The following is a 249155-nucleotide window of genomic DNA, read 5'->3' as shown; positions in this document are numbered from 1 at the left end:
TTTTTCGTCACGGCGAGATCTATTTACGAAATTTCAATCACTAACTTTCTCTTCCCAATGCGAAAATATTTTGTTGAGCCCAACCTACATAGGTAGGAATGATCATCAAAATAAAATAATAGAAATCAGTGCTCAAACAGAAAGGTTTAGGTGTTCGTTTTTCCTACGCGCTGTTCGGGAGTGGAATGGTAGAGAGATAGTATGATTGTGGTTCGATGAACCCTCTGCCAAGCACTTAAATGTGAATTGCAGAGTAATCATGTAGATGTAGATGTAGACAATCAGTGATCTTAATTTAAAGTTGTTTACTGCCTTGTAAAACATTGCACCAGCCGAAATGCAGCCCAACTGTGAATGCTGTTCTTGAACATGCGATGAATTGGCTGATGTTTGAAAGCAGCTGGAAATCGCCCTAACTACTGTCAAACGACTGGCAGCTGCTGCAACTCAGTGTGTTGGAAGAGCTCCTGAGAGTTGTGTACCTGTTAAACCAACACCAGAGGTACCTCAAATTCTATACTCTCCTATGAATCCCATCTCCTCTATAGAAAGTACAGGACATGACTTGAGCTGTAGGGTTGAGAACTGTAGGGCCCCCCTAAATGGGTCAGGTGTGCACTACACGTCAGAGGCTGCTACTCAGGTAGCAGACCGTGTGTGGGGCGCACACAAGGGTTTTTAGGTTAGGTGATTCTCCATTCAATACAGATAATGATTGCTGTAGGAAACGTAGATGTATCTGTGTAAGATCAAAAGAAATTCTTCTCAAGGTGAGAGTACTAAAATCCTAATGGAAAATTGCCAAGGCAGTCGCAACATAGTGCCAGACTCTCAAGGGCTCATGAAAAGCCGTGAAGCTCACATAATACTAGGTACAGCAAGCTGATTGAAACCTGATATTGACAGCAGTGAGATTTATGCAGGGTGTTTCAAAAACGTACGGCCAAACTTTCAGGAAACATTCCTCACACACAAAGAAAGAAAATATGTTATGTGGACATGTGTCCGGAAACGCTTACTTTCCATGTTAGAGCTCATTTTATTACTTCTCTGGAGCTCATTTTATTACTTCTCTTCAAATCACATTAATCATGGAATGGAAGCACACATCAACAGAACGTACCCGCGTGACTTCAAACACTTTGTTATAGGAAATGTTCAAAATGTTCTCCGTTAGCGAGGATACATGCATCCACCCTCTGTTGCATGGAATCCCTGATGTGCTGATGCAGCCCTGGAGAATGGCTTATTGTATCACAGCAGTCCGCAATACGAGCACAAAGAGTCTCTACATTTGGTACTGGGGTTGCGTAGACAAGAGCTTTCAAATGCCCCCATAAGTGAAAGTCAAGAGGGTTGAGGTCAGGAGAGCGTGGAGGCCATGGAATTGGTCCACCTCTACCAATCCATCGGTCACCGAATCTGTTGCTGAGAAGCGTACAAACACTTCGACTGAAACGTGCAGGAGCTCCATCGTGCATCAACGTTACCTTGTACAGCAGCAACTTCTCTGACGCTGACATTAGGGTTATCGTCAACTGCACGAAGAACTGCCTCGTCCATTGCAGGTGTCCTCGTCTTTCTAGGTCTTCCCCAGTCGCGAGTCATAGGCTGGAATGTTCCGTGCTCCCTAAGACGCCGAACAATTGCTTCGAACGTCTTCCTGTCGGGACACCTTCGTTCTGGAAATCTGTCTCGATACAAACGTACCGCGCCACGGCTATTGCCCCGTGCTAATCCATACATCAAATGGGCATCTGCCAACTCTGCATTTGTAAACATTGCACTGACTGCAAAACCACGTTCCTAATGAACACTAACCTGTCGATGCTACGTGCTGATGTGCTTGATGCTAGTACTGTAGAGCAATGAGTCGCATGTCAACACAAGCACCGAAGTCAACATTACTGTCCTTCAATTGGGCCAACTGGCGGTGAATCGAGGAAGTACAGTACATACTGACGACACTAAAATGAGCTCTAACATGGAAATTAAGCGTTTCTGGACACATGTCCACATAACATCTTTTCTTTATTTGTGTGTGAGGAATGTTTCCTGAAAGTTTGGCCGTACCTTTTTGTAACACCCTGTATAAGTTCGAACACACTACCCCAACTTACACTATTAGAATATGTCAGCCGTTTCACAACGAATACCGCATAACGCACCCATCATTATTGATGAAAGATGACATAGGACATAAAACAGCGAAACTGTGGTATGTAAATGCTGTAATGCAATAATCTCAGTTAACCTGTACACATGCCAGGTGTCCATAAAATTCTCCTACGTGTGTTTTCGAGTCAAGCACGTTTTATCATGTCATATCTATTTAACAATAGCCTTTAATATAAGTGGCGATAATTCTCTTCTGTAACGCATAGTGAAATTGACCTCTGTCGGTCAATATAGTATAAGGGCGATGAAAGGGCGTTGCACGTCCGTTCACGCAATTACCACATTTCTTAAACATAAAACATAATTTGGCCTATGCTGGTCATTTGCTATTACATGGTGATGAAGTGGCGTTGTTCATTCACTCACGCGTTATTTTTAGTAATAAGATAAAAAATCAATCTCGATAATATTCTTCAGTCAGTGCATGTCAGCAATAAGATGTACATCTACATCAACTGATAAAAACACCTACTCAACTATCTGTGTACAGGTTAACCGAGATTATTAAATTATGGCGTTTACTAAAGTTTCGCTGTTTTATGTCCTATGTCACCTTTCATCAATTACAATGGATGCCTTATGCAGCATTCGTTGTGAAAGGGCCGATATATTCTAATACTTGCGTCAGGGTAATGTGTTCAAACATATATAAATCAACGTATAGTTTGTTACATTTTAGTCATAAACTGGTGTAAAGGCTTTATGTTTAAGATTTTCAACCTTTCTATAAGTTATTTGTTTTAAGATATAACTGCATCGGTCTTTTATCTTTGACAGTCATGGTCTCAGTTAGACATGCACAATGTTCCCCGCCATGTTGATTTGCAGCATGTATCTAGCCCTACTAAGTTTGACGTGAGCTCCCAAGGCCCGCCGCACGGCGTCTATGGAGACGAGGTGTACACCAGAGCTTAAGTCTTGGTGTTGACTTAAAACTTATGTACCGAATTTTTAAAATATGACTACGCCTATTCAGGCTGTTTTAGTTTTATTTCTAGACCATGCCCTCTTAGACAAATTATAAATTCAGTTTTATCTTATGAAGGAGGCTTAATTATTTGGGCGACACCTAGGTAAAGGTTGGTTTCATTACCGCAATCGAGGCTGACAGTTTCTTATATATTCCATCATGAATTCTTCTCCTGCGCCAACCTCTTCATCTCAGAGTAACACTTGCAACCTACAGTCTCAATTATTTGCTTGATATATTCCAATCTCTGTTGTCCTCTTCAGTTTTTATCCTCTACAGCTACCTCTAGTACCATGGAAGTTATTCCTTGACATCTTAACAGGCGTCCTACCATCCTGTCTCTTCTTGTTGTCAATGTTTTCCATATATTCATTCCTCGCCGATTCTGCGGAGAGGCTGAGTCAATTGGCATGGCCTTAATAGATAGTTAAAAGCTGTTTGGCCAGGATGGTGGAAACTGGGAAGGAACGAATGAATCGATGTTCCACAAGATATTGTAATTTAAATGATGGATAATTGGACAGGTATAAGATGACTTATGGAATAATGAAACAAATATTGTCTCGTGTAGAAGTAGGTAATTTGTTCACATGAACTAAAGGCTAACTGTCAACAGTCTCAGAGAACTGAATAGATGAGTAAGGTTGTTACGACATTGCAGTGCCTGTGTCGTTAGAAGTACATTGCAATGTTCCTCTGGACATGCATGTATGTTCGAGGTAGCAGGCACTGTGGCGACTGCAGCTAGTATGAAAAATATGAAAAGTATTTGCAGTTGCAAATATGGACATTCATCAGCTGTATAACGAAATGATGACAATGAAAATTTGTGCTGGGCCGAGATCCGAACCTGGACTTCCCGCCTATCACGAGCAGTCACCTTACCATTGGGCTATCTGAGCACACTCCATGCCCAGACAAAATTCCCATGTCGTCAGCTTTGTGTCTACAACCCATACTTGTACATCCATCATTTAGACTCCTGTACAGGGGAGACATTTTAATTGAGAATCACTTGCGGATAAACACAATACTTCAGTGCCTGTGTTGTTCAGAAGTTCGATGCCATGTTCCTTCAGAAATGCTTGCATTTGAAAGTTGTTGAATTACTCCTTAGTAAATGAACGAGTGGCCTTGCTGTATGTAGCTGACGAAGCCACTATGTATGCTGAACTATGTTCCTGTCTCAATAATGCAAAAACAACAAAATATTACTCATTAGTTAATCATACATACTCACCACACAAGAAAATAAGATTGTAAATGTGTGAATAATTGCAATTTGATGTGAAGGTACTCTATAAATTTCTAGTCGACTGTTAATTAAATTACTCGTGTTGAGACCTGGCCATGTATAAAGTACTTTATAAATAAGGCAAGCAGAAGAATAAAGTTAATTGACACAATCTAAGTAACTAACTGTGGTATATATGTTTGGAATTTTTACTGAAAGTGAATAAAAGGTAAAACAGTGGCACATAGTGATGCGAAATAACTGTGTTGAATACTGTAAAAACTAGTTGACAATGAAAGTACGTTTTACTTCCAGTGCTGGAATATTACAGGGATGGAGAGAGACTGTAATCACAAAACATATTTTCTTCTTCCTGTGGAGAGTAACAAATGCTGCAAAATCGATGATAACATGCACACTCGTCCGAAATAGTGAGAAGACCATTACTAAGAATGAACATACTGGCCATTGCAGCAGCACTGCATAACCTAGACTGAAAGTAACCCAGTGAGGTGGTTTAAATTCAATTGGTGTTGGCGTTCTGGTGCAACATCTGCATTCTTAACTTTCTGTGAATAAATAAAGGTAGTTTAAAATTTGACAAAATGGCACACAAAGACACTGAACGTCATGCCTGTGATTAGTTACCGCTGGAGTGGTCATTTACTGATAAAGACGATTTAAAATTGCCTAAAGGTTTCCCATAAATAGGTTGTGCTAAAGATATAATGTCATGGTCATGAAATGATGTTCTGGCCTCGCACTTAACTTACAAGAAGTCCTAATGAATTCCGATTTTAAATGATCTTGATTAGTATTAGTTAGAGAAAACAAATTACTTGTACCCTAAAGTGAACTTTTCTTTCAGCATACGCATGTATTTCGTACATGTACCTATTCTAGTTCTCGTTTATATATCTTTTCATGTAATTTGTCAAATGTGGGCATCATCATTACTTCTTGAAATCCTGTCCTGAGTGACCTCGGGTTATCCTGTCCACTGATCCCGAAAACATTTCCTGGATGGTCATGGGTCTCGATGATGGGTTCTGTGTCATCATGCAACCATGTTAGCAGTCCTCCATTGTTGGCAAAGCAATAATCACCTGCCCATTCCAGTTGAAACTTCCATTACAATTGGGCATAAATGAGAGAGCTAATCGTTTTTATCTAATCTTTTAAGGAAATAAAATATCGTAGAGATCAAATAATTTTTACACTTGTGTCATATAATGAGGTATCATAGAAAATGAATGGCTAACAACACTTTATACTTGTGGTATTTACATGACTGACGCAAGTCTTGAAAATTTAATAACTTTTGGTGTAAGTTGGAAGCTAATTATGGTAAAAACTTTACTTCTGTCTAAGTATATTATACATATGCACAGTGTGTGGGTTTAACAAAGTGAACGATATAATTTTAGACCAAAATTAAACATTTTTACGAATCCAATAAGGCCTGAAAGTCCCCCCACAGCTTTTATTCTTGCAATTTTTCTGCTTGCTTGCCTAAATGCGGGGAGAGTGACTAATTAAGCCCCTGAATGTAAACATGTTGTTGTTGGCTTTAATTTTTTTAGGTGGTGATTTTTATTCTTTTATATTTTTTATTAAGCTTGCTATTTATGTTGTTCCACACCTTTAACCAGAAGAATTTAACATTGATAATGAAAAAAATTTTGTTATCCATGTATCCTACTAAATATTTGTGATCCATGGACATTTTAATTTAGTGAAAAGTATCTGCAGTTACTTTCATACTGTAAATGTAACCATTTTTGTGCCTCAGTCAATGGGGCAGAAACAAGCCATACTATTCTTTTGTTAATTATTTTACATGGACAATTGTAATGGTTTTCTCAAATTTTACATTTTCTTTTGTGATAAGAGAAGGTTCCCATAATGTATAAACTTGAAATAATGGTGACACTGAGCTGAAGCTGAGCAAAGGAAATATTTCTGTCAAAAGATTTTTCCTTATTTTCCCTTAGTTCTCCTTATAGCCTTTGTTTGTACACACAATGTAAATGTGTTAAGCTATTTATTATAACAATAATTATCATTAAATAGACAAATCACATTGCAGTTCTCATTTTTCATGTCCCCAGTGCCCAGTGCCTCTCCCTTGGAACCATTGGTGGACTTTATTTCATGGTTAAATTAGGTGTCTTGGACGTGATATGTTAAGTTTGTGAAGCTAATCCATTGTATTTTGTGATTTTTGTATCATATGCTTGCATACTACGAAAAATTACAGTTTAATTGATCCACCACAATAAATATCTCTCCCAAATAAATCGTTTTTGAACCAGTTTGTTGGGAAAAAATGTTGTGAAATGTGATGCCGCAGAAAAAAACTGTTAATTCTATTCCAAGTTAAAATTATTCATCATTCTGTGAAAATAAATTTTTGTAATGTAAACAGCAAGCGTTTGAAAAAGAAAAAGAGAAAATACAGCAGTGAAAGAAACAGTGAAATGCAATGGGTTACACCTATATTCGTACAATCACAGTTCTATGAAAGTTTACTACTTATTCACTTCATGCAGAGTTATGACACAGTGGCTAATGAGAGGAGCAGTTACTATAGATAGTGTATGACTGCCTGCCAGTATTTACTTATTTATGGTCTGTGTTCACCTTAGCTCTCAATAGTTAGTGTGAAGAGTACCTTCTTTGAACATATCAACAAAATTAAAACATTTTAATCTCAATTATGTATACAGGGTGAATAAAAAAGAATCATCTGTTTGGTACACCTATATTCCTGAAACTAATAAATATATACAATGAATTTTGTTTTTTGATGAACAGGAAACTCAGAAAGTTTTTTTCATGCCTTTTCATAGAAGTTTAATGTGCCCGCCTTGAGATACATGGCATATATCAATGCAGTATTAAAATTGTTCCCACATTGCATTGAGAATGCCTTGAGTTACAGACTCCACAGCTGCTGTTATTGTTGATAATGGAGGAACATAAACAGAGACTTTTATGAACCCCCAAAAGAAATAATCACATACAGTCAGCTCTGGTGACCTTGGAATCCAGTAATGTAAGGCTGAATCATTTGGTCCAGTGTAGTCGTTTCATCGTCCAGTAATTCTTTGATTTGAAAATTCCCGCATTTCCAGATACCAGTGTCGCAGTGCCCCATCCTGCTGGTAAATGAAGTCGTTCGAATTGGTTTCCAACTGCGAGAAAAGAAAGTTCTCAAGCATATCGAGATATGTTCTTCCTGTAACAGTGTTTTCAGCAAAGAAAAATGGACCATTCACCTTTTCCCATGAAACTCGAAAAACACATCAAATTTTGAAGCGTCCGTCTCATGTTGTGCAACTTCATGTGGTTGTTCCATACCCCATATTCTCACATTACGATGGTTCACCTTTCCATTGAAATGAAATGTTACCTCGTCGCTAAACTGTCATCGTCCATCTTGTCAAGAACAAAATCACAGAATTCCACACTTTGTTGTTTGTCACCTTCTTGGAGAGCTTGCAGTAGCTGAGTTTTGTATGGTTTCATGTGTAAACGCCGACGCAACACACACCAGACGGACATCGGGCCATGTTGAGCTGTCGAGCTGCATGGCGAACGGATTTCTGCGGACCCCTTGTGAAACTATGGCGGATACGTTCGACATCTGCAGCAGACACTTGGGGATGGCCTGGCGATTTGCCTTTACACAAACAGCTTGTTTCTCTGAATTGTTCATGCCATCATCTAATGCTCGGTGCTGTAGAACGATCCACACCATACCTCGTACGAAAGTCACGCTGGACAGTTATTACTGACCCACACTGCGCAAAACGTAGAACAAAAAACGCTTTCTGTTGTCCCGGCACCATTTTTATTAGAAGTGAAATGGGGGCACACTGCTGCTACCTCACGGAAACCATGTACAGCTCGAGAGTTTGCTCTTTCCAACAGTACATTGTTCATGCACATATCTAAAATAACATAATAAATACGACTTTTATCTATGAGTATGTAGACATGCTGGACACATTGTTGTCTGCCAACTATGGTTGACTAGTTTGGTTGCGCCAAAAAAGCTGTCAGAACTGACCAAGACGATTCGACATAGCTACTCCCATCAGTCACCACACACTACCTCTACGAATAATGACCGAGCGAGGTGGCGCAGTGGTTAGCACACTGGACTCGCATTCGGGAGGACGACGGTTCAATCCCGTCTCAAGCCATCCTCATTTAGGTTTTCCGTGATTTCCCTAAATCGCTTCAGGCAAATGCCGGGATGGTTACTTTGAAAGGGCACGGCCGATTTCCTTCCCCATCCTTCCCTCACCGAGCTTGCGCTCCGTCTCTAATGACCTCGTTGTCGACGGGACGTTAAACACTAATCTCTTCCTCCTCTACGAATAATGAACAAGGAGTAACATTTCCAACTGTAGGTTGATAATCGTGAACTCTGTTAATGATGACATTATAGGGTGTATAGTTCTTATGCATATTATGTGTGTGTTATTTATGGTTATGTATAATAATTGTGTGTTATTTATGGTTGTTCAAAGAAGAGATCCGCCAGAAAAATAAATAAAGACTTATTATAGGTTAAGTGAACATTTTAGAGACTTTGATACGTTAAGCAACAATATTTGGAAGCGGCAGCTTATGAACAAGGAGGTCGACGACCAGTGGAGTTTGCACAGCAGCGGTCAACACTTCGACAGATCAGTGACCGAGCAGACGGGCAATGCTTCCAAGGAGAACAACGACCAGCGCAGTTTGCACATCAGCAGTCAATGTTCCAGGAACTGCCATCATACTGAACTCACGTGTGTGACGTATCTGGCGAAGCGGAGAAGGACGACAGAGCAATGCCGAACTACGCCAGCATAGAGGTGAAACAATGAAAGCTGGCACGTGCGTCGACATTGGTCACGTTTTTGCCCAACGTGAGAAAGATAGATCTGCGACCGAAGAGTCAGTCAACACCCTAGAAACTTCGCGACATTGGCGAAAACACCTATTAAATACCTCTGACAAACGAGCATAAGGGAATCCTCTGAGGAGAGAAAGAAGACACGAAGAAACGTCGTCTGGATCGACATATGGAAGCATTTTTTGCTGATCTGTTAGTATCCACTAAACTTGGTTCCTGGTCAGATGAACAGATGTTGCAAATGACAAAGTATCAGTTGATCGAGGAAGTTAAGGCACATGTGCTACATCACAAAGCGTTACAAAATGCATTAACTTTTGAACAACTGAGACAAGATTAGCTCAAAAGGTTTAAAAAGCCTAACAGTAGCCGTTTTTATAAGGAGGAGTTCAAAGCCATGTCCCAAAGACACAACGAAACAATAGAAAGCTTTGTGGATAGTGTGTTGGCGTAAGCTGTGGCCAGCACAGTGGTGGGCAAAGATGAAGTATGAACATCAACAAGTAGGTGCGGAATCAAGCACATCTATCACCTGAGAGTCCAGAGACACACCAACAAGCAACAAGCCGCCAAAGCCCTCTCGACAACATGTATTTCGGCCACCGCCGCTGACCGGAGGGTCTCACTGGCTCACTCATCCAGTTGGAGTTCGTCAGTCCACTCACAGCATAGGTATAGTTCATAGCAGGTTATGACAGTACGTAGCGACCAGATTAGTGCCTGCAGCAATGAGACTAAAGTTTGTAACAGCAAGATTACCAATATTGTCTGCAAGAGGACTATTACTAATGATCTTGTACCCCAAAACATGGACTCTATTCAAGTTAAGTAAATGTTCATGTAAATAAAGAACCGTATTAATCCACATGTGCATTTGAGTTGTAGAAAGAGGATACCAGCCACCCACAACATCTTCTTCGTTTCCTTGTGGTACAAGACTCTACAATGGTGCCAAGCATACTACAGTGGCGAACAATGATAATTCAGTGGCGATCGAAGATAATCACCTTGGCCCAAGATTTTGTTTGCTTCTCTTGTATTATCGCTTGCAGGGGTGATTGCATTCAAGTGTTTCTATTTGCTTATTTGTTGTTGTGTTCTTGCATGTATTGCAGAAGGGGAGCATACATGCATACATACATACATTAATCCTTGTTTCATTGGTCATGAACACTACATTTCGTAATGATGTGTAATGTGTCACTTTAACATAAGTTTTCTATACACAAGATAATTAATTAATTAATTAATTAATTTTTAGAGTTACTACTTCATATCTAAGAATTCATCTACTGAGTAGAAAGAGTTGTCATTCAGAAATTCTTTTAATTTTCTTTTAAATGTTGGTTGACTATCTGTCAGACTTTTAATACTATTTGGCAATTGACCAAAGATTTTTTTGTGGCAGCATAATTCACCCCTTTCTGTGCTAAAGTGAGATTTAAGCCAGAATAGTGAATATCATCCTTTCTTCTAGTGTTGCAACTATGCACTTTGCTGTTATATTTGAATTGGGATGGGTTATTAATGACAAGTTTCATAAGTCAATATAAGTATTGGGAAGGCACTGTGAATATCGTGAGCTCCTTAAATAAATGACTGCAAGGTGATCTTGGGTGTTCTCCAGCTATTATACTGATTACATGCTTTTGTGCAATGAGTACTTTCTTTCTTAATGACGGATTTCCCCAAAATATGATGCCATATCAAAGTAGTGAATGCAAATAGGCACAATAGGGTAGTTTACTGTTATGATTATCACCAAAATTTGAAATAACCCTAGTAGCATAAGTAGATGAACCTAACCATCTCAGCAGATCATCGATGTGTTTCTTCCAATTAAATTTTTCGTCAATTCACACACCGAGAATTTTTGAGTATTCTGCCTTAGAAACAGACTTCTTTTCATAGTCTATATTTATCAATGGTGTTATGCCATTTACTGTACAGGACTGTATAAACTGTGTTTGATCAAATGTTTGTGAGAGTCCATTTGCAGACTATCTGTACTGTCCACATAATAATTTTCTGAAAGACATTATTTGCAATTTCCTCAGCTGATTCTTGCTTCTTGGGTGTGATTACTATACATCATCAGAAAAAAGAACTAGCTTCGCATCTTCATTAATATAGAGTGGCAAGTCGTTAATATATATTAAGAACAATAAGGGATCCAAGACAGAACCCAGTAGGACACCATTCTTGACACCTCGCCAGTCAGATGACTCTGCTGGCTTTTGCAGTCTCTCTGTACTGTTAATTTCAACCTTCTGCATTCTTCCAGTTAAGTACGAATTAAACCATTCGTGCACTGTCTCACTCATACCACAATACTTAAGCTTATCTAGAAAAATTTCATGATTCACACTATCAAAAGCCTTTGAGAGGTCACAAAATATCCCAATGGATAATGTTTGATATTCAATGTATTTAATATTTGATCATTGAAAGCATATATAACATTTTCTGTTGACAAGCCTTTCTGAAAACCAAGTTGACATTTTGCTAGTACTTTATTTTTACAGATATGTGATGCTATTCTTGAATACATTCCTTTTTCAAGAGTTTTGGATAAAGCTGTCAGAAGTGAGTTTTGGTGGTAGTTGTTAGCATCAGATCTATCCCTTTTTTATGCAATGGTTTAACCATAGCGTATTTCAGTCTATCTGGAAAAATTCCCTGTTTCAGTGAGCTACTACATATGTGGCTGAGAATCCTACTTATTTGTTGAGAACAAGCTTTTAGTACTCTGTTGGAAATGCCATCAATTCGATGTGAGCTTTTGCTTTTGAGTGAATTTATTATTTTACTAATTTCAGTAGGAGACGTGAGTTGAATTTCAATTTTATCAAATTGCGTAGGTACTGCCTCTTCCGTATACTGCCTTGCATTTTCTAATGAATAGCTGGATCCTATTTTCTCTACAAAACTTAAAAAGTGATTATTAAAAATGTTTTCTACTTCTGACTTCTTGTTAACAAACTTTTCATTGTGTTTGATAGAAATACAGTCTTCCTGTGCCCTCGGTTGCCCTGTTTCCCTTTTCAGAATATTCTTAATTGTTTTAATTTTATTATCAGATGTGCTAATCTCAGACATAATGCACATACTTCTTGACTTTTTAATAACTTTTCTTAATACACTGCAGTTGTTCTTATAATGTTTCACTGTTTCAGGATCATTACTCCTGCTATATATAAGATACATTTCCCTTTTCCGTTTGCAAGATATTTTTATAGTAAGCCATGGTTTTTTACATGGTTTCTTAAAATTACATTTCACTGTTTTCTTAGGGAAACTGTTTCCAAATATACCCACAAAGGTATCATGAAATAGGTTAAATTTTAAATTAGCATCATGTTCCCTGTACATCTCATCCCAGTCTAACTGTTGCAAGCTTTCCCTAAAATTTTGAATTGTTAAATCATTAATGGAACACACTATTTTGGAGGACTGTTTTGCATTATTGTATGGAGCAATATCATATACTGCAACTATCTGTGCATCATGATATGACAGACCATTCTTCACAGGAAAAGTTTTTATTTGATTAAATTTATCTTGGTCTATGAAAACATTATCTATCATTGTGCTGCTTTCCTGTACCTCCCCCCTCCCCCAAGCAGGGAAATAAATAACTGATGTCAAATTGAAAGAACCAATTAATACTTCAAGGTCAGGCTTCTATCAGACTCTTTCAGAAAATCTACATTGAAATCCCCACAAGCAATAATTTGCTTTCCTTTGTCTGACAGGTAGTACAACATAGGATCCAAGTTTTTCAAAAATAGTTGAAAATTTCCCAGTGGGGACCTATATATGGCTACAATTATAAAAGTGCCATTATTTAGTTTAAGCTCACGTGCACATGCTTCTATATGTTGCTCTACACAAAATTTTTTATTTCCAAATTTATTACACTTCGACTGATTTTAACATAAATGGCAACTCCTCCTATCTCTCTATAGTGTCTCTACTTGTGCTGGAAGCTTATACCCACCTACATTTACCATTTCCATACCTGTGACTATACGATGTTCAGTCTGGCATAGTACATCTATTTCACCCTCAGTTTCTAAATCTTCCAAACAAACAAGAAGCTCATCTACTTTGTTTTTTAATCCTCTGATATTCTGATGCAACGTATTAACATTATTTTTCACTGTACTGTTATGAGAATCTTGTGATATTTTCACACCTCTAGTACCTGCCTGTCTGAACTTCTCATTAAGATTAAATTCAATCAATGTAGGATGATTGGACACTGATCTTAGCCTAAAAAAGTACTCCCATGAGTTTCAGTGCCCCCCCTTAAAGACTCTGCAGAACTAATCAAATTTCTCTTTTCAGGGGCTTTGCTTGCTGTTTGATATGATGTATTCACATAAACCATGAAATCCCTGCACCCTCTGCCCCTTGCCCCATGCCTCAGCAGTAGACGGTCAGCGTGACGGATCTAACACAAGCTTTTCAGTTTCAGAACCAACAAAATGCTGCCCTAGCGATGACAGTACAAAAACTACTGGCTGCACAAGCTGCATCAGCCCCACAAACGACCAACCAGCCAGCACAAAAAGTGCCTCCGACTAGAATACCAATGTCCCGGCAATATGCGAAACAGAAGAGAAATGGATTGAATACCTGGCTCTGTTGCAAACTCATTGTCAAGTTCTTCATGTTCAAGGTATTGTAAAGGTACATACTTCCTTCGATTGTGGGGTCCCCAGCGTTCAAGTTAGTACAAAAACTATTCCCAACCGCATCTCCCGCCGATCTCAGCTATGACCAAGTAATTGCTGCATTAACTCAATACTATGACCAGCAAGTCCAAGTAGCTGCAGCTAGTTATCAGTTCTTTTCTTGCAGAAAAAGCCGGAAGAGACATTTTGCGAGTGGTGCACAAAATTACCAGGCATAACTAGGAAGTGTAAATTTAAGTGTAGTTGTGGCAACTTTTTCAGTGATTTGATGCTACGCGATGCTATAACATTCCAGATAGTAGAATATGGGAGACAGATTTTACAGTACTCTGATCCATCACTTCCCCAATTACTCCAAATCTTAAAGCAATATGGTTTGGGTGCCAAGCGGCCGATGAGTTTGTCCAGGTCCCAATTTGTAGGGTCGAGTCGCTTCTTGTTCGCGACCACCCCAAACAGTCACAACAACAAGCGTGTACACAGCCGCATGGACAGCCACATAGACATGTAAACAGGCCTGTGAATTTAGTGAAGTCTTGCCCTAGATGTTTTGCTCGCTATAAAAGACACGATTGCCTCTCACGTAACGCAACACGTTTCATGTGTGGGAAAAAAAAGCCATGTCCAAGTGGTTTCTTTTCAACAGACAAAAACGTCAATTTTGCGTGCTCCCAGAAAAAAAACCATGCTCGTGCACATGCAGTGAATGTCGTGTTTTCAAAAACTACAACAGCTTCTGACAAAAGTAAGATTGAGGTTGAGCCTCCTTCTCGCCCTTGTCCGCAACTCGTGGTCTAGTTGCTAGCGTTGCCGGCTCTGGATCGTGAAATCCAGGTTCGATTCCCGGCCGGGTTGGAGATTTTCTCTGTCAGGGGACTGGATGTTTGTGTTGTCCTCATTATTTCATCATCATCATCATTCGTGTCAGTGGCTAACTTGGGCTGTGAATAAAATTGGACTGTGTAAAAGTTGGGACTTTGTATGGGCGCTGATGAGCATGCAGTTGAGCGCCCCACAAACCAAACATCATCATCTACTTCTCACCCTAATGTTGTGCAACGAGGTTCTAACTATTCGTCTGATTACGAATTGCTGGTCGTCGTGTGAACTTTCAGTTAGACTCAGGTACCTCAGTAACTTTGCTTAATAGTGCCACGTATGAACAGTTAGGCTCACCACGCCTTTCTAAATCTAGCAAGCACCCCACTGCCACGCAAAGTGGCCGCACTGTTTGAGGAGCCATGTCACGGAGTGCGCGGCCGCTCCCACCAGAGGTTCGAGTCCTCCCTCGGGCATGGGTGTGTGTGCTATTCTTAGCATAAGTTAGCTAAAGTAGTGTGTAAGTCTAGGGACTGATGACCTCAGCAGTTTGTTCCCTTAGGAATTCACACGCAGAAGCACCTCACTGCTTACAAGGGACAGGAAATTTCAGTGCTTGGACAGTACAGTTTGCCTGCCACTTACAAATCTCACACCAGGACAGTGAAATTTACTGTGTTGAAATCAAGAGACGGTGAGAACATATTTGCTTTAGATGCCTTTGATTTGTTTGGACTTAGCATCCAAGACAATGCACTTTCCGTGTCTGCGTTTGAACCGAAAGACAGTGTAACTAGCTTGCTTAAAACATTTCCTGAACTATTTCTAGAAGGAATGGGAAAAGCTAATAACTTTGTAGCGCATGCGACATTGAAAGACAATGCAAGTTTTTCCGCGTCCATCGCATTCCAATTGTTTTAAGAGACAAAGTAGCCAGAGAATTGAAAGAACTGCAAGATAATAATGGAATTGCTCCCATTCTAGCTAGTCAATGTTTAAGTCCTCTCGTCTTGTTGCTTAAGCCTTCTGGTCGAATTCACATTTCTGTCGACTTCAAGTCTACAGTAATCCCACAGACAGTAGTTGACATTTAGCTGTTACCTCGCCCTGATGAGCTCATGGTCAGGATTGGTGCAGGACGTTACTTATCTAAGATAGATTCGCGTGATGCCTACTTTTAAATTCCTTCGAATGAAGATTCACAGAAAGTGAAGTGTTAGGACTACAAAATTGTTGGGGTTTTTGTGGCCACTTGTTGACAAACTGCTTGTTGGTTTCTGTCTCGGGTTCGGCTGACGTTCGCCTGATGATTTTACTGACATTAGTCAGTCTGTGGCCGCGAGCTCGGCTCCAGTTCACCACCAGCAATGGAGGATGAAGCTTTGACAATGCCAGCCACTCATGCTGGAGGAACGTCAGTAAAATAATCCGACGAACATCGGCTGAACAACCCTTAACAGAAGCCAATAGGCAGTTTCTCACACTTAGGACTGTTTAAGTACTTGCTTTTGACCTTTGGCAGTGCTTCTGAACCTGCCATTTTTCAACATTCCTTATAACAGCTGACTGCAAAAGTGCCATTTTGTTCAAACTACCTTGACAATATTGTCATCTCAGGTCGTACACCAGGGGAACACATTGGCAATTTGCATACTCTTTTTTGAGTGTTGTCAGAAACAGGACTCGAGTGCCAGTATTGTAACAGAGCCAGTTCTACCCCACTCTCCACTGTTGCCAGATGTGTCCAAGATGGAGCCTATGACGTCATCCAAAGATGGCGGAATGTAGACTTCGCAACAGTGCATGATGTCATCCAAGATGGCGACTATGACTTCATTCAAGATGGCGGAGTTGGGCTGCCTCCACTAACCTAACCCCCTCCCTCAGAAAATGGCTGGAAGTTCAAATTCCATCAGGATAATGCAGCCTCTACTAACATAAGAAAAATGGTAGGAAAGAAAGTGCAGTTGGGGTACCTCCACTAATCCAAGTCATCCAGCTGCCACCTCTTCCTAGGATTGGCACGAAGTTTGAATTTTGGGGGGAAAAAAAGGTCACTCGGGCTATCTCTACTAACCTAAGGAAATGGTAAGAAATTAAGAGCATTTGGACTACCACCACTAACCAAAGTCATCCGACCACCACCTCTTCCTAGGGATTGGTGCGAAGTTCAGATTCCATCAGGACAATGCAACACACCTAAGAAAATGGTGGGAAAGAAAGGACATTTGGGCCACCCCCACTAACCTAAGTCAACCGACCGCCACCTCATCCTAGGAAATGGCTGGGAGAGGACCAACCTGTGCTGGACATAAGTCTTTATTTTGCATGCACCAGTCTACTTAAACAATTTGAGGCACTACAGCCATCCAGTGTGATCGCCATGGGGTCCAGAGTCCAGCTGACCTAGTACACAGTACTGCGACCAGAGGGTGCTGTCATTTGTTCCGTGATGTAATCCAAGATGGCGGTCTGGGGTGGGGGGAAATGGCGGGAAACTGTGTGATCGCCATGGGGTCCAGAGTCCAACTGACTTAGTACACAGATCTGCCACCAGAGGGCACTGTCTTCCATTCCGTGAAGTAATCAAAGATGGTGGGGGGAAAATGGCGGGAAATCTTTTCAACACAAGGTCTGGAGTCCAACTGGTCTAGTACACAGTACCGTCAGCAGAGGGCGGTGTCGTCCCTTTCGTGACGTAATCCAAGATGGCGGTCTGGTGCTGTAGAGGAAGGGCCTCATAAAAGGAAATTCAAGGGTATATTGTTTACTTATAAAAAAATCCGTTTGTGGGGGTTATTTTCTCTTGATCATCATTCTCTGCTGTTTGGAAACATGTAGGTCTTGTAAGAACTAATTACATGGAGCAAACATGTTACATAACATAATGTTCGGCACTATATTCAAGGTGTCTTAACCTAATGTTTGGCCCTTTGTCAGCACTTAACCTATTGTTCTGTTAAGTGGTTTTCCATGTCACCCCCATTTCCTTAAACTATTCTACCCCTTTTGATACCAAATTAAGGAATTAGTTATGTCATCCCACCATTTTTTGGTACTCTTTTCGAATTTCACATGCTTTTGAACGCCATTTCTGACGTTTTCTTCTTGTCACCCACCCCCTGAAACTTCTGTACTGTGTTTTACACAAAAATTATGCACATTAACCTTGTCTTCTGCATTTAACCTGCTGTTCTGCTCCATGTCACCCACTCACGTTCACCCTCCCATTAACTCTTGTACCACTAACACCATGTTGATATAGAAATTTATGCAAATTAATTAAATCAATAATTTTCACATGTATGGGGTAGTTTCTTTTAATTTGCAGCATCCTATTGGTCAGTGAAATCGATGGAATACAGTTTAAACAAAAGATCGCTGCCACTCGACATCCGACGCTGCCGCCGCCCCCGCCAGAGCTACCGCCGCCTCCGCTCCCCCTGCCCTGACCCCACCAGGGCCGCGGCCGCCGCAGCATCGCTCTGGCGTCATGGGCCGCCCTCCCTCAGACTAGCGGATTAGAGCTCCAGCAACCAGGCTCCTCACAGCAGCCCGATTCCACAGTGTCTCCTCCTCCGCCGTCACGTCCTCTCTGATCACATGAGGTACAGCACACACCCCTGCCCATCTCGCCGTAGACCTCCAAGGTGCGCTCACACCGATCCCACCCACGAAACGCCTCCAGGCAGCACGTGTGTTTACCCTTGTTGACGCTGTACCAATGGATACTGACGTCACAGATCGTGCTATAGAAAGCTGTTCCAGAATGGGACAGACTGCTTTCTCCCTTGAGATCCTAACGGAACATACAAGCTGCATCCAGCTGTGCTTACCTGCCCCAGCATGACTTGCACCTCTTTGCGAAACCAACCAAAAGGTTCTCAATGTTACCCTGACATCACATGACTATGTAAAATAAGAGTTAAGTCGACCTCTCGGAAATTGTATAGCGTCCCAGAAATAGTTAACGCTCGCTTTCTCGATGTCTCAGCTTGTATGCAAGGAAATTCTTGCCCTTACAGGACCTGTTTACGAAAATGGCGTGGAATAACACCAAACGCATTCTTCCTCATGGTCCTAACATAGCACCACGTCCATCACGTGTTACCCTTCCTGCTTTCAACATATGCAAACGTTCTCACTGTTATGTAGAGACTCCTATATCCCAGCACAAACGGTGTCGCGTGAATGAATCGAGCATTGTGAGTGGCTCTTATCGAATTTACCCTCTGAATTACTGATGCAGACAGTGGCAAAAAAAGCTATTTTACAGAGATTGCCATATTGCACCGACGATTAAACCCTGCAAAGTGCCCCTATATATCCCCAAATATGGAAAGACTCTTACTCAATTACACTGCTCTCCCACTGAGGACACGAGTTTTGAAACACCCCCAATTAAGTTCTTAATTGGGTCTGCTATCGACATGGGTGTCAAATTCTAATATCTATGTTCGTGGGATCACGGATCCCTTACAGTTTGTATATTAGAGCATGAAACCGATCTCCAACCCAGCAATATGTTACCACATACCGTGTCGAAGTAGTAAACATACAATTCGTATCCTGTACCAAACAAATTCCCGCTTTAACATCATATGTGCATCTACCGCGAAGACAACCGGCACCATATACACTCCTCACAGCACTAGATATTTTCCTGCAGCCGACGGTCACAAGTCATCCACTCCCAACACTCTACCAGAGCGCTCTCAGCGGACAGAAGTCACTCTCAGAACTTCTACAAATTCGGGCTCGTTTCCCTATCAGCACAAACGCTTTAATGTTTCTGGTCCAAAACTGCTTCCTTGCTTGCTCGCTTTTCTACACCCATCTCCAGACTCTGGGATTACAAGAACTGTGTATTTTTGCATGGTTTCCTAGAATATCACACCATTTTCGTGCTACTTCTCGATATCAAGCACATAGCAGTATCCTATCGATCGCCCGCGCAACATAATTCTGAAGATATAGACTGGAAATTATTTCTCTAGATACGCGAAACTTTAGCTGGGCGGTGCGTGCTCTAAACCATAGAGTAACTAGAAACTTATCCCATATGTGAATACCTTTACATGAAAAAACTCGACAAAAGAAAAATAGAGTAAACTGATCTCCACTCGCTAATACCAATGTCGGTGATGTAACAGATTCCAAATCGTCCCTGTAATTTTCAAAGACAAATAACCTGTTTCTCCTGTCTAGAGAACTAGAAAAAGTGTCTTCCACCTGTTAGATGCATACTCCACAAGCGATGTTCTCTCAACTATATAAAGACGCGAAATGTGAAAAAGCAGTCATCTGAACAATTTACATGGGCGGGAATAATGGCACAGCGCAAACACACGTCCATATTGAATTTTCTCAAATTTCCACTCGATCATGAAAGCTATCCAACATATACTAAGTATTAGTTCGCTATTCCGTCGTCTAGAGGACAACCCAGTTAAGACGTCTACATTCCTACACTCCAATAGGCCTCTCCATTCAGACAGCTTCTACTGTTAAGAGGAAACGTGAATCACCCCCACACAGGTCACTGGCACTGCATGCCAAGCACACACAGGTAGAATCATCATCCTAAGAAATCAGTCACATATATATTTTATCCCTGTACTTACAACTAAATGTTATGAGCGCGATCTCAGTTGAACAACATTCGACAATGAGCGAAATATCTGAAATACACCCTGTTGACGGCTGTGGCTCTGGGAATAGAAAAATCAGTACCATTCTTATGACATGACATACTCTTCCCTTTGTTATTGCAGTGATCACTGTCAAATCCATACCTTCCTTACGAATGGATATAGTCGTTTCCTTTGCTCATATCGGAACACAAACACATACTTTATAAGCCTGATGCTCAAGGTGAACCTATTATGAACCCCCTACTACTAAGCATAATACTTAGTCAATAACTGTTCGCTGGCGATACGAATTAATACTGACCGAAAATCAACGATGGGTGGGCATGTCTTTATAAGTTTGTCTTGTGAGTGCTACCACCCTGTCTTAGAAAAAGAGGTTTAATCGTCTTACAAACCGCCACTTGTACCGAGCGAGGTGGCGCAGTGGTTAGCACACTGGACTCGCATTCGGGAGGACGACGGTTCAATCCCGTCTCCGGCCATCCTGATTTAGGTTTTCCGTGATTTCCCTAAATCGTTTCAGGCAAATGCCGGGATGGTTCCTTTGAAAGGGCACGGCCGATTTCCTTCCCAGTCCTTCCCTAACGCGAGCTTGCGCTCCGTCTCTAATGACCTAGTTGTCGACGGGACGTTAAACACTACCCACCACCACCAAACCGCCACATGTTAAAAAAAACCGATCCCAACAACTACTGCGTGTTACTGCCACAAGCGGTCTTGGTTCTACATGTGGACACAATTATCCATGTTAAAAGCTATACCGGCTTTATAAAGCCACGTATGTCATTACTTACGACTCATGTGGTTTTTCCAGGCAAATACCGAGACGGTGACCTTAGGAGCATGGTGCAACCTCATCATAAAATCGTTCAATTTTGAAAGTGATTCGGCTAAGGAACGTGGTATGGAACCGCTATTTGCAACCCCCTCATGCTGCAGCCACTAGATATTTCTCCAGTATTTGTAACCTATTCTGTTTCGATACCATGTCAGAGGTTCTGTGCTATATCCACTGAGTTATAGGTGACGACTAATTGAGAAGGATCACAAACAGTAGTAGATGGTGTGCTGATGGAGGTCGTAAGCACTAGCATTTCAGATGTCTAGTGCTACGCTATCTGCTAGAAATGATAGTAGTGGGGCAACAAGGACGTAACCCCACATTCCACTGTTGGCAGATGTATCCAAGATGGCGGCGATGACGTCATACAAGATGGCGGCGTGTAGACTTGGTAGCAGCACATGCCATCATCCAAGATGGCGGCCATGGAGTCATTCAAGATGGCGGATTTTGGCAGGAAGTTTGAATTTTGGCGGGCAGATAGGCCAACTGGGCTACCTCCACTAACCTAACCCCCCCTTCCCTCCCCCAGAGAAATGGCGGGAAGTTCAAATTCCAACAGGATAATGCATCACACCTAAGAAAATCGCGGGAAGATAGGTCACTTGGGCTACCGCCACTAACCTGTCACCCAACCGCCACTTCTTCCTAGGGATTTGTGAGAAAAGGGCTCAGCCTGCACTCAGCTGCTGGAGAGAGTAAGGAACGAGTGTACTTTATTTATTTTGGAACAATTTATTTAGGTATGGAGTATATTTATCACAGTGATACAGAACACACGCTCTGACATACTTGGGGTCACCCCACCCACCCTGCAGACATGCAAACCACTAAAAGACTCTGCAAACATGCTTGCTAATCGTCAGCTGTCGAAATCATGCACCAGTCTTTATCAAAGCAATTTGAGCCACTACCGCCATCAAGTGTGTGTTCGCCACGAGGTCCAGAGCCTAATTGACTTAGTACATGGTACCACCACCAGAGAGCTGCGAAGAGCTTCTGTGAAGTTTGGAAGGTAGGAGACGAGGTGCTGGCAGAATTGGATCTGTGAGGACGGGTCGTGAGTCGTGCTTGGGTAGCTCAGATGGTAGAGCACTTGCCCGCGAAAGGCAAAGGTCCCGAGTTCGAGTCTCGGTCCGGCACACAGTTTGAGTCTGTCAGGAAGTTTCACAGGTGAAAGTTGTCTCTGTTTCGAGTATACAGTCGCTGTTATACTGACGTTACAGAACTCCAAAGCGCGTTCATGCCAGGCTCATACGCGACACACCTCTGGGCAGTACTTGTCTTTACTGTTGGTGATGGAATAGCATAGGCTGCTTTCCCCCTAACAGAACATACGAGCTGTGTTCAGGCGTGCGTACCCGCCCCCTGCGCGACTGACGCCTCGCCGCGAAACGGTGGCAACTCCCCATCTAAATGGTTCTCAATGTTATACTTACGTGACATGTCTTTGTAAAAATAACAACCAAGTCGACCTCTTGGGAATTGCATAGTGTCCCGGAAATAGTTAACGCTAACTTTCTTGATATCTCAGCTTATATGCACGGAAATTCTTGCCCTAACAGAACCTGTTTACGAAAATAACGCCGAATGCAGTCTTCCTTGCGGAGCTAAGGTGGTACCTAGTCCATCACGTGTTACCCTCCGGCTTTCAACACACACAAACGTTCCCACCGCTATGTAGAGGCTCCTATATCCCAGCATTAAGGATGTGAATGAATCGAGCATTATGATTGGCTCTTATCGAATTTCCTCCCCCCATGAACCATGGACCTTGCAGTTGGTGGGGAGGCTTGCGTGCCTCAACGATACAGATAGCCGTACCATAAGTGCAACCACAATGGAGGAGTATCTGATGAAAGGCCAGACAAACGTGTGGTTCCTGAAGAGGGGCAGCAGCCTTTTCAGTAGTTGCAGGGGCAACAGTCTGGATGATTGACTGATCTGGCCTTGTAACACTAACCAAAACGGCCTTGCTGTTGTGGTACTGCGAACGGCTGAAAGCAAGGGGAAACAACAGCCGTCATTTTTCCCGAGGGCATGCAGCTTTACTGTATGGTTAAATGATGATGGCGTCCTCTTGGGTAAAATATTCTGGAGGTAAAATAGTCCCCATTCGGATCTCCGGGCGGGGACTACTCAAGAGGACTTCGTTATCAGGAGAAAGAATACTGGCATTCTACGGATTGTAGCGTGGAATGTCAGATCCCTTAATCGAGCAGGTAGGTTAGAAAATTTAAAAAGGGAAATGGATAGGCTAAAGTTAGATATAGTGGGAATTACTGAAGTTCGGTGGCAGCGGGAACAAGACTTTTGGTCAGGTGAATACAGAGTTACAAATACAAAATCAAATAGGGGTAATACAGGAGTGCAGGTTAGCTACTACAAACAGCATAGTGAACGTATTATAGTGGCCAAGATAGACACGAAGCCCATGCCTACTACAGTAGTACAAGTTTATATGCCAAGTAGCACTGCAGATGACGAAGAAATTGAAGAAATGTATGATGAGATAAAAGAAATTATTCAGGTACTGAAGGGAGACGAAAATTTAATAGTCATGGGTGACTGGAATTCTACAGTAGGAAAAGGGAGAGAAGGAAACATAGTAGGTGAATATGGATTGGGGCTAAGAAATGAAAGAGGAAGCCGTCTGGTAGAATTTTGCACAGAGCATAACTTAATCGTAGCTAACACTTGGTTCAATAATCATAAAAGAAGGTTGTACATATGGAAGACTCCTGGAGATACTAAAAGGTATCAGATAGATTATATAATGGTAAGACAGAGATTTAGAAACCAGGTTTTAAATTGTAGGACATTTCCAGGGGCAGATGTGGACTCTGACCACAATCTATTGGTTATGAACTGTAGATTAAAACTGAAGAAATTGCAAAACGGTAGCCGGCCGGAGTGGGCGAGCGGTTAAAGGCGCTACAGTCTGGAACCGCACGACCGCTACGTCGCAGGTTCGAATCCTGCCTCGGGCATGGATGTGTGTGACGTCCTTAGGTTAGTTAGGTTTAAGTAGTTCTAAGTTCTAGGGGACCTATGACCACAGCAGTTGAGTCCCATAGTGCTCAGAGCCATTTGAACCATTTTTTTGCAAAAAGGTGGGAATTTAAGGAGATGGGACCTGGATAAACTGAATAAACCAGAGGTTGTACAGAGTTTCAGGGACAGCATAAGGGAACAATTGACAGGAATGGGGGAAAGAAATACAGTAGAAGATGAATGGGTAGCTCTGAGGGATGAAGTAGTGAAGGCAGCAGAGGATCAAGTAGGTAAAAAGACGAGGGCTAGTAGAAATCCTTGGGTAACAGAAGAAATATTGAATTTAATTAATGAAAGGAGAAAATATAAAAATGCAGTAAATGAAGGAGGCAAAAAGGAATACAAGCGTCTCAAAAATGAGATTGACAGGAAGTGCAAAATGGCTAAGCAGGCATGGACAAATGTAAGGATGTAGAGGCTTATCTCACTAGGGATAAGATAGATACAGCCTACAGGAAAATTAAAGAGACCTTTGGAGAAAAGAGAGCCACTTGTATGAATATCAAGAGCTCAGATGGAAACCCAGTTCTAAGCAAAGAGGGGAAAGCAGAAAGGTGGAAGAAGTATATAGAGGGTCTATACAAGGGCGATGTACTTGAGAAGAATAATATGGAAATGGAAGAGGATGTATATGAAGATGAAATGGGAGATATCATACTGCGTGAAGAGTTTGACAGATCACTGAAAGATCTAAGTCGAACATTCCATTAGAACTACTGATGGGCTTGGGAGAGCCAGTCCTGACAAAACTCTACCATCTGGTGAGCAAGATGTACGAGACAGACGAAATAGCCTCAGACTTCAAGTAGAATATAATAATTCCAATCCCAAAGAAAGCAGGTGTTGACAGATGTGAAAATTACCGAACTATCAGTTTAATAAGTCACAGCTGCAAAATACTAACACGAATTATTTACAGACGAATGGAAAAACTGGTAGAAGCTGACCTCGGGGAAGATCAGTTTGGATTCCGTAGAAATGCTGGAACACGTGAGGCAATACTGACCCTACGACTTATCTTAGAAGAAAGACTAAGGGAAGGCAAATCTACGTTTCTAGCATTTGTAGACTTAGAGAAAGCTTTTGACAATGTTGACTGGAATACTCTCTTTCAAATTCTAAAGGTGGCGGGGGTAAAATACAGGGAGCGAAAAGCTATTTACAATTTGTACAGAAAACGGATGGCAGTTATAAGAGTCGAGGGGCATGAAAGGGAACCAGTGGTTGGGAAGGGAGTGAGACAGGGTTGTAGCCTCTCCCCAATGTTATTCAATCTGCATATTGAGCAAGCAATAAAGGAAACAAAAGAAAAATTTGGCGTAGGTATTAAAATCCAGGGAGAAGAAATAAAAACTTTGAGGTTCGCTGATGACATTGTAATTCTGTCAGAGACAGCAAAGGACTTGGAAGAGCAGTTGAACGGAATGGACAGTGTCTTGAAAGGAGGATATAAGATGAACATCAACAAAAGCAAAACGATGATGGTGGAATGTAGTCGAATTAAGTCGGGTGATGCTGAGGGAATCAGATTAGGAAATGAGACACTTAAAGTATTGCTATTTGGGGAGCAAAATAATTGATGATGGTCGAAGTAGAGAGGATGTAAAATGTAGACTGGCAATGGCAAGGAAATCGTTTCTGAAGAAGAGAAATTTGTTAACATCGAGTAGAGATTTAAGTGTCAGGAAGTCGTTTCTGAAAGTATTTGTATGGAGTGTGGCCATGTATGGAAGTGAAACATGGACAGTAAATAGTTTGGACAAGAAGAGAATAGAAGCTTTCGAAATGTGGTGCTACAGAAGAATGTTGAAGATTAGATGGGTAGATCACGTAACTAATGAGGAGGTATTGAATAGGATTGGGGAGAAGAGAAGTTTGTGGCACACCTTGACTAGAAGAAGAGATCGGTTGGTAGGACATGTCCTGAGGCATCAAGGGATCACAAATTTAGCATTGGAGGGCAGCGTGGAGGGTAAAAATCGTAGAGGGAGACCAAGAGATGAATACACTAAGCAGATTCAGAAGGATGTAGGTTGCAGTAGGTACTGGGAGATGAAGGAGCTTGCACAGGATAGATTAGCATGGAGAGCTGCAACAAACCAGTCTCAGGACTGAAGACCACAACAACTTATCGAATTTACCAGTCGAATTACTGATGCCGTCGGTATCGAAGCACTGTCAGCCTTTTTTTTCCTTCTGCAGACGATACTTTCAGCGGCAATCAACTATTTTACACCTATCAACATATTGCAACGACAACTAAACCTCGCAAAGTGCCATATATACCGTCAAATATGGAAAGACTCTTACTCATTTACACTGCTCTCCCACCGAGGACTGGAGCTTTAATATAAGTCTGCGAAACCGATCTCCAACCCAGCAGTTTATCACTGCGTACCTTGTCGATGTAGGAAACACACAATTCATATCCTCCACCATACAAAATCATCCGTTTTACATCATTCGTACATATATCGTGAAGACAGAAAGTACTGTATATACACTCCTCTCTGCACTAGGGCATCTACACCTGACCAGTGCCCACAGCACCTTAGCAGGCTGAACTCGCTCTCAGAACAGTTCTACAAATTCGGGATCGTTTCCCCATGGCACAAACGCGTTACTGTTTCTGCTTCGAACCTGCTTCCAAGCTTGCTCGCTTTTCTATGCACATCTCCAGACTCGGGGATTCCAAGAACACATGTATTTTTTCGCATGAGCCGCCATAATATTATACCATTTTCGCGGTACTTCTCGATATCAAACACTAGGCAGCATCCCACCGATCGCTAGCATAACACAATTCCCAAGATATAGACTGGAAATTATTTCTGTACAAACCCCAAATTTTAGGGACGTGCAACGTGCTGTAAACCACTGAGTAACTACAAACAAATAGAGAAAACTGATATTTCCACTCTCGAATACCGATGTCGGTGGTGAACCAGATTCCAAATCATTCCTATAATTTACAAGCCAAATAAGGTCTTTCCGATATCTAGAGAACACGCAAATGTGCCTTCCACATGCTAGATGCACACACCACAATCAATCTTCTCTCAACTAAATAAAGGCGAGAAATATGCAGAAGCAGTCAACCGAACAATTTACATGGAAGGGAATAACGATCCAGTGCAAACGCACCTCCATACACAATCTTCTCAAAAAATGATTCAAATGGCTCTAAGCGCTATGAGACTTAACATCTGAGGTCATCAGTCCCCTAGACCTAGAACTACTTAAACCTAACCTAACCTAAGGACATGACACACATCCATGCCCGAGGCAGGATTCGAACCTGCGACCGTAGCAGCTGCGTGGTTCCGGACTGAAGCACCTAGAACCGCTCGACACAGCGGCCGGCCAATCTTCTCAAATTTCCACTCGATCACGAAAGCCACCCACCACATACTAAGTATTAGTTCGCTATTCGGTCATCTAGAGGACGGCAGAGTTAGCTCAGATACATTCCTACACTCCAACAGGCCTCTGTATTCGGACGGCTGCTGCCGTTAACATGAAACGTAAATCATTCCCACCACAGGCCATGCCTACACGAAATCATTCTAGAAAACCGGTTACATATATGTTTTATCATTACACTTACAATTAAATGCTATGATCGCGGTCTCAATTGAACGGCATTCGACAGTGAGTGAAGTATCGGAAATACACCCTGCTGTCGGCAGTGGCTCTGGAAGTAGAAATATCACACTACCTTCTTTCTTACGACTTGTCATACTCTTCCATTTGCTATCACAGTACTTCAAGTCAAATCCATACCCTCCTTACGACTGGACAAAGTCATTTCCGTTCCACAAACACATACTTTATAAAACTGATGCTCAGATGCGAACATATGACGCATCCCCTACTACTAAGTATAATACGTTGTCAATAGCCGATTGCCTACGATACGAAATAATACTGACCAAAAATCAACGATGGGTGGACATGTCTCTTAGGTTATTCTTGCGAGTGCTACCACTGTGTCTTAGAAAGAGAGGCGTAATCGACCAGATGTTAAAAGAAATACCCGATTCCAACAACTTTTGCATGTTACTGTCACAAGCGATCTTGGTTCTACAGGTGCACACAAGTATCCATGTTAAAAGCTATGCCACTTAACGAATCGAGGTACGACATTACCTCTGAATGAGGTGGTTATTTTCCTGACAATTACAGTGACAGTGATGGTAGGAATGTGTCTTATCAGATCAACACATAGCCCATGATGCAAACTAGTGATAGAATTACCGCATTTTGAAAGTGATTCGGCTAAGGAACGTGGTATATAAGCGGTATTTGCGACTGCCTCACCCTGCCCCAGCTAGATAATTCTATAGTATTTGTAGCGCATTCTGTCTCGAGACCATGTCAGAGGTTCCGCAATATATCCACTGAGTCATAGGCGATGACTGATTGAGAAGGAACACAAACAGTAATAGTAGATGATATGCCGATTGAGGTCGTAAGTACATGTACACTAGCTTCTCAGATCTCTCGTGTTACGCTATCCACTACTTTCTGCAACCCATGCAGAAGCAGAACGATCTGAGTTACTACAACAAGACCGTGTTTTGACCATTCAGTGGAAATGCGCACAATGTGGTACGTCTCCAAACTAGATACAGATACTACAGTCTGAAGCAGATCCGCTTCCATTCACATCTATGAGCCCAACATGCTATCATCGTTGTTCTGTAACAACCAACAGAGAAAAATTACGAACTATAAAAGCTCCAGTAACTTCATCTGATATAGAACTCACCTAGGCACCGATGCTGGCACTATGACGCATAGCTACGGCAGGGGTCCAGCGCGGGGAGAGAGAAGTCACAATGCTTCCCAGAATGGCACAGCGTGCATTCCCCCTAGCAATCCTAATGGGCAGCTTGTCCGTCACTGAATTCACCTGTCAAACTGCTGCTGCTGGTGTGGGGCGATCCTGTTAAATATACAGGTGTTGATCCACTGCAGAGGCCAGTTTAAAGTTTCATCACCTGTACTGTAGGAGGATGAGCGTATCCCACAGACTATATTGTAAATCATAAGAGATTCTCCCTGTGGCCCTGTCTCGTTGTTTGAAACATTACTTTTTTCTGCGGTAGCACGCTTTGTACACTGCCATACATTTTGTTTTTCTTCGAGGTCTGTGTCAGGTTCTAAACTGACGTTAAGACATTCTGATCCACGACCTCTCACAGAAAACTATGTGTCACACAGTTGTAAGTAGGTTGTTTAGGTTCTTATATTGGTAACGCCACGTAGCGCTCTGTGTGAAAATCACTGGCTGTGCTGTGTGCAGTCTGTGGCTAGTTTCCATTGTTGTCTGCCATTGTAGTGTTGGGCAGCTGGATGTTAGCAGCGCGTAGCGTTGCGCAGTTGGAGGTGAGCCGCCAGCAGTGGTAGATGTGGGGAGAGAAATGGCGGAGTTTTGAAATTTGTAAGACTGGATGTCATGAACTGCTATATATATATTATGACTATTAAGGTAAATATATTGTTTGTTCTCTATTAAAATTCTTTCATTTGCTAACTATTCCTATCAGTAGTTAGTGCCTTCCGTAGTTTGAACCTTTTATTTAGCTGGCAGTAGTGGCGCTCGCTGTATTGCAGTAGTTCGAGTAACGAAGATTTTTGTGAGGTAAGTGATTTGTGAAAGGTATAGGTTAATGTTAGTCAGGGCCATTCTTTTGTAGGGATTATTGAAAGTCAGACTGCGTTGCGCTAAAAATATTGGGTGTCAGTTTAAGCTCAGTCATGTGTAATTGTTCAAAGGGAACGTTTCACAGTGTAAATCATATTGTTACTGTGGCTACCATAGCATGCCACACACACTGGATGATTTTAAATAAAAGACAGTTACAACATAAAGAAACTGGAAGATTTTGGTCACGTTGTGAAGAGTTTCCAAACTACAATCCAAAGGTGATCCACGAGCTCTACATTTAAACTCATCTGTCATAGTGACAGAATAGCTAATGACTCTACGTTCCGTTTTGACTGATTCATCATATTGCAGTCATGTATGCAATCACTGTTTTGGTGCTCTCCACCCCAGAAGGTGCTGTCCCTCCACCAAAACTCTTTCTCCAACTCGAACAAGCGATGTCAGTCAATCATTATTTGGTAACCAACAGTGTGGCAGTGGATGGCTGGGATGGAAAAGACACCATCCATGTACTCTAATAATAAGCATCACAGTCGATAGTGCAAACAATTTTAGGAATTTTACAGTAATTCCAGCACCGACCAATGATGTGACAACATGTTTCCCAATTTCAATACCACAGCTAAACCACCTCTTCTCCACTTTGCTAATATTATTGCGAATGTGGATAGAAGACTGCGCGGTACGTCCATTCATTGTTAATTCTCGAACAAAAAAATGGCTCTGAGCACTATGGGACTCAACATCTGAGGTCATCAGTCCCCTAGAACTTAGAACTACTTAAACCTAACTAACCTAAGGACATCACACACATCCACGCCCGAGGCAGGTTTCGAACCTGCGACCGTAGCTATTGGGCGGTTCCAGACAGAAGCGCGTAGAACCGCTCGGCCACACAGGACGGCAATTCTCGAACACATTCACCATCAAAGTATATCAGACAATTCTCTACTTATTTCAAACACCTCGAGCATAGCGTTTAATTTACGATCTGTCTCTCTGCGTATGAGAGTCACAGAGCATTCTTGCTGTCTTAGGGTAAAATTAGAGAGTGAAAGACCCCCCTCACACGGTCATTGACCAATCCGTCATGCAGCACTGTTACCGATTTAATCTACAACCGAACAGAAGTGGACCGCTACATTCCACGTCTCGTGAATGAATGGAGTTTGCCGAGTCCTCACCCATCCAAGTGCACAAGATTTCTCGAGGTGCGCCCAGAACAAGAAACAGATTTTAATGCGCGATGCAGCTCCAAACGAATAGAGTTCAAAGAATTTTAACGTAAATCAACCAAGCTATCAATTTTAAAGTATTATTCCAGAATATAGGATCAGTACCTGGAAGGTACTGGTAAGAGAGAACATAAACACACGCACTCCTAGAGCTACAACGTTCTGCACTTAAAATGGGCTGTAATGTTAGATCACTTGCATTTCCGACCTATCAGTCGTATGGAATGTAGCGCTGTTAATATTCCAATGTAAGAAATATGTTTCAAGGGCTTGACATACATCCTTCTTCCAGGTTTCTCTACGATAAACTATGTTATCGAATCGTAAAACGAAAAAACTGCTTCCTTAAAACATTTGCTCTGCATGATACGAGCACAATATAGCTTTCCGGAGATGTATAGCGTCCACTGTTCACATCTGATCACGGTTCAGAAATTATACTATGCCTGCATCAGCCTTATATAAAATGATAGTAACGGGGGATACCTCTTACAAGGAAATAATAGCCAGCGTCCGACGTGTGAAAATTACAAGTCATTGCGCCACTAACTCTGTAAACACCACATCTGTCAGGCAAATGTCTACACAGGGATTGCAGTACCTCACAAGCACTTATCGCTAACTTAATTACGAAGCTGAAGTCTCGATTTTATACCCAAGATGCGACAGGGGGATGGAGTACACCGCAAAAATCAAAGTTCGTTTAGAGGAGTGTGTCACGTTTCATCACACATGAGATGGAAGTCCTCTGATGACCGACAGGTTTATCGTTAACGACCTCAAGTAGACAGTCCTTTAAACCACATACAGAAAACGTGGCTATATACAAGTCGAACGCAGGCTATGTCACGTGGCTGATGCATCCTGACAGAACAGTGGAAAATTTGACCTGCAGTAACTTCTCCGTCTCTAGAACGCATCATCAGTCTACCATTAAATCGTACCTCGTTACAGCTCCATCTCAATCGATCATACCGTCCACTCTCTGTTATCCTTTAGCAGATGCAAGGAAGTTTAGAGGTGGATGGTTCTATGTCTTCCTGAAAAGCATCAAATACAGTAGTAAACTCGCGTGTATCACTGGTACCTCAATAGACATACAGCATAATGCTACCTCCACGGAAAAAAATTGACTGCTTCCCTTCGCTTGCATGTCGATGTTTTCTCGGATACCTCTTGCTGCCGCATACTTGTTCCCATGTAGAAATTGCTCTGCGCGAACCAGAAGTATGCAAGTACCTCCTCAATTTCCTCGCATTTCGGTGTATATTCGGTCAATTTATACCTATTCCCCATCATTTTTCGCAATTCTATCGATTTTTTTAAATGTCAGTTCTATCCATGCAATCATGACATAACCTCTCATTCTGTGTTCTAAAACTGCTTGTAAATGTAGCACAGCTGCCAACACCTACCCCAAATGCACTGATCGGGAGGCAGAGTATAGCACTGTACTCGATTGTCTCCAGTCACCTCCAAATTTGGAGAGCGTTTGCTCAGCTTTCTTTATGTGTTGAGTCACCATTTAAAAGTTTATGGTAAAATACACTTTTGCACAAATATATGGTTTTATGGGCTATTCACCTTCTTGAATTAGAAAAATCACCGTTACAATTTTGATTAATGCCACGTTGTAAGAGGAAGTCGATTGTTGATTCTTTGACACACCATTCTGCAGGATCATCAGTAACGAAGTTATTTCTTTTTGTAGTGTTTGACTCGACACCTATTTCTTCGTGAAACTTTAAATCGGGAACAGTTTGCTTTTCTTCATTTTTAACTTTTGTTTCGTCTGTATTTGCTTCTTTTACAACAGTTGCAGTGCCAGAAAAATCATCCGCACAACTTGAACTCGAAGTCGAACCAGCAACATTTTTTGCGAAAATTTATCTATTCTGCCAAGCGTTTTTAAAAAATTGGCTTCTCGTTCTCGCCTTTCCTTCGATAATTTCCGAAATGCCACTCCACTTAATTTTGCACGTTTGCTTTTTTCACTGTTATTCATTTAAAGTACTTACAAAATTGTCAACCAACAGTCAAAAGAAAAGAAAAAGAAATTGTAAAAGGAATTAAAGAAAGACTGCATCCATTTCCAGTCGTACTACAGCGCAGATGAGCACAAAACTTGTCACTTTAAACATGACACACTTTGAGCACACAGATTTTTTTCCTTTAAACACGCAGCGATGAACTGACCAACTCGGATTACTCGACGTAACTGTGCTATGGAAGAATGACAATGCAGAATAATTTAATTTTATTGTCGCCTGTCACTCTGTTGTCAGTGAACAGTAGAAGCACACCTGCCAGCTGGAATTCGTCTCGTAAAGAAAACGGGACAGCCCCCTTTTTGGCTTCTGTTTCCCGCGTCGGCTGAATTTTAGCTGGGATGCAAATATGTTCTCAATATTCTTGACATTGTATTTCTAATTTAAAATGCAAATAATTTGTGCAGTTTCTTGCAGTGAGGTGTGCTGGATCGACTCTTATCCCACTTATTATTATGACATTTTAGCAGTTTCTGTAGGCAGAGAAGACAGACTACAAAGTTTAAGTAGTCTTGTTGTCATCTGTGTGAACACTGCTCTTATTTATGTCTACACGCAAATGCACCTTTTGTTCCAACATAAAATAAAAATAACCTTTCCTCGAAGATAAAAAGCTTGGGTAAGAAGTTTAATGTAAAATTTGCAATGCTACTTACTATTCGATTGCACAGAGTGGGAACTTTGATATCATGCAGGCTGCAGTACAATAAATGAGACAAAGGAAAGTTGCTTTCTTCTTCTTTTTTCGCCAAAAAAAAACTAAGTGAATAAATAAAAATTTTAAACTGTTGTGAAGTGTATTTCAGACATTATTCTGCTTATGTTCTTTCTGTACAAACATGTGTTTAAAAATGTGAAACATCCCCAGTATCAGTATGTTTTGTTAAACAGGTGTCATTAAGTCAAAGCTAAGATATCGAAGACCACAGAGCTTTCACATTAATTACAGTTATGGAGGGTTGGGTTGATACTTGCCCATAATTTCTACAAGAAATTTAAGTAGAGTCAGGTTTTACATACTGAGGCCCACACATGTTACAGTATTTAAGAAACTGCTGATTAGTTTATCACAGCTTTTCAGGGGTCCCAGTATTTTCACGGGGAAAACATGGAGGGTTAAGTAGAAGCCGACAGCATTCTCGGAATAATAACGTTTCAAACACTGTATTGTAGATTGCCGTCCTGACAGCTTACTTCAAAATATTGTGAACAATCATGAAGATGGTACCAGACAGAAACCAATGTTAAATTTTCATTCAGTCACCAAGTGAACTATGTATATTTACAAGCATGTAGTGACGAATTTCGTTCTGAAGGCTTATTTAAACTAGCAAGTTGTTCAACAATATTAAAAAAATTTCTCGTTTGTAAGCGCAGTTATATTAAAAAGTAAAAGGTTAAAATGAGTACAGAGCAAAAAATGCCGCCCCCCTGAAGGTACCACCCCTAGGCCCGTGCATATAGGTGCAAATCGGCCACTGTACATAGAGAGAACATTCGCTTGTCCATGGATGCGAAAATTCAGGCTATCGTGAATAAAGTTGAAGGTATGCACAGGGAGCTAGCGACCTATTACCAGACTCTTCTGAGAATGATAAACGCATTGCATGAGTCAGTGAATGAAATCGGTAAGAAAGTAACCGACTTAACTGAAAAGGTCCAGGCTATTGAGGGGAAAACAGATGTAGAGGCCGTTGTTGTTGAGAAGGGGGAGCAGGCGCATAAGAAGAGGAAGCAGAGCGGACATATAAAGCCTAACGCTGCAGACACGTCTGGTTAATATACACCGAATTACAGTTGCTAAGATTAGGGCATATGGAACGACAGAAACCACTAAGAGAGACCTTTAAGCCCGTTACTGTATCTCTCAGGCAGCTCCCAGCAAAAACAAAACCACACGATGGTGTTGTCATTGACGAATTCATTATCCGTCGCCCCTGACCAGATAGATAGGACATTCAGCGTTAGCAGGGGAAGACCGTACATGTTCGGTATGCAGCCTACAAACGTAACTCATGACGCAATACAGATTGGTGATAGGCGGTCTGAGAAAACACCTGGCTTAAAGAACCATCTTTTCCTAAGACCCCCCCAAAAAACCCATATATTATTCAGTTAAAGATAGGGAAATGTACCGTGAAATACTGCCTTTGACTGATGTACATAACATCGCAAAAGGTCTGAGCAACAAGAAATATAAAACCATTATAAAACCAATATTTGTTGGTGAAAACAACATCAACAACAGCAGCAGTGGCGATAGTATTGACATTGAGCGTAAAGCAGTGAACAATCGAATCCCGCAGTGTATAAATTATGACGACCTCAACGAGCTAATCGATGGACTACGGCTGCTCGTGTCATCAGCTGCTGCAGGTAATACAGCTCATTCGAATGAGGCTGTTTCAATAATCTCTGAGCTTAGAGAGAGAGAGAGAGAGAGAGAGGTATCATCGAATAAGTATAGAGACAATCGTTTGAAAACTGCACAAACCAGCAAGCAAAATATACCCGTCATAAGACAGTTATAAATAATGTTTGGATGACTTATGGCAGGCTGCTCTTCTCCTAGATTCGAGGAAATACTCACATGAGAATAATGAATTCAAATATATTTTAATGGTTATTGAGACATACTCCATATTTTCCTGGGCATTGCCTGTTAGAACAAAAATGGGTAGAAATGTTGCAGACGTGTTTGAGCGTTTGGTATAGAGAGGGACTATCGATGCCCAGACAACCTCCAAACTGATCACGGTGGAGACTTTTACAGTAGGTATTTCAAGACCGTGATGCAGCGGTATGGAATGCGCGTACATCACTACTCAACATTCACACACCTGAAGGCAAGTATCGTGGACCGTCTGAACAGAACAATAAAAGGTCAGATGTGGATGCGTTTTAATCTTCCTGGTCATACATATGGACTGATATCCTACCAGAAATAATTGCTCAATATAATCGAACCAAACACAGCACAACAAAAATAAGACCATGGGATGTTTATGATAATGGACTCATGGATACGATGTACATTCGCAGTAAAATGCTGGATCCACGCAAACAGAAATTTAATGTAGGTAATTTGGTACATATCTTAAAACACAAGACTGTGTTGAGTCGATTGTTCGTATCGACCACGAAAATTAATAACTGTGAACTTTAAGTACTCTGTCGAGCCTCCATCTTAACTTCACTTTATTCAGTTCTTTGTTATACTTCATTCTGTGCGGACGCTGTGTCAAGTGTAAATATATATACGAGCTACGACATATGTTGGAATTAAGTTTTCTATATCTCGATTACCGATCCTGTTCCCATAGTGGTGACCCCTCAGTTCATTCGTGTTTCGCGTCTTCCGAGCCAGTGTTTATGCAACAGGTTATATGCACTACGCAGTGACCACGCCAAACAATGCCTTGTTCGAAGGTGTGGAAGCACAACTCCGCTCACCGAGTTTCGTCGTTTCTTCGTCAATGGCGTATTCATCATTTACGAACAGTGATTCGCTTTCTCAACCAACGCCATGTGCTAACCTCATTAGTTTTCAACGGTCGACATCTACGCTGTCAGAGCGAACAATGGACTCAGGCTTCGCGTCACCGGATTACGCCCATCCGACAGTGAAATGTGAACTGAACGGTATTTCGAATTGCGCCTCTTCAAATCGAGTGTTTCAAAAACAAAGTGCTCTCCATTCGAACACGTGTTTAGCCACCCACCAGCATGTTACATCAGTTACTGTCGGGCCGTGTGCAACGCCACCATACTACAGGGTTATTACAAATGATTGAAGCGATTTCACAGCTCTACAATAACTTTATTATTTGAGATATTTTCACAATGCTTTGCACACACATACAAAAACTCAAAAAGTTTTTTTAGGCATTCAAAAATGTTCCATATGTGCCCCTTTAGTGATTCGGCAGACATCAAGCCGATAATCAAGTTCCTCCCACACTCGGCGCAGCATGTCCCCCATCAATGAGTTCGAAAGCATTGTTGATGCGAGCTCGCAGTTCTGGCACGTTTCTTGGTAGAGGAGGTTTAAACACTGAATATTTCACATAACCCCACAGAAGGAAATCGCAAGGGGTTAAGTCGGGAGAGCGTGGAGGCCATGACATGAATTGTTGATCATGATCTCCACCACGACCGATCCATCGGTTTTTCAATCTCCTGTTTAAGAAATGCTTCTGCTTTAGCCTTTTCCGTAAGATTTTCCAAACCGTCGTCTGTGATACGTTTAGCTCCCTGCTTGCTTCATTCGTCGACTTCCGCAGGCTACGCATGAAACTTGCCCGCACGCGTTCAACCGTTTCTTCGCTCACTGCAGGCCGACCCGTTGATTTCCCCTTACAGAGGCATCCAGAAGCTTTAAACTGCGCATACCATCGCCGAATGGAGTTAGCTGTTGGTGGATCTTTGTTGAACTTCGTCCTGAAGTGTCGTTGCACTGTTATGACTGACTGATGTGAGTGCATTTCAAGCACAACGTACGCTTTATCGGCTTCTGTCGCCATTTTGTCTCACTGCGCTCTCGAGCGCTCCGGCGGCAGAGACCTGAAGTGCGGCTTCAGCCGAACAAAACTTTATGAGTTTTTCTACGTATCTGTAGTGTGTCGTGACCGTATGTCAATGAATGGAGCTACAGTGAATTTATGAAATCGCTTCAATCATTTGTAATAGCCTTGTACAAACCGCTGCCGGATTCGTTTCACGCATGTGGTGCTCCAGTTGTGTCCAATTTACATGCACAATTCAGTGTTTCGCATAACATGGACCCCTTACCTCGCCTCAGAGGGGCGCCACATGCTCCCCCCCTCACTTGCAGGGGTGCCCGTTTCCTGCCGCTCAACCCTCAACTGCCTGCTGCTTACACAGCAACACCTGTGTCTGCCGCCCCGGTCTCTTGCCCTGTTCCGGAAGCAGGTCGTTTCCATCCACCACTCGTCACTCACGGTCCAGTTTCCAGGGCCCCCTCGTGTGCCGTCCAACTGCCCACTTCCACGGAACCGTCCATGCCTGCTCCGCCATGTTTTCGCGACACACAGTCAAATATGCCAGCTGTCGCTGCTATGGATTCATTGTTATGGCTTAAATCCGGGCCTACCGCGCCGGCCTCTGACATAACCTCAGTTCTGCCGCTACCCCAGGAGACCCTGAAGCCACCGTCATCACCCCTTCTTGGCCACCTGCCGAAGCTACCGCCCTTATATGAGGACAACCCGGCATCGTGGTTCGCGCTCGTCGACCATTTGTTCGAGTTACATCATGCGTCTGACGACAACTCAAAGTTTCTCTCCCTCGTCAAACACCTCCACGACCACTTGGATTTGATTTGTGACCTGCTGCTTTCGCCGCCGCCTGCACCAAAATGCGATTTTGCAAAGAAAACTATAATGAAACGACTTGCCTGCTCGCCACAAGAGTTAAGGATCAAGATTCTCTACGAGGAGCACCTGGGGGAACGCACCGCTTCACAACTCTGACGCCGCCTTCGATTGCTCGTGAACGAGCATACCGTGCCTGACGCCACACTATGGGCTGTGTGATCTGCCAGACTACCTACCGATCTACAGATACATCTGTTTGCACACTCGTTCAAGTCCGTCGGCTTCCACCTATGCATCGCTGACCAGCAACGTCAGCTGCTTCATTCCACAGCCACCCCAGCATACTGACCTTCGGCCGGCAGAAGCAGGGCTCGCTCTGCTGTCACCTCGTCTACTTCTCCTGGCAGCATCGGCTCACTCTCTCCACTGTCCGAGGACTCCAGAATCGCCCACGCACCTTACATGCCAGTCTATTTACCGAAACAAATCAATGAGGACAAGCCGCCCTCGCTGCTGCAGTCTCCACCTCCTCATCACCTTGATCACCCTTTCTGCTGGTACTGCCAAGTGTTTGGTGACGATGCCAAGAAGTGCAGATTGTCATGCCAACACCCAAACACCAACCACAGGAACTGAGAGACTCCAAGTCCTGCTGGGAACCTAACAGGCGTCCTCTTACATCACACTCCGTTCACTCGTCCGCCCAGCAGAGTGGTTCTCTCTATGTGACTGACACTGCATCAGGTCTAGCTTTTCTGGTCGACACTGGTGCTGACGTGTCGATCATACCTACTTCTTCACAGACGAAGTCACTTCTATGAGCTGTCAATGCATTGACGTTACATACCTCAGGTTCAGTAAAGGTTACGGTGACCCCATCTACCTCTCTATGTTTTCCGTGGACGTTTTACATTAGTGACATCCATGAATCGATCCTCGGTATGGACTTTTTGTCTCATTATGAATTACCTCCGAACGTCGTACAGGGTTCAGTGCTCCACCATCCTACAAACACTCACATACCTTGCACCAGCACCTATGTCCAACACTCTGTTTCCACTGCAACATACGATATCATACGCAAGTGCTCCACCCTCGCAGGCAACATTGTGACCTGCATTACTGACCTACTCTCAGAATACGACTCAGCGGCACAACTCCGCCAGGACAACGAGAAGCTGAAACAATGCATCACACCCACTTACAGCGAGCTCGTCATGGCTCGTACCTCACTTTTGCAACTGCAGTCCACGGCGCCGCCACCTAAACAAGAATGCTCGGCCGAGTCTAGCTCGCACTCTTACCAGGTTAGTCCACAAACTTAACTTGCGTGTGATGTTCCAACCCCCCTGTTGCGCTCGCCTCATCCAGTGCCATGTGTTTCGAACAGTGCTGCTGATGGCAGTCATGCAGGCATTGCGACTACGCCCACCTCTCGGACAGCTACCACGCATGTTGATAAACATTCCCTCTCTCTCACTCACTGGCCACATGACCCAGAGGCCATTGTGGCACCACGTGCGACGCCAGCGCTGCTCTCGCCCGCGCCGATTGTCCAGTGCAAGGTTAACAGCGGACAGTCGCCGCCCGTTCCCCTTCGCTCGGCGCTGCCTGCGCACCCACCCCCTCCACACAAGCGCACGCTGCGCTCCCGTAAGAGACATGTGGCCTTTCCCCACTCGCGCTAACGGCTACGCCTCGTCGCGCCCTACTCGTCGAAGACTTGGCGCCAGGACATTAACCAATCTCATGTGCAGTTCTCAGTTTCTTCCGTCACTGATGGAACAACACGCAAGATAGTTACCACTGCTGGCCCTCCTATTATGCATAAGGCCCGATGCCTCAACCCTATCAAGTTGCGCATGGCCCAGCAGCAGATTAATGAACTTTTGGCGGCAGGTGTTCTGCAACATTGAGACAGCAAATGTTCTTCACCAATCCACCTCGTACCCAAACACGACGGATCTTTCCGAATGTGTGGCCATTACAGATGCTTAAACGCTCATACCATCATGGAAAATTACCCAGTGCTGAACATCAATGACTTCACTTATATGTTATCTGGCGCCACAATTTTCAGTGTTATTGAGTGTAAACGCGCCTACCTCCTGATTCCTGTGGCGCTGGAAGACATTCCTAAGATGGCTATTATCACACCGCTCGGTTTAGTCCAATACCACTTCAGGCCGTTCGGCCTAAAGAACGCGGCGCAAACGTGGAAACGTTTCATTGACCCTATCTTGCGACAGTTCGAGTTTTGCTCTGCTTATCTGGACGACATTCTCGTTTTCAGCAGCTCAGCGGAGGAAAATGAAAATCATCTGTCTACAGTCCTCCAGACCTTGAACTGCAACGGTGTCGAAGTCAACAAAGACAAGTTCCAGTTTCGCCAGGCGTCAGTCTCCTTCCTAGGTTGCACTGACGGAATACAGCCTCCCAAATCTCGTGCGCAGGCTTCCGCCGCCGCTGTTCAGGCAGCCCTGCGGCAAACAAACTTCCGGTATCAAACCCGTCTCTTGGACTGCTCCGATACTAGGACCTTCAAGGTTCTGAAGACTTCTTTAGCTCACGCTGTGACACTCGCCCACCCCGACGCCTCGGCCGAGTTATTCATCACTACGGACGCCAGCGACATCACGGTGGGGGCAGTGTTGCAACAACGTAAGGGCGACTCGGTTTCTCCCCTTCATTTCTTCTCCAAGGAACTATCTACAGCTCAGAGAAAATATTCTGCATTCGATAGAGAGCTCCTTGCTGTTTATGAGGCAATCAAACATTTCCGCCCTGACGTCGAGGGATGTTCGTATTTCGTCCTCACCAATCACAAACTACTGGCAGAAGCGTCCTGCAACCCACCTGGGGACTCACCCCCTCGACGTTATCGCCATTTTGACCTGGTTTCTCAATTCACAACGGACGTCCTTTACATCAAGGGTGCAGATAACGTTGCTGCGGATTTCTTCTCGCGGATCAGTGCTGTTTCCCGCATTGTTAATCTTTCCGATCTAGCCTCCCTCCAAGCTTCTGACGAAGATTCTCAGGTTCTCCTACGAGACCCACAAACATCACTTGTTTTCACAAAGGCTAAATTTCCTGACGTTTTCGACGAGGTGTTGTGTGATTCTTCGACCAGCACCCTACGCCCTTTGCTCCCACCCAGGCTGCGCTGACAGGTTTTTGACGCCCTACATAACCTAGCCCACCCAGGCGTTCAAGCCACCACACGTCTCGTGTCAGAACGTTTTGTTTGGGAGAATATCAAACGGGACTGTCAAACCTGGGCACGCAGCTGCGTCGATTGCCACCGCAACAAGATCAGCCACCATACCTCCCTGCCTCTGGAGAAGTTCGACACTCCCGCAGGACGATTCCGTCACGTACATATTGATCTGATCGGGCCACTTCCTCCTTCGGAGGGCCATAGACATATCTTATCAACTATCGACCGTTTGTCTCGCTGGGTCGAGGTTGTCCCTCTCCCTAACATTACTGCCGAGATGGTAGCCAAGGCTATCATTGGCTTGTGACCACTCGTTTCGGGTGCCCGACCACTATCACCACTGATCAGGGTCGACACTTCGAATCCTCCCTTTTCACCATCCTCTGCAATTTCTGCAGGATTAAAAAAATACACACTATCGCCCTTCACCCACAAAGCAATGGGTCGGTGGAGAGATGGCACCGCACCCTCAAGATGGCCATTCGATGCCATGATTGTCTCTGGTCGGAAGCTCTCCCGTGGCTGCAGATCGGCCACTCGAAAATATTGATTTTCCTAAGCTTGTTAGAAAAAAAAATTCAACATCCCAAGATTTCGTGGTTTGTTTATGCAGGATACATTAGCAAAGACTATGTGGAAAACTGGTGAACGTAGTGTTGGAATTTAGATGTTTTGGAGGTCCCAGTATCCACTGGGTGTCATATGTTACGAAAAATGCAGACACCGTCTACTATTTCGATTCATTTGGTGACCTGCAACCGCCAGAAGAATTAGACGATACTTTACTCACAGAGGATCTGTTTTATACGATTTTCGGGACTTTAATACACGCTTCTGCGGACGCCTATGCATCAGGTTTTTCTTGATGTTTACAAAGAAGAAGCAGGATATATAAGAAAGAACTTTAACCACTCCTTCATCAGTTGAGGTTCAGATGCAGTGTCATACATGTTGACTTTAAAGGACCGATCATCTGTATTACACGTAAATTACTTCCAGCCAATTGATTTGAGCACTGGTGAATGGAGTATTAGATTGACTGGACTAGAGACATACAGCAGCATCCCAGATATCACCAAGACTAACAACAAACTGTATGTGGATATTAATGGTGAAAAAGATATTGCATAAACTGGTGCGTACGATATTGACGATTTAAACGAAATCTTAAAACAGTCTGTACAAGGTACTGAGCTATGTGCAAACATCAATATACTTAAACCTGAAATAAGGACTGTGAAAGCAACGATTGACTTTAACCAGAAAGGTTCAATAGGGCGCCTACTGGGTTTCACAAAAGGACAAGTTTTGAAGAAGGATCCTAGTAAATTTTACAAGTCACATAAGACTGTGGACATACTGCCTGTCAGCACAATCCGAGTCAAGTGTAACATTACAACGTACTCCTGCCTCAACGACAATCTGATTCATAGTATGGATTCTGCCCCTCAGTTGCAACAAGGTATAAGATTGTTGAGACTTGTACCAACACAATAAACCTTCCAGTGACAGTGCAGACATTGGACTGTTTGGAGTTGCGTATTGCCGACCAGAATGCTCAACTTGTCGACTTTCGTGGAGAGGCAGTCATTGTACAATTACATATAACGCAGGATGGGTGTACGGTATAAAACCAGGGCACGCAATCCACAGCACATCACTTTGCTGCCGAACCGCAAAGTGATAACACATGTGAACTACGAGTTTCTTAAATCAGTTGGCTTTAAACCGCGCAATGACGTCCTCCCTCAATATAACCAATCCAATAGAGTATGATGAGCGAATTACATGTCATGGACACTTCTCGCATAAACCTTATGCTTCAGCCACATTTAACAAGAATGATGAAATTAGGATTTTCATCCAGCACCAAGACGCACTAACGCTTCCGTGAAAGAGTTTCATGTATTTGGAGGAATCATTCAAGAAAACCGACGGCAGCGCTACAGTGGGATCCAAGCTTACAAGTGACACTTTAGCATTCCATAGATGATCTGGCGGGTGGAGCAATTTCAGAGTACAGGCGATTTACTATATGCATACTTTAAAAATGATTATGGGCTATTGTGAGGACATGAGTCAGATTCTTATGAATGCTAAACAGGAACTCATTCTGGCACAGAGTGCGACGCATAATAACTCATACATTCGAGGAGCTCAAGTGGAAAATATGATTACAATCACTAAGCTAACATGGAAAATGCCTAACATTAGTGTATCATACTAGGAGGGTTTGAAGCTTTTAAAAGTCCTGAATTCCGGTACATCTCTATCACTAACATTTCGTTCTTGGAAGGTTTTCGAGTACCCAGTGCTACCGACTGCAAGCAGACAAACATGGGCTATTAAATACTCTTCGCAGTTAGAGACACCTAGAGTCATCATACTTGCATTTCAGATTGATAGAAGAGGGAATATAGTAAATGATTCCATGGTATTCGACTACTGCAAGTTAACTAATGCCGGAATCTACCCGAATTCAAAATTCCACCCATATGCCAATTTACACCTGCAGTGGGATGGAAGTGTATAAAGTCTAGCATACGTAGGGTGAGCAGACGTCTGGATTAATCTGGACATGTCTTCCTTTTTAGCTCTTTGTCTGGGCCTATAGATGTACAAATTGAATTTGAATCTTCTGCGAAATTCCTGGAACACACCGCTGTATATGCTCTAGTTCTACATGGCCGTGTCATCAACGACTGCCCACTCACCTGTGTTGTGCAACGAGCTGTATAAATGAATGAGCTGTATAAATGGATAGGTGCTGCGCCATACCTAGAGCATTCCACAATGACATTTCAAGGTGTGAACATCACTGCAGACGCTCAGGGTTTCTATAATGGTGAGATTAGACAGTTCATATTTAAAGATTTACACAGAAAATGCAGGAATAATAGAGACATTCTCAGCAAACATGCATCACCGAGATCTTTCAAGTGTGCTAAAAACCGGAAGAGTGCAAATTCGTTAATACAAATCTGCCATGGAGTTCACTGGGATAATACTCGCTTACCCTATAAAGGTATGGTGACGTCGCTTCGAATATAGGACCACACAGATACTGTCATCTACGTGAAGGGGAAGGAGAAGATATCATGGATTCGTCGAATCTTCAAGTTCGCTGCTATCGAAGCCCTGGAATTCTATTGGTATCCTTCTCTCCATCGACTCAAGAATAAGATGTGTGAAAATAGTGTTTCTGTGTCTGCTTCTGAAAATGTAAAATTACTTTTAAGTTGCCTCATAATATGTGTATGATTTCTCTTCACCCTGTTCCCATTTTGACAGTGTACAGTGTACAGTTTTACGCAGATACTATGTTTGTGGCTTTCTTCAAGAACAGGAGATACAATTTCAGACATGTTTGCTGTATGTCTTTAGAGGCAGACATGGTTACGTGCCTGCTGCCCCCATAGACCAATTCATACTGCTCGATAGGCGTAATTACATACAGCCGTTCTACATAATTTGTTACTCTCGGTCTTAAACTTTACCTCCTTAATTGCACTCATCTACAGAAAAACCAATGTCATTTGTGAACTGCACAGCCTATATATATATATATATATATATATATATGTATGTATGTATGTATGTATGTATATGTATATATAATGCAATAGGGGAAATAACAACAAAGACATATGGCAACAAACTTTTTTTCGTTTATTCACTTCACACAGACACAATTCAGTTCATGAGATTACAGTTAAGTTCTTGAGATACAGCTAAGTTCTTGAGATACAATTCAGTTCTTGAGGTACAATATAGTTCTTGAGATAGAAAGTAGTTTTTGAGGTACAGTTTGACTCTGCTATTCCAATGCAGAGATACTTTTAACTTACATGCCACAACAATAACACAAGTCGATAATATTTTTTACAATATTTTTTCCAGTAGCACTGGATGACAATGTTTACATTTTTTTTATAAATATATGCTGAAAACTAATGCAGAAATACTTTTACTGCAAGTAAATTCCACAGTCCCAGTAGCATAGTTTTTACATTAATTCTGATGGACTGTGCACACTTAGAATTTAATTTCAACAGCCTCAATAGCAAAGGTTTTTGCAATACAGAAATAATAATTGTGATGGACTGTGATATAGACACACTTAAAAACTAATCTGACTTGTATGGCTACTGACAGAAGAAAAACTTAAAAACAATTCTATTTACAAGAAGCATATGGTGTATATATATTTACAGGCTGCACAAATGTTGTGTATGGATAAATAAGTAAACAATATTTTTTGTTTATACTTTTTTAACTTGTTTCTTTCACTCACATGATGTGCATCCACACTCATGCTCAAAAATTAAGAATAATCTGATACATGGTGAAACAACGCTCTGGTGGGAGGTTTGCGGGTTTAAATGACCTCAGGGTATGACCATGTGGTGCATTTGACCTGTGGTCATCGCACAGTGGCGCTGGCCGCAGTCGACATATGCAGAGGTGTGTTGGTGCATGTCAGAGTACGGTGCAGCGAGTACGTTTGCAGACGTTTTCAGACATGCTAATGGTGACTGTGTGTTGAAAATGGCTCAAAGAAGACATGTTGATGACGTTATGAGGGGTAGAATACTAGGGCGACTGGAGGCTGGTCAAACACAGCAGATTGTAGCACAGGCCCTCCGTGTGCCACAAAGTGTGATCTCAAGATTATGGCAACGATTCCAGCAGACTGGAAACGCGTCCAGGCGCTACAGTACGGGACGTCCACAGCGTACAACACCACAAGAAGACCAATATCTCACCATCAGTGCCCACAGACGGCCACGGAGTCCTGCAGGTAGTCTTGCTCGGGGCCTTACCGCAGCCACTGGAACAGTTGTCTCCAGACAAACAGTCTACAGACGACTGAACAGACATGGTTTATTCACCAGGAGCCCTGCAAGGTGCATTCCACTGACCCCTGGTCACAGAAGAGCCCGTAAAGCCTGGTGTCAAGAACACCTTGGTCCCAGGTTATGTTCAAGGACGAGTCCAGGTATAGTCTGAACAGTGATTCTCACCAGTTTTCATCTGGCATGAACCAGGAACGGGATAACAACCCCTTAAGGTCCTTGAAAGGAACCTGTATGGAGGTGGTAGTTTGATGGTGTGGGGTGGGATTATGATTGGTGCACGTACACCCCTGCATGTCTTTGAAAGAAGAACTGTAACAGGTCAGGTGTATCAGGACGTCATTTTTTACCTGTATTCCGCCTTTTCAGTGGTGCAGTGGGTCCCAACTTCCTCCTGATGGATGATAATGCACGGCCCCACCGAGCTGCCATCGTGGAGGAGTACCTTTAAAACAGAAGATATCAGGCGAATGGAGTGGCCTGCCTGTTCTCCAGACCTAAACCCCATTGAGCACATCTGGAATGCTCTTGGTCGACCTATCGCTGCACGTCTTCAAACCCCTAGGACATTTCAGGAGTTCTGACAGGCACTGCACTGGTGCAAGAATGGGAGGCTATACCCCAGCAGCTGCTCGACCATGTGATACAGGGTATGCCAACCTGTTGTGCGACCTGTGTATGTGTGCATCGTGATCATATCCCATATTGATAATGGGGTACATGTGCAGGAAACAGTGGCGTTTTGTAGCATATGTGTTTTGGTACGGTTTTCTCAACTTATCACCAATATCGTGGACTTACAGATCTGTGTCATCTGTGTTCCTTATGTGCCTATGCTATTAGCGCCAGTTTTGTGTAGTGCCACGTTGTGTGGCACCACATTCTGCAATTATCCTTAATTTATGGGTATGATTGTGTATATATATATATATATATATATATATATATATATATATATATATATATATATATAGTGTTACAAAAGGGTACAGGCAAACTTTCAGGAAACATTCCTCACACACAAATAAAGAAAAGATGTTATGTGGACATGTGTCTGAAAACGCTTAATTTCCATGTTAGAGGTCATTTTAGTTTCGTCAGTGTGTACTGTACTTCCTCGATTCACCGCCAGTTGGCCCAATTGAAGGACGCTAATGTTGACTTCGGTGCTTGTGTTGACATGCGACTCATTGCTCTACAGTACTAACATCAAGCACATCAGTACGTACCATCAACAGGTTAGTGTTCATCACGAACGTGGTTTTGCAGTCAGTGCAATGTTTACAAATGCGGAGTTGGCGGATGCACATTTGATGTATGGATTACCACGGGGAATAGCCGTGGCGCGGTACGTTTGTATCGAGACAGATTTCCAGAACGAAGGTGTCCCAACAGGAAGACGTTCGAAGCGATTGATCGGTGTCTTAGTGAGCACGGAACATTCCAGCCTATGACTCGCGACTGGGGAAGACCTAGAACGACGAGGACACCTGCAATGGACGAGGAAATTCTTCGTGCAGTTGACGATAACCCTAATGTCAGCATCAGAGAAGTTGCTGCTGTACAAGGTAACGTTGACCACGTCACTGTATGGAGAGTGCTACGGTAGAACCAGTTATTTCCGTACCATGTACAGCGTGTGCAGGCACTATCAGCAGCTGATTGGCCTCCACGGGTACACTTCTGCGAATGGTTCATCCAACAATGTGTCAATCCTCATTTCAATGCAAATATTGTCTTTACGGATGAGGCTTCATTCCAATGTGATCAAATTGTAAATTTTCACAATCAACATGTGTGGGCTGACGAGAATCCGCACGCAATTGTGCAATCACGTCATCAACACAGACTTTCTGTGAACGTTTGGGCAGGCATTGTTGGTGATGTCTTGATTGGGCCCCATGTTCTTCCACCTACGCTCTATGGAGCACCTTATAACGATTTCATATGGGATACTCTACCTGTGCTGCTAGAACATGTGCCTTTACAAGTACGACACAGCATGTGGTTCATGCATGATGGAACTCCTGCACATTTCAGTCGAAATGTTCATACACTCCTCAACAACAGATTCGCTGACCGATGGGTTGGTAGAGGCGGAGCAATTCCATGGCCTCCACGCTTTCCTGACCTCAACCCTCTTGACTTCCATTTATGGGGGCATTTGAAAGCTCTTGTCTACGCAACCCCAGTACCAAATGTAGAGACTCTTTGTGCTCGTATTGTGGACGGCCGTGATACAATGCGCCATTCTCCAGGGCTGCATCAGCGCATCAGGGATTCCATGCGACGGAGGGTGGATGCATGTATCCTCGCTAACGGAGGACATTTTGAACATTTCCTGCAACAAAGTGTTTGAAGTCGCGCTGGCACATTCTGTTGCTGTGTGTTTGTTTCCATTCCATGATTAATGTGATTTGAAGAGAAGTAATAAAATGAGCTCTAACATGGAAAGTAAGCGTTTCCGGGCACATGTCCACATAACATATTTTCTTTCTTTGTGTGTGAGGAATGTTTCCTGAAAGTTTGGCCGTACCTTTTTGCAACACCCTGTATATATATACACACACACATACACACACACACACACACACACACACACACACACACAGACACACACAGACACACACACACACACACACACACATATATATATATATATATATATATATATATATATATATATATATATGATAAAAGGGTCATACTACTACTCTGCACTCTGCAGACACGCTCTCTCTCTCTCTCTCTCACTCTCTCTCTTACTTTCACTCAATCAGAGTCTCCAACCCTTTCTCTCGCTAAAAGTGAGTAGTGTGACTACAGGAGAGTTTCAATCCTGCCATCACAAATTACCCTTTTACCGCCATGAAGTGGCAGGCCGATTTTAGACTGCAGCACAGAGTACACCTCACGTCCTCTCGATCGAATACTAGTCTGCCATACCATATGTGGCACCTGTGGTGCCACACCGCAAACACTGCTATACAGGCATCACAAATAGTCTTCGGTAGAGAGGGCTTTCGATTCCATACAACTCCCACCCTTACCCTGCCTCTGGGTGACACCTTCCAATGTGCAATATGTGTACATTTTTTATCGCAGACGTACAAACTCCACAATCGGCAATGCATTCGCCTCGTCCTTCAAAAGGCCGGTAACCTTCTTGTCGTGTAGAACAATACCATGGGGATTATCGTCTGTGTATGAGGATGTGCGTAATTCATTACTGTGGTAACTCATTATTTCATATGGATTGCAGTTCTTCACCCAATAGTTGAAGCTATCTCTATCCATATAAAGTAATTGCGTGATCTGTGAAATGAGTTTTCACAAACTCATAATGAAAGCAGTACAGATGGAGTTTGGATAGGTCGCGTATGCATATCCCCACATAAATAGGTTTCTTAAAGTCTGCTACAGCCTTCACCATTTCCACAGCAACAAAGTTCTTATTGAATATGATGACCAACTTAAAATTTGGTCTGGCAATGCATTTTCTTACGCTGTAACGCCCATACCATTCGGTTCTAACGAAAATTTCACGTCGTCCCCTCAGGTTCTCCATCGCTTTATCGAAAATTGAGTTATTCATTAATTTATAAAAATCTTTCTCGAAGTCACACATCGCCGAAGTTCTCTGTCTCATATTTAAATCAATATACTCCTTCAAGCAGGGGGCAGCTTGAAGGAGATAGTCTGAGTGATTCTAATCAACTCCATCTCCAAGCTGAGACATTGCTGGATATTAAGATAATGAATAGCATAGCTCCACTCATTCCCCAGCATTGTCTTCAGCTTTGGGATGGAGTCACCTCACAGAACTAGTTGCTCTGGACACAGCAGCAAATCGGTGTGGGCATCATGCAAACTATTAGGGTATGTGAGTTCTGTCTCCACCACATACCCTACATCAGAATCAGCTGCCATACCTCCCATGAATTTTCCACCTAATCTCTCGTGTTCGTCTTTGGGCACCCATCGAAACTCACCTACTGGCAGTGATAGCTGCATGGCATGCCTGTATAAGATATTTACATCCAGGTACATTACATAACTCGAATCAAGGGATGTACTGAACCTGTAACCTATCCGTGGGTTATTTTCTTTTGCGTGCCTGTGGACACATTGGCAAAGTCCTTCACAGATCCCTCACTCAAAGAAAAGAAGCGTGTCAGCATCGGTCAATAATCTGATACTGCACTTCGTTTTCTTGAGCATTGCGTCCCAATACAACATACATGCCATGCAGTAAAAGGCAGAATGCAGAGAATATGTGGCCATGCATAGACTCCGGAATTTCTCGAAAACGTCTACAAGCAAGTGCACATCTTTGGCCATGAAAAGCTGTGCATACTCTCCTAAAGTAGAGATGTTGAATTCCTGCCAGACATTCATGGGATGCTCATACCCTGCATCCATTATGGCATCGCCTGTGGAGAATGTAGTTATGTCATGTAGCCTGGTTTCGTTCAGTTTCACCATACTATCCACATATGGGAAAACGCTCTTCCTTCCCACACCTTAAACTTTTTCTTGTCAGGAAATGCAGCTCAAGTGTTATGCATAACCCCCCCTGGGTAGAGTTTCAACGAGTTTCTGGGGTGGCACCCACATAAAACGTAGAATACCAAGGAAGAGGAGCATAATTCTTGGCATCATTCATTTGGAGGAAGAAATGTATTTCTTGACACTCTCAGCTACGATGCTGACCTGATCCTTATTAATGCCGAAATCACTCAAGCACTCAGCTAGAAAGTGAGCATCACACCCACTTAAATTATGGGAGAAACAGGTATATGCTTTGGTAGCTGGTACTTCAAATTGAATGTATTGTGAGCTGCACCATGGAACCTCCCCGTAAGGTGAAAGTGATCTCCACAAGGAGTTTACGCATTTCTGTCTAAAGGCAGCCCACAAATATGACAGTCAATCGCATTATTGTACAAATCTTCATACTCCTTCAATTTCGTCATGGGAACATTGTCGCTGTAAGGCTTATCAACCTGCCATGAAAGTTATTCGAGTTCAGTGAGCAGCCAAATCGCAGAATTATCCCTGACACAAGATTTGTAGCTGTTAAGACTCGAATCATAGGACGATACAATTTGGTAGGCAGCTGCAAGTAGTGGGACAAAGAGAGTATGGACCCACTCTGCATTGTTGTCATATTTATTCAAGATGGTGGATCCAAGATGGCTGCAATAGATGTTGCAACATCGCAATGACGTCATGGCAGGAAGTCAAATTTTGGCAGTAAAATAGGTCAATTTGGCTACCTCCAATAACCTAACACCCTCCCCTCCCCCGGATCCTCCCCTAGAAAATGGCGGGAAAAAATTGTGGGAGAAAAGGTCACTTGTGCTAGTTCCAATAGCCTAAGTCATCCAACCACTACCTCCTCCTTGGAATTGGCAGGAAAAATACTTGGTCTGTGGTGGCCTGCTGGATAGGATGGACGTAAGTCTTTATTTTGCATGCATTGTTTATTCAAACAATTTGAGTTCTCGCAGGCAGTAGCTCCATCCAGTGTGCTCACCATGAAGTCTGGAGTCCAACTGACCTAGTACACAGTACCATCACCAGAGGGCACTTTCGTCCCTCCCATGATGTAGTCGAAGATGGCGGTCCAGAAAAAAGAGGTGGGAATAGGACTCAGTCTGTTTCCAGCTGCTGGAGAGGAAGGAGTGTACTTTATTTATTTCCAGTGGGATGTTGGAACAATTTATTTAGGGATGGTTCAAATGGTTCAAATGGCTCTGAGCACTATGGGACTTAACATCTATGGTCATCAGTCCCCTAGAACTTAGAACTACTTAAACCTAACTAACCTAAGGACATCACACAACACGCAGTCATCACGAGGCAGAGAAAATCCCTGACCCCGCCGGGAATCGAACATTTAGGGATGGAATTCACAATGTTTATTTATTATGCTGATACAAACCACTTGTCCTGACGTGCTTTGGGTCACAATTCAAAGTCTACAGACCTGCAAACTGCACATAAATTAACGAAATAATGCAATACATTGATCTACAGACATGTAAACAACTCGTAAATTGTCAAAATAACGTATGTAAAACGCTCTGCAAACACTCTAACTAATTTAAACTGCTGAAATAATGCACTGCATAGCCTACAGACGTGTTCACAAAATAATGCAGTACACTGACGGTAAGACACGTTCACTATGCATAAAACTGTCAAAATAATACGAGGGTAATCCGAAAACTAAGGTCTCCTATTTCTTTATAAGTACATAGACCTGTTTATTTCTACAATGGTTTACATCAGTTTATAACTTGAACATTTAGCTATTTTTCGACATAATCAGCATTTCTGTCGATGCATTTTTGTTGATGCTGTGGCAGTTTTTGTATGCCCATGTCATACCAGCTCGCCGCCATGCTATTCAGAAAGTTATGAACCTCTTCTTCCACCTCGTCATCGGAGCTGAATAGCTTTCCGGTCAAATGTTCCTTTAACATAGGGAACAGGTGATAGTCACTGGACGCCAAGTCAGGACTATAGGGTGGGTGGGTGATTATGTTCCACTGAAACTGTTGCAGGAGAGCAACAGTTTGCCAAGCGATGTGTGGGCGAGAGTTGTCATGGAGAATGTGTACGCCCTTGCTGAACATTCCTCTTCTCCGGTTCTGAATTGCCTGTTAGAGTTTTTTCAGAGCTCACAGTACCTGTCAGCGTTAATTGTGGTCCCAGCGATTCAGCTCCGACGACGAAGTGAAAGAAGAGGTTCGTAACTTTCTGAACAGCATGGTGGCGAGCTGGTATGACATGGGCATACAAAAACTGCCTCAGCGTCTACAAAAATGCATCGACAGAAATGGTGTTTATGTCGAAAAATAGCTAAATGTTCAACCAGTAAGCTGCTGTAAACCATTGTAGAAGTAAACAGGTCTATATACTTATAAAAAAAATAGGAGACCCTACTTTTGGGATTACCCTCGTACATATATAATGCTCTGCAAACACGCTCACAACTCTTAATCAGTGAAATATGAAGTCCTGATGAATAGGACCTAGCTTAAGTCCAAACAGCAAAAAAATAAAAATAGAAACAATGTTATTTCTTAATTGTCACCTCCCCACCCTCTCTCTCTCTCACACATACACTTACACACACACACACACACACACACACACACACAACACACACACACACACACACACACACACACACACACACACACACATTAAGAATGAATGTAAATCGTAAAATTTATTTGCATAATCATCTAATTACTAGTTGCCTGTTTAATGAAGAACACCAGCTTACTGATGGAAAAGAAGTGTATAAATGAGTTGCTATGGTCCATGGTGGCTTAACCACTGCTAGTTTCATTTCACCTAAGAAAACCAGCATTCCCACTGCCATAGGGGCCACGCCCGATAGCTTAGCAACAACACCCACGGGTGGGGTTCTTACCACAGGATCTCAAGCCTGACAAGGGTTCCTTTACACAGGTTCCCAAGCCTGATAGTAAAATTATTTAAGTGCCCTGTGTAAAATAAGAAGGCACTCTTGGGTTCCTTAGATTGTTTCCTCTAACCTATTTCAATTTTTGACATGCTACATTAATTTTCTGATGAATATCTAGAGGAATGGTGTATTGCCGGTCACACGAATTTACTGATGGAGCTGGAATAACTCCAATAATGTGGTGTTCCGGAACCCAGCACTTGTCAATTCTTGGTGGCCAATAAAATGAATTTGCTGGACCACGTGGGTGCATAAAGTTTATTAATGCATGGTCTCACAGATATTCCCAATCCACCACACGTTTTCATAGATGCATGCTAAATATTGTCCTGGTTGGAGAGCAGACATTAATATGCCTCCTTCATTACTGTGACCCATTTTAGCTAGAAAAGATGAACAATCATTTGAAACGCTGCTGACCTGAATTGTTGTTTCATCAATTGGTAAAAAGTGAGGATTTTCTCTAGTGCCTGCTACAGTTTGTCCAAGTTTAAACCTCTCTTCTTGTGACACAATATTTTTTTCAATTTCATCTTTACCGACGAAAACAAATTTAGTTCCATTAATGTTTTCAGAGCAGAAGTGAAACAGATCTAGGGGAGTAAGAATTTGTCCATTAAGTGGCTGTTGCAAGCTTGCTCTTGCTGCTAACCGCTTTGTTGTACCTCCAATCCCATCGCAAGGTGATTTCCCGTGACAAGTAGCAAAAAAATTCAATTTGGCTATCATTCCAAAATCACTCTTATGATAGCACAAATTTAGGAAATTCTTGAAATTTTTATATTGAGCACTGGAGCCATCACTGAAATAATGAATGTGGGATATCTGTGCAAACCTTGCTTTTATATATTTGATGAGCTCCTTGATAAAAGCGTGAACTGTAATAGAGTCATGCCGCAAACAATCACTGATAATGCAAAAACTTAAAGTTTCTACTTTCTCATTTTGCTTGGCAATGTAATGATGGCATGACAGACTCCATATTTTATTTTTTACATCTTCAATAAATTCATCCACTACTATTTGCTTCGTGTCCGGTGTGGCCTGATCGGTATTTATGCATTGCTTAAACACAATAACTTCCTGTGGCTCATGATCTAGGAAATAACTGGCAATTTCAGATGCTATAGCTTTGGGTCCAGGACACCTTTCACAGTGATGTAGCGTGCACTGTTTAGAGTTCAAACTGCAAGCTGCCTTGCTGTGAATCTCCTTATAATTTTCATGTATACCAGCTCCGCTAAGCATAAGCTTAACATTTTGGTGAATTGCACAGATGCAAACTGCATGCATTCCAGCTGATCCTACTGTTACACATCATTTGGGTCTAAGTTCACAAAACTTTGAGAATCCTATTTCTGGACTATTTATATTCTTATAGATAACATACATTTCCCGTAAATTGCAAAGTAACATTCTTTTCTGCATGTATGTCTATCTAAAAGACTAACTGAAATACTATCTTTTTTTCCAGGACACACCCTACTGTACTCATCATCTTCAAAAAAATTTCGCACTCTACTAGCAACTTCTGCTGCTAATTTCCTGCTTTGCCTATTTTCAGGCAGTGCCAGAATGCCCTTCTCTGCCTGAAGCTTCCGAGCATTCTTCACCATTCTTTTGGACATGCCGAACTGAGCTGCTGTTTGTCTGACTGTCCAACTTACAGGTGCCAAGGTTGAAATTTGCATCTGTTCTTTATGAATTGCATTCTGCATCTTGGCTTTCAGTTCTGTCAGCAAATGTGCATAGTCGGCACAGTTTCCACATTCCTTAATTTCACTAGCATCTTCAATTTGTCGGTTTACTCCCATTGCATTTACAATTCTGTTTTTAATCACATTTTGAGCCTTTTGAATTTTCTTCTTCACATATTGGGGCTTATCTCTGTAGCTTACTGTTCTCTTCAGGGGTGAAATACTGATAGACAATAAGCTACTATTTAATTCTTCTTTTGGTGTAAAGTCCTCATCACAATGTGATGATGAAGCTGATAAAGCTTCGTCCAAGTGTTTATTTAAGGTAGTCCTGCAAGCCGGACAAATTTTCTGACCTGGCTTTATGTTATTAACAAGCTGCTTCTTCAACATATCAGAAGCCTTATTAGCTGTTTCAGTGTCAAGAGTGCGAATTCCTGCCTTAACATTATGATTCACCTTCCCAAGGGGATTGAAGCATTTTTTTAACCTCTCATATTGTGTCAATTACAGGGCTTCATGGTGTAGGCAAACTTGAGAGGTATTGTCCAGCTTTGCTTCAGAACGTCGGACCCACAACTCTTTTTCCTCATCACTAAAATCCGCAAACCATTTTAAACCTTTTTTTGGCAAAGAAAGTGACATGACACTTTGTTCCACTATCTCCTTGCCCAGTTGAGCAGGAAGGTATGCTGTTCCCTTCTGCATCCATCTCTAATCAGTAACTAAATAATGCATTTGGCCTCTAAGTGCAAATTATAATCTGCTTAAATTTCAGACAAATTGCTACTGAATGAAATTATACACAAAGTATAATACCAATGAAAAAATCTAATAAGAGATATATGCTATAAAAGACACAATCAAAACAATTTTTTGTAAATTAGATTACAAACTTTGATGGTCTAACGAATCACTTAACAAGCCACACTCAGTCAAGAGAACCCACTCACTATGCTGCAAACACACCACTGAAATACTGATTGCTCAAACAAGGCTCACAATAATGAAACAATCTGATTGTTAAAGTATTTGTTGCCATTATACTTTCTATAAACAGTGAATCTTGTGAATTTTCTCTGTGAAACTAGTGGTTACGTATTAACCAAGGTAGTAGGCTACATTTAAGTGTGATTAAATACAAAATTAAAACTCTTAGATGTTTAACCAACCAATTTCACATGTTTCCCTAATAACTTTAAGACAAAAATTCACAGGTTACAACACCTAGATATTAAAATCTCTGTAATATTGATTGGAAAATTTGCATCACTTGATGCATGATTCCATGCCAAGTGGTCTAGAGGCTCCCACATGACCCTCATGGATTTTGATGAAATTTTGTATGAACATTCACACATGTTCTCAGTGAACACTGGTAAAGTTTCAGTTTCAGAAATTCAATACTTTCGGAGATACAGTCACTTGTTTAAGACCATAGCACAGCTTTCTATGGTGCGTCCTTGAATTTTCAGCAACTGTGAGATGAGATATCTCTGTAAGTATTTGCATGAAGGAAACAAAACGTGGTCATCTTATACAACTTTTAGAGCTCTTTAAAGTTAAGTATTAAGAAAAGGATTTCTGAGCAATTTTCATATAGATAATTTGAACCAAAGTTGGGCGAAAAAATAGCTGTTTAAAAAAATGCGAACTTTAGTTTTTTATATCTCCAAAATTAATTGTGGGATGTGCATGAAACTTTGCACACCATAACTTACCAACACAAGGTCTTAGAATATAAAATTTCATTCTCCTATTGCTTTCCATTATTTCACAAATCTAGGGTGAAGTTGACGATTTTTCAAAAAGTGCTAAAAATAGGTATTTTTAGTCAAATTTTTCAGAAAAGTGTTTTCTCCAAACTCTTCTAAACTATGGTCATTAGAAAGAGGACATTCTAAACTATCTAGAAAAGTGGATTTGGTTTTGCAATGCAAGCATATAAGGCCCTAAAAAGTAGCATCACCAAAGAGGCGCACTGGAAGTTTGAACACATTTTTCTGGCACTCAAATTATACCTGAAATATTTTATTTTGCCTTATACATGTTTATTAATGTCTGGGATAAGTGAAATAAGAAGTCCTGATGGATAGTACCTAGCTTAAATCCGAATAGCAAAAGAATAAAAATAGAAACAATGTTATTTCTTAATTGTCACCTCCCCCCTCTCTCTCTCTCTGTCACACACACACACACACACAAACAAACACACACACACACACACACACACACACACACACACACACACACACACATTAAGAATGAATGTAAATCGTAAAATTTGTTTGCATAATCATCTAATTACTAGTTGCCTGTTTAATGAAGAACACCAGCTTACTGATGGAAAAGAAGTGTATAAATGAGTTGCTATGGTCCATGGTGGCTTAACCACTGCTAGTTTCATTTCACCTGAGAAAACCAGCATTCCCATTGCCATAGGGGCCACGCCCAATAGCTTAGCAACAACAGCCACAGGTGGGTTTCTTACCACAGGATCTCAAGCCTGACAAGGGTTCATTTACACAGGTTCCCAAGCCTGATGGTAAAATTATTTAAGTGCCCTGTGTAAAATAAGAAGGCACTCTTGGGTTCCTTAGATTGTTTCCTCTAACCTATTTTTGATATGCTACATTAATTTTCTAATGAATATCAAGAGGAATGGTGTCCATGATGGTCGTGTGGGAACATTTCTCGATATTAGACCACTTGGCATGGAATGGCCCTATAATGAAACGTTCAGTCCTGTTGCTAGATACGATACAATTAGAGCAATTTTGAGTGTCTCTGCTAGTGAGAAACTTCGGTTGGCATAATTCGATGTAAAATCTGTTTTTTTGAATTGCTTCCTAAAAGAATATGTATATATCGAACAGCCTGAGGAATTTAGTGATGGTACTGATCGGGTATGCAAACTTCATAAAAGTTTATATGGACTAAAACAATCTGCAAGGTGCTAGAACCAATGGTTCAAGGACTTCCTAATAAATCTTGGGCTTGTGGAAAGTAAGGCAGATCCGTGTTTGTTCTATCGAGAAAACTACAATGAAAAGTTGATGATAGTTCTGTATGTTGATGATGGATTAATATCTGCAAGCAAGAAGAAGGATATTGAAGTTTTCCTAAAGGAAAACCAAGATGAGTTTAAAATTACTGTTGAGCCAGTAGGATATTTCTTAAATATTAATATTGTATGTCATGATAATGGATCAATAGAGATTAATCAAGAAAGTTATGCTAAAGATATTCTATCGACGGTTTAACATGACAGAGGCAAATCGTGTGTCAACTCCAATTGAACATTATCTGCAGCCAAATAAGTTAACCAGTGATAAACCACCTAATGCTCCATATCAAGAAGCAGTTGGCTGTCTTATGCATTTAGCTGTTGGTACAAGGCCTGATATAGCATTTGCTGTGAGCTATGTGTCAAAATTTTTAGAGAATCCTTGAGAAAATCACTGGTCTGTGGTAAAAAGAATCCTAAAGTATATAAAAGGTTCAGTGTCATTGGGTATAAAATATGATCCTAGCCATGCATACAAAAGACTGGAGATATATACTGATGCTGATTATGTCAGTGATCCAGCAACCCAACACTCAGTGGAGTGGGTTGCAAGATTTTGTGGAGGAGCAGCTACCTGTGCTAGTAGGCGGCAACATTACATATCACTATCAATAACAGAGTCGGAGTATGTGGCTACCAGTGAAGGAGCAATAGAAGGAATATGGCTATCTAAGTTCTGTGAAGAAATTTCACCACTGGGGAGTGTTCCTGTTCTTCTTGTTGATAATGCAAGTGCTATTAAACTGGCCAAAAATTCTGAATTTCACAAGAGGTCAAAGCATATTGATGTTTGCATGCACTACATCCACGAGAAGATTCAAGAAGGCCAGCTAGGGATTGAGCATGTACCAAGCAATCAGCAAGCTGCAGATATTCTCACCAAACCATTGCCACATGTCCGGCTTAAATATTTAAGATCATTAATTGGAATGTGTTAGGTACTGCATTTAGCAAGATAAACATTTAGGGCAAGTGTTCAAGTGTAATGTTTATATTAATCTCTCTGCTATGTACTATATCTATGTCTTTGGTTGGTGTTATATAATAAACTACATGTGTCTTGTTATAGCAACTACGTCGTCATATGCTTTATGTTGTACCTCTTATTTCTTTCTTGAAGTCTCTGCAATAATAGGCCAATAACTTTGGTATGTGCCGACTCAAAAATAATGGTGCGCATAATAGTTGCAATACCAAAAGAGACTCTTCCAGAGATAATCGAGCCTGGCCAGTCGTGTAGTGTTCCCCATAGAAACAACATTGATGGACTTTGCTCCCTAAGAGAAATAACCTTCTTCTCATGGATATACCCGAGCGGAACGGTGGGATTATTGAACATCGACCTAGGAAGTGTCTTTAACAAAGTGAACAAATAACTAAGGACCTTCCCACAGGCCACAAGAAATCTACTACTAGCTTACAGGAATCCAATTGTCTCCAAAATACAAATAAACGGCCGCTTCACGCGAGAGTTCTCGATTCAGAGCCTAGTCTGGCAGTGACGTCCGTTATCCATGATATAATATTACTACGTGAACACGAAAACTGAGGTATCGATTTTTGATATTAATTACACAAGGTACGTCGGCATAGATATGCACAAAGAAAAAAATAGTGTGTGTATGTAGCCATTAAGATTGGTAAAAGGAACTAGAAGCGTTCATATTCATTACCTTGATGATACCTTCTCTACGATGTATTAAAATCTCCAATAAGTAAACATCTAAAATTAAAGTGCTAAGAACTTCTGCCCTGCGTGCCGATCAGATGCTATGATAGAAATGACATCCGAAAGCAAAAACTTTTCGTGAAATCTCATTCTAGGGACGTTCACTTCCACATATTCATCGTCAGTAACACACGCATACTGGGCAGCTACAGTGTCACAACTGCTGTGGTGATGACGTTGTCAGCGGTGGAAATCAAAATGTAGTGATGAAGTCTGTAAATAGCGCTGTATATTGGCGTTGTTATTTCGCTTACTTTTCTGTAAGAGCAACTTGGTTGTCATTTTCCGCTGGTACCAGGAAATCTTAAGTAAGTTCCTAATTCTTAATTTCTTTATTTTGAATAGCTACAACTTCCGACTTCCCTTATTATACGGAAACTATACTTGTCTTAGGCTATGCCTAGAAGGAGATCGCGAAAGGGCCAGACTGAAAGACAAAGAGCTAGTGCGAGACAATTTTTGCGTAGATGAGGTAATAGGAATAATAGCGGCATCGATAATGATAATTCTATTGTTGTTTCGAAGGATGCATTTCAAAACGTAATTGCAAAAAATATTGACAGTTATGAATATGGTTTGATTAACTTACAGTGCAAGTCTTAGTAATGCAAAAAAACACATATCTCAGGTTACTTAACGTTCTGCGACGGCATTCACATTTGTTGTCATAAGGGAAATGTTAATTTGAGCCCATTGACAGAAAATATATTTTTCAATGCGTTATATCAAAGACTCACTTGAAATGACCGAACGATTAAAGAGAAATCCAAGATTATTTCAATAATATTCGTAGTTATAATGCAGCATTTGCTATGGTCAGTTCTGATGCTAAAACTTCAGACACAGTTTTACGTTTAATGTACCACTTTAAGATAGATAACATTTTTTTATCACATATCAGCTGCAGTAACTTCTGCATATGGTCGTTCACCCTGTTTATGATACTGACACTGCCTGCCCTTCGCAATTTCTTAATCTCTTTCTCACAGCGTTCAGATAAGAACTAAAAATCTGCATGTGTTCAGGTAAGAACTAAGAATATATATATATAAATAAATTCCAGTTAATTAAATACAGACGTTATGCTTTCGTTACTCTACGAAGACAATTGGTCGAATTTCGACCACAGGTTACACTAGTTGTTCTTAATTGCTGTGGAAATAGTAACCCGCACAGTCATCAACCAAGCCTCTGGATAAATGTTGGTGCGCAAAAGTTCATCACTAAAATCTATGCCGACAATTAAACAATTGTAATCCCGCAGCATCAAGATATCTGGGAAGATATTAGACATAATGGATTCTTATAAGGAGCAACAGTAAACAACAACCAAACACGAATCCTATGGTTGAATAATACTTCATCACTTCAAGAGATTGCGACGAAATGGAAGAGCTGTTCAGGACAATTCCAAATCACTTGCAAAGAAAGGAAGAGGCACCTTAATAGCGAACATCACTCGGAGCTTAAGTCTTATTCAAAGAATGCAATATGTCAACATGCTGGCTCTTTCAGAAATGTGGTATTATAGTTCAAATAAAACACACAGAGCGAAAGTACATTGCTAAAATTGAGAAGTAATATGAAAGTTCATCCTGAAACGACTGCCACTCCACGTAGCCGAAGACCAGTCAACAAAACCGTCAAGTGAAGGTAGATTAGGCTTAACGGATTGTGGGAAAAAATACACAGCCCTCATAGTTAAAAAACTTATAAAATCCTTGTAACATCCAGTAAATCAGTCGAATTTATTGAAGGCAGCATGAGGAGTTACCACAAGAAGTGGAACTCACATTTTTAAAATCACATCGGGAGTCCGGGAAAAACTTCCAAATGAAAAGAACATCACTTCGAAAAAGATTATGGACGAACTACGGAAGAAAACAATCCTCACGCTAGTCAGCCAAATAAAACAAAGATATAAACTGGAAGGAAGCAGTCTTAGCATTTCAGATGCGACTAGCAAGTTCAACATTGCGCTCGTCCATTTACATGATCATAAAGCGATGTGTTTCCTACAGCACCACGACGACACCGCCTAAGGCTCATAGGAAACCCTTATGGTGAACATTGAGCCTTGACTGACTGATACAGTGCTGCACTGAACAGTAAGCTGTCCATGAATCCTGGGGCCCGCATCTCGTGGTCGTGCGGTAGCGTTCTCGCTTCCCACGCCCGGGTTCCCGGGTTCGATTCCCGGCGGGGTCAGGGATTTTCTCTGCCTCGTGATGGCTGGGTGTTGTGTGCTGTCCTTAGGTTAGTTAGGTTTAAGTAGTTCTAAGTTCTAGGGGACTTATGACCACAGCAGTTGAGTCCCATAGTGCTCAGAGCCATTTGAACCAAGCCATGAATCCTGGGCTTGTGGAAGTGGATTAAATTTAAATGTGCAGTGCTATTAACGTCAACAACGGTTGAAGTTAACACCAAGAAGTTACTCGCATTTGTAAAAGATCCTGTCTTCAAAGATGGCAACAACCATTTGGCTTACATATTCCTATATAAACTATGTCATCAACAATGGAGGTGAGTGTATAACTGGATTCAAACTGTACTTGCACCAAGAAAGGGGAAAATGGTCAGAAGCAGCTGGAAAAAGGAAAAATTTGGCAGTTTCATACACTTTCTATAGAAACAAGGATATTTGAAGAAGGAAACACCAAACAAGCACTTTTCAGAGGAAATTTCGAGTTTATGTAGTTATTTAAAACGTAGTTAAAACAAAATTTTAATTCTTCTAAAATGCCATGACAATTTAAATAATAACATACCCTTAAGAAGAAGAACGTTTTGGCTTCAAGAAGTAGCTGAAGTTTTCAGTTAAGTTTAAATACGAATATTTTAGTTACTTAAGTAAACTTGAATACAACTGATGGAAGCTGGCTGTTGAAGGCATAAATTGGCGAGCAGGGGAATGGGCTGTAGGGGAAGTATGGAGGCCCTAAAAAATAGGAAAAAGAAACGAAAAAAAGAAAAAAACAAATAACGACTAGGAATCGTGATGGAGTGGTTATGAATGTGGAATTGGTAGTGTTAGACTGCAGGTTGCTAGTTCGCATCTTCCTACCTCTCAAATTTTACTCATCTTTCTTATAAATTTAATAGAAGTACATTCCATAATATTCGATGTTATACACATATAGAGGTGCTCTTTCAGGAACGAGTTATCATTGTCAATAATTTATAAGTTAAGATTAGGACATTCAAAATACGTCGGCCATCTGGTGAAACAAAACTACCACACAGAATGAAACGCATCGAAAAGACTGACACATTTGCAAAAGAATTAATACGCACCAGTAACTTAGCCTCAGCCTTCTATAAAGCTTAAAAGAAAATATATGAGCTAGTTTTTTTAGCTCCCTTCTTTGCAAAACAAGAATGTCTTCAATGAAAGTACCTCTTTAACCAACAACACGACGTTTTTCTTTACTTTGTTACAACAAATTGTACGAGTACGACACATTTTCAATAGATCCTCAATGCGCTTGTGTGCTGAAACAGGATTTATTCATAGAACTTAAGTTAAATGAGTTGCCACTTTAATTCGTCCGCTAGAATGCCTGTCCATCCAGTCAATTACAGACAAACAACCTAAACTAGTTTTCAGAATTTCTAAAGATAAACTTATGAGACACCTGAACGAACAATGTTGAGTGTAAATGGTGAATCACCTAAAATATGCACCACAAACATTTCGGATATGGAAAGCGCTGTGCATCTTTTATACTGTCCGCAGGCTTGATCCTCTCCACTCCGTGGTTTCCTCCTTCCTCTCCACCCTCCACCCACTGATGCGCCTCAATCGCTGTATCCCTCCCTCTCTCCACCTCCTCACCTTCCATCTCCTTCATCAAGGTAATTTCCAGTACCTCCCCCTCCTGGATGATGAACTTCACCATTGGATCTACCCTTCCTACCAACTGTAGCCTGGCCTTGCTCCCCCCCCCTCCTCAGGGCTCCCCCTTTCCCTCTCCCCTCCTTCCCCCCAGAGCGGATTTTCCTCCTTCCCACCCCTCCCAAGTCTCTGCACCCCCTCCTCGGCTGTTTCCCAGCCCCCTTTGGTGCACCCCCCACCCCATCTCCCCTTCTCTGGCCCCCCTCTAGCACCGCCCATTGCCCCCTTTCTTCCCTTCTCCCTCATACACGTACCCCAGGTAGATTCTCTCAGTTTGCTCTTCATCGTCGGTGTGCTATGTCAGTGTTGTGTTCAGTGCTGTTCTACAGTGACGTCAAGTGCTGTGATTTTAATCATGTGCTGGGCTTGTTCATAGTGTTGCTCTAAGTGCTCGTTCTGTGCTACGCTGCCCATCGCAACTTTTATGCTCCAGCCACTTCGCCATATGTTCTATTAATCATCACAGCGTGTGACCAGAATGAGATTTTTACTCTGCAACGGTGTGTGTGCTGGCAGATTAAAACTGGGTGCCTGACCGAGTCTCCAACTCAGGACCTTTGCCTTTCGCGGGCAAGTGCTCTACCAACTGAGCTACCCAAGCACGACTCACGCCCCGTCCTCACAGCTTTACTTCTGTCAGTACCTCGTCTCCTACCTTCCAAACTTTACAGAAGCTCTCCTGCGAACCATGCAGAACTAACACTCCTGAAAGAAAGGATATTGCAGAGACATGGCTTAGCCACAGCTTGGGGGATGTTTCCAGAATGAGATTTTCACTCTGCAGTGGAGTGTGCGCTGATATGAAACTTTCTGGCAGATTAAAAATGTGTGCCCGACCGAGACTCGAACGCGGGACCTTTGCTTTCGGCGGGCAAGTGCTCTACCAACTGAGCTACCCAACACGACTCACGCCCCGTCCTCACAGCTTTACTTCTGCCAGTATCTCGTCTCCTACTTTCCAAACTTTTACAGAAGCTCTCCTTCGAACCATGCAGAACTAGCACTCCTGAAAGAAACATCCCTAAGGCTCTGGCTAAGCCATGTCTCCGTAATATCCTTTCTTTCAGGAATGCATTTCTGCATGGTTCGCAGGAGAGCTTCTGTAAAAGTTTGGAAGGTAGGAGAAGAGATACTGGCAGAAGTAAAGCTGTGAGGACGGGGCGTGAGTCGTGTTGGGTAGCTCAGTTGGTAGAGCACTTGCCCGCGAAAGGCAAAGGTCCCGAGTTCGAGTCTCGGTCGGGCACACAGTTTTAATCTGCCAGGAAGTTTCATATCAGCGCACACTCCGCTGCAGAGTGAAAATCTCATTCTGGAAACATCCCCCAGGCTGTGGCTAAGCCATGTCTCCGCAATATCCTTTCTTTCAGGAGTGCCAGTTCTGCAAGGTTCGCAGGAGAGCTTCTGTAAAGTTTGGAAGGTAGGAGACGAGGTACTGGCAGAAGTACAGCTGTGAGTACCGTGCGTGAGTCGTGCTTCGGTAGCTCAGTTGGTAGAGCACTTGCCCGCGAAAGGCAAAGGTCCCGAGTTCGAGTCTCGGTCGGGCACACAGTTTTAATCTGCCAGGAAGTTTCAAGTTAAGGAAAGTTTGAAACAACTTAATAAAATTAATGAAAAACTAGACAACAATGATGAAAATTTCAAACAACTTGATGAACAGGTCAAACAAGATAACGAAAAACTCAAACAACACTTAAATGAAAGATTAGACAACAATTACAGACAGCTTAGTGAACAAATTAGAGACGTTGCCGCGCAGTGTCATGATACCAAGGAACAGTTACGCGAGGAAATAGAGGCTTGTTCAAGAAAAAGTAGCGAAGAAATTAAGTATGTTGCTCAGGAATTAAGAGAATTGCAAACAGCTGCAACAGAAACACTCAGAGACGAAATTAGCGGAGTCGCCAAACAATGTTCTGAAAAAGCTACACAATTACGCGACGAGTTTAAAGCAATGACAGCAGAACTTTCGCGCACAGTGGATGAAAAGATTGACGCGAAATTCGAACAACAGAACACTCAAATTAACGAACGTCTTAGTCTTCACATACAAAACAGTGATACGCGTTTCCGCAAATTTATTCAGGATCAAAATAAAGTCAAACGTCAAGTCATGGAAACAATCACTGCTCAGAGACAAGAAGACAAACGTAAAATGTTTGCGAAGGCAAAAACGTATGTAGACAATAATATTGCCACAGTGTCCGACGAAATTAATACCATCAAACAATCGAACACAGAATTACGTCACGAAATTTCGGATCTTAAATCGAAAACAGACACATATACAACCGATTTTCAAACAGTGACCGACAGACTCGAACAATTAGAACTAACACAGGATTCCGATGTCGTCAAAGCTGACGTTAAAAAACTGAACGAAACTACACGTAAATTGCAAAAACAGATTAATGCCACTGACACTAAAACCGACGATCAGGTAAAAATACTGACTGAAAAATATGATGAACTGGCCAGTCGTATTGACGTCATTGGAGGTAATAATGACAGCAGATCAGACGATACTTCACCGGTTTCATTTAATCAAACACCTGAATTTCAAAATTTACAGCAGACAATTAATGAGATCGATTCGTCTAATAACACGTTGCGTAGAAAGTTGTCAAGTTTGCAACAAGAAGTAACAGAGATGAAAAGTATTTCAGTTGATAACACATCACAGCAGACGCCACTTTGCGAACATTTGTCAGACTCGCGCAACGCGTATAATTTGGGTAATCTACAGAGAGTACGGGACTTAGATTCCGAACAACTACAGTTCAACAGATTCTCTTACAATCCTGAACCTGTTCCATCACACAGAGACGATAATTTCGATTACAAACATTTTCTGTCAGTAAGAAAATTTAAAGTGTTTCAGAATGACAGAACACAGATTCACCCACTGGATTGGATACAACAGTTTAGCTTTGCTTTTCCACCGACTTGGCCCGTTACGCATAAACTTGAATTTATTTGCAGTTTTTTGGAAGGCGAACCGGCAACTCGAATGAGACCGATCGCGAGACAATGTTACTCGGTAGAAGAGTTTCAGAATGTTTTTCTGTCAGCGTATTGGTCGAAGACGACACAGCGCGGAATTAAAGATCAGTTAATTAGTTTACCGAATTATGAGAACTCAAATTTTCCGAGTGTGACGCAATTTTTCGAGCACATGGTGCAACAAAACCAGTATTTAAGTGAACCCTACAGTGAATCTGCACTCATTCAATTATGTATCTCTAAATTACCACGATCATTAAGAGTGTCACTTTTAACAGGTCAGCAAAAAGAAAATATTTCGGCATTCAGGGATCTGCTGCAGCTTTTAGAAGTGCAGCAATCAGATTATTCTTTCGTAAACAAAAATTTTTCATATAACAACCAAGGCTAACAGACGTACAGCAATTATGATCAGACACGTAATTTTAATAGGAAAGGTAACAGACGCTTTAGGAACGACAACCACCAGAACTTTAATAGCAGACAAAATTTTGATTATCAATATCGTCAAAATTTTGAGCAACAGGAGCCACATTTTAGTAACAATAGAGGTTTTTCACAACAACAGCATCAAAACCAGCCGGTTAGCATGTCTAACCAACAATGTAATGCACAAGGTCAACCAAGCTTTAATGTTTCGCCGCGTGGACGTATATTCCCTGATACAACAAATAGTAACGCACGCCGGCAAGGAAATAATTACGTGCAGAAAACACAGTATTTCAATTCCTATGGCAATGCACCGTATACAAATGACTATCACGACAGACGTAAAAACGATGAGCACAATTATCAGCGTACGTATAATAACAGTCGATCTTACCAACAGCAAAATCATCCGCAAGAACATATTCTCATGAATGAACCCGACAGTACGTATCATCCAGAGCGTAATACGTCTGGAAGAAGTAATAGAACAGTTCAAATTGTAGAAATGCCACAACATCCTCCTGATAATAATAACACGTCAGATAGAATCTGACTAGATATTGTACAGGTCGCATCTTCCAGTAACACAAGCACTACTTTTGACACGCAGAATGTTGTTCACGAAAATGTTATTACTTTTGACGATATCAGAGACACTCTTGCAGGAACGACCAGTTGTTCAGAAATCCATTTCACATCCTGTCATCGAAATTAAAATTGGTTCATCGAAATTTTCAGCAGTAATCGATTCTGGATCACCTATGTCAGTTATAAATGAGGAGAATTTCAACGAGTGCAACAAAGAGAATACGTATCCTACATTACCATTAGGCAAAATGAAAGTAAAAGGAGCAGTATCGAGTAAAGGTGTAGACGTTAAATTACAGACGCATTTATCATTTTGTATTGCAGGTCACACATTTCACTCAAATTTTTGGATTGTTCCTTTATTGACAACAGACGTCATTTTAGGTACGAATTTTCTCGTCCAACACGACGCAGTGGTTGATTTTCAAAATTCCTATTTAATGTTGAAGGATGAAAATGTGCAATTGGCTTTAGAGTTTCAGCATTCATTATCTGCGGAAGAACAAACAATTAATCGCACAGAGGTCATTTCCGTATCACGTGACATAGACTGTAATCCCACATTGTTCACTGATACGTACATACATAACTATAACACTCCAGACGAAGCTGACTACGACGTAATGCAGATGATTTCCGATAAAGTTAAACAAAGCAGTGCAAATACAGACGACGAACGAACGCAATTACACAAAATTCTTTTACAGCAAGCTCCAGTTTTTGACAACATTCCTGGTACTATGTCCGGTTTTATGTATGAATTTCAAGTCAAACAGCACGACACATTTAAAGCAAAGCATTATCCCATTCCATATATCCACAGAGAACAAGTTAAAAAAGAATTGCAGGATATGCTCGATCAAGGAATCATAGAACCAGCAGTTAGTCCGTACATAAACCCGCTACATATTGTTAAGAAAAAAGATGGCTCACTTCGCCTCGTACTTGATTCACGTCACATTAATGACATAATTATTAATGAAACAGATCGACCACAGACATTAGAGGAACTTCTACAGAAATTTCACGGTACAGCTATTTATTCCACACTAGATTTGAAATCGGGATTTTGGCAAATTCAACTTCATCCGAATTGCAGAAAGTATACAGTTTTACTTTGTTTTGGCGACTGTTATCAATTTTGTAAATTACCGTTCGGATTAACTATTTCTTCAGCAGCTTTTATTCGCGGTTTGAACACAATACTTCCGACAGAACTTAAAGACAGAATCACGACGTACGTAGACGACATTCTTATTGCAGAAGCTAACTGGTCTGAACACAATCTGATTTTAGAACGTCTGTTGCAAACTTTTGGTGCACAAGGACTCACAGTTAATCTTAGTAAATCACACTTTGGCAAAACTTCTATAAAATTTCTTGAACACATAATTTCAGCAGAAGGCATTGCGCCTGACCCGGAAAAACTTCAAGCTCTACGTGACATTACTATTCCTACAACGAAGAAGCAATTACGCAGTTTTTTTGGGCTTAATTAACTTTTTTCGTAAATTTATTCATCACTCTGCTTTAGACACACCTAGATTATGCCAATTAACAGGTAAAAATGCTATTTGGACCTGGGACAAGCAAGCACATTCTGAATTTGTGAACTTGAAAGAAGCCTTGTTGAATGCTCCACTTTTATCGCACCCAGATCTTACCAGAAATTTTTCCATTGCCACCGACAGTTCTAACACCGCTTTAGGCGTACATATTTTTCAGGAAATTGAAGAAGATGGCTCAACAGTAATTAAAAACATCGCATTTGCAAGTCGCATTCTGTCACCTGCTGAACGAAATTATTCCGTTACAGAATTAGAAACATTATGTGTTGTTTGGGCTTTTACGAGATTTCGGCACTTTCTTTATGGCAGACATACCACCGTTTACACAGATCACAGAGCGATACAATTTTTACTTTCGGCTAAATTTACTCATGACAGATTAAGTAGATGGAAACTTTATTTACAGGAATTTAATTTTACGATTGTTCACATTCCCGCCACACAAAATGTTATAGCAGACGCACTTTCTCGTTCTCTCAGCAACAATCAGCAAGACATCGCAACCAACTTCTGCAAAGCAAATTTCAGTGTTATGTACATTCAGCAAGTTGCATTTGAAAATTTTATTTCGTCGGCATTACAGGACATAGCAAAAGAGCAAAGTAAAGACAGTGTGTGGAAAGAAATTAAACACCTTTGGCAAGATAAGAATAATGTTACGATTAGAAACCATTACACTGTACGCAATGACATTCTGTTTCGCCACTCTCACCCTGACAGCAACAATTGGTTATTATGCATTCCTGACGAACTGGTTAACAAATTAATCTGGTACACTCATTTAAGTTACGCACATTACGGAGCTAGAAAATGTTTTCTTATACTGAGACAGAACTGTTATTTTGCCAACATGGAGAAACGTATTCGACGAGTTTTAGCGTCATGTAAAATTTGCCAGAAAGCTAAGTCAGACACCACTTCACATATTTCTCCATTATATCCCATTGTACCTGTTAAATTAAGACACATGGCCGCAGTAGACATTTTTGGTCCGATTCCGAGAACTAACAGAGGTTTTTGCTACATCTTTGTCGCTGTTGAACTCACTTCAAAATTTGTTACCTTCACTCCGTTATGAAAAGCTACTGCTAAAACTGTTTCGAAAGCATTTGTAAAACATTTTCTATTTCATGTAGGGCATGTGTTGAAAGTAATTTCTGATAATGGATCGCAATTTCGTTCTGCTACACGTATGTTACAAGCTAGAAACATTTCTCCGATCTATATATCCAAATATCATGCTTCTTCGAACGCCTGTGAGCGATTAATGAAAGAAATTGGTAAACTGCGTAGAATATACTGCCACAAAAGACATATTGATTGGGACACACACGTATTCTCATTCCAAGATGTAATTAATTCCATTCCAAATGAATCCACTATGCTATCTCCGTCTGTTATACTGAAAAATGTTGACCCACCAAACAAAATTACAGAATTAGTAAATTTTCCTACATCTCGTCGATTACGACACCACGAAATAATTGAGGTTGCGCTGAACAACGTCAAACGTGCCGCAGAGCGCCGGAGAAGACAACAAAAACAGGTTTGTACACACCGAGACTTTCACGTGGGACAGAAGATATTAGTACGTACACACTATTTATCCAGCAAAATAAAAGGTAAGTGCAGTAAATTTGAACTTCTATACGCAGGTCCATATCGGATTCGCAGCATTCCTCACCCCAATGTTGTACACGTCGAAACTTTGAGAACCAGAAAAAGCAAGGGGAACCACCACGTATACAATGTTAAACCCTTTATTGAATGAAATCACTTTATGATGTAACATGCTATGATGCCATTTCCTAATCTTTATGAACACTTATGCAATTATATTCACATGACTAATTACTGATGATTATCGTATTTTTCTTGGCAAGTGCCCGGCAAGGTAAGGTTAGCAGGTCGCTTTTCTTGTCGTTACATATCAGACTGTGCACATTTTTTCCAGAGACACTTACGTATTTTATGAATAATTATGCAATGTTATCTAATGGCATGTTAATTTTGTTACATTTTTCTCCATTAAAGTCTTTAATTCTAGCCTCTATTAACTACACTACATACAAGCTGAATAAAACGAACGTCACATTTTTTTTGTCTTTCTTATGCATATACGATTGTTTCATGTTGTATGCACTATGAAATAGTTAAGATATAACACACACCAGTTGACTTTGACATTTTTTGCCCTATGACATCTCAAGATCGTGACTGTTTTACATTTTTTGCTGCTGCATTGTATTATTCTGTGTACATTTTTGCATCTGAACACTGTCAATGGCTTTGACATATTACGTTTTCTGTCATGTTATGCTGTATGCTTAATTATGTTACCATAAACCAGTCATTATTTAGTGAGTATATGATGTAAATGCAAGACATTAATCTCTGTTCATCATTTTCAGAAAGAAATAACGTGTAAAGGAAGTAAATTAAACAGAAATGGGAATTTCACCTACGGAATAAACGAAAGAAGGTGCAATAACCTTATGAGGAAGAGTAAATGGATTAGGATTAACAAGCATTAACAAGAATATACTATACACATCGTAGAATAGCAGTCTTAACTAATTTTTTCTTTCAGAATACAAGGCGATTGATGCAGGCTGTCAGACAGAACTACACATCTTAGTTTTAGTGATGAAATATGCTAGAGATAAGGAATAGTTGTGTAATGAGTAATGAAGTGATTTTTTGCAGATGATAATGAATGCTGCTGAAGAGTAATGATGAAGAATATGCTACTACGAATAAGTTTTTCTTTACAGGTGATGATAATAATGAAGTTATGATAATATAGATAATGAAGTTTTTTCTTTACAGATGAGGATGATGTTGAAGTTTATGTATTTATGCTATGTAGTTATTTAAGTATTTGTTGCAGTTTGTTTTGACAGTATGTTTTATATCGTATGGTATGATGACTGAAGGTTTTGGAAAGGACAGCTACGGAACACATTTTTTATACACATTTCACTACCTGTTAATTCGAAGTTCGCTACTTTTCAGCATAGTATGCATTTCTTCTCTCAGCTCAGTAATCCATTTTGTATTTTTTCCAGGAGAAGCCTTTCATGATACTTACTAAACTTGTTACTTATTAAACCTATACTAGTACTTGCATTTTTTTTTACCCAGTTGTGTCACAACCTTGCTACAGCTGACTCATGACGAATAACGTTACACATTTTTCATTTACAAGAACAACCCAGAAGCAAATTTTTTTTTCTTTTTCTCTTCTTGCCTTCCCTTATAATTACCCAAAGCAATGCATTGCTAACAAATAATAATAATAATAATGATACCAGTTTCAGAGAGTTCTGAGTAATGCTGATCAGCTATGAATAATATGTCACCTGAAACATGACTACTGATTATTACTATATTGAAATGACAAATGATTAATTAATTATGCTTTGTAACTGGAAAATGAATACTATTAACTCATAATGCTTTGTAACTAGGAAAAGAATGCTATTACTTATGCTTTGTAACTAGAAACTGAATGCTATTTATTATGCTTTGTAACTGGGAAAAGCATGCGATTATTTAATAATGATTTGTAATTAGGAAAACATGACTACTGATTATTACTATATTGAAATGACAAATGATTAATTAATTATGCTTTGTAACTGGATAATGAATACTATTAACTCATAATGCTTTGTAACTAGAAAAAGAATGCTACTACTTATGCTTTGTAATTAGAAACTGAATGTTATTCATTATGCTTTGTAACTGGGAAAAGAATACGATTATTTAATAATGCTTTGTAATTAGAGAATGAGTGCAAATATTCTATGTCAAACAATTAATGAACATTTTTCTGTAATGCTACATACATGGTAGAGAAATGTTCAATACCTGGGCTATGAATGCCACAAACTACTAATGTAATTCCTAATGAAGACTAGTATGTGACTTAATGTCCTTCAACTACTGACCTAACTACCCTGAATTACTGCAATGTCCATTTGTCCTGTCTATCCTCATGATCTGTATACATTTTGTGGTTTCCTGATATGTTCAATACTTCAATGCTTATGCACTTATGGCAATTGTTACTCATTGTAGATACATTTCCTCATTTGCTGATATGTTCTGAACTGCAGTGCATGTGCACTCATGTCACTTGTCAATATGATTCTTTTTGCCATTCTGTTCTGAAAATGCTAAAGAGTTTTTCAGTGTGTGTGCACTTACGTTATTTCTTTTGTACTCACATTTTGTCATTGTCTAATATGTTTTGTACTTGATACATGTGCACCATATTTTTTTCATGTTCTATTTCTGTATATATGCTGTAATTGTAAAGTTAATTAGTTAAGAAAAAATTTGTTGCTCATGGCAAGTCCAAATGACTTACCATCGCTGCCAAATTTTTGCCCTCCCAGTGGAGGGTTATGAAACACGTATGCAGCGATGGCGAGCCATGACAATCTCTGACCAGAGAGTAGTAGCGCGTGCGAGATGATTCAGTTGCGAGAGAGCAGTTGCAAGCAGTCTGTCGGCAGTAGTAGTCTAGTACAGTTGTGGGTAGAGTCGCGAGTGGGACGCAGTCCACGGGCATCAACATGGGTCTCTGGTCAAATGCTAAATGAGGTATATTGTTAAATAAGGTAACGAAGCTGCATTGCGCACATCAGATAATGTAATGTATATTTATTGTAATTAATTTTCAAGAAGTCCTCCAATAATAATTTTGTTTTTAAACCATTTTTAACAAAGAGCTATTTAATTGAAAAAATATTTCCCTTGTTTTTCCTTAAACAAAAGTTTCAGTTAAATTCAAAGAATATGTGCGATGCATTTCCTCCATGCTATGGCGAAGAATAAGAGCAGAATTTAGACATGCAGTTTTACTGAGGTAAGAATTTGGATTATTGCACAGGGCCAAAAGATCGACTTTTCGGTCTAATTGAGTTTTCATTGTCACTGAAATTTCATTATCATTGAATTATCTCTCATTTTTTTGTGGGGATCTGAATTTTGGAACGTTTTATGTCTTGCATTTTTGTAGAGAGCTTACACTTGGGTCAGATTGCGATTCTTACCTATAATTGTCATTATCAATAGATTTCATTGTGGGAAGGTTACACTTGGCTCCCATTTATTATTTTTTTTATTTAAATATTTCTGTGGGGACGATATTGCTTTGTGGCTCAATTATTTATTTAACTTTGCTATTCATAATTTTCGGTGGGGAGGTTACACCCTTTTGTATGCTGTCTTCTATCTTATGTCCCCTTTTTATATCCCTGTTTCGCCATATTTTCTCCTTTATGTTGTTTTAAATGTTTCCCTATTATTTACTGTCACCTGGCTGAAGAGCAGCGCCTATGCTGCTGCCAGCCCGCCCTGGATGGGGAATTTAAATTCAATAAAGAAAAAAATTGTTGTGGTGTTTGGTTATTGATAAGAGAGCCCCCCCCTGCTCACTCCATAGGTCACTGCTGGTAGAAGAGGGTGAAGGAGGGTGCAAAGACCTGGCCACCAGTCCAGACTACAGGGACGATGCAGCTGTTGTCTTAAAAGCGGTACGGTGCAGAGAGCAGCACTGAAGGCTGAGGTGGGTGAGGCTTTCTGCTAACTGCAGCAACTATGCAAGAAGCAGGTCTGTGGACTTTGAGCTACCAAAAGAGAAATGCCACCCCACCATCTTCCCCCCACAGGACAGAAGGTGAGAGTGGACGCCGCCAGGCAGAGATAAATGGAGCCACGGAGGTGATCCCAGAAAAAGAGAAACCTGCCCCAGCCACCCCCTCCCCAGAGGAGCCAGCAGTGATGAAGCAGGCCAATCCCAGCACTGTCTGCGCCCAGGCACCAGTGGTGTCACAGATGGCTGGTCATAGGCCACATGTTTGTCGTAGCTCCCTAGGCTGCATGTCTCAGCACCATCATCTGCTGGCCTGCCTCCCTCTCCCATGCAGGGAATGTGGCGTCGGAGCCAAATATGATCGCGATATCTCTCCAGTATGGTCTCTACGCCCATTCCCCCTACCATTAGTCATTCACTTGTGGGACGGCAGGTGCAATTTATTGTTGGCTGGTTCAAATGGCTCTGAGCACAATGGGACTTAACTTCTGAGGTCTTCAGTCCCCTAGAACTTTGAACTACTTAAACCTAACTAACCTAATGACATCACACACATACATGCCCGAGGCAGGATTCGAACCTGCGACCGTAGATATCGCGTGGTTCCAGGCTGTAGTGCCTAGAACCGCTCGTCCACCCTGGCGGGCCTAATTTATTGTTATGATGTTAGTTGTATTACGCCATCTTTCTCACGCGAGCCTGGCAACTAAATTTGTGGTCAGCCAGAAATTGAAGGGAAACATACTGATCTTAGTTTCCAGTCTACACGGCCACATTCTGGTCCAGCCCACTGAAAGAACTGTTTTTTATTCTCCTTCTACTTAGCGGGATCAGGACTATGATTTTAAATGAAAGTATAATGTTCTAGTTACTACATATAACGAGTAAAGTTTCTCACGTACTACACTTGGAAATTCACTATGTTCAATTGAAAGTAAATCTTTCTATCATAAATAACACAACTAGCAGTTCAGAGGCGACCTCTACGGTACATTCTTACCAAACTGTCTTTCGCCCTGACTAATAATACTCAAATAAATGTTCAACATAAATGTTCATAATTAATGCTCGCCATAAACGTGGAAATGACAGTCGCCACTTGCCACGCGGATTTGTAATACTCACAGATAGCACGCTAACAGATACTTTGGCGAATTCTAAGCCATCCAAGACGTTGTACAGTCCTCGCAAGTTCACTATCCGTTTTTACCGCAAATACGCGATTTCTCACATTCCGTCTCTGACGTCATCCGAGGCAGCGCGCGATCCGACGTTTAACAGACGTGGTTCTTACCATGGCTGAGTCCGAATATAACCTTGTTACTGCCTCTCGGGCTATATTTATTTAGGTGTCGCAGCGGACGGCCGAGGGAACATCTGTTGTCTACTGCTTTAACACAGAGCAGCAGCCTCAGAACGACTGCTTTCGCGGACACATAATCTTTAACAGCATAGTTATAAATTAATTCAGAACCTTCTTAATTTTTACTTGTAATCAGGTAAGTTGCTTGAAAGCACAGAAAAAGTTTCAGTACGCTTGAATAAAAATTTTGCCTTCTAGAATTTTTGTAATGGAACGAACGGCAGATCGTTACATCAGAACCATATTTTTACTAGAATTTGTACTGAATGGTATTAACACTACAACTCTAAAATTTGGTACAGCTTTATTATTTATTATGTTCTATTATTTTCATTAACCAAAATTCTCTATTCTTAAAATTACAGATACTTAACTACTACAGTTGGGTATATTTTAGTTAGAAAATTGGTTTTTATTTAATTACTTAAAAAGTATAAGAGGTAGCTTAACGTGATCTCTCAGTTATTATTTTTTGGGTGAACTGAAGCATAAACCAAATTTATACGTTTCTAAGTCCAATATTTAGCGCCTTCCATCTTTCCTAAAAATGTGGATTCCGGTGGTAATTATTGCTCTTGAGCTTCGATACTTGCATCACTTATTTATGAGCTCTATAGACACCTTCTGACCAAATTATCGTTTGCTAGCTTTATTATATAGCGCCACTTATTTTTTCTTAAAACTGAATTTCTGTGGAAACTGTTAACCCTAGGTATGTAAAGACTTGATTTTTGAAACATTATAACAGTAAATTATATGTTAACAAAGTTTTAAACGTAAATTTTGACTTTTAATTTTATACTTAATTGTGGTGCAAAACTTGTGCACTATGTGCAGACGCGTTAAGGTGGCGTGGTGCTACTAGCAGGAACTGGGGTAAGTCCCAGCACATTCGCTCGCCTCTGTATCTCACACACGATGCAGTGCTTGCTTTGCTTCACACTCCTCGTAACCAACCAAGACCTCTCTCCCCTCATAAGCCCTATCCTTTCATCCCTGGGCAGCTAGAGCTGCTGCCCAACATCCTTCCCCTGGGGACAGTGGCTATTTTCACTTCCACTGAGTGGGAACTCATCATCAGCAATGCACATGAGAACATCCGTGACATAGAAGTAGCCAACCAAGATGAGGAAGAAGCCACCACCATGGACAAATCTTCTAAGCAACTGTTTGGAAGATCATCAAGAAGAGGAAGAACAAAAAGAAGAAGCAGAGGACTTAGGTGGAGTGCTAAACCACCCTGCCATAACCCCTGTCACGTCACCCAATCATCATCACCAACCCCATTCACCAACCAAAGGACTGCCAGCAAAGTTTTTGCTTTCTTAATTTCAGATCGGCAGAAGGCTATTGATCAAGAGAGGCTTCGGACAAATCAAAGTATATAGGAATATAGTTAAGTGATTAACATTGCAAGATCGTAGACTAATGTAAGCGCTAGATAAGCCATTGCAAATGTGAAGTGCTGGTACATTAATAACTGGTGTAACCACCAGAACGTTGAATGTAAGCATGCAAACGTGCAGGCATTCTGTTGTACAGGTGCTGGATTTCAGTTTATGGGATGGAGTTCCATGTCTGTTGCACTTGGTCAGTCAATAAAGGTATAGCAAATGCTGATTGTGATTCAAATGGCTCTGAGCACTATGGGACTTAACATCTGAGGTCATCAGTCTGCTGATTGTGGATGTTGCTGTGTTGTCATTCGATGATGTACAATATGTGCTCTACTGGAGATAGATCTGGAGATCAAACAGTCAAGGTAGCATTTCTATGCTCTGTAGAGCATGATGGGTTTTAATAGCGGTATTTTTAGCGAGAGTTATCCAGTTGGAAAACACCCTCTGGAAAGCTGTTCATAAAACAGGTCGAATCGCCAGACTCACATACAGATTTCCAGTCAGGGTGCATGGGATAAGCACGAGAGCACTCCTGTTGTACGATATCACACCCGTGACCATAACTCCAGGTGTAGGTCCAATTTGTGTAGCATGGAGACATGATGGGTGCAAGTCCTCAACTGGCGTCTTTCTAATCACCACAAGGCCATCACTGGCACCAAAGGAGAACCAGTTTTCATCATAAAACACAACAGACAACCACCCTGTCCTGCAATGAGCTCTCACTTGACACCACTGAATCCGCAAATGGTGGTGGTTTGGGATCAGTAGAATACACGCTACAGGATGTCTGGATAGGAGCTGTCCATGAAAGTTACCTGTTTATAACAGTTTGTGTCACTTGGGTGCCAAATGCTGCTCAAATTGCTGCTTCAAAAGCAGTACAAAGCGCCAGAACCCCATGCTGAACACGATGGTCTTCCCACTCGATAATGCCATTTGACTGTCCGAAGCCTGGTCTTCGTGACCACTGCTTCCAATAATAAAGTACAGTTGTTACATTCCTGCCCAATATTTCTGCAATGTCGCAGAAGGGACGTGCAGCTTCTCATAGCCCTATTAAAAGACCTCGTTCAAACTCAGTAAGGTGTTCATAATGGCGTCTTTGTCACCTCAAAGACATTCTCGACTGACAGCAACTCATTGTGTCCAAACTCAAAGGTAACAAACGTCACGTCTGCTACAGCGTATATTTAAAGCGAACCTAATTTGCTTTCTCTGCATGTCGCTACTAGCGCCATTCTTATGCGACTGGCTCGAAATTTTAATACGCGTCATCTTTCAGACATAGAAACATGATCACCAATTTTTGTATATGCCGTATGGCTCCTTCTTGGTATGACAATTTTTTGTTCGTCAATGTGGTACTCACTAGAGAAATAATCCAATGCAAAACGAACTGGCACAATTCAATAGTTAGTGTGGTTGAGGTGACGGGAGACAGCCGCCCCATGATGTCAAATTCAGTAAACTAAAAGCAACCTCATCATGCCCTCAAATATCGGTCACAGGATAGGGTGAGTGCAATGTGCCAGTTCCATTAACATGCTCTGGTACGATGATGGGATAGATATTAGAGATGTGTTGTGTACTGATCTTAACGTGTGTAATGAGCAACATGAATACCTAGTTCAGTCTGCTGTTAACGCCATAGTGGGAAAACATATCAACTACAATTTTACAAGATGCTGGCTGGAGCTGTTGCCAATGAGATATCTACTAATTTTTAAAATAGAATTAATGAGATTATTAAAGTGCCTGCCTTGCAAGTACAGAACCGTAAAATTCTTGGTGGGGTAGTGCAATGTCAAGCTGCATACACAATTCCTGTAAACCTGTGAAATAGTGCCATTAGTTGCATATTCCTAATTGGAAAAGGCTGATCTTGGGTTGCATCCTTGGCAGTCTTGGCAATTTTTACGAGAGAGTGTAGCTAAAGTAGACCTCTCTGATGATAAATGATACTTGTGTATTGGGAAAAGAATATTGATTTATTGAAAACAGAAGCCAGATATGTTAACTAATGTCAAGGTGTACTGGTCAAATTTATTAAAACATAAGTGCCACATTTTAGCCATCACCTTTTTCACTGCACGGATATGAAATCTAATGAAGGTCATATTATTAATACATTGTTGGAATCTAAATATCTTAGTTCACAGCAACAAGATGAACTACTCAACTTATTATTAAAATATATAAATATTTGTAAAGAAACCAGGTATCATCTGAGGGTATCAATACTGTTAGAGAGGATATTCTTCACAAAAGCCATTACCATACATCATACTCTATCCTGTAGTCCTAGTGAAAGGCTGTTGTTAACGAAATATGTGACAAGATTAATGAGTTACAACCTCACCAGGACGTAAAGGAATACAGGAGACAATTACTGAAATATATGAAAAACGTAAATTAGTTACAAACTGTAGGGTGCACACACTTTATTCAACATGTAAACGTCACTACAGATATTCGGATTTAGGTTATGACATGTTAGATATGCGTGCCATCATTGGCGATGATGTGTATGCATGCCATCATTGGCGATGATGAGGCGCAGACGAATATAAAAATTCTGCATGACCTGCTCAACTGTCAGAACATCAATGCAGTCAATGACCCCCTGAATGGCTGTTTTCAGCTCAGCTATGGTTTTGGAGTTATTGCTGTACACCTTATCCTTAATAGAGCCCCACAAGAAGGAGTCACATGTGTTTGGATCCGGAGAATACAGCAGTCAATCGAGGCCCATGCCAGTGGCCTCTGGGTACCCCAGAGCCATAATGCTGTCCATTCGGTAGTCACCGCGCCATCAAGGAATATCACACTGATTATTTCGTGACTGGACATTGCACACCACACAGTCACCTGTTGAGGGTGAAGAGAGTTCTCGATCGCGAAATGCGGATTCTCACTCTCCCCAAATGCGCCAATTTTGCTTATTGACGAGCCCATCCAAATGAAAGTAGGTTCCGTCTCGCTAAACCAAACCACACAGTGCACGCCAACTCTCACCATGCCCCACGGCCAACCATGCAGTTTGAACATCCTAATGCAAACTGTTCAGAAATTACAATGATTTTATTTCATGTAGTTCAATAATTGTCACCCTGTATGTACAGTGATTTTAAGTTTTCTACACATACATGTTGTGCAAATACAAAGAAGTTCTGAGTTATAGATAAGGTAGTTGCTTCATGGACATTTACAAAAAAAATTTTAATTAGATGATTTACGCAAAGAAATACTAGGGTGCAAGTAAACTGTAATAATTAGTGTGATCTATACCCCTGTACATAATTATGTATAATATATGTTTATTCTGTAGCTATTTACTATGTACTTCAATGGATATTCAGGAGCAGAAATTATCTTCTCTCAATTAAGTGGCTGCTACACAAAGCATAGTTAAGCTGTAAAACAGTGCCTGTGGATGACTAATCCTCTCCACACCTGCTGTATTTGCATACATATATAATGTAGTGTGCCTGCACATGAGATATAATACACTTCAAATACTTTCAAAAATACTTCAAGCTGCGATGGAACTGTGGGTTAAGGACTACCTGCAGTACTACTGACAACTATATCTACCTCGATAAGTTTTGCTAGTTCATTGAACTAAGGGCACTGCTAATAGTTCTAATACAGAGTCTGTGAAATGCACGGATTAACAATATATTCATGTGTTCTTATAGGAAAAGCAAAAATGCGTACTAAGGGAAAGGACAGTACATTCTGCTACATAAACTGTCATACAGTTTTAAGAAACAGACTTATTTACCAGTAAGATAGTGGTTGATACCAGCTTAGATGTCAATGCAGCGAAGATGAGAGACTAACAATATCTAGTGTGCGAGGGTATAACAGCTATGCTCCATCAGTAACCATTGGCACCCAGTAAAAGGAATACCTCTAGTGTCAAGATGGACATGACTGGCAGTGATATTTTCAAGCTACATATTCTCCACAAACGATTTTATTTCTTTAAAATATGCACCAGTTTTACAGCAGTAGCTGGAAAAACTGAGATTTTGAACTAACTACTAAATTTTTTTAGTATGTCTATGTATTTAGCAAGGCATATCATTTTGGGGAGGTGTAGTACTTGGTTTTATGACTGACATATCTGCAGCACTAATAACTACACGAAGTACAAGCCGTGCAACGAAATTGTGATGTCACACTAGTTGCCTTGCCCACAATACATCGCAAATGCTCAGCTGTGTCCAGGACCAGATGGGAAATCAGTGTATCAATGGAAAAGTACCCAATAAAGTCATTAATTTTGTCATATAGTATTGAGAGCAGCTACAGAGTAATGAAGTGGTCTCAAAGCTACAATTTCCTTCCCACTGGAGATGTTTGCTGCAACTAGTACAACCTGTAGTGTCATGTTATGTGGGTATGATTCAGGGTCCGTTTCTGCCTGACTGGGATGGCACATATGACTGATGATAGCCAAGAGCAAATTCCACTGTTATGCCTCTGGGACTGGTGCAAAAACGTTAGATTAGATTAGATTAGAGATTAGATTAGACTAGTACTTGTTCCATAGATCATGAATACAACACTTCGTAATGATGTGGAACGTGTCAGGTTATTAAACTGTGTCTATACAAGATATTACATTAGACAAAATATTACATGACACTCAATTTTTTTTTTTTTTTGAGGTTGGGAAATTACCCACTTACTATATCCAAAAATTCATCTAATGAGTATGAGGAGTTGCCATTAAGCAATTCTTTTAATTTCCTTTTAAATGCTATATGGCTATCTGTCAGACTTTTGATGCTATTAGGTAAGTGACCAAAGACTTTTGTGGCAGCATAATTTACCCCCTTGTGAGCCAAGATTAAATTGAGGAACATACGCTAGTAAAAGTGTTTGGAATTATCGTATGCTTGCTGAACAAATAATACCACGCCCTGCCGCTATCTAAACTGTTGTTGTTTGTTGTTGTGGTCTTCAGTCCTGAGACTGGTTTCATGCAGCTCTCCATGCTACTCTATCCTGTGCAATCTTCATCTCCCAGTACCTACTGCAACCTACATCCTTCTGAATCTGCTTAGTGTATTCATCTCTTGGTCTCCCTCTACGATTTTTACCATCAACGCTGCCCTCCAATACAAAATTGGTGATCCCTTGATGCCTCAGAACATGTCCTACCAACCCTGCCCTTCTTCTAGTCAAGTTGTGCCACAAATGTCTCTCCCCAATCCTATTCAATACCTCCTCATTAGTTATATGATCTACCCATCTAATCTTCAGCATTCTTCTGTAGCACCACATTTCGAAAGCTTCTATTCTCTTCTTGTCCAAACTAGTTATCGTCCATGTTTCACTTCCATACAGGGCTACGCTCCATACAAATACTTTCAGAAATGACTTCCTGACACTTAAATCTATACTCGATGTTAACAAATTTCTCTTCTTGAGAAATGCTTTCCTTGCCATTGCCAGTCTACATTTGATATCCTCTCTACTTCGACCATCATCAGTTATTTTGCTCCACAAATAGCAAAACTCCTTTACTACTTTAAGTGTCTCATTTCCTAATCCAATTCCCTCAGCATCACCCGACTTAATTCGACTACATTCCATTATCCTCGTTTTGCTTTTGTTGATGTTCATCTTATACCCTCCTTTCGTGACATTGTCCATTCCGTTCAACTGCTCTTCCAAGTTCTTTGCTGTCTCTGACAGAATTACAATGTCATCGGCAAACCTCAAAGTTTTAATTTTTTCTCCATGGATTTTAATACCTACTCCGAATTTTTCCGTTGTTTCCTTCACTAACAGTACAATATATAGAATTCAATACAATGAATGATAAAAATATTTATGCAGCTACATCTACTCTGAAGCTTGTTCAGGAGACAAATCATTGAGCTAATGTGAACATAGACAGCTAATTTAAGTTTTTTAAGATTTGTTTTCCATGTAAGGTGCAAGAATTCATGCAACACACACTAGGCCAGATAAGATAAAATCCCCCCAATAAATATTAATATTTTAATTTAGATAGTGAATCTACATGTGTACTATGTTATGAGACAACAAAGTTTAAGTACAGTCAAGGCTATTTTGTCAGCAATTTATCTTCAGGTGGTCACTTATTTACAATAAACAGTGCTATAAAAACCAACTGAAAATTCCGGAAAAAATTATATAGTTTCACTATTTGTCTGTGCCAAAACTCAGTGGTAATACAAAACCCAAAACAAAGCCTGGTGTTCTGGATCATGATAAAACTGAAATTGAACTATACATTAACAGCAACGACTGGGAGAAACAGCCTCCATAAAGTTTGATGGTGAAATGCACGAAATTTGTAGCTATTGTACGTAGTTCATCAAAAGAATCAGTACATTTCAATATTTGGTGGAACAAACAGTATTTACAGAAACAAACTAATGTAGTCACATAAAACTTTGAGAGACAGTATGTGTAACAAGCAAACAAATTTCTTGACAGGCATCTCCCACAGTAGTCGACTAGTAGGTTCTAGTTTACAAACATTTAAAAGTCAAAACTGTGTTTACAGAAAGATCTGATGGTCAACTGCAAATGCATTTTTTCCAGGGTATTCCGTATCTACCATACTTACTTCTAATGCCCACTAAGTTCTTCTTTCTTCTTACCATGGAGAAACAAACATATGAAACACACCAATATTTTTGATAGATTAATCTGGTTTTAATCTCTGAGGAAGTTTCATTTCAGCATCCACTCCACTGCATAGTGAAAATTCATTCTGGAGTATTACTTATGCAGTATATATAAGTCATTTCATATATCTATATGAAATATTCATTTGTTTCATGTGACCCATAATTTTAAAAAAATAATGTTTTTCTATTACAAAATTATGATTCAAAATTTGTTTATCGTAATTTCCACTTGACAAAAGTATGTGATTTAAACAAAAGTAAAAAGAATATTTGCTGCGAAGCATGTTCAGAACTGAGACTTCTCTACTACATGACCATGACGATGCTTATTCAGCTACAGACATCTGTTTCATTTTAGCGAATTTTCTTTTACTTAACAGAACTCGAAAATCATTTAATTTTTAGAGACAACATTCTTGGGTTTTCTTTTTTAAAGCGGTGTCAGTCTGTTTTAGGAAACTCATGTCTGGACACAGCTTTCCTTTCTATAAATATATAAGAGACATTTATGCAGCTGCATATTTCTGCTTTGAAACTTACCTATTCAGTTTGTCAAGTCTTCTGTTAAATACATATGGGATGAGAAAATTTCACTAGCATCTCATGAAGTTTTTGTGTTGTGGCTAAGGAACTCGGATTTTCTTCTCCCTGAATCCTAACAACCATGATAAACCAGCGGAAAAAATACACATGTTCAAAGTATGGATAAAGCCACAATTACAAGCCAATTCACACTTGATAAAAAGAAACCCAGAACGTCAAAACATTCCACATTGCATTTCATGTGGCATTCACACAAGCTGTCAATGGAACAGAGTTTCTCAGCAAGAAAATTTTGATGTTAGTGGTGGCGATGGCGTCGTCGTCTGCTAACATCGGAATTTAACTATTTTGCCACACTCACTTACCTTATAGTAGTAGATTTTCTGCTTCTGCATCCTCATAATATGTATTTTATTATTTCACTTTGATTTTGTGTTCCATTACAAATGTTCCATGAAAAATTGTATATTTTTTCCACGAGTTTTCTTCCCCAAAGAGGCCAGATATGTGAAAGTGAGTATCTGTGCCTGGTAAAGGACAACACCAGCTGCCGGGCAGTAGTTTTACCTAAAGAGCGCTTAGGCAGGAAGCATGAGACGAGTAACCAGCTAAACTGTTCTGAGTACCACATCCAAAGCTTCAGTACACGAAGCTGAAGGCTTCAGGCTGTCAACCAGTGGCCACGCAACACGAAAGAAGATTGATATGTTGTTGTATCTACATCACACTAGCCACTAACACCAATTTCGTCAAGTGGTGAGACAAAGTGGTATAATTCCCCCAATCTTAGAGGTCTGCTGAAATTCAAAGTGTATTATTATTGTCTTTCTGGAACAGCAATAGGTATCACCCAGTTCGTGCAACTATAAAGGGTTTCTGTGTGTATTGGTGGAGGAGTACAAAATACATTGCTTCCAAAAGAAAAAACAGTCGTTGTTGCAGGGGAAACAATGCTTTTATTTATACGTTATTTTCTTCTTGACATCATCAGAAAATCTATAAGAATAAAAAAGGAAAATAGTTTTTGTCAAGGTATGGCCCAATCCTGTACAGCTATACCGGAAAATAAAAGATTTACTAGAGAACTTACTTTAATGTATTACAAAATTTGCATTCATCATATGTGTCAAGACTCGGTGTGTAACTACTAGGCAAAGAATGGTACAAATCAGCTATTCAGGAAAATCACCAAAAATGTACACATACTGCAAATCTTACCTTAAACAGACTGTGGTCAGTCAGAAAAGCAGTGCTGTCATAGGATTACACTTACAAGTTTTGAAATCACGTAGCACAGTCTGTAAACTAAGCAATAGCTTGTTCCAATCAGACTTACAACTTAGCATGAAAAATATACAATGTTCACAATGTCGGCTGACTAGGACACTTTGCCCTAGGTGGCGTGTGTATTTGCATCCATAGCATAATTTCGAACATGACAGTTGTCTTCAGTCTGTCTGTCTGTCATGAGAGAGTGAGGTGAAGAATTACAATAGGAAAACATTGAAGAAATCAATCATTCAAGGAAGAGATACGATGAGGTGAAATGTCTTGCTTTTTCTGATGACACTGCAATAATTTCTAAGGACAAATCAGATCCAAAGATAATGACAGAAACACTTTACAAAGCTGCATTAAAACTGGATTACAAATATCCTATGACAAAATGGAATACACTGACCATAAACACAAGCGAGAAAAATATATGGAAACACAACACAAACTGTTAATGAAGTCTATTAGTTTAAGTATTTGGGAGTATGGGTACAATCAAATGGATTAGAGAACACCACAAGTAAATAAAGAGCAAAGAAAATGGAATTAACATAAAAAATCAGCCAAAACCGATGTAATAAAAGATCAATATCATTCCAAGTAAAAATTAAACATTAGACAACAGTAATTAAACCAGAAGCTCTACACAGCTCTTAATGCGTAATGCTGAATAATAGAGGTGGACAAAAAGACCTAGAAAATAAAAATAGGGAAATACTCAGTAAAATTTTAGGATGACAAAAGAACAAAGATAACAACAGGACAAAGATGAGAAATGAAGATTTATATGGACATATAGAAACAATCATAGACACAATAAGGAAGAGGGGATTACATTTTTATGGTCATATTTACAGAATAAATGACAAGAGACTAACAAAGAAAATTTTTAATTTTATTTTGAAATTAAAAACATCACAGGGTCGCTGGAAGAGGCAAAAACGGGCTTGAAAAAAACTTAATATCTCAGAATAAAACAGGACAGGGAACATTTAAGATTAAAGAACAATACTATAAAGATTCCTACCCAACACCAAAAACGACAACCTAGGAGGGTGATGTCAAATTAATAGAGGTAGGCCATCAGCCAATGCCTGAAGACTGGGCACACTGGGCACATTTTTTGTTTTAGAATATTTTGAGATGAAATTTTATAATATCTGTGGATTATTTCATGTCCTGTAGGAAGCATATACACTCCTGGAAATTGAAATAAGAACACCGTGAATTCATTGTCCCAGGAAGGGGAAACTTTATTGACACATTCCTGGGGTCAGATACATCACATGATCACACCGACAGAACCACAGGCACATAGACACAGGCAACAGAGCATGCACAATGTCGGCACTAGTACAGTGTATATCCACCTTTCGCAGCAATGCAGGCTGCTATTCTCCCATGGAGACGATCGTAGAGATGCTGGATGTAGTCCTGTAGAACGGCTTGCCATGCCATTTCCACCTGGCGCCTCAGTTGGACCAGCGTTCGTGCTGGACGTGCAGACCGCGTGAGACGACGCTTCATCCAGTCCCAAACATGCTCAATGGGGGACAGATCCGGAGATCTTGCTGGCCAGGGTAGTTGACTTACACCTTCTAGAGCACGTTGGGTGGCACGGGATACATGCGGACGTGCATTGTCCTGTTGGAACAACAAGTTCCCTTGCCGATCTAGGAATGGTAGAACGATGGGTTCGATGACGGTTTGGATGTACCGTGCACTATTCAGTGCCCCTCGACGATCACCAGTGGTGTACGGCCAGTGTAGGAGATCGCTCCCCACACCATGATGCCGGGTGTTGGCCCTGTGTGCCTCGGTCGTATGCAGTCCTGATTGTGGCGCTCACCTGCACGGCGCCAAACGCGCATACGACCACCATTGGCACCAAGGCAGAAGCGACTCTCATCGCTGAAGACGACACGTCTCCATTCGTCCCTCCATTCACGCCTGTCGCGACACCACTGGAGGCGGGCTGCACGATGTTGGGGCGTGAGCGGAAGACGGCCTAACGGTGTGCGGGACCGTAGCCCAGCTTCATGGAGACGGTTGCGAATGGTCCTCGCCGATACCCCAGGAGCAACAGTGTCCCTAATTTGCTGGGAAGTGGCGGTGCGGTCCCCTACGGCACTGCGTAGGATCCTACGGTCTTGGCGTGCATCCGTGCGTCGCTGCGGTCCGGTCCCAGGTCGACGGGCACGTGCACCTTCAGCTGACCACTGGCGACAACATCGATGTACTGTGGAGACCTCACGCCCCACGTGTTGAGCAATTCGGCGGTACGTCCACCCGGCCTCCCGCATGCCCACTATACGCCCTCGCTCAAAGTCCGTCAACTGCACATACGGTTCACGTCCACGCTGTCGCGGCATGCTACCAGTATTAAAGACTGCAATGGAGCTCCATATGCCATGGCAAACTGGCTGACACTGACGGCGGCGGTGCACAAATGCTGCGCAGCTAGCGCCATTCGACGGCCAACACCGCGGTTCCTGGTGTGTCCGCTGTGCCGTGCGTGTGATCATTGCTTGTACAGCCCTCTCGCAGTGTCCGGAGCAAGTATGGTGGGTCTGACACACCGGGGTCAATGTGTTCTTTTTTCCATTTCCAGGAGTGTATCATCTAATATCTACAGTGATTTACATGTTTTATTCTAGTTAAAACTTTACAAACACAATACTTGACAACAAAGTGATGTGTAAATATCCACTCTGCCTCTGTCATGGGGCCGCTGAGCATTGGTATGTGGCAGTGTGAGCAACAGGAGAAAAATCCACAATCAGATTGGAAACATTTGTCTTTCTCAGTAAACATTACGTCATACATAGAATTTGTTAATAATAAAATGACTGACAGTCCATGTCAACAGCAAATACAAACATTTCTAGAATTCATTTTTTGATACTGACTTTGGAAGGCTTTGGTAGTCTATAAATGATATATGAGAAGCTAATTTCATGTGATCTGTAGGAAGCAAGAAATGTCTGTCAAGCTCAATAACTTCTGCAGGTAAGTCGCAATTACTCTACTTTCATGTTTATTAATCGCATTGATATGCACAAAAAAGGGGTGAAAGGTTATTTCTTTTATTTTGGTTCCTCTTTGACATGAACATAGCCATTCGCTTGAGGATCACCTCTCATGTTAAATTTTTCATTGTCATGTAGACTCGCATTATCACCAGTATCACTCATCTGAGGAATAGCAGAGCCTTCACGAGCTGCTTGTTGACTGAAGCTGCCTTCTGACATTTTTATAAATGGGCTTATTGGTTGTTTGATTTTGAGAGTTTTTACCAATTTTTGTCCCCATTTTCACATTCTAGACTCCTGCTACTCTACAGTATTACCAAGAATTCTTATCCTCCTTCTTTTTCTTCCACGGTGAGATTTTGTCTTATGGGTAATTACCTTTCAAAGAGATCAAATTTCCTTTGGTGATACAAGGAGTCTTGAACTATTTAAACAACTACTCATTGTTGGCAGACTTACAATTGGAGTAATGCTTGTGTTGTTGGTGTCTGTTATATCTGCTCTACTGGTACCATTATCCATATTTTCTGGTACGTTTCCAACTATTCCACCTTTTTTACAATCGTATTGAAGAGTCTGTCTAGGGATGTTGTATTACTTTCCTGCTGCCAGAAATTTCACCCAGCTTGAAGCATGCAATCCACAGTTTCCTTCATTTCTTCAGTGGGTGTAGTGAACCCTTTTATTTTCTGGACACAGAGTGAGGAGGTGCAGTGGTTACTGCACTAGACTCGCATTTTGGAGGACAATGGTTCAAACTCACATCCAGCTATCCATATTTAGATTTTCCTAGATTTCCCTTAATTGCTCCAGGCAAATCCCAGAATGGTTCGTTTATAAGGGCACAGTCAATTTCCTTCCCCTTCTTTGAAACAATCTAAGCCTGTGCCCCATCTCTACTGACCTTGATATCGATGGGACAAAACCATAAGCCTCCTTCCTTGTTTTCTGAAACCTACAGAATACTATGCACGAAAAAACAACATGTGGGGCACAACGAAAATATATGCTCACTGTATCCCTGAAAAACTGGTCACTCTGCATCATATCCCCTAAACATAATTAAACACATTTATTCAGTCAGAAACAGATGTTATAATTCTGTATTTTATATAGTATGTAGAAGCAATACAAGCGACTAAAAATCAGAAGTATACTTATCACTCAGCTGAACAGAAATCGGCCATGTGATGTCCTTTGTTCCCTACTTTTTAGCTCACATATTGGATTCATAATATTTCGGTTGTTTCCATATAACAACTTGCATGTTATGAAAGTAAGCCATTTTAAGGCAAAGGCACAAAGAAGACATATCACTCTACGTGCAATTTATTGTAATTAAATATCAGATAATAACACATCATCTGTAAAAGTTCTAGGAAAATTTGCTATGAATAGTCTTAAAGCTGTAACTGCTGTATGTTTTTTGTTGTTGTGTAGTAAAATACGTGCTGTTGTGGAAGAGAAGGAGGTAGGTTCGATACTAGGTACATGTAAATCGTTTGTGTCCTCATCTTTGTGTTTGTAACACATTCTGGGAGTTACTTATTCATGTAACAGAAGTATGTTCTGCAATATTCAATGTTATTTATATACAAGAGCATGCTCTCTCAATAATGAGTTTCTTCAATTTTGTGACTTCACTCTGATTAAAAAAACGAAGCTGAAATTGCTGCCAGCGAAACAACCAGGAGTGACATTAGTATTCCTTACTGTTACAAATAGTTGACCATTTTTCCCGGATATGTTGCAATTTCCGAGGTTATGCTTACTCGGGAATCTAAGACGACAGCTTCAGTTTTTGAAGGTAAAATGAGCAGCAATGATATGTATATTCTTCCTTGCCACAAATATTAGGTATTTGTTTTCGGATATGTAGCGGTTTCCGATGGTGACCTTAGGCAAGAACCTAAGATTACAGCTTAAATTGCTGTGGGTAAAACGAGATGCAATCACGTTTATTATCTTTGTCACCAACACTTTGCTGTTTATACAGCACTCAATCTTCAGGCCACAGGGACCATCGGGACCAACCGAGAGCAGTGTCATCCTCAGCTGAGGATGCGGATAGGAGGGGCGTGGGGTCAGCACACCGCTCTCCCGGCCGTGATGATGGTTTTCTTTGACCGGAGCCGCTACTATTTGGTCGAACAGCATCACGAGGCTGTTTATAAAGAATACGTCGCAATTTTCGAGGGCGCGGTTAGATAGCAACCAAAGAGCACAAAATAAATCATTGCGACTCAAACAAGCAGCAATCATATATATATATATATATATATATATATATATATATATATATATATATATATATATATATATTCAGTATCGACTGAAAGTTAACATTGTCTTACTAGCCATGACAAAAAAAAAAAACAGCAGAAATCGGAATGCTGTCATGTGACGCATCTCGCCCGTGTCGTGCGATCTTCATCTTGACCTACAAAGTCGCGAAAGCATTGTTAAGGATTTATTCACAACTAAATATTTGTGACAAGCAAGACTATATATATATATATATATATATATATATATATGTGTGTGTGTGTGTGTGTGTGTGTGACAAGCAAGACTATGTGACAAGCAAGACTATATATATATATATATATATATATATATATATATATATATATATATATATATATATAGTCTTGCTTGTCACAAATATTTAGTTGTGAATAAATCCTTAACAATGCTTTCGCGACTTTGTAGGTCTAGATGAAGATTGCACGACACGGGTGAGATGCGTCACATGACAGCTTTCCGATTTCTGCTGTTGTTTTTTTTTTGTCATGGCTAGTAAGACTATGTTAACTTTCAGTCGATACTATTAGTATCAAAGGCAAAAGAAATTGTATCCCATACTTCAGTTGACCTATATAGGTCAACAGCGCTATATAGGTCAACTGAAGTATGGGATACAAATTCCAAGTGAGCCGTCTTCTTCCTCCTTTGTGTAGTTGAAGTGAAGTGCAGGTTGCCAATGTTAGGAAAGCCGATTTCCTCGTTTTAGTTAGCAGTAGTATTCTGTTCTTCAGTTCACCTATATAGGTCAACTGAAGTATGGAATACAAATATAATGTATGTAGATGTTTTTGCCTTCACTAGGAATACCATCTATGCAAGAACAGAACGCTACTAGTAGCAGAGGCGAAAGAAACAACACCTCTAAATTTCGTATACTCTACTTCAGTTGACCAACATAGTTACTAATGCTAAAGAAAATGAAGAAATCGACGTATGTTAAATTTGTATCCCGTACTGCAGTTCAGCTATACAGATTGGCTGAAATTCGAGATGCAACTCATATATATGCCAACTGAAGTATTCTATGCTATCACTACTTATACCCCTTTTTTCTTTATTTTTTATGCAAGTACCAGGACTCAAGCAAGCAATATCCTTATCATTATGGTCGAAATATTACTGGACGTGGCATATGTCTACCATCTGTTTCCTCTCCTGCATTCCTTTATTTATGAACACTCGTTTCTGTTGTTAAATATGTGTAATAAATCATTTCTGGCAAATTCTGACATCATTGGTCAAAGCCGATGGGTTGTATCCCATTCTTCCGTAGTCCCAGGTTTTTAATCAGCAATTACTGATACTTTTAACGACTGGATACCTGGATATCTGGGCCCATAACCCGTTGACGTTCCATGGATATTGAGAACTTGATAAACACATACACATTCGGTGATTTATCGTATTATTTCATGTCAGTACACTGTACTACATGGTAGTACACACGCAGTTTATTTATTTAGCTTACGGCATGACACACTACATTGGAAACAGCATAAAAGAGAATATACATTGCTAAAATATAGGATACAAAATTAATAAAATAAAGTAAATTGAACATTGGCACATAACAACAAATGTATAACTGCATTACAAAACAATAAGATTGCATCAAGTTCAGATTCCAGTATTGTCAGCAATCACAATTGCACACTTAGATTCTGCAGCCAATCCACAGCTTGTTGTGTTGCCACTATCAATATGGACGAAACGGAACTGAACAGAACAACATGTAGGAACACATAGCACACCATATATCGATATCATTTAAATGGGTTTGACCAGAATAACAAAGGGGACTATGTGAACTGACCTTGTACGATTTCCATTATGTGCATTTATAGGATTTGAAAGTCTGTACCCAGACGTTAGTTTACTAAAACTGTGCGACACAATTTTAAAAAACAGAAATTGCTTCTAAAAATGATAAAATTTTCGAGGTCTTTTAAGTGCAAAACAGTACTTATATACTAAGTCGATTATCTTAGCTGAATGCATAGCTTACATGCTTCATATTATGACGGTCTCTGCTTCAAATGTCCCTTCACACCAAAGTTTTTTCCCCCAATTCTATTTAAATTCTATATTTTTTGTCAGGTGGAAATTGTAATAAGGTAATACTAAACCATAATTTTCTAATGAAAATATCATTTTATTTTCAGTTGTGGCTCACATGAAACAAATTAAAATTTTATACAGATATGTGAAATGACTTTTATACATCAATAATAACCCAGAATGAATTTTTACTCTGCATTGAAATGATATTTCCTCGCAGATTAAAACCAGATTAATCTGCCATGATGTTTAGTCAATAATACTGATGCATTTCGTATGCTCGTTTCCTCATTCAACAAAGAAATTAATGGGCATCAGCAGTAAATTGAGCAGACATAGAATACTCAGGAAAAATGCTTTTACAGTCGAACCAGAATATCTTTCTGTATATACTGTACAACCTTTCAGTTTTTATGTACGGTACTAGATTTTGCTAGATAACTTATGTGAGGGATGTCTGTCATGATATTTGTTTGCTTTTTCACTTTGCTCACAGTGTCCCTCTATGTGTTAGATGACTATTTCTTTGTGTAAACATAGTTTATTCCACCAAATATGGAAATGTACCGATTTTTTGATGAACTATAGTTCCTTAAAATTTCGTGCTACTACTAAAAGACTTCATAAAGACTGTATCAACCAGTAACAGCTGGTGACGAAAAGATTCAATCTCGGTTTTGTCACGATCCAGACTATCAAGCATTGTTCCCATTTTGCTGTTGCTGCTGACTGTTGGCACTGATGGATTGTCAGCATGTATTCTTTTTTTCTCGCATTTGTAGCTGGTTGCTGTAGCACTGTTTACTCTAAATAAGCGTCTGCTTGAAAAAAATTTTTTTGAACTATCACCTTGACATTACTTGAGTTTGTAGTCATCACATAGTGTAAACGCCGATTTTCTACCTAAATTAAAATATTAATATTTATTGTGCGATTTTATCTAATCTGGCGTAAAGTGTGTTTGTTTAACTTCCTGCACTTGATGTCGAAAACAAATCTTAAAATATCTAAATTTGTAGGCTATGTTGTTGTTAGTTCAGGTATTTGTCCCCTCAATAAGCTTCACACCAGAGACATTTAGGCCTTTCTGTGTAAGTATGCTATACATTCTATGTTTTGAACTCCATATACTGTTAGGGTAAATAAAGCTAGGGAGATGCATTATTGGTTCACTAAGCATACAATAGCTCCAAACACTTTTAATAGCGTATTTTCCGCAATTTGGTCTTATGGACTTCAGGAAGGCATTTGATACGGTTCCGCACTTACGTTTAGTGAAAAAAATACGAGCTTACGGAATATCGGACCAGGTTTGTGATTGGATTCAGGATTTCCTAGAAGAAAGAACACAACATGTCATTCTTAACGGTTCAAAATCTGCAGATGTAGAGGTAATTTCGGGAGTACCGCAGGGAAGCGTGATAGGACCTTTATTGTTTACAATATACATAAATGACTTAGTTGACAACATCGGTAGCTCCGTGAGGCTATTTGCAGATGACACGGTTGTCTACAAGAAAGTAGCAACATCAGAAGACTCGTACGTACTCCAGGAGGACCTGCAGAGGATTAATGCATGGTGCGACAGCTGGCAGCTTTCCCTAAACGTAGATAAATGTAATATAATGCGCATACATAGGGGCAGAAATCCATTCCAGTACGATTATGCCATAGGTGGTAAATCATTGGAAGCGGTAACGACCGTAAAATACTTAGGAGTTACTATCCGGAGCGATCTGAAGTGGAATGATCACATAAAACAAATAGTGGGAAAAGCAGGCGCCAGGTTGAGATTCATAGGAAGAATTCTAAGAAAATGTGACTCATCGACGAAAGAAGTAGCTTACAAAACGCTTGTTCGTCCGATTCTTGAGTATTGCTCATCAGTATGGGACCCTTACCAGGTTGGATTAATAGAAGAGATAGACATGATCCAGCGAAAAGCAGCGCGATTCGTCATGGGGACATTTAGTCAGCGCGAGAGCGTTACGGAGATGCTGAACAAGCTCCAGTGGCGGACACTTCAAGAAAGGCGTTACGCAATACGGAGAGGTTTATTATCGAAATTACGAGAGAGCACATTCCGGGAAGAGATGGGCAACATATTACTACCGCCCACATATATCTCGCGTAATGATCACAACGAAAAGATCCGAGAAATTAGAGCAAATACGGAGACTTACAAGCAGTCGTTCTTCCCACGCACAATTCGTGAATGGAACAGGGAAGGGGGGATCAGATAGTGGTACAATAACTACCCTCCGCCACACACCGTAAGGTGGCTCGCGGAGTATAGATGTAGATGTAGATGTAGATGGTTTTTGCCTCACTGTCATAAGTATAACAGGGGAATTTGCACTCAGCTTCCATCCATACATACTTGCCTTCACAGGTTGAAGACGACTCGTTCAGTGTGGCATCTAGTGGAAGAGCAAGATACCTGGTGGCATGATGTCACAAGACGTGGCCCCAGAATTAAGAGAGTATTTGGCCTGAGAAGATGTGCTGAGCTTCAGCACCACACACACACCCGGCGCTCTACCCCAGTGCAACTCTACCCTTCGTGCATCTTGCACTTATACTCTGGAAAATACGAAAAGGTATGTTTACACCAATGAGCAAATGTGAGCACACAACACAAAGATCCAGGTTGAGGAGGCTTCTGGAAGATTGAGGCACCCAGGGTTCCCCTCCAGTTCACTGTGGCTAAGGTGGTCCGCACTTCCTCGATATACCAGTGCAGATCATGGACAGCGTGATGAACACCTTCGTGATCGTGGAGATCATGTCTTGGTGGCACCAGTCGAGACGCAGGTGGTCGTCAACAACTTGTGCATCGACTATGTGGGCAACGCCACCTTTCACCACCACGATGTTCATCTTCTGGAGTCCACATGGTGTCTGGAGGTGGGGTTCAACGAAGGTGCTGAACCCCTTCTGCACCAGCCCCCAAACGATGTACTTAGCAACAGTGTCATGTCTCTATGTGGGAGCCATGGGTCCTCCTGCAGGTCTGGACAACGTGGTTGGTGGTCTTGATGACATTACATCCTGCTCTGCATCTTTTCTCGAGTTCCTGGACAGGATTACATGGATGGTAGGGCGTTAATACATGCACGTATGCAGCTGATGGAGTCATGGCCAGAAAAGGAAAAATGGGTATTCACAACCCACTGATGCTGGTGAACTGTTGCAGCCAAAGACATCAGCGCTGCACCGCCACAAGACAACTGTAGTCATGCTGCCCGCAAGTCTGCTATCTTCCTCGTCGTTGCCAGCAAGTGCTCCTCCCACAGAAGATAATTCTCAAGGGCGCCAATCTCCTATTCTACTTCTTGTCGGCATCTGTCATCTGCTGGTGGTAACATCTGCTGCAGTGTCGGGAGGCGGCTTTGTCGGAGGATGGGATCTACCCACCTGGCAGATGGAATGCCAAGGCCTCCATGTGAGATGGGGTGTGGAAATAGCTGACAGGGGTGTCTATTGAGAGTCGAAGCCAGCTCTGCACTGCAGTTGCACATGGGTGTCGGTGGCCTTTAGTGCAGCCAGGAGTGTGCGACTAAGGGCGAGGTCGTGGTAGAGGCCCAGGAGAATGACACTGGAGAACACATAGAGCCACTGCTGGGACTTCAATTGTGCTCTGGAGATGACATCGAGCTGCCCCTGGAGGTGGCGCCTCAGATCGAAGAGGCACCACCCTGTGAATGAGAATTGCAAACCCAGGTATCAGAATGTCTCACCCCATACGTATGGCCGGCATGGTGGTATTGCCAGCTTTGAAGATTCTCCCATCATCCACTTTAACTTACTTCTCATAGCTGGACGCCACGAGTGCGAGGGAGACACACTTACCTGCAACCCCAGATGGCCCAGGGTTGTGACTGGCAAGCCGATGAGGGTCTTCAGCCCTCCTGGTGTAGAGGCAAACAGCAAGACGTCATCTGCCAAGGCCGCCACGTTGATCGGTAGGCCAAGGACAAGGGCGCCGATATGGGAGGGAAGCTGGTGCAGGGCAGGTCGAGGGCATAATGGAAGAGGAGGGGAAAAAAGAGATGGCCCGACGGACTTCTCTGGAAGGCTGCACGATCTTACTCTCGCCAGCAGAGCCCGCTATCACCCTCCGCTCGTCATTGTAGCAGTGCAGGACGTAGCGAAAGAATTCAACTGGTAGACCGTCCAGCGACGGCACGTAGACAGATCGACCAAAATTTAACTCCGAATCTCCCATTAGCCACCACTCTGACATCAACTTTGTGCAGAAAGCAGTGACTTGTGCGAGCACACGAAAGAGTAGTACACAGTTCTATGAACAGATGACGCGCAGTCTCACAGTTATTTCCATGGCCTATAAACACCTTCCCAATAGTCTATCCCTCTCGTTTGTGGCCAGATCTCGTATGAGCGAAAGCGTAGTACAATCTTCGGTAAACAGATGGAGCGAGCCACTGTTGGCAGTTATTGAAATAACTGTTAGTTTCAGAGGAACAGTGATTACGGTAACTGCTACTTCTCAGTAACTGGTTATTTCTATCAGTTATATTAATTTTTGGCCACCTGTAGTAGCCATGGCCAGTGTGACGTATGTCGTCTAAGAAGCAATGGGAGTAAACTGCTTAACTTTTACAGGATTATTTATATTTTACGGCACCCTTTATGGAAGGAAAGCACAATTCCAAGAATAATAACTGAAAAGGCACTTTATGCAACTGCAGTATGTAACCTGATCATTGTTTACCAGCTTTGAAAATACGGAGTATGAATTGTTTATAAACACGGAAGCATGGGATTACGGGTGTTGGAGCTGTTTAGTGGAATCGGAGGCATGCATTATGCTCTTCGAGGCAAGTGCTTCATTAAATACCACATAATAGTGCGTTTTCGTTACGAGTTTAGTTGCAATCGTTATTAGCCATCACCGTAGGCATTTGAAGATAACTGTGTATCATACAGTCGTTCTATTATACGTAAAACAACGTGGTCGAGGCTATTTTATTTCTATTCCCTTTTTCAGAAAGTTGTTCTGGTGAGGTGGTTGCAGCAGTTGACATCAACACTGTTGCTAATTTGGTTTACACAGCTAATTTTCCACAAACGAAGCTCCTTCAGAAAAATATTGAATCACTAACAGCCGAAGAAATTAATAACATGGGAATAAATATGATACTAATGAGCCCACCATGCCAACCCTTCACTAGGTAATTTGCATTTTATGAAATCTGAATATTAGTGCACAATAATTATTATTTTGTAGAACGTGAACAGCTGCTGCAGCGTCTTCAATTCGGACAATTTTTTTGGGGTGAGGATCATTACCACATTTTGGCCTACTATTGCTCCAAACGTTGATCACATCGTAAAGGAATATTTTGAGAATGCTTTAATCCCACAAATAGTGGAGACATATGAAAAAGTAGTTTTCTCAGTTTGCTCCATTATTTGTGGCATTAACACACATTCAGTTTTGTTGTACAAAATATACCTTTACTATGTAATCAATGTTTGAGGCGAAAGTAAGCTAGGTTGTGGTAATGATCCTCACCCCAAAAAAATTTGCAACACCTACGCTCTGCAAACCATTGTGAAGTGCATGGCAGGCAGTTCTTTACATTGTATCACATATAGGGCTTTTTCCCATTCCATTCATGTGTGAAATGTGGGAAGAATGTTGCGTAATTGCCTCTGCGCCTGCTGTAATTAGCTAGTGTAATCTTCATGGATCAGTCTAATCTTGTCTTCATGATCCATAAGCGAGCAAGATATAGGGGGTGTAATATATTCATAGATCCATCAGTTCATGTTGATTCTGAAAACTTTTTTCATAGGCTTTCAAGGGATAGTTTGCTTCTATTTTCAAGTCTCTGTCACCTCAGTTATTTCAGCATATCTGTGCACTGTAATCATTTGTGCTGGCTTTCCTTACATTCATTCAGTATTCCAAGTTGGTCCTATTCGGTAAGAGAAACACACACTTGAGTGATATTTTAAGGTGGTTTGCATGAGATTTGTGTATGCAGTTTTCTTTGTAGACTGATTGCATTTCTCTAGTATTATACAAATGAATGGCAGTCTGCCATCTACTTTACCTGTGACTGAGTGTATATGATTGTTCCATTTATCTCTGCAAACACACGAGACAAGAAGCCAACACCAACCACAGTAGAATAAGATTATATGCCCATAAGCTGTACAGGTGGCGAGAGATCGCAAGAATTTCGAACAGTATAAAAGAAATTTATATTATTGAGGGAGATGAAATTAAATGGGGGGAGAGGGTGGCTGGAATATAATAGTAAGAAAGGAAAGTGAAGGAAAAATAATGGAACATGAACTTGGGCAAAGGACTGAAAGGGGAAGCCATGTGGTGTAATTTTGTGCAGAGCACAATTTAATTATTACTAAAACTTGGTTTAAGAATTGTAAAAGGAGGATGTGTCTGTGGACGAGACCTGGAGACATCAGAAAGTTTTAGATAGATTTATGTAATGGTAAAAAGAGTTTTGAAAATGCAGAATATTTTAAGTGGGCGGGGGGGAGGGGGGGGTGTGAGGACTCTGACCATAATTTATCAGTTATGATTTGCAGATTAAAACTGAAAGATAATTAAGATGATAGGACCAGGATGAGTTGAAAGGGCCAGAGGCAGTTTAGAATTTCAAAGTGAGCATTAGGCAACATTGACTGAAATGGGGATGAATACAATAGAAGGCAAATGGGTATCTTATGAGAAATGAAGTAGTAAAAGAAGCAGAGAATTGATAGATAAATGGACAACACCCAGTAGAAATGTTGGATAACACACAAGATACTGAATTAATTGACAACAGAAGAAAATAGAGCAGTGACAGTGGCAAAAGGGAATACAGACACAAATGAAATTGACAGATAGTTCAAAACAAAAATGCGGGAATGGTTTAAGGAGAAATGCAAAACTAGTGGAATTACATATTCCATCTGTAGGAAATTAAATAACACTGTGGGAGGAAGCACCTGTGCGAATATGAAAACTTCAGATGGAAAGTCATTGAAAAGTAAAGAAGGAAAAGCTGAAAGGTAGAAGGAATGTGTCTAGGTCTGTTAAAAGAAAACAAACTTGAAGATAGAATAACTGAAAGGGAAGTAAAGTAGATAATTTTAATGGTGTGAAATGAGTCATTTTTCATTCACATTGCCCGTTTGCGTACAAATATGGCTACATGGTCTGTCTTGTTTACTGACTTAAATTACGAGGGCAGTTCAATAAGTAATGCAACACATTTTTTTTCTCGGCCAATTTTGGTTGAAAAAACCGGAAATTTCTTGTGGAATATTTTCAAACATTCCCGCTTCGTCTCGTATAGTTTCATTGACTTCCGACAGGTGGCAGCGCTGTACGGAGCTGTTAAAATGGCGTCTGTAACGGATGTGCGTTGCAAACAACGGGCAGTGATTGAGTTTCTTTTGGCGGAAAACCAGGGCATCTCAGATATTCATAGGCGCTTGCAGAATGTCTACGGTGATCTGGCAGTGGACAAAAGCACGGTGAGTCGTTGGGCAAAGCATGTGTCATCATCGCCGCAAGGTCAAGCAAGACTGTCTGATCTCCCGCGTGCGGGCCGGCCGTGCACAGCTGTGACTCCTGCAATGGCGGAGCGTGCGAACACACTCGTTCGAGATGATCGACGGATCACCATCAAACAACTCAGTGCTCAACTTGACATCTCTGTTGGTAGTGCTGTCACAATTGTTCACCAGTTGGGATATTCAAAGGTTTGTTCCCGCTGGGTCCCTCGTTGTCTAACCGAACACCATAAAGAGCAAAGGAGAACCATCTGTGCGGAATTGCTTGCTCGTCATGTGGCTGAGGGTGACAATTTCTTGTCAAAGATTGTTACAGGCGATGAAACATGGGTTCATCACTTCGAACCTGAAACAAAACGGCAATCAATGGAGTGGCGCCACACCCACTCCCCTACCAAGAAAAAGTTTAAAGCCATACCCTCAGCCGGTAAAGTCATGGTTCAGTCTTCTGGGACACTGAAGGGGCTATTCTGTTCGATGTCCTTCCCCATGGTCAAACGATCAACTCTGAAGTTTACTGTGCTACTCTTCAGAAATTGAAGAAACAACTTCAGTGTGTTCGTAGGCACAAAAATCTGAACGAACTTCTCCTTCTTCATGACGATGCAAGACCTCACACAAGTCTTCGCACCCGAGAGGAGCTCACAAAACTTCAGTGGACTGTTCTTCCTCATGCACCCTACAGCCCCAATCTCGCACCGTCGGATTTCCATATGTTTGGCCCAATGAAGGACGCAATCCGTGGGAGGCACTACACGGATGATGAAGAAGTTATTGATGCAGTACGACGTTGGCTCCGACATCGACCAGTGGAATGGTACCGTGCAGGCGTACAGGCCCTCATTTCAAGGTGGCGTAAGGCCGTAGCATTGAATGGAGATTACGTTGAAAAATAGTGTTGTGTAGCTAAAAGATTGGGGAATAACCTGGTGTATTTCAATGCTGAATAAAACAACCCCTGTTTCATAAAAAAAATGTGTTGCATTACTTATTGAACTGCCCTCGTATATACAGAAGATAGACTGGTAGAAAACAGTATCAGGGAAAATTAGTTTTGGTTCCATGGAAATGTGGGAACACACAAGATAATGACTTATCTTCATAGATAGGCCGAAGAAAGGTAAACCTTAGTTTATGGCTTTGTAATTCTGTCAGAGATGGCAAAGGACTTGGAAGACAAATTTAATAGAATGAATGATGTCTTGAAAAGAGTTTAGAAGATAAGTAAAACAAGGGTAATGAAGTGTAGTTGAATCAAATCGGGCAATGCTAAGGGAACTAGATTAGAAACTGACACACTAAAAGTAGTTGATGGACTTTGTTATTTGGGCAGCAGATTAATGGATGATGCCGAATGGAGAGAGGATGTTGAATGCAGATTGGCAATAGCATAAGAAACAGAGAGAAAATTGTGAATACTGATTACAAATTTATAAATGTAAGCCTTTCTAAAGGTACTTGTCTGGAGTGTAGCCTTGTAGTGAAACATGGCTATAACAAGAAGTGAATAGAGGCATTTGACATGCAGTGCTAGAGAGGGATTCTGGGGTCAAGTGGAATATTTGACCAGTGACGTAATGTTAATGGCCACTGTGACATCACTTTTTGGTGCATATATTCAGTTTTGTTAGGTGGTGAAGCTAACAAATATGCTAACAGAAAAAACTTAGTTATGGTGACAGACTGACCTGTAGCAAAGCCCAAAAAAAAAAAAAAAAAAAAAAAAAAAAAAAAAAAACTGCCACTGATACCACGTTACAGTTGCTATGTTGTTTACGGCTTTCATTACACATTTTCTATGTCGCTGGTCAAAGTCAACGACTGGTATCTAATATTACTCTTTATCCCAATGCCGAATTGATTTGGGGGGGGGGGGGGGGACAGATCACATAACTAATGAAGATATGCTGAATCAAATCCAGATATGAAGAGGCTTTGCACAGGACATACTACTGCTGCATGAAATCAGTGTTCAGACTGTAGACAATAACAGATTGGTCTGCAGTGTTGTCTGATGTCTGTGTGTGCTACTATCTGTGTTATAAAAAGTAAAAGGTAAACCCAGAAAAGCTGTATTACCTAAAAGTCATATTTCCATCAAGTATTTTGTTCGGGATTATGGACATGGTACAATATATGTCAGTATGAAAAATGCAAGAGGGGTGAATGGGTAGAACACTATGTAATTCGTACCACAAAAGTACTTTTTTTTTCATATGAAGTAGGCAGTTAAATTTTACAGGATAGACTGTAGACTGAAATGAAAATCCTCAAAGGAAATCTTTACATGGAAAAAAAAAGAAACTTTTTATAATAGCCACTTCTCTCTAATAATCCATGGCTCTTGCACTCCGTACTTAATGGATGTTCTCATACCAGCAGAACATGAAGTCTGGTGGAGGTCCCAGCAATGCTTGCATTGTTTGATTTGCAGGGACATTTCTGGTCAGAGGGAAACTAGTAAACAAAATATATCCTTACAAATTTCCTTTATACCCGAACTTAGTGGATTATTATCATATGATACCTTATTCATTTATTAGAATCAAAAGTAGTTTTAGCTATATTGAAGGAAATGTGGTGTAACAATTGAAGAATACTAATGAAGTGTAATTCACCTGACAAATTCCAAGAACGAATTTTCATTATGTCAATGGAGTTGTGCTGAGATGCATCTTCCTGAAAGATTAAAACTGTGTGCCAGACTGGGCCTTGAACCTGTGACCTCTGCCTTTCACAGGCAAGTGCTCTACCGACTGAGGTGTCCAAGCACCCCTCATGATCCAAATAACGACTCTGCTTTTGCCAGTAACTCACCTGTTTTCATACCTTCCTGTTTCTGTGAAGTGTGGCTGTGATCAAATGAGCTGATATCATATGTCTTTTCTGCCACGTGTAAAATTGCAATGCTAACAGTTACTGTGAGGTTCTGATAACATTCTAATCATGCGACACACCAAATTGTTCCATTCACAATCATAATAGGTATGCTTTCCCTCCAACACAGTAGATATTACAAATTCAGCTCTGTTTCTCTGTGATGTAGTTACAACCAGTGTCCCCATATATCATAAGAAATTGTACACTGTAAATTAAGCAAATTTTATTAGTCATTCGCGGTGTAATACTTTTCAAACAGATATGTAACATACGTCTGCCTGTGTCTGTGTGTGCGCGCGAGTGTATACCTGTGCTTTTTTCCCCCTAAGGTAAGTCTTTCTGCTCCCGGGATTGGGATGACTCCTTACCCCCTCACTTAAAACCCACATCCTTTCGTCTTTCCCTCTCCTTCCCTCTTTCCTGATGAAGCAACCATTGGTTGCGAAAGCTTGAATATGTGTGTGTGTGTGTGTGTGTGTGTGTGTGTGTGTGTTCTTTATTTTTATTGTGTCTATCAACATACCAGCGCTTTCATAGAAGAGTAGAACTGGTAAAAACAAAAAGTGGGGGCGAGAGAGAGGGAGAGTAGGAGAGTAGTAGACGCAGTAAAAATAAAAAGGATATTGTCAATGATAAGCAGCTGTCAGTAACACACGCCCTTCCTTGGTACATCAGATTGCAATGCTCTTCTTTCCTTTCAGTCTAAGAAATAAAGGCAATGAATGACATTTGTTTGTTTAAATGTAAACATTTACTAGCTTCTAACATCGGGCTTATCAACCCATCCCGTTTTAATTGGGAAAATTATACATCCTAGTAGTAAAAACTTTATAAAGTATTTTTTTTTTCACAAATCCTCAGATTTTGTCTGTTTAAAACTGCTATGGGCAAATGCCCATTTATAAATGTCCTGGCCACTGGGCATTTGCCCAGCCCACATTACTGAACCCATATCATCAAAGTGTTGTAGACTGTCTCATTTCTGTTTATTACTTTTCACAGAAATGGGCTGCAAAAGGATATGGCTGACAATAGAACCTCACCTTTTCTGCATTTCTTACGGCTGTTACCTGAACTGACTGGAAATCTGAAATATATTCTTTTAGAAAATGTCAAAGGTTTTGAGAAGTCCGAAGCCAGAGATATGTTTGTTAACATCCTGCAAGAAGCCAATTTTATTTTTCAAGAATTTCTCTTAAGTCCATTACAATTCCATATCCCTAATTCTCGGACGCGTTATTACCTTATTGCAAAACAAAGGCCACTGAATTTCTCATTTTCTATAAAGCCACTGGTAAGTGTAATGACAACATTATGTATCATCTTATAATATATTTATAACAAATTTAGAATTGTGAATGATAAAATTTCAGGATGTATATTAGGAAAGAATACTTTGCATTTCTATAAATGCAGTATACTTAAGCATATAGTTTGTGTCCTGTTGACAGAACTGTTTTGCCAGAGAGGTTCATTTTTAATTTGCACAAGAAGGTCAACATTGAATAAATATTTACATAAATGTTACAAAAAATTGGTTCTCTACACATTATTAGCTGCACTGAGAAATCAGAATCATTGATTCAGTGTTCCTGTTTCAAGCTCTGGTTGTAATCTTCTTAGCTAATTTTATTGAGGTGGCTCAGGAGTTAAGGAACTAGGCTCGTATTTGAAAGGAGTGGGGTTCAGATCTCCATTTGGTCATCCAGATTTAGGTTTTCCGTGGTTTCCTGGAGGCAGATTAAGACAGAGGCTAAGATACAGCCTTTAGGTATGCCAGTGCTGATTTCTTGCCCAATCTGGATGTGTGTTCTCTCTGATGACCTCATTGTGAATGAGTTTTTTGGTAAGCTTCTTTCCCTAGTCAGTCAGTAGCAGTCACATTTGTGATTTTCAGAAGTATAAAAATAGTAAAGCAGTCTATAATCTCAAGACTGTTTTGAGCAGCTCAGTGCTTCACAAGACATGGTCATATTCCGGAAGTAGTAGTTTCAAGGATGAATGCTAAGTACCATAAAGGAAAATGCCAAGTATCAAAAAATAATCAGTCATATTTTGTAAGTAATGCAGCTCCTCAAAAATACGGAGTCTGTTTGCCTCTTCATTCTTAGTTGGCATTGTACCATTATAACAAATGATAATGTTAAGACATACACAGCTGTAATTTTGTACTTAAGTTTGTAATAGCTCTAGCAGCAAGAGAAAAAGTTAATTTATGCATATCTTCAGATGATGGTAGCCTATGACTTTCACATCTCTTCCTGCCCCTACACCACCTCAGCATGTTGCTCCTCAGAGCAGTTATAAACAATCAGGTGGATGTGAATCATTTAGCTCATTGGGTAATACATTTGGTGACTGCACTGACGGGGAAGATGACACACTTGTAAAAGAGCATGTGGGCTAACATAACCAGTTTTTTTTTGGGGGGGGGGGGGGATGCGATACATTTTCAAATGCATGCTTCAGTGTCACTGGACTGTGTGTGAATACTCAAAACAAGTAGTAATTGTAAGATACACCTCAATAAACCATGATACAAGGCAATGCTACTTTGTGTAATTGGATTACACACCATAGTTGGATCTGTTATCTGATGTACTTCACATTCCCATGCAGCCACCTGTAGTTATCAGCTGAAACTTTGAGCCATTTTTGCACCCAACATCATATTTCAAGCAGCTGCTGGAGGTTAGTGGAACACCAGAGACAGTTGGGTAAGAATAACTCATGGACATAATGCTGATCTCGTGCAACATCACATGTGCAGTGATGTCCTCGGTATATGCTGTAATTACCAGGTGACACACACTGATGGTTCTGTGAATTATCACAGGCAGTAACAAACAAGACCAATAAGTACATGTAATTCCCTCAGCCCTAAGACACCAACATTTGTGTGTTGTAGATACCTTGCAAATCAGATGATCCCTGCAACTGTTGATGTCTGCTACATTGCACTGTCAGTTCTTCACCACTTGGTGCAACTAGCTATCCTCACACACTTCACAGCCTGACTCAAAATTTCTTTTTGTACCTTCCAAGCTCTATAGATGCTCTCGTGCGTGCTTATTGCTCTAGTACCCATGGTAGAAGGATGTAGCAGAGAATGGCGTAACAACAGTGTGTGAGTTGTTTGCAGAATTAATTTTCTGGCAGATAGAAGAGAGGCATTTGCAGATTGAAGCTTGAGTTGAAACTTGTCTGGATAGCTCAGTTGGTAGTGCATTGCCCACAACCTACAAGGGTCCCAGTTATAATTTGTCAGTGCATTATATAGAATGATGTTGTTTTGTTTTGTTGAGTTGCTTGTATCTTCTTTCTTATGGCATGTCATAAATATGAAATTGTTGGTGGTGAAATTAACTTATAAAAGTGAATAAAATAATTCAGTCTGATATAGAATTTCACATTTCAGGTGGATGATATAACACAAATTTTGGATGGAAATGACAGTACTTTGTACAAGACGTATCGTATAAATACACAGTATCGTGAACTTGCTGCACAAGAAGAAAGCCATGAAAATAGCAGAGACAAGAGAACTTGCTTCTCTCTTTCTCACATTCTTGAAAAAGAAAATGCTGACAATTTGTCAAGTTTTAAATTGCCCAATAACATACTACTAAAATATGCTTGTGCCTTAGACATTGTTTTCCCATTGTCTAAACATTCTTGCTGCTTCACAAAAGCATATGGTCATTATGTAGTGGGTACTGGGTCAGTCCTGTCAAGTGAATCTACAGAGTATGTTCTAAGTGTTGCTGAAAAAATAAAGTCACATGAATGTGAATCAGAACAGTGTCTGGACCTACTGCATAGCTTGCAACTACGCTATTTCACACCATTGGAAATAGCGAGATTAATGTGTTTTCCACCAGATTTTAGCTTTCCCATAATTGTGAACCGGAAACAGAGGTACCGTCTCCTAGGGAACAGCGTAAATGTTCATGTTGTATCAGTTTTAATAACACTACTTGTTACTGACAAATGATAGTATTTGATAAGAGCTTTGACTCAATGAGAAACTTGTATCGAAAAGATTTTATACAGTTATTTATTAAAGTAGCCAAATACTCTTTGTGTAAAATAAAGTCTCAGCTGAGCATTATATTGACTGTATTTCTTTTGTCTCTACCATTCCTACAGATATTTTTACACCATTAAATTTTGGAGGAAATACTACATTTATTGTACATTTTTATGACTTAATTTTGAAAGCTGTGCAAGATGATCACAAATTTAACAGTGGCAATCATAACAAAGGAAGACTTAAGACTGCAAGTCTGCAGATAGGAAGTGGTTAATCAGTAGTTTTCTGAGTGAATATTTTACTCCGTGTAGGAGTGTGCACTGTTATGAAATTTCTTGACAATTGAAAAATGCAATACACTTGAATGCTTGCTTTAAGTTGGCAGTGTACTTAACCGTGTTCACAGTTTCAATTTTGGCCTCTGTTAGTTTCTTGGCCCACATACACTTTTAAGTAGTTGGAAAGTTTCAGCAACTATGATGTTTACATGACACCATACAAAATTTTTGTTCAGTGTTTGGTTCTCCAAAGTTCATACCCATTTCGTGTTTCTCCCAGCTTGCTCAGTCATGCTACCTAATTGCGAGGAAACTTCAAAAATTAAGTTACACATTGCACTGGCAAAGTTAACTTTTATGGATAGCTGTACTATTATTCAAAGTGAGATACATGACTATTTTTCAATGTAGTCATCAAGTCTCTGTGAATGAGGGTCAGAATGTTCTAACAATCTTTCATTTCCTCAATGATAGTAATCTGCTCTTGGTCGTGGAGCCATTCGAGAATCACTGTGTGAATGTCCTCATTGTTGAAAAATAGCTTCCCCTTGTGAGTGATGTGAATCAGTTCATATTGCGTGGACATCCTCTTTCTAGTCGATGTCTAAGCCCGTCCTCTGTACTTCAGCTTTGGAGCACATTTCCAGTTGCTACAGCATTTCACTTTCACACTGTGATGCACCTGTTCTCCTTTTTGAAACAGAACTGTCTGCAGGAAACCTAGAACATATGCTGTCTTTTCGACAGTGTGCTACTCTTGTTGGGCATTGGTAATGGTGGAGAACATGTAACTTCATTTCTGAAGTCCAAACATAGTTGAAGCTCTTCACTTTTTGCAGTGTCTCCCTACCAAATGGAACTTAAGTATCAAATTTGTTTTTGTCTCATTTTATTACATCACTGTTCTCTGACAAGAATGCCGTTCCACCATAAGTAGCTATCTCCTGTCAGACATCCAGCTGTTCGTGGGCTCACTCAGTTCCCCATACTATCAAGTCATCTGCAAACACTACTGTCTTTATTTATACTAACCTGTCCATCAGAAACTGAGCTATGCTAAACACCGCATATAGGAGTGCTGAGACATATCTTGTTTTAGTCTGTTTTCAAATTGCTACCACTCAGTTTAATCCAGGCCTTCTTCCACAGGTAATGTAGCTATTGTTCAGACTTTTAACTCTCCCTGTTGTTTCATACTCACTTCCAAATTTTGCTCCTGCATATAAATCTTAAAAAACTGCACAAACTGTTGGTTGTACAGTATAACCTCATTAATGCAAACTCGCATAAGACAAACTCGCAGTTAACGGGAAAAAAATATTGGTCCTACCAGGAATGCATTAGTTCTTATGGTATGTTTTATCTGTTAACACGAATTTTGGTTAAGGCGAATTACGAACTCTGTTTCGGTTCCTAGTGTTATTAAATTTCACTGAAAAACAAACTTCCGACCTTAGAGTATCCTAATGCATAATTTTTTTCCCGAAATAAATGTAGGAAATGTAGCTACAAAGCTAATTATACTTATTGTTGACTCGTTTTTAACATATTGTTGGTCGGTAGCTGCGATTATCACCTCAACAATCAGCGTATGCTGTACATTGTAAGACATTCAATAATGTGTGCAGCAGCATTTAGGAACATACTCAGTGCCAGATTTGACAGGTGTTCTGTTAGTCGTAGCCATATCGAGTTGGAATACTGAATAAAAACTACAGTTACAACCGGTACCGTAGTACGCGAAAATGGCAAAGAGGAAACAGACAGCTCTAAATGTACAGTTAAACCTTAAGATTCTAGATGAAGTGGACTGTGGTACCAAGAAAACAGCAATTGCAGAGCAGTTTGGAATACCTATATCTACTTTACCTACAATTATTAAGAATCAAGAAAAAATTATTAATGCTGCGTCATCAGGCTCTGGAAACAAATCTAAAGGACTTCGTACCACCAAGTATGAAGACGTCGAAACATTACTGCTAGAATGGTTCAATCATATGTGTGTTACTAACATACCTTTAACTGGCCCTGTGATTCAGTCAAAAGCAAGTGATATTGCTAAAGATATGGGCATCAAAGACTTCCGTTGTTTTGCTGGTTTGTTGTATCGGTTCCAAAAGAGACATTCAGTTTCATCTGTACAAATTTGTGGTGAAACAAATAAAGTTGCTGAAGAAAGTGCGAACAGCTGGTTGCATAAATTCAACCGAGTGAGGGAAAAGTATGCCTCGTGTGACGTGTTTAACATGGATGAAACTGGATTTTTCTACAATCTTTTTCCAAATCACAAGCTGGGGATAAAAGGTGATAAGTGTCACGGTGGAGTATGAAGCAAAAAACGTGTGACTGTTGTACTGTGCTGTAATGCTGATGGCAGTGAGAAGTTTCGTCCCTGGGTTATCAGTAAATCCGAGAAACCACATAGTTTTAAAAACATAAACATGGATACTTTACCTTGCATCTACTCTCACCACAAGAAAGCTTGGATCAATGGCACATCATTTCGCAAGTGGCTTCTTCATTTCAACAGTCGAATGGTTGCTTAAAATAGACATGTTCTTACATTGGCCAGATGTACTGCCCATAACGTTCACGAAGGTTCAGCGGTTTCCACCCAACGCCACAAGCCGCCTTCAGCCTTTGGACCAAGGCATAATCTCTCTCATAAAGAGAGTGTATCGTAAGCGACTTGTAAGAGCTGCAATTCGTGCTGCTGAAAACAATAGTTCAACCCCAAATTGGAATCTGCTTGATGCAATAAAAGCCATCGTAGCAGCCTGGAACTCAGTATCGCCACATCATATAGGGAAGTGCGTTAACAGAGCTTGTAGACATAGCAACACTGAAGATGTCCACGAGTTAGAAGATGCCACTTCACCTGTTGAATGGACAGTTCTGCAGGACGTTGCGATCCCTGGGATTAGTTTCGAAGAATTCATTAGTGTGGATGACGATGCCGTATGTGCTTCTGTGGAATCGGATGTGCCAAAAGCTGTGAACGAGGTGCAAGAAGGGCCATCAGAAGAAAGTGAAGAGGAAGAGAATACAGATACCATTCCACCTACCCGTCAGGAGATGTTTACAGCCTTGGACTGTTTAGAACGGTTCCTTACAACATCCGACGTGACTGCTGGATTTACGGACGCTATCATTACAATTGGTTGTGAAATTACAAAATATTATCGTTCCCATGAACGTCAGCGAACCATGACCGAAGTTTTTCCAAGAAAGTAACGTACATAATTTGTGAGTATTTGTAATTTTACAATCACTTTATAGTGTTATAAGTCTACAATAACGTGGTTGATAGTGTAGTGTATTCCCCATGAGTGTACTGCTGTACATGTACACTTATTAAAATCTGTGTTTTTCACTTAACATGAATTTTTTTAACAGAACTCCTGATTTTTCGGTCCCTTCAAATGTTTGCATTGGATATCGCCTTGAAAATAAATAAGTTACTTTTCAGACAATTGTTATGATGCAATAGCATTGAGAAAATCTGTAACTGAAGGCATTGGTCCAATAACCAGGTATGTTCACATTTGGCATAAAGATTTTACTACCACTGCATAGTTTGAAAATTGTTCAACCTTTTCATGCTAGAATGAGACTCGTCCATGGGACAACTCAGAATAATAGACGGAATGGACTTGTCTGACATTGGACGTTTGGGGCAAGAAACAGGGTTATCTTTTGCTTCATTTGCTATTCAACAAAACTAGTCGGATTGTGGCATGTGAAATACATCCAAAAAGTTCACTATAGCTGATGTTACACAAAATATTTTTGGACATCTCACCCCCACCTTTATATACACTGTTTCAGTGTAACATTAAGAGTACTGATAATGAGACCTTTAAAATTTCAGGCCCTTTTAATACTTCTCTGAACACAGGAATGCAGTTCTCTATAGTGCATAATTATCACAACTTATTTAGACAGCCTCTACTACATTGGCTTTTTCCGAGAAAAATTTACAAAGCATCTCTGCCAGAAATCTTTGAATATAAAGGTGCTATGAATCACATGCCAGCCTCAGGAATGGAATTTTATAGTCAGTTGATCTGTGACAGAACAGTTACTGATGCTACACATTGTTCATCAAAAGAGACTCGCAATTCCACTCCTAGGTATGTATTAGGATTTTCAGTTTTTTCTTTTAAATTCTCAGACTTCTAATAATATTAAGTAACTGGTGAAGAACTAATACTTGTTCTTTCTTTAGTTATTAGTGTATTTGACATAAGAAAATTGTTTGGTGCAAGAGTAATCATAAATCTTTTCTTTGCTTGTTACATAAGCTGTACAGGGTAGTCCATTGATTGTGAACAGGCCAAATATCTCACAAAATAAGTATCAAACGAAAAAACTACAAAGAACCAAACTTGTCTAGCTTGAAGGGGGAAACCAGATGGCACTATGGTTGGCCTGCTAGATGGCACAGCCGTAGATCAAATGGATATCAACTGCATTTTTTAAATAGGAACCCCCGTTTTTTATTACATATTCGTGTAGTACGTAAAGAAATATGAATGTTTTAGTTGGACCACTTTTTTCGCTTTGTGATAGATGGTGCTGTAATAGTCACAAACATATGGCTCACAATTTTAGACGAACAGCTGGTAACAGGTAGGTTTTTAAAATTAAAATACAGAACATAGGTATGTTTGAACATTTTATTTCACTTGTTCCAATGTGATACATGTACCTTTGTGAACTTATCATTTCTGAGAAAGCATGCAGTTACAGCCTGATTACCTGTAAATACCACATTAACGCAATAAATGCTCAAAATGATGTCCGTCAACCTCAACAGCGAGTAGTTCGCCTTCCGTAATGTTCGCGCTTGCATTGACAATGCGCTGATGCATGTTGTCAGGCATTGTCGGTAGATCACAATAGCAAATATCCTTCAACTTTCCCCACAGAAAGAAATCCAGGGACGTCAGATCCGGTGAACGTGTGGGCCATGGTACGGTGCTTTGACGACCAATCCACCTGTCATGAAATATGCTATTCAATACCGCTTCAACCGCATGCGAGCTATATGCCAGACATCCATCACATTGGAAGTACATCGCCATTCTGTCATTCAGTGAAACATCTTGTAGTAACATCGGTAAAACATTATGAAGGAAATCAGCATACATTGCACCATTTAAATTGCCATTGATAAAATGGGGGCCAATTATCCTTCCTCTCATAATGCTGCACCATACATAAAACCGCCAAGGTCGCTGATGTTCCACTTGTCGCAGCCATCATGGATTTTCCATTGCCCAATGGTGCATATTATGCCGGTTTTCGTTACCGCTGTTGGTGAATGACGCTTCGTCACTAAATGGAATGCGTGCAAAAAAATCTGTCATCGTCCGGTAATTTCTCTTGTGCCCAGTGGCAGCACTGTATACAACATTCAAGTCATCGCCATGCAATTCCCAGTGCACAGAAATTTGGTACGGTTGCAATCGATGGTGATGTAGCATTCTCAACACCGATGTTTTTGAGATTCCCGATTCTCGCGCAGTTTGTCTGCTATCGACGTGCGGATTAGCTGCGCCAGCAGCTAAAACACCTACTTGGGCATCAGTCTTCAGTCACCTAGAGAGGGTAGCAGGTCCGACTGCCAAAAATTCATGCAGTATCAATGATAACACCTGGCTTAACACCTGAGAATAATTTAATGGACTGTGGATTCCAACACTGACTACTTTAAGTGATGTAGCCGATAGATGCACGTTTTACAGTACTTTGATTTTTACTTTACCCAACCCCCTAATAATACACAGTTATATGGCCAGTGCACTATTGTTTAACTTTTGATAAGCCTCATTAATAGTTTGCAGGTGAAACTCCACATACTGCTATAATAGTTTCTGGTTGAACATCTGTTATTGTTGTGGTCTTCAGTCCAGAGACTAAGAACCATTCCTATTACTGTTGGTGGTCTCTCGGGACTGTGTAACATCGGCGTAATGTCTCTTCAACACACAACACACATGCTGCCAAGCGTCCCACCGCTGCCACATGTAACTGGCTATAACGCGAGAATGAATAAAGCTATGTTTAAAATAACAACGGCATTGTTTTTCTGGTGAAATTCTCTGTCTGTCTGTCTGATATGTCACATGACCACATTCCCATTTGAAATTTTGGAGTTGAACCCAAGATGGCCGCTTTCAAGATGGCCACCATGTTGGTGGCACAGCCTATAAAGTTTACCCGTTCCCGTTCCTCGTGTGTAGGGACTGTTTCCTTGCTTGCTACTCCATTTCTATTTTATGAGGGTGTTTCCGGACTTTTGGATCACCTTATATACAAGAAAACTTCTCTTACATTTGTGGGAAATCCACTTTTGCAAGAAATAAAGAATTTCACTGTTTATGATGCAGACTTACAAAATTTTGGAACAGCCATTGGAGATCAAAGTAAAGAATGAAGACCAGACATATGTTGCGCAAAGTGTTGTAAATTAATTAACTGGTGGAAAGAAACATTGTGTTATTTGATATACCTATGGAATTGAGAGATCCAAAAGACATATCACAGATTACTTTTTTTTTTTTTTTGACTATTCGGAAATTTAAATAATGGAAACTCCAGGTTGGAATATCAACAATTAGAAAAAGATACATTGCTACATAGCATAAAGATGAAACAATAAGTTGCAGACGGACACAATTAGAAGACACTCACACACAAGCTTTTGGCCACAGCCTCTGTCAGAAAAAGATAAAGAAACACAGATCGTTCACCCACACAAGCAAGACACATGATCGCAACTCTGGCAGATTGGAACAGAATGATTTGGGAATTTACAAATGATAAATGAAAGTAATACATTGCTTATATGTACCTACCTTCCACACTCTGAGAGACTTCTGGTTCCTTCAAGGCCAACGGATGAAATGACATTTCCTGAAAGATATGATCCTTTGCTCCAGGATATATACAGCAGTGCTACACTTTACAACACAGGAAGATTTGAATGATTTAGTGCATGACATAGTACTAAGGAAACAAAAGGCAGAACTGCTTAGTTCGAGGTTACAGGAATATAAATCTTCTCCGCCAAAGTACCAACAAATTTATACACAGAGAATATATTTTTATTTCACTTATATTTTGCAACGGTGTTGTAGGCTTCATGAAAGCTCTCAACTTCAAATACAATCAACGTTTGTATTAAGAATATTTCAGTACTAACATTCAACAATTAAATGGGCTCGATTTTTAACCATTGCATACGATATTATGAACTTAAACCCTACAAGAGCTTACTATTCTGAAGAATGCTTGCAGTCCCACAAATTCTGATAAAATGTAAGGGGCAGTCAGGGAAAAATGACACAGATGGAAAAGAGTAAGTTAAGTGTTTATTATTTCAAAAGCAGTTGCCATAACTGTTAATATGTATATCCTACTGTAAGACAAGCTGGTCTATGTCTCCATGGAAAAACGATTGCAGCTGCCTACAAAACCATGATTTTACTAAGATATGCATCTCTTTGTCCAAAGCAAAGCAAATCAATGGCCACAAAAGGTTTTTTCAGGGCTCCAAATATATGGAAATCATATGGGGAGAAATCGGAATGTATGGAGGATGTGTTAGGGTTTCACAATGACACTTCTGCAGTGCAGTTGAAACAGGCATGACCACTCCGGGAAAGTCATGGTAATCTTTTTCTTTGACTACAAGGGCCTGCCACTCATTGACTTTCTGGAACATAGCACCACGATTAACACTCATTGGTACATGGACACTTTGCAAAAACTGGAACATATTGTCAAATTCAAGTGTCAGGAATATTGACAGATGACAACATTCTGTTGCAAGCTAATGTCCACCCTCATGTCACCAAAGTTGTTTCGACTAAGCTGCAGAAGTTTCATTGGAAGCCTTTACATGTCCTCCATACAGTTCTAATCTTTCCCCATGTGATTTCCATATTTTTGGGGCCCTAAAGAAAGACATTTGTGGTCACAGATTTGCTTCGGACAAAGCGGTGTAGGCCTCGGTAGTCATGGTTCTGCAGGCAACCGCAAACATTTTTCCATGAAGGTATTGATAGTCTTGTCTCATAGTGGGATAAATGTATTGACAATTATGGTGATTAATTTTGAAATAATGAATAGTTTACTTACTTTTTTCCCCACCTGTTTTGTTTCCATTTGTCTGCGCCTTATAGGTTTAACCAGATGAAGTAAATGTAGCTGGTCTGTTTTATCTGAATATGAAAGATTAAGTGGACATTCTTGGATATTTAGCAAGTAAAAGAACACTGTAACTGCCTGTATGCAAGTGTATCCTAATTATCACAATTTTACAAGTGTATATCATTCTTTTTATTAAGACAGCCATTTGTACACTGAAACATACTTCCACCAAACAGAAACTGAGAGAAGGAAGAAATGCTGACATGATCTTCCAAAATAGTTTTATCAGATAACATCACAATATGGTTGTTCCTTTCAATCACTACACAAATCATGAAATGGCAGATACTGAGATAAGAAATCACAAAATAAAAAATTATCAAAAATTACTCAACAGTGGAAAGGCAGCAGGAGTGTGTGAAATACTTACGAGGTTCTGTAGAGATTATGTGAAACAATCTGCCCTTCCCTTTCTAGCAGGAGTTGATTGTATGTTGCTGCTGGAGCAATGAAAAGTACCTAGCGATTGGAAAAAAAAGCTCAGTTGATTCCTGTTTTCAAGAATGGCCATCAGACATGCACACAATTGTAGACCTATATCACTAACATCTATCTATTGCAGACTCATGCAAGGTGTCCACAAAGTCTGGGTACATAGGGAATTCTAATAAATATTCTTTATTCTATAAAATAAAATAAATTGTAATAATCGTAATAAGTTTTATTTTTTTTTTTTTTTTTTTTTTTTTTCCAGACTGAGTGGTGGCTCTGTCTGAAAAAGAATGCTTGGGGTTGGTACTCTCCAGTGGACGAGAAGGATGGTCATATCGCAAAACTGCAGAAGAATTTAACCTTTGACACCCTAATTGTCAACCTATTTGTTTTACTGCTATTGAAGGTTAAAGAAATAGGTCTGGTTGAGGGGCATGAAAGGGAAGCAGTGGTTGAGAAGGGAGTGAGACAGAGTTGTAGCCTATCCCTAACATTATTCAACCTGTATGTTGAATAAGGAAGAAAGGAAACCAAAGAAAAATTTGGAGTAGTAATTAAAGTTCTGGAAGAAGAAATAAAAACTTTGAGGTTTGCTGGTGACATTGTAATTCTTTCAGACAGAGCAAAGGACTTGGAAGGGCAGCAGAACGGAATGGACAGCATCTTGAAAGGAAGATGAACATCAACGAAAGCAAAACAAGGATAATAGAATGTAGACGAATTAAATCAGGTGATGCTAAGGGAATTAAATTAGGAAACAAGACACGTAAAATAGTAAATCAGTTTTGCTGTTTGGGCAGCAAAATAACTGATTATGGCCGAAGTAGAGAGGACATGAAATGTAGACTGGCAATGGCAAGAAAAGCATTTCTGAAGAAGGGAATATACATTAGGAAGCTTTTCTGAAAGCATTTGTTAGAGTGTAGCCATTAATGGAAGTGAAACATGGATGATAAACAGTTTAGATAGAAAGAGAACAGAAGCTTTTGAAATGAGGTGCTACAGAAGAATGCTGAAGATCAGATGGGTCGATCACATAATTAATGAGGTGGTACTGAACAGAATTGGGGAGACAAGGAATCTGTGGCACAAATTGACCAAAATAAGGGATCAGTTGACAGGACACATTCTGAGACATCAAGGGATCACCAATTTAGTATTGGCGGGAAGTGTGGCAGGTAAAAATCGTAGAGGGAGACCAAGAGACAAATACAGTAAGCTGATTCACAAAGATGTAGGTTGCAGTAGTTATTCAGAGATGAAGAGGCTCTCACGGGTTAGAGTAGGATAGAGAGCCCCATCAAACCGCTCTTCGGAGTTAAGACCACAACAACAACATTAAAGCGAGTAAAATGTGCTTTATTATTATTATTTATTATAATTCCCTATATACCCAGACTTTATGGACATCATGTTGCATGTTCAAGCATTATGTTGTTTTTTTGAGAATGGTAGTCTCCTCCATGAAAATCAACATGACTTCAACAAAGAGATATCTTTGAAACTCAGAATGTTCATCCACGAGATCCAGAAATATACTATACAAATGTGCCCAAGCTGATGCTATGTTCCTGGTCTTGATACAGTTCCACACTATTGTTTAGTGTACAAAGTATGAGGCTACTGCATATCAGACCACATTTGTGATCGGAAAAAGTCTCACATGAAGGTAAAAGCTCAACATATTGTTCTTAACGGAACAAAATCTAAACATGTAAAGGTAATTTTGGGAGTTCCGTGCTGTCACTTTTCCAGTTTATGTTGATGATCTAGTGTATAACATTGGTGGCTCTGTGAGGCTCTTCACACACAATGCTGTTGTCTGTAGGAAGGCTGCAATGCCAGAAGACTATCAAAATGCAGGAAGATCTGCAGAGGATCGATGATTGCTACAGGGATTGGCAGTTGACTCTGAATGTAAATAAATGTAACATATTTTGAATAAATATGTGAAGAAATCCACTACCTTTAGATCATACTATTGGCAACAATAACTGGAAACAGTAACTACCTTAAATACCTAAGTGTAATCGTGTGGAGTGATGTATAATAGAATGACAGCATAAAGCAAATATTAGAAAAAGCAGATGTCAGAATGATTCCTTGGGGAAATCTAATTCATCAGTGAAAGAAGTATCTTACAGAACACTTGTTCAACCATTTCTTGAGTACTGTTCATCGGTCTGGTATCCTAACCTCGGATTAATTGCAGAAATGGAGGATATCCAGTGAAGAGTGGTGCGTTTTGTTACAGGATCGTTTACTCGTCGTTTGAGAGTTATGAAGATGCTCAAGCTATTCGAGTGGCAGATGCTACAAGAGAAGCAATGTGCATCACAGAAACTGTTGAAACTTTGAGAGTGTAAGTTCTGAGGAGAGTCAGGTAACATATTACTTCCTCCCACATATGTCTTGCGAAATGATCATATCAAGAAAAATCTGGGAAATGAGAGTTGTTAGGGAGCTTACTGAGACTCATTCTTCCCTCTAGCCTTTCACTATTAATATAGGAACACGGGGGAGAGAGAAAGGGGGGGGGGGGGGGGAAGAGTAGGAACGAAGGCACATTCATTTTGTTTCTGTTGATTTGTTAAGAGGCTAAGTAAAATAGCGTATGCTCAACATTTCTATTATTTTTTAAACCATTAATAAAAAAAATTTACGACATTTTTTAAAACACAGTCACCTTGCTTTTCGATGTGCTTTGTCCATTTTTACATTAGTTTTCCAATACTATTCAAAACAAGTCTTTCGGTTGCACAACAGGACACACATACACTGTTTCCTTCGCCTCTTCGTCAGAGATGGATAGATGGCCTATTACAATATCTATAAGTGGAACAAACAAATGGAAATCTGATAGGGTTAGATCAGGCTGTATACCGTTTACTGCAACACCTTCAGATGCATATTAGGAAACAACATGGGCAATGATAAGTGGATGCATGTTATCACGCAAAAAAGAACTTCATTTGATGATAGAACTCAACATTTGTAACAAATTGCAGGCTTCAGCTCATTGCAAAAAGCATATGACTAACATTTACTGTTAACTGATGACCGCTTTTTCTGGTAATATTCCAGAACTGGCCCTTGTGGATCCTAAAAGAACTGCGAGCAACACTTTCCTGCAGAGGATTGACTCTTTAATTTCATTTTGGCTCGAGATACCGGGTTTTTCTATTCCGTATCATCTGGTTCAAAGTGATGAACCTATGTTTCATCTCCAGTGACGTTTATTTCAAGAACATTTCACTTTCATTAGAATGACTTTCAGCAGGTGCTGACAGGATCTTACAGAGTTACAATTGTACCCTCCATCTACAGCTACACGACTACTCTGCAATTCACAATTAAGTACTTGGCAGAGGGTTTATCAAACCACCTTCCAACTATTTCTTTACCATTCCACTCTCTAACAGCATGTTCAAAAAAAAAAAAGGAACACTTAAATCTTTTGTTGTGTCTCTGATTTCTCTTATTTTATTACAAAGATCCTCAAGTTGTTTTGGGACATATCTTCATAGACTTTACAAAAATTGTGCTTGTGATGGATGACATGACTGGTTCAGGGTTCAAGTGACACAAACCTACTTGGGGTGCCCAGACAGCAGAGGCACCACAACTAGTAAGACTTCTATACAGGACATATCACCATCAGTAGCGGTGGCTTGGGGTACCACTCTAAGACAGGCGAGATTTGTGTATAATTTGTATCATAATTAACTGTGGAACTGCCATGGGTGAAATTGTAGATGGAAATTGGGGAAGGGGGGCGCCAAATGGTAAGTCGTTTGCATGGGAAAATGTTCTTGAACCATCCCTGGCAGAACTGTGACTGTGACACACTTGTTTAGGCCAATTATATATTATTCAGTCAACCAGTAATCATTTTTGATGATAAACATTGACTGTATGTTGTGCTGAAAGTCTTCTATAGATTTCAACTACTGACAGACATAAAACAACAACAACAACACACGCCACAGCCGTGTTTACAAGTGCAAAAGCCAACCAATGTGACTATGGTGAACCTTGCCACAAGTGAACAGAGTAGTGCCAGCTAGCAGCTGGCAAGCACACTAAACTGTACTGCCAACATGTAGACAATAAGAGCAAATTCCAAATACTTATTCATTTACCTTCAAGTCTGAAACAATAGAGGAGACTTTAGCTGCGTAGCATTTAGGCAAAAGCTAGATCTACAACTGCAACTTTAAGATCGATGTCAGCAAGGAGAGGAAAAATGATGAAATTTATGAAAGTGTCTGAAATATGCAAGACTCTATAATGAGGCTTACCATCTGTCTGAGAATTTTATGACTGGCAAGGATTTGTTTTAGATCTACTATGTATGACACTGCATATTTAAACGCTCCCTTAGGCCATGCCTCTTTTTAAGAAGATACATAATAAAAGGTATTACAATTTGAAAGCTTTCAGAGCCACTGGCTGCTTCTTCTGGCACAAAGGTTGAAGGGGAAGGAAGTGGGGTGAAGGAAAAGGATTGGTGTGGTTTAAGAAAAGGCGTAGAGGTCAGAAATGTTCTCCTGCTGCTGCTTGGTGAGTAGATTTTTTATCAATCCATTGCATAAACAAACCTTGGTGGCTGCTTTAGTCCCACATTAACTTAGGCAGTGAGTGAAGGAAGAAGATGTATATTGAAGCTGTGGGTTGGTATGAGTGGAGTACTTGAATAGCATTTTCAACTGGGCACAGCCTGGAGGCAGATCTGAGCTCAAGTCCTAATTTGCTGCTTACTTTGCCAGGAAGATTTAAAAAGTGTCTTTTTAACTGTATTCCTCACTGATGACAAACATATTGATCAATTGAGAAGTCAACTGCAGAAAAGCAGACAATAATATAACTAGCTGGCAGCAAACATTTAATTCTCAATCCAAGGCCCACATTATAGCACTCCAGACTAAGATTAAAGACCTATATGTAGTAAACATTTACATCAATTATTGACAACAATTCGAGATAGATTACAAATTGAAATGGAATACAAACAACAACAACCTAATCAAAAAGCTTAAGCACAGGCTGCTATTTATTCTCTCATTATTTTGAACCTGTAAAGAACAACCGTGATGTATTTTGAATACTAATTTTCTTGCGTAACACGGCAAAGTTTCGCAAAGCATTCAGTCCACTAACAAATAATTGAGCAGCAATGATATTGTACAAAACTGATAACCTAAACTCTTCAACTGAAATGAGATTGTTTCGCAAGAAGGTCACAAAGCACTAGCTAAAGCAGATTATAAAGAATGGCAGAGAGGGGGGGGGGACTAGCTGTTTCTATGGAATTACCCTGAAACATCTATTCTTTGCCATAAAGGACATTAAAGAGTAACTGTAATGATACACAACTTCAATTGTAAAGGTAATTCAGTAGGCACCCACAATAATTTCTCTCTTCAAGTCTTACAGACAAATGCCATTACATTTATTCTTTGCTGGCACTTATGGCTCAGAATGCACATTCACAAGACAAGTTATACAAATAATTTCAACAGTCTTTGGACCTTTAAAAGTGCTGCCAGTTATCTAGAGAAAAAAAGTACGAAATTGGAAACACTAGTAATTAAAAGTTATTTAAAGGTGTTCATTCCTTTACATATCATTCAGGTTCTGTGGCCATAAATCCACATAAGCACTGCATGGACTAATGTAGTAGAAAATTGATAGCACTGCAATTTTTAGAGTTAATCTGAACACATACTGAAAGGATAGGTTAATGGAATTTAGGTACTGTACATTTGTCGCAGCAGACAAGAAATTAAATTCCAATGAGATAAAAATTGAAATTGCATAAAACTGTAATTCCATTTTTCAACTGACCACCAGACTTACTCCCAGAATTAACTGCAAACTTTAGCAAAATAGTCAGCTCACTACTGAGTATGTTCCCAAATCATACCGTCATCATTGGACTTCAATCGTCCAACAATTGTTTGACATCATTATAGTTTTGAAAGTGGTGGGTGTGACAAGACATCCCATGAAGCAATACTGTAGTAGAATTGGGGAGAGAATATCCCTGACAGTAGCAGTGAGCTGGGCATGGTTGCTTCGGTGTGTCTACCTCAATTAATTGTATTTTGTACACATCTCTCACACAATACCTCAGTGTTGTCATATCTCTAAATTACTTGCTTTTACCAACAGCTGACAGATATAATTTCCTGCAAATTGTAATATAAATGCCTTATCTAAAAATTACCTGGAAAGATAATTAAAAAACAATCTCATGGTGGAGGTATATTAGATCTAATGGCTACAGATACATCCAATCTCTTTGAGAACATCCAGGCAAACTTGCAATCCTTGGTGATCAGTAACCATGGGGCAGTTGTAGCAACAAGGTACAAACGCCAACTCAAACACGAAGGAAATTTCACATGTTTACTAAGTTAGATAAAAATGCAGTCCTTTCATACTTCTACCATAGGGCCTCAAAATATTTATTACTGGGCAGGAGCATGTAGAAGAACAACTGATCAAGTACTGAATGCATATTGATAGGGGTGATTTTCCATGATGAATAGGCTCCGTAAAGAAATGGCAACTATTGTACAATAGATGAAAAACAAAGAATAGGGTCGTTGGTAAAGAAATGCTATATTAAACATGCCTGGATCCCAAAAGGGCAATGCACAGTTTTTAATGATTAACATTGCAGATTCTTATCTTAGATCAAGGCAATCCAGTAGGTGTAGTATTTTTTGACTTCCATAAAGTATTTGATTCAGTACCACATCAACACATATTAACAAATGAACAATCATTGCAAACTTTTTGCAGATACCTATGATAAAGTACGAAAAAAAAGAAACTACACAACTATTCTATGAGATCTTGACAAGATTTCAAAGACTGACAACTTGCTTTAACTGTTCAAAAATTAGTCAATTTATACAAATACTTTGGAGCAACAATTTGTAGGGATATGAAATGGATTTATCATATAGGCTCTAAGTAAAACAGATAGCAGATTGGGTCATTGGTACGATGCTGGGAAACAATCAATTTACAAAGAAGAATATTTACAAACCACTTGTGCAATCCATCTTAGAATATCACTCACACATATTGGCAGAAATATACAATAATTCTCTATGGACCACAGAGACAATATTTGACTTATTACAACTTGCTCAAAAGTTTTTAAGTGCTGTGATTGAAACCACAAGTATGAGTAATAAGTCATATAACGGGTAGTATTCCCTGCTACGCACTTCACAGTGGTTTCAGAGTGTAGATAAAACATTATTCGCCCGGATAACTGCGTGCATTAACACGCCACTTCCGGGATTCGAGGAGCGCCAGACAGATTAATGATTAAGGTCGGTGTGCTGGCCAGCCTGGATGTGGTTTTTAAAACAGTTTCCCTACATCCAACTAGGTGAATACCGGTCTAACCAACATTCTGCTGCAATTACACAATTTGTAAACATTTTGAAAATGTTCACACACTGTATTTCACATGGGATAGCAGTGGGTGCAAACAGATGGGTTACACAAATTCTGCCCACCCAGGAAGAGGGGCCACCCAGGGAAGGAGGATGACAGAAAGGGCATCTGGCCGAATCTAACACTAACGTTGCCTTGTTCAGGTTACCATAGTGACCTCATGATAACATACATAAATTCCATCAGTGAGTATCAAACAATGTAAATTCCAGGTTGGAATATTAAGAATATAAGGACAAGATAGATTTCTACTTACCGTAAAGATGACACTTTAAGTTGCAGACAAGCACACCGAAAAGAAAGTTACACATTAGCTTTCGGCCAAAGCCTTCTTAAGAAAAGGAAATACACACACGACTGCCATCTGCAGTAACTCAGAGCAGAATGCGAAGGTCATGTACAATGGAAGCAGAATTCTGGAGAGAGAAGTGAAAGGAAAGGCATAGCGGGGTATGGGTGGGGGAGAGAAGAGTACTGTCTAGCAGAGCTTACAGGTACTAGGCTGCTAACTGGCGCAGCACCTGGGGGCTGTGAGGTAGGGAGGTGGTGGCGAATAAGGAGAGTAGAGGAGAAGGGGAAGGAATGCTGGTGCACTGGCAGATGAATGGCCACTGCCAAACTGTGGCCAAGAGCAAAGTAGACCACCTTGTGGCACAATGTGTAATAACATGCTTGATTTCAATGGCTGCTTCACTACCTGAGCCATCTGGATCCTCCCTCCACTACCAGCTTTTCTGAACTGCACAGATGGGAGTTACTTTACAGTACATTCCCCACTCCCAAAATTATCCTGGCTTCAACCTATTGTTACTGCCTATTGTTATCTACTGTTTCCATATCCTCCACCCAACAGTTTCCACACCCTCTGTCTTATCACCACCTCCTCATAATTTATCCCACCCTCTTTGTGTGCCACCCTCTGCTAACGTACCCGCCTATCTTTCCCCTTCCTTGCTCTTCTCCTTTTTCACTCACCGTCTCCCCACCTCCTTGCTCCACAGCCACCTGAAACTGTGCCTGTTGGCACTCTACTCCTACAAGCTCTACTGCACAGCACTTTTCTCTCCCCCCACCCATACCCTGCTATTCCTTCCCTTTCCCCACCTCCTCCAGATTGCTGCTTCCGTTCTACATGTCAGTTGCATTCCAGTCTGAGATGGAGGCCATGCGAGAGTGAGGTGTGCTTGCTTGTGTGAAAGAATGTGTGTGCACATTCCTGAAGAAGATTTTGGTATGACAGATCAAATAAGTTCATACTAATGCACAGGTAGACAAACTGCAGTCAGTATTAACTGTAAAAAATGAAAGCAATTTTGGATACAAGAGAGTGGTTTGATTATTTATAATTAAAACATATCCAAATTATGACAAATCTTGATTTTCACATTTTTATAAGTAGTCTCAGTAATGGAGACGTGTGACACAAATTGTATCCTGAAATAGGAAGAACAAAAAACAGTAAATGTGACAGAACTAGTAACTGGTGAAATATTTTACAACATGGAAACTCTAATGAAGTAATATTGTAGCATGTATTTCATTTGCATGTTTTAAGAAATACAAGAAACACTGCACTATCTGGCACATAATACATATATACAAATAAAGCAATATTTTATGAATTGGGCCACATACTGAGCATGAAAGTTATAAGATTGTCAAAAATATCAGAGTGTATGACAATCATTATTTTCATCATTTGCTACCACTTATAATTTTTTTTTGAGTTACGTAAGAGCAGCCAAACAGAAATTGTAAATTTATATTAACAAACACTAAATACTAATACAATTCAGTCAAAACTTATGAGTTCTGCAGTTTGATCTTGTTTCTGATCCTGCTGTGAAGGCTGCTGCTGCTGCTGTTGTTGTGGCTGTTGTTGCTGCTGTGGTTGTGGCTGTTGAGGACTGCCAGAGGAAGACCCAGGTGGTTGCTGTGGTGCCCCTGGAGCAAACTGTCCAGGTGAGATATGATTCTGAATAGGCAAAGGTGGTCCCTGAATCTGAGGATTTGGCCCTTGTCCTGGTGGACCTGGCAAATTAGGCTGTGGATGAAAAGGGGGAGTAGGCTGCATCTGTCCTTGCACACCCTGGCCAGGCAGAGGCATAGGCCCAGTTTGATTTGGCCCATGGGGTCCTATTGGACCCATAGGAGGCATGACTCCTCCAGGAAGGGCACCCTGCTGTGGACGAACAAGTTGAGGGAGTGGTCCTGGTGGTCCCTGTACTGGAACAGGCTGTGATGAATGTGGCTGAGCTGTTGGTATACCTGCAGAAGAGTTCAAATACCTACTTACTTTAATCTTGCTTTAGAAACAGTCAAAGTATTAAAACATCTAAAGTCACATCAAACAAGAAATACAAACAGATCCAATGCAAAAGAAGTTCATATAATTATTAAAAATTAATTTTTTATTCTACTAATTTGATATCTATGCACAGTGCTAATGTGTGGGGTTATCCAAGATTTACTTATATCTTGGGGAGGGGGGGGGGGGGGAAATTAAAGTTATGTAAATAACCCTTTCACAACTATGGGCATATATAGATGCCCAGCAGGTAGAATGCCCAGACAGCTACGGGTGTACACGTACACCTCGCTGGTGGAATGTCCAGATGTGAAGGGCATTCGTTTATGCTAGAAAAGAAGGAATACCTGAAGGCTAAGGTCACTAAGGCACACCCAGGTGCAGGAGCAGGTACAGGGTGTTTCAAAAATGACCGGTATATTTGAAACGGCAATAAAAACTAAACGAGCAGCGATAGAAATACACCGTTTGTTGCAATATGCTTGGGACAACAGTACATTTTCAGGCAGACAAACTTTCGAAATTACAGTAGTTACAATTTTCAACAACAGATGGCGCTGCAGTCTGGGAAACTCTATAGTACGATATTTTCCACATATCCACCATGCGTAGCAATAATATGGCGTAGTCTCTGAATGAAATTACCCGAAACCTTTGACAACGTGTCTGGCGGAATGGCTTCACATGCAGATGAGATGTACTGCTTCAGCTGTTCAATTGTTTCTGGATTCTGGCGGTACACCTGGTCTTTCAAGTGTCCCCACAGAAAGAAGTCACAGGGCTTCATGTCTGGCGAATAGGGAGGCCAATCCACGCCGCCTCCTGTATGTTTCGGATAGCCCAAAGCAATCACACGATCATCGAAATATTCATTCAGGAAATTAAAGACGTCGGCCGTGCGATGTGGCCGGGCACCATCTTGCATAAACCACGAGGTGTTCGCAGTGTCGTCTAAGGCAGTTTGTACCGCCACAAATTCACGAAGAATGTCCAGATAGCGTGATGCAGTAATCGTTTCGGATCTGAAAAATGGGCCAATGATTCCTTTGGAAGAAATGGCGGCCCAGACCAGTACTTTTTGAGGATGCAGGGACGATGGGACTGCAACATGGGGCTTTTCGGTTCCCCATATGCGCCAGTTCTGTTTTTGACGAAGCCGTCCAGGTAAAAATAAGCTTCGTCAGTAAACCAAATGCTGCCCACATGCATATCGCCGTCATCAATCCTGTGCACTATATCGTTAGCGAATGTCTCTCGTGCAGCAATGGTAGCGGCGCTGAGGGGTTGCCGCGTTTGAATTTTGTATGGATAGAGGTGTAAACTCTGGCGCATGAGACGATACGTGGACGTTGGCGTCATTTGGACCGCAGCTGCAACACGGCGAACGGAAACCCGAGGCCGCTGTTGGATCACCTGCTGCACTAGCTGCGCGTTGCCCTCTGTGGTTGCCATACGCGGTCGCCCTACCTTTCCAGCACGTTCATCCGTCACGTTCCCAGTCCGTTGAAATTTTTCAAACAGATCCTTTATTGTATCGCTTTTCGGTCCTTTGGTTACATTAAACCTCCGTTGAAAACTTCGTCTTGTTGCAACAACACTGTGTTGTAGGCGGTGGAATTCCAACACCAGAAAAATCCTCTGTTCTAAGGAATAAACCATGTTGTCTACAGCACACTTGCACGTTGTGAACAGCACACGCTTACAGCAGAAAGACGACGTACAGAATGGCGCACCCACAGACTGCGTTGTCTTCTATATCTTTCACATCACTTGCAGCGCCATCTGTTGTTGAAAATTGTAACTACTGTAATTTCGAAAGTTTGTCCGCCTGAAAATGTACTGTTGTCCCAAGCATATTGCAACAAACGGTGTATTTCTATCGCTGCTCGTTTAGTTTTTATTGCCGTTTCAAATATACCGGTCATTTTTTAAACACCCTGTAAATAAGCACAACAGAATGGCAACTTGCTGTTGTCTGCATTTTAAAATTCCTGCCAGGACTGTCATTATCTGCTCTTTTTGGCAATATTGGAGAGCACTACAGCTTTTACCTCCTCCTGAGCCCTTTCTACTTACTAGTCATGCACTGGGCCAGTTTCCACATTTGATGAAAAGAAACATTAGCCTTTGCAATATTGGGATATAATTCATCAGACAAGAGAATCAAGGAAATCCTCATAAAAGCACTGATAAAGACAGTAATGATACTTTCAACCTTTCTTCAGATGAAGATCTGTATATGTGTGAACATACTGCTGATTCTTCAACACTACCAGCAACTTTTCAGAAGATTTTTCTTCTGGAGACAGAAATACAGAAATGAAGGTGAAATAGTAAGCAAGGTCTAAATGACTTGTTGAATCATTGAAGTCTATTCATACAGTGCTAAATGTGTTCACAAAATGGTGGAATTTTCCCATACATAAAAAAATGATGTATGGGAAAATGCCACCATTTTGTGAACACATTTATCATTGTATGAATCAACTTCAATGACTCAACAAGTCATTTAGACTTTTTATTTTATGTAATCTGAGTTTGTTTCTGCCATTTGTAAAGAGATAAATAATTATTACATATTTCTTACTGAAAAAATGACAGTACCCGGCAGGTTAGCATGATGGAAGCATACAAAGCCTGCAGAATTTTATTACTTCTTGGCGTGTTCCCTGCTAATGTGAACAACTAATAAGTTAGAAGTGAGATAATATCGGTCAACAGATTATTTGCTTTAAACACAAATATTTTCACTGTACAAACTGATTCTGTATTTATTGCTCTTTAATGACAATTTGGCCACATCTCAAGATATTCTTGCAAAAGTACAGCTCACTGTAGAGTACACATTAAAAGAATTTTGTGAGGCCACAGTCCCTTTTGAAAATGCAGTAATAGATGAATGTCTGCTACTTTTCAAAGGAAGGCTCCAATTTAAGCAATATATACCAAAGCAATATATAGCTGTTATAGTATTTAATTTTTTTTCTTTGTTGCATATAAACTAATTATATTCTAGATTGGTGCTGCTACAGGAATCTGGAAATGCTGAATGGAGAAAAACAAGTGAGGTTGTGAATTTGTTATTACCAAACCTTAACAAAGGTCACACTATTTATTTAGAGAATTGGTATTTAAGCCCAGAATTATTCCCTAGGCTCCATGAGAAATTTACTAATGTCACTGGAACAGTACGAAAAACATGAAACATTTATCACCGTTTGTTGACAAACGGACTAAGGGGGAAATCAAGTCAAGTCCTGTGAAATATTGTTGGTTCTAAAATGGATGGACAATCAAGAAGTCTGGATGCTTTCAATTGTAAAAAGACCAGATTTTTCTCAAACTGAGAATAAGGAATATAAAACCGGCCAAAGAAAACAGAGATCCACTTGTGTGGTGAGCTACACTAAGTTGATAACCCGGACACGATGTTAAATTCTGTACAGTGCATCCAAAAGACAATGAAGTTGTTAAACTGACTTGGGTGTGCTGAATGCAAAGACAGTTTTTGAATAAAAAAATAAATGGAACACATCACTGGTGAAATTCCACTTGGAACTAATCTGCCACCTGCTGGATAAATCTAATGGACAAACATGTAAAACTGAGATTCCACGGACAATAAAACAAGAAACTCCATTTTGACTGCAAAATAAAGAAGGAATTATCCAGGATTCCTCAGAGAAACAAGAGATTCTGCAGAGACATTGTGTAATATGTACTGCTAATTCACATTGAAAAATGACATGCAAATGATGCAAAAAGTATGATGTTGCTCTTTGCATGGTGCCACACTCTGAAAAATATCACACACTAAGGAAATCTTAAGTGATTTCTCTAAGTGTGTATGTTTCCAGAAAAGGAAAGTAAAATTAATAAACACAAAAAAGGAAAGAAAATGGAGGTTTTTAACATAGCCAGCAGCAGTACAAAGCCCGCATCAAAAATGAGGATGGGAAACCACAAAACTAAATTGAGCTGAATGTGACAAACGGAAAGAGAAATCAGTGGGCAGGAAGCAGATTGAATTTTTTATTCTGGAGGACAGAGCTTAGGATTTAATTACAAATGAGCCATTAGGCTACCACAAAATGAATTACACCAAAATTTTCCTTTTTAAATTCTGCATCAGGCTATATATTTGTTTTAAAGTTCAATAGTTATTATTTATTTATGACAAGAGTAAAGATTGTTTGAGTTCTGAGCATCTTCAGTATGAACTGCTCTCTTATAAAACACCATACCTTGAAACATGTTTGTTCGATGTTAATGAAATTGTATTGGGTTGTCGGCAAAAATATTATAGAATTTTTAGTAACAAATACAAAAGTTTCTATCATTTTTCTAAGGTACCTTTTTCTTAGCTCAGGGTGAAACTACAACAGAAAGTGGAGTTTAGTATAGTAGTTATCAGAAACTGCAACCACCTTACAGTGGCGATATTGATTTTATAAAGAGTATTTGTACATGCACTGGGAAGATATATTAGCCGACAGTGGCCATAGCCTGCAGCGGTTGTTGATTGAGTCAGCTGCCCTGCAGCCAGGTGGACAATACATTCACCCCATCAGCCAAACACGGTGGGCAGGACACTCAGCCCTTGCAGCCACGAGGGGGTTAATATTTTTTTGTTTGCCATCCTGGTACACACAAAAATTCCACAGTATAGCATTGTAGCATGCTGCTACAGAAACCAAAACAAAATGTGACAGCCAGTTGTTGAAATGAAGTACTGTACAGTAATTCACTTCTGCCAGGGCTGAGAATGAATTACTACACAATACCTCACCTTATCAATGGGCTGTGCCATTTTGTTTTGGCTCCTCTAGCAGCATGCGACAGTGCTGTGGCCTGGAGAATTCAGTGTGTACCGGCATTGTATAAGGGGCAATCAAATAAAACTGAGACAGGCAGGGAAAAGTATGTAAAGTGCTTATTATTTGAAAAGCAATTGCCATGACCATTATAACATTCACCCCAATGTGGTCAATGCCTTAATGGAAAAATGTTTGTAGTTGCCTAAGGAACCACGATTGTACCCAGGTGTTTGCTTCTTCATCCAAAGCAGATCAGCTGCAACCAACATCTTTCTTAAGGGTTCCAAAAACATGGAAATCACACGGGGACAGATTGGAACTGTATGGAGGACATGTGAGGACTTTCCAGTGAAACTTCTGCAGCATAGTCGAAACTTTCATTCTGTTGCAGAATGATGACTGCCCGTATGCAGTCAAGGTTTTTCGACTACCCTGCAAAAGTTTCACTAGGAATCCCTTACACTTCCTTCATACAGTCCCGATCTCCCCCCCCCCCCCCCCCCATGCAATTTCCATATTTTTGGAGCCCTGAAGAAAGATAGTCATGGTCATCAATCTGCTTCAGTTGAAGAGGTGCACGTCGTGCCTGGTTATGTAGCCAGTGGCAAAAGTTTTCCATGAAGGCAGTGAGCAGTCTTGTCTCAGAGTGGGGTAAATGTATTAGCAGTCATCACAGTTACTTTTGAAATAATAAGCAGTTTACTTACCTTTTTCCATAGATTTCATTTTTATTTTGCTGCCCCATATAGATATGTAAACAAACTAGAAATTAATGAATTAACTTTTTTTTGAGGTGATAATAGTATTTTATGACTACCTCTAAATGCAGGGACAGTTGGCCATTTCTTCTCATAATGTTCTCCCTTTCAAAGTGATTTATGCTGGCTTGTAACTAGGGCATCGTTTATAAAATCTGGCCCTCGCAACTTAGTTATAGTCAAGCAGCAGTCACTAGTGCTGTCATTTTTACACCCTGCTTCATCAAGAGTTCCTAAAGATTTACTGAAGAGATTGTAATCAAATGGAGCTAGGAGATGTGATAAAATATAGCCATCCAGTTTTATTTTATTTTGTCCATGGTTTTCAGTAACTGAAATGAAACCTTACATATCATGCATAATTGACAAGTGTACGTTCTGCACTGCATTAGAGCCAGGGGTACTAAAGTTTGTAATGAAATGTCAAATGAATGTAAAAAAAAGACTTAAAGTCATTTCAATTAAGCTCATTATAATGTAAAACAGTTCATCTAACCAATTGAAAAAATTACCTGGCAAAGTATAATGTGGATATTCTTGAAATGATTGTGGGCCCTGAACTGGTGCGCCTGTTGTTACTGGTGGTGGTGCCCCAGTAAACATCTGCCCACCAGGTGGCATACTAGGCGGTCCATAATGTGTATGCACAGGAGAACTCTCAGGCCCCGATGGAGGATAGGTTTGGTGAGGACCTAAAATATCGAAGTCATCATTTGGAACTATAGTTTAGTCACAGTACTGAATGAAAAATATAATCAGAACTAATTAGAAAAATTGACATCTTAAGCACAAGAAGACATATAGAAAATAGTAAGTTATAGAATAACTAGTAGGGCTATACCTGGTGCACCCACGTATGGTGGCATTCCATAGGGCAGTGATCCCCTCATGTACTGCTGCTTCTGTTGTTCTTGTCTCATTTGCATTTCTCGTTCTTGCTCTTGTATTCTCTGCAAAGCTAACTGTCGCTGGTACTGTAAAAGTGGGAGACCACGTGGTGTCAGTGCACAGTTACATGAAAATATTTCAGTATTTAAATTAGAACACACCAATAATCACAGATGCTTAAGAAGGAAAGATCAGAAAGATGGAAGAAAGGCTTCACATTTTATTTCTTGGTGCAATTATGCCTCCAGATTCGTTAAACAAATGCCTGCAAACATTATGAATTAAATGACAAACTCACATCCGTAGTAGTGCGTAATTTAGCAACACATGCTGTGTTATCACTGTCACAACTGGGGAAGGGGGGGGGGGGGGGGAGAGGATCGCTCGCTAAAACGGCATCTCTGGATTTGTACCTGTGTCTCGTGTTATGTAACTGCTTGCGTCTACAAGTTCTGTGTAAACAAAGCTGTACTTTACCTGATGTTAAATGATTTACTAATTGTTACCACACATTTTCAGATGCTGAAAACCTACAAAATGCTTGAGACAGGAACTTATGGAATCTTAAAGATGTCTATAAACATTCAAGAGGACTTGCACATTGATTACAAGCAACTAAATGGTGGAATTTCTTCAGACATGTGACATATAATGTTTTACTTTTTTCTTTAATACAGTTTTGTTATAATGTAAATACTTTAGGAGTAAAGGAGACCACCACCGAAAAGCAGAACCGTTGAGTCATTGACAGGCGCACATACAAAGAAGAAAACTTGCTAGCTTTCAGAATAATTCTATTTCAAGCTAGAGCATGTGCATGCACTCATGCATGCCCTTCGTATCAAATATTTATATGCCAAGATGGATCAAAAACTCTGAATGTGGAAGCGTTTGCAACCAGTTTTTCTGTGACACTTCCGAGCATGCATACGGTGTGGTCTAGTGTGCCACCAACCTATAAATATTGAGTTCCTCATCCAACTGATGTGTACCAAAAGCAGACTATCACCCAATAGGGTGGGGGGGGTGTTTACACTGCCATGATAAACTGCAAGTAGGATTAATGGGATGAGACTTATACATTACTAATGCAAGGTTAGCACCACAGATATACGTAGCACAACTCTTTTGACTGATTGTGTGGTGACTCAAGGTCATGGAGTTATTATTTATTTATTTATTTACAAGTCAAGTTCCAGACAAAATTGAGGAGCAAATCTCCAAGAGGTCATGGGACGTGTCAGTACATGAAATTAGAACATAAAAGTAATAGATAAAAACATAATGTTTATGAATTCGATAAAAGTCAATCCATAAGTTTAAGTAAATGCAATCAACAATGCAACAAGAATCAGCTTAATTTTTCAAGGAACTCCTCGACAGGAGGTGTGACCCATGAGGAAACTCTTCAGTTTCGATTTGAAAGCATCTGGATTAGTGCTAAGATTTTTGTATTCGAGTGGTAGCTTATTGAAACCGGATGTAGCAGTATACTGCACACCTTTCTGCACAAGAGTTAAGGAAGTCTGATCCAAATGCAGGTTTGATTTCTGCTGAGTACTAACTGAGTGAAAGCTGCTTATTTTTGGGTATAAGCTAATAGTGTTAGCAAGAAATGACAGTAAGGAATATATATATTGAGAGGCCAACGTAAAAATACCAAACTCGTGAACAGGGGTTGACAAGAGGTTTGTGAACTTACACCACTTATTGCCCAAACTGCCCGTTTCTGAGCCAAAAATGTCCTTTTAGAATGGGAAGAGTTACCCTTATCAATACATAGAAAATCTCATAGTAGAAACTGAACACATCCTTACATGTGAAGAACCACAAAATCATTGTGAAATAAACATAGGACTGACAAGAGAACTATTAAAAGAAGAAATAAAAGGCATAATAAAACAAACACAGCAGACACACAATAAGAACAAACAAACAGAAGCAGCCACTATGAAAAGGTTAAAACAAAAGTTAAAAACAATAACACATTAATAACAAGAGCAGACAAGGGAAATGTAACAGTACTGATGGATAAAGAGCAATACATCACAAAAACCAAGGAATACATAAACACGAATACCATACAAAAACTGAATTCAGATCCAACTACACGATTCCAGGCAAATGTGAAACAAACACTGAAAAACATTGAACACACACTCTCAAACAGAAATACTACATAACACAGATTTATTTATTTTATTTATTTATTTCTTGTTCCGTAGATCCAGTTAGTGAGTCAATCACAAGGATATGGAACATGTCAAATTGTACAGGTTTCAATTTAAACCTACAATAAATACAAAGGGCAATTCAATGCCAAATTGTACATAGTTTAAGTAAGACATACTATAAATACAGTAATAGATACAACGTCAGCTAGATAACATAACAACCATTTAACAGAAAAAGGAGTTTCAAATAAAGGTTAAAGATAAGAGCACAAAGTTAAATCAGATATTAGGCCTACAAGAGTAAATACAGGTACAGTCAATTTGTTGTTACAAAAAGTGTGCTAATGCTCAATGCACAATAAAATCAATTGAACTACTTCTAGACACAGTAAGTTTAGCGATGGTATACATTTTCTTTCAGATATTCATCCACAGTATAAAAAGATTTCTCTGTCAGGTAATCTTTGAGAACTTGTTTAAATTTTGACCGTTCTGTATGAACACATTTGATATGTAGTGGTAGAGCATTGAACAGCTTAATGCCGGAGTAGTAAACTCCTTTTTGTACCAGAGAGACGTTTCATTTCGAAATGTAGATTGTTTTTGTTTCTGGTGTTATAGCCATGGAATTTACTGTTGTCTTGGTAGACAGAATAATTTTTCCACACAAAGGTCAGCAAGGAAAAAATATACTGTGAGGCAGTTGTTAGGATACCTGTCTTCCGAAACAAGTGCCTGCAAGAGTGTCTTTGATGGACCCCCACACATTATTCTGATTGCTTTTTTTTGGATGGTGAAAACTTTTTTTGCAAGAATATGATAGCATATGACATCAATGAGTGGATGTAGCCAAAGTAGGCAACCTTAATGGTGTCGACTTCAGCCACTGAAGAAATTACCCGTAATGCAAATGTTGCCGAGCTAAGTTTTTTACATAGATGAAGAATGTGAACTGACCAATTACATTTACTGTCTATGTAAGCAGGAATTTTGTATCTTCAACTTTATGTATTGAATATAATAGAGGGAAACATTCCGTGTGGAAAAAATATATCTAAAAACAAAGATGATGAGACTTACCAAACAAAAGCGCTGGCAGGTCGATAGACACACAAACACAAACACACACACAAAATTCAAGCTTTCGCAACAAACTGTTGCCTCATCAGGAAAGAGGGAAGGACGAAAGGATGTGGGTTTTAAGGGAGAGGGTAAGGAGTCATTCTAATCCCAGGAGCGGAAAGACTTACCTTAGGGGGGAAAAAAGGACAGGTATACACTCGCACACACACACATATCCATCTGCAAATACACAGACACATGCAGAAAATGTCTGCCTGTGTCCGTGCACGCGCGGACGGACATGCGCGCGTGTGTGAGCGCACACCCGTCCTTCTCAAACCCCCCCCCCCCCCCCCCAAGGCAAGTCCCCCCCCGCCCCCGGGACTGGAACGACTCCCCACCCTCTCCCCCAAACCCCCCCCCCCCCCAACCATTGATGCCACTTCCTTATACACAAATATTCCGCACGTCCAGGGCCTTGCTGCGATGGAGCACTTCCTTTCACGCCGATCACCTGCCACCCTACCTAAAACCTCTTTCCTCATTACCTTAGCCAGCTTCATCCTGACCCACAACGGGTGTGCGCGCGCATGTCCGCCCGCGCGCGCACGGACACAGGCAGACATTTTCTGCTTGTGTCTGTGTATGTGCGGATGGATATGTATGTGTGTGTGTGTGTGTGTGTGTGTGTGTGTGTGTGTGTGTGTGTGTGTGCGAGTGTATACCTGTCCTTTTCCCCCCCTAAGGTAAGTCTTTCCGCTCCCGGGATTGGAATGACTCCTTACCCTCTCCCTTAAAACCCACATCCTTTCGTCTTTCCCTCTCCTTCCCTCTTTCCTGATGAGGCAACAGTTTGTTGCGAAAGCTTGAATTTTGTGTGTATGTTTGTGTTTCTATCGACCTGCCAGCGCTTTTGTTTGGTAAGTCTCATCATCTTTGTTTTTAGATACAACTTTATGTATTTGTTGATCTCTACATTTTATGTGAATTTCATCGAGATTACTTTGTGATGTATGGAACCTCATATAATGAGTTTTATCTGCATTGAGTGAGAGACCATTTGAGGAGAACCAATTTAAGATGTCATTAAAAACAGTATTTGTAGTCTGTTCAAGATCGTCATCAATCAAATCATCAATTAGAATTGTTGTATCATCGGCAAAGAGGGTAAATTTGCTGTTTGTCTCAGAACAAATAGGAAGGTCATTAATAAATATGAGGAAAAGCAGTGGACCCAAAACGGAGCCTTGAGGCACACCACACGTTATCGTGCCCCATTCAGACGAGGCAGGTTCTCCAGAAGAGCCATTTAGCATTACCGTCTGCTTCCGATCCTGTAGATATGATTGTAGCCACAAGCCAACAGTGCCACCTAAACCATAGTATTCTGCCTTTTTCAAGAGAATTTGGTGGTTTACACAATCAAAGGCTTTCGTAAGATCACAAAAAGTACCCACTGGAGACATTTTTTTGTTAATAGCTTCCAAAACTTGGTTGCTGAAAGAGAATATTGCCTGTTCAGTACAAAGACCGGCACGAAAACCAAACTGATTTTTGCTTAAGATACTGTGGAAGTTGAGATGGTCTACAATCCTCCTCTGCATGAGTTTTTCTAGAATTTTCGAGAAGGTAGTTAATAGGGATATTGGGTGATAGTTTGTAACAATGCTTTTATCACCTTTTTTAACGAGAGGAATCACTACAGCCAACTTTAGTCTGTCAGGGACAATCCCTTCTTATAGGGATGTATTGTATATGTTGCATAAGACGGGACTAACAAATTTATAACAGTGTTTCAGTATTTTACTAGAAATATTGTCCACACCAGCAGAATTTTTATTTTGTAATGATCTAATTACTCTTATGATTTTGCTTACAGTAACTGGAGGTAAAGATAACTGTGGGATTCTGTTGCTAATAGCTTTCTGTAGGAGGGACAATGATTCTTCTATAGAACCATTACAGCCTGTCTTCTCTGCTGCTCTCAAAAAGTGGTTATTAAATATTTCTGCAACCAACTCAGGTTCCTTTATGATACTGTCCCCTGTTTTAATCTCTACCTGAGACATGTTCCCTGTTGTCTGCCAGTTTCCCTCTTTATTACATTCCATATGGTTTTAATTTTATTTTCTGAGCTTTCAATTTCTGATTTTATGCACATACTTTTAGATTTATTTATAACCTTCTTGAGAATGCTACAGTTTGTAGTGTTGTCGTTTCTTTGGATCATTACAAGTCCTGAGAGAACTGTATAACATCCTCTTTGTTCTACAAGATGTTGTTATCCCTGTAGTGATCCAAGACTTCTCGGCATTGCCTATATGACTATTTCTAACTACTTTTTGGGAAAGATGACTCAAATACAGACATGAATTCATTTAAAAATGAATTGTACTTTTTGTTTACATATGTTTCCCTATAAACTAGGCTCCAATCTCTCTCTTTTAGGCTGTCATTGAATTTTTTAAGGCCCTGTTCATTTATTATCCTAAAAGATTTGCAAGAATGCTCGGAACTGTTGCACACACTGATGTAATTGAGCCTAAGCAATTGACCACCATGATCAGAAAGGCCAAGGATTGGATGTACAGTGATCTCATTGCATTTAGACTTACCTATAAATATATTATCTGTCAGACTTTTACTGTTAACAGTAACCCTAGTTGGGAAATCTACTATTGCCATCAGATTATACACAAGCACCAACACTCCGCAGTCAACCGAAAGTAGTAACACTATAAAGTAGAAAACAACAGAACAGTGATGAACACAGGAAACCTAATAGAAAACATACAGAACATACACGTACCACACACAGCATCACTGATTTCATTCGATATAGAAAATATGTATACCTCCATCCCTATCACAGAAACAATAGAAATCATAGAACAAAATCTCTCATCCCACAGCAACCTCACCACAGATGCAATAAAAGAAATAACAGATCTACATCTACATCTACATTTATACTCCGCAAACCACCCAACGGTGTGTGGCGGAGGGCACTTTACGTGTCACTGTCATTACCTCCCTTTCCTGTTCCAGTCGCGTATGGTTCGCGGGAAGAACGACTGTCTGAAAGCCTCCGTGCGCGCTCTAATCTCTCTAATTTTACATTCGTGATCTCCTCGGGAGGTATAAGTAGGGGGAAGCAATATATTCGATACCTCATCCAGAAACGCACCCTCTCGAAACCTGGCGAGCAAGCTACACCGCGATGCAGAGCGCCTCTCTTGCAGAGTCTGCGACTTGAGTTTATTAAACATCTCCGTAACGCTATCACGGTTACCAAATAACCCTGTGACGAAACGCGCCGCTCTTCTTTGGATCTTCTCTATCTCCTCCGTCAAACTGATCTGGTACGGATCCCACACTGATGAGCAATACTCAAGTATAGGTCGAACGAGTGTTTTGTATGCCACCTCCTTTGTCGATGGAGTACATTTTCTAAGCACTCTCCCAATGAATCTCAACCTGGTACCCGCCTTACCAACAATTAATTTTATATGATCATTCCACTTCAAATCGTTCCGCGCGAATACTCCCAGATATTTTACAGAAGTAACTGCTACCAGTGTTTGTTCCGCTATCATATAATCATACAATAAAGGATCCTTCTTTCTATGTTTCTTTCTATGTATTTGCAATACATTACATATGCTCAGACTGACAACTGAACAAAACTACTTTCAGTTTGAGAAAGAATATTATCTACAAAGCGATGGACTGCCCATGGGATCCCCAATATCAGGAACACTAGCAAACATTTTCATCAGTCACCTAGAAAATCAGATATTTGAGAAGATAACCACTAATGAAAGTTTCAAAATCATATATTGGTACAGATACGTGGATGACACTATCTGTCTGGTAGATGAGCCAAGTGAAAAAATAGATAAACTCCATTCAGAAATAAACAAAGCTCATCAGAACATAAAATTCACACTTGAAAAAGAAAATCAAATTTTCTTGACATTACAACAAAAAAAGAAAATGACAAACATACATTTAACATCTTTAGAAAACCAACAGCCACAGACACATTAATACATTCCACATCCAACCACCCCCACAGCCAGAACCTTGCAGCACTAAGACACATGATAACATAGATTAAACAGAATCCCACTCAGCAAGAGAAACTATGAACAAGAAATGAGCACAATCATATAAACAGCTAGGAACAATGGATATGATACACATGTGGTACACAGGCTCAATCAAAAAATAAAAACAAATACAAAACAAAAACAACATTTCCAGAATACAAAAGAACTCACAAGCTGAAAACTTACAAACACACTCAACAAACACACGCAATGACAACACCACACAGAAAAGAACCAGATGGTACACCATGACCTACACACATAAACTAACACACAGAGTTGCAAACATCCTAAAGAGACAGGGCTTCAAAATAGCATATAAGCCTGGGCAAACTCTCCAATCACACCTAAGCCAGCCAGCTACCAAGAGGGAGAAATTCCAACAATCAGGAAAATATAAACTTGAATGTCAAAGTTGTGATGCAGTATGCATACGCATGACATGCAGGAGTTTTGAAACAAGATACAAAGAACGTATCAGATGTTGGAAGTATGAAACAAACCATTCCACATTTGCATAGCATTTAAAACACCATAACCATCATCCTACAAACACGGAACAAGAAATGAAAATAATGAGAATAAGCAACCATGACAAACATCTTATACAAACACAAGAAAACTTCCACATCCAGAAAGCCATAGCAGAAAACAAACATGTGATAAATGAACAAACACATATCAGCACAGGCTCCCTACTACACTTAATAAAGGAAATGATAACATAAAACAAAAAAACTCTTCCCCACACATCTGGACACACACACACACACACACACATACACACCACAGATACTTCAATAATTACACTCGAAAGTTTGGCAATAACATTCGATCTTTGGCAAAAACATTTGATAATCGGCAACAGAAACCAAAACATTGCATTCAAACAAGCGTTCAGTTCATAGTTCTGTGGAATGTGGGGGAAAAACCGCAAATTGGCATTCATAAGGAGAAGAACAACACCAAAAATGCAACAGGAGCGTAATATGCAAGAAATTGTCTGCGCAACCTGTAAGTACAGTTCAAAACATTACTGCTTAATAGGAAATACCAACCACCAGAACTGTTTATAACCTATAGGCACAGAGACAAAAATGTAAATTAAATAGCTATCATATGTACATATTCCAAGTCACTGATGATGCCTTGCAGAAAATAAAGGTGAAACGCGTATGGCACTAAAATTGTGTTTTATTCAGTTGCTGTCAGACGGTCCATAAGTAAAAATTATCAATATACCGCAACAATCAAAGGCCTTAGTTAAATCAGAAAATATGCCTAGCATTTGAAACCTTTTGTTTAACCTATCCAGTACCTCACAGAGAAAAGAGAATAAAGCTTTTTCAATTGTTAAATGACTTCTAAAGCTGAACTGTACATTTGATGTGATATAAAATGATCAATTATCCTTACATACACAGCGTTTTCAATAACTTTAGCTAACACTGATGGCATAGAAATAGGTCTAAAATTGTCTGCATTATCCCTTTCTCCCTTTTTATACTTCTGAGTACTTAAATCATTCGGGAAACCGACCATTCCTAAACTAAAAATTACAAATATGGATAACATGTGCAACACAGTACTTAAATATTCTGCTCGACACACTATCATATCCATGAGAGTCCTTAGTCTTCAGTGATTCAATTACTCACTCAATCTCCCACTTGTCTGTACCACAGAGGAGTATTTAAGACGTCAATCTCGGAAAGGCATTTACCAAGAAAGTTATACGATTCCCTGTAGAAACTAAATTTTTATTTAATTCACTAGCAATGCTCAGAAAATGATTGTTAAACACTGGACATATATCTGATTTATCAGTAACAGAAATATTTTTACTACGAATTGACTTTATATCGTCAACCTCGTGCTGCTGACCAGACACTTCCTTCACAACTGATCATATGGGTTTTAATTTTATCCTGTAAATTAGCTATTCTAATTGCACACCACATACTCTTTGCGTTCCGAATGACATTTTTAAGCATCTTACAATACTGTTTGTAATGGGCTACTGTAGCTTGATTGTGACTACTTCTAACATTTTGATGTAATTCGCACTTTGTTCTACATGATATCCTTATCCCACTAGTCAGCCACTCGAGCTACCTATTACTGCTAGTACCCAATTTAGAACATTCTAATGGGAAGCAACATTCTAAGAGCATGAGAAATGTGTTAAGGAAAGCATTATATTTATCATCTATGTTATCAGCACTATAAACATCCTGCCACTCTTGTTCCTTGACAAGGTTTAAAAAACTCTCTATTGCTGTTAGATTAACTTTCCTACATAATTTTTAATTACATGTGACATTTGTTTGAGTACAAAAGTTTATTAAATCATTATTTCGCCACTAACAGCACGAAACACCTCTGAAAACTATTAAATTTAGTAACTGTATAACAGTGCACAAATAAGTTTGTCAGTACTTGGCTTTATAGCTGCTACAGCTGCAATTGCGCGCTGCAAAATGTAAACACACTACTGAGGCATGAGGTGGCTGAACGACGTAAGCACACTCACGAATAACAGACCACTCGAGCCAGTAACAAATGAAGAAAGACCGAGATTAAGGAAAATCCACTAGTAAGTTACTTTTACAGTAAATATTAACACAAATAAACTTTAAATAAGTAACTGAAGATTAAAACTTTATAAAATATTGATGAGCGATTTCAACAGCAGTCCAGCACAAGTCACGTCAAGCCAAAGACCAGTACTTCAAAAACTTTTGTATGCAAGTACACAACCGGATCACAGAAATTAACAAGTATACTTCGCCATCTCAGTGGAGGGACTGTCCACACAAGACAAGCCTGCAGATCATCTGCCAAGAGGAAAAATGCATCAAACCTTACATGCAACACACATGTAGTGGCATTAGCTGCTTTGGTTTTCACACCAGCTCTGTCAGTGGCCAAAAGAGGATCACAAGTATACTGCACCCTTTCTTTGCTGGAAAATAAACACTCAAATGTGTATCTACTGGTCCTCTTTATGGAGATACTCTCATACGATACTGTGTCCTTACAATTTTTCCAGTAGTGACCTGCTACAATTAGTAGCTCTAGGGGGAGCTCATCACATCCTTCGGTAGGCTCAACCAGCTGTACGAGGGTGTGCTGACAAGTAATGCCTGCTGATTTTTGTGTGTGAAAACTTACAGATTTTTAAATAAAATAAATTTTATTGACATTCTACATCTTTATTCTTCATGTCTACATATTTCTCAACTCACCTTGGCGAGAAATACATTTCTCCCAATGAGAGACCACTGTCACTATAGAACCGTTTGTTGACAGAGCCACAATGTCATCTCTGCTTGCACTGCTTCATCACTATCAAAGTGAAGTCCTCCATGGTGATTTTAAGTTTTGGAACCCAATTCAGTTGGTATTGTCAGCTGCCATACGCAGGCAACTCTGAGCTCTATCACACACTTTGAGGTTAGCACCACCATTTCCTTTATTATTTGCATGCACAACCCAATGTCACACAATACTGATGTCGATATAATCATCACTGGACAAATTTTTCATTCTTCTATGGATCTCAACTGAAGGCATGTTTTCTGCGGATTAGAAACTATTACAGCATGCTGTTTCTCAAACACCAACAAAGTTATGTTACACCCCACAATGTTGCAAGTCACAATTTGGAGCCCTCTAGTGGCAGAGGATTGCAACTTGCATCACTGAAGTGGGAAAGTTGACCGACTAATACGCATTCATGTAATATCTCAACTGATAGAATAAAAAAAATTCAGAGGCATTACTTTTTAGCAGGCCCTCACAATTTTCTTATGTATTGCTTTTTGAACTCTTGAGGTACTGACAGATGTCTTGAAAAGGACTGAAAACTCTCTAATGTGGTAACTGTAAAGTGAGTATTGTTCCATGTGCTTCTCAACATCAGGCAGACCAGCTGACGCTAAGTTGCTGCAAAGAATGAAGATTCAAAGGCATGCCAGTGGATGATTCGCAACAACTTCTAGCTTTATATTGTTGTCTAATGATCTGCTAATGAAACTAGATTGGCTGCTACCACCTAAAACACAAGTTGTAAGTCTACTTACACCTGTAGGTCTGTTACTGAAACACCGGCTGTCTGGAACTGAGTTAGTACTTAACAAACAGTATTCATATTGCTGACTGAATTTCGTTCAGCAGGAGTAGCCAATGAAGTAGGCAATTCTGAATTGCTGCAAACTGATTTGTGATTCTCTCTCTCTCTCTCTCTCTCTCTCTCTCTCTCGCTCTCTCAAAAAAGACCTCCTTTCTACAGTCTTTTCCTGAATGACCCTCATTGAGGGAAAAAAAGTACCTACTGATGGATCTCAAAATTTTGAGGTGGTCATAAACACCCTTCACCTTCTCACACTCTTGCATACAGTGACCACACTGTTCGCAAAACACACAGTAGGCTTCTACCTACAATATGGATCTGTGTTCTGTATGTCATAACTTAGAAATTTGAGGGCCACTCTGTACAGTGCAATGTTAGTTGGTCTGCAAGTTTCCCAATGATCTTTTGCACCGACAGGGCTTTATATATTAATTTAAGGATGTTCCCGTCTGAAAATTGTTCCCTCTTTATGTGGATTATCCAGTGACAACATATGCCTTCTGGGGAAGTGTGAGGTATCTTTGGATCTAAGACTTGGTCTTAAGCCTAGTGCTTGCAAAAATTAAATGTGCTTACTGCATTCAAAAATGTTTAGAGATTTTGGGGTATCAGATGTTACAGGTGTGACACCTTCCAGTTACTTAAGAAGCACCAGCATAATTCTATTTCTATCACCATAACACCCACATAAAATTTCCTTGGTTTGCTTATAATCAACTGCAGCTACAGCAATGGCTTGCAACAAATTCTTGGATTCCCCCTCCAGATACCCTCAAAGACATACAGATTTATTTATAGTTAACAAGTTTGGGTATGTGTAGACAGAGGAACTGAATTGTTCCCAGAAAAGATTCCAATACTCAATGTCATCAGAAAATATATCTATTTGATCAGTGGCAGTCTAACACTGTAATTACATCAATGTGTATAATCATCAGAATGCATCCTAACCTGTCTGCTGTGCCACCTAAATATCTGCCCTCAGCACTGTATGTTGCCTTCAGAATCACCTACTTCAAAGAGTTTGTAAAGTCTTCACATGCTATGATGTCAGCTTCATATTCCGGGTCAACAAGCAAGTCTTGGATTGCATCATCAATGATCACTAACTAGCTATAGTTTCCTGCAACAGACTGCTAATGTAAAATGAACAAATTTATTTGACTTCCTAAGCATGTAACACTGAATATTGTGTTCCTCACTTGCATTTCAAATTAGACACACAATCGGTTCTTTCAAAACCATTTCTCACATTTAGTTTTAATTGTAGCATCGCTAACAGATGGCAACAATTAAAACTAAATATGAGCAATGATACTGAAAGGTATTCTATAAGGAAGTGGAAGGTACAGCTGCTTGAGCTAGGACACTGGAAGTGTTCTTCATAACTCACTTTCCTCAATACACTGTGGCACATAACACAGACCAAGAGTCAGTCCCCTGAGAGGGACTGGATTATAGTTAATCAACATGGAAAAACTGGAAATCTGCCAGAGAATGTGTTGATTTCAAAAGAATCTAGAGGATAGTGGTGTTTCAACCATTCAAGTCATCCGCCCCAAATGGAATCTTTCCAGCTCTACTGCAACATGCAAGAAGATATATTAATTACATTTCTATGTAGACTGTTTAGGTGGTCAGCCTAGCAGCAGGAATAACTGCTAATGCTTGGAGGACAGTGAGCATTGCCTTCATTCCGGAGCCAGCAAGAACTGATCATACGAAGGCAAAGGATGTGAGACCAATCAGTCTATCTTCCTTTCTTCTAAATGCATTATAAAAACTAGTTAATGTGTGTGTTAGAGAAAAGAGCTTAACTGAAGTTCCTCTACATGTAAACCAATGCGCAGACCAAGTACGCAAATATGTGAAACAGCACTTCACTCACTTGTTGGGAAGGTAAAAAAAAGCTCTACACTTTCAGGAAATTTGTTCTTGGTATCGTCCTGGGTATTGAGGGGGTTATTAAGATAACAACATTCGAATCCATGGTTATATCTGCAGAAGAGCATGGTGCTGAAACTGCCATATGCAGGTAGATTAAGTCCATGCTAAACGGAAGAAAGGCAGAAGCCACCACGATGAACGAGAAAGTGATGATCAACACCACAAGGGGGTGTCTGCGAGGAGGGGTTTCGTCCACACTACTGCGGAATCTTGTGGTGAACGAATTCATTGTAGAACTAAATGCTAGAGGCTATTTTTATCAAGGATATCCAGATGGTTTAGTCATAGTAACACTTGGAAAGTTTTGTAACTGTTACAATAATGGCACAATGTTCACTGAACAATGTGCAAAACTGTTGCACAAAATAATATCTAAGGGTCAGTCCCAAGAAAACTGCGGTACCATTCATGAGGAAGCATATCCAGTACACATACTGGAATCTCAAGCTTCTCAAGAAAACTCTGCCAGTAGACGGGGTAGTAGATTGTCTAGGTGTAATCCAGGACACAAAACTGTCATGGACCTCTTACATAAAGAATGTATGTTTCAAGGCAAAAAGAGCTCTTTTGAGCACTAAAACAGCGTGTGGTAAAAACTGGGGTCGAAACTCCAGGAATACATACTGGATATACACCACTTATTACCAAAAAACAACAATATGGCAGAATAAAGTAGAACAGATAGTGGCTGCTAAGGGGGTTCGCAATATGCAGAGACTGACCTGCTTAGGCATAACTTGTGGAATTGGCAACACACTTATTTATGGCTGTGGTGGAGACTGCTGGACATGCTGCCATTACATCTATGGGTTACAGTGGAGGCAGTAACAGCAATATACAGGTTAAAAACAGGAAATATCTGAATACCTTTAGGACATCCAAAATCTCACAGCAAAATTGGGAATGTAGTAAATATAAGAATGGTTGGAAAAAATGTTGGCTATTTGTACAATAACTTTCAGCTGCTTCAATAAAACTTTCAACATAACAACTGGAAGTAGGGAGCAGTGGAATAATGAACCCCAAGACAGCATGTGGGAGACAGTATGATTTACTGACAGACTGTAAACAGACAAATGTGCTGGAGTTGGGGTATACAAGGTACAACCTAGTCTAGAGTGTGCAATCTCTCTAGGGAAGCTGGCAATGGTATGCTAGGAAAAATACCTGCTGTCGGGGTATGTATGGAGCAGAATTTGTGTAGGTGCTATGAAGGTCGTGGCATCTGCATTTATTCAAACAGCCAAGCAGTTCTGAAATCTCCAATAGCCCTTGCAATGAAATCAAGGACCATTGGAGACTGCTATGAAGCCATTGTGTGAGGGGGCAAAGCAACATGGTAAACCTGGTGTGGGTACCTGGTCATTTGGGAATTAGTGGCAAGGAACATGCTGATAGGCTGACCTGAACAGGTGTGACGACTCCAATTTTTGGACCAGAACCTGTCCTAATGATCACTAAGGTGATAGACAAATCAGAACTATGTAGATGGATGGGGAGGCAGCATGCAGATACTGGACTATGATCCAAAAACAAAATCCATGGCATGCTATTGATGCGGAAGCTGTTTTTCACAAGAATTTTCATAATCCTGGGCCTGGACATGACAGATTAACTCATGATAGGGCTTATGACTGGTCATGGGAACTTTAAGAAACCCTTATTGATGTAGAGGAACAAGCCCGGTGTAGATTATGTGGTAAAGAGAATGAAACCACATATCATCTAATCGTCCAATGCAAAACATTGGAGGACAAAAGATGGAATATTTGAGCCATTAAGTCCTGAACAAAGCGTGTCTAATAAAGAGCTACTAAAGGGTCTCCTCTTACTTCTTACGGGTACTGATTGGTTTTTCTGTAATCACAGGGAGCAAAACCACACAATAAACTTAGTGCAGGCTACAGTGGGATAAGACCACAGTTGGTTTCATCCAACTGCACTAATCAAATCAAATGAACAGATGTCAACAATTGACAAATCTTAATATTAAACATCCTTGCCAGAGGTCAACTTTGTGCTGGTTATGTAATTTAACAATTACTCTCCTATCTCTGTCTCAAATATTGCTCTAAGAGCTAGTATACTTACAATAAGCTGATACATTACAATAATAACTGGAAGTAAGATGAAAGTAGCAATGCTTAAACAACTTAGCTGAGAGCAAGCATTGTATATTGCAAAAGAAGAAATTCTGCCATTTAGTTCCTTGAAATTTGTGTAAAGTCCTCTTGAATTATCTTTCACATCCCAGAGCTTCAGAACATTTCTATCCTTTATGCATTTCCTAGGTTTTGGCATGATAAAATGTGTGGGAATGAGGATCCAAGTCAGTGTCGATGTCCTCATGAAAAGAGGAGTTGTTCTATGTCACACGTTGAAAAAGCCAAGAGTACAGAAGCTGAAAGACAGCAGAATGGGGTCTCACACAGCCATCCTTGCAACTGCTGATGGAAGACACCTCAACAGGCCTGTCCAGCTTGTGAGCTGAAGGCAGATGAGTGTGGAAAGCATGTAAGGGATCTCTAAACAGCATCTCTACATTTGTATTTTTATTCTGAATTATGTAACTTCCATGATCTGTAAGTCCTATGAAAATAAAGTCAACAACAACAACCACCACTAATGACCCTATACTTCCATAATGTTGTTGCTCATTCAAATAAAATTTAGTATAAAACAAACCTGCAAATATTCTTGTTTCTTCTTGCGCATTATTTCAAGTTTGTGAGCCATCTGGAGTTGTCTAATACGCTCTGCTTCTTCTGCTTGCCTTCTCAGCTTCTCTCTGTGTTCTTCCCGCAATGCATCTAGAGCGGCTCTTGCATCTTTCACTTGTGCTAGCTTGTCCTGAAGTCCTTCGTAATACACTGACAGGAAAAACAGATGCTTAGTGAAAGAAATTTTGACTAACACATTGAGAAAAAATAGCAATTATGATTTATCTGGCTCATAATACCCTGATAAGGCTATAGCCCAGTTCATATTATCAAATTATGGAACATTTCATGTAAAAATGGCAATCATCATGTGCCAAAAGTTATCATAGTTTGTTACTTAGTCAGTAGGTCATATTCATAATGAATGTTACAATGTGAAATGTATCAACCGAACAAAAGACTACAGAGACAATAAAAAGATACTTATATGGCTATATCCTGACAATTTACAGATCTATTATTTACTGCTTATTTTAGTTCAATAACTCATCTACGGCATAGAAAGTGTGTTGCTACAGAGAAAAAACTTTAATCTGCACTTGAAATTGTTTCTACCATGTTGTAGAAATTTTATTTCATGAGATAAATTGTCATAGTTTCATAACTATCTATTTCACCCCTTTCTGTACCAAAGTTAGGTTTACTATTGGGGACAAGAATGTACCCAGGTCTGAACTGCGAAGTCCGAGGGGGTTAATCATTCAGTTTCATGGTCAATGATGAAATAGTTCCGAGATTTCATGACACTTCTGTAAGCATCTGCTGTTGCTCTGTTTCCATGACATGTTCTGGTTTCAGCCACCTGCTCATATAGCTGATAAGTGCAGTTTAGTTACAGCAGGTAAGTTCTGGTAGAATGTAAATATTTTAGGAGTGAAGGAAGCCACTCACCAAAAATCAAAAGTGTTGAGTCATCGACAAGTTCGCACAAAAAAGAAAGAAAACTTGCTAGCATTCAGAATAAAACCTTTATCAAGCTAGAGGACAAATACACATGCAACACACGTGCACATATACGCATATGCGTATAAAATAGTACCCAGACTGGCCCAACATGTAATGATGGTGGAAGAAACCAATTGCGCCGCCAGAAATTCATAAAACGGTTTTGTTGGTGGAAAAACAAAAGCCTTTGTCGATGTTCCATGAGTAAATATGATTGAGACAAAGCTGAAGACACTGCTAAATGAGATAAGTCTGTGGAGAACTGCAATGGGGCAAAATTGTCAACAAAAAGGGAGTCAGATATGCCCAACGGGACACAGGCCATTATAGGGTTACTTGCGAAAGCAAAGAGGATGATGCTCTGGACAGAACCCTGAGGCACATCGTTTTCCTAGATAAAGGTGCCCGACAAGGCACAACTCACTTGCACCTTGAAAACTCTGTCTTTTAAATTTTCCTGAAGGAAATGGAGCAGGCAGCCACGGAAGCTCCACATATAAAGAATACGGAGGCTACCAGTCCTCCGGCAAAAGTCACAGGCTTTCTCCAAATTGAAAAACATGACCACAGTCTGGGATTTCTGCAGAAAACCATTCATGCCATGGGTGGACAAAGTGACGAGATGTCAACTGCAGAACGCCGTGCTCGAAATCCACGAAGTGCAGTGGTTAGTAAATGGCAAGACTCGGGCCACAATACCTGTCGGGCATGAATCCTATGTTCCATCACCTTGCAAACACAGCTGGTGAGAGAAATGAGGCAGTAGCTGGAAGGAAGGTGTCTGTCCTAACTGGGCTTAGGTATGGCTATGACAGTGGCTTCACACCAGCATTTGGGAAACATGCCCTCTGCCCAGATGCGGTTGTACAAATGAAACAGTAAGTGATTTCCCACAAGAGAAATGTGCTGCAACATCTGAATGTGAACAGCATCTGGCCATGGGTCAGAGGATCGGGATGAAGTGAGAACTTGATCTAGCTCTATCGTAAGAAAGGCAGCATTGTAGCACACACGATTCTGAGAAGAGAAGGGTATCGCCCAAGCCTCCTCTGTTCATTTCCAATGAAGGAAGGAAGAGCGACAGTGGGAGGAGCTCGAAATCTCCGCAAAATGGCGGACCAAGGTGTTGGAGATAGCAGTTGGTTCCACGATGGTATCATCTGCTACTGTCAGACCAGAAATTGGAGAATGGATCTCAGTCCCAGAGAGCCGTCAGAAGTTGGTCCACACAATGGAAGAGTGAGTGGAACTGTTAGAAAGAACTAGTAAATGAAATCCAACTAGCTTTTTTGCTATCCCGAAGAATGCGACGACACTGTGCACCCATCTGCTTACAATAAATACAGTTTGCAATCATCGGCTGATGGTTAAAAATGCTGTGAGCATGTCCCTGCATGAAAATTGCGTCACAGCATGCCTCAGTTCACCAAGGGACCAGGACACGGTGTGGTAAAGAGGATGTGCGACAAAATGGAACGTTCTGCAGCAGTAAGGTTAATGTTTGTAAGATATTCCACCTGGTCATCACAACTGGGGAAATCTTGTTCGTCAAAGGGCACCATGGAGGAGTAAAGCCTCCAGTTGGCCTTGGTAAGCTGCCATTTGGGTGTGCACACAGGTGGGGGTAGGAGACAGCAAGCGGGTAGCACATTCGGGATATAGTCACTCGAGTATGTGTCAGAAAGAACAGACCATTGGAGACGATGGGCAAGTTGGGCAGTGTGCAAGGATAGGTCGAAATGGGAATAGATGTGTGTGGAGTCTGAAAGGAACGTGGGTACTCCCATGCTAAGGCAGATGAGGTTAAGCTGACTGAGGTAAGCCAGGAGGCCATCTCTCCAACAGGTTCTGGGAGAACCCCAAAGGGGATGGTGCACATTAAAGTCACTGAGCAGCAGAAAGCGGTAAGGGAGCTGCCCAGTAAGCTGGAGGAAGTCTGCCCTGGAATGTAAACAGTACAAAGAGAAAAGGTCAAGCGAGGAAGGAAAAGCTGAACTGCAACAGCTTGAAGCCAGGTAGTCAGGGAGATAGGTTGACTATGATCATCATACCACATGAGCAGCACGACTCCCCCATGAGATGGACAGGGAAGAAATGCAAAAGCTCAAAGTGGTCGTTAGGACGCAATTTTGTTTCCTGAAGGCAGAGAACAAGTGGACGATGCGATTCTAAAAGCAGCCATAAATCCTCTTTGTTGGATTTAAGGCCACAAACATTCCATTGGAGGAGAGTCATGATGGGGAAAAAAATGAAGGGATGTCACCTTGGAAGCTGCCGAGAGCCAGCGTACAAATACTCACTGCCACAGGGCACAGAGACAGGAGGATCCTGCTCCATGAGGTCTACAGAAGTGTTGGCTTTCTTCTGTTTTCCAACGCAGAAAAATGGTTGGTGGCGTGCACTGGCAATACAGACCAGCTAGGTGAGGGTGGCGACACTGTCGAAGAGTATCTTCGAGTTGGCGAAGGAGAAGACCATTTGCCTTTGTCAGACTTTTTTGAACCTTTCCGGTTAGCAGAGGAAGACTCAGGTATTGTTTGGCTGAAGGGATGTAGGAAGTCTTCACGGGAGTATTTCTTCTGTCCTTTCTGGCCTGCCGGTTGTGTAACTGGTGACTTCACCCCCTGAGACGAGAGTCTGATGGCTTGTTGCACAGCTGGATGAAGAGATGGCGATGCTACCGTGATACTGGGTGATTTTATAACATCAGAGCTGAATCTGTGTGGCCATGTCCTTCATGGAGTGAGATGTAGCAACAACAGTACTGTAAGTGCCAGACAGTAGAACACAGGGTTTGCAACTAGCCAATAACTTGCGAGCGACCGGGTATACCCAGACCTCCTGGGCAGCCCGCTCATTGAGATACACGTGACAATCTCGAGGGGCGGCGGCATAGTCGCCATGGCAGTTGATACAGTGGGGAGAAGGAGAACAATCGCCCTCATGCATATCTCAACCACAGGTTATACATTTGGCTGAGTGTCAACAAGACATTCGAGTGGGGCTGAAAAAATGACACTGGTAGCAAATGCCGAAGCAGAGGAAGAATAGGAGAAGGGAACAATGGAAGAAAAAGGAACAAAAAACAGTGGTGAGACTGTTCTTATATCAGCTACAGACAATGTGGAACATTCCCAAAAACGCCCCAGATGTGTTCCGCAAGGAAGGGGCCCCGTGGTAGCCAAGCACGAATCCACCAAAGAGCGGTGAGCCCCGGGGGGGAGAGCAATATCTAGTGAGAGACATATTCATTTCTGGTACTGATGTTTTATTGTTGATTGTGAGAATGAGATGACGACAAACAGTGCTATCCTCCCTTGGATCTGTCTCCATGCAGGTCATAATGTTTAAGGCAAGGGTGTCATATGGTTCAAAATAAATGTCTTGTGAACATTTAAAAATTTGTTTACCCTCAGTCAAAAACTTTATTTCCACCAAATGACTTAAGAACCTGTTCACAATACATCATAATAATTCTGCAACTGATTGGAGATTGTTCTCCATTTTTCTACATTTATATTGGGTGAAAGGTTTTAAGTGGAGAGACATATTCAAGTTCCGTAATGAAGTCACGTGGATCATTGCAATCATCTGCCTGATGGTGTTACAGCTGCCTTCTCTGGCAGTGATGTTATCTTTCTTGGTATCTTCTGTTTGCTATTGTGGGAATTTGGCTTAGGAAGGAAGAGTGGTTTTTTCTCTCTGTGTATCAGACTATTTGACAATACTTTCTATAAAATGTTAGCCATTTGTTCAAATGTCGGTTTGGAAGGAGCTGCATATTACTGTCCTGTGTATTGGTGAAAATTCTCTTACAAGTAAAGCTGTTTATTGGACCATCTATTATTACCTCTGCTTGCAAAGAGATGCTTAGTTTTGTTAATGTTTCCCATAAAGCTTAATGCAAATGACACCACAAAAGCAGGCTGCTGCAGACCCTTATATACTTCTTAGGTCTGGCCTATGGAATTTGCTTTGTTATTTTCATTTCTTGGATCTTGTACTGTTCGATGTATGCAAAACAATTACTACCCTAAATAGAGTGAGCATCTGAGCAATTTGTGCGCATTTCTGGAGAGCAACAAGAGCCAGTTTTATAGCTTATTCCCCACATGCTCTGTAAGTTGCCTTACTGTTACTGATATTTTATTGTGGCCATGTCTGACATCTGAAACATCATGCTGGATTTTGAACATAACGTTTTAGTTTTGGAGGGATAAATTCACCTTTGACGTATTTGGAAAGTAGTTGTGAAACTGATGTTAAGGCAGTAGTTTTTGTAATTCATCAATGTTTTGTTGTTACATTCTTTACTTCTGTGCCTCCTTTCACTCCTCATTGCTTCTGTGATTCTGCTGTATCTACAACCAATACATCTCTTCAGCTTGAAGTGCTTGCTGTATTTAAGACTGTTGTGTTTTTGTTCTCTTACGGGATACTGACTCAGATCCTTGTCTTGCAAAAGTGCAGTCTTCTGACAATGCGTAGCTGTTTGTATCAGTAAGGTGTCATTGCACAACCTAGTGATAGATTTCAAATTCCCCACAGTATTTTTCACATCTTTATGGATATTGATGGGCACACAATTTCAAATGGATTCTCTCTCTTTTCTACAGTACACATATTTAATCATTCCTTTATCTTGTTGTACTCGTGTAACTTTGTTGTAACTACACTTTTATTTTTTTTGGAGGACTAGCTTTCCAAGTGCGTTTTTAAAATGGTTCCACAATACGCTACGGAAATAAATATCCATACAGCCAGAAGACTTCTTGCAGGAGTAGTTGATTGATTTGAGGGAGGGCACCAAACAGCAAGGTCATCAGTCCCATCGGATGAGGGAAGGATAGAGAAGGAAACTGGCCATGCCCTTTCAAAGGGCATTTGCCTGAAGTGATTTAGGGAAATCATGGAAAATCTAAATCAGGTTGGCCAGACGCAGGTTTGAACCATCGTCCTCACAAATGCGACTCCAGTGTGCTAACCACTGTGCCACCCTGTTTGGTCTTTTGCATGGGTAAGGTACGTGCTCCTGGGGTGCTCAAGTGGCTTAGATTGGATTGATTTGGGGGAAGAGACCAAACAGCGAGGTCAATGGTCTCATCGGATTAGGGAAGGACGGGGAAGGAAGTTGGCCATGCCCTTTCAGAGGAACCATCCCAGCATTTGCCTGGAACAATTTAGGGAAATCACGGAAAACCTAAATCAGGATGGCTGGACGCGGGATTGAACCGTCGTCCTCCCACAAGTGGCTTAGAAGTTGCCTGCTAACAACAGTTTAATCTCAATAGATAGATACCTTATTGAAGTACAGCTTAAATAAATATTAAAGGTTTTTCCATATGGATCTATGTCCTGTCCCTGAGATTTTGGTGGCTAAGCAATGATACATAAACTAATGCCCACTCTCATTAAAATTCCTCAAAAAGAAGAACGAGCATATTTTCCCCAAAAATACGTCACAACCGAATAGTGTATCAGTGCAATAGAAGGTCATAATAAATAAATGTTGGGCCAAAACTCATGTTAAATATAACAAATGTAATGACCAGTAGGCCAATTTTTTAATTGTAATTGCAAGCACAATATGGCACCCTTGCAAAATTACACTCAAAGACTAAACAGTCATTGTGAACCATTAATATATAGTAAATTTGAAAGCCAAATTGCTAATATATTTATAGGTGCAGATGGCTGAATACAATCACTATACATTACAAGTCCATGTCAAGGACTGTAGAAGAAGCCACAAAGAGGGATCACAAGTATTTCAATCAAAAAACTTGTTAAGTAACTACAGAAAAATACATGTCTTGGTGCTCATGTAGCTTGTAAGGATTTGACTGGATGAACTGTGAGTTTGAAACTTCCTGGCAGATTAAAACTGTGTGCCGGACCGAGACTCGAACTCCGGACCTTTGCCTTTCGCGGGCAAGTGCTCTACCAACTGAGCTACCCAAGCACGACTCACGCCCCATCCTCACAACTTTACTTCTGCCAGTACCTCGTGTCCTACCTTCCAAACTTTACAGAAGCTCTCTTGTGAACCTTGCAGAACTAGCACTCCTGAAAGAAAGGATATTGCGGAGACATGGCTTAGCCACAGCCTGGGGTATGTTTCCAGAATGAGATTTTCACTCTGCAGCGGAGTGTGCTTGGGTAGCTCAGTGGTAGAGCACTTGCCCGCGAAAGGCAAAGGTCCCGAGTTAGAGTCTCGGTCCAGCATTCTGGAACTGTGAGACTGTTGGCTGTGTGTCTGATGCCTAATAAATGTTATAATTTGTTACATTTATAAGCCATTAGCATTCTGGTCATCAAAACTGAATGATACTGTATCATGAACAGAGATATTTGTTCTATGCTCTTTTCACACAATATAGCTTTTACTTATAAATAGAACATAATAATAATAAAATCCATTTATGTCATATGTGAGGAAGGGGGGGGATCTGCATCTTTAGCATGACTGATGGCACCTCAGTTCAGTGTGTAACAAAGATATTGTCGTACGTCAGTAACTTACCTCTGCTGTCATCTTGTTGTTGAATATATCGAAGAAGTTGAGAATGCATAGCTGTAATATTCATAAAAAGTGTTTGCACGGAGCTGTCATTAGCAATGCTACGCCCACGACTTGAGTTTGATTTCATACGGTTCACAAATATTTCCACTTGACTTTTTAGAGCACCCACAAATTCCTCAATTTGAGAATCCGGTTCACCATTTTCCTGTTTCTGTTGCTGAAACATACAAAATGATGGCATAAAATTAAAGAAGAAACAAATAGACAAAGCCGCCACACTCACGGGGGGGGGGGGGGGGGGGGGGGGGGGGGGGGGGGGGAACCACACACACACACACACACACAGCACTAATGCTCAATGTGTTAGATCTGAACTACCCAGAAGCATGAATAACGATGGAAAAGAATTAAAGAAAAATATCAATCAATTAAAACTCAAGTTGATACAAAGGGTCAGACGGAGGAAGGAACGAAGGAATAACGAAAGTGACAAGAGAGATGATGATGATAAGAAGAATTAGTGGAAAAGTTGAGTCAAATTCAGCACAAATTTTTGAAGCGCAGAACTGTTAGTGGCAACCCACGTATAAGGTGGTTACAACAACTTTTGGGGGCCAATGTAGACAGTGAACTAATTACTGCTGGTTACCCAATTTTATAGGAATGTGGTACAGACTGTGCACTACAGGTTTCCACTGATAGTAGTGTTAGTGCCATGACTTGCCATTAGGTATGAAAACTGGTGATGTTGGGTTGAAATAAAGCATCAGTGTGCATTGTTGCAGCCTGTCAACATGGGTCTGGACAAGGTGAGCAAGATTTTACTCGCAAAGCTGCTGTATCGAAACGACAGCAATAGTGCGGCTTCTTTTTGTGAGTATTGATGCACTGAAGGAATATGGAGAGGTTCTTTTTCCACACTGTGGTTGAAAGACATGATTTGGAACTTGGAATTAACTAGTGATTTGGGAATTGCTCCTGGGCAAGGCGAATAGCCAATTATGCCATAAATTGTTCAAGAATTTACTGTTGGCATAGCTGAGAATGCTGGATGCAATGAGCATCTTTCAAGCAGTGCATGACCTGTGTCAGGACAACTGCCATGGTACACCGTTAAAAAAGTGCTGCCAACAATTGAATGTTACCTTCTCAGGCGAAAATCAAAATATTTTTCTTCCAATTGTTTATTCATTATTTCTCTTCTGCATGTTCTTACAAATCTTTCCACAAGGATTCACTATCCTAAGATAACTTGTTTTTCTAAAGACTTCAAGTAACAAAGGTTTAATTATAACCACTCTGTTCAGGAATTACTTGCAGACATGTAACACATGATGCTGAAGATACAGCCATCATAATGCCATCTTAGAACATAGAACATTTAAAAAAGAATGGATGAAAAATGTTTAATATATAAGAGGCATAGCTGGATGAGTGTGCACAGATGAATATCTGTGCACACCCAGCTGCACTAAACTAAAGCAACAGCAAGATACACACTATCTGGACAAAAAACAGTTGTTGTCCACAAAATTTATTACATATCCCAATAAGCTGCTCTCTAGTAATAACTGAGATTACCTATTTATTTATTAAAGATTCCACCACTTTCATTAACGATTCCACCACATCCCAAGAAATAAATTGTAAAGCTCAAAATACAACTATTCTAATAGTGATGAAAAGAATTGTTAGAACTGATAATTTCAAAAGAACAAATTTGTCACAAGCTGCTTATTGATAAAACTTTTGGATTTTAAAGAAGTTATAAATCATACACATATAAAGCTGATGCTGGCAAACAATGGTGTTGTGATTGCATAAAAAACTTAATTTACCTGGCTACAGCTGCTACATTGCATACAGCAAAGAATTTGTAACATAACTGCAACAGTAATGAAATATGCAGAATAATTTCTAGATGAAATTTATATTTCCATACAATAATCGAAGGAATATTTTCTCTTCAGAAGGTTTAAAGTTTCCTATATCTGCCCGAGATGTACTCTTAGACAAACATTAAGTCTGATGACTTACTATCCTAGGACTTGGTGCAGAAGGCTGCTGTCCAGGGCGTGGACTGCTGCGTTCAGAGCTTGCACTGGTAGATGGACCAGATGAGTCTTCATTCTGTCGCTTTTCCCAATAAGCTCGGTTCAGGTAACGAGCAAGCTCTGGGTCCTCTTCTTCCCCTTGATTTGGGCTATTGTCCTAGAAATTGTTTCATGCAAGTAATAATTTCAGTGCTACATAATCTTATGAGATGAGTTACGCAATATACTTGGAAATTATTTGTTATTTTCCAAGAAATTTTTTAATGTGGATCACATTTTACACCAACTCTATTGCAGTATAATTAAATGAAAGAACAACGAGCTGACAACAACAACCAAGTTAGTTCGGTTTTATTCAGTTAATGGTGTAAGATATAATGAAACGATATATAGAATTACTTTTGACGATTCTGGTAGTAATTATTATGAACAGTATATATAAGGCAATACAGTCAACATAAATTAATCTCTTATGTACTTCATAATCATTATTTCTTACAAAGAATACAGCCTTCATCTCACACTGCCAGCATGTTGACTTAACACATCCTTTTTACCTACAACTCATTATTCAAAAGCTGCAACACACAGCAGTGAAAAGTCACAAGACTTCTTCACATGGGCAAAATTATGCTGTTCTCCCCATAGCCAAAATGGAGAAGCTCTTCTAATAACGATTCGTAACAATAGGTAATTTCCCCCTGTGCTAATAGGTGAAACTTGCTTTAATGGGTGCTATAATGCGTAAAACTATCTAGGGGCTAATGGCTCAATTTTATATTTAAAACTGGTGACTGATGGGAGTCCATACAGGCAAAATGATGCTGGTCTGTGCTCACAATATCACACATTAAATCATCAGTGGTATTGAATATAGTGGTATGCGAGTGCATTGCACAATTTAAGTTACTAATGCATTTAGTATTAAACTAAATTAAAATTAAGTTAAATGTTATTTATACATTTGTCCATGGTCACGGTCACTTGCACATCACACTGTGACACTTAACTTCCTCGCCATCGGCACTACTCATGTTGCTTCACACTTCCCTATCATTCACATCTCACTATCCTCCTATCCCCTGTTAACATCTCTCAGTCCATGTTTTGGTCTCTATTGTTCATATTTACCCTGAACTTGAGTAAATTCCTGAATATTTTGTTTGTTACAAGGTTCAGAAACTTCCAATTTATCAGTAGTCCCCAAACTGGTCCTCTAAATGCTCAACAAAAAACTGAGGCTTCATCGTCATGAAAGATTTCCGATCAACTCTCGAACATACAAGGTACTGGGGCGAATAAGATCCGCTGCCATCCTTAGCCTGACGTTCCTCCCATGGTGTGGCCCGAGAGGGGAACGATTTGGGGTCATACTTCTGTGTGTTGAATTGAGCTCATGATCGCTTGGGACTGCTGGTGTTTCACCACCAGTAAGAGATGATGGACTACGCTTCATTGCGTGTCATTCGCCCTGATGCCACCCACTCCGACCAGCGGCCCTTCCCACGGGCGCCACCCAGCCGCAGCAAAGGCCACCTGGTAGGATGGCCATTGCCGGGAGTCCCAATGCCCCAGGGCAATGGGCATTTACCCCTTGGCATACATGTAAGAGTTAACGGCGCAGGCATCAGCAGAGCGACCCCGTGTGGTCAGGGGGCTACAACCAACAGGATACATGGTGGCCCCACCACAACGGACTGGCTACCATGCTGGGTATCAGGTGCAAAGAAGTCCACGGTCATCGTTGATGCAGAAATCAACACTGCATAGTGCATGGTGGAAAACACACCCAGGAAGGTGTCCTCGCCCAAGAGATGGAGAATGAGCAGGACTGCAATGCGATGATGAGAAAGTGGGCTAAATATCTCGATGCACGATTGACACGATGCAGCTTGTAAGGCGCCCTTCCCCAATTGGCTTGCTCTTCGGGAAAATTTTGAAGCATGGAGGTCAAACCCAACAGGGGACCATCACATAAAGGCTGAGGCTGGGAGGAAAGACATGGGGTGCAGTCCAGTGAGTGCATATGGAGATCCTGGCAGAGGGTAGTGAGACACTTGCCAATCGGCAATCCCACGCTGGTGTTATGAGGGAGACATCCCTCATTGGTGAAGAGCATAGGGTACATAGGATGGTCAGGGAATTGGTGAATGGTGACTGCGTAAGGAACAAGGAGTTGGCTCCATCAGATATGTAGAGGGGAAATCCCTGCTTCTGTGAAGACTATTAACAGGACTAGTGCGAAAGGCACCAATAGCCAGACGCACCCCACAATGATGGACAGGGTCAAGGAGTTTCAAAGTGGAAGGAGCTGCTGAACCATAAACCTGACTACAATAATTGAGTCTGGACAAGACCAGAACATGGTAAAGATGGAGAACAGTGGAACGGTCTGCACCCCAAGATGTGTGGGCCAGGAGGCAGAGAGCATTAAGCTTTCGCATGCATGTAGTCTAGGTGGTGAATGTGGGGCAGCCAGGTCAGCTTCTTATCAAAACTAAGGCCCAAGAAATGGGACTGTGCTACAACACCAAGAAGCTGGTGGCCTAAATAAAGTTCTGGATCAGGGTGTACTGTGGGTCGATGACAAAAATGCATAACCCACATTTTGGAGGGGGAAAACTGGAAGCCATGGGCGGTGGCCCACACAGAGGCCCATTGGATGTCGCCTTGGAGCTGGCACTCAGCAGACACCACCGAGTGGGAGCTGCACCAGACGCAATAATCATCAACGTAGAACACCGGGGTAACCAGAGGCCCAACAGAGGTCACAAGCCCATTTATGGCAATGAGGGAGGGAGTGACACTTAGCACAGAACCCTGTGGGATACCATTCTCCTGAATCTGACAGGTGCTGAGTGAAGTGCCAACTTGAACTCGGAAGAGCCGGTAAGATAAAAACTCGTGGATAAAAATTGGAAGGGGACCACGGAAGCCCCAGTCATGGAAGATAACTAAAACGTGACGGCACCAAGCCATGTATATGCCTTATGGTCAAAGGAAACTACGACAAGGTGCCGCCAGTGAGTAAAAGCCTGTCGGATGGCCGATTCCAATTGGAGTAAATGGTCAGTTGGAGATCGCCCTGCCCAGAAGCCACAATGAAGGCACCGAGATTCGAGTACCCAATATAATATGGAGTTGACCATCCTTTCGAGCAGTTTACAAAGCACATTCGTAAGCCTAATGGGGCGGTAGCTGTCTAGAGACATTGGGTTTTTCCCAGGCTTAATGACAGGCATAACTATACTGTCCCACCACTGTGACAGAAATGCACCCGTGAGCCAGATGTGATTGAAGATCCTAAGGAGCTGTTGCCTCTGGGGAAAGTCCAAGTGTTGAATCATCTGATTGTGAATGAAATCTGGCCCTGTGGCTGTGTCTCGTGAAGAGCTAAGAGCCTGCACCAATTCCCATTCAGCTGAAGGTGCATTATAGGGCTCAATGTGGTGCACGATGAAATGGAGAGGGGTCTGTTCAACTCTGTGTTTCTGCTGGAGAAAGGTAGGAGGGTAGGAAGCGGACAAAGATGCCATCACAAAGTGTGTCACAAGGTGTTCTGCAAGGACCAATGGATCAGTGCACAGAGATCCTTGGAGGTTCAGACTCTAGACAGTAGACTGTTGCTGACAGCCCAGAATGCTATGGAGCCTTGACCAAACCTGTGATAAAGAGGCATAGGTCCCCAGGGAGGAAACGTAGTGCTCCCAGAATTCCTTTTTACTCCGTTTCATAAGGTAACAGGCCTTAGCTCGGAGACGCTTAAGAGTGAGGAGGTTGGTCTGGGAGGGGTGTTGCTTAAATCGCTGCAGCGCCTGTCGGCGGTCCTGGCAGTGACTGCGACGTCCTTGGTCCACCACGGTACTGGCCGATGACAAGGGGGCTCTGTGGCTAAAGGGACAGCAGTTTGAAGAAGAGCGGCAGAGATGCCTTGAACGACTACATCAATGGAATACAAGAGGGAGGTGTCAAAGTGGACAGGAGATATGTATAAAGGCCAATTGGCTCAGCGGAATGCCCAACGTAGGGGCCTGCCTGCCTGGCGGCAGCAGGGGAACGAGAGTGTCACTGGAAAGTGGTCACTGCCACAAATGTCATCATGGGATGACCAATGTAGGGAAGCCACTAGGGCAGGGAAGGAGATCGTGAGATCGGTAGCAGAGAAGGTGCCATGAGCGGCACTGAAGTGGGTAGGGGAACCATCGTTGAGGATACGCAAATCGAAGTCCATGGTAAGTTGGTTAATTAGGATACTCCGACCCATTGAAGTGACACTCCCCCACAGTGGATGGTGGGCATTGAAATCCCCAAGGAGGAGAAACGATGGTGAGAGTTGCTGGATTAAGGTAGATAGTGCAACTTAGGCAAGTGGCCTACCTGGAGGGAGGTAGACACTGCAAAGGGTGATTGCCGGAGTCGTTTGCACTCTTAACTGCTATTACTTCCAAGGTGTACATAGGGGGTTCCAGTCACTAAGGGCACAGGAGCGAACCAAAGTGCAGACCCCACCAGATGCTATCCCAAGGCTCCGACAGAAGGCCTGATAAACATGGGAAGTTGGAGAGTGGTCATTACGGAAATGCGTTTCTTTGAGAAGAAGACAGAACACAAAGTAAGAGGAGACAAGACATTGAATTTGCCAGTATGTGACGATAGTATCCGTTGCAGTTCCACTGGATGATCGTGTGGTGTGAGTCCAAGGTAGGCATGAAGGACCCGAGGAGGTAGTCAGGCCACTTTGTCAGTAATTGTCACTGATAAGGATGGGTTGACATCCATAAACAAGATGTCGACTCGGGTTGTAAGAGGGGAGTTGACACCTCCAGGGACACTAGGGGCACCTTATCGTGGGATTTATGTTTCTTCTTCTTGTCTTTCTGAGGTGGAGGAGGGCAGGACTCGGGGAGGACAGGCATCCGCAAGACTGGCGACTGAAAGAGAGCAGGCGACCTTAGGGTGCACTGATGATGCAACTCGTGGCCGAGTGGTGGTGAGAGCCTTCTGGCCTGTGAGATGCCGGAAAGAGGGTTCCTGAAAGGTAGCCCAATCACCAACAGATGCCGAAGAAGGGAGGCAGTTCTGTGGTCGGGGAGGGGGGATCACCTCCCTGATGGGAGGTCATGGGAACTGCAGGGGAGGTGGAGGGGAGAGTGGAGTGGGGCTGGGGTAAGGACGAGGGGGGGGGGGGGGGGAGGCGGAGGAGGAGGAGGAGGAGGAGGAAAGGAAGTACCACAGAGGCAAAAGTTGAAGATATACTTTTTGCGAGCCTCAGTGTAAGACTGGCGATCCAGGGACTTTTATTCTTGTATCTTCTATCTTCTTGTCTCTCTTCTAACTGGGCAATCTGGCGAGCAAGGGGAGTGGCGGTCAGCACAGTTGACACACACACACACACACACACACACACACACACACAGGCAGCAGAACACAAGGGCTTCCCTCACAGACTGGGTGGCCACAGTCACCACACAAAGGGTTCACCGTACAGCGGGAAGACATATGCCCAAAACGCAAGCACCGAAAGCACCGCATAGGTGGAGGGATGTACGGCTTCACGTCACATCTGTAGAACATAGCCTTCACCTTCTCTGGGAGGGTGTCCCCTTCGAAAGCTAGAATGAAGGTGCCTGTATTGGTGTGGTTGTCTTTGCGACCCTTCTGCACACGTCGAACGAACTGAATGCCACACCACTCCAGATTAGCCCGGAGTTCCTCACCAGTTTGCAGGATGAGGTCCCTATGAAAAATGGCGCCCTGGACCATATTCAGAGATTGGTGAGGAGTATAGACACTGGGACGTTGCCAAGACGATCACAGACACAAAGAGCTGCGGATTGGGTGGCAGAAGAAGCTTTGATCAAGAGGGATCCCGACCGCATAGACTCCACTTCATCAAATTTATCCTAGATATTTTCCACGAAAAACAATGGCTTTGTGGCAGTGAAAGTGTCCCCATCCATCCTAGTACAGACGAGGTAACGAGGAAAGGGTTTCAGCCCAAGACAGTGAGCCTGGCCCTCCTCCCATGGTGTAGCCAGGGAAGGGAAGGCTGCCAGGGCATACGAGGCAGCATTTAAGGTTCCTTCACCATTCGAAGAGACGGCCGTGTGAGAACGGCTAGATTTTTGCAGCTTGATACACTTTATGTGCCAAGCACCTGTCCTCCGACCAGGGGCTCTTCCCATGGGCCCCACCCAGCCACAGCAAGGGCCGTCTGGCACAGTGGTCGTTGCTGGGAGTTCCAATGCTCCAAGAAGGCAAGCAACCACTCCTTGGCATACACGGGGAGGGAACAGCTCAGGCATCAGTAGTGTGATCCCTGTGTTGTCAGGGGGCTCAGCCATACAGGTACACAACAGCCCCACCACACGGACTGGCTACATGTGCTGGTGACCTAGCAGGGTGGAAGGGGGCTACAGTGAGGATGGGAGAGGGGAGAAGAATCCACACTGTAGATGATAGGGAGGGAGTTCTTCCCCATATGGCTCACACTAATTTTGAAGTGGAGGTCAAACCTCAAGTGGGGACTGAAACGCCAAAAAGGGGTGAAAAAACAGGCAAAAGGAACAAAACTGCAAGCAGTACAGGAAACCAGGGGAATAGTCAGGTCGACATAAATCAGAACACCGAGAGAGGAAAAGGAGGTGGCAATGGAGAAGGAGTGGGAATAGGGAGGAAGGGGACAGGGAGAAGAATATGCCACTAGGGATTAAAAAATGAGCTGCAATAGCTCGAGGTCCCATGTGCACCATGCACGAACTCACGAAAGAACCGTGAGCCCACTTGGGGAGGGGGGTGGAGCAGTGTCAGAAGTTGTGGGGGGCAGGAGGGTGGAAAAAATTGAGCAAAAAGGGAGATGAGCGGGGAAAGATGGGCGGATGTGGTGGGAGAGAGCAGCAACAAAGAGGGTGACAAATGAGAATGGGAAGGAGGTAACAGGACAGAGGGGGTAAAATCTTAGGTGAAGGGTGTAGGGAAAGTACATTATGGTAATTAAGGCAGTAGAGAATGTGTTGTAAGGCTAACTCCCAGCTGCATAGTATGGAAAAGCTGGAGGTGGAGGGGAAGATCTAGGTAGATCGAGTAGTGAAATCAAGCATGTTATAGCATGTTGTGCCACAGGGTAGTCTACTTTGCTCTTGGCCACAGTTTGGCGGTGGCCATTCATATCTATGAACAGCTGGCTGGTAGTCATACCAAAATTAAAAACTGTGCAATGATTGCAACAGATCTGCCCTATGACTTGTCTGCTTTCACAGGTGGCTCAGACTCTTATGGGGTAGGATAAACCTGTGACAGGACAGGAATAGGAAGTTATGGGTGGATGAATTGGGCAGGTGTTGCAGCTGGGTCTTCCACAGGGATATGATCCTTGTGGCAAGGGATTGGGACTGGGAGTGGCATAGGGATGGACCAAGATGTTGTGGAGGTTTATTGGCATTCTGATAGGTAATCAAAGCCCTAAGGTTGTGGTTCAGTTATTCCAGTCCGGGGTGATATTTGGTGATGAAGGGGACACTCCTCTGTGGCTGACTCTTGTGGGTGGTGGGAAGATGGAGGATGTGATGGCTAATAACATGGGAGATCTGTTTGCAGACTGTCTGGGGGCTAGTGTGCCTGTTTGTGAAGGCCTTGGTGAGACCCTCAGCGTACTGGGCAAGTGAATTCTTGTCACAGCAGATACACTGAGCCCATGTGGCCAGGCTATAAGGGAGGGATTTTTTGGTATGAAATGGATGACAGCTGTCGAAATGTGGGTACTGTTGGTAGTTGGTGGATTTAATGTGGACAGAGGTGTGCCATCAGAGAGGTGGCCAATATCTAGGAAAGTGGCATGCTGGGTTGAGCAGGACCAGGTGAAGCAGATGGAGGAGGTGTTGAGGTTGTGAAGGAATGAAGATAGAGTGTCTCAGCCATGAGTCCACATCATGAAGATGTCATTAATGAAACTGAGACAGACTAGGGGTTTGGCTGTTTGAGAGGCTGGGAAGGTCTCATCTGGATGGTCCATAAACAGGTTGGCATAGGAGAGTGCCATGCGACTGCCCACGATTGTGCTGTGGATTTGTTTGTATACCTTCCCTTTAAATGAGAAGTAAGTGTGAGTTAAGATACAGTTAGTAAGGTGTATGACGAATAAAGTAGTGGGTTTGGAATCTGAAGGATGTTGGGAAAGATAGTGTTTAATAGCTGTCATAGGGTTGAGGAGGAAAATGGATTCAGGAGATATGTTCTGGGAAGGGCCTAAGTCTTTAAGCAAGGATTGGAGGTTGAGTTGGACTTCTGGGACGTGATCACTCTGGCAGAGTTTATAGGGGAAGGAGGCAAATAACAGGTAGAGGCTTCCTGCCAGTAGTCACTGCTATTCGTAACAACAGTGGAGGTACAATGATTAGGTCAGAATTTCAGTGGGGCATATTCCCTAAATCACAAGGACAGCCTCTACTAGTACAGAACTAAAAGCTGCTGTCATCCTTAGGAGAACCCAAACTGTTCCAGGGGTGCTGCACAAATTTGTGTTGGTGTTACTGTGTTGTAATGTGACTGTGCCAATCGTATAGTACTACTAGAGTTTTCGAAGCATAGTATACCATACAAAACAATTGTTTAGCCATTCTACTGAAATAAGTTGACTGGAGCTCTTGCTAATAAATTGCTTCATTCTCAGACTCGGTTGCACAACATATAACAGTGTGTGTATGTCGCCACGGAAAAAAAAAAATCCCAGATCTTTTCCGGATTTCCCAGTTAAAAATGCATTTTTTTCCAGGCGAAAATACATTACTCCACGTGAAGTGACGGTATACTTTCCCTTGTAACTTTAAAGTTATCAATCCTTCAAATGGTAAAGGTTTTTATATACCAATGTATAACTTCCCGGCGCTTTAGGAGACATGACCTAGAAAAAAAAAGACCCTCATTTTGAAATATCTTTCATGAGCAGCAGCTTGTACACTGCACATTTTATTGCGATGTGCTTCTGTCAGCCAATCATAGCTGACGTCACGTAATCTCGCCAGCCAATGACAGCAGATATTCAGAGCACAGGACACATGGAGTAGTCAACCAATAGCAGCATCATTGTTAAGCAGCATGAACACACAAATAGGAAAAGTTAATGGTTTAAATTAATATATATGTATTATAGCCACAAGAAAAGCTAAGCTTTCACATATAATATTGGTCTTTTTTCAGTGTGTTACCCCTTAAGATATATTAAACAGAAAAAAGCCAGTGAAACTTTAAATTATAACATAAATGTCTGGTCTTCTGGCTCGAAATTTTTCTAAGTGGCTGGTCCTCAAAGTGTTAAGTGAGAGTCAAATGCTCTGTGATTTAAAAACTTCATCACACATTTTCACACATAACGTAAGTCATCTTGCATAAAAGGAAAGTTACTTTGAAAGTAACACTTCTCAAACCACCATTCACAATATTTTTCCCACAACTTGTTAGATCTTTAAACAGTTGTGACGTCCTGTTCATACAAAGTAGTTTTTTGTTACAAAGTATTTCATAGTCTTCATCCTAAAACCTTTGGTCATCCTAAAACCTTTGGCACATTCTGCTTATGGCAGACGCTTGTGTACACATTTTGTTTGTTGTTGTAAATGCGCATTTTCTCTACAACTCCAGTTTTATTTTGGTGTTTTTCTCTCGTAACTTATGTTTTACTGCTGCAGTATTATTCTTTGTTAGAGTATCAGTTCTTACCCCTCAAAATTACACTGAAAACTAAAACAATTAAATATTCCTGGGTTTTTCCCAGTTTTCTCCAGATGGAAAAATTCCTGGTTTTTCCCAGTTGTCTTGCGGCGGATACATCCACCCTGTATATCATCTCAGGAGATGCTATCATAAGAGACTTCAGACAAGAGACTGCCCAAAATATAAATAAGAGGTTGGTACTCTCTTCTTCAACATTGCTCATTTTGGATTCACACGATCATCCATCTGCTGTATTCCTTGGAGCTGCGGCTGGTGATGAGGTCGGTCTGCTGCACTTGCACTGACATCATCATGGCATCTGCTCCTGTGCCCCAATGCCACCCTTACACCAATGAATACCTCAGCCCAACAAATACCTCAAATAGGTGTTCCAAACAAAGCCGAGCGCCACGTTCAATACATAAAAAAACATGGGTTTATGAAACAACATCTTACCTAACATTAATCACCACAAGAATAATGCTATAACATGATACATTCATTGATTCATACCTGACATTGTGGGAGGAGAAATTTTAGCATGGTAACTTCCGCACACATTTTAAAGTTTCTGCGGTATCAAAATTTCCGCACCCTTTCACTTTGTACGTTTTACGATGACTGTGTCATACCAGACAGGGCAAGTGAACTCAAGCAATTGCTGCGAAGCCTGCAACGCAGCAGTGTGTCCGAACAGCATGTAGAAACAAGCATGGAGCAAACACAATCAATGCGAGTGACTGAATAACTATGCACAAAGGAAACAAACCACAGCATGAGGTGAAGGATAAGTGCAAGGTAGTTCAGGTCAATGTAAGAACTGCTGGGCCAGCCTATTGCCACTGTCAAGTAAACACCTGTGTTCTGCACAATTCCACTGTGATACCCACAGCAGCTCATCTGCCTCCAATAGCAGAGATGCTAAATCCCTCCCTCCTGAAAAGGCCACATAGGGCCAAAATGGCCATATTTGTTCAACAACCTCTGGTGTCAGATTTTCCAGCAAAAGACTGTCCATTGAACAGCTGAGGGGCAGGAGACTGTGGTAGCTGAGGCAACAGTTCCCTGCAGGCATCCTATTCTGCGGTCAATGGTAGGACAGTGGAAGGTGTGCTGGGGAGGCTGCAGATGAGCATGGTGCCACAATCAGGAGCCTCCCAACAAAACAGTGTTGCAACTGAACCTATCACCCAGCCGGCTCGGAGGTGTCTGTGCCAAGGTTCCACCACAGGTAGCAGATAGGTCAGCCGCTCCCAACCAACATCCATCACAAATGCCTACTTTTGAGGCCAAACATGATACCCGGCAGCCGCCACTGTTGCTGGCCAAAAGTCAGAGCCCAAATGGCTGCCCCATGAGAAAACTGGCAGGCCACTACTGTCTGGGGCTTACTACTTGGAATGCAACTCGTTCAAAAAAACCCTGTGGCTGGTGCCCATGTAAACATTTCACCAGACTGCACACATTATCCGTTATCTGTAGGGTTGCCAGGTCTTCTGGATTTTCACATATTTTCACCAATTTCTTCAATCTCGCGTTTTTAAGAACATTTCTCCCATGTTTCATTGTAATATAATACTGGGTGGTTTAAGTCCAATTTTTTTTCTATTTTTAATGACACAGCTTCAATTATCAAAATATTCTGAGCAACAAATCAAACTGTATATTGGCATCAAAGCTTTGTTCTGAAGCAGTATTGCACCAACTACACAGTGAATTAGCATCACTGCCAACGTTAAATTAGTTTTACATGCATATACTCATATGTGAAAGTGTGTTCATCTATGTTGGTTAAGCTAGAAACTGGAAGTCGACAATACAGAAATGATAACATTCCTCAAATTTGCCTTAAACATTGCTTTGCTTCTGCATTGTTGCAGTGACTGTGTCACTAAGTGTTTCTCTCTGTTCTCTCATACGATTATGGTATGTCTGTCACAGTTCAAATAAGACGCTAAGGGTGGCGAAAGTGATGAGGAGCACCATATAACACAAAAAAAGAATAAACCTCATTACATGCATGTTTATTTTTTGAACTGGGAGAAAAATAATTTTTGGATTGGCCCCCTGAAAACAAATAAACACAAAGCCTATTGCTCCTTGTGTAGGAATGAATATATCATCACACATAGGTGGAATAATGGCTGCCCACAACATAATCTAATGAAGTAAATAATAATTTATTTGGTAGGGCATATATGAAGTTATATTTTGTAGGGCCATTTCATCTAGGGTGTGTCTGTGTTAACTGAAATAAAATCTGATATCGTACTTTGAAATGGTGTCATAATTATACATCTTTAAACTCATAGGCTATAGAAGTAAGGAGCGAGAGATGAAACAAAATTCCAAAATCTCCACCTTCTTCAAACAGCCTACAAGTTCAGCAACAACAAACAGTGAGAAATCTTTGACTGCAAATGTAGCTATAGTATTCCTTATAGTGAAGCACAATTTAAGTTATAATAGTAAAGATCGTGGCAATAAACTGTTAAGAGAATTATTCAGTGACTATGCTGTTGATGCAAAAAGGCAGAAATAATAGTGAAAAATGTTTTAGCTCCAAAAAGTGTTAAAGATTGTGTAAACATTCTTAAAGACCCCAGTAAAATACAAATATTTTCAGTTGCCAACTATGCTTCGAATTTCAAAAATTGAAAACTGTTCCCCATAATGGTTAGGTACTTTGACTCCCTTGAGTGTATTAAAAATAATCTTTTACACTTTATTGAAGAAGCAGATTAAAGTCCATGTGGGATTTATAGTCTACTTAAGGGCACAATTAAGAAACAAAGCTTAAAAATGTGTCATCATTTTGCACAGAAAATGCCAATGTAAATTTTGGAAAAGATCAAACTGTAATGAAGTTCTTAAATGATGAAAATCATACTATAATTGCTTTAATCACATTTTAAACAATGCTTGTAAGCACGCTTGCAATTCACTGCATTTAGGTGTTTAAGTAATTGTCTTAAAATAATGCAAACCACTTCCCTTCTTCTGTTAAATGAAGAAAAGAATTGCAATAATTCTTATTTTGTTACTTAGAATGATCAGAAATACTGAGGAATGTGCCAACCAGGTGCCTCTTGTTCACACCTGTTGTGGACAGGATTGAATGTAATTGGGATGCCATTAAGAGTTATATAAGTGTTGTGAATTGTCCTTGAATTTTACAGAAGCATTATAGTGATCATCATGAATGTGGAAAGGACTTGATCATTCGGGCCCACTTTAGCTTTTTTTTCTCACATTGGCAATTTTCAAGAGTTCAAAGTACCTAAAAAATGCAAATCTAAGTATTATATTAACTTACACTCCTGTAAATGAACTTTTTGAGTAAATATACCAGAAAAAGAATGATAACATTTTAGAAAGTGCAACACATCAGTTTTTAATTTGTAAGCTACAAATGTTAAACGTTGACAGGAAACATTTTCAATAGTTTCTATGGCGCATTACATTCATACTTACTCAAGAATTTCAATATTTCACCAAATATGCTGATTAATTATCGTCTTCCTCTCTGCCTGACCAAAGAAAGTAATTTCAGTGAGCTACAAGATGTACTGAAATATTTTGAATTTGATGTAAATGAAGACGAACTGTGTGACAAGTTCGGTCATGCCAGGAAAATTTTACACGATAAAGACAATCTTACTGATAATGCTTGTGAGAAACGGGTATGTATGTTTTGTGATTTTAAATGCAAAGGAATTAGGTACACAATTGGAAAAATTCTGTGTTTTGTTATGATTATCCCAGGATCTAAAGCCCACACACAGAGTTTTTGATTATAAATAATAAGTGGACTGATGTGAGAAACAGAAGTTCTGTTGAACTCAATGCTGAACTGCACCTTGTAATGAATTTCAATTTAACCTGTGAAGAACTTTTCAAATGTGTGAAAGATTATGATGTGTTTCTTTCTGAATGAAAATCAAACTGTAAATATTTGTAACCATGTTTGAGCATTCAAGTGCTTTATTTATTTTAAGTGTATGGGAATGAAAATTCCATTGGACGCGTCAAAGCTAAAAACTGAAATACTATACAAAATGTCGATAGTGTAGTGTTAATCCTATGTCATATAACATGTTAGCAATTTCCAGAATGAGATTTTCACTCTGCAGCGGAATGTACACTGATATGAAACTTCCTGGCATATTAAAACTGTGTGCTGGACCGAGACTCAAACTCGAGACCTTTGCCTTTCGCCGGGAAAGTGCTCTACCCAATGAGCAACCCAAGCACGACTCACGCCCCGTCCTCACAGCTGGCGGAAGTAAAACTGTGGGGACGGGGCGTGAATCGTGCTTGGGTAGCTCAGTTGGCAGAGCATTTGCCCGCGAAAGGCAAAGGTCCGGCACACAGTTTTAATCTGCCAGGAAGTTTCATATTAGCAATTTTCAGCATCTCCCTTATTTTCAATTAGAAAACCTAGCAACTCTAGTCACTCGGCATTGTCACAGGATGAGGCAGAAATGGACTTCTTCATTTGGGTTTTGAACATTTTCACAAATTGTTCCACCACTGAATTAGAAGCTGGATGAAACAGGGCAGCAGTAGATGTTGGATACCACTGTGACTGCAAAAATCTGCAAACTCCTTCGACATGAATCACTGATCGTTATTGGAGACAAGGATCCTGCAAAAGCCAGTGATAGCAAAAACAATTGACAACAGCAAATAGATGCAGTTGATGTTGTGGAGGGCACCTTGGTTACATTCGGCACATATGACAGTGCATCTACCACCATCAACAACATGCTTCCCAAAAAAGAGCCAGCAAAGCCAATGTGCATCCTGTTGCAAGGGTGCTCCAAAAGTGACCAAGGGGAAAACTGCCATGATGGCGCAGCCTGGTTGTGTGCACAGACCATGCAAGCTCACACAAGATGTTCAATATCTTGATTAATCACTGGCCAGTAGACTTGTTGCCATGTCTAAGCCTTCAGTATGGGACATATCCTAGAGCAATGCAAACAGCAACTGGAGTATATGAAGAAGCAATGCCTGAGGATTGACCAGTCAATACCTTCGCTCCTCCATAACCAACGTGAAGACCACTGGAAAACACTGAGTCAATCTCAACATACCAAATCTGCGCCCAAAGGAACTCCATTTTACCATCCTGTCTGGATTGATACACCAACATAAATATTTAGTACACTTCATACGACTTCAGAACTATTCATACATAGTAGGCAGAATAATAATTCTCATTTCTTACCCGATATTTATAGTTTACTGTGTAGTGGCAAGGTAGCAGCAATGTTTTAATGAGACTTGGGTCCTTCTAGTATTCAATATGTCCAAGAAGGCTCCTGATAAATAATATTTGATAAAGAAAATGTCTCAGTTTCCCACCTAAATACTGGTGGATCTCCATTGTTCAGAATCACTGAGTTGCATTCACTCTCATGGATTACTGATTATTCCTCAGACAACTAATGTGCTACAGTATCATATGGTGCAGTCAGTCTTGCTGCCTGTGTTCAGAATGTGGGAACCACGTCTACTTGTTGCTATGGCATTCTACATTGCTGCTTAAGAAAGCAAGTTCTTTCTGTTAACTGTGCATCCCAATAAAATGTTAAATTAGCAAATAACATACTGTTTAAAATAAGATGAATGTCACAACTTCCTGCACAAATTTGCATTAATGACCTGCCAATGGAGTCTGATAGTTAAATGAAACAGATTTTCTTCACACATTTTTATTTGCAAGTGTTCTGCAACTAATAATAAATGTTCACTCTATATTTTCTATTTCCCTACAAATTACTTAGTCGTCATTTCTCACAGGTCAGTCCACATGAGTGATCTTTCTTTGTAACAGCAGATGCCAAATAACTTATAGGGTCACCACCTTTCGCTGATGTTCTGCCTTGATAGCATTCTACTTACTAACCATAGATTGTCACACAAAAGGCCACCAACCAACAAAAAATTCCTTTCAGTCTTTGAAAGCAATCATGGTAGCTTTATCCACACTTAAAATCATTATAAACTGTTAAATGAAAAATGCTCATGAGACACCTGCAATGTAAAGCACACAGGACCAAGTTACTAGCACAGTTTCCTCAACTGGTGTCAGTGCTTCGCATTTGTGTTTGTATTTCAGTTTTAATTTTTCTAGCAACTGATATACAAGTATAGAAGAATAGCACTCACCATGAGTGGAGGAGGTGAATACTGCTTTGCACGTTGAATGGCAGCTGCATTTGAAATAATGGCTGATGTAGTGCGTTTCTTCTGTAAAAATAAGAAAGTTGTGCAAAATGTATAATGGGTTCAAATAATCATGAAAATTGTTTTGCATTGTTTATTCATTGAATAAGAAATGGTAATTTTCAAAATTTTACATGGGAATTACATAACTATTTCAACATATACATACTACACGACAATGACTTCCAGACTACAAAGATTAGATGGAATTGATTTAAAAATGTCATAGTGTCCTTAAATTACTACAAGTGAAGGCAAGGATGCACCAAGGTCATGACAGACACTTTATGAAGGCTTTCAGGTTGGACTGACACGATGTGTGCATACAAAACATTTGTAAGTGTTTTGTATAATGACCAATATATCAGTTTGCCTGCTATTCTTTCACAGTGCTTGCTGTGAACTGACACCAACAACTGAATACAAATAATCTTGCTGTTCAAAAGAGGAAAGTTGGTTGGTTGACTGAGGGTGAGGGGGTGGGGGGGTGGGGGGGGGGGGTGTAAGGGATCAAATAACAAGGCCCTCAGTTCTTTGATCTAAGAGTCGTGCATCTGGATGCAGAGATGTCCACTGAGATTGTTGTCTGAACTAGTCAATGTAGTCATGAGATTCATAATAGTAAAAGCATGGTGGTGAAAAATGTAAGGGACAACATTACAGTCAAGAGTGCCCACTATTCATAAAATGCAACACCCAGGACAGAAAACAGGGTGTGGCACAAAGGAGGCAAACTGAATCCAAAGTGATTAAAACAGAGTAAAAGAGGGATGGAAACATAGTCTGGTTAAGGAGGTAGGTTCGGGGATCCCACAGACCTAGCATACAAGGGGGGAGGCCCTTTCCTCAACCATTCCGCCCCTGCTCTGCAGGTAGATTAAAACCTTCTAACTAAGAATAAAAACCACTTTCATGGAGAGAACTGAGAACGGGTTCAACCATCCATGAATCACCCACCCATATTAGAGGCAATCTGTCTGGAAGTCCATACCTGGCATAGAGGACCAAAAGGGGAGAGCATCCAACCAGAATATGAGCTACTGTCTGTAAGGTTCCAAGACCACAATTGGGGGGGGGGGGGGGGGGGGGGTGCGGCTTGTTACACAAAAGAAACTATGGGTTAACCTGGGGTGACTGATTTGGAGATGACATAGCACTGTGGATTCCTTCTGGGAGAGGCAGAAGGAAAAGCACCATGCTGCAGTAGTCTCCTACTGATCACCATAGCCACAGAACCTAGGCATTCGTATTTCTTCCATATAAGACTGGCAGTAAATAACTTTCTATCCCTGGATCTGAAGTTCTTTCTTGAAAACTGACAAACTGGAGACGATGTTTTGCACAGCTGACAATAAAGGTGGATGTTCACAAGGTCTACCTTCATGGAGTGATCATCCACAGTTGCCACATTCTGGATCTGCCAAGCAGCATGATGACATATTCTCAAAGCGTTAACATCTGATGCAGCTCATGGGCGGTGGAACATTTGGTTTCACATGACACCTGTCCACCATGACCTTAACTTTCTCTGGGAAGACATTCCCTTCAAAGGCTAAGATGAAGGCACCTGTGTTTGTATGATTATCCTTGGGCCCTTTTTATACATGTCTTATAAAATGTATGCCTCACAGCTGGATATTAATCCAGAGTTCCTCTTCTGTTTGGAACATAAGATCTCAGTGGAAGCTCAATCCTTGGATCGTGTTCAATGTTCTGCATGGGGTAATGGTCACAGGCATGTCACCTAAACAACCGCATGCCTGAAGAGCTGCAGACTGGGCAGCAGAGAGCTGCAGACTGGGCAGGAGAGGAAGTTTTAATAAATACTGAACCATTTCGCATTTTCCCAGAGACTCAACTTCCTTAAATTTGACTTCAAAGCTTTCAACAAAAAATAATAGTTTTGTCACAGCAAAAGCATCCTCATCATCTCAAGTACATACCATTGGGTGAAGTGTTTTGCTCCTAGACATTTGACTTATTCCTCTTCCCATAGAGCAGCCAGGGAAGGAAATGTCTTGGCATCATATCTCTCTGCATTGTAATAATCTTTCCCTTGTGATTCATGTGCAGCTACGAGTGGAAGAAAGTTTAATTTGCTTCCTGTGCGAATCTTCCTCCAGGGTAGCACCCACTCCGAATGGGGGCTCTCTCTGTAGGTGCCACTCAGTCACAGCAAACCTGACCAGTAAGCCGTTGCCTGCAGTCCTCATGCCCCAGCCATGACAGCAGTAGAATCCTTCGCTTGCATGGGGAGTTGCCAGCTTAGACATCAACAGTGTGATTCGTGCGCGCACACACACACACACACACACACACACACACACACACACACACACGGGAATGGCTAGCTTGCTAGGTTTTGGGTATAATATCTTTATAAGAAGGGAAGGGTACAAAGAGAGAGAGAGAGGAACAAAAGATGGAATATACACCACACTGAGCAACCTTCTCTCTAGAATCCACACTTCTGTAGAATTTGGAAAAGGAGTAGCAAGTCAAAGCTGACAAGGGGACTATATAGTTAAGAACGAAAAGTTATTGAATGCCGTAAAGGAAGGAAATGAGTGTCCAAACTCACGTACCAGATCCATGCACAAACAGTCCTTTGGTGGCCCAGCACAAACTCATAAGAGGTGTGAGCCCCTGGGGGCATCAAAAGAGGAAATTCCACAACACAATCAGTTAACACTGGAGTGCACTTAGTGCTCAAGTAACCAGATTTATCTCAACAAAAGAAAAGAAAGATTATGACACAAGGTGCAATGTTCTTGTTATAAAGATGTGGCTGCTTTATCAATGAGGCTGTTTCCCTGGATACCATCTGCCCTGCTGTCTATCAGAATAGTGCCATTTATTCAAATATGGAGACACACAGAATTTTATTGTCTGCCTGTAATAGGTTGCAGACCAAATAACTTTAGATATAACTGAAACTTTGTCCTTCAAATATGTGCTTAAGAAAAGATGTAAGAATAGACATAGTAACACCCCCTATATATCAACTGTAAAATGGTTACATTATACAACACTAACAAAAATGACAATTGGAAAAAGTAATCTCACCTCTTTTTCCTTGTGCTCTGCCTCAGACTTTGACAAAGCAAGAGCAAGCTGCAGTTCCTCCTCTTCCCGCAGCTCCTCCTCTGTTTTACGAGGGGGGCCCTGAAATAAATGTCACCCTTATAACAGATACTATAAATCACGTTCTTTAACTTTAGTTACTGCAGATCTATTGTCAATAGCACGGTTATTATGCTGTCAATGTCTTTTGGGTCAAGTCATACTTTTTAAGGAAGTAAAAAAGCTTTCCATAATTGCCTTGCTACATTATCAGAAACTACAGGCCCATATTCATTAAACAGGCATATGTTATAAGTTATGTTTCCCTACAGAGCAGTAGTTCGCATGTAGATGAACTGGATGCTGTAATAAAGGAAATGACGACACTGCGCACAGCCACAAATTTTCCTCTGTTCTCCTCCTTCCCCAGATTTAACATTTATAATATTTGTTACGTTGATCCATTAGTTCACAGTGAAAGTCAGTCAGCAAGTATACCAAATCTCCATCAAAATTGATGTTACATTTGAATTTCACTGCTTTACTGCACTTATACTTCATACAGATTTCTCAGACAAAGAATTCAAATTCAAGATCAAAAAGTAGGTCAATATTAAGATTAAATTTCAGTATGACTTTTCAGCACACTTTATATGCACCACTATAAGTTTAAACTCTAAATTTTGTGAAAAATGCACAAACAGCAACACACATTTATAAGGTTTCTTTTGTCTTTATTGCTGTTGTTCTTATCTACACCAAGATCAAGGATTAAACTATCTCTGGTTTGTTTGTCCTGAAGTACTTTGCTCTATCTCCTCTTTGACCAATAACTTTCGTCTTCCTTGTTTCGGCATATAGTTCAGCACAAAAATAGTGATCCAAATGAAATTTTGAACATAAGCAAAAAATACCATTAAGCAGTATAGTGACCATTCATAATTAAAACCTATACAGATTATGGCTTTACTATCCTTGTCTTTTTTAATGTCTACCTTAACTTATTCCACATCCCTGAAATCCATCCTTCTTGATGGAATGCAATGAATGAATGAAAATGAATAAATCCACCAATCAGATTACCTCAATGGCTTCTCAAAAAAGTACAGTGATTCCTCCTCCCATCCACTCCTACTGATGGTACAATTTGTTTAGAGCATTTTAAATTCACCTGTTAATTGTTTCTGATTTACAAATCCCAAGTGCAGCCTAGAAGATAATTAATATTTTGGAATAACTAAGCAAACTAAGAACTAAATTCAAGAAAAAAAAAGACATGAAGATTTTATTTCAATATGACTTTCAGCACACTTTAAAATACCAGACATGCAAAAGTGCATTTTGTGAAAAAATGCACACTCTCCACAAACAACAAAACTTGTCTCCCCATTTCTCTTTCAGTGAATATGTCACTTTGACCTTGTCAATGTTCATAGATTAAAGTATATATGAGTACATACAAATAGTCTCACAGCTATTTTCAAAACCAATTAAAATACCTGTATGTCTTGAGAAATTGGATCATCATTCTGAAATTTTGCTGATTTCTTCATAGAACTGAGCAAGAGAAAAGATATGTTTATTTACTCTTCCAAAACAAAAGATGACAGCTTAGTCACTTGTTTCAGTGACATTTCATCCAAAAGCTGTTTATAGTAAAGACTGTGCAAATGAATTTTGTTTATATATATATATAAATGTTATCTCTAGTAAAAAATATATCAAATATATCAGTACTTATGTCACAGCATTAAACTTTTTTTTTTACAATATCAATAACAGATACCATATATTCTCTCTCTTTTCCATTAGACTATGTTAAGTTAATTGAAATAATCAGCATTTCAGTATAGACTTATTTTTATAATTTGTAACAAACATTTTTAATAAAATCATGCAAATATATTTGGTTGAGAAGCATGCAGAAAAATATCAAAGCACAGTTCATGACTCTGCTAAAGACTGAAAGAGGCTCAAAATTGAAATATGATCATTTGACACATTTTAGACATACTAGATCAGACATATGATTCTATATCAGGAATATGTATATAAGCAAGGGACACAGATGAAAAGCCTGACTTTTTCTATAACATGAAGAAAAAGTCTAGTAATTTTGCGAGGAAACAATTGTGTGTAAACTTTCATTACCTAAAGCTATTACGTCATTATTTGGATGGGTTGTCATAAATTGCAAATATTTTTTTTAACTGAAGAAATAGCAAATTAAATACCTGACTTTGCTGTGCTAATGAACTGCTGAGATACTCTGGTGGCAACTCCCCCTCAGACTTCTGTGTAGGTGGTGGGGTTGAGGTAGATCTAAATTTTCAGTGAACATTTAGTTCAATTTTAGTAAAAGGAAATCTTAGCTTCTTGGAAGCAGATGTATTATGCTGATAAATATTTATGTACTTACTTATTGAGCGATTCATAGCATGCCTCACATACACGAACTTCTTTTTCTATTCCAAACTTTGGCAGTGTTGAGGTTTTTGACGAGCACTGACTGCAGAATACCTGTCCACAGGCTCTGCAGTGATGCTGGAAAAGTGAAACTAGTGCTAATCATGAATTCATAATCAGACAAAATAAATACTGGCTCATTCTATTTTCTATGAGGTGGTTCTGCACTATTAATGATGTTGTCAAGTCTCTAAAATATGCCATGACATTTACAAATGAGGAAACGTGATGTTAAATTTCCAAAGTACCATGTTCTAATACTGAAAATCTATTACCTAAACAAGAGAAAGTTGTGCTAGACAACAAGGTTGGTGCTATGTTGCACTGCATTTAAGACAAAAGAGATACAGCTCTAAAAGTTCTTAGAGGAAATACAAAATGGCACACTTGTCAAAACATTTTACAATCCATATGGTGACACTGAAAGCCATCTGCCAGAATTCACATGAACCTCAGAAAGACATGTAAGTATATTTAGTGCAATGTCTGTACTGTTAGCAGTCCCTGAAAAGTTTAACATCTGCCACCATAACTCCTGACACATTTTTCATTTGCTCATTCTGCAACTAAATGGATAAAGGCCACAATTTAGTAAGAAATATGAAGAATACTGCTTATTGGGCACCAACGTCTGAGCCAAAAAATATTTTTAATCTATTAAGGTAATCTTTGTTTACAGTTTTAAGTTGTTTCGAATTATTATTATTAGCCAGTGTTTTCAGATTACACTCACAAGATCATATAGAAGTAGTAGCATCAGCAGCAGTAGTAGTAGTAGTAGCAGCAGTGCTAACACTGTGACTCCAGCCTCTGGAGAGGTAGGAAATGTAATGTCGTTGTTAACAATCTTATGGCATTATGGCAGAATATTTACTGTCTTCCAACAGGGAGGATATACATATTCTTGCACATCAGATTTAACTCCGGCACAATTTAAGTAACAATCAGCTTCATTTATATTTTACACTTTGTCATTGAGGTATTCACAATATCCTGTTCTCTGAGTACAATTGCTTTGTGGAGTCTTCATGTGTCTCAGCAATACTACTAAAACTCATTCTTCAAACTTGACCACATTACTAAATTAAAAAAATAACTGAAAAGTTTTAAAGTCGTTGAAAATGAATGCAATGTAAAATTTCTTAGTCAATGATAAATTTAACTGCCAGTCCTCCACTCTTGTAAAGTATCAATTACAATTGCATTCTTGTAGTTGTAAAGCAGGATAAGTGGAAAACTGAGGGAAAAAATCAATTCGCTCAATGGACTACATGCTAATTTTAGATTATATCTACAGCAAAAGCAAAGAGATGTGATTTAAAATACTAGCCACAAATGTCAATTCTTGTGAAGCACTGTCAGGAGATACTCCTCTGAACTTTTGCTCACCAAACATTCACCTATAATACTAGTCTTACACTGTTATACCTTCTAGTTGTATCATAACTAATTTTAATGTTAAAAACTCATGAAGGAAATATTGTTGTTTACTAATAGCCTCAACACGTTTCACTGAAACAATGAGATTACATTCTTGAGTTTATTATTTCTATTTACCATGACAACATATCAACAGCCAAATTAATACAGCTAATAAATATAGTGGCTTCAATTTGCTGCATCATGTCTGTAAACTGCCAACAGAATATGTAGATGCTTTGGCAGTCGTGCGGATTTACTGTTTATATACCCCACTGTGACTGTGCAATGGAACACTGGAAAATCTTCCATATTGCTCAAGAGTTCCAAAAAGGAGCCCGTCATTGTGATATGATGGATCTGCTTGAATTAACCCCATCTGTGATAGAGGTGATTGAACAATTATATATATGATCATGTAGTTTAATGCCTGTACTATATTGTGACTTTACATTCCTTGCATTGAAATGTTCCAGTATACACAGTGTTTCTGTCTTCTGTGTGAAGATGTCACACAATAAACAAATAAGCAGCACTATAGAACTCTGCTCTTATACCTAAAACTCTTTGCTGGTGTGGACCAAATAAAGAGCACCTTACAAATATCAGAGGCTATGCCTGCTTTCCCACAGGGTTTGCTGAGTTCATTATGCGAGACTGAAACCGTGTTTTTTGACCAGGATTCAAAATTAAAGTCTGGAAGGGAAGGGAAGGAAAGGAAAGAAGCTCATGGGATGTTGAAGCTTTGAGTTGGACTATGAGGCAAGCTTGACTAGAGTGGTTGTTCACTGCTCTTGGTGTAACACATAATTTTAGCTTGTCATTTATATCAGCACAAACTAAGGTGACAGCCAAGGGACAAGTGGCTAAAAGGAGTGGAACAAACCATTTGGAAGAGAGCATAACAGCTCAAGTCTAGATACAGGCCAGCAGCAGTCACAGTGGTGTTTCTCTATTACTCTTAGGTTGGCAAACACATCAGTTTCATGTAGCCAATAAGATGATACATTCACATAACTGATGAGATTTGAGAAAAGAGGCTATGAATTTCTAGCACCAAAATATAAACCATTTTCTTCACTGTGGTCACAAATATTTGAATTTTTGACAAATATGTAATGACTTACAAGGTTGGGATTAGTTTGGAATGTGACAGTTGTGTTCTGTAGCTTAGCCTGAGGCTTAGGTTAGGATGGAATACAGTAGTTTTACTCACAGAAAATAAATTAATAATCTTAGTTGTCACATATATTTGTTTCTTCTTAATATGTCATGAATTATGAGATTGTAGATAGGCTGAGACCTGACAGAGCACCTTAAATTAAATTAATAACATTGGTGTTCAAAATATTTGTTTCTTCTGAATATTTTATGATTTTGGGGGTTATGATAAACTGAAGTGATAATGTGACAGCTGTCAGCTGCTCTCTCACTGGCAATGTATACCCAGCGACTGACACACCCTCTTTCCTTCCCATCATGCCTCATAGGTGCTAACAACATTGCTAAATGAAACACGTAAGTACACCACCTACCTTGATCTAAACTTTTATTGAAGAAAACATAATGCCATAGAAGTTATAGATAGGTGGTGGTAACATCAGAGAAGACTGACAGACTTCTGTTCCAAGCAGACACTGAAAGGATGAGAAACTGAGCAAAACGATGATTGACTGACAGAAATTTTGAATCTGCATTTAGATTTGAACAAACAATAAATAAAATAAATTATCAAAGCATAAACTTGAAAAAATGCCTTGAACAAAATGTGTTATATGAGGACTTGATGAGCATGAACAAAATTGACGATACAATTTTGGAAAATCAACAGTACATAGTGCTGGATAAAAGGAAATAAGTCAATTTAAATCACCAAAATTGACTGTTAATCAAAGTAAGGGTCAATATAATTTCAGAAGAAACTCATTTTGTTTGTGTGTGTGTGTGTGTGTGGGGGGGGGGGGGGGGGGGGTGTTAACTTAAAATGAAAGCTACTACAACCTTTTTAAGTGTAATTGTTCTTTGAAGCAGCAGCAGTTGGCATTGGTGCAAAAAAAGTGGTGAACTTGAGACAGAATGTAACCTACACACAACTACGTTAGGAAGTAGCCATAATTACGATCCAGGGTGGAAGCAGTGATTTGTCAGCAAATTTACATTATCACAATTGTGGCTAGGGGCAGGGCAAGGAAGAATATGAAAGTAAGGGACTTTGTTTAGGGGAAAGAAAACAACTCACCAAATAACAGAAGTACTGATACACTACAGTACAGCTACATTGTTTTTTTTTTTTTTTTTTTTTTTTTGTTTGTGGTTTTAGGGCGCAAAACTTCTATGGTCATTAGCGCCCAGCCCGTGACGTAGAAAACAGGAAAAAAACGAAATTTAAAATCAGCAGCAATGGAAACATAGTCAGAAAATTGGAGAAACTAAAGGCAGAAGGAATGCTTAAAAGTCCACTATAGAAAGGGGTTGGTTGTCCACAAAAAAAAAAAGCTTCAAATGACTGACGTCATTTCACTGTCACTAATAAACTGTAGAACGCGGTCAGCTGAGCGCGTGTCATCTGCTAAAATCGACGATAGATCAGGCGATAGCTGTAGACGGGAGCGTAACGGATTAAAATAGGGGCATTCAATTAAAAGGTGTCTGACCGTCCACAGCTGAGAGCAGTGGGGACAGAGTGGGGGAGGATCACCGCTTAAAAGATGTCGATGACTAAAGAGACAGTGCCCTATCCGGAGTCGAGCTAAAATTACCTCCTCCCGACGACGCGTTCGGGAGGAAGAGGTCCAAGCGCAAGGAACGGCTTTCACTTCCCGCAATTTATTGTGGGGAAGTGTTGACCAATGCGCATGCCATAAATGAGTAACTTGGCGACATAAACTGCTCCGTAGATCGGTAAACGGAAGAGACTGAAGAGCTGGCCGAGGAAGAGAGACTGCAGCCTTGGCCGCTATATCGGCCGCCTCATTTCCACAGATACCAGCGTGTCCCGGGAGCCAGAGGAACGCCACTGAGACGCCCCCCAGGTGGAGCAAGCGCAGACAGTCCTGAATCCGGTGGACCAGAGGGTGCACAGGGTAAAGAGCTTGGAGACTTAGGAGAGAGCTGAGAGAATCTGAGCAGATTACGTACTGTATCCGCTGATGGCGGCGGATGTAGTGGACAGCCTGGAGAACAGCGTAAAGCTCTGCAGTATAAACCGAACACTGGTCGGGAAGCCGAAAGTGATTTGGGGTGTCGCCAACAATATAGGCACTCCCTACACCTAACGATGTTTTCGAGCCATCGGTGTAAATAAATGTGGCTTCCGTCATTTGTGCACATAGAGCAGCAAATGCCCGACGGTAAACAAGTGTAGGGGTACCATCTTTGGGAAATTGACATAGGTCTCTGAGCAAGTCGATCCGGGGACGGTGCCAAGGCGGTGCTGTACCCCAAGTTGTCAAGAAGGTTTTAGGAAAGCGGAAGGAAAGAGAATGGAGCAGTTGACGGAAGCGGACTCCCGGGGGTAGTAGGGAGGAGGAGCGGCCTGCATACCAGACATCAAAGGAGGCGTCGAAAAAAAGGTTATGGGCTGGATTAGCAGGCATGGAAGACAGATGGCTAGCATAACGACTCAGAAGGACTGCCCGCCGATTGGACAGCGGAGGTTCAGCAGTCTCAGCATAAAGGCTTTCCACAGGGCTGGTGTAAAAAGCTCCAGACACTAAACGTAATCCACGGTGGTGGATAGAGTCGAGACGCCGAAGAATAGACGGCCGAGCAGAGGAGTAGACTATGCTTCCATAATCCAATTTCGAGCGCACTAAGGCGCGATAGAGGCGGAGAAGGACCACCCGGTCCGCTCCCCAAGAGGTACCATTCAGGACACGGAGGGTGTTAAGGGAACGCAGACAGCGAGCCGAAAGATAGGAAACGTGGGAGGACCAGCACAGTTTTCTGTCAAACATAAGACCCAAGAATTTAGCGACGTCGGAAAACGGAAGGTTGACAGGACCTAGATGTAAGGAGGGCGGAAGAAACTCCTTACGTCGCCAAAAATTAACACAAACGGTCTTACTGGGTGAGAAACGGAAGCCGGTTTCGATGCTCCACGAGTAGAGGCGATCGAGACATCCTTGAAGACGTCTTTCAAGAAGGCTGGTCCTTTGAGAACTGTAGTAGATCGCAAAATCGTCCACAAAGAGGGAGCCCGAGACATCAGGAAGGAGACAATCCATAATTGGATTAATGGCGATGGCAAACAGTACAACACTCAGCACGGAGCCCTGGGGTACCCCGTTTTCTTGGGAGAAAGTACGGGAGAGAGTGGTGTTCACCCGCACCCTAAATGTGCGCTCTGCCATAAATTCGCGAAGAAAAAGGGGCAGCCGGCCTCGAAAGCCCCAAGAGAACAGTGTGCGGAGGATGCCTGTCCTCCAACAGGTATCGTACGCTCTCTCCAGATCAAAAAATATTGCTACCGTTTGGCGTTTCCGGAGAAAATTGTTCATGATATAAGTGGAGAGAGCAACAAGATGGTCAACAGCAGAACGATGCTTTCGGAATCCGCATTGGGCTGGTGTTAAAAGACTGCGGGACTCCAGCCACCAAGCTAAACGGTAATTCACCATACGCTCCAAAACCTTACAGACACTACTCGTGAGAGAAATGGGGCGATAGCTAGAGGGGAGATGTTTGTCCTTTCCAGGTTTCGGAACGGGAACGACAATAGCTTCCCGCCATCGCCTGGGAAAGGTACTGTCGGTCCAAATTCGATTATAAAGGCGAAGGAGGTGACGCAGGCTATGGGTTGATAAATGCAGCAACATTTGGACATGGATACCATCCGGTCCTGGGGCGGAGGAGCGAGAAGTAGAGAGTGCATGTTGGAGTTCGCGCATGGAGAAAACAGTATTGTAGCTTTCGCGATTTTGAGAGGAGAAAGCAAGATGCCGCACTTCTGCTGCACGTTTCTTCGGGAGAAACGCTGGCGGGTAATTTGAAGAGCTCGAAATCTCAGCAAAGTGCTGACCCAATGAGTTAGAAATTGCGACGGGGTCCACTAAGGTATCATGCGCGACAGTGAGCCCAGAGACCGGGGAGAAACTAGGCGCGCCTGAGAACCGTCGAAGCCGACTCCAAACTTCCGAGGAGGGAGTGAAGTTGTTAAATGAGCTAGTAAAGAATTTCCAGCTTGCCTTCTTGCTATCGCGGATGACGCGACGGCATCGCGCACGGAGCTGCTTATATCGGATACAGTTGGCCAAAGTTGGATGGTGACGGAAAATGCGAAGAGCACGTCGCCGCTCACGTATTGCGTCACGGCAGGCCTCGTTCCACCAAGGAACTGGAGGGCGCCGGGGCAATTCGGAGGTGCGTGGTATTGAACGTTCCGCAGCTGTGAGAATAACGTCGGTAAAATGTGTGACCTCATCGTCGACGCTGGGAAAGCGACGGTCATCGAATGTCGCTAGAGACGAAAAAAGTGTCCAATCGGCTTGGGCAAACTTCCAGCGTCGCGAGCGCATATATGGCAGTTGAGGCTGCAGACGAAGAACACATGGAAAGTGGTCACTCGAGTGTGTATCATCAAGGCCGAACCATTCGAAGCGCCGAGCTAGCGGAACAGTACCGACCGCAAGGTCCAAATGGGATAAATTTGCCGTGGAGGCAGACAAAAATGTAGGGACCCCAGTGTTGAGGCAGACTAGATCCGCTTGGTGGAAGACGTCTAGCAATAGTGAGCCACGTGGACAAGGATGTGGAGATCCCCAAAGCGGGTGATGGGCATTGAAGTCCCCAACCAGCAAATAGGGGGGTGGAAGCTGATCAAGAAGATGAAGGAGATCAGCTCGTGCCATTGGTGTAGACGATGGAATGTATACCGTACAAAGAGAGAACGTGTATCCAGAAAGGGAAAGACGGACGGCGACAGCTTGGAAGGAAGTGTTTAAGGGGATTGGGTGATAATGGAGAGTATCATGGAGCAGAATCATGAGTCCTCCATGGGCTGGAGTGCCTTCAACTGAGGGGAGGTCATATCGGACGGACTGAAAATGAGGGAGAACAAAGCGGTCATGGGGACGCAGCTTTGTTTCCTGAAGACAGAAGATGACCGGCGAGTAGGATCGTAAGAGGATCGACAATTCCTCCCGATTGGCGCGAATGCCGCGGATATTCCAGTGGATAATGGACATAGGGTGAACAGAAAATGGAGGAACGGCACCAAGGGTGCTGTCAACTCAACGACTGCTCAGAGCTTGCGACCGACAGCATGGAATGGCATTCAGTCGAAGGCAGAAGATCCTGATCCATAGGTTGGTCAGGAGCAGCTCCTGCCACCAACGATCGGCCAGTTGACCGGCCACCAACAGTGCGCCTCGGCGACACAGAAGATGGCCGAGGGCGATTTCCGCCAGGTGGTGCTGTAGATGGGACACGCCTTGGCGGAGAAGGAGAGGAACTGTGTTTCTTTGTAGCCTTCTTGGAGGTATGTTTAGATGAAGGAGGAACCGATGGTTGTGAAGTTGCAGTACGTAAAAACTCTTCACGAGAATGCTCTTTTTTTGTAGACTTGGCGTCTGACTTTTGGGCTCGAGATTTAGCAGAACCCGACGAAGGGTGAGCCATAGAGTGGGCAGGCGAAAGAGGTGAGGTTGAACGGGCGATCTTTGCGCTGGCCGATCTGACGACCGTGGTACTAAATGTGAGGTCGCAAGTCTGCGTGGCCGCCTCCTTTGTTGGCCGAGAAGAAGCAAGGACAGCGCTGTATTTTCCTTTCTGAGGCACGGTGGGCTGTCGACTGGCGAGTAACTTTCGAGCAGCAAAGGTCGACACCTTTTCCTTCACTCTTATTTCCTGGATCAGCTTTTCGTCCTTAAAAACAGGGCAATCTCGAGAGGAAGCAGCGTGGTCACCCATACAGTTGATGCAGCGAGGGGATGGAGGTGGACAAGCACCCTCATGGGCATCCCTGCCACACGTAACACATTTGGCCGGATTGGAACAGGACTGGCTGGTGTGATTAAACCGCTGACATCGATAGCAACGCGTAGGGTTTGGGACATAAGGGCGAACGGAAATTATCTCATAGCCTGCTTTGATTTTTGATGGGAGTTGAACTTTGTCAAAAGTCAAGAAGACAGTGCGGGTTGGAATGATGTTCGAGTCAACCCTTTTCATAACCCGATGAACAGCGGTGACGCCCTGGTCAGACAGGTAGTGCTGAATTTCTTCGTCAGACAATCCATCGAGGGAGCGTGTATAAACGACTCCACGCGAGGAATTTAAGGTACGGTGCGGTTCCACCCGGACAGGGAAGGTGTGGAGCAGAGAAGTACGCAGCAATTTTTGAGCCTGGAGGGCACTGTGTGTTTCTAACAACAGGGTACCATTCCGTAATCTGGAACAAGACTTTACAGGACCCGCAATTGCGTCGACACCTTTCTGAATAATGAAAGGGTTGACCGTGGAAAAGTCGTGACCTTCGTCAGACCGAGAAACAACAAGGAACTGTGGCAACGATGGAAGAACCGTCTGTGGCTGAGACTCAGTGAACTTACGTTTGTGAGCAGACATAGTGGAAGGTGAGGAAACCATTGCGGAAGAATCCCCCATGATTACCGGCGTCTCCGATGGCGCGCTCCTCCCTTGTGGGGGCCCTCACCGAGGGCACACCCGCCTTAGGTGATTGTTCACACCTCAGGTCACACCTCCCGACATACGGACGGAGGGACCAATCGGCACTTTCGGAAGGTATCAGCTCGGGTAATCACCCCTCCCTGGGCCTGGCCTTTACCAGGGGGTACGTACGTGTCCTACCTGTCTACCCGGGGCGGGGAATTACGCGTTACCCCCGTCACCGGCTACGCATGGAAGTGCGTGGGTCGGCCTTCAGACACGCACAGGGAGGAAGAAAGAGAAAGGGAAAGGAAAGAAGAGGGGGTCTCAAACGCCGCAGCGGAGAAAAGGGTAAAGAGAAGAGGTAAGGAAAGGAGATGGACAAAGGAAGGAAGAAGACATACAAGCAAGGAGGAAGAAGAATGCGGTACATTTACAAGCGTCCGTCTCCGGACGTAGGCGCAAACCATACTCCCAGAGGGGGAGAAAGTGAAGGAAAGAGCAAGAGGTGAGGGGGGGGGGGGGTGAAGACAGGGGATGGGGAAGGATGCGGAAAGGGAAGGTATGCAGCCCGGAAAGGAAGGAAGGCCACATTAGCTCGGGGCCCCGTGCTCGCTACGCACGTATCCACAAAAGAGTTGTGGATCCCCTGGGGGGACAGCTACATTGTGCCGGCACAGAGGTACGCAAGTAGGTGTGGTTGTAGGTGTAGGTGTAGGTGTGTGTGTGTGTGTGTGTGTGTGTGTGTGTGTGTGTGTGAGAGAGAGAGAGAAAGAGAGAGAGAGAGAGAGAGAGAGAGAGAGAGAGAGCAGGAACACTCGCACGCACACATTCATGAAATGATTCGTCCAAGAGAGGGCCCAGTTTTCATTCTTTTTTTGTGTTCCTGTTGATGACTCTATGCTTCCACTATTTGGTGAGTTGTTCTTTGTCCTCCTACATTATTTACATTATGACAGGAGTAACAAGTTTGTTGACAATGAAGGAACAAAAGTCTACAGCATTACGAGAAGTTGCTGGAGAAATGAAAATATTCTACTACATACTGGAAGCTAAATGAATGTGACATGTACATGTGGTATATCTTTTTTATGAAAAAAATGAGCAGTGCAGTTTCATTCTTTGCTTGTGTCAAGTGTTACAGTCATGGATGTACATAGAAGTACACGAAACTTATTAAGGAGGTGGCCTTGCTGCAGATTTTAACTGGACAATATTAATGGTAGCAATGTTGAATGCACCACAATCTTTCTCTTTTGGTAGAGATTGACTAGCAAGCAACAAGTTTCATTGGACATCAGGTGGTCAAATATTTTGGGCATTATTGCATTTCATTCAGTATTTGTATGTTTTGTAAGGTAAGTTGTTGAGAACTGAGAAGACATTATAAGTCTTGCAATGATTGCAGAAACAGCTATGGTACGTGACAAAATGAAAGAGAGAATTTAAAATAGCTGTTGAAATTTCAGAAAATGAATCTCATAACATACAAACACTGGGAAACTGTAATGTAGCAGGGTTGTACCCTCTGCCAAGTTTTACCATACCTTGTAACCGTTAGAATCCTTGAACGTATTTGTTCTATGCAAGCAGAACATGTTATGTAGATGAAAATACTTTGATAATGAATATTAGTAAATTAGATTTAATTTGCATCTTTCACTTACAAGAATTTTAACATCATTTTATGGAGAGTTTCATTTTTAATATTTCAATCTGAATGGCTTCTGCTTAAACAAATTGTATAGCACTTGGCACAATGGACAGTTCGTGAGGTCTGTCATGGAAGCCATACCTGTTGTAATATTATTAAGGCGATACTTGTTATTTACCCACACTTTGTGTTCATAAATGGTTATATTGGCATTAATTAAAAGGACTCAGGTATTCAGGCTCCTTTCCATTATCTTTATGCAACACATGTCTAATAATCATTACACTGCTGAATGTAGCATTACTTGCTTGACAACTGAGGCATAACACACCATTTCAGAGAAAATGATTGGTTATAATATCTGTCCTCCTAAACAATGAATGATGATCATGATATTTAACAAATCTTTATGCAATGAAGTGCCAAAGAAACTAGTATAGGTATGCTTATTCAAACACAGAGAAATGTAAACAGATAGAATACAGTGCTGTGATTGGCAACACCTATATAAGATGAGTGTCTGGCCTAGTTGTTAGATTGGTTACTGCTGCTATGATGACAGGTTATCATGATTTAAATGAGTTTGAATGTGGTGTTATAGTCAGCACACGAGCCAGGGGACATGGCATCTGCGAGGTAGTGATGAAGTGGGGATTTTCCCATACGACCATTTCATGAGTGTACTGTGAATATCAGGAATCCGGTAAAACATCAAATCTCCAACATCGCTGTGGCTGGAAAAATATCCTGTGAGAATGGGACCAACAACAACTGAAGAGGATTGTTGAATCCTTCCGCAAATTTCTGGGCCATCAACAAGTGTCAGTGTGTGAACCATTCAACAAAACATCATCAATATGGGCTTTCAGAGCCTGAGACCCAATTGTGTACCCTTAATGACTGCACAACACAAGGCTTTATGCCTCGTCTGGGCCTGTCAACCTTGAAATTGGACTGTTGATGACTGGAAACATGTTGCCAGGTCGGACGAGTCTCGTTTCAAATTGTAGCTAGCGGATAGACGTGTACGGGTATGGAGAAAACCTCACAACTCCATGGACCTTGCATGTCAGCAAGGGACTGTTCAAACTGGTGGAAGCTCTGTAATGGTGTGGGGCGTGTGCAGCTGGAGTGATATGGGACCCCTCATACGTCTAGATACGACTGACAGGTGATACGTAAGTAAGCATCCTGTCTGATCACCTGCATCCATTCATGTTCATTGTGCATTCCAACTGACTTGGGCAATTCCAGCAGGACAATGTGACACTGTACACATCTATAATTGCTACAGAGTGGCTCCAGGAATACTCTTCCGAGTTTAAACACTTCCGCTACCCACCAAACTCCTCAGACATGAACATTATTGAGCATATCTGGGATGCCTTGTAACATGCTGTTCAGATAAAGATCTCCATCCCCTCGTACTCTTATGGATTTATGAACAGCCCTGCAGGATTCATGGTGTCAATTCCCTTCAGCACTACTGCAGACATTAGACGAGTCCATGCCACGTCATGTTGTGGCACTTCTGTGTGCTTGAGGGGGCTCTACACAATATTAGACAGGTGTACCAGTTTCTTTGGCTCTTCAGTGTATTAATAGTCATGTTTTGGACAGCATAATGTGGGAGAAATTGTTTTTTATTATGCACAGGTAATACAAGACACACGAGCACAGCATATCTGCATAACAAGTTTAATGTCTCCATATTCTCTGAGCCGCTTGCTCTTAAATGTCACAGCCTGGGGTTGTGTTGCAGAAGAACGGCGCTCACAGTAACAACAGTGGTGTTGTAGAAGCAAAAACAAAAGAAGTTTTAAAACTGTTATTCCGTCTTTTATTCTCAAACATTTTGCTCTGTCAAAATGTGTTCTTGATGTGCAGTCTAATGAGGCAAGATATTTGTAATTCAAGCAGTTGTGACACAGTTGTACTATACATATCTGATGAGAGTTATCTGTCACTGTATAAAGAAGGTTAAATAGATTGGTGTTGAAAGTAGAAATATTTTGTGTCAAAAGTATAAATCTGACAAGGATTCCAGATTTCTTTCAGCCTCTAGCACTGAGGACACTGCAAAGGAAAAGAAGTCAGCTAAAAAGAGCTGAAGCATAGTAATTTGAATCTTATCAGCAGGTCCAAATCTTAGTTAATTTATGACATAGGCAACCATGGAAAATATATTACGTGCCATTCATTAATCAATCAAAAGAGACAGATCAAAAATAATATCATTAAGAAAAATAACTGGAGATGAGTTTGTGACATGCAGACATAAAGTAAGGCATTGAGCAATGAGTGTTATTGAATGATAAGAAAGTCACACTAGCGAATGAATCTGTCAATCAACACTAACCCGAGGACTTAACTTTTCTATACTTAGAATAGCCCTGCTACATTGTGTTACTATTTTAGTGGTCATGAAAGGAAACAAACACTTCTAAGAAATGCTGTGCAAGTATAAATGGGCATTTTCCATTAATCAATGGATTACTGAAGGGTTTGTGAGCAGGAGCAGGCTGAAGATTAAGGAGCAAGAGCAACTTGTTCGCATCCTTATGCTACACCATTCAAGGGAGGCTTACAAGGGGTAAGTTTCCCACTGCTGATTTGATTCATATAGACAAGGTGTGCAGGGCACAACTACAACTTCAACGTACGCAAACAGGAAGATGCAACTCCCAACTGTTATCAAAAAGACAGAGGTTGAATATTTTGGACAAGTTTACATATTTTGTATTGTCACAAATATTCAAGTAGTCGGCCGCTGTGTGAGTATGCGGGTACTTTCGTAAGTGCGAGGTGTCTGGATTGAATCACGCTGCAAGTAACTTTTTCCATCCCTATGTAATTTTGACAACGGACTTATGACGATGCAAATCATCCATATTTAATGATTCATTTATTATTTACATAATATTTACCCTGAAAAACTGAGAGAAAATTATTTTCATGAGGAGATTGAAATGAAAGAGAATACACAAGAACTCCCAATCAAATCAGTATATTCACTTCATTTATATTACTGTACATACATTTGTGACAAATATAATATGTAAACCCAGGTAGCATTCCATGAATCAGGATGATGATGATCATAGAAACAATAATTATTGTGACATACAGCATGTGTGATGAATGCCAAAGTTATAGATGTGCAAGATTTTTCCATGCATCTATAGCAAAACAAACTTTATTTACATTGCTGAACAGTTCTCAATGATCACACATTTTAGCAGCATACCATACATATCAATGCACATCACAGAATACTGGTACAATGACTGATTGTGTATGATTAACTGAGTTTTCATGTAATCTTCTCTTGAAGGTATCTCTCTATTCTGTTTCATGATGTTTGCACAATTTTGTAGTCATTTTATAAGGTTATTCGCCTGCACGTAAAAATAAATGTTGCAAGAAATTAACAGTCAAGAGTAATATTACAACTGATTAGGTTCGTCGGGGCAACTCTTAGCCCAAGTCAGCCCAAAGCCACCTGGCTAAAATGTGGCAAGAGGCAACCCTACATCCCCATCCAGCAACAAATACTTCAGATAAACAGTATACACTCAAATCTAATGGATAAAATTCAAAAACTGATTTGCCGCATGGACTCTATCAGCTTGGATTTCAGAGAGTGATTCAGCTAGCTGCAAAGTCCACTGTGTAGCAGTGAAGGTGAAGCCCTACCAGAAGATATGGATGACTTTCAGGTGGGGTAGAGGGTTGGCAGGCACAACAAACACAACAGGATGGTGCAGACTGTCATAATAGGTATATAAGGGTCAGATAGGTGTGACCAGTAGGGAGGCAGCAACGGTCTAAGAATTCACAGTGAGACAATCCAAGGGAAGATTACAACAATATTATGAAAAGGAATGATTGCTATTCATCCTACAGAGAAGATATATATGTACCCCATAGAGTCACAGACAGGGACAACAGAAAGACTATTAAAAATGTGAGTTTTTGGTCAAAAGGCCTCCTTCTAAAGTGGACAGTCCAGATACATTTACGCAAGCACAACTCTCACACACATGACCACTGTTGCTGGCCAATGAGGCTGGGCTAGCAACCTATTCTTATAAAAAGATTCTGAAAATATTGTCATTATTCCTTCTTGGGAGACTACTACACAGTCAAAGACAGTCTTATAGTCCGTAACTTATAGATTGTGGCCGTGACATACCATTCTTTGTTCCATGCAAGTTGGTGGTATGACTGACTGCCACCAATTCCACTGTAAAGACGTAGCATCTAATAGGCAGGGAGTGTTGTTTCTGGTACGTAAAGAAAGAGGCTGTCTGTTCTCCAACTCCTGAGCCATCCTTATAAATGATATCCCCACAGAGGTCCCTACAAGCTCCAAGAAGAACAATACCAAGAGAATGATCCAGGCAAATTTGTGGGTAAGGTATAAGTCATGTGAGCGTTCCACAGTGTGACATAGTGAAAGAATTGTCAGAAGGTAAGCAAAACTTGGAATGGGTAGGCTGTAACCTGGCCGATAAGAAAATTCTAGATGGAGATCACTTTTTTGGAGGTTATACTTTCACATCAAGATTGGCAAGTAGTCAATTCAAATATTCTAGATGAGTATAGATTTGTGTGGTGTAGCTAAGGAGTAGTGGTTTCTACCCATAATGGGGCACTCCTTGTGCCACCAGGAGGCTGCCAACGAGGCTCATCATAAAGGCACCAATTACAACTCTGATCCTACAATGACAGGTCGAATCTAGGAGTCACAATGCCGAGCGTGCCACTGACCCATAATCCAAGCTTCTATAACATGAACATTATAAAATGATGGGTCTGTAGAGTTCTAAAATGGTGGAACAGTCACCACCTCAGATGGTGTTTCTGAGATAGCACAGAAAATTAAGTTTTAATTAAGGTGTCTGCTTGAAGTTTCATACACAGGGTGCCCAAGTTAGCAAGGCATCAAATAGAATTCCTCAGAAGTGATGCAGCAAATGAAGCAGGTGAAAAGGAATACAAATGTTTGAACATGAAATTGACAATAAGCTCAAAATTGCTAAGCCAGAATGGCTAGACGACAAACATAAGGATTTAGAAGCATATTTCGCTAGGGGAAAGATAGATAGTACCTACAGGAAAATTAAAAAGACCTTTGTAGAAAAGAGAAGCAGCTGCATGGATATCAATAACTCAGATGGTAAACCAGCCCTAAGCAAAAAAGGGAAAGATGAAAGGAGTATATAGAGAGTCTATACAAGGGAGATGAACTTGAAAGCAAATTTATACAAAGGGAAGTGGATATAGATGAGATGGGAGATATGATGCTGTGAGAAGAACTGGACAAAGCTCTGAAACATCCAAGTCAAAACAAGGCTCTGGGAGTAGACAATATTCCGTTAGAATTACTGATAGCCTTGAGAGAGTCAACCATGACAAAACTCTTCCGTCTTGTTTACAAGATGTATGAGATAGGTGAAATAGCCTCAGACTTCAAGAAGAATGTAGTAATTCCAATTCCAAAGACAGCAGTTGCTGACATGTGAAAATTACTGATCGGTTTAATAAGTCAAGGTTGCTGAATATTAACACAAATTCTATACAGAAGAATGAAAAATGGGTAGAAGCAGACCTCGGGGAAGATCATTTTGGATTATGGAAAAATATAGGAACACACAAGCCAATACTGACCCTATTACTTATCTTACAAGGGAACTTCCCCATCGCACCCCCCTCAGATTTAGTTATAAGTTGGCACAGTGGATAGGCCTTGAAAAAACTGGACACAGATCAATTGAGGAAACAGGAAGAAGTTGTGTGGAATTATGAAAAAAAAAATAATCAAAATATACAAACAGAGTAGTCCATGCGCAAATGAAGGGTGGACCAGGATATTATACAGACTGGATGGGTGGTAGAATACCACTATGGGATGGCTGGAAAGAATTGTGGGTAGGATGCTTCTCACTTTCAGGCATGATGACTACTAGTAAAAGCCCTGGTAAAGGATATAGTTTAGTTTGTGAAAAGTAACATTGCAAAATTCAGCAATAATGTTAATGTCAATAACTATGACACAGAAAATGAATTTGTTCACACATTGTGTATGTCTTCCTTTAAAAATGAATTATTTAAACAAAGTATACGAGGTGTGACAATAAAGTAATGAGACTGATTTTCTTTGCAAGATGCGGGAACCTTGCAGGCTTGCGCAGGCACAATATGTTTAACCTTTGTCTATAAGCTGCTTCTAGTCCAAGTGGCACATCGATGCAACTGCTCAGTCGTGAGTTGTGCTATAATAAGTTAACATGTGTTTGTGTCTCTCGTCACAGAAATGGAACTGCATAATATTGCGCAACAGTATGCCATTTCTTTTTGCGTTAAATTGGGTGAAAACGCGACAACAACTTACGGTAAGCTTCAGAAGGCTTTCGGAGAAGAGGTTCTGTCAAGAGCTCAAGTTTTTCATGGCATAAAATGTTTAGTGAAGGCAGAATGAAAGTTGAAGATGAAGACCGCAGCGGACGACCATCAACCTCATGGATGGATGTCAACTTGGCCAGGGTGGATGAACTCTTACGATCTGACCAAAGATTATCCATGAAAATAATTGCAGAAGTGAACGTCAATCGAGAAATGGTTCATCTAATAATAACTGAAGATCTTTGTACGAGAAAGATTTGTGCAAAAATGGTCCCCAAAAGTCTCACACCACAACAGCGAGAAACACAGAAAAATGTGGCAGCCGACCTGTTAGAGCAAACGGAAATCAATCCAGAATTGTTGAGCCGCGTTATTATTGGTGATGAAAGTTGGTTTCTTCAGTATGATCCAGAGACAAAACGCTGAAGTTCCCAACGGTGCTCAAAGGGATCACCCAGACCAAAAAAAGCTCGCATGTCAAAGTGAAATGCATGCTTGTGTGCTTCTTTGATTCCAAAGGAATTGTTCATAAAGAGTGGGTGCCTCCTGGACAAACATTTAACCAATATTACTAAAAAGAAATTTTAGAAAGACTTCGTAAAAGAGTTCTTCGTGTCCATGCCAACATTGCTGATAATTGGATTCTACATCGTGATAATGCGCCATCCCATACTGCTTTGTCAGTACAGCAATTTTTAACCTCAAAACAAATTTCAGTACTACCACAGCCGCCTTATTCAGCAGATATCGCTCCGTGCGACTTTTTTCGATTTCCTAGAGTCAGAATGGCGGTCAAGGGACACCATTTTCAAACAACACAAGATGTCCAAAAAGCTGTGATGAGGGTCTTGGAGGATATTACAGAAGATGAGTTCCAGAAATGGTAGAAGCACAGGAAAAAGTATGTGCAATCAGAAGGGAACTACTTTGAAGGAGACACTAGACTTGACTAAAAAGGTAAGCAACATTTTTTTTCACATCAGTCTCTTCACTTTATTGTCACACCTCGTACATGTAAACAACAAACTACCAAGAGAAATACAAAACATGAAGTCTAACACTCAGTCTTCTTTACATCCTACTGACTCATCTATTTGATGAAACATTACCTTCATTCTTTCTGTTGTTTATATTCCATTAATAACTTCCCAAGCACTTTATTTTGGCCTGAACAGTGTTCAGGTAGAAGTTCCTAAGAATGTATATTTGGAGCACAGCATTATATGGAAATGAATCGTGGACTGTGGAAAATCTGGAAAAGCAGACTCTAAGCATTTAACATATGCCACAGTAGGATATTGAAAATTAGATTAGACTGCGGAATCGGTGAGAAGAAGATGTTAAAATATCAAGGAATAATTGTGCTTGAGGTGGTAAAAACCGTAGGGAAAGAAAGAGATTGGAATACATCCAACAAATAACTGAGGATGTTATGTGCAACTGCTGCTCTAAGATGAAAAGGTTGGAACAAGAGTGGCATTCATGGCAGCCTGCATAAAACCACTCAGCAGACATTCCCCTCCCCTCCCCTCCCCTCCCCTCCCACAAAAAAAGGAGAAAGGCTCAATGAAGAGGAAATAATTTAATTTACACTGTCAAGTGATAACCCTGAGGGGTTTAATACTTTGCACGAGTTGAAAACAACCACATACACACCAGATAGCTGTTTCAGAAACTGCAGCCAATGGTAATCTACGTGCTATCCAATCAGAAATGAAGAAGGCAGCTACCAACAATATTCACAGGCCTGAAAGCTAGGGGCATAACTGCACAATAAAAGACATTACATCCAACATACAGGGTGGCCTGCTTAAACACTTCAATGCAAATATCTCTGAAACAAAAATAGATAATGAAAAAACATTTTCACATGATAATAAATACTACAAGACATTCTATAACATGAACAAATATTAGTTTCAACAAAGACTTATGTTTTTTAAATGGGCACCTCGTACTATTTCTAAAGCAAATCAATAACATGAAAACCACAAAAAGAATGGCACTGGTCGCACCACAATACGTCAATTACATCCCGAGAAATTGTAAAATGGAGTTGACACTTGAAATAAATGAAATGCATCGCTGTTGCACATCTCAAGACATAAGTGTGAATGCCACACTGCTCACAGTCACAATGTGATTGATGTACATAATCTTACTTTTACAAAAACGTAAATATGAGCTGAAACATATATTTGCTTACATTTTAGAATGTCGCATAGTATTTACTCTTAAGAGCCCTGCCTTACACTCATACCCACGAAATCGTTTTTCAATATCTATTGCTCTACCAGAGATATTTGAGGTGAAACATTTAAATGGACCACCCTGTACGTACGAAGAAAGACAGTAATGTACTATTTATTTTTATTACTGTTAGCTCTATGCACTTTGTCTGGTAATAATTTCCCAGCTGAGCCACATTGCAGGAGATGAGTTACAGGGTATAAGTGATACGAGTGCAGCTGAAAAGGAACATTGATTTCTATGTCACCAAAATCTCTAAGTGCTGGACTTGATTTTATCTACTATACCATACAATATTAAATTTTAAGATATATGCCTGGAACACTCCAAGACACCTATGAACTGTTTACAAGTACTTAAAAGAGGGAGCAGGGATTGGAAATTTATGTGATGTACACCTTACCTTCATCAATTTCTTTGAATAGACTAATTTGCCAGAGTGACAAGGGTAAAGAGACAAAGATCACTTTCACTTTGGAAAAGATTGGCCCAGAGGATTAATATAATGCACTTCAAGGTGAACTGCCCAATTGAACTTAACAAGACAAAACCATTCCTAAAACCATGAGCCACGTAAATTCAAACAATAAACTTGTAAATCAGCTAGCTAAGTACAATGCAACAATTAAATAATTTTACTGATCAGTAACAATTTGGTGATGTTTTTGTTTTCCACATTTTATATACAGCGGTAACAAAGTGCAGAAACTTCTTACACAACTCAATTTCCTGACAAAAAACAGAAATCCACAAATCAATTTCCTGACAAAAAACAAAATCATTAGCTGACATGAAGTTCTCAGCTACAATTCCAGTATTGCAAATATCTTTACTAACAATATGGAAACATTTTTGTATAAAAGACAATGTTTCTGCTATGACCATAAATGAAAATTCTATTTAACAAACATTCCACTAGTCTTTCCCACATATATATATATATATATATATATATATATATATATATATATATATATATATAAAACATCAAGTACTAACAATAGGGCTACTTGAATTTATAATACATTTATGTCACAGTCATCCCACACAAATTCTGAAGCTTGTTAATTCAGTGTAACTGTGAAGGAATGAGTTTGACAAATGAGGCTTAACTTTTGAGGAATTCTAAAAGTAGAAAGCCTAGTTTGTTAAATATGATAACTTTTTATATGAAGCAGCACAGTCATCAAATTGAGCAAATTAACTTTAATAATTCAAATAACATTTTCTCCTGAATGACCCTGCCAACACTGAAATAATTTTGTAACATGACAGGACCAATTCCATTACCAAACTGGAGTTAAAACTTGTATCTGTTACAATTTAAACTAACAGCTATACAGAGTGAAGCTTACCTTTCGCTGAACCACTCCAAATGAAACACGACAACGATGGCAACAATCACCATCTGCCCATTCTGGAGCAGTGTCTGCAGAAAACATGGCATCACTCTCTTTCAGAACCGGAAATTTATAGCCCTCAGTTTTCATAATATTTAGTGTGTCCTGCAATATTGAAGAGATTCCTGTAGCTAAATACCTTCATCACAGTAATACAGCCAGTTCTGGATACAAATTAATTATAAATATCAAGGACAAGATTCCTATGCGAGCATAAAATATTGCATAGGCTTGAAAAACAAATGTTTGTTTGAAAACTTTTCTCATAATTACAATATTGCATAGAAACAAATTACAGCAATTTTTCACTGCTCAACTTTTATTTCCACACAATGATAAATGTTCTTCAACACCAGTATGTATCAATTAACAAAAAATATTTAGTTCAATGAAAAAATGAAGAGACACAAAACGAAGTTGTATCCTACATAACACTACAGTTATTTACGTGTAGCCACTAGCATTTAATAACACGACTGCATACATATGCAGAAATATGTGAATTATATTATTCAGCGCTTACTTACAAAGGGCACAGATGACATTAGAGTATGGCCTACATAAGTGGAAACACGCATACAAATGAAGACAGACTTGCAAACATACCAGTAATGAAAAAAATGAGGAATAGCAAAAAAGTCTTGCTACTGAGCGAGAACATACTATTAAAAAGAAAATACAACCAACAGCTAAACAAAAGCATAAATTCAGGTGTGAGTAAAACTGGTATAGAAGTAAAAACTGCCTTGAATCGGACAAAGAATTTACTTACTGTCACATTGCAATATAGAATCTGGTGGCAGGAGGAGTAAATAAATTATCAGCAGAAATAACGAAGCAATACAGTTCAACAGGCAGAGGAAATTATTTCAAATAGCATGTTGTTGTTGTTGTTGTGGTCTTCAGTCCTGAGACTGGTTTGATGCAGCTCTCCATGCTACTCTATCCTGTGCAAGCTTTTTCATCTCCCAGTACCTACTGCAACCTACATCCTTCTGAATCTGCTTAGTGTATTCATCTCTTGGTCTCCCTCTACGATTTTTACCCTCCACACTGCCCTCCAATACTAAATTGGTGATCCCTTGATGCCTCAGAACATGTCCTACCAACCGATCCCTTCTTCTGGTCAAGTTGTGCCACAAACTTCTCTTCTCCCCAATCCTATTCAATACTTCCTCATTAGTTATGTGATCTACCCATCTAATCTTCAGCATTCTTCTGTAGCACCACATTTCGAAAGCTTCTATTCTCTTCTTGTCAAAACTATTTATCGTCCATGTTTCACTTCCATACATGGCTACACTCCATACAAATACTTTCAGAAATGACTTCCTGACACTTAAATCTATACTCGATGTTAACAAATTTCTCTTCTTCAGAAACGCTTTCCTTGCCACTGCCAGCCTACATTTTATATCCTTTCTACTTCGACCATCATCAGTTATTTTGCTCCCCAAATAGCAAAACTCCTTTACTACTTTAAGTGCCTCATTTCCTAATCTAATTCCCTCAGCATCACCCGACTTGATTAGACTACATTCCATTATCCTTGTTTTGCTTTTGTTGATGTTCATCTTATATCCTCCTTTGAAGACACTGTCCATTCCATTCAACTGCTCTTCCAAGTCCTTTGCTGTCTCTGACAGAATTACAATGTCATCGGCGAACATCAAAGTTTTTATTTCTTCTCCATGAATTTTAATACCTACTCCGAATTTTTCTTTTGTTTCCTTTACTGCTTGCTCAATATACAGATTGAACAACATCGGGGAGAGGCTACAACCCTGTCTTACTCCCTTCCCAACCACTGCTTCCCTTTCATGTCCCTCGACTCTTATAACTGCCATCTGGTTTCTGTACAAATTGTAAATAGCCTTTCGCTCCCTGTATTTTACCCCTGCCACCTTTAGAATTTGAAAGAGAGTATTCCAGTCAACATTGTCAAAAGCTTTCTCTAAGTCTACAAATGCTAGAAACGTAGGTTTGCCTTTCCTTAATCTTTCTTCTAAGATAAGTCGTAAGGTCAGTATTGCCTCACGTGTTCCAGTGTTTCTACGGAATCCAAACTGATCTTCCCCGAGGTTGGCTTCTACTAGTTTTTCCATTCGTCTGTAAAGAATTCGTGTAAGTATTTTGCAGCTGTGACTTATTAAGCTGATAGTTCGGTAATTTTCACATCTGTCAACACCTGCTTTCTTTGGGATTGGAATTATTATATTCTTCTTGAAGTCTGAGGGTATTTCGCCTGTTTCTTACATCTTGCTCACCAGATGGTAGAGTTTTGTCAGGACTGGCTCTCCCAGGGCCGTCAGTAGTTCCAATGGAATATTGTCTACTCCGGGGGCCTTGTTTCGACTCAGGTCTTTCAGTGCTCTGTCAAACTCTTCACGCAGTATCATATCTCCCATTTCATCTTCATCTACATCCTCTTCCATTTCCATAATATTGTCCTCAAGTACATCGCCCTTGTATAGACCCTCTATATACTCCTTCCACCTTTCTGCTTTCCCTTCTTTGCTTAGAACTGGGTTTCCATCTTAGCTCTTGATATTCATACAAGTCGTTCTCTTATCTCCAAAGGTCTCTTTAATTTTCCTGTAGGCGGTATCTATCTTACCCCTAGTGAGATAGGCCTCTACATCCTTACATTTGTCCTCTAGCCATCCCTGCTTAGCCATTTTGCACTTCCTGTCGATCTCATTTTTCAGACGTTTGTATTCCTTTTTGCCTGTTTCACTTACTGCATTTTTATATTTTCTCCTTTCATCAATTAAATTCAATATTTCTTCTGTTACCCAAGGATTTCTACTAGCCCTAGTCTTTTTACCTACTTGATCCTCTGCTGCCTTCACTACTTCATCCCTCAAAGCTACCCATTCTTCTTCTACTGTATTTATTTCCCCCATTCCTGTCAATTGCTCCCTTATGCTCTCCCTGAATCTCTGTACAACCTCTGGTTCTTTTAGTTTATCCAGGTCCCATCTCCTTAAATTCCCACCTTTTTGCAGTTTCTTCAGTTTTAATCTACAGGTCATAACCAATAGATTGTGGTCAGAGTCCACATCTGCCCCTGGAAATGTCTTACAATTTAAAACCTGGTTCCTAAATCTCTGTCTTACCATTATATAATCTATCTGATACCTTTTAGTATCTCCAGGGTTCTTCCATGTATACAACCTTCTTTCATGATTCTTAAACCAAGTGTTAGTTATGATTATGTTGTGCTCTGTGCAAAATTCGACCAGGCGGCTTCCTCTTTCATTTCTGTCCCCCAATCCATATTCACCTACTACGTTTCCTTCTCTCCCTTTTCCTACACTCGAATTCCAGTCACCCATGACTATTAAATTTTCGTCTCCCTTCACAATCTGAATAATTTCTTTTATTTCATCATACATTTCTTCAATTTCTTCGTCATCTGCAGAGCTAGTTGGCATATAAACTTGTACTACTGTAGTAGGCGTGGGCTTCGTATCTATCTTGGCCACAATAATGCCACAAATAGCATAGGAGTAGAAATTAAAAATAATCTACTAGAAACATTTTTTGTTGGGCATACTATTGTATGAGAGTTAGACCTGGAGAATGGTAGCACTGAAAAGGAAAAGAATAGGAACCATCACACAAACATGGCGCTATCATTGAATCCTGAAGGTGTTTTGGGTGAAAAGAGTAATACATGAAGTGCTGAAAAAGTGGAAATGACACTAGATCTGTGGAGGGAAGAAACTTGGGACAGGATCCATTTTAAGACCTGCTAATATAGTGAAGTAATACTGAAAGGTACAGAAGAAGTAAAAAAACAGCATAGCAAGACCCAGGAAGGAATATATATATTGAACAACTGATGACAGATAAAGGCTGCAACAGCAACCATCATACAAAGACATTGGCTACAAATAGAAAAATGTAAAAGATCTACAGCAAATCAACTCAAGAATTGAATAGGAAAAATAAAAAGAATCCTGATATTACATTAATTGCTGATATTAAGAAACATTTATGTGGAAAATAAAAATGTTATTCTCACCTGTACTGCTCTGTACTTTGGGCTATTTCTAAAGGCATAAGCCCATGCTTGAATCATTTCTAATACTTTGTTTTTAACATTTTCATGGTTTGTTGTTTTTACTAATTCACGCAGCTGCTCCATATACTGCTTAGTGCCAATTTCATCATGGATAAGGTGACCACAATTCTTCACGCACGATTCTAAAACCTGGATACAAAAGCATTTTTTTTAATTTCACAAAAAAGAGCACTCCAATGTACTCAGAAAAAATAGAAATACTAATAAAAACTGAACACCAGATCTTCCCAGTGTTTTTCCAACAACAAATGCTAACCCTTCAAATCACAAGTTTAGTTTGTACAGAATCTATGTCTTCCCAATAGAGCAAGCCAATATACACAAAAATCAACCAATTAACAAATAATGGCAAATGGAGTTTCACTATAAAGGCTGATTTACAAATCAAAGCATCACACCTGCACAGTCTACAAGAAACTCAGAGCGATAAACCATGACTCATTAAAATAGCCCAATAAAGCTATGAACTACATTTAATTTTTCTCATTAAAAGTCCATTCTTTAAAATTCAAGTGCAATTAGAAGACACAGTAAAATCCTGAAGTTATCAAAATGAAAGATACAATGTCCAGAACATTAAATCACAGGACACCATAAGGCTATAATGGAAACGAAAGCAGGAGAACACACAACATAAACTGCTGCACTAACGAGTCATGTGGAAAACTTTTTCCAGGCATTCCTCTGCTCCTCTACATCTACATCATCAATACTCTGAAAATCACCTGATGGTTTGTGGTAGATGGTACCTCTGGTACCCCCTCCTCCCCCCTCCCCCCTTTCCACTCGTGGACGGCACATGGGAAGAATGACTGACAGTAAGACTCTGTATTAGCTCTAATTTCTCAAATTTTCTTGTCATGATCATTTCAAAAGATGTATGTGGAAGGAAGTAATATGTTGTCTGACTCTTCCCAGAAAGTACTGTCTCAAAATTTCAATAGTAAACTGCTCCGTGATGCACAATGTGTATCTTGTAGTGTCTGCCACTGGAGCAACTCACCAACGCTATCCTGCCATAACCTATCTAGTCTTCATTTTTGCCATACAGAGATCTGCTTACTGAACCTTAAAGTTTCTCTCTGAAAGCCACTGGTTAAAAAGTTTACACACAATAAAAATTATTATAGCACCTAACAGAGGGTATAGAATATTATGTATGAGACTGAATCAGCCTGAGAGTTGGTAATCAAGTGTGCATGAGGTGTGCTTGCTTGTGTGAGTGAAGGGTGTGTGCCTCTCTTTTACTGATGAAGGCTGTGGCTGAATGACCAAAAGCTTCATGCGAGTATCTTAATTGTGCCTGTCTGCAACTTGATGTGTCGTCTTTATTGTAAGTAGCAATCTGTCTTTTACTACACTGTAGACTGAATACTCAATTTAATTTGCATTCCCAACCAGAATAAAGAAATATAATTGCCATTGGTGGATGTGTGGTTGGTTGGTTGGTTGATTTGGGGGAGAGGACCAAACAGCGAGGTCATTGGTCCCATCGGATTAGGGAAGGATGGGGAAGGAAGTTAGCTGTGCCCCCTCAAAGGAACTGTCCGAGCATTTGCCTGAAACAATTTAGGGAAATCACGGAAACCTAAATCAGGATGGTCGGATGTGGGTTTGAACCGTTGTCCTCCCAAATGCAAGTCCAATGTGCTAACCACTGTGCCACCTTGCTTGGTGGATGTGCTGTATTGACAAGTGAACAGTCCAATGTGACACATCAAACTCTGCACTAAATTTTTTTTATACGAGAAGCACACACTGAAAGAAATACAAAGTTAAAATTTTAGCTGCTATGGCACACTGCAAGTACTTAAGAAACAGTCAAAAACTGACAAAACTGTAGCTCACCACATGGTTAGAGAAATGCACATCCCTACAATAGCTGTAGCAGACAATACGGCAGGCACATAGTCTTGGTTGACAGCACATTGATCAACAGGAGACAGCACGACTAATTTGTAAAGCAAGTTTCAATTTCCACTTATAGTTTCTCTGACGCAGTCGTTCATGACTGCTGTTTGACAGAATATGCAGCTCATTTAATATCCACAATAATTTACAGTTGCCATTGTAGTATTGCCAAGTGTTAACAATGGTGATAAAACTGAAGTAACTTTCTGGGGGTTTCCTTTGCATTTGCCTGTTAATAGCATCTGACTTCATGCATGTTCCAGAGTTCCACAGTAATGCGGAATCCAACTAATGTTTTCAACACTGCGAAGATGACATCTGAAGGACGTAGTATGGAATTGAAATCACCTACTTCACATGAAGACCTACACGTGTGATATTTATTAGTTTATTTCTTTGACATTCATTCAACTGATGTCAACATTTCATTAGAAATTCTGGAGGAAGAATTACAAGAAATAGAAAATAATTCTAACAGTTCCATGAACTGGGTTCAAATGATGACTGTTGTGCTACTACAGTACCTTCCCAGACCACAGAAAACATGTGCAGTATTAGCTTTCCGTTTCTGGTTAAATGAAGGTAGGAAAAAATGTTTAAAGTTAAGCAGTGTGCAAAGCCGGTTTCATTTCCTGAACTCTGAATGTGAACTGTATAAATGGAAGAAAGATATGCACAAAAAACAAAATATGCACTTTAATGAAACTCACAAAAGTGACAAAAATTATTTGAAAGATTTAGAATTGCTCGTAAGAGTCCTGCACCATTACCAAGGAACATCTACGAGACAGGGCCCTCTGAACTGCAGACGAGATGAATATTACAGATTTCCGTGCTTCTTTGATCTGGTTAATCGGATTCAGGGAATTATATGGAAAAAGAAGTTGCAAAATCATGAAGTTTACTAGAAGCAAACATGTCATTAATAGGTAACACAATAGAGAAATTTATAGCTGATGTGGAGAGGGGGAAAAAAAAGCCTTCTCGTTATCTCCTAAAATGCTGTGTATAAAGACAGTCAGGGTTCGTGTGAGAAACGTGTGCAAACCAAACATCATTTCTATTGAAGCTTGAAGCACAAGTGAGCTTCATGTCTATCTTCAGGAACCTCAAGGCAAATTAGCACCAAAAATTACTGTTTGGTAGCAAAAATCTTGTAATTGGAACCGCAAAATCTGGAGAAATGATAGAGGAGACTTTTTCAATACTACCTCTGAAATGTCTTCTTAGCATTTGCAGAAAATAATTCATTGCTTTTGTTGGAATGTTGGTCTGGACATAACACCACCTCTGGCTTTAGAAGAATGACAAAAGACAGTTAATATAATTCAGGAGCAATTCAGAACTAATAGTGTGATTCAGTCGCATCATAAAGAAATTTTTCACCAGTGTAAGGAATTTTCCAGAAATTGTCAGGTTATATAACTTCCAACATCTGCTTGTTATTTCAGGTTTATCGATAAAACAGTAAAGAAGAAATGAAGGAAGAATGGGTTTAACAACCCGCCGACATCAAGGTCATTAGAGAGAGAGAGAAAGAGAGAGAGAGAGAGAGAGAGAGAGAGAGAGAGCGCACTAGCAAAACCTCATATTTACGTGAAGGACGGGGAAGAAAATCAGCCGCGCCCTTTCAGAGGAACCATCTCAGCATTTGCCTGAGGAATTTAGGAAAATCACAGAAAACATTAATTTGGATGGCCGGACGCAGTGTGCTAACCACTGTGGCACCTCACTCAATAGCAGAACAGTGAATTTGATCAAGTATGCCTCATACACGGCACAATATGCAGAACAACAGCCATGACCATTTCTTACCCCATGCACATTCTGTCTAAATAAAATTAGTAATTGCTGTGAAATGCCTGAAAGCATTAATCTGTCTTTCAACAGTTGTGCCTGGTACCCGGAAAATGTCAGTTTTCAGCATCCAATAAATACTTCACATTTTTGAGATGACTAGGAAATAATATACATTATTCAAACATTAATATAAGAACTGTGCTATACAAATTGTTATGAAATATTTCATGTCAACAAATTAAAAGTTCTGATTGATGGAAGTTGTCAGTAATATAACATCATGCACAGCCTTGTTTTCTTTTCTCTGCTAGTCACTTGTGTAACAGTTACACCTACAACAGTTTAGCTGATGATACTAACAGCAAGATTTCAAAAAAATAATGATTTGAGATACTTTTTGGTATGGTTAAAGTGCTTAAAATTCGCGTGTATGCACTTTCGACTTTGCACTACACACTGTGTTCTCGTCATGACTGTGTCTGCTTATTCGCCAATTCCATGCTTGACAGGAATGGCTGTACAAACTGCCGTAATAAGCTGCTCTTCGTGTGGCACAGAGGAGTAACTTCAACATTTTTAAAAAAAATACTTGCAGTGCATCTTAGCAGCTAAAATCACGACAATGCATTTCTTTTGGTGTATTCTTCCTGTGTGCAAAATTTCAGGGTAGTTTTCGACATGTCAGATTGGACCATTCCCTAGCGAGTTGTCATATAGTGTCTCCATTCACAACCATCTAACATCAGGCCTGTCATCACTTTACACAAATATGAAAAAACTGTCCATTTTGAAGTATTATACGACAAAGGAAACTCAAATCTGGCTGCCTGTACTGGGATTTGAAACCCATTTCTCCTTCATGTAATAAATTTAAGTAATTTTGATTGATAGGAATGTAAAGGAAAATTTCAACATCTCCCATGCATTGCAGCCAATAACTCAACTGTGTGTTTAATGCTTTGTACTGAGCACCTACTGACTATAAGCATGTCACGTTAAAAAATATTTACAATTTTCAGATGATCTAAGCTACAACTACCTCTCCAAGTTAAAATTATTTGCAGTACCTATAGTGTAAAAGTTATTCCACCATAGATCATCTCATCACCAGCTCCCCCCCCCCCCCCTCCCCCCCAATCTCTTTCTCTTATTCTGGATCCCCTATCTTCCACTTCCAATATTTCTCACAGCTACCTCTTACTCTGCCCCCTGCTTAGGCGGCAGACACTTCCTGTACATACATCTATCTTCCACTACACTTGTATTTTGCACAAAAGTATTTTCTGCACTTAGACTAATACCTTAAGATGGGGAGGTCTGTACTTTAATGACCCACAGAGCTATGCTGGCAGGAGCTATGTTCTTGGTAGGGTCATTCATGCCCGAATGGTCAGTAGGTAAGATAGCAGACAAAAAGTTGTCTTCATAGGGGGCTCCCTTATTGGAAATCCATGGGTGGCAACCACCATGGGCCCTTAGCTACATCTGACATTGCCTCCGTTTACTCGTGTAAGACAACTTCTGTTTTCTCCTCTTTCAGCCTCTCTCTGACAATTCTTGTTTTTTCAACCCCAACAGTATTAGGCCTTTCATTTGGGCACACCAGGATGCCTTAAGGTAGCACCTGGATTTCCCTAGGGAGGCGCCAGTACCCTCTTCAAGAGGGACTTCACAAAATACAGAAAGGTGAGAAAGTATAATGATGTACAAAACATGGAAAAGACAAGAGACGTGGAATTGCTGAAAGTCTGTACCCCTGCTCCCCACCCCTTGCTTCATGGTTCAAATCCTGCAAGACACCTAGATGCAACACCTATCCCATGCATGCTCCCATCATCACCTACTCCAGTCCGGTCACAAGCATCACCTATTCCATCAAAGAGATGGCTACCTGTGAAACCCGTCAGGTTATCTACAAGCTAAGCTGCAACCACCATGTTTTGTTCTAAATGAACACGACAACCAACAAGCTGTCTGTCCGCATGAATGGCCACTGACAAACTGTGGCCCAGAAACAGCTGGACCACCCAGCTGCTGAGCACACTGCCCATCACAATGCCCTTCATTTTAATGACTGTTTCACAGCCTGTGCCATCTGGATCCCTCCAACCAACACCAGCTTTTCTGAAATGCGCAGGTGGGAATTCTCCCTGCAATTTATCCTACTTTCCCCGTAACCCTCCTTGTCTCAACCTTTGTTAGTCATTGTCCTTCACCCGCCTATCCCTTCCTTCTCCCACTCCACAGCCTTCTATTCTGTAAGTGCTCCAAGTGTCTCTCCCCCGCCCCCCCTCCCCCCTTTTCCATCTGTCCTCCGTCTAACTTCCTGTCTGCACCCAGTTTCCCTATCCTCTCTCCAACTCGTCCCTGAATGCTGCCACAAACAGCACTTTACCGAATCCCACCTGCACCCAGCTCTCCCTCCCACTCTCCACCCCAGCCCCCTTCTTACCCCCACCACCCAGACTGGTTCTCCCGTTATGTACAGTTGCTCACAGTCTGGCCTCGGCAGACATAGACAGTGTGTAACGCCGGAAATGCATATCCTCCTATTTCCATCTATCACACTATAAATTTTTTCTTTATTTTGTTACCTGAAGATATGACATTTCTGTGTCTTTACATATTTATGCATTTATGTCGATGTATAATTGGTTTGTTTTGTGAATATTATTTGTATTTATACGCTGGGTCTGGCCTAGGGAAAACTATGTTATCGAACGAATACATCGATAGGTCGTGTGGAGAACCAAAGAGTTTAGGATCTTTGGTAGTGTTAACTCTGCCGCATGGAGCGCAGGCAGGGGGAGTCTGGCTGGAGTAGAGCGGTGGAGCAGGTGTGTTGTGTGACGCTCCCGCGAGTTGCCCCACTTTCGGGGTTTTGCAGCATGTAATTGCGCTCGACTTGCTATGATAGTTTCTGACACGGTGTCGCGGACGGGAAGCATTAGCTGGCGCACATCAAGAGCCCGTTTCGCCTGGTGACCGTGTCGAGAAGAAGGTGTGCCAACATCCAGCTTCTGCAACAGCGATGGCCGACAATGAGTGACTGTCGCCACCTCCTCGATCGACGGCTTCAAACCTTCAATCAACCAACAAGGAAGACTGGAAGCACGTAAAGTTTTAGAACTGTATGGCAGACCTCAGCTTTTAAAATTGTTGCATCACAAAATTACAGCAACTTAGCATGAACCTTTGTTGCTCATTGTTCCAATTCCATTACCAAGCAGGGTCGCTTCCTTTTCCGAAATGAACCCGAGTGTTGTTGAAATTCAGACGTCAGCATTAAAGTAATATCATTCCATTTCACTGCTCTAATTCCAAAGTTCAGTTAAAGTATTCATAGCTGGCTACAATATTTAGATTACACAAGCACAAATTAAGAGTGCGAGTTTCGTTACCGTATTTTAGCTTACCTGTGATTGCAGCTCAGCTTGGTACATACTAAATTTTACTATTGTTAATTGTTCAGGATCATTTAATTCAAGTTCAAAGTTAAATCTCTTATTTCTAAATTGCGTAGATTCAAGTAGCTTTTGAAATGATTGTTGAGGTAACCCAAGACTAACCGTATTTTACTGAATTTCGATGTGCTTCAGAAACAAATCTCACTATTAATTTCAGTCACTAAATTAACTTTCAATTTTCCGGTTTTATTAATTCTTTTGCTAAATTAAGTCAGAGTGTAGCGAAATTTATTACTTCTGACAAACTTTCAGTTTTCACACTATACGTGTCAACTTTCAGTTGCCACGCTTCTAGTGCTAATTATATGTGTAATAACCTTTCTTTTTCAGTTATTATAGTAATTGTCCATAGGACTGGCGACCGTAATTTCTCCCAAATCTCAAATATCTAATTACCGCTAGTTAATTGTTAATGCAACGGCCACACATTTACTTTCTTTATTAACTTTACCCCTTTTCAAAATTAATTTCCACCAGTTTCATTTGCATTTCTCCTTTCATTTAGATGTAACCCTTTCCTCCCTCTTTACTGACAGATTAACTTCGGTGACGATTGCTTTTCCCAAATTTCCATTAGGTACACGCGGTTTAATTTTTCACTGTCATTAAGGTCGATAAGTGAGGGAGAGGTTACAAGTGGTCATGCATGTGTCAGCTGCATTTGTGTGTGTGTGTGTGTGTGTGTGTGTGTGTGTGTGTGTGCGCGTGCGTGCGTGCGTGCGTGCGTTTGCTTTCCAAAGCTTACGTATTTGGTAGCCTATTCATTGCGCCTGTTTGTGACTCAACATGGTGAGTAGTAGTCGTCTATCCTTTTCATAATATTGTCAATATTAAATAGCAGTCTTTTTTTTTTTAAAAAAAAAAAACCCTTGTAAATTATTATTAGTAAAAAGCAGACTGGATTTAGTAAAGGCAGATCACTCAGAGACAAGTAAAAGAGATAATTTGGTAACATAACCTACAAACACAAATGCCATTTATAGATCGGGATACAGTGTAGATGGTTGTAAGTGGAGGACCTGGGCAATTCTCAATACTGCCAAAAATTTTTTCTTGGTGGGAGTACTGGTAATGGGTAGTACACTTGGCCTCACGATGATGAGCTACTTCACTGAGTAGTAGCAGTTTCACAGACTGCAAAATCTTCAAAAAAGCACACTGAGGGTTTATTTGTTCATTAGTTCTTGGATGAAACCTTTCCAGGCAAATGGATTGAAAGAGACAGTCCAACATTGTGGCCACCACGTTCACCAGACATAACCCTTTGGGTTGGGTTACATTAACGATAAAATGTTCAGTTCACCAGTTCCTGACGAGCAAACTCTTATAGGACAAATATAAATAATATAGAGGTGGTGGGAGAACAGACATTGTCAAAGACATGGAGAGCAACTGAGTGTCCCCTAGACATTCTACACACAACAAAAGGAGCACATGCGGAAGTGTGTCCACAAAATACTTTGAGAATTAAGCTACCAGTTCCAGCAAAATGATTACCGTATTTACTCGAATCTAAGCCGCACTTCTTTCCGGTAAAATAAATACTGGCACCAAAACCTCTGTGTCAGTAAATAAATATTTTTTAAAAAAAAGGTGGAAGACGAGCTTTTTTCTCCGCCCCGAGTTTCGACCACTGCATTTTCATACATTATACAACGAAGTAAATACAAATTCCGTATTGTTCACCTTCGAATGCAGCAGCATTTCAATCCGACTGGCAAGACTGTTTGGGATGTTTGTCAATATGGCCAACTCTACGTTCTGAATTTTTTCCTGTGAGACGAGATGGTTGCTAATAGCAACTTTTATGAATTGTGAATCACATGCAGTATTCTCTTCACCATAAGAATAATACGAATATAAACATTTTGCCCTGTATTCTTTCGTGTTTGCTGCTATCTCATTTAAATCCTGTCTGCCTAATAACCTACGAAACTAGTGTGAGACAACAGCAAATGCAGAAGAATATACATATCATGTCATGTTTATATTCGTATTATTCTTATGCCTAATAGTGATACAATCCGAAATGGAGCACGGCAATTGACTAGATTTTTAGCTCTAAGATGACTAATTTCTGTGCAGAATGTAATGTACAAAAGAGGCGTCTGCATATATTTTCAAACGGAGAAAAATTTTCGCTAAACTCTCGTTCAGAACATCTATCATATGCAGTCTATTATTTGGTTCTTGTTGATCATGATCAAAGAAAGCAGCAGTGTAAGTAACAACAAATAGAAGTCTGTTGCCATTGTTTCGCTAATGAGACAATTCCTCTTTTTTTTTTATTGTAAGCGGCGGTAGTGCGCACATAAGCAAGCCATTCCTCGAGCGGCGACAGGTCGTAAACACTCATTTTCAGAATGCGACAAACAATGCATGACAGTACAATAATGCATTTTCAGCTTAAAGTGACGTAAACACTTTTAACAAAGACAACGGCACTTATCGGATCAAAGAAAAATAAGCAACCGATTCAAACCAGATGAAGCACGTGAAAAAGGAAGGGTACCTGTATAAATACGGACGGAGTGCCTGATGCATAGCAATGGCTACCTGGTAAAGCTTAACTGCTAAGCTTCCGACTCGAACCAAACTACTGTAGCTGTATCATCATTCATTCGACCTAAATTGTGTCTCCTATTACAATAGACTAACTTTGTTTCGATTTGGAGGTGCGGCCTAAAACTTCTCTCTCCCCTTGAATTTCGAGTCTCAAATTTCAGGTGCGGCTTAGATTCGAGAAAAATTTTTTTCCTTGATTTCGAGTCTCATTTTTCAGGTGCGGCTTAGATTCGAGTAAATACGGTAGTAGTATCTGGTGTCATTCCTTAGATATAATTTTCTGTAATCAGGGAAGGGCTTGTACTCATCCTGCACAGGATGCGGCAACCCACGGTAACTTAAAACATGCTACTACTTCGCTTAATAAATGGCTGTGGTAAGCATCCAAAGGTCTGCATGTAAATAATCTTGTTGATGTTCGTTCCCAAAAATTGGTATTGTAATTGAAAGTACTTTTTGAATGTAAATAGTAATTTTATAAATAACTAAAGGAATAGTAGAGGGGATGAGTTGTCGACAGACGTATAAATAAGACTGAAAACTTAGCTTGTGTGAGTTCAGAAGAGAATTCCTATTCATCCCTCCAGCAAAGTCCCACAACCTGTTCCTTAAATGTTGCCTAAGCTCTGAAATCCCCCTCCTCTTCCCCTCAACAGCCTAAACATAAAATTCCTCACTCTGGATGCCACCCCTCTTCTCACAATGACCTTCAGGTTTTCACATTCCACCGATCCCTATTCATCACTACCTGATATTACTGAGACAAAGCTCCATGAAGCAGGCACTCCTGAGCCATCTCTGCTCCGCTCCCTCCATGAGATACTGTTATTATGCAACACCAACTACCAACACCATGTCGTTCAAATTGAAACTCTTCCCCTTCTACACAGGAAAACCTCAGATCACTTGCACATTAGTTCCCCAATCATACTGTAATCATCAGTGGAGACTTTATTATCTAATAATTAATTATTAAAACTGCAGTTCTGATAGTGGTGGGAGTTATGAGACATCCTGTGAAACTTTATGTACAGCATTTTCTGAAAATTACTTAGAACAGATAGTTAGGAACCCCACTCATGATGTGAATAAACTGGATCTAGTGGCAACGAGCAGACCTAACCACTTTGAGGGTGTCCACATTGAAACTAGTGTCAGTGACCATGATGCAGCTGTGGCAACAATAATTAACAAAGAACAACTAAAACAAGCAGAAAAATACATATGTTCAGCACACTAGATAAAAAAAATCAGTAGTGTCATATCTCAATGAGGAACCTGAAACTTTCAGCATATGGCAAGAGCATGCACAGGAACTCTGGCTCACCTTTGAAAGAATAGTTGAGCATGCACTGAACAGATATATACCCAGTAGAACAGTTCATAATTGGAGGCAACCTCCATGGTACAGTGTCATTGTAAAGAAACTTCTAAAGAAACAGAAATTACGACTTAATAGGTGTAGAACAAAGCACAGAGTTATAGATAGAGAGATTCAGAATGAAACACAGTGGGTTGTCAAGAAAGCAATGCATGATGCCTTCAATGATTGGCGTAATCTTCCACAGAACCCAAAGAAATTTTGGCTGTATGCAAACACTGTTGGTAGCACCAAAGTTCGTGACCACTCCATAGTGAATGAGACAGGAACTGAAATTGAGGGTATCAAAACAAAAGCTGAAACGCTTAACTCCATTTTCAAATGTTCCTTTGCACAGGAAACCCAGGCAAACTGTACCAATTTAATCCTCGTACTACTGAAAAGAAGAATGAAATAAAAATTAGTGTCAGTGATGTTGAGAAACAGCTGAAGTTGTTAAAATTGAACAAAGCTCCAGGGCTCAATGGAATTCCTATCAGATTCTATATTGAATTTGCGGCTTAGTTAGCTCCTCATCTAATTATAATCTATGATATCTATATATAATCTATAATCTATTGATATCATTAATTATAATCTATCATAGATTCCTCTAACAATGCCCACTTCTTGTAAAGAGGCACAGGTCACACTGTCTTAGCATTTCTTCAAGTAACCACTCCTTTCTTCACTCCATTTTAGTTTTCTACACCTTTCATTTTCTAACCTATCTATTTTTCGTCATCCCCTTCACACCTCTGTTACATACAATGCACTTGGCTTTTCACTCTTATTAATGCGTGCACAGTGTTTTAGCAGTAATCTCTGTCTTACCTATTACCCTGTCTTCCACCTTTAACCTTTCAAATCTCATCTAGTGCAGTCCCCACCAATCAATCTTTCCTCCTCATCCTGTTACATACAATGCACTTGGCTTTTCACTCTTATTAATGCGTGCACAGTGTTTTAGCAGTAATCTCTGTCTTACCTATTACCCTGTCTTCCACCTTTAACCTTTCAAATCTCATGTAGTGCAGTCCCCACCAATCAATCTTTCCTCCTCATCCTGTTCGGTAAGTCTCCCCTGATCCAGGGTTCTGGGTGACTTTTCTGAACTCTGGTCCTTTACCTAAACCTCTTCAGTCCTTTCCCTTCACTCCTCTTACATCTGCTGATGTAAAATCTTTTTTTATGTGTGTGTTCTGTTGATGCCACTTGGTGAGTAGATTTTTTATCTATCCCATTACCTTATATCACTTCATAGCGGAATATATACTAACAATGTTATGGAAAGGATAAACTGCTACTCAGCATATAGAGGAGATGCTGAGTCACAGACAGGCACACCAAGAAGACAGTTAAACATGAAAACTTTGGGCCAGCGGGCCTTCTTCTGAAGTAGACAACAAAATCAGTGGCCAGAGATAGTTGTCATGTGTGTGTGAGCTGTTCCTGTGTGAATGTGTGAGCATTGTCTACTTTAGAAGAATATCTTTTGGCCAAAAGCTCGTGCTGAAAGCTCACATGTTTAATAGTTTTTTCGTTACACCTATATGTGACAACATCTGTTCTACATGATTATTAGCAATCTACTCTTTTCATAACATTGTCATTATTCCAGCACGGAATTTCCACTGTTGGAATACATATAATACACACACAGTATATGTGACAGCACAGGAGATTCTCTTCACCTACTGGTGATGGAGGAACAACTGCAGCAACAATGACAGAAAAACATTAGTGTAACTGCTAGTTTTTGGAACTATTACACAGATGCTTCTTCACAATAAGACATAAAGTAGGATAAAGTAACACAGGGGAAACATTTATGTTTTAAGACACTACTCTTTATTGACCCACAGCTAGGAGGAACTCACTTCCGCAAGAATTCTGTTGGCATAGATGGTATCTCTTCAAGATTACTGAAGGAGTGCTATAAGCCAATAAGCAAAATACTGTGCCACATATTCAATGAATCCATCCAGCATGGGATTGCTCCAGGGACTAAAGTATGCTATTGCCAAACCTCTCTTTAAAAAAGGCGATAAAGCCGATGTTACCAGCTATCAGCCTATCTCCCTTTTAACAACCTTTTCTAAAATTCTTGAGAAATTGGTTCAGAAAAGACTTATTGAACACCTCATGCATTATAAGGTATTAAACAGTAGCCACTTCAGATTTCAACAGGGTGTATCAACAGAACAAGCTATTTTTTCCTTCACCCATCAAATCTTAGAGTCATTTAATAATAAATTATCTCCTGTTGGTATCTTCTGTGACCTTTCTAAGGCCTTTGATAGTGTTCATCATGAAATCCTCTTAGCAAAGGCTGAATATTATGGTATAATTGGCTCAGTTGGCTCATGGATTAAATCCTACCTAGCTGGAAGATAGCAGAAGGTCATGTTGAATGACTCTGAGGGGTACTCTGTGTCATCTAGCTGGGGCTCTATTGGCTGTTCCTCAGGGCTCTGTACTTGGCCCCCTTTTCTTCCTCATCTTTAGCAAAGACCTTCCCTTGCATACTAGCTTTAAAACTCACTTTACTCTTTTTGCTGATGACACTTCTATCCTCATCAACAAAACTCCCAACCTCAATCTTGAGGAATCGACCAATATTGTCTTTAGTGAAGTATGTACTTGGTTTGTAAATAATGGGTTATCACTAAATGTTAATAAGACCCTGTTTGTGCATTTCCAAGTGAGGAAAAAAATTGGGGCTCAATTAAGTATTACATTGAATGGCAGTGAGTTACTAGAAGTTGAGTCAACCCAGTTTCTGGGTGTACACATTGACAACAGTATAAAATGGTCTGACCATATTTTGCACCTCCACAAAAAACTCAGCTCAGCAACATTCGCTGTTCGTATTATTTCCACTGTATGTGACCGAGACACCACAAAAACTGCTTATTTTAGTTATTTCCATGCATTATTGCTGTATGGTATAGTTTTCTGGGGTAATCAGCCACTAAAAAAAAAAAAAAAAATTCATTGCCCAAAAGAGAGTTATTAGGATAATGAGCGGAGTCCAGCCTAGACATTATTGTAGAAACCTTTTCAGGAAATTAGGGATATTGACAACCGCATGCCAATATATCTACTCCCTGTTATGTTTCATTGGTAAAAATGGACAATTGTACAAAACCAATGATGCATACCATACCCACAATACCAGGAGGAAGATGGACCTCCATTATGAATTAAAAAAAACCGTACTATTGTACAAAAAGGAGTCCATTACCTGAGCTGCAAGGTGTTCAATGCTCTCCCACCATCACTGACATTACTTATCCACGAGCTTCCCAAATTTAAAACAACAGCTCAAACAGTATTTATTAGATAATTCCTTCTATTTGGAACAAGAATATTTCAGTAGAGTTAACTGTATTTGATTTTTTCATTTACTAATTTGATGTGCTATTGCGCATTACGATACTCACAATCACTGTTAACATTACTGTGTCTTTCATTTAGCTATTAAGATCTACCATATTTTTAATGTAATTTTTTCTATATCTATTAATGTGTATTTTGTCTTATACCAGATATCCTCTTGCAAGAGGTACTCTTATGTATTCCTTTTATATTATTTGTAATAATTCTGACACGTTCTACATCTATGCGAATGCCTCCCAGTATTGGATTTACAGGATATAAAGAAATAAATAAATAAAATACAGCATCTGCTTATCAATCTTTTTCTTACTTCCTACCTTCCCTTCTTCTACATGAAGTGGCAAATAAAAATTCTAAAATATTAAATTCTTTTTGCATAAGGTAAATTTTAAAAGAATATTAGAGAACTTACCAGAAGCCCAAACATTGCAATATGAGGGTTTGCATTATAGAGTTTCTTCTTAATTGCAGCAAGAGCATACTTTGGCCTGAAATATAAGTAGAGAAATTATAGCAAATTAAATGCATGGTTGTCATGAAATACATATGTGCAGGCTTGCATATCACTTCCATTTCATGAGAAAGAAATGATAACCAGAAATTGGTGAAAAAAAAGAGACAATATATCAATTTTTCTTTCAAAGACATCTTTCACACTAATTTTAATCCAGTCTGCCAAATATATCTTAAGTTTTAACACAATACTTATTTTGGATTTATCTGCAGTGCTAAGTGCAAACAGTTTATTACTTTACCATATTCAGTACTGCTCAGCGACTAAAAGGTAACATGCCATAGTTATCCCTCAATTTTTATTCATAGCATTTTAATACATAAAATATTTTTAGTGATTGTATCCCTACATGAAACATGGATGGATTAACCTCAGCTAAGATGCTCAGTTACATAAGAAGACTGAAGATTAGATGCATAGATCACATAACTAATGCGGAGGTACTGAATAGAATTGGGGAGAAGAGAAATTTGTGGCACAACTTGACTAGAAGAAGGGATCGGTTGGTAGATCATGTTCTGAGGTATCAAGGGCTCACTAATTTAGTACTGGAGGGCAGCGTGGAGGGTAAAAATCGTAGAGGGAGACCAAGAGATGAATACACTAAGCAGATTCAGAAGGATGTAGCTTGCAGTAGGTACTGGGAGATGAAGAAGCTTGCACAGGATAGAGTAGCATGGAGAGCTGCATCAAACCAGTCTCAGGACTGAAGACAAGAACAACAACAACTACTACTACTACACTGGTGTGTAGACGAGGGAAACATTCCACGTGGGAAAAATATATATAAAAAACAAAGATGCTGTGACTTACCAAATGAGAAAGCGCTGGTAGATAGACACAATAAAAAACACACACACAAATTTCAAGCTTTCACAACCCAAGGTTGCTTCATCAGGAAAGAGGGAAGGAGAGGGAAAGACGAAAGGATGTGGATTTTAAGGGAGAGAGTAAGGAGTCATACCAACCCTGGGAGTGGAAAGACTTCCCTTAGGGGGAAAACAGGACAGGTATACACTCACGCACACACACACATATATCCATCCGCACATATACAGACGCAGGCAGACATATGTAAATGCAAAGTGGTTGGGCAGAGATGTCAGTCGAGGCGGACGTACAGAGGCAAAGATGTTGAATGACAGGTGATGTACGAGGGGCGGCAACTTGAAATTAGCGGAGGTTGAGGCCTGCTGGGTAACGGGAAGAGAGAATATACTGAAGAGCAAGTTCCCATCTCCGGAGTTCTGACAGGTTGGTGTTAGTGGGCAGTATCCAGATAACCCGGACGGTGTAACACTGTGCCAAGATGTGCTGGCCGTGCACCAAGGCATGTTTAGCCACAGGATGAACCTCATTACCAACAAACACTGTCTGCCTGTATCCATTCATGTGAATGGACAGTTTGTTGCTGGCCATTCCCACATAGAACGCTTCACAGTGTGGGCATGTCAGTTGGTAAATCACGTAGGTGCTTTCACGCATGGCTCTGCCTTTGATCGTGTACCCCTTCCGGGTTACAGCACTGGAGTAGGTGGTGGTGGGAGTGTGCATGGGACAGGTTTTACACCGGGGGTGGTTACAAGGATAGGAGCCAGAGGGTAGGGAAGGTGGTTTGAGGATTTCATAGGGATGAACCAAGAGGTTAGGAAGGTTAGGTGGACGGCAGAAAGACACTCTCGGTGGAGTGGGGAAGATTTCATGAAGGATGGCTCTCATTTCAGGGCAGGATTTGAGGAAGTCATATCCCTGCTGGCGAGCCACATTCAGAGTCTGATCCAGTCCCGGAAAGTATCCTGTCAAAAGTTGGGCACTTTTGGGGTTCTTCCGTGGGAGGTTCAGGGTTTGAGGGGATGAGGAAGTGGCTCTGGTTATTTGCTTCTGTACCAGGTCAGGATGGTAGTTGGGTGATGTGAAAGCTGTTTTCAGGTTATCGGTGTAATAGTTCAGGGATTCAGGACTGGAGCAGATTCGTTTGCCAAGAAGACCTAAGATGTAGGGAAGGGACCGTTTGATATGGAATGGGTGGCAGCTGTCATAATGGAGGTATCTGTTGCTTGTTGGTGGGTTTGATGTGGACGGGTGTGTGAAGCTGGCCATTGGACAGATGGAGGTCAACGCCACGGACAGTGGCATGGGATTTGTAGTAGGACCAGGTAAATCTGATGGAACCAAAGGAGTTGAGGTTGGAGAGGAAATTCTGGAGTTCTTCTTCACTGTGAGTCCAGATCATGAAGATGTCATTAATAAATATGTACCAAACTTTGGATTGGCAGGCCTGGGTAACCAAGAAGGCTTCCTCTAAGCGACCCATGAATAGGTTGGCGTACGAGGGGGCCATCCTGGTACCCATGGCTGTTCCCTTTAATTCTTGGTATGTCTGGCCTTCAAAAGTGAGGAAGTTGTGGATTAGGATGAAGCTGGCTAAGGTAATGAGGACAGAGGTTTTAGGTAGGGTAGCAGGTGATCGGTGTGAAAGGAAGTGCTCCATCGCAGCAAGGCCCTGGACGTGCGGGATATTTGTGTATAAGGAAGTGGCATCAATGGATACAAGGATGGTTTCCGGGAGTAACAGATTGGGTAAGGATTCCGGGCATTCCAGAAAGTGGTTGGTGTCTTTGATGAAGGATGGGAGACTGCATGTAATGGGTTGAAGGTGTTGATCTACGCAGGCAGAGATACGTTCTGTGGGGACTTGGTAACCAGCTACAATGGGACGGTCAGGATGTTTGGGTTTGTGAATTTTAGAAAGTAGGTAGAAGGTAGGTGTGCGGGGTGTCGGTGGGGTCAGGAGGTCGATGGACTCAGGTGAAAGGTTTTGTAGGGGGCCTAATGTTCTGAGGACTCCTTGAAACTCCGCCTGGACATCAGGAATGGGATTACCTTGGCAAACTTTGTATGTAATATTGTCTGAAAGCTGATGCAGTCCCTCAGCCACATACTCCAGACGATCAAGTTCCACGGTTGTGGAATCCTTGTCAGCCAGAAGAATGATGATGGATTGGTCAGCCTTCAGATCACGGATAGCCTGGGCTTCAGCTGTAGTGATGTTGAGAGTAGGATTAAGGTTATTCAAGAAAGATTGAGAGGCAAGGCTGGAGGTGAGAAATTCCTGGAAGGTTTGAAGAGGGTGATTTTGAGGAAGAGGAGGTGGGTCCCGCTGTGACGGAGGACGGAACTGTTCCAGGCAGGGTTCAATTTGGATAGTGTCTTTTGGATAGGAAAGCTGAAATACTAAACACCTTTTTCCAAAGCTGTTTCACAGAGGAAGACCGCACTGCAGTTCCTTCTCTAAATCCTCGCACAAACGAAAAAATGGCTGACATCGAAATAAGTGTCCAAGGAATAGAAAAGCAACTGGAATCACTCAGTAGAGGAAAGTCCACTGGACCTGACGGGATACCAATTCGATTCTACACAGAGTACGCGAAAGAACTTGCCCCCCTTCTAACAGCCGTGTACCGCAAGTCTCTAGAGGAACGGAGGGTTCCAAATGATTGGAAAAGAGCACAGATAGTCCCAGTCTTCAAGAAGGGTCGTCGAGCAGATGCGCAAAACTATAGACCTATATCTCTTACGTCGATCTCTTGTAGAATTTTAGAACATGTTTTTTGCTCGCGTATCATGTCATTTCTGGAAACCCAGAATCTACTATGTAGGAATCAACATGGATTCCGGAAACAGCGATCGTGTGAGACCCAACTCGCCTTATTTGTTCATGAGACCCAGAAAATATTAGATACAGGCTCCCAGGTAGATGCAATTTTTCTTGACTTCCGGAAGGCGTTCGATACAGTTCCGTACTGTCGCCTGATAAACAAAGTAAGAGCCTACGGAATATCAGACCAGCTGTGTGGCTGGATTGGAGAGTTTTTAGCAAACAGAACACAGCATGTTGTTATCAATGGAGAGACGTCTACAGACGTTAAAGTAACCTCTGGCGTCCCACAGGGGAGTGTTATGGGACCATTGCTTTTCACAATATATATAAATGACTTAGTAGATAGTGTCGGAAGTTCCATGCGGCTTTTCGCGGATGATGCTGTAGTATACAGAGAAGTTGCTGCATTAGAAAATTGTAGCGAAATACAGGAAGATCTGCAGCGGATAGGCACTTGGTGCAGGGAGTGGCAACTGACCCTTAACATAGACAAATGTAATCTATTGCGAATACATAGAAAGAAGGATCCTTTATTGTATGATTATATGATAGCGGAACAAACACTGGTAGCAGTTACTTCTGTAAAATATCTGGGAGTATGCGTACGGAACGATTTGAAGTGGAATGATCATATAAAACTAATTGTTGGTAAGGCGGGTACCAGGTTGAGATTCATTGGGAGAGTGCTTAGAAAATGTAGTCCATCAACAAAGGAGGTGGCTTACAAAACACTCGTTCGACCTATACTTGAGTATTGCTCATCAGTGTGGGATCCGTACCAGGTCGGGTTGACGGAGGAGATAGAGAAGATCCAAAGAAGAGCGGCGCGTTTCGTCACTGGGTTATTTGGTAACCGTGATAGCGTTACGGAGATGTTTAATAAACTCAAGTGGCAGACTCTGCAAGAGAGGCGCTCTGCATCGCGGTGTAGCTTGCTCGCCAGGTTTCGAGAGGGTGCGTTTCTGGATGAGGTATCGAATATATTGCTTCCCCCTACTTATACTTCCCGAGGAGATCACGAATGTAAAATTAGAGAGATTAGAGCGCGCACGGAGGCTTTCAGACAGTCGTTCTTCCCGCGAACCATACGCGACTGGAACAGGAAAGGGAGGTAATGACAGTGGCACGTAAAGTGCCCTCCGCCACACACCGTTGGGTGGCTTGCGGAGTATCAATGTAGATGTAGATGTAGATGTAGAGGTTTCGGATTGGGAGAGAGGTTTGGAGGAAAGGTTAACTACTGAATTAGGGTGTTGTGGTTCCAGATTGTGTTGATTGGAATTTTGAGGTTTTGGAGGGAGTGGAGCTGGAAGTGGGAGATTGAGTAGATGGGAGAGACTGGGTTTGTGTGCAATGAGAGGAGGTTGAGGTTTGCTGGAAAGGTTGTGAAGGGTGAGTGAGTTGCCTTTCCAGAGGTGGGAAACCAGGAGATTGGATAGTTTTTTTGAGGTGGAGGGTGGCATGCTGTTCTAATTTGCGGTTGGCCTGTAGGAGGATGCTCTGAACAGCCGGTGTGGATGTGGGAGAGGAAAGATTGAGGACTTTGATTAGGGATAGGAGTTGACGGGTGTGTTCATTGGCTGAGTTGATATACAGGTGAAGGATTAGGCGGGTGAGTGCTATGGATTGTTCAGTTTGGAACTGGTATAGGGACTGATGGAAAGAAGGGTTACAGCCAGCGATGGGAACTTTAAGTGTGAGGTCTTTGGGGGTAATGCCAAATATCAGACAAGCCTGAGTAAATAAAATATGGGAGCGTAATCCGGCTAGGGCAAAGGCATGTTTGCGGAGGGAATGTAAATAAAACTTAATGGGATTGTTGTGGGGATGTTGTGAGGGTGACATGGTATTAGAAGGTGGAAAGTGTAACATGAGGCTAAAGTGAAAATAAAAATAAAAATATATGGAGAGAAATAAAGGTAAACTAGAAAGCAACTGGAGTACTGGTATGAAAAAAGTCGAAAAAGTGCTGGTTAAAGCTGTGCTATGTTGATCCTGTGGTGAACTTAGGTCGGTAAACAATGATGTGAACAAAGGTTGGGTAGTTGTATTGCCTCCAAAACATGTTAAAAGGTGGAAAAATTCTGGAAAATTTCGAAAAACCTGCATGTAAATGTATTAAAATGACTGCTTGTGTGGTGGCAGATTATGAAAATGAGGCTAACAATTGTCTGGCGAAGAAATAATAACGTTAAAACCTGTGGGAAGCTGCTAAAAAATGATCGGTTATGTGGGAAAAATGGGAATGGAAATAAAGTGAAAGTTGTTAGAACTGGCCGAAATGGTTGTTTAATAGGCGAAATGAACAAGCTTGTGTCTGTGTATGTGCGGATGGATATGTGTGTGTATGCGAGTGTATACCTGTCCTTTTTTCCCCTCTAAGGTAAGTCTTTCCGCTCTCGGGATTGGAATGACTCCTTACCCTCTCCCTTAAAACCCACAACCTTTTGTCTTTCCCTCTCCTTCCCTCTTTCCTGACAAAGCAACCATTGGTTGCGAAAGCTAGAATTTTGTGTGTATGTATGTGTGTGTGTGTTTGTGTTTCTATCGACCTGCCAGCGCTTTCGTATGGTAAGTCACATCATCTTTGTTTTTAAATATATTTTTCCCACGTGGAATGTTTCCCTCTATTCCCCCCCCCCTCCCCCCCCCCCCCCACAAATGAACGACACTAGAGGCTGATGGCTTTGATTAGCGATGTCCTTTCAGCAGTTCATGTGTATCTGTTTATTTCCGCAACACTTCTACCTGACTAACCATCTCCCTATGCTTTGTTAAGACTCAATGCACTGTAATCTAAAAAACACCTCCAGTCCTGGACTTTAAAAAGTATGCCTTTTTCTCTTCTCCAGAACAATCTACTAGGTAGTTAAAAGCTTTGACAATCTTCTTTCATCTATGCAGGATCTCATTTCATCATCACAACATGAGTACCAAAACTAAGTATTGTCGATTGCTGTGCACAAAAGCAGTAATTAACAACACATTCTACACTGCCGGCAATCATTTTGTGGCTACACAAAAGTTCTTTCTCCCACATGCTCTACTTCCCATAGTAACTGACACAATATTAACAACAAATAAGTTGAGTTTGTAAAGACTTAGTAGCAAAAGTAAATAATCACATAAAGCTTTAAAACATGCTGAATAAGTTCCACAGTAAACAATCGCAGACACTACAGAAGAGAATACTCCTGATTATAGAAACTTGAACACACTTTCTATCTGTTTGGAGGAATAAAATCTAGAGTCAATAATATCAGATAGTAATGAGGACATTCAAGAAAAGTTATATGAAGCATTAACACAAGAAATAGGGTACACAGATCTCACTGTACATGCAAGTGCTGCTGTGCAGTGGGCCCATTTTTGCCATCCTATGCCACTCTGACCAAATATACCAAATGTGTAGCAGCAACCTAAAAGCTGTGTTGGAAAACTTGACCCGGATAGTATCAATTTCAAATACAAATTCCTGGTGGACCACACTGTTGCTGTCAAAACTAATAAGCTAAACTGTCTTACTCCTGGATGTTTGGAAAGACAAAAGATAACTGTTTATAGAGTCCTATCAACATTGAGGTAATTAGAGGCAGGTATATTTGGAGCTGGTGTGGTGAAACTAAGCACCTGATCCCATCTGTCTGCTTTGACCATGACACAATGGTGTGGTTTGTGATGGGCAAGGTGTTTTTTGAGTTGGTTTGTGTTTGTAAATGTCGTGTTGTTGTATTTCTGGTACCGCGCACCGCGAATTTGGAATACGCGCAAGACGGCACGGACGTCAAAGACCCCTAGAAGTCTCTGCACCATCACGGCTTAAGCTGTAGTGGCGTGCGCCTCCTGGCCCATGTTTAATGTGAGGACACCACAGTGGAACATGTGGTCCCAGCGGCCAATAGCGGCACCCCGATCACGTATTTAAGCGCCTGCCTCTCACTCAGCCAGTGAGTCTAATCATTGCGTGCATCTTGACACATCGCCTTGACAACAGACAGCATGTTTACCATTCTTTATTTTCATTACTAGTGGACATCCTGGATTCGTTTGGTTGTCTCTGTCACCCTGTTGCTTCTTGCATGTTGTCGTCGTAAGGTCTCTCTCAATCGTCCGTCGTCATTTTGTGTTCGTCCTTTCCGTTTGTTTGTTTGTTCGCAGGCCACTTTCTGTTTGGGGTCCCGCCGTGCTTTCTCAGCCACCCCGCAACCGTTCCAGTCGCGGTTACAAAATCTTTGGCGATGAGGTAAACGGTGGCAGTTGTCAGCATAGAGGCGAATTTGGTCTGTCTTCTGGGGCAACAGCAGCAGCTCATGCAGCCGCAGCAACTCCAGTTAGACATCTTACAACAGTTACTGTGGTTGCTAACGGACAAAGTCGATGCCCGGGACACATTATCACAACAGCTTCCGAGTCTTCGGGTGTCCAGTGCTTTCCCGCGTCCGCCGCCTTTCCCACCCTTTAATGACGCTAAATAGGACTGGGAAACCTACTTATATCAGCTGAAACAACATTTCACGGCTTTTCAAGTCACAGGTGACTCCTTGTAGCGGTCGTTGTTTTTGTCTTGGGCTTCCCCAGACACGTTCTCTCTTCTCCGCAAGTTGGCACCATTGTCTGATTCTGTGGCTCTCTCTTTCCAGGAGATATGCCTTTTGCTGACAAACTATTATTTCCGACGCTACCAAGTGGTCGACTCTCGGCTGCAGTTCCACCATTACCATAAACAGCCTGGTCAATCATATCGTTCCTGGGTCACAGACTTGCAGGGTCTCAGCCGTCGATGCGATTTTACGTGCACCAAGCAGCAATGTAAGGCTTTGTATGCGGACTCCCTGATCCGGAATGTGGTGCTTCAACTGGCTCCCGATCCCGAGGTCTGTACTGCTGCACTGAAACTCGATAACCCCTCCTAGGAAGAGACTCTCCGCAATGCAAACTACATTGAAATTGCTCAAGTGGCTAACGAGCGTCTTATGACGCAGCTGCAGGTGGCGGCAATCAAGGCGTCATGGCGGGTTCCGCCCTCGTGACGTCGACGTGGCCCGACCGACAGAGGCCAGTGCTGTCGTGACTCCTCGTTGTCTGACGTCTCTATGGCATTGGCGCCTCCGATCGCCCCTCGTCACCACACGCGCAGAACACTTCCATCTTGCCCACAGTGCTTTACTGCACATTCTCGAGCCGATTGTTCCCATCACTGGAAAACGTGCACGCTATGTAACAAGGACGGCCACATCCGTTGGTTTCTCGTAGTCGCTCGACTCGCTCCAGTCCTGCCCCTCCTGGGCCTCAAGATACAGTCCACGCTCTGCAATCAGTCATCCCACACAGGATGACCCATCAGCGCCGAAGCTTTTCCTCACACTCTGCCTTTTCACTGAGGATGTCAGTTTTCAGGTCAACACTGGGGCCACTGTCTCCCTGATTAATATGGTGACACATACCCGGCTGGGCTCTCCTGAGTTGTCACCTCCCTCTCGCCGTTTGGTCGCCTATGGAGACCATTCCATTCCCCTTCGTGGGCAGTTCGTCGTCCAGGCGACGTACAAGTGTGTTCCCCGGCTCCTTACCTTCTTTGTCGTCGACCAGCTCCTTGCCCTCTTTGTCGTCGACCATCCATCGGCTTTGAATATTTTTGGCCTGGATACATTTCAACTGTTTGGCTTTTCAATTTCTGACGAAGTTAAGGTCATTTCCACGTCTGTTCCTTTTCAGGACTTGGACGATCTGTGCTCCACTTTTGCGCCATGGTTTGCAATGGATCTCTGATGTGCTTCCGGTTTTCAGGTGCACCTCACCCTATGGCCGGATGCGCAGCTTCGCTTTTTCCTGGCCTGGCCCCTTCTGGTGGCCTTACGGCCGGCAGTCAAGCAGGAACTTGGTCAGCTCCAGGCTGCTGGCGTTTTGGACCCTGTGACTTACAGTGCCTGGGAGACGCCATTGGTGGTCATACGGAAACCCAATGGGTCCCTTCAGCTGTGTGGGGACTTCGGCACTACTGTCAATGGTCATTCCCTCATTGACACTTACCCCATTCCCGGACAGGAAGACCTTCTCGCCAAGCTTGCCAGGGTAAAGTATTTTTCAAAGATCGACCTGGCTGAGGCATACCACCAGTTACCCTTGGATGCCGAATCTCAGAACATCATGGTTATCAACACACCTTTCGGATTGTATAAGTATAAGTGCCTTCCCTTTGGTGTCTCTTCTGCACTGGCCATTTTCGAACAGTTCCTGGAGCAGCTTACACAGCCTATCCCCTCCTGTGTGAATTATATGGATGACATCTTGGTCACCGGGCGTTCCCGCCAGGAGCATTTGCGAAACCTCAGTGCCTTGTTTCATGCTCTCTGCAGGTTTACGCTGTCAGCTGGACAAGTGTTTTTTTTTTGTTTTTTACTTAGGCCACTGGCTTAGCAAAGATGGCATTCGTCCTTCGGGTCGTAATGTCGTGGCCATTGAGGCCCTTCCTTGTCCCGAGGACTTAGCTGAACTCCAGGTGTTTTTGGGCAAGGTTACTTATTTTTTAAAGTTCTTGCCCCAGGCTGCCTCCGTTGCTCAACCCCTCAATCACTTGCGTTACAAAGGAGTACCTTTCGATTGGACTCCTGCCTGTGACCAGGGTTTTCTCCATTTAAAGGCGATGCTGAAGTTTGCCCCTTGCCTTACTCCCTTCTCTCTGGAGTTGTGGTGGCTGATGCTTTGGCATATGGCATTGGGGCCACCCTCGCGCATCAGGATGCCGATGGCTCTGAACAGTCCATCGCTTATGCCTCTAAGACGTTGACCCCAGCACAACGGAACTACTCCCAGACTGAAAAGGAGACCCTGGCGATCAGGTTCACCGTCCAAAAATTTCACACCTATCTCTTTGGGGCAAAGTTCACCCTCCTGATGCACCATAAACCCTTGGTTACACTTTTCGGACCCCACTCTCACCTTCCAGAGCGGATGGCTCAACGTCTCCAGTGCTGGGAGTTGTTTTTACAAAATTACGCTTACACCATCCCATATAAGCCCACCGCCCACCATGCTATTGCGGTGGCTTTGTCACATCTCTCAGAAGGCCCCGATCCTGCCTTTGACCAGCAGGAGGTCCTCTGCTTTCAAATTGATTCTGCCCACCAGGATGCGCTGGATGGTCTGCCTCTTATGGCTGCTCATATTGCCCCAGCTACCCGCTGTGACCCTATCTTACGGCAGGTTCTCCACTACGTGGTCCACGGGTGACCCTCCTATGTTACTCGTCTCATGCAGTCCGATTTCAGCCCCTGGCGCCACCTGTCCCACAGGCTCTCTCAATGGTCAATGATGTCCTTCTGTTGGTCACGGAGTCGGAAGCCCATCGGGTGGTCATCCCTCTCGATCTGCGGCTTCGGGAGCTCAGTTTGTTACACCACGGGCACTGGGGTATGTCCCGTATGAAAGTTTTGGCTCGCCAGCACGTGTATTGGCCCAGCATCAATGGCGATATTGACCGCCTGGTCCGTGGGTGCACTGTGTGTGCGCGTCACCAGGCAAGCCCCCTTCAGTCGTTTGCACCTTGGCCTGTGACTCGCCGGCCCTGGGATCATGTCCATATTGGTTTTGGGGGCCCGTTTTTGGGATCCATGTGGTTACTTACATTGATGCCTACTCCAACTACTCATATGTCATCCGCATGGCATCCAGCACCACGGAGGCTACGAGGCTACACTCACGGCCCTGGCCCAGGTTCTCGCCATTGAGGGCCTGCCACACACATTGGTCGCCAATAATGGCCTCCAATTCACGGAGTCCTCCTTCCACGACTTCTGTGAGGCCAACGGTATCAAACATATCCGTAGCCTGCCTTTCCACCCTTCGTCCAATGGCGCGGCGGAGAGGCTTGTCCGCACTTTTAAACAACAGTTGACAAAGGCGGTCAACACACCTCCAATCATGTCAGCCCTTACCCTACACCTATCACACTACCCAAATTGACGGACGTAGTCCGGTGGAGCTCCTTCATGGGCGACAGTTGCGGACCCTGCTCCATTTGCTGATGCCATCACCCTCCCACCCCCACTCCCGGCCCTCTCAATATTATGCGCCCAGCGCAGCCATGTGGGCCCGTGTGTACAGGTGCAAGAGGGGTTGGAGACCTGCCATGGTCATTGCGGCCCATGTCGTCGATGCAGACGTCAAAAGGGTTGGAGCGCTGCCATCATAATCAGCTCCGCCCACGTGCCCCCGCGGGACTCCACCCCTACCTTCTTCAGGTGCGGACATGGTCCTCGAGTCGCCGCCCCCACCCCCGGTTGCTGTCTCCCCGCGGGCCTGCCGCCGGACCTTCCCGTCACTGGGTGGATCAGCAGCTTCCTCCCCTGCCTGGACTTTGGGTCAGCCGTCATGGATACTTTGGGCGTCCCTCCTTCGCCGCGAACGGCGGTTGATGGGCCCGGCTCTTCTTCCCAGTTCCACCCACCTCGGCACCGTCGAGGGCTTTTCTGCCCCTACGTGCAAGTTTCAGGGAGGAGGGATCTGATGCCGCGCGCCACGGATTTGGAATATGAGCAAAACGGCATGGACGTCGAAGACCCCTAGATGTCTCTGCACCATCACGCCATAAGCCTTGGTGGCGCGCGCCTCCGGGCCAATGTTTAATGTGAGAGTTCCACAGTGGAACACGTAGGCCCCATTGGCCAATAGTGGCGCCCCTATCATGTATTTAAGTGCCTGCCTCTCGCTCAGCCAGTGAATCTAACCATTGTGTGCATCTTGACATATCGCCTCGACAACAGACAGCGTGTTTACCGTTATTTGTTTTCATTACTAGTGGACGCCTTGGATTAATTTGGTTGTCTCTGTCACCCCGTTGCTTCTTGCATGTTGTCATCATAAGGTCTCTATTGATCGTCCGTTGTTGTTTCATGTCCGTCCTTTCCGTTTGTTTGTTTGTTCGCAGGCCGCTCTCCGTTTGGTCCCGCTGCGCTTTCTCGGCCTCCCTGTGACCATTCCGGTCACAGTTGCAAGAGTATTTGATGGCTCCCTCTGGTGGTGGATGTTGACGTGTTGAGTCTAATGCGTGGTGTTAGGTTCATTTGAGTCTCAGTTGCCACTGTGGTAGCATGGGTTTATTTGAGTCTAGGTGGTCAGTGCTGTAACGTAGATTTGGAAGTGCTTCCTTTGTTTTCAGTGAGTTGTTATGATTTTCTTCTTCTTCTGCTTCTGCTTATGTGTTTGGCATTTTTGTTACGTCTGATTAGTTTAGGGGGTGTGTGTGTGTGTGTGTGTGTGTGTGTGTGTGTGTGTGTGTGTGTGTGTGTGTGTGTGTACGCGCGCCCCCATCTGCACGTGTGCGTGTGCATGCTGAGCAACCAAGGTGATTTTGTCGGAAGCTTCTCTTGGTAAGTAATTTTTGTTTTGGTTTTATTCTATAGTAATTGAGATGTTTTGTCTGTTTTATACTTACGGTATTTCGGTTGTATTTTAATTCATCTAGTGAATATGGTTTTTTTTGGGTGTTTGAATGGTTGGGCTTTTGGTTTCATTGATGTTTTGTGAGTTATGTAGGTGTGTGAAGTTTAAGGTTTGGACCATTCTTTTTTTTTAATTTTAATTTGTGTTTTGCCAGTAGGTATCGAGAGCTGTGTTTGAGCTACATAGGTCAAGGGCAATGTCCGATTCTATTTTTCAGAGTTGTAGGTGTTGGTTTTTTGGTATCGAGGGCTTTCTTTGAGCTATATAGGTTGTGTGAAGTGTATGACTCCTGTTGGTTTTGTGACTGTAGAGCTATGTCATAAGTTGAGGTGTTTTTTTTTTGTTTTTATATTAAATAATAATAATATTTATTTTTGGATGGTGTGATGTCTTGTACTGTTATATATTTAGCTACCATAAACCCCCTATTCCTCACAGTTGTCCCGTTAGTTTCATTTTATTGTTGGACTGAGACATTCTTGTGCCTTTTTATTTCTGTTCGTGTTTGTTGGCATGAGTATGTACTGATGACATTGTCATTTTGTATGCATTGGAGGTAAACATTTCCACCATATTGATGACATCATGGGTCAAAGCAGATGGGTGGAATCGGATACTTCCCTAATTCTGTGAACTCCATTTCATTTCAATTGGACACAGTGGTTTGAATTGATTGCATGATTTTGTAAGATAAATCTCTGCCCAACATGTTAGTCTTTGCTTGCAAGTTAATTTGTGACACAGATTATTAGGGACGAACTTTTGACAGAGCTGTGTCTTCAGAATCACAAAGTAATACTGGCTGAAACAGACAAATCAGCTTCAGCTTTGTGTGTCACTCTTGTCAACATTGTAACCCCAGACATTTTGCAGAAGATGGTGCAATTATCTATAATGAAGTACTGCCTGGGGAAAAAAATGCATAAATATTCAGTCCAATCACAATAAGACTTCGCAAAGGTACACAGATTGGCAACATGATTTAAATTTTCAAAAATTTAAAATTGTGTACTTCATAAAAAAAAGGACAGTATCTTATCATTACATAACCAAAAACTTACAGATGGAATCAGGCAACTCATACAAATACCTGTGGGTAACACTTTGTAGGGATATGAAATAGAACGATTGCATAAGTTCAGCTGCTGGTAAAGCAGGTGTCAGACTTCAGTTTATTGATACTCTACTAGCAAAATAAGATCAGTTTACAAAGGAGAAGGCTTGAAAATCACTCGTATGACCCATCCTAAAATAACAATAACAACACTCAATAACCATTCATATTATCATAAAAATTGCAGCAGTTAAAAAGTCAAGAATGATGAGGCGTTCCCAAAAGCCACATAGCTTTATGAAGATGCTTTATTCGCAACTACCGGCTTTGTGTCAGTATAGACGCATCTTCAGATTTATACTGGTCATATTTCCATAACATAGATGGACAATCCCCCCCATGAACCATAGACCTTGCTGTTGGTGGGGAGGTTTGCGTGCCTCAGTAACACAGATAGCCGTACCGTAGGTGCAACCACAACGGAGGGGTATCTGTTGAGAGGCCAGACAAACGTATGGTTCCTGAAGAGGGGCAGCAGCCTTTTCAGTAGTTGCAGGGGCAACAGTTTGGATGATTGACTGATCTGGCCTTGTAACACTAACCAAAACGGCCTTGCTGTGCTGGTACTGCGAACGGCTGAAAGCAAGGGGGAAACTACGGCCGTAATTTTTCCCGAGGGCATGCAGCTTTACTATATGATTAAATGATGATGGCGTCCCCTTGGGTAAAATATTCCCCCATTCGGATCTCCGGGCGGGAACTACTCAGGAGGACGTCGTTATCAGGAGAAAGAAGACTGGCGTTCTACAGATCAGAGCGTTGAATGTCAGATCCCTTAATCGGGCAGGTAGGTTAGAAAATTGAAAAAGGGAAATAGATATAGTGGGAATTACTGAAGTTCGGTGGCAGGAGGAACAAGACTTTTGGTCAGGTGAATACAGGGTTATAAATACAAAATCAAATAGGGGTAATGCAGGAGTAGGTTTAATAATGAATAAAAAAATAGGAGTACGGGTCAGCTACTACAAACAGCACAGCGAACGCATTGTTGTGGCCAAGATAGACACGAAGCCCACGCCTACGACAGTAGTACAAGTCTATATGCCAACTAGCTCTGCAGATGATGATGAAATTGAAGAAATGTGTGATGAGATAAAAGAAATTATTCCGATAGTGAAGGGAGACGAAAATTTAATAGTCATGGGTGACTGGAATTCGTCAGTAGGAAAAGGGAGAGAAGGAAACATAGTAGGTGAATATGGATTGGGGGTAAGAAATGAAAGAGGAAGCCGCCTGGTGGAATTTTGCACAGAGCACAATTTAATCATAGCTAACACTTGCTTCAAGAATCATAAAAGAAGGTTGTATACATGGAAGAAGCCTGGAGATACAGACAGGTTACAGATAGATTATATAATGGTAAGACAGAGATTTAGGAACCAGGTTTTAAATTGTAAGACATTTCCAGGGGCAGATGTGGACTCTGACCACAATCTATTGGTTATGAACTGTAGATTAAAACTGAAGAAACTGCAAAAAGGTGGGAATTTAAGGAGGTGGGACCTGGATAAACTGACTAAATCAGAGGTTGTACAGAGTTTCAAGGAGAGCATAAGGGAACAACTGGCAGGAATGGGGGAAAGAAATACAGTAGAAGAAGAATGGGTAGCTTTGAGAGATGAAGTAGTGAAGGCAGCAGAGGATCAAGTTGGTAAAAAGATGAGGGATAGTAGAAATTCTCGGATGACAGAAGAAATACTGAATTTAATTGACGAAAGGAGAAAATACAAAAACACAGTAAAGGAAGCAGGCAAAAAGGAATACAAACGTCTCAAAAATGAGATTGACAGGAAGTGCAAAATGGCTAAGCAGGCATGGCTAGAGGACAAATGTAAGGATGTAGAGGCTTATCTCACTAGGGGTAAGATAGATACTGCCTACAGGAAAATTAAAGAGACCTTTGGAGAAAAAGAAAACCACTTGTATGAATATCAAGAGCTCAGATGGAAACCCAGTTCTAAGCAAAGAAGGGAAAGCAGAAAGGTGGAAGGAGTATATAGATGGTCTATACAAGGGCGATGTACTTGAGGGCAATGTTATAGAAATGGAAGAGGATGTAGATGAAGATGAAATGAGAGATATGATACTGCATGAAGAGTTTGATAGAGCACTGAAAGACCTAATTCGAAACAAGGCCCCGGGAGTAGACAACATTACATTAGAACTACTGACAGCCTTGGGAGAGCCAGTCCTGACAAAACTCTACCATCTGGTGAGCAAAATGTATGAGACAGGCAAAATACCCTCAGACTTCAAGAAGAAAATAATAATTCCAATTCCAAATAAATCAGGCGTTGACAGATGTGAAAATTACCGAACTATCAGTTTAATAAGTCACGGCTGCAAAATACTAACGCGAATTCTTCACAGACGAATGGAAGCCGACCTCGGGGAAGATCAGTTTGGATTCCGTAGAAATATGGGAACATGTGAGACAATACTGACCCTACGACTTATTTTAGAAGCTAGATTAAGAAAAGGCAAATCTACGTTTCTAGCATTTGTAGACTTAGAGAAAGCTTTTGACAGTGTTGACTGGAATACTCTCTTTCAAATTCTGACGATGGCAGGGGTAAAATACAGGGAGCGAAAGGCCATTTACAATTTGTACAGAAACCAGATGGCAGTCGAGGGGCATGAAAAGGAAGCAGTGGTTGAGAAGGGAGTGAGACAGGGTTGTAGCCTCTCCCCGATGTTGTTCATTCTGTATATTGAGCAAGCAGTAAAGGAAACAAAAGAAAAATTCGGAGTAGGTATTAAAATCCATGGAGAAGAAATAAAAACTTTAAGGTTCGCCGATGACATTGTAATTCTGTCAGAAACAGCAAAGGACTTGGAAGAGCAGTTGAATGGAATGGACAGCGTCTTGAAAGGAGCGTATAAGATGAACATCAACAAAATCAAAACGAGGATAATGGAGTGTAGTCGAATTAAGTCGGGTGATGCTGAGGGAATTAGATTAGGAAATGAGACACTTAAAGTAGTAAAGGAGTTTTGCTATTTGGGGAGCAAAATAACTGATGATGGTCGAAGTAGAGAGGATATAAAATGTAGACTGGCAATGGCAAGGAAAGCGTTTCTGAAGAAGAGAAATTTGTTAACATCGAGTATAGATTTAAGTGGCAGGAAGTCGTTTCTGAAAGTATTTGTATGGAGTGTAGCCATGTATGGAAGTGAAACATGGACGATAAATAGTTTGGACAAGAAGAGAATAGAAGCTTTCGAAATGTGGTGCTACAGAAGGATGCTAAAGATTAGATGGGTTGATCAAATAACTAATGAGGAGGTCCTGAATAGGATTGGGGAGAAGAGGAGTTTGTGGCACAACTTGACTAGAAGAAGGGATCGGTTGGTAGGACATCAAGGGATCACCAATTTAGTACTGGAGGGCAGCGTGGAGGGTAAAAATCGTAGAGGGAGACCAAGAGATGAATAAACTAAGCAGATTCAGAAGGATGAAGGCTGCAGTACGTACTGGGAGATGAAGAAGCTTGCACAGGATAGAGTGGCATGGAGAGCTGCATCAAACCAGTCTCAGGATTGAAGACCACAACAACAACAACAACAGATGGACTATTACAAAGACCCAGCTTTTGGGAAGTTACTCATGTTAAAAGTCAAACCACAGTGGTGGGTTGTCACAATAAAATTGAGCACACACTAAATACACTTGTAAAAATGTGCAAAGCATGACTGCTGAATGAGCCAGGCCCATGGCAATAGGTGGTATTGAATACCTCCCTTGCTGTGTACATACTAAAAACATCCATAGCATTGCCAGTAATTCGAAATATGGTAGTGCATTGTCAGTTACTACAGCATGAGGTTTGCCTACTTTGGGTATGTAGGCTTTTACCGGAGATATTGAATGTATACATGAAAGGGCAGCAGAAATGGTTATCTTAGGTTTGTTTGACACATGGGACAGTGTCACAGACGTGTTAAAGAAACTAAACTGGTAGACTCAAATATAGATGTGAACTATCCCGAGGAAGCCCACTAACAAAGTTTCAAGAACCAGATTTAAATTATGACAAAGAATACACTGCAGGCGTAGTCCATATCAACTTAGGGAGGCTAGGAAAAAATCTTACCTTCACAGTCTCGGATGTTCTTGAATTTAGCATATGTTAAAATGAAAGACTTAGTAAAGAACACGTATTTTTTATTTTTGTTTTCCCCAAAATAATTTCTGCTGCAAGATACAGTCCCCCAAAGATGATATTGCGCATACCATTTTGATGAAGTGAGTATTGGAAAAAATTTTAAAATACTGTATCTCTGGAACAGCTCTAGATATTTTGTTGGCTTTTTAATTTGAAAGATAGTTGCTTTATGATTACAAAGAAATCCTCCATTTGGACTTATCTGTCAAAGTTCTTTTACTATAGCATTCTGAACTTCTTTAAATAATTTATGGAACTTTTTTTTCCTTCAAAATACCAATCCATAAAATTTTGATTTTCTCCTGTTGATTAGTACCATATAGTTCCACATTCCCTTAAATGTAGAGCTTCCACTTTCAGGATGAACAGGTTTTACAAACAACTGGAATTTTTGCCTCATACAAAACCTGTTTTATTATCACATGACAGGTTCATAAAAATCAAAACCTAGCCTTATTTAAAATAATTTTAGTTTCGAAAGATGTGTAAGAGACTCATTTTTAAAGCATTTTAAATAGTTCCAAAATGTATGTGAAAGGTTCAAAGACTTAAAGGTTTCAATTTATACAACTTCTGTCCACTCTGTTTTGTACTGAAATTAGCCAGCCAATTAACTAAAAATGTGTTCCACTGCTTCAGTATCTTCCTTTGATACAGAGTGATGCCTTCCTGTTGAAACAATAGGAACTGGAGCACTTAACAGTCTTCAAAACAGTGTGAACAGGAAGTGAGCACTGATAGTGTTGTTGCTGCCCTTCAGCTGGAAACCTATATCCTGCAGCTGGTCCATGTGGTAGCATAAGTTCACTACAATTTTGTTTAACTAGTGTCTACAATCTCTGAAAACCACCAGTCAGAGTCTCTCTCTCTCTCTCTCTCTCTCTCTCTCTCTCTCTCACACACACACACACACACACACACACACACACACACACACACATCCCCCTTCTCAGGTTGTTAATCTGAATATTATCCTGCTGTTACTGAGGTGTTGGACAAACGAATGAAATTTCTTCTTTCTTGCTCTTTAAAGTGTGTGCAATATGGGTTCGCCCATCAATTTTGAGTACAAAAATGTGTCTTCTGAATTCCTTTCACAGGAGTAATTTGTTTGGACCATTCTTCTTTTTTTCTGCTGACGGAATTCTTCGATTTCCTCTTTGGACAAAAGAATGAGGGCAGTGGATGTGTAAGATTTCACGACTCTCGTAAAATCCTCAGCATTCTGAATCACAGCTGTATTTAGTCTGGAAAGATTATGTTTTGTAGCACGGTGCTTCAGCAGGCCTCCTACATCACACAAGGCCCCTTCCTGCAACCAGCAGCACTGTATACTCAGTCAGTTGGCACAAGCGACTTACTCAATTCAAACAGCTGGTAATGAATTTTAAAGTAAGACGGAGAACATCAGAAATAATGATGATCTTCTCTGCCCCTGTTTGTAGTTGAAGAACTTTGCCATTGCTAGCAAAGCAATTGCTGAGTCATGTCCTGAGTTATCACTTATAACTGCAATACTTGGGGCATTGTTTTCAAAACATGTCACTCCTGTAAAAATTGAAACCTGATCATTACTCCAATGATACCCTTCTAATTCTTGTGGGAGAGTTACAGACCAGTTCCCAGCAAAATCACAGTGAAGCACTAAACATAGTTCCTTAGCCTGGCACACCCTTTCACTTCTGCAAAGTTGTGTTGTTGCAATTTCTTCATATGTTGGTGTGTTACTCCTTTCACTAACCATTTATAAAGTTAGTCAATGAAACTGTCAAAGGTAACAGTTTTCTTAATTAGTTCATTTTCCTCGCATGTCGCATATCTAATTTCTGCAGAGTTATGTGATTCGCCTTCCAGGCCAAGTGTTTGTAAAGATAGTCCTCCCTTTCCAGGGCAGTCACCACATCCTTGAAACAAACAAGCCTCTCGCTTTAAGTCACAGACTACCAATGACTTCACACGCCCAACCAAGGTGTTGTACGTCACGTGCTCCAGTAAGTTCCTCAAAGTTACCACACAAAGTTCAAAATTTGTGCAGTACACACACAGACAGGCATCTCTATGTGGGTTTCGAATTACCCAATTATTTGATCTTCCAATGTGTGAAGTTGTATAATTGCTCTTAAAAACTGCAAAGTTTCTTTAATACTGAGAGTCATGTACCTCTTCACTTTCACAAACTTTTGACCTTCAACTGTTAGTGTCTTTTTTGTTCACACTATGATGAGAACAGTACCATTTATCTTCCAGATAAAATGACTGTGATATTTGAACTTTAGCTGCTTCTACCGAATGACCACAATACGGATCTGGTCTTCTGAAGACTCCTTTCACAAACCTCATATTCCTTGATTTGTCTTCCATGTACTTTGATACTGATGGAATGTGGTTCAAAATTGTTTTCTTTGAAAATGTCCTGGAATAATAGTTAAATTTTGCACCTTTTCACTGTAGGATGCACAATATTCGACAGCTGAATTGATATCTGTGAAAACTTCCTGGCAAGAGGTGTAACAGTGCTATGGTTCATTTCCTTCTTAAGATGAAATTTCTACTTTGGAAAGCGTGGTCAGTTTTGCTGTAGTGTATTCATCCATAGCTCTGCACTTTCTTGATGCATTGATCTTATGACTCTACTTCATTGGCCATGGTTTCTTAACAGGACTAACACCTACCTCTGTAGTTGACTGATTCAGTGTATTTAATTCTTCCTCTATTGATCTACATCATCTGCACCATGGGAGGCTTCACCTTGTTAAGATACTATCATTGTTGTTATACTGTCAAAACACTTAGAACACAAAAAGTCATCACTGGAAACCTCTTCACTTTGAAACAGAGTATTCAAATGAGAATGCTTATTCCCAACTTGTACAAAGTCTGTTTTTTTTTTTTTTTTTTTTTTTTTTTTTTTTTTTTTTTGTTTAGTCCTATCACTCTTTTATGTATATACAAAAAGTCAGCACACTTCACTCTCCTGAGGTCCCAGTTAGAAGACATTTCAAACTGTCCTTTTCACAAAACACACTGCAACTGTGTCAGCTGGCAAATTCCTCATGAAAACACAGAACTCACTGTATGGTCTCAGATTTCTAAGGAGCCTCTTCAGTAAACAAATTAGCACTGGACAACTACAATACAGAAAACCTGCAATGAACAACCACGACAAAGAAACTGACAAGACACTATAACAAAGTGTAATTCTGTCAGAGACAGCAAAGGACATGGAAGAGCAGTTGAATGGAATGGACGGTGTCTTGAAAGGAGGATATAAGATGAACATCAACAAAAGCAAAACAAGGGTAATGGAATGTAGTCTAATTAAGTCAGGTGATGCTGAGGGAATTAGATTAGGAAATGAGGCACTTAAAGTAGTAAAGGAGTTTTGCTATTTAGGGAGTAAAATAACTGATGATGGTCGAAGTAGGAAAAAAAAAGTGTTCCTTAATTACTCCAAAATTTTAACATATGCTAAATTCAATAACACCCAAGACTATGTCTACTTCAATAAACTGCCAATAACCATTAAAAAGCTGGTTTCGGATAAGGCACAGTTTAAACAGAGTTTGAAAGACTTTTTGATAGGCAACTGCTGCTACTCTATAGGTGAATTTCTTAACAGGAACTGCTAGACCAGCTTAAGTAAACATGCCTGTTAGATTTCAGTTTTGAAATCACTTGGTCACAATAGCCAAGATTAGGTATTTAGAGTGTGATAAATTTATTAAAGTGCATAACTATGTTTCATTCTGACACTGTATTAATTCTGTAAATATTAGCAGTTCCAGTTTGCTGTAATGTGTTCACCTATTTTGTCAATCTGCCGACAAATGACCGCCAGGCTAGTGAGTATTCTATTAAAATGATTTATGTTTTCTATGATTACTTTTTGACTTGTTCCACATCCATGAAAATCATCTCACTTTAGGGTCTATGGAATAAAAACTGAATCTAATTTAATCTAATCTGTAATCATCATAATAAAAAAGCAAATGTCTGTCTCAGTGTGTGGTGTATGCTTTCATTATTCATTACTTATATGAACACTTGTATATTTTTCTGCATATTTTAAATTACATCAGTAATTCCATAGATGAAACAGCAAGCTATAGCCTACACTACCAACAACAATGTTAACAGGGAAAAAATTTCAACAAATCTTATTAAAATTATGCACAGAAGCAATCAACAAACCAATACTAAACTGACTGGAAGAGCAGTATTGCCATAACAATTGGAAATAAAAATAGGAGAGTCTGTTCACACAATGACGCAACAAAGGGACAAAAACTGGAGGTTGGAAATTAATTTGAAAGTGCTGTGAACAACAAAAGTACAAAATCGGAACACATTTTTCATCTGTTGTGGTTCACATTCTAAAGTCCATCCATGTGACCTCAAACTCCATGAAATGTCTGAATTGTGAAGATCAGTTGGGACTAGTGTAGCAGGGGATACAACCCGTCGGCTTTGGACAATGGCGTCACAAGTGGCCAATCGAGAAGCGATTCTTCTTAGTGTTGTAGCTCCCTTCAGTGGCTGATAAGTGTTTTTTGGCTTTTTTTTTAAAAAAATCTCACGAGATAGAATAAACAGATCCACTTTATTAAGCAATCAGTAAAAAAACGAAACTGAAACATAGCAGCAAAAGCGAAAATGGTGAACTGCTCTCTGGCGACTTGTGACGTCATTGTCCAAAGCCGACGGGTTGTATCCCCTGCTACACTAGACCCGATCAGTTGATGTCAAATCATGCAGTAAATTTTCAAGTCCACAATATTAAATTATGGTGGGTGAGTTGAGTTTATCTTAGCTTTTTGCTTGTTAAGTGAAACATTTTCACAACAACTAACCTTGATGTGGAATGTGTCAGTATATTTACAAATAAGATACATTTTCTCTAAGATAGCATGGCTACATGCTGGATTTTTTTGTATTAATCTTAGTTAACAACAAAATTTAACAACTGTGACCTAACCACAAACATACTATCTACTTAGAAATCCATTTACACAGTAGTGGTTTTCGAGAAGCGGTTATTTCAGTTTTACAACTTTTTTCATTACCATATTATCTACCAATGTGTCTTAATTCACAGGAGAGTTGGTAACATATTCCTTAAGCTGCATACTTTGCTCCTTTCTGCACACTATCTTGCTCCTTTCTGCACACTATCAAGGTTAAATCATAGCTGAAGATATTTTATACCATATGTTATATTTCTGCATACTATTATTTCCAAATAATGTCTTTCTTCACAACAATCCACGTAATAGAAAAACATATCAGGGACTGGGTGTTGTGTCGTCCTAATCATCATCATTTCATCCTCATCGACGCGCAGGTCGCCGAAGTGGCGTCAAATCGAAAGACCTGCACCAGGCGAACGGTCTACCCGACGGGAGGCCCTCGCCACACGACATTTCCATTTATAGAAAAACATATTATGAAGCTGCTGTTGGTATGCCTACTTTTTTTTAAACAGTTGCCTACATGAAGTTCAATGATGGGCACCAGATGTCCTAACAGTATTTTTCTCTACAATAAATATTCTCTCTCTCTCTCTCTCTCTCTCTCTCTCTCTCTCTCTCTCTCTCTCTCTCTCTCTGTGTGTGTGTGTGTGTGTGTGTGTGTGTGTGTGTGTGTGTGTGTGTGTGTGTGTAATTGGCCCATTTACTATCAATTTCAGTGTTTGTATTTTTGTTATTTACTTACTTGCCCATTATCACAGAAATCCACTCTTTGCACACTCTCGGTATTTGTGTACTATTTTTATATTTAGGTAATAACAAGGTCATTAATGGGGGGACAATCTTCTTTTATTCACATTCAACTGAATAATAACAAAGGATTTTTATGTATCTTGTGAAGTTAATAGCCCCGTCTGAACAGTTTGGCGAACACTGCAGAAAACGGTAGTTTCACCAGATCAATCCTAGATTTATGGTGAATAATAATTTGGTAGCAGTAGTCTTTAATCCTCCTCCAGCAGCTGTAGTTGTATACACCGAAATCAACAGCAACCAGTTGCATAAGAGAAATTTTATTTCCTTAACTGATTTCAGGCACTTAGTCTCCTCCTTCAGAAGGTTACACTCATTATCTGAGAGAGTCAACAATAAGATGCAGTCAGCATGTTGATGTGGTTCATACTGCCTCTACAAAAATTGTGTAAAAAAGCCAAACAAGTGCCGACATCATGCCAATAATACTGTAGTTGCAAACAATGAGATTAAACGCGAATTTTGAACAGAATGTTGACTTGAAAGTACAGTACACGACCCGTGAAAAATGATGTAGCCTACGCCTATACATAAATATATTAAGTTAAACATTCAGTGAGGAGCGGGCGAAGGTGGTTTACAGATTTTCTACACTAATAAAAACAGATCGCTTGGGATGCAGCGGCATTAAATAGAAACATAAAAATCTTGGCCCGATTGATTAGCACACGAGTTTATTACAAGATAACAAACTACACTCTATCAAATTGATATTCAGAAATTTCTCTTTATTTAACCCCTATGGGAGAAAATACTTACCAACATGTTTCATTGTTCACTCAAACAGCACAAACTGGGCTGATCCAAATATCCTGTTTCGGAAGAGGATAGAAAGAACACTGTGTTAAATGATACTTACTGAACATCTCCTTGTCTGATTTGGTCACATATTTGAAGTATTGTAGGCCAGTCCGGTTCTAATCTCAAATTGCTTGTCGCCTTATCTAGGAAATAAATGACAGGTAATCCAATTAAAGCGATTTCCGAACAAAACTTCTGTGTTATATTACACGTCACCTTAGTGAAAGAAATCGTTTGTAAACCATACCAAGTAACTTATCAAAACCCGACGAAGAGCGAAACATCTTCTCAACAATTGTGAAGCAGGCAATCAACTGCCTATCAGATTATTAGTTGTCACAAAACCAGACGCGTAAACCATTAGTCACAAAACAGCTGACAATGACGCACGTTATTCAACGATAACTTTATTACCTTTCCTCAGTCTGCTTGCGGTTTTTTAGTCTGTTACCACTACACCAACGTTGAATAATTTACATGTTACCATTCGCGAGACTTTATTGTTAAAAGAATACGCGAAAGTCGTTGAGTTCATTAATTAGTATTCATTTGTGGTATTTACTCGTAAAACATTTATTAGATATTTATTTATCAGTAAAAAGTACAGTCACTCCGCAAAAGCCACAGTGTAAACTGTAAATCCACTCCGCGCATGCTCTGCAGCTACTGACATCCCAACGAAACAGTTAACAAAAGGAAAAACCAAACTTGAAACGAGAGAGATTGAAAGGTGTACTATATTGTTGTGTAAATATTTCTGTTTTCAGAAGAAAACTTTTAGAATTTATAGGTTCACATGCCTTTCATATTGGTTTTTAATTCCTGATCAATCATTTTACATTTAATTACAGTACGAAAAAAGCCTGTACGTAGTTTGCGTATGTGAGTACGGCATTGTGTAGGAAGTAGAACTGCGCTATCCTACAAAGCGTATTAACGTGACAGAAGCCATGCCACACCGAATTCATCTACACGTAGCAAAGGAGAGGTGATTTGTGGCACCCAGTATTAGTACTTTTTTGGTCAAGCGAGAGGATAAGATCCCGTTGATAAGAGAGAAAAAGAAAGAACGATTTGTAAAGATAAAACCCACGATTTGCCCAAGCAAGGAAAGATTAATTTCTAATGCCACATTATTATAGTGGACAAGAAATACATTCGAAATTTTCAGAAAAAGCTACACAGTATCAGTACATATTTGTGCTACAAAGTTACGGTAGAAATATTTAATTCCGCAACTCCCTGTGCACCATGTAAGAGTGCAGATCATAGATTTTGTATTCTGAATGTCTGCAGTCCTTAATTGTGAAATTTAGGTACACTCCACGGTTTAAGGTAGTTACTAATGTTTACATACTTTAGCAATTTATTTATTCTTCCGTAGATAATTTATTACAGCAGTATCGGACATGAGAGAAACATTACAAAAATAATATATTCGTTTAAAACATTAACAAAATAGGGGAGGATAGGGCAAGAAATCGGCTATGCCCTGATTCAGATTCAGATCCCAGCATTCACCCAAGCGACAAGTAAAAAACATGGAAAACTCAACCCAGGATGGCCAGTCGTGGATTAAACCCCAGTCCCAGCGAATTCGTGTACAGGACATTAAGACTGTGGAACGCACGAAGTTCTTCTTATCTGGCAGACTGAGAAATCTAGTTGGTAAAACAAATACTTTTATAAAAGATTTGAAACATTTTTTAGAAATTATATGCACACTAAGGATATCTGCAGGTGACATTCTTGTTAGTTTGATGTGACATCGTTATTTACTAACGTCCCAGTATCAGATACAACGGAGATCATAAGAGAAAATGTTGATCCAGATGTTTGTGACTTAATTGAGTTACGTCTTCATTCAAGCTATTTTAAATACAATGGTGAATTATATGAACAGGCTGATGGCCTTGATATGGGCTCACCCATTTCGCCAGTTGCAGCTGACATTTTTACGGAACATTTTGAGCAATAAGCGTTCTGTACTGATTTATTCATAACCATGGGAATCTTGACAGTACCATGTGAATACATCTTTCAGACTGTGATATATATAAAGAAACACATTGACCAGTACACACAAAACAGATCTATACACCAACACTGGACTAGATCCTTTCACCATTTGCATCTCATACGAAAAAAACAAAACAAAAACCCAAAATAGTTTATTATTTAATGGAATAAAAATGTATAATAGACTTCCAGAGGAGATCAAAGCTGAAACTGGAATGCATGCCTTTAGGAAAGCTGCAAAAAGTTATTTAGCAGATAAATGTTACTATACTGTCAAAGAATACTGTAAATTACATGTGTTCACCTCAATTCATGCAAGAGTACCTTTGTAAATTTATATTTATCTGTAATTAAGATAGGTGTATATTTGTTTTGTGTAACCCATGTAAGAATACATTTGTAAATTTATATTTATTTGTAACTAAGATTGGTGTGTATTTGTTTTGTGTACAAACGATTAAGTTGCACCATAGAAATATGTACTACCAGAAGTACTATTATATATATACTCATTCCATGTACACAGTTGACGACATCCATACAACACAAGTTGTCTACGGATGAATAAATTAATAAATAAGTAGTGCTCCTCTGAAGCCTTCTTGCTGGCTCCGCTACGTGGACGATACATTTGTTATATGGCCACACGGTGAAGAAGAACTTCATGCATTCCACAATTTCTTAAATGGAATTCACCCCAAAATCAAATTCACTTTGGAGGTTGAGAGTGAGGTCCGTCTCCCATTCGTAGATGTGTTGGTATACAGAAGATCTGATAACACTTTAGTTCACAGAGTGTACAGAAAGCTGACTAAGACAAACAGGTATTTAGATGGCATTCTTAAGAATGCAATTGGACAGAAACCTGTCATGGTCCTCAGACATAGATTATCTAAAAAATAGACTAAACAGCCTGGTGTTTGCTATGACAATCTTAGCCAACGTAACTAGTATAGACACAAAAAAAGGAGTATACCATACTTACACTGAGTCAGTAGTGAGATACAGTATTGTCTTCCGAGGGAATGCTAGCAACATGACAAAAATATTAACTTTCCAGA

The 249155-nt window shown here is 40.8% G+C and overlaps 2 protein-coding genes across 6 annotated transcripts; one reads left to right on the top strand and one right to left on the bottom strand.

Annotated features, from left to right (window-relative positions):
• Positions 1-98842: 98842 nt before the first annotated feature.
• LOC126458590 (tRNA (cytosine(38)-C(5))-methyltransferase) lies at positions 98843-109019 on the top strand. Of its 5 annotated transcripts, none has more exons than XM_050095732.1 (5): positions 98843-98967; positions 99098-99182; positions 99483-99666; positions 105911-106202; positions 108327-109019. In XM_050095732.1, the coding sequence occupies exons 3-5, from the start codon at positions 99617-99619 to the stop codon at positions 108900-108902; spliced, it is 918 nt and encodes a 305-aa protein (XP_049951689.1). In that variant the 5' UTR covers positions 98843-98967; positions 99098-99182; positions 99483-99616; the 3' UTR covers positions 108903-109019. The 5 variants fall into 5 exon arrangements, with proteins under 5 accessions (XP_049951689.1, XP_049951687.1, XP_049951688.1 ...); XM_050095730.1 differs by having other exon boundaries at positions 98845-98967; positions 99098-99312; XM_050095731.1 differs by lacking the exon at positions 98843-98967 and having other exon boundaries at positions 99017-99316; positions 99487-99666.
• Positions 109020-126739: 17720 nt separating this feature from the next.
• Positions 126740-246502, bottom strand: LOC126458589 (hepatocyte growth factor-regulated tyrosine kinase substrate). The gene is made up of 15 exons (XM_050095728.1): positions 246323-246502; positions 246134-246218; positions 221011-221086; positions 206034-206222; positions 201959-202108; positions 181218-181342; positions 181033-181120; positions 178802-178900; positions 175679-175759; positions 159777-159950; positions 157740-157956; positions 150237-150421; positions 134075-134207; positions 133746-133925; positions 126740-127618 (listed from the first exon to the last, which is right to left on the bottom strand). Exons 1-15 carry the CDS (start codon positions 246357-246359, stop codon positions 127143-127145), a joined length of 2295 nt encoding a protein of 764 aa, XP_049951685.1. The 5' UTR covers positions 246360-246502; the 3' UTR covers positions 126740-127142.
• Between the last annotated feature and the right edge of the window lie 2653 nt (positions 246503-249155).

Source organism: Schistocerca serialis, chromosome 2 (genome assembly GCF_023864345.2).
Source record: "Schistocerca serialis cubense isolate TAMUIC-IGC-003099 chromosome 2, iqSchSeri2.2, whole genome shotgun sequence".
In the NCBI taxonomy this organism is placed as follows: Eukaryota; Metazoa; Arthropoda; class Insecta; order Orthoptera; family Acrididae; genus Schistocerca; species Schistocerca serialis.
This window is presented reverse-complemented; position numbering and strand designations above follow the sequence as displayed.

What these genes read in the sequence shown, in the direction of transcription:
- LOC126458590 (XM_050095730.1), top strand. Translation starts at nt 99,252, where the DNA reads ATGGGATTACGGGTGTTGGAGCTGTTTAGTGGAATCGGAGGCATGCAT. An exon ending in CATGCATTATGCTCTTCGAG is followed by an intron (nt 99,313 to 99,482) that starts GCAAGTGCTTCA and finishes TCCCTTTTTCAG; the next exon opens with AAAGTTGTTCTGGTGAGGTG. An exon ending in CCATGCCAACCCTTCACTAG is followed by an intron (nt 99,667 to 105,910) that starts GTAATTTGCATT and finishes TACTTTTCACAG; the next exon opens with AAATGGGCTGCAAAAGGATA.
- LOC126458589 (XM_050095728.1), bottom strand. Translation starts at nt 246,359, where the DNA reads ATGTTTCGCTCTTCGTCGGGTTTTGATAAGTTACTTG. An exon ending in ATCAGACAAGGAGATGTTCA is followed by an intron (nt 221,087 to 246,133) that starts GTAAGTATCATT and finishes CTTATATTTCAG; the next exon opens with GCCAAAGTATGCTCTTGCTG. An exon ending in TGCTATGAATCGCTCAATAA is followed by an intron (nt 181,121 to 181,217) that starts GTAAGTACATAA and finishes CTGAAAATTTAG; the next exon opens with ATCTACCTCAACCCCACCAC.